This window comes from Carettochelys insculpta, chromosome 29, assembly GCF_033958435.1.
Source record: "Carettochelys insculpta isolate YL-2023 chromosome 29, ASM3395843v1, whole genome shotgun sequence".
Taxonomy (NCBI): domain Eukaryota; kingdom Metazoa; phylum Chordata; order Testudines; family Carettochelyidae; genus Carettochelys; species Carettochelys insculpta.
Window position 1 is genome coordinate 9306073 of NC_134165.1, and position 279205 is coordinate 9585277.

The following is a 279205-nucleotide window of genomic DNA, read 5'->3' on the forward strand; positions in this document are numbered from 1 at the left end:
TGTCTACAGAAGAGCCATGCCTCAAACTTCCAGGCCGTAACTGTCGGGGAAAAGGTTGCATTCTGTCAATGGATTCTAGACAGAACACATTTGAAGTGTGGATGTGTGATGGGGTTCAGGGGTCCCCCTGCACTGCACCCCATCTGCTGGCAGGATTGACTCTCACTCAGCAGGTACAACAGAAGGTTTATTAGGCAACAGATGCCCAGTTTCTCACAGAAGCGACAGCACAGCAGCCAGAGACAGTCCTTCCAACCCGTCCTGGGGAGAAGACCCCGAGGGGTGCCCCTCTGGGGTGTAGCTTTCCCCCTCCTCAGGCTGGCTGCCTTCCAGCTTCTCTTTCCCCAGCTTCCTAACTGCCGCCCCCGATTCAAAACCCAGCTCGGCTCCTCCCTCCTCTTTGTTCAGGGCAGAGGTGTTACCTGCCAGTTGTAGCCCCAGGGTCATCCTTAGCCACTGGGAGATGCTGCTTGCCTCAGACATCCAGCCTGACTCACACATGCACTCCCCCCCACTCCATCACATCTCTTCCCCCTTCCAGACCGAACTGAGTGGGGTCACTTAGCCAGTGACCTGGGGAAGTTCGGGGCCCTCCCTGCATGACAGGGCATCGGCTATGGTGTTGCTGTTCCCCTTCACATGGACCACCTCCATGTCGTAGTCCTGCAGGAGCAGACTCCACCGCAGGAGCTTGGCGTTGGCCCCTTTCATGTGATGCAGCCAGGTCAGGGGTGAGTGATCGGTGTACACAGTGAAACGCCGTCCAAACAGGTACGGCTGCAGCTTCCCCAGCACCCACACCATGGCCAGACATTCCTTCTCTATGGCTGCGGAGTTCTGCTCCCGGGGCAGCAGCTTCTTACTCAGGTACACGATGGGGTGTTTCTCCCCTTGGTCATTCATCTGCATTAGCACCGCCCCCAGCCCCACGTCTGAGGCATCAGTGAACACCAGGAAGGGTTTGTTGAAGTCCGGATTTGCCAGCACTGGGGCCCTGACCAGAGCCTCCTTCAGCGCGCAGAGGGCCTCTTGGCACTGCTCTGTCCAGACATCCTTGTCAGGCTTTCCCTTTTTACATAGCTCCGTGAGGGGGGCTGTGATGGAGCTAAAGTGGGGCACAAACCTCCGGTAGTACCCCGCCATCCCAATGAAGGCCTGGACCTGTTTCTTAGTCTGGGGTGTGGGCCAATCTCTGACAGCCTCCACTTTAGCTGGCTCTGGCTTTAAGCAGCCGCTGCCCACCTTGTGGCCCAGGTAGGTCACCTCAGCCATTCCCACCTTGCACTTCCCTGCCTTGATAGTCAGACCAGCCTTCTGGAGTCAGTCCAGCACCTGCTTGACTTGGGACACATGGTCCTCCCACGTCTGGCTGAAGATGCAAACGTTGTCCATGTACGCCAGGGCAAGGCTCTCCATCCCTTTCAGTAGCTGGTCCACCAGACGCTGGAAGGTAGCAGGTGCCCCCTTGAGGCCAAAGGGCAGGACCAGGAACTCGTAGAGCCCCACAGGGGTGATGAAAGCCGACTTGAGCCGGGCATCTTAGTCTAATGGCACTTGCCAGTACCCCTTGGTGAGGTCTATGGTGGTGAGGTAACGGGCTCCCCCCAGCTTGTCTAAAAGGTCATCAGGCCTGGGCATGGGGTAGGCGTCCGATACAGTGATGGCATTAAGCTTGTGATAGTCCACACAAAACCGAACAGACCCATCTTTTTTAGGGACTAACACCACGGGCGAGGCCCAGGGGCTGGACGAGGGTTGGATCACCCCCAGAGCCAGCATGTCTTCAACCTCCTGCTCTATGTCCTGAGCCGTCTTCCCTGTGACTCTGAATGGCACACACTTGATAGGGGCGTGGGTGCCTGTCTCTATTCGGTGGACAGCCAGGTCAGTGCGTCCAGGTCTGTCAGAGAACAGCTGTTGATGCGAATGCAGCACCTCCTTGATCTCCGTCTGCTGGGCAGGGGTCAGCTGGTCTGAGAGGGGAATAGACTCCAGCAAGGAGCTGGCTCCAGCCCTTGTGAGTAAATCCACCAAGGGATCATCCCCCTGCCCCTCCCAGTGCCTGCACACGGCCAGCACCAAGTTCTCTCTGTCCCAGTAAGGTTTCATCATGTTCACATGATAGACCCGGTGGCTGTGGGCCCGGTTTGACAGTTCCACCACATAATTCACGTCATTTAGCTGTTTGACGACCTTGAAGGGCCCATCCCAGGCCGCTTGCAGCTTGTTCCACCGCACAGGTACAAGGACCATCACTTGGTCCCCGGTGGCATAGGCTCGGGCCCTGGCATTACGGTCATGCCAGACCTTTTGCTTCCTTTGGGCCATGGAGAGGTTCTCCCTGGCCAGGCCCATGAGCTTGGTGAGTTTTTCCCGGAAGGACAGTACATACTGTACCACTGACTCCCCTTCAGGAGAGGCCGTCCCCTCCCACTCTTCTCTGAGCAAGTCCAAGGGTCCCCGTACCCTCCTTCCATACAGCAGCTCAAACGGGGAGAACCCCGTGGATTCCTGGGGCACCTCCCTGTATGCAAACAGCAGGTAGGGTAAGTACTTGTCCCAGTCATGGGGATATTGATTCATGAAGGTTCTCAGCATCTGCTTCAGAGTCCCATTGAACCTCTCCACCAGTCCATTGGTCTGCGGGTGGTAGGCTGTGGCCCAGGTGTGCTGGACCCCACACTTGATCCACAAGCTTTGCAGTAGGGCTGACACGAAGTTGGACCCCTGATCTGTGAGGACCTCTTTGGGGAACCCCACTCTGCTGAAAATGGACAGCAGTGCATCTGCCACGGTGTCAGTGTCGATAGAGGTCAAGGCCACTGCTTCTGGGTATCGCGTGGCAAAATCTACCACTACCAAAATATATTTCTTCCCCGAATGCGTTGTCTTGCTGAAGGGTCCCACTATGTCTATAGCCACTTTCTGGAAAGGCTCCTCTATGATGGGCAGTGGCCTCAGGGGAGCTTTCCCCTTGTCCCGGGTCTTCCCCACCCTCTGGCAGGGATCACAGGACAGGCAATACAGACGGACAGCTGCAAAGATCCCAGGCCAAAAAAAGTTTTGTAACAACCTTCTCCTGGTGCGGTGGATCCCCTGGTGTCCTGCGAGCGGGATATCATGGGCTAGGTACAGCAGCCTGCGCCGGTACTTTTGGGGGACCACCAGTTGCCTCTGGACCTTCCATGGCTCCGCTTTGCGTCTGGGAGCCCATTTCTGGTACAGGAATCCCTTTTCCCACAGGAATCGCTCCCTGCAGCCCTCCCCTAGCTGTGGAGCTGGGCTGAGACTGGCCAGTTCCCTCAGCTTCTGCAAGGAGGGGTCTCTCTGCTGCTGTGCCTGAAATTCTTCAGCTGGGGCAGGGGCGGATGCTACTTCCCCATCCCTGTCTGGCTCCAGCACCCCTGGCCTGTGAGATCTGGGTTTTGGGGGCCCCCTTTCTCTCAGGGTTGGCCCCTGTGTCTCCTGTGACTTTGGCTGGGCTTGTACCCCTGAATCTGGGGAGCGTACCCCTAGTTTTCTTTGGCTACGGGTCAGGACCAGGGCACGAGGGCGTTCACCTTGCCAGTTCTCCAGGTCAGCCCCCATCAGTACATCCGCCGGCAAATGGCTGTGCACGCCCACTTCCTTGGGGCCTTCCTTCTTCCCCCATTTCAGGTGCACCCTCGCCATGGCACCTTGAAAGGGGTCCCATCAATTCCTGTTATCGTCAGGTGGGAATTGGGTATCATGCAGCCTGGTGCCACCACCCCGGGTCGGGCCAGCGTCACATCAGCGCCTGTGTCCCAGAACCCCGTGACCTTTTTCCCGTCTACCTCGAGGTGTTTGAGACGCTTGCTCCACAGAGGCATTGCCGCCCCCACTCTGTAAACTGGCCTCTGAGCATTTGGTCCCCCTGAGGAGCTGGTCTGTGGGGCGGACTCGGCCCAATCCGAGTGCCTATTGTCAGCACCACCCGCCTTGGCCGCCAGCCCCTCTGGCTTCTGGGACTCCACCCAGTTGACTCCATGACCCCCCGGCCTGCTCAACCTGTCTGGGAGCTTGGGGCACTGGGCTGCTCTATGCCCCTTTCGCCCACAGCGATAACAGCCTGAGTCTTGTTGTGTCCCTCAGGCCGGCTGCTCTGCCCAGGCTCTGCTTGGCTCTCTGGGGGGTAGGTGGCTGGCCCCTCTTTCCTGGGCTCGCCCAAGAGGTGGTCGTACAGTCAGGGACCGGTCTCTCTGAGATTCTCAGTCTCTCCGGGACTCCCTCTCTCCCTGGGGCTCACTTTCTTTATGGGGCTCACTTTCAAACCTGGCCCGGCTGTTTGTGAAGTCATCTGCCAGTTTCCCTGCATTGTGTGAATCCCCTGGCCTCCGGTCCACGAGCCACACCCTCAGGTCAGGTGAGCACATCTCGTAGAATCGCTCCACGACCGCCAGCTCGATCAGAGTCCTCTACGGACTGCACTCCCATTCCGAACGCCCACTTCTGGTAGTATTGCTTCAGGCAGGCGGTTGTATCTACATGGGTTTCCTCTGGCCTCTTCTGCGCCTCCTGGAACTTCTTTTTGTACATCTCCGGAGTCAGCCCGAACTTATGCAGCAGGGCCTGTTTGAACCGTTCATAGTCCCCAGGCTGCAGCCCTTCCAGCTGGCTGAGCACCACTGCAGCCTTCTGGCCCAGCAAGGGGGTGAGGTGCCAGAGCCACTCATCTGGGGGAACCTCATGCAACTCACAGGCTCGCTCAAAGGTGGTAAGGAACTCATCCATGTCCCCTGGGTCCTGACACTGGGCCAGCACACGCGTCTCCAAGTGACTGGCCACCCCAAGCCGTCTGGCCCTCTCCCTGCTTACCGCAGCTGGGGCCTCTTGGTGTCTCACCTCTGCCATGGCCCGCTCGTGCTCCCACTCTCGCTCTCTTTCCTCCCACTGTCTCTCTTGTAGCTGGCACTCGTGCTGACGCTCTCTGTCACGTTCCTGGCACTCGTGCTCACGCTCTCTTTCTCGTTCCTGGCGCTCGTGCTCACGCTCTCTTTCCCGTTCCTGGCGCTCACGCTCTCTTTCCCGTTCCTGGTGCTCCAGTTCCTTTAATCTCACCTCGAGTTCCATCCGTCACAGCTCTGCGGCATGGGACTCTGCCCGCGATGGACCACCGCTAGCTGAGCGCGACCTGGCGGGCACCACGTCTGTCTGACGGCATCGAGCCCCTGCTCCTGTCGGAGAATCCGAAACGCTTCCCGAGGCTGACCGGCCACTGTCTACCGGATCAGGCTTTGCCCCCCCGGATCGGTCACTCTCTTCCAGCTGGGCAATCAGCTGGGCCTTGGTCGCCTTCCCCATGGTCAGGCCCCTCTCTCTGCACAGCCCCGCTAGCTCTGCCTTCAGGAGTCAAGTATAATCCATCTCCCCGCTGCCTCCCGGGGTATCCACTCACCAGCAGCAGCTGCAGGAATTGCTCTGCTCCCCCTCTGGCTCTTGTGAGGCTCCTTCTTTCTCTTGTGCTCATACAGCCACTGCTGGGAGCTCATCCGTGGGTGCAGTGCATCCCACTTCTGACACCAGTGTGATGGGGTCCAGGGGTCCCCCTGCACTGCACCCCATCTGCTGGCAGGATTGACTCTCACTCAGCAGGTACAACAGAAGGTTTATTAGGCAACAGATGCCCAGTTTCTCACAGAAGCGACAGCACAGCAGCCAGAGACAGTCCTTCCAACCCGTCCTGGGGAGAAGACCCCGAGCGGTGCCCCTCTGGGGTGTAGCTTTCCCCCTCCTCAGGCTGGCTGCCTTCCAGCTCCTCTTTCCCCAGCTTCCTAACTGCCGCCCCCGATTCAAAACCCAGCTCGGCTCCTCCCTCCTCTTTGTTCAGGGCAGAGGTGTTACCTGCCAGTTGTAGCCCCAGGGTCATCCTTAGCCACTGGGTGCTGCTGCTTGCCTCAGACATCCAGCCTGACTCACACATGCACTCCCCCCACTCCATCACAGGATGTTCCCTAGTTTTGTCCACAGAAGGCCTCTTCTGCCTTCTGCCTTCTCATCCAGGTCATTGATAAATACGTTGAACAGAACAGGAACCAGAACCAAACCTTTGGGCACTCCACTAGAAACCGACTGCCATCCCGACATCGAGCCGTTGATCACTACCCGCTGGGCCCGACCTTCTAGCCAGCTTTCTATCCATCTTACTGTCCATTTATCCAGGCCACATTGCTTTAACTGGCTGACAAGAATATTGACCATACCAAAAGCTTTGCTAAAGTCAAGATAAATCACCTCCATTGATTTTTCCCCTATCCACAGAGCCAGTTATCTCATCGTAGAAACTAATCAGATTAGTCAGGCATGACTTGCCCTTCATGAATCCATGCTGACTATGCCTGATCACGCTCCCCTCCTCCATGTGCCTCAAAATGACTTCCTTGAGGAGCCCCTCCATGACTGTTGGACTTTTATATGTTCACCATTTATTGAAAGTAAACAGAAGAATTTTTTTTTAACTTTGCAGTTATAGTGTTGGGAGCCACAAAGAACTCCTTAAAGAGCAGCAGGTTGCAAACACCTGCCCTAACAGGATGTATCCAAATGTTAAACAATTAATCACACTTGGTGAACTACAAAAAAAGGGATAGAAAGTAATCTAGATTTTTCTGCAATTGTTTTGTTGTTCTGTTTAAGAGCAAGAAATAAACATTAGAATTTTAAACCTAACCAAAGTCTCAAAATGTTGGAACTTGTTAGCGTTAGAGTTAAGTGAGTCTAATTTATTTAATTTTCTTTCTTTATATAGAAAGTAGACAGAATTCTGCTATCAGCAAATTTCTAAGTTATTATCTGCAAAAAAATCCCTAGCGTTTTCAGGTAGCGTCCCCCCTCTGACCAAAATCTCAAATGGTGCCCCTGGCCTGCAGTCCCTTGCCTCTATCCCAGTCTATGGAGCAGTGGGTGAGTACAGGGAGTGGGCCCTGGGAACATGTGATGCCATTTCACTTTACATGAGGTGACTAACAGAAGGAGCTGGTTGGGGTGTCTGTTCATTACTGCCCTCTGCTGGGTAGAAACCAACCTGCTCAACTGTGTGGCAGAGACCTCGTATTGCAGGGATAATGAATTACTTTTTGTCAAGGTCCAAAATTCTTGGTCAAGTTCCCAACGCCAGGGGAACTAATAAAAATAACAACAGCTGTGACAATAATCAGTAATTAAAAAGATGCTGGGGTCTGTTCAAAAACATCTGGTGGTCCAGATGTAGGTTTGTGGTCACTCGATTGGCTATGGCAAGCAGAGATGGAAGAGTCCCCTCTGACAGGCGGAGGGAAGACTCTAGAGTCCTATCCGGTGCCTGCTGCTGTGGCACACAGAGTTGAGGATCAGTGGGTTAAATCGATCTCTAAACAAAGGCCAGGAACTCCCCTCCCAGCTCTGGGAGGCCAGGCAGGGAGCCCTGGGGAAGAATAGTTCTGAGGGGGAGAATAGGACGGGCTGTGATCTGTGCACGTGGGTTGCTATCACCAGCCCCAGCTGGAAAAGAGGAAGCTGCCGACCAGCTGCAACAGGAAGGGAGCAGGCAGCAGCTGTTTGCTTTCAAGATTCCAACAGCTCTGGGCTCTACTAACAGCCTCTTGCCCCACCTGGGTGCTGACCCCAAGGGCACTGTCACATTAGCCAAGCTAACTGCAGCAAACTAGCAACAGCCAGGTCAATTTACACCAGGACTAGAGGGGTGAGCTCCTCCATCCCAACTGCTACTTTAGGATTGCCCAACATTCAACCTCCAACAAAGATCCCCAGGCACTTCAGAAAGCCAGCTCTGTCTCCAACTCCCGATGTCATGGATTGGGAAACTGAGGCACGGGGTGTTGGCGGGGGCAGGTGTCAGCCAGTCAGGGGCACAGTCTGGGAGAGAGCCAGGAGTCCTCTCTGCCACCGCTGCAGTCTGTGCTCACAGCCCCAGCAGCAACATTGGCAGCTAGGACTTTGCTTCCAGCAACAGAGTATCTGACTGGAATACTGCAATCTTGAGGGACCCAAGAGAGAAGAAATGCTGATCTGTGGCCAAGGGCAGGCAGGATGAGGGGCTGGAGCTGCCAGCCCGGAAGGAAAGGGGTCAGGGTACAGGCAGACAGGGTTTTGGTGTGATGCAACTGATTGCCTGTCTGTGCTCTGGGCAGGTCACACATTGAGCTGGGATCCCTGGGACTGGGAGTCCCAGCACCTCCTCCTGCAGCCAGAGGAGCATGTATCCTGGCTGCAAGTGGGTGGGGCTTGCAAGAGATTTGAGGCCAAGGGGTGGGCCCTCCTGGGAACAGCCACTCTCCTTAGATTTCCACCTGCTGGGGCCATAATCAGATGGAGCTGAAACTCAGTGGGTTTGAGCCTGAACCCTCAGCTGGCATTGGCCTTGAATCCACAACCAACCCTTACGCTGGATCCGAGTCCAAACCTGCCTCCCCCAGTGGCAGCTGCCACGAATGAGCTGTCAGAGCCCCATGGGATAGTGAAACAAATCAACTTCCCCTAAGTCCTACAACCAGTCTGTCAGCACCGGGACGCCTGAACAATAGCTCCTCTGATCTTTTCCTTCCATATGCGGGACTTTCTCTTCATTCATGTGCGGGATAAGTTTTGTTAAGGGCACCAAGGCACGTGCACATCAGCACCACAAGTCGAAACAAAAAAAAACCTAGCGGTGGGCACTCTGCTAATCAGCTGGGTGGCGTTTGAATCTTTCCTGAGCAGCCGCACAATCGCGCAGGGAACGCTGCTCCTGACCGCGCTTCCTGCTCTAACCACTAGACCCCGCTGTCCACTGAGGTGTGCTGGCTTCCACATCCCCTGCTAGACCCTACTGTCTTCCCTGGGACAGGAGCCAGGGCACGTTGGCTCCCAGCGGGCTGCTCCCATCACTGACGGACCCTCCTTTCCCACGCGAGCCCCAGGTGGTGCAAATCCTGCCCCCGCCACGCCTCGCAGGCGGGCCACACCCACCTTCTTGATGTTGTACATGCGGATGAGGACGCCCTTCCCCCGCTCGTTGAGGATCGTCAGCTTCTCAGCAAACTTGTGCTGGTAAATGGAGGGTAGCGACATCGCCCCGGGTGCTCACTGGCCCCGCACCACACCCAACGGAGGGAGGAGGCCCGGCCTCACAACCACGACAGCTCGACAGGCTCCAGGCCACCAAAATGGCACGTCTGCTGCGGGGACAGGGCTGCGTTGCTGCTGCTCGGCCAGTTGGTGCTTCCTCTTTGACGGGCGGGGGAGAAACGGCAGCGAGCCCCTCGCTGATTGGCCCCGGCACACGAAGCCACCACAGAGCTTCACTTCCCCCAGGGCCACCAGCAGATTTCCTTTTTGAGCCGTGGCTTCCTGTGCTGGGCTTGGCTTAGGGCGGGTCTCAGTGCGTCGCAGCAACCCCCGTCACAGGGAGCAGCCGCCCGCTCTGCTCTTGCCACACCCCAGCTGTTTGACATCCGTCGGCCCTGTGGGGCGCAGGGCCTGAGCCAGACCGCGAGGTGCAGAGCTCACGGCCCAGCTCCCCCGGCCGTTCCCACCAGTGCAAAGCAAGAGCAAACATCAGCTCCCTGAGCCGGGGCCAACCGGTTCTCCCTAAAAGTAGAGGGGTGTGAGGCCCCTCCTTCTTCCTGGCCCCACATCTGCCCCTCCTCTTCCCCCGAGGTCCTGTCTCCTGGCCAAGCCAGAAGTTGGAGTTGACTCTGCCTGGGTGGGGAGCCCGAGAGCAGCCCTGCCTGGCCAGGGTCCCCACACCTAGGTTCCCTACCCAGGGTAGATGGAAAGCCCAGAGCTCCCCTTCGGGCTTTGAGGGGAGGGGCAGGGGGCCAGGACCCTGGTGAAAAGTGGTTGGGCCAGACCTGCCCGTTTTCAAACCTATTACATTCCAGGTTCCCAGGCCCTGATTTGATCTGGTCAGTAACGACACGCACGCAGCACGAGTCTGGCCCTGGATGATGGCTTGATGTACAAGCCAACTGAGAACCAGAGCCCTGAGATGCTGATACAGGACTGCATTAATAATGAACTAAAGGAGGGTTCTATAATTAATGCAAATCAGCCTGGGTTTGTGGGAAACAGATCCTGTCAAATTATCAGTATCTGTTTTCAATGAGATTACAAGGTGGTGGATTTCAATAACGGTACTAATGTAACAGACTTCGACTCCTGTAGGACAACTGAGTTGATGCCACATGACATTTTGATAAAAAATAGAATAATATAAAAAGCATCCCTGTGATACACATTAAATAATGGTAAGTAAATGACAACAACGGTGAATAACAAAATACAGTAACAAAAGTGTACAAAAAGGCACAAAAAGGGAGCTTACAAAAAGTGGAAATTTGGACAGATGTCTAGGGAGGAATATAAATGTATAGCTCGAGAATGTAGGGCAGTTATCAGGAAGGCGAAAGCGCAACTGGAATTGCGACTCACGAGGAATGTGAAGGATAACAAGAAAAGTTTCTACAGGGATGTTAGCAAGAAGAAGGTGATCAGAGAGGGCTTGGGGCCCCTACTGGATGAGGGAGGTAACCCAGTGACAGATGATGTAGGGAAAACTGAAGTACTTAATGCTTTCTTTGATTCTGTCTTCACGGGCAAGGACAGCTCCCGGACTAATGCGATAAGTGACACATTGTGGAATGGAGGTGGACAGCCTTTGGTGGGGAAAGAACAGGTTAGGAGCTATCTAAAAAGGCTAAATGTACATAAATCTGTGGGCCCAGAGCTAATTCATCCTAGGGTTCTGAGGGAGTTGGCGTATGTTGTTGACAAGCCCTTGGCCATTATCTTTGAAAAGTCGTGGAGATCGGGAGAGATCCCGGATGATTGGAAAAAGGCAAATGTAGTGCCCATCTTTAAAAAAGGGAAGAAGGATGATCCAGGGAACTATAGGCCGGTCAGTCTTACATCAGTACCTGGAAAAATCATGGAGGGTCTCCTCAAGGAAGTCATTTTGAGGCTTTGGAGGAGGGGAGAGTGATCAGGAATAGTCAGCATGGATCCATGAAGGGCAAGTAATGCCTGACCAATCTGATTAGTTTCTACCATGAAATAACTGGCTCTGTGGATAGGGGAAAATCAATGGATGTGATTTATCTTGAGTTTAGCAAACCTTTTGATACGGTCTCCCACAATACTCTTGTCAGTAAGTTAAAGGAATGTGGACTGGATAAATGGACGGTAAGATGGATAGAAAGCTGGCTAGTAGGTCAGGCCCAGTGGGTAGTGATCAACAGCTCGATGTTGGGGTGGCGGTTGGTTTCTAGTGGAGTGTCCCAAGGTTCGGTTCTGGGTCCTATTCTGTTCAACATCTTTATCAATGACCTGGATGAAGGGTTGGATTGCACCCTCAGCAAGTTTGCAGATGACACTAAGCTAGGGGGACAGGTAGATATGCTGGAGGGTAGGGACAGGGTCCAGAGTGACTTAGACAAATTGGAAGACTGGGCTGCAAGAAATCTGATGAGGTTCAATAAGGAAAGTGCAAAGTCCTGCACTTGGGCCGGAAGAATCCCAGGCATTGTTACAGGCTGTGGTCCGACTGGCTCGGTAGTAGTTCTGCAGAAAAGGACCTGGGAGTTGTAGTGGATGAGAAGCTGGACATGAGTCAACAGTGTGCTGTTGTAGCCAAGAAAGCTAATGGCATATTAGGTTGCATGAAGAGGAGTGTTGCCAGCAGATCCAGAGAAGTGATTATTCCTCTTTATTTGGCTTTGGTGGGGCCGCATCTGGAGTACTGTGTCCAGTTCTGGGCCCCCACATACAGGAAGGATGTGCACACACTGGAGACGGTCCAGTGGAGGGAGACCAAAATAATTCGGGGGCTGGAGCACATGACTTGTGAAGAAAGGTTGAGGGAATTGGGACTGTTTAGTCTGCAGAAGAGAAGACTGAGGGGGGACTAGATAACAGCCTTCAACTTACTGAAGGGAGGTTGCGAAGAGGCTGGAGAGAGGCTGTTCACAGTGGTCACGGACGGCAGAACACGGAACAATGGTCTCAAGTTGTGGTTGGGAAGGTCCAGGTTGAACATTAAGAAAAACTTTTTCACTAGGAGGGTGGTGAAGCATTGGAATGCTCTACTCAGAGAAGTAGTGGAGTCTCCATCCCTGGAGGTGTTTAAGTCTCACCTCGACGAGGCCCTGTCTGGACTGATCAAATGGGTTTGGTCCTGCCTAGGGCAGGGGGCTGGACTCAATGGCTTTTTTAGGTCTCTTCCAGATCTATGATTCTATGAAGTGGTGGATGACAAAGAGGACAAGTCACTAATACAGAATGATCTCAATCTTTTAGTGAGTGAAACAAAGCAAGCAGTCCTGTACTACCGTAAAAACTAAGAATATCATTAAATAGATAATGAGCTTTCATGGGAAACATCCACTTCTTCAGATTCTGGAGCAGAACTGAGAGAAAAACTGAGAACTGCGGAATTAAACAATAAGGTGGTGTGAGGGGAGGAAGGAGGGGGAGAGAGAAATCTTTGGGAAGAGTAAATGAAATTAAGTTTTGTTGAGTGGTGCAGGCAAACAGTGTGAGTTTTAGTGTAACTAAATGTAAATGTGTACATCTGGAAACGAAGAATATTGGTCATTCTTATAGGATGGAAGACTCTATCCAGGGATGCAGAGACTCTGGGAAAAAAGGCAAATAACCAAGTGAACATGATTTCCCCATCAAAACAAAGCAGCAGAAATGTAGCACTTTAAAGACTAACAAAATGATTTATTCGGTGGTGAGCTTTCATGGGAGAGACCTACTTCTTCAGATCAATTTCATTTCCAATACAGACCGATATTTATAAGTACAGAGAACCCAAAAAAAATTTTTTAAAAAATTGCAATAAAAACTGACAAATCAAATAGGATTGAAGGAAGTGGGTGAGGGGTGGGGGAACATTAATTGTCCTGTCTGAGGTAATTACGAGCATCAAAGGAAGGGAAGCAGTCCTTGTAATGCGTGATGTCTCTGTTCATACCACATGCTAATGTGTCGAATTTGAATATGTACTCTAACTCACAAATCTCTCACTCTAAACTGTTGTTAAATTCTTTGTGTTCCAGGACACAAATTCTCAGGTCTTTAGCAGAATGGCTCACTTCACTGAAGTGTTCACTGGCCGGCCTATGTGTACTGAGTTTCTTAATGTCTGCTCTGTGTTCATTTATTCTTTGGTGAAGGTTTTGCGCAGCCTGTCCGATGTGCATAGTGTCAGGGCATTGTTGGCACATGATAGCATATATAACGTTGCCAGAAGTGCACGAGAATGTGCCTTTGGTCTTGTAACTAACACGGTTGGGTCCAGTGATGGTATCCCCAGAATAAATATGCAGACAAAGTTGGCCGTGGGGTTTGTTGTGAGGAAAAGTTCCAGGATTCGTATTATTGTGGTGTTGCCTGTGATTGCTGGTGAGAATCTTTCTCAGGTTAGGAGGTTGTCTATAGGAAAGGAGAGGCCTGTCACCTAGAGCTTCTGGGTGTAGCATCCTGATCCAGAATAGGTTGTAGATTTTTAATGATGCATTGCAGGGGTTTGAGTTGTGGGCTATAGGTGATGACAAGTGGTGTTCTGTTGTTGATCTTCTTGGGCCTATCTTGAAATAGCTGGTTCCTGGGTATTCGTCTGGCCCTGTCAATTTGTTTTTTCACTTCTCCCGGTGGGTACTACAATTTTATAAATGCTTGGTAGAGGTCTTGTAGTTTTCGGTCTCTGTCAGTAGGATCAGAGCAGATGCTCGTAATTATCTCAGACAGGACAATTAACATCCCCCCACCTCTCACCCCTTCCTTCAATACTATTTGATTTATCAGTTTTCATTGCAATTTTTTTTATAAAAGTCAGTCTGTATTGGTAATGAAATTTCTCTGAAGAAGTGGGTCTGTCCCACAAAAGCTCATCACCAAATAAATCATTTTGTTAGTCTTTAAAATGTTACATTTCTGCTGCTTTATTTTGTTGGAGTACAGACTAACATTGCTACCTCTCTCTTACTAGTCATGATTTCCGCATGTGATTCACAACCCCCGGTTCTCATGGGAGACTTTAATTATGTGGACATTTGTTGGGAGACCCATACAGCAGTGGACAGACAATCCAGGAAGTTTTGGGGGGATGCTGGGGATAACTTCCTGGAACAAGTGCTGAAGGAACTGACCAGGGGCCATGCGCAGCTTGACTAGCTGCTCAAAAACCAGGAAGAGCTAGTAGGAGAAATAGAAGTGGGTGGCACTTTGGGCTGCAGTAGCCATGAGTTGGTAGATTTCAGGATCCTGACAAAAGAAAGGAAGGTGAGCAGTAAAATACAGACCCTTGATTTCAGAGGAGCAGACTTTGACTCCCTGTGAGAACTGATGGGCAGGATTCCTTGGGAAAAAGATATGAAGGGGAAAAGAGTTCAGGAGAACTGGCACTATTTTAAAAAAGTCTTATTTAAGGCTTAGGAACAAACAAACCTGATGTGCAGTAAGAAAAGCAAACATAGTAGGCAACCAACTTGGCTTAACAGGGAAATCCTTGGTGAGCTCAGCTCAAAAGCATGCATATAAGAATGGAGACTTGGACAGATGACTACAAATATATTGCTGGAGTATAAATATTTTGCTAGAAAATGCCAGGGAGTAATTGGGAAAGTGAAAGCACAATTGGAACTGCAGCTAGCAAGGAATGTGAAGGGTAACAAGAAGGGTTTCTACAGGCATGTTAACAATAGGAAAGTGATCAGAGAGGGTGTGGGGCCATTACTGGATGAGGGAGGTAACCTGATGACAGGTGATGTGGGAAAGACTGAAGTACTCAATGCTTTTTTTGCCTCAGTCTTCAAAGACAAGATCACTTCCCAACCTACAGCACTAGGCAATGCACTATGGGAAGGAGGTGGTCAGTCCGTGGTGGGAAAGAACAGGTTAAGAACTACTTAGAAAAACTAGTGGTACATAAATCCATAGGTCCGGATTTAATGCATCCAAGGGCACTGAGGGAATTGGCACATGTCATTGCAGAGCCTTTGGCCATTATCTTTGAAAACTCGTGGAGATCAGGAGAGATCATGGATGACTGGAAAAAGTCAAATGTAGTGCCCATCTTTAAAAAAGTGTAGTACCCAGAGGCACTGAGACTTTATCTGGGGTGAGTGAAATCTCTGCTCTCCAGCCTTGGCCAAGAGCCAGCTGGCCTTTAGTTCACATGGTAAAGTACAGGGCTTTAGACCCTATGCTTGCAGGGTCTATCCCTAGGGCTAACAACCTGGGTCTGTCAGCATCACAGAAGGAAAGGACAATCCAGGGAACTATGGACAGGTCAGCCTTACCTCAGCTGCTGGAAAAATCATGGAGGGGATACTCAAGAAATCCATTTTGGAGCACTTGGAAGAGGGGAAAGTGATCAAAGGGACAAAATAATTTATTAGGTGATGAGCTTTCGTGGGACAGACCCACTTCTTCAGACCATAGCCATGCCAGAATACACTTTCTCTGTGCCTTAAATATTGAGTCTGTTGTGGTCTGGCTATGGTTTGAAGAAGTGGGTCTGTCCCATGAAAGCTCATCACCTAATAAATTATTTTGTTAGTCTGTAAAGTGCTACTGGGCTGCTTTTTTGTTTTGGTAGTATATAGACTAGCACAGCTTTCTCTCTGTTACTTTTGGAAAAAGGCGCTCTTCCTTATCTGGGAGAGGAAGAGGGCTTCCTGAAGAAGACCCATGTTCTTTGGATTTCAGATTGGAAGAGCGCATTTCATGGGTAGCTGCTCTGTGGGTTTTTTGGAAAAAGGCCCATCTTTTCCAAAAAAATCTTGCTAGTGTAGACACAGCCTATCAGTCCATGCAGTGAACAGCTGCAAAGTCTTTAAATTGAGGGGCTCCTGCTGTGGGGCTTCTTATCTCCAGAGTAACCAGCTCAGGGCACAAGTTAGGCTCTGGCCAGTTTGTTCAGTAAATTCTGCAATCAAAAGAAAAAAATAAAACTCCTGTGTCTTAAAGCAGAGCTGGGAGGAGTTCACACGCTGCCAGCCTTAGCCCTGGGGCTTTTGTTGTCTTTTCAGATTCTCTCTTGATACAGGTCTGGTTCCCACCCGTTCCTCAGGAGCCATCCACACCCCAGACACTTGACCTTTTTGCACACAATGGGCAGCAATGCAAAGTGCAGAGGGAAACCCATTCCACATAATAGGAGGTTCCCACTTTGCCACAGGCCCTAACTGGCCTTGTTTGGCACAGTCAGGAAAAAGGCAAGAATGAGAGAATCATCCACTGTTTGGGGATAAGGATGTGAACAACCCTTGCGCCCTGACTCTCTGGCGCACCCCGCCACCCCTAATACTGTCACACACAGCTGCTCACTGGTCCATTCATCATGGTATACATCACAAGAGCACCTAGGGGCCTCACCGAGCTTCGGGCCCCATCACACCAGGCACTGCACAAAAATGGAGCAAGAGTCAGTCTCTGTCCCAGCAGGTTCATAGTCTGAATGGACAGGACAGACACAGGGTAGGAAGGGAAACTGCCCAACTTACTAAGTCACACAGTCAGCTAGGGAACAGGAGCCAGGACTGAGAATGCCCAGGCCAGTGCTCTCCCCACTGGGCACCACTGCCTGCCTGAGTCACCTGCCAGTCCTAGGCTCCACGCCCATTCCCTGGGCCCAGCCTCTATCGCTATTGCATGTGTCAGGTTCCCAGCATGGCACCCACCAGAATTCTGCAGGGAATTTATCAGCCCCTGAGTCCTCAGTGCATATGTAACTGCCCTCAGACAGCCTCAAACCTGGGACCTCTGCAGAGCGCGACCAACCATCCCATATTGGGTGGGACAGGCCCGTATTTGGGATGCCGAAAAGGCGTGTCCCTGCTTATTTTAGAAAAGGGACAAATTGTCCTGTATTTAGGCCTTTGGGGGCTGGAGGTGGGGGCAGGACCACCTGCTCCTGCAACTTCCCTGGGGCTCTGGGACTAGGAGCTCCTGTGTCTGCTGCTTTCCCAGGGCTCCAGGGCTGGGAGCTGCTGCATCCACCCGTTTCCCAGGGTTCCGGGTAGGAAGCACCCATGGCCACTGTTTTCCCAGGGCTGGGGTGGGGGAATCAGCTCCCTGGGGCTTGGTGCAGCCAGGAGGCACCACACCTCCCCGTCACGTATTTAAGGCAGGGAGACTTGGTCACCCTACCACTGGAGCTTAGTGCAGGCACCTCTACAGCATGAGCGAAAGGCCAGAGGGCTCTCAGCTTAGGCTGTAGAGTACACTTATTCTCTCCCTGTGAAGTGGCGTTAAGTACCATTACAGGGTCCAGTGAACCACACCTAGGTGTGTGGGTTACACACATGCAGGGGTCTCGCATGCAGGACTGCCCAGCACATCTCCCTAACAAATGAGAGGAGCACCCAGACCTGGGCCCAAGCTGGCATTAGACTCCTGTGGGTTGCTCACGTAGGATGATTTCATCCAGCATTCTGAAAGCTCATTGCCCAGGCCCCTAGGGGCACCTGCACCCACTTCCAGAACTTAAACCTTCTAGCTGTGTGGCCCTGAGTCCCTGGGCATGGCAGTGCCCCATCCCTGCACAGGAACCCCCATCTGAACCAGTTAAGGAGCCATATAGGCCAACCAGAGCCACCACTGGAAAGAGCTTCTTTTCCTACTGTACTTGGGAATAGATTGCAGTGAGGATTTTATCTGAGAGTTAAGGTAGGTATTTGTCCTCACCTGTGCTACATAAGTGGCTATAAAAGGGGCTGCCCTGAGCCCCTGGTGTATTGGCTGTAAGGAGGGGAGCAGGGTTCTCTGGCAGGCAGAACAGCTGTTCCAGGGAGGCTGTGAGTACAGAGCAGGCTCTGTGGGGGAGTCAGATCAGGGCTGGGTGCTTAGAATTAGCCTGAGAGATGCTTAAAGAGACTGTCTGGGATTGCTCAGGCTGTGTCTGGGTTCCATCTCCAGACCTGGCCCCTCTTTACTTGGGGGGTGAGGGGAGGGTGCTGTGGAAACTTCCTCTTGAGGAAAATTGGAGGTGGGCCTTTAAAAACTGATGCTATTGAACCCCAATGCTCTGCCCATATAGATAATGGGGGGGGGGGAGTGCAGTATAAAGCAGAGCTCCTAGCAAAACTGTGGGGGGGGGCACTTCTGAGCTGCCTAGCACTGAGGTTTGAGCTGAGCTCCTGGGAAGCAGGTTAAAGATTCAGTGGGAGGCTTTCTTAGCTTGTTGGAGTTGTGATAATAGCAATGCCTAGCAGCTCTGCTGAGCTAAACCCCTCTGTATCTCCATGGGCTTGGCCGAGGATCACTGCACTGCTGTCCCTGCTCTGTGGCTGTGATGCTGCACTGCCTATGCTGGGCTTAGCTTGGTGGGGCGTTGGCTTTCTGCCTCTGGTGCCAGGAAATCTAATACCAGCCCTGCTTGGTGCTGCCTTCCTCCTCCTCCTGCCCCTGCTGGACCTTGAATTGAGAACTGCTGCTGGGCAGTGGGAACTGGCTCTGCCCTGCCTGGCCCCTTGTACCTTGCTGGCAGGTATGGGTGCAAAGTCGGTGTGAAGTGCCACTAGCTAGGCTGGAAATCTGAGCTAGTTTTACACTATGGGACTGATTCAGAGGAGAACTGATGCTAGTTTCCTGGCCATGTCCAGAGGCAAATGACCACTAGAGCCTTGTCTGGGGCAGGAAGTTCCATGCTTCTGTTCCCCCACTGCCCAGTTTTGCTCAGAGCTCTGCTTTACTGCCTCCCCCCATTATCTATATGGGCAGAGCATTGGACTGGGATTCAGCAGACTTGGGCTCCATTCCCAACTCTGCCACTGGCCTGCTGGGTGGCCTTGAGCAACTCACTTGCCTTCCTGTAGGCTGCTGGAGGGCTCTGTGAAAGAGTGGGCATGTAATACAGAGGGTGGGGGAAGAGAAGGGCATTGGCTGGTGTAACTGTGGTGGTACTATATAGCTCTAGCCCTGCCAGGCGGCTTCCTTAAGCAGCCAAGCAACACTGCTGGAATGGAGCAGAACTGTCTCCTGCTGCTTTGGGGCACTAGGGCTGAGCACCACCCTGTGTCCCTGACTAACTCTGGAATCCTGGCCCTGCAGAGAGCAGCACTTAGCACTCTGTAAACAATCCACTTGGAGATGGACTGCTAGCACTTCCACTTCTACCCTCTTTCTATCCGCAGGGTGAATGGTCCCTGGAGGCCAGCCTGCTTCTTGGCCATGCAGCGTCCTAGGCTGTCACTTGTGCTCTCTGCCCAAATCTGACACTGAACACAAATTGCCCTCATTCATCACAAGGTGCTGAGGGCTCCCCTTCATGCTCAGCTGGGTGAGGAAGGGGAGGACTGGCCCTTTGTTATGGGGGTTCTAGCATCTGGGGACATCACCCCCCCCCATCCACGATACCCCAGGCACCTGCTCCTGCCTGGCCTTGCTGATTACATCCTTTGCCTTCTGTTGTGCAGACATGATGGATCCTGAGCGGCTCATGACATGCCCCTATGACAAAAATCACCAGATCCGAGCCTGCCGCTTCCCGTACCACCTGGTCAAATGCAGAGAGGTAAGAGCAAGCTGAGCAGTGGGACAGTGTGAGCTGCCTCCAGAGGAGACGCCACATGTTTGTTCTTCCTCTGCCTCCAATGCAGCCCCCTATGTGAACTCACTGAGAAATCCAGAGCCTAGAGCAGGAGTACTATGGAAAAAGAGCAGGGTTTATAGTGGATCATGGACTAGATAAAAACAAAAAGCAGTCCAGTAGTATAGATGATTGGTGTGGTGTTAGTCTACAGAAACTAAGCCACCCTGCACTGGATAGGGAAAGATGGAAGGAAATAGTGAGAGAGGCATCAAGACACCAATGGGCGCTGAGCCCACGGTTATTGATGATGATGATGAGTCAAGTAGCACTTTAAAGACTAACAAAATAACTTATTAGGTGATGATGAGCTTTCACTGGACAGACCCACTTCTTCAGTCCATAGCCAGACCAGAGCAGACTCAATATTTAAGGCACAGAGAACCAAAAACAGGAATCAAGGTGGACAAATCGGAGAAAAAAATTATCAAGGTGAGCAAATCAGAGTAGAAGGGCAGAAGGAGTTAAGAATTAGATAGATTAAGCCAAGTATGCAAATGAGACTCTATAGTGACCCAGAAAATTCCCATCCTGGTTCAAACCACGTGTTAATATGTACATTTGAATGAGTTCAGCAGCCTCTTTCCAGAGTATTGTGAAAATTCCTCTTCAGTACTAAATGGGATTCAACCAGGGCTGCCCTCAGGCGCACACAGCTGCATAGGGCATCCATACGTTGCTGAAACATGGAGATGTACTGATCTCACAGAGCTGGACAGGACCTCAAGGGGTCGAGTCTAGTCCCTGGCCCTCACAGCAGGGCCTAGCACCATCCCTGACTGACTTGTTTTAAATCCAACCTGCCCCAGAACCTTGAAAGGCCCCTCTAGGGTTGCACTCACAACCCCAGGTTTACAAGGCCAACGTGCTAACCAGTGAGTGACCCCTCCCTTGCGTCATGCCCTATGCTGGGTATGCCCAGTGCCATCTTTGGCCATTGGCAGCACCAGCTCTGGCAGCCCCAATTCCCTCAACCCCTACTCTGGTGCCTGGCCCTTTCAGACCCAAGCTCCTGCTGCTCTCTTTCCCCGCCCCCGCAACCCTTCTACCTCCTAGCCTGCAGCTCTGACTAGACTGCTGGGCCCACAGCTCCAGCTGGCTGTCATTCAGTGCCCCCTCCCCTCAGATTCAACACTAACCACTACTGCCAAAAACCCAGACCTTCCCCTGGGGTGCCCCAGTGGTAGCATTACAACCAGGACCCGAGAATTCCTCTGCTGAACTCCATGCTAAGGAGGCCTGAGCTGGGATATTGCCTCTCACTTGAGACCTCACGCTCCAGGAAAGATAAATAATCATTTCTGGTCTCTGAATTGTCTCCAGTTTAAAGATTTGAAGAAGCATGACCTGAGTGGCTGGATTGGAAATAATGAGGCTTTAGATGGGAAGGGGGCAGGTGGGCAGAGAGGCTGTGAGGTAGGTAAAGGTTGTTACAGAGAGCAGGGTGATGAATTGTCTTGTAGCTACAGGGAGGGAATAACGGTCTTCCATTGCAGGCAGTGGGTTGGGGGTGATCCGGGGAGACTTAACAGGTTAAACCCCTGGAATGGGCTAGATGGCACTTAGCCCTGCTGCAACGCAGAGGACAGGCCAGACTACGAAGCCAGAACTCCCAGGCCTGCACTTCTGTGACCTGGGTGAGGTTCCTCCCAGCTCTGAGATGTAGATCTCCATATGTACATATCTGACAGTGTCTTTGCCCATGGAAGCCTGTGCTCCAAAAAATCTCCATCTATAAGGTGCCGCAGGACTACTCGTTGTTTTTAGGCTTACTATAGTGGGGCTGAGGTAATGCAGATAAATAGCCTTGTAGGTGTTGTAGCTTGGGCAGGTTTGGGTGGGCAAGTGCGAGTCCAAACTAAGTTTGGCATGTGACTCAGTGCCCCAAGTTCAGGTCCCTCCCTCCAGGCTGGAGGTTTGCTCCCAGCTGCAGTGTAGCAGTTCTGAGTCGCATGCTCAGTCGCATGCTCAGACACCTGTGGTAGTGGAAGCCCTGAGCAGAGCCCACGGCAGCACCTTTCTGCTGTCTCTGCACAGGGGCATCTTCTGGCTTCTCTTACAGAACAACAAGAAAATAGCCAAAGAGCTGGCCACGTGCCCCTACAACGCTCGCCACAAGGTGCCAAAGCGCGAGCTCCAGGTCCATTGCTCCACCTGCACAGACAACATAGCACCAGAGCTCTTCAGTGGTAAGCTGGGGGCAGCACCCTGCCTGCATACACCTGTGCCTGCTGCTTCTGCTGACCGACTTCCCACCCCAGCCCAGGGGGACTGCGAGAGTCTCTGCTGGACAGTTTGCTATGGGTACAGGCAATCTGTGGGTTGAGGGGTGAGTGGTGGGTCTGCACACAACTCCTGTAGGTGCATGTGCTCTGGGTGCTGTTACCCAGCACATCCCTGTGCCAGCACTGAGCAACCTCAAATTGTGAGTGTGCTGCTGGAGTGGCCATTCACCTTTGGGGCACAATGGCCCACTGGCATTGCACTGGCAGGTCCCCCATGAGCCTCTTGTGCACCACAACCCTGCACCTAGCTGCTCCCTCCAGTGCTTTTGGAGCACTGCTGATACATGCTCCTCCCGTCCTTGAGCTGCAACAGTCACAGCAGAGTCACAGGCCCCAACTCAGGGAGGAGGAGGAGCAGGTAAGTGGGTGTCAGGGCACAGCTGGGGGGGGGCGTTCTGTGGGCCACAGGTGGAGCCCATGTGGCCCTCGGGCTGCCCCCCCACTGCTCTGTACCATCACGATGGTGGCATCAATAGTAGAAGCTGGCTTAGCTGCACTGGTATAAATTGTGGTCATGCAGAGTTGGCACTGGTGGCTGAAATCCCAGCATGGCGCAGGCTGGGCTTGTGCTGCTCTTCCAGGAGCTGGCTACAAATCCCTTCCCCTCCCTGGTGCACATAGCCGGTTCTGCTCTGACCTGCAGGCTAGAGTAACAGCTTCAGGTGGGGAGGGATAGCTTAGTGGCTTGAGCATTGGCCTGCTAAACCCAAGGTTGTGAGCTCAAGCCTTGAGGGGGCCAAGAAGGCAGGGTACTGGACCCGATGTCCCTCTTGAGGTCCCTTCCAGCTCTGAGATGTTGCTGCGTATTATTATTGCAGCTTGACACAGCAGAGGGGCAGGAAAACCGGCATCAGTGAAGAGTCATGGTCTCTACCTCCACTAGCTGGAGTGGGAGCTACTGACTCCCACATCTCATGGGGTGGGGAGGGGGGCAGGCAGACTGCACACAGAAATATTGTGCTGGTTTCTGAAGTGCCCAGCATCCTGAGTTTGGCCCTGCTGGCTGGCGAGATGCAGAGGACAGCTGGAAGGGAACTTCAGCAAGCAGTACTTTTGCCAAGAAAACCCTGATCTCAATGACCGTGTCTTTGGGTTTTGAGACACCATAACATGGAAAATCTTAGTCCCACTTTCTGACTGTGGAAATAAGGAAATCCAGTATTCTGGTCCAAAATTATAGCTTGAACCACAGTTCAACAAAATAGTCACAGTAAAACTAAACCCCATTTTCTTGACCCAAAGTGTGTGTGTGTGGCAGGGTTGAGGGGGCAGCTGATGAACAATCCACTAAGTTGCAGGGGGATAACCTTCCCTTTGGGACAGGACTCGTGTCCGAAGGCAGGAATTGGCCTTCCTGTCCCAGGTGTGATGAGATCTTGGCCCTGTGGCTGTGGTGAGAATTCTGGGGATCGGCATGTGTACTGATGGGGGGTGGGGGGGGTCCCCTCAGGCCAATGGCATCAGCTCTGCCTCAGCAATGGAACCACACTGGGCCCCATAATGTGTGCTCAGGGGGATTGGAGAGTTCACCATGATCCCAACTTCTCCAACACCAGCTACTTCTCAGCTGTCGGACTGTTTGAATGGCTTCTCCATCCTGCGCATGGCAGGAACCTGTGTCTGGGTAACCAAGGCTGTCTATATGGCTGGAGCAAGCTAGGGCCAGTGCAGGAGAGCAGAGCCTGAAATGTCTTATTCTGACCAAAGCCTGGCTCTGGAGCCTGTTTGGTAAGAATCTTTCCTATTAAGGAGCCTCTCCAGGTACATGTGGCCTCTGAACTGCCTGTAATGTTGAGCCTCTCACAGAACTGAGCCATGATCCCTGTCTGGGACAATACACTCAGATCTTTTCTTCCAAGTCTTGTAACATGTCTCCCCTGCTTGCAGAGACCCAAATGACTTTCACTCCCAAGAAGGACCAGGAAGAGACCCCAAGGTCCTGGCAGTGTCCTCCTTGCCAGGAGGACTGGGAGGCAGGTGAGTCTGAAGAAGTAGTCTTCTGTGGTGGTTCCTTTGCCCAAGGCTATGGGTGAAATGCTACAGTGTAGGTACTTACTGCAACTGTGAAGGGTTTTTTCACTCACTGTACTTAATCCACCCCCTTGATGGCCAGGTAGGGCAGTGGAAGACTTCCATTGACCCAAGGGCATCTATACCAGAACTTAGGCTGGCTTAACTCTCTTGGGAGACGAATTAAAACAAAAAGCAGTTAAGTAGCACTTTAAAGACTAGCAAAATGGTTTATTAGGTGAGCTTTTGTGGGATAGACCCACTTCTTCAGACCATAGCCAGACCAGACCAGACTCAATATTTAAGGCACAGAGAACCAAAAACAGTAAGCAAGGAGGACAAATCAGAAAAAGATAATCAAGGTGAGCAAATCAGAGTGGAAGGGTGGGGGGGAAGGTCAAGAATTAGATTGAGCCAAGTATGCAGACGAGCCCCTATAGTGACTCAAAGTTCCCATCACAATTTAAACCATGTGTTAATGTGCCGAATTTGAATATAAAAGCCAGCTTGGCTGTTTCCCTTTCCAAAACAGTGCAATAATTCCTTTTCAGTAACACACAGAATTGTCATGCTCCCAAATGGCATAGGTAGGTTGACCTAAGTTTTAGGTGCAGACAAAGCCTCAGTGTGGAATGGCACACCATGCTGCCTTTAGCTTTATCAGTCCTTAGTAGACCTCGCCAGTGATGCGGAAGCCTGTCTGGCATAGCTACTGGGGAATAAAACCATTCGGAGAGACTTCCTTAGGTACCTCAGAATAAGTGTCTTCCATTCTAGAATTAGTGTGTGCCATAAGCCAAGTAATCCTGGAATAGCTCCTCCTCCTTTTCTCCTGCCCCAGCCCCTACCATCTGGCAGTACCCCAAAATAGATAACCCAGTCTAGAGGGGTTTTGCTTTAATTGTGACTTAAGTTGGTATCAAAACAAAAAAGCAGTCAAGTAGCACTTTAAAGACTAACAAAATAATTTATTAGGTGATGAGCTTTTGTGGGACAGACCCACTTCTTCAGACCATAGCCGTACAAGAACAGACTCAATATTTAAGGCATAGAGAACAAAAAACAGTAATCAAAGTTGACAAATCAGGAAAAAAAAATTAGCAATGTGAGCAAGTTGGAGCAGAGGGGCAGTGTGGAAAGTCAAGAATTAGATTAAGCCAAGCATGCCAATTCTTGACTTCCCCCATCAGTTCTCTGTGCCTTAAATATCGAGTCTGTTCTGGTATGACTGTGGCCTGAAGAAGTGGGTCTGTCCCACGAAAGCTCATCACCTAATTTTGTTAGTCTTTAAAGTGCTACTTGACTGGTTTTGGTTTTGGTTTTGGTTTGTTTTGATAGTAATAGACTAGCACAGCTCCCTCTGTTACTATTCAACATTAAAAGTTGGTATTTGAGTAAAACACTAGCCCCCACAAGCTACCAGTTTAGCCAGCACATGCCAAAGTACAACTGCTCTAGTGTGACTTGTTCAGTAAAACTAAACCGTACAACAGTATGTCCACCTTTAAATGCTTAGGCAAGGGTGTGAGAGTGTGTGGTTAATTTAATCCTAGTCATCTACAGCTTGCCTTGGTGATAGAAGGCTGTCTCCACCAGGAGAATTTTAGGGCCACTTGTATGTGACACCCCCACACTCTGGGCTACCACAGCTCTAGTATTGTTGGAATTTGACATCCAGCTGCTGTGGTCTCTCCTGTGCCTAGAGTTCTGCAAGCTTATCCAGAGCAGTGGGAATGTCAGCCCTGAGCCCCCTACCATGGCTAACACCAGAAATTCCTGTGAGAGAACCATGGTGCCCAATGGGGCAGCATCGAGCCATCCTGTTGTCTCTTGTCCATCTCAAAAGTTGCAGCAAAACACAAGGTGGAAGGGAGCGGGTTGTTAGCAAAGTAGTTAACATATCTGGAGAGACCATTTGTGAGGCGGGGCCATTTTAACACCTCTTCCCCTCATGGGAGGGCTGGTAGCTGGTGGGGAAGGAGATTAGTGAATTATGGATTTGGTGGGGTTTGCTTCTGTTAAGGATCTCCCGTCCACAATTTTTGGTGTCTAGCAAAGTTGGGAATTTACCCTTTCGCGTGTGGCTTTTGATGGGTGGTGCAGGTTTTCTGCTGATGAGAACTGAGAGGTCGGACATAGTGATCACTTATGGGTGCGGAAGGGGATGCGTGTGGAAGCTTTTTTAATACTTTCCTGTGAGTTCATAAACAGCACTGGGCTTGGCTGACTGTTCACCCTCGTCGTCCTTGGCACTTCTTGCCCTGGATGAGGTACACCCATGTGTTCTGATGGGTGTGGGTGGGACCCCTGCCTCTTGAAAATGGAGCAATGTTGATAGGTTTTGCAACTGCGTGGCAGAGTCAGGAGCGGCATGACCTAGCCTGGGGGGAGCTTGCTTCTGATCTTCAAGTGGCTGAAGGTTAAAGACTGGAAAGGGTGGTTCCAGAAAAATGTCCTTCTGGAGGGGACCCTAGAGATTTGTAGGACTGGGAAGGGAACTTGAGCACAGGGGTTGGGACATGACGACCTCTTGAGGCAGGATTAATTATTTAGACCACCTCTGTCAGGTGTTGGTCTAACCTGCTCTTCAATCATCAATGACTGAGGTTCCACAACCTCCTGGAACAACTTACTACAGTATGTAAGTGCCAGGGCAGGAAGTTTTCCTAATAGCAAACCGAAATATCTCTGCTGCCACTGAAGCCAATTGTATTACTTAACCTCTTAAGCTAGGGCCAGGAGCAACTTTTTTCTCCTTCCTCCTTGTAAAATAACCTTTTCTGTGCTTGAAACCTTATCCTCTCTCCATTCAGTCCTCTCAAAACTAAACCAACTTTCCCTCACACTCGTGTTTCCTAGACCTTTCACTTTTTTTTTGCCTTTTTGCTAAACATTATCCATATCTCCTGCAAGGAGGCCCTGCCAGCTGGACTCAGTACTCCAGCAGAGGCTTAATCAGCACAGGGTGGAGCTGGACTACTTCTGGTGTTACACTGGTCACTCAGACATTCAACCTTTGATCCCCTGTGACCCCAGGCCCCTTTCAGCAGTACTGCTTCCTAGGCAAACCTCTCCCATTTTGTACATGTGCCAGTGGTTGCTTCCTCAAACTGAGTACTCTGCATATTTCCTTATTGAATTTCAGCCTCTTTAGCGCTCACCACCTCTCCAGTTTGTCCAGGTCACTGATTTTTAATCTGATCCTCCAAAGCAATTGCAGTCCCTTCCAGGTTGGCATCCTCTGAAAACTGCTCTGGATGCCAGTCCGGTACCCTATATTAATTAGAGCAAGAGGGGGTGGCCTGTGCAGCAGGAAGCACACTTCTATATTGCAGCAGGTTCTCATGGGGTATGTGGGTGGCACATTCCACTACGCAATCTGCTTCTTTGGAGGGAGCAACGACGAGTGGTTGGTTGTATTCTTAACAGGGGCCTGTGGTGCCTCAGCTCTAGGAATATTCAGCCCCTGGCTCCAGCAGAGTTTGGGGCTAGTGTTTTTCCCCCACTCCCTCCTGGTGCTTCCTCAGGTGACTTAAAACAGAAGTATAGCAGGGCAAGAGCAGCTTCCTGCTCTTGTTCCCTGTAGGACTGCTGGCACCTCTCTGCAGCCCCACAGGGGAGCGGTAACTCCATATACTGCCCCCCCTCCCCCCCCACATGCCCTTTCAGCCAATGGGAGCTCTAACACATGAGGCCCCTCACCTCAGAGCCTGTGCTCCAGGCAAGCACTGCACCCCACCTGCTGCTTGGCACCTGTACCCATCCTCTTCCCTAGCCAAGCAACCAAGCTCCTCCAGAGCCTTACACAGGTGCAGGGGAAGGCTCTGGGAGTCTGGGGCATTGCTACAAACCTGCCAGCCCTGTTGGGAGTGGCCACTCCTGTCCAACTACACAGCCCTCGTTGCCACCTGCTACTTCCACCTGGAACCATAGTTCTCAAAGTTGGGAGCCTGAGGGGCCCATTCCGGTGGGGAATGAAGGGCTGTGCACCTAATTAGTGGAGCCACCCCCATGCAGCTCCACTAATTAGGTGCCTTCTGACCCTGCAGAGAGAAGGTGCCCCAGTAGGGGAGGGGGGGGTATGGGGTGGGGGAGGGTCACATACCCCAGGGTGGGGTAAATGCAACTTGGAGTCACTCTGTCCCAGGCAGCCGCTCCTGAGCTGTGGGTGGGGGCCAGGAGTGATGTGATAAACCCCCTGATAGCTGCAAGATTTAATGTCACTTCTAAAACTTGTCACTGTGGTGAAGGTGACCCTGATCATCTCCTCTGTGCCACTTACAAGTACACACGTTTGGCAGGATTTTACTGCTGCCTTTTTAATGTAAAAACCCCACCTAATGGATCCATTCATCATCAAATGTATTCAGATTCATTTTCATTATTCCACCACCTGGCTTTGGTACACAGGTGACTTGAACAGATACAGGACTTGGGATGCACTTTATGTAGACTGGCTGCTGTGCTTCCAAGGAGGAGAACTATTTGGACAAGTAGCTCTGGCTGCAGAACAGCTGCAATAACTGCAGCTTGTTCACTTTTTTTAAAGCTAAATCCACAAACTCACATTCATTTTGTAATGACAGAAGTGACAATGGGATCTAGGCCGTCTGCACCTGGCCTGCGGGCCCTGGAATAATCCCTTGTCCACGGATGTGTATACAAGCACCCTCCCTTGGCACTCCTGGCTGGGAATTGTGGCCAGTGGGACCATTGTGGGGAGGGGAACCACCTGCAAGTGCAGGAGCAAAGCTAATTGTACTGCTGTCCCCCAACCCCCTCCTGGAGCTGTGCCAGGCAGGCAGCCAGACCCTGCTCATTGCCCCCACAAAATCTATTTGCTTTGACCCCAAAAGAGTTAAGCCAGACTTGGTGATAGGCACTGAGCCTTGGGGTGCACGGCCCCTTTGGGGCTGGAGCATTAGGAAAATCTTTTTACTTGTGTCTGATTTGTGTGTGACTCCCCACCTTTGTCCTACATGCTCAACCACCTTTTACTTCCCCATGTGTTTTCCTGTTGTCTGTGAGCTTGTGGCTTTCTTTGATGTCTGTCTTTATTACTTAGTTTTACTGCTTTGTGTTGAGGGTATTAAGAGCCAACATCCCAAAGAAATTGTATAAGCCTGAGGAATGTCTCCCTGCCCCCTCGCCCCTTTCTTTCTTTCCCCCTCAGTAGCAAATTGATATCCACATTCGCAAGGAGGGCAAACTATTTCAGTTGACTTATAGATTTGCTTAGCATCTTAAATCTGAGCTATGTGTACAGCTAATTTGCCAACAAGAGGTATAGCTTTGTGGACTGCAAAATTCCACAGCATAGTAGTGTTTTTGGCAGATGCTTTATTTTATTTGAGCAGCTTACCCTGAAGACAAAATGGTCTATGGGAGCAGGTTATTAAACTGAGCCTCTGGTGCATATTTTTATGCTTTCACTGTATGGCATGTCTGTTCTATATTGCTTCAGTATACCATGCCTTGGTGTATTTACTAGCCTGAGTTGCTAAAAAGAACAAACACTGTCATGGAAGGGTGATGGAAAATACATGTTTCTATTTGATTTCTTATTAAATGAGCAAGGGCCATTCTTTAAGATGTCGGCCGCTCGTTTTTAATACTTTCCATATATTTTTAAACAGATTAAATCTGTGGGTGTTTGTGGCTGTGAACCCCTAGTATGTTACCTCCACACTGATGCTGCTGCACATAAGGGAACTTCTTCCATGTATGGATGGAAAACATTAGGGGGAACATTGGGTTCCACCCAAACAGCTATGGAATTACCTTCTACATTTAGGAGGCAAAGGAGACCAACCAACCCTGGTACTCTCAAATGAACACAGGAAGAAAAAAATTTAAGACCCATTCTGCAGATGAACAATTTTTAAAATTGTCCTTTGGTATCTGGACATTTTAATGCCCCCTTCAAAGGAAACCTCAACCGCTAGGGGAGCTTCAAGTCCCAACTTTGCTAGATGCTGAAAATAACGAACTGAAGGAATACTGGGTTTACAGCTCCTTTATAACCTACTAAAAATCCATCCACCCAACCCCGGCTACCTCCCCGCTTCCTTCCCCCCTGACTGGAATGGTCCCTTACTAGGGGTCGTTAGCTGCTTATTCTAAACAGCTGGTTCCACCTGGCATCTAGCTGTGGTGGTTTGAGTACTTTTCCCGGCCCTGCAGGGCTCAGAAGTCTGGCTCTTGCCAGCAGATGTTGATCCGATAACGTCTCCCCTTCTCTCTTGTCTTGGGACCAGGTCTGTCCCTGGGGCAGGTGGTTCTTGCACGCTCTGCCCCCTCTTCTCCTGAGGAACACTGGGTGGCAGTACAGGGACAGCAGCTGTGCTGCTCTTGATGTGTGGGGCCATCCTATGGACAGGATGGGTCTGCCTAGGGCTGGTGCTGCTACTCCACCTCCGCAAACCTCTCATGAGCAATACAAATAACAAGCAGTCCTGTAACACCTTAGGGATGAACGAACGTATTAGCTTCTGTGGGGAAGACTCAATTCCTCAGCTGATTGGAACAGACAAATGGAGGTTGTGAGCTGTCAGCCTTGTGGTCAGGAAAAATCTCTTGCAAACAAGTCTAGACCCTGCTCCAGCCTGTTGGGCCAGGCCCCATTCTTAACACTTGTACAGGTATAAAATCTCTCTAGCCTGTTCCTGAGGGCCTGAGCTGGTTGCCATGTGGGGTGTTGGCAATGCTGCAAGAGGAGCCCTAGCAACAGGCCTGAAGCATCCCTGAAGTTAGGAGGATCGGGGCCAGCACAGTGGGGAAAGTGTAAGAGGAGCCACAATGGCTCATGCCCATGGTCCATCTAAACCAATTTCCTGTCTTCTGACAGTGGCCAAGGCTGGGGGCTCTAGAGGGAAGGAATGGAACTGGGACACTTCAGGTGGTCCACTCCCGGCTTCTAGTAGCTAGAGGGCAAGGAACTTAGCACCTTCCTTGTGAAATGAGCTCAGGAGAGCTCTAGAGCAGGGTGTGTTCCAATAAGCAGGCTTGGGCGGGAGAAGGGTGGTGGCCTCCCTCCTGCTCATGTTATCTGCCACTGTAGCCTGGGTATGTTGGACCTGGTGCACTCAACTAAGCTGTTTCCTCCCTAGATGCAGATGAGCTCGCTGCTGCTTCTCCTTTTGTTCTTGGCTCCCAGGCAAACTTCATCTTAAGCCCCAAGCAAAGGTAAGTTCTAACTTTCCTCTTTACAGCCTTTTGGCAAGCGGGCCCCAGGCCGGGCCCCTACCACTGGCACGAATGTCCCAGCTCTACGGAGGTCCAGAGTTATGGCACTGGCAGCACTGCTAAGGGGGTAACTTTCTTGAAAAGATGATCCTTGATGGTTCTTTGTTTTGTACAGCCCCAGCAGCTGGGAAGCTGAGTGATTTAAACCAGGTGCGTCCAGCCCTGCTGGGTGAGAGGAGAGGGTGAAAACTTGGGAGTGCAAAGCTCAGTAATGCACATGCAAAAAAGAATAAATGCTTCGGGTTTTGGGGCCTGATGTGTAGGTTGGTTGGGGCTGGCCATGCTGTCCAGCCAGCAGGGCTATTGCAAGAGCACACAGTGAGGTCAGAGGGGCAGTATTCAACTCCCGGACGCTGCCATTAGAATCCTAAGCCTGGAAGAGACCTGAGGAGGTCATCAAATCCCCCCTGCCCAAAGCTGGACCAAGCCCAACTAAATCATTCCAGCCACGAGTTCATCAAGCTGGGACTTAAAATCTTCTAGGGATGGAGATTCCACCTCCTCTCTCAGTAACACATTCCAGTGCCTCACCACCCTCCTGGGGAAATAGTTTTTTCTAATATCCAACCTACACCTCCCCCACCGTAACTTCAGGCCATTGCTCCTTGCTCTGCCATCTGTCACTACTGAGAACAGCCTCTCTCCATCCACGTTAGAGCCCCGCTTCAGGAAGCTGAAGGCTGCTATCAAATCACCCCTCACTCTTCTCTTCTGCAAACTAAATAAGTCCACATCCCTCAGCCTCTCCTCATAGGTCATGTGCTCCAGGCCCCTAGTGGATTTCTGGTTGCCCTGGTAGAACGGCATTGTGGAGGTGCAGTGGAGGGCAACCAAAATCAACAGAACTTTGCTAGAAACACCCTGCCATGTCCAAGGATTTTGGGGCCTGACCTGTAGGTTGGTTGGGGCTGACCATGCTGTCCAGCCAGCAGGGCTCTTGCAAGAGCACACAGTGTGGTCAGAGGGGTAGTATTCAACTCCTGGATGCTGCCATTAGAATCCTAAGCCTGGAAGAGACCTGAGGATGTCATCAAATCCCCCCTGCCCAAAGCTGGACCAAGCCCAACTAAATCATCCCTGCTTCTATGGGACAGTGATTTACACTAGTTTATGTAAATGTGCTTTCCAAGTAGGGCCCAAGTAATAATTGGGAGCAGGACCCTGCTGTGCTGGGCAAACAGACTGTCTATGCTGTGAGAGCCCATGATCACACGCTAGACAGGTACATGTTCCACAGACCCACCTGGCTAGGAGTAAAATCCATGAAGGTGCCTGAACAGCTGTTGTGCTGGGGGCAACCATCACTGACCTGAGCTGCAGGCCCAAGCTTGCACGTGGGCTGCACTATGAAGGTGCATGGCAGCCACCAACCCAGGCATGGCTGTGCTGCGGGGACAAGACTTGCCTGTTAGCAGGGGTATTTTGGGAACAATCCCCTGCTTGCTGGCATGGAACAGTGTGGAGAGGCTTTGCCAGAACTCCCAAAGGGGGAGCCCTCAAGCACACGCAGGCGGTGAGTGTTATGGAATGCCGGGGGGTCCTGTTTCAAGCTGGCTTTGCAGTGCTGGCTCAGGTGGGCACGTGCAGCTGACTGAAGAGGCTTGTCAGCACGTAGCTGGGGGGCTTTGGTGGCAGGGTCCCATGAGGCAGGCAGGCCACATGCAGAAAGGATGTGTGCAGGGACTGTCTGGCAGCACAGCCCATATCAAGCTAACACCTCAGCCTGGCTTATCTGTACTAACTCCTGTTTCCCTCTCGTTGTCCAGTCTTGGTGAGACAGGCTGGGGTGGAAACCAGCAAATGCAGGACAGGAGCGCCTTGCCAGCAGCCAGGGCTCCGAAGGGTCGCGAGAGGAAAGGTATGAGGTGGGGGCTCCATGGGAGTGGAACTGTTGACTGTCTGGGTAGGAGGTTGGGAAGGGTCGTGACCACCTCCTCAAAGCTCTCATAAGGAGCCTGGCTGTGCTGGGCCTGGCCGCACCCATGTCTCGGGCGACCTCTAGGACAGCTGCTGTTGAAGCTCTGAAGGAAAGAAACTTCCTTATGTCCAGTTTGTGCTCAAGGCCCGCTGCTTGTATAAGCAGAACTTGCCCTGTAGCTTGGGGGCCAACAATCCCATGGAACTAAGATACCAAATGAGGGTGGACTCAGGTACAGCCATTCCCTGACCACCATGAATCTGTTGCTGAACTTGTCGCTACTTGATAACTCAGTGTCCTGTGGGGGGACTTTCAGCCACTGCTAAAAAACAGGCTGATAGTGCTTTTCAGTGGTGAACTGGGGGTGGGGGAGCTATGTATCATGCATGAGAGGTCTCCCTTGTACGCATCTCGGTGATCCTCATACCTTGTCTGTGCACAGATTATAGCCTAGGGAAATTAGTTCAGTGAGGGGGTGACAACTACTGGGTCCCTAGTAACTCTTCTACTACTACATCTTTGTACCAGTAACTGATTCCCCTTCTCCAGGGATAGTTGTCCCAGTACCAGCTGGCCTAGGCTGGTGTAACTGCCCCCAGCCGGGGGTGCATCACTGGATACTGGTAGAGCCACTGGCTCAGCTCTTCTGCCTGATGCCTTGTCTTCTGACTGAAAACATGGCCACTGTCTGTCACTGGGACATAACTTGATTGTGGCATGTGATGTTGGAGCAGGACCTACTGTCTATAAATGTAGAGCCTTTTCCCACCCATGGTCTGATAATTTCTCCCTCCCTTGCTCCAGGTTTTCTGTGAGGCTCTTGCAATGGGAAGGAGCAGCCTGGCAATGAATTGAAGATTTTAAACTTACTCATTTTTAACTTTTTTAGATTTCCACCCCCCTCCATGTGTGTTGTATTGACTTTTTTAAAGTGCCTCGGCTGAGAAATAAACTCTCCCTTTGTAGAAGTGCTGTGGTGTGGTGTTCTCTGCTCCCTGCAGCAGCTCTGGCACTGGCCTACGAGGTGCCTTTTCCATCTACTCCTTCCTAGGAGGAAGCCTGGGTTGAATGAATCCTTCAAGTTGTCTTGACCAATCCTGAGTGGATTCTTCAGCTCAGAAAAGAGGCCAACTAAGAGGGATGGGATAGGAGACGGGTCTATCAAAGCATGACTGCTGGCAAGAAAGTGTTAGCTCTTGTGATACGAGAAGGATTAGCTAAGTAAAATTAGTAGGCAGTTTAAAATGAATGCAAGGAAGTATTTTTTTTACACACCACACAGTCAACCTAATGGCATATTGGGGTGCAGTAGGAGGAGCATTTCTAGCAGACCAAGAGAAGTTGTTGTTCCTCTGTACTTGGCACTGGTGAGGCCATATCTGGAGTGTTGTGTCCACTTCTGGGTCCCCTAGTATTGAAAGGAGGTGGATAAATTGGAGTGGGTCCAGCAGAGGGCAACCAAAATTATTAGAGGGCTGGAGCACATGACCTATGAGGAGAGGTTGCGGGATCTGGGCTTATTTAGTTTGCAAAAGAGAAGAGTGGGGGTGATTTTGATAACTTCCTGAAACGGGTCTCTAAAGAGGATGGAGAGAGGCTGTTCTCAGTGGCGATGGATGGCAGAACAAGGAGCAATGGTCTGAAATTAGAGGGGGAGGTGTAGGTTGGATATTAGGAAAAGCTATTTCCCCAGGAGGGTGGTGAAGCACTGGCATGTGTTGCCTAGAGAGATGGTGGAATCTCCATCCCTAGAGGCTTTTAAGTCCCGGCTTGACAAAGCCCTGGCTGGGATGATTTTGTTGGGTTGATCCTGCTCTGAGAAGGGGGGCTGGACTCGACCTCTTGAGGTCCCTTCCAGCCCCAGGAGTCTAACCTGCAGAACCCTTATTGCCAGGGAATGTTATAAAGACAACTTCCAGCGTTCAAAAAATAAAGTGCTCGAGGATAGGTCCCTCAATGGCTGTTAGCAAGCATTGGCAAGGATACCACCTCTGGACTTGAGTTGCCAGAAGCTGGGAACAAGTGACAGAATGGATCACCTGTTCATTCCCTGGGGGACATATGGTGCTGTTGGAAGACAAGATACAGGGCTAAATTAATCCTTTGTCTGACCCACTATGGGTGCCCTTTATAGCAGCAATGGGCAATGTAGGCTAGTGCGTGGGCTGTGTGAGTGGCCTTCCTCCAGCTCAGTGAGCTGCACGATTGTCATAATCAAGACAGTCTCCCAGGAGTGTGCAGTTTTGCTAACGGTGTTTGTGTACCTTGATTCTGCAGGACGTGCCGATTGAACCATAGCAGTGCTGTGAGTGGGCATAGAGGGAGCACACGGCTCTCACATTTCATGGGCCCCTATTTTTTGTGTGTGTGACGGGGGCCGGGGGGGCAAGGGAAAAAACTTAGGTGGATGGAAACCTTGGGAATCTGACAACCCTGTAAGTGGGCCACATGCAGAATCCGCAGGCTGCATGCAGGTTGCCCTTGCAGTAAACCCGTGATATATGCAGGTTCAAGTTGCACGTAACTCGCTCTAATGAGAGTTAAGCACAATTTGATGCTGCTTTGCAGCCCCTTCTCCCTGCCTTTTCCCAGCCACAGGATGTCAGCCTGACAGCCGCGGGGCAGCCAGGAAACTGACCAGCTCACCAGGTCTGGTCCGTTTCCCGGGTCCACAAGCGGAAGGGAGCTGGGAACCAAGCAGCAGTCTGGTTCCCGTCTTGCCCCTGACTTATGGAAAAATCTGAGTTACAGGGGGGGTTGCAGGAACACAACCCCCACCTAACTCGAGGGTTTGCTGTATAGCCTGACCTGGATTTCACCATTATCTCTGCCCTTCCCATCAAGCCAAGTAATGTGTTTTGACTCATATAGGTAGTCTGTCATGTCCGATGATGATGTCTTGAGCTTGTACAGGCTCATTGGTTGTGGACTTGCATGTGGCTGAGGAGACCAAGCTTTGAACCGCATGGGCGTTCACAGGGGGGGGCAAGGGAATTGTCCTGGCTCTGTTGGTGCAGCTGCTGCTGTTGCCTTCTTCCTCTCACGAGCATCAATGAGGCGTATGCGTTGCTGCTCTTCAAAGTCGCCATACGAGAGCACGCCCGCCTGTTCAGTCTTTTGCATGCTGTTCTAGCTGATCTGGTTTTAAACCAGCATGGGCAATGTTGGCCTTCATGCAGTCTTTATACCTTTTGCAAGGCCTACCTTGACTCATTAAGTATCTTCCAAAAGGCCTTGTGGCTGAATCTGGAGATTCCCCCCAAAAAAGACTCCAGCCCCTTCCAGGGGGGCGCATAGCGTGAGGGTTAATCACGCCGAGAGATATGTGCCTCCCTTCTAGTTGATATGTCGGCTTTCACCTACTTCTTGCTCTGCCTTTTCTCCCCAAGCCTAAAGAGTCCAGTATTTCTCCCAGGGTAGGGGAGGGGTACTCCCGTACCTCAAGTTTTTTGGTAAGCACAACAGCCTGAGCTCCTGGCAGCTCACTGCACACCCTTCCCCAGCCCCTGAGCCGCCGCTCTCATGCTTTCCAGCACACGCCCCCCCTCCCCCCAATGCCCCTGAGTGTTTCCACCACTGTCCCGAATGAATAAAAAGATCAGATGGCAGAACTGGCTGCAGGACTCCCTCCCTGAGACCATTTCAAGGGTAAAAATCACCTCAAGACACCCTGTTTAAACAGCCACAGGTTATATTTGCCCTTCCCACCACGGCATCAAATGGAGCTGGTGAGCTGCTGCTTGTTCTCTGCAGCCTCCTCCAGCAGGGCTGCCCGGGACCTGTTCCCTGTGTGGTAACTATGGCCTGCGCTCCTGATTCTGAAGCCAGGGAGTCTTAGGCTGGGCAGCAGCAAACCCCATTTTATTGGAAGGGCCCCAGCTTAGTCTGGTTTGGGGCTTTTGAGTGTATTGTCCCATACACTCTACCCACGACTCCAGCCCTTGCTCTCTTCCTGATGTGAGTTGTAACTCCTGTGAGGTTCCCATGTGGAGTCAGGGGCTGATCTGTGCTGAGGCCTCTTACAGGCAAAGTATTTCTTGCTCCCCTCCTTCCTGCCCCCCCCATGGTAGTGGATCCATATATGGGGCTGCACGCAGCCTAGTCACAAGGTGTACTGCTCCCCGGGGTGCTGCTCCTTCACAGGAGGGTTACATGCTTTGTTGCTTCTGTAGGCTGTTCATTGTGTGCAGCTTATGTGTTCTCACTTCCTTCACAAGCTCTGTGCCATCTGCTCATCTCCCTGTACTACTGCAACTCCCTCACACATGGCCTGGCTGTTTGTCCCCTGTACTGGTATCCCATTTCCCCTCCGTGTTGGACTCCTTAATTCTGCCCCCATGGCGGGAGCTGTATGCGTGCTCTGCCCTTACCACTTGTTCTTCCCTCCCTACACTGCATTTGGAAGCTGGGCTCTCTCCAGGGAGATGTCTTCTAGTTAAGTTCAGTTGTGTAAGTCCCAGGTGTTAGAGGTGACAGCTCAGCCTGGACCAAGCTCTGGGAAAAGCCTCTCTCCCTGCACCCCACCCCCCATCTTGGTCCTCACAATCTGGGACAAAAGTCATGTTGACTCTTCCATTGCATTAGCTCTAGGTCAAACTCGCTTGGATGCAGAGTCTCTCTAGCAGTGCTCAATAGCTGGGGGATCTCAAACAGGAGAAAAAAAGGCTGTACCATCTGCCCTGGCGAGGCCGTACAGAACAATAAGCGATGGGAGAGTACTGGAGCGTCCTCTGATAAGATTCTTATCCACATTATCGCTACGGCCAGTTACTTACCGTCCCCTGTGTCAGATGCCATGGAGCCATGTGCTGTATCTCAGCACCCCCTCAGTGTGCCAGAGCCCAAAGGGCCCCCACTCCTCTTACAGGTAAGTCCTGTGGCTTCAATGACTCAGACTGAGCCTCTGGGCTCCAGCGCACCTGCTTCATCATGAGTTTTACCCAAGGGGTCCAGGCAAGAGATTCCTGGTCAGACTTTGCACTTGTCAGAGGTGGTTGCACCTCAGGCTGTTTGTAGTGACACCAGGCAGCCTGCTCATGAGAAGTTAGCACTTGTTACTCATCTGGAACCCAGCAGCGGAAGGCTGGCTTTGTGCTAGCACAGAGAAGCAATGGCACAGAGGTCAGAATTTAGAGGGGCTGAGGTTGGGATGGTATCTAACCAAGTAGTCCCTTTGCCAGCCAGTCCCTTGAGACAACCAAGTCTGTCACCAAAGGCCAGTTAACCTGCTGTCAACTCAATCCAGTGTCTTCCTCCTGAAGCCTACACTGGCCTCACTGCTTTTGTCTGTCACAGTCCCCTGTGTTTCCTATTGTCTGTTGGACCTTAACGATCTAGTCATGTCACCCAGGCAGTTATGAATCAAGCACCTCATGTCACCTGCTCTGCTGCAGGAGCATTTTAACCATTTTGCACCTGGTGGCCAGCAACTTGAGCAAAGCGCTGCTCTGCCCTTCACTCTTAACAATAGTACAGAAAATCTCCACAAGGTCACATCCTGCAGCTGTCCTCTCCCACTCAAATTTCTTGGCATTTGCTACATTCAACAGTACAGTAGAGCTCTGAGATGCACGCACTCAAGCTGCACATATCTTGGATTAATACAACTGTGAGTGGTGGGGAAACTTTCCTAGCTCCTGTCAGGGGTGGCAGCCTGACTCCCTCTGCTCCTGTCAGTAGTGACAACTGACAGCTTGACTCTCAGCACTGACAGAAGTGGGGAAACTGACCAGGGCAGCACCCTGGTCACTTTCCTGGTTCCAGCAAGTGGAAGGGACCTGGAAACCAGGCTAATTGGATAATGCTGTATGTGGGCCACACACAGAATCTTCACAGGCTGAACACAAGTGCACAATCCCCGTGTAAGTTGGGGGGAGGCTACTGTATCACAAATGGCTCACACTGTAGGGAGGTGCTGCCAGTAAGGGACGAGACAGCCAAGCCAGGGCCCTTTACACTGTGGGAATTTTTGAAAGCACTTGAACTGATCTGTCTTGTGCTGATGGCTGTATGTTCCAAACACTCCTGCTCACCCTGCCCTGCTGTTCACCTCAGCTCCACTCCACAGCTTCCCCACTTACCCTCCTCTCTTCTGCCATGTCCTTTCCATGGAGCCGCTCTCCTCTTTGGGAATGGCCCCCTCCCAGGAAAAAGTAACACTCACATGCCAGGTGCTCCCTGTGCCTTGTTCCCGCCGTTGGTGTGTTCTACCCCTTCCCCGCTCCTGTGTCTGGCCCGCTTAGTGGGGGGACTCTTCTGTTTATCTACTGCATGTCGGACACTACAGATTGAACCTCTCTCAGCTGCAGTCTCTGGTCTGGCAACAGCCAGAGTCTAGCATGACTTTAGTGAGCTGGATGTCAACTTCTCATGGGTGTGGGCAAGTTTTCCCGGGTCCCATAAAGTTTGTTTACAACCACCAGCCTGGGCTCTCCATGTTCTGTGCTATTTTGCTCTAATTTACCCCTAAAGGCCTTCTAAGAGCCCAACGAGCAGTGGAAGGGTTGGTAATGGTCCTAGATAACACTCACCTCGTGTGGTCCAGCAAATTCCCTCTTTTGCCACAGGTCAGGTAACAAGGGCGCCGGATGAGAGAGGTTCAGCCTGTAGTTCCCTACATGTGCTGGAGTTGCTGACAGCCCAGCTCCCCCCTATGGTGTCACCAAGGCTGGGGGCACGTCTGGGGGCAAGCAGGACTCTCACTGTCTGGGGTATGAGTAGCAGCTGAACTTCCCTCTGGGGGAGGTTAGACTGATGTGCGTCTGACACTGGACCCCAGAACCTGCTCCATTTCCTGATGTCTGATTTATGTCCATTCATTCTTTGGCACAGAGACCGTTCAGTCTGTCCAATATCCATGGCAAAGGGGCATTGCTGGCACATAATGGCATCTGTCACATAAGTGGATATGCAGTTGTATGAGCCATTGATGGTGTGGCTGATGTGGTTAACTTCAGTAATGGTATCTCCAGTATAGCTATGCGGCCGTAGCTGGCAATGGGGTTTGTTGCAGGGACAGGTTCCTGGGTTAGTGTTTCTGTGGTACCATGTGTGGCTGCTAGTGAGTATTTTCTTGAGGCTGACAGGCCTGTGAGGGATCATGTTCCAGTACAGAAATGATGTGCTGGAGGAGTTTAAGCTGAGGGCTATAGGAGATGACAAGTGGTGGTGTGGCCATAAATCTGACATCAAGAACTGGAAAACACACAAACCTATAGGGGAACACTTTAACCGCCCTGGACAGTCAATAAAAGATCTGAAAGTCACCATCTCCTACCAAAGCATTTTACCAAATGATTACAGATGGAGACATCTGTACTGGAATTCATTTGCAAGTCTGACACATTTAACCTGGAGCTGAACAGAGATCTCAATTATCTTATAAATTACAGGAGCAATTTCCCCACCATTGATATTGGTAGGAATGGTGCCCGTCCCACTTAATTTACTTTTTAATGACAGGTGACCTCCTCTCCCCCTTTTTTTATTTTCTCTCCTCCTTCTCCCTTTCCCCGCTCCCTGCTATGTAAATCCTGTGGATTCTAATTTCTGCTCCAAATCTGATGAAATCGGTTTTGGCCACAAAAGCTCATTACCTGATAAAGTGTTAGTCTTTAAGGTGCTACAGAACTGTGAAATACTAGTTTATCCAAAGAGGTGTTCTCTCCTGTTCAACAAAAGATCTACAGCCATCAGACAAGCCACTGTGGAGCAGCAATAGACAAAACGTTGTCGATGGGGAGAGGCACACCCAGCAAGAGGAGACATGTACAAACACCTGTCCCATCAGTCTGAACTCTGGCAGATGGGTATAAAAACACCTGATCTGCTGTTTGAACTTGGAGAGGCAAAGGCTTCAAAGCAGAAGCGAGAGACCCCCAGCTGTTTACCTTGAGTTAGCTTTAAAGCATACACAAAATAGGGTGACTGCACTGCCCTATGGCAAATACAGGACAATGGCCTCTGTGGATGGGGAGCTGCTGTTCCATGCGAGGGCTCCTCAGCGATGGGGACAGATGCCCCACAGAGAGGCACCAGGGATGGGGGCTCTGCAGCCAACTGATGAGGGGGAGTGGAGGATTGGGGCTCCACAACCTCCCAGCAGTAGGGTGCCAGAGAATGAAGAGGCTGCCCCATGGCAAAGCTCACTGGCAGCGGGGGCTGCCTCTGTGGCTTGCCAGGGCCTGGGGCAGCCACCCAGCAGAGGAGCACCCTGGCAGGGAGGGCTTCCGCCTCGAGACACTAGGTGCCAGGGAACAGGAGCCCCACAAAATATGAGACAATTAGCCTGTTTGCTTAAAAATGTCAGGACACCTGTGAGACTGTCCTGGGGAAAACAGGACAGATGGTCACTTCAACACAGAAGCCACTTAACACAGTGGCTATGGTCTGAAGAAGTGGGTTTGTCCCATGAAAGCTCACCTAATAAACTATTTTGCTAGTCTTTATAGTGCTACTTGACTGCTTTTTGTTTTAACACAGAAGCTTCTTGATAAACAAGCTATATTCCCTCTAGATCCTAAGACTCTTTTGTATGTATGTTTACCTACTCAGAGCCTGTAAATAACTTGTTTCTTTTTCTTAACTAATAAATCTTCATGTTTATTATAGCATTGGCTACGAGTATTCTTTGGTGAAGAATAGGAAATGCTGTTGACCTGGGGTGAGTGACTGGTCATGTCTATCACAAAGAAAAGCTTGCCAAGGTGACAAGCAATGCTGCCTCTAATCTTTTCTGGCCCTGGGTGGAATTTTTCCATCCCTGTGCAGAATATTTTTATGTGCACTGAGGTAGCTGTGAACGTCCACTACCAACAGAATCACAAACCTAGCAGTGGGCACTCTGCCAATCAGGGGGCAGCATTTGAATTTTCTCCTGAGCAGCCCATACAAATAGGGAACACTGGTGATAAGGTAGATCCAGGGGACTGTCATGTTAAGGCTCCTGTAGCGACTCTGGAATTCACATGAGATCCCTACAGGGTAAATTTCAGTCTAGCACATACAGCCAGTTTGAAGGTTGTTCCTTTCTTCTCCCTGAGAGTGAAAGAGGGACAAGGGGGGTAGGAGGCATGAGTAATATATTTTATTGGACCAATTTTTCTTGTTAAGAAACAGTTATTGCTTACTGCTAGTGAGTCACCCCAGACAGCTTGACAAATCTAACCAGAGAAATGTAGGGCTCGAATGGACCTCCAGAGGTCATCTAGTCCTCCCCCAGGCAGGATTAAATACATCAAAGACATCCCTGACAGGTGATTGTTTAGCCTGTGCTTTAAACATCACCCCCCTCATGACATTTCCCTAGTTAACCTATTCCAGTACTTAACTAGCCTTCGGGTCAGAGTTTTTCCAGCCTCAGTTTTCCCTATTACAAACTAAGCCCATTTCATCTTGTCTTGCCCTCGATGGACATGGAGACCCATTCAGCTCCACTCCCTTTAACCAGCTTTTATCTATTTGAAGACTTTCCGTGTCCTATCTCAGTGCTCTCTTTGCCTTTGTTTCCTACCTTTCTGCCAAGGATCTCAAAATTCTTCAGACTCCAGTGAACGGTCTACCTCCCTCCCCAAGCAGTACAGGAGCATTAGTGTTCCATTCTAGAGAAGGGCAGACACAGAGGCCAGGTGTGTTTTTAATCCAAGATCTCATGAGATAGTATGTATGCTAAGCTACTTGGCACTGTGCTTTAATTACTGGACAAACACTCCCACCACGTGGCAGAAAGAAATTTGCTGATGAATTGGATTTGAGCAGAATCCTAACTCCATAGCTAAACAACATTCTGCTTGAAAGTCCTTAGCACTTGTTTATCGTTCACATTTTCAAATTACTGGAGGAGCAAATGTCATGGAGTGAGATTGAATACTGTTAAGTCTTGCAATGCAAAAAGGGGTAGATTGCCATGCGCAAAGGGGCAGACGCCCTGTAATTTTATTGTGATACAAAACTGTCAGGTTTCTTTTCTCCAGATTTAGGTTTTATTGAATTGCAATGTGTTTCAGAGTCTAAATCAGAGCAGCAGAGAGAAAATCTCTTTATGTCAAGGCCAGTGCTTTCTCCCTAGCATTTCTTTAACTCTTGAAGCCTTTGGAAGGTCAAATCAAGGTCAGAAACCAACCAGAATAACCAATTTCACTTGTGTTAGGCTGACAACTACAAAACACATCATGATTAGCTGCTTTAAACTAGCAATTTTCTAAAGCTCTCCCAATATTTGTTTCATTGTTTCCTTGTCCTCCCATGTCAGCATCCATCTGCTGTCCTGTCTTGTACTAAGATTGGAAGCTTTTTAGGGCAGGGACCGTCTTTCTCTTCTGGGTTTGTACGCTTAGCACAGCGGAGTCCTGCTTCATGACAAACACTACTAAGCATATTGCAATAGCCCTAAATACTAATGTTGTTTGTACCGCTGTAGTGCCTAGATGCTCTAGTCTTGGACCAGGACCCCATAGTGCGAGACACTGTACAAACACAGAACAAAAAGATGGCCCGTACCTCACAGAGCTTCCAATCTGGCAGTTCAAGGTTCTAACATCTGGGCAGGTGTTAATAGTCACTAGGTGCATTAATTCATTTGGCCACTGTGGACACAAGCCACCTTATGAATAGGGTTCATCTTGCAGCTGTCTAGGATAAGCAAACAAAAGTAGTATGAAGGCTAATTATTTGTACTGTGGTAGCATAGAGGATTCCCAGTCACAGGTTTTAAGCTCTGAGGGACCACTGTGACCATTTGTTCTGACCTCCAGTCACAGGTCCAAGAAAACCTCACCTATCCATTCCTGCATCAAACACATGGCTGCTGGCTGTGCTACAGTGGATCTTTTAGAAAGATTCTTAGGCCTGGTCTACACTAGGGATGAAAGTCAATCCCAGATGTGAAATTCTAGCCATGCCATTAGCACAGGTAGAATCAATGTATCAGGATTGACTTCGTACCCTGGGGTAGATCAGGGCTCTTCCAGCTCATGCCAACGTCCCTTACTCCAAGCAGTAGGATCAGGGTTGACAGTATGAGCCCAGAGAGATCGACACTGCTGCATCTTCAGAGATGCTGCAAAATCAAACTCCAGCGAATCGATTGCGGCGCGTACAAACTGCAATACCCTTTTAGTCTTGATTGAAATGCTTCAGGGAATGAGGACTCCACCATGATCCAAGGTGAGTTGTTCAAGTGGTTAATTATTCTATTACAATGTTGCACCATATTTGTAGTCTGAATTTGTCTAATTTCAGCTTTCAGCTGCTGGCTCTCCTGCCTGGGTCAGCTATATTGAAGAGCATTCATCTCCTCCCCGTGTACGATACCTGAGTTCAAACCACCATACAACCTTCCCTCCAATGGGACCAGTTACCCTGAGCAAGGAACCTAGCATGTGAGGCCAGTGGTTCTCATTCAGAAGTACATGTACCCCAACAGTACAGAGAAGTCTTCCAGGAGGTACATCAACTCATCTCGATATTTGTCTAGTTATACAACAGGCTACATAAAAAACACCAGTCAAATCAGTACAAACTAGTATTTCACACAGACGATTACTTGTTTATATTCCTCTATATGCTGTACACTGAAATGTGAGTGGTTTATCACCTAATTATATTTCAACTGATTTATAAATACACGGTGAAAATGAGAAAGTCAGCAATTAGCCAGTACTGGTGTGCTGTGACACTTGTGTTTTTATGCCTAATTTTATAAGCAAGTCATTTTTCAAGGAGGTGAAACTTGGGATATGCAAGATAAATCAGACTCCTGCAAGGAGTACAGAGGTCTGGAAAGATGATAACCACAGCGCTGGGCAACTCAGTACTCAAGCTGTCTTACATGGAACAATGGATGATGATAGCCTCATCTTATGTGCTGTCCTTATGCACAGAATGTCCTCCCTGCACTCATCCAAAAAGCCCTCTGTATTCCTCCTCCCGCTGCCTCCCCCTCCTCCCCGCAACCTCAACTAGGAGTTAGCACTAGCTGAGTAGGGCCTGAATGGGAAGAGCTGATACATACCTGGCTCTATATTTTATCCCTTTCACTCCACAGCATGGAACTCTTTGAGGTAGTGACCCTCTTCGCTATGCATGCAGGCAGAGCTACATACAGCAAGGGTGCTAACAGAGTACAAATCACATGACATGTAACAACACTGAGTCACACTGTCAGGGGTCTTGGCCTTTGCTGCCAATCCAAGGAGCCACTGTCCATTTCATCTCCAACTTGTTTCATGCTAAGTGGGAACAGCGCCCCAACTGCTTGTGCTACACATGCAGTTTGCCACTCCAAACCCAAAACCCCAGTGGACATGTAAGAAAGGGGGCTGACAACGGCAGAGCCACTAGCTAACCCCCAGAACTGAGATGAATAACTATGGCCAAAGCTTTCAAATGGGGGCATCTAATGTCAGGTAACTAAGGCCACATCTAGGCACCTTAATAAGTAGCTTGATTACTGGGCTCCTACTGATTTCAGCAACTCTGAAAAATTAGTAACAGAGAGGTAGCTGTGTTAGTCTGTACTCAAACAAAACAAAGCAGCAGGAATGTAGCACTTTAAAGAGTAACGGAATGATTTATTCAGTGACGAGCTTTCATGGGACAGACCCACTTCTTCAGATCAGTTTAATTTCCAGTACAGACTGACATATATAAGTACAGAGGACCAAATAGAAAAAAAAATTGAAATTAAAACAGACAAATCAAATGGAGTAGAAGGAACGGGGTGAGAGGTGGTCCTCTGTACTTATATATGTCAGTCTGTATTGGAAATGAGAAGTGGGTCTGTCCCACGAAAGTTCATCACCAAATAAATCATTTTCTTAGTTTGAAAAATCAGGCTGCTTATTTAGGTGCCAGACAGGAATGCGTACGTACTAAATTTCAGTGCACCCAAATAGGAGCAGACTAATCCTATGCCCATCCCTTAGTCAAATTCTAATGATGCGCCAAGAACATTCAAAATGCTGGGCCTTCCTGGCTTCAGCTGGGCCAGATGCAGGTGACAGCAACCCCCTGCTTTGTAATTCGGGTGCTGTGATTAAAACTGTAATGTCCCAAGACATGATGCCAGCTGAGCCAATGCTTCATATGTGCCGGGCCTTGGCTCTTCTTCTCACTAAAGGTACACCAAACTCTTTCATATCCAGCAGCCCCGGGACCAGGAGACTGCTGGATATTCAAATATTCTGGATAACAGAGAGGTATACCTACCAGTGCATAATACTAAAGAAAGCAAGATTAAATATTAAGAAACAAACAAAAATGTATGCAGAGTACTTTATTTACCAACAACAGTAGTACTGTACACAGTAAACTTACACTGTATTTGCTATATTTGTATTTACTTTCAGTATACTGTACTTATGGAAAACATAACTAAAATTTACTTATGGTTAAAATGTCGGTTATTTGAGAATTCTCGACAATAGAATGCTGCATATAAAAGAGTTTACTGTACCTAGAAAATTAAACACTTAGGCAGGGAGCTCAAATGAAAAAGAGATATTGCCTCTAACTTGACAAATTTCTGGGGTGCTAAACTTAATATATGCAAGTACAAGTGTGATCAGAATCACGCCCAATACTTTAACCTCTTCTAAAAGTCAGAGCTAGATCACTCATTTCTGGGCTGTTGAACATTCATTGGGCTTGTTTGCAGAGTGCCCAATGGAGCAGATTTGTCAAGCATTGGCTTTGCTGCTTTGAGACAGCCATTACTGAATGTAATGAAGCCTGACATTGGTGTGTTTGTTCAGGAGGCCCTATATCTCCTTCTATAGAAAATCCAATCTGTTTGGGATCTGAACAAATAACATTTGTGGGTCAGCGAGGATCAGTATGAACAATTTCACTGAGATTATTGCAGCTTACAGACTGAAAATGGAACGGCAGTGTTTAGATGCATCTGAGGCAAACATGGGGAAGATGCTTCAGGCACAGCCGGCAAAGAGAATGGGAAGTAATAAGCCAGCAGAGAGCCGTTCACGAATTTCACATTTTCCATGGCAACTTTACAAAGATAGAGGAGACCCGAGCAGAGCCAGCAGAAAGCAACTAATTTGCATCTTATGGACCATACTGCAGGAGTTGTTGTGCTTTTAAATAGACTGTCTAAATGCCATCAAGGGGGGCCCATGTCCATCATCTCTCTAAGAAACCATAGTAAATGAACTCGTCTTGCATGCAAGCAGACGTTTTCATTTACTCGCCCTGCAAACTAATGCAAGGATGATCAAAAAGTCATGCTGGGTTTCTGTCCTCTTTACCACCCGTAATAACTGTTCTGAGGGTCAATGTACGTAACACATCCCCTTAGCTGGCACAGTAGTAACTGATTAAGATTATGAGCAATCAGAACATAAGAATATACATAGTGGGACAGACCAATGGTCCATCTAGCTCAGTATTCCGTCTTCCGACAGGGGGCAGCACCACATACTTCAAAGGGAATGAATAAAACAGGCGATAATCAAGTGTCACCCCTTCCCAGCTTCTGGCAAACGAAGGTTAGAGACACTTCAGAGGATGGTTTTGCATCCCCACCCATACTGACTAGTAGCCATTGATTAACTTATCTGGTTTTTAAAACCCTGTTAGATTCTCGGCCTTCACAACATCATCTAGTAAAGAATTCCAAAGGCTGTGCTGCATGAAGAAATACTCCCCTTTTTTTGTTTAAAACCTGCTGTCTATTCATTTCTTTCAGTGACCCCTCATTCTTGTGTTATGAGAAGGATTAACGCTTCCATATTTACTTTCTCTACACCAGTTATGGATTTATAGACCTCCATCATATCCCCCAGCCCCTTAGTCATCTCTTTTCCATACTGAAAAGTCTGTCTTACTAATCTCTCCTGATACCTCTAATCATTTTTGTTGCCCTTTTCTGTACCTTTCCCAATTGTATCTCTTGAGATCGAGTGACCACATCTGCAAACAGTATTCACAGTGTAGAAGTACCAAGGATTTATACAAAGGCATTATATTGATTTTGTTAGTGTTGCATTTTTTGTCACTAATCAGACCCTAGCACAACAGATCCTCGTCCATAACTAGGGCTCCTGGGCGCTATGCAAATACAAATAAATAACAGTGAGGAGGCAGAACAGACCCAAGTTCTCCATCTTGTCGCTGGACAGGCTCTACACACCTAAAAGGAACAAAATGCAGGAAATCTTTCCTCTTCTCATTTCTGTCACTACAGTAACAGCTCTGATTCCAACACAGACACCATCAGCTAAGGAACATAACAACAGCCATACTGAGTCAGATCAAAGGCCCATCCAGCCCAGTAGCCTGTCTGATGACAGTGGCCATTGCCAGATGCCCAAGAGGGAGTGTACCAAACAGGTAGTGATCAAGCGATCTCTCTCCTGTCATCTATCTCCAGTTTCTGACCAAGAGGCTAGGGACACCATTCCTTACCCATTGTGGCTAACAGCCATTAATGGACCTAACCTCCATGAATTTATCTAGATCTTTTTTAAACCCTGTTATAGTCCTAGCCTTCATAGCCTCCTCTGGAAAGGAGTTCCATAGGTTGACTGTGTGCTGTGTGAAGAACTTGCTTTTATTTGTTTTAAACCTGCTGCCCATTACTTTTATTTGGTGTCCTCTAGTTCTGACATTATGGGAGCAAGTAAATATTTTTTTCTTGTTCACTTTCTCCACACCACTCATAATTGTATATACCTTTCTCACATCCCTTTAGAAGGTCTCCTCTTTTCTAAACTGAAAAGTCCGAGTCTCTTTAATCTCTCTTCACGTGGGACCTGTTCCAAACCCCTAATCACTTTAGTTGCCCTTTTTTGAACTTTTTCTAAGGACAATTTCTCTCTCTTGAGATGAGGAGATCACATCTGTACGCAGTATTCAAGATGTGGGCATACCATGGTTTTATATCAGGGCAATAGCATATTCTCTGTCTTATTCTCTATCCCTTTTTTAATGATTCCTAACATCCTGTTTGCTTTTTTGACTGCCGATGCACACTGCATGGACTTTTTAAGAGAACTATCAACAATGACTCCAAGATCTCTTTGCTGATTAGCTGTAGCTAAATTAGCACCCATCATATTGTATGTACAGTTCGAGTTATTTTTTCCAACGTGCATTACTTTACATTTATGCACATTAAATTTCCTTTGCCATTTTACTGCCCAATCACTCAGTTTTGTGAGATCTTTTTGAAGATCTTCACAGTCTGCTTTGGTCTTAACTATCTTGAGCAGTATAGCATTGCCTGCAAACTTTGCCACCTCACAGTTTAACTTTTCTCCACATAATTCATGACTAAGTTGAATAGGATTGGTCCTAGGACTGACTCTTGGGGAGCACCACTAGTTACCTCTCTCCATTCTGAAAATTTACCATTTATTCCTACCCTCTCTTTCCTATCTTCCAACCAGCTCTCAATCCATGAAAGGCTCTTCCCTCTTATCCCATGACAACTTAATTTACACAAGAATCTTTGGTGAGAGACTTTGTCAAAGACTTTCTGGAAATCCAAGTACACCCTTTCTATCTACTGGATTCCCCTTTGCCACGTGTTTGTTGACCCTTCAAAGAGCTCTAATAGATTAGCGAGACAATTTCCCTTAACAGAAACCACGTTGACTTTTGAATGACAAATTATGTTCTTCTATGTGCTGACAATTTTATTCTTTACTATGGCTTCAACTAATCTGCCCGGTACTGACTTACTGGTCTGTGGTTGCTGGGATCACCTCTGGAGCCCTTTTTAAATGTTGGTGTTACATTAGCTATCTTCCAGTCATTGGGTACAGCCGCTGATTTAAAGGATAGGTTGCAAACCACAGCTAAGGAGGGGCTACTTTCATCCAGTTGTATTTCAGAGAAAAAGCGAGCACCGGGACTGTCCCAACATACACTGCCCCCCATCTTAGCCATGTTCCCAGCATGCACCATTCTTCCCCTCAACTGCTATCCCAGCATACACTGCTCTTCCCTTAGCCATGTTCCCAGCATGCATCACTCTTCTCCCTCAACCACTCACCCAACCTACACAGGTCTCCCCTTTAGCCATGTTCCCAGCATGCATCACTCTTCTCCCTCAACTCCTATCCCAGCATCCACTGGTCCCGCCTCCCCAGCCATGTGCCCAGTCCAGAGTGTCTTTCGGCTCCAGGCGGCGTTACCTCCCCTCCCCACGGCTTTCCCAGCATCCACCCCGCCTACCGAGAGACGCTCCCACCATGCACCCCGCCCTCCCGACATGCCCTGCGCGCCAGGCCAAACCAGCCCCGGCGGGCGGCGAACTCCAGCGCCAGCACCTCCCTCGCAGCCCCGCCCCTTCAGTGGGGGGGGGGGGGTTGAATTGAGCAGCCTCGTTGTGGTGCCCAATGGAGGCGGGGCGTTGGAGCCTCGTTGTGATCTCACACGGGGGAGGAGAAGCTTCGTCTCCGCAGCTCCGAAGCTCGAGGGCAACAAGGCGCCGCTGTGGCGCCACGCGCTGGAGCGGCGCAAAGTCTGCTGGGTAACGCCGCGCGCTTCAGCCAGGGGCGGGGCGGTTGGGGGTCAGCAGCCCCGCTCGTTGGGACGGGCTGTGAGGGGGCTGCTCCTCCCCTGGGCCAGGACTGCACCCCCGGGGAGCTGTGGCGCAGGGCCCCCTCGCCGAAGAGCCGCCGGCACCTGGGTGCTGCCTTCAGTAAGCGCCAGCTGTGCCCCCTCCCTCCCTCCCTGCGCCCGCAGCCGCCCCTGCCTCCCCAGCTAGAGCCCTCTGCACCCGCGTCTGAGCCCCCTCCTGCATGTCAGTCCTGACCCCCCCCATCCACTCCTGCATTCTGAACCCCCTGGTTCCACCTCACAGCCTGGAGCCCTCAGCTTCCTCCTGTGCCCCAGCCCTGACCCCCACCTGCGCCCCCAATCCCTCCCAGACCCCACCCCTCCCTGTGCTCTGGAGCCCCTGGTTCCACCCCGCAGCCTGGAGCCCTTAGTCTCCTCTTGTCTCTCATCTCTTAGTCCTTATCTGCACCCCGAATCTTTGGTTGCACTCCCAGCCAGGCTCCTAAGCCCGTTTGTACCCCAACTTCCTATTCCAGCCGGAGGGAGGTGGACAGGGGATTCAGTGAGAAGCAGAGGGGTGGGGCAAAGGTGTTTGGTTTTATGTCTTTAGAGAGTTGCCAATCCTAAGGGTATGGACTGTGCCTCCCTTGAGTTTCTCTGATTGTCACGTGCCGTGGGTGGTGGGTAGAAGAGGCAGGGGAAGGCAGTGCCTTTCTAAACTGCCCATTTGACCCTGTCCCCATTCAACATGGCTCCCCCCCCCCCCCCACCCCCCCGAGTCTTCAGGGGCTGCCTGGATTTCAGCCCTGCTGAGACTGGGGCTGTACTACCAGATCTTGCAGGGCTTAGGGGGTTGGGGCCAGGCACCATCTGCACTCTGGGGCAAGGAGCACTTGGGGCAGGGGGGCACTACCCACTGTGTGCCAACTGCCCTCTGGGGTTGGAGGCGCTGGATACCCTTCCCTTGGTCCAGGGAAGGCTGAGTTTGGGTAAGCCACCCATGCTCTCTGGGGGCTGTGGAAGGCTGGGGCTGTGCACCATCCACCCTCTTTCCCTGTGCACTGCCTGCTGGGTGGGGGGCTTTGGATGGGGGTGGCTGGGCCTTGGGCAGAATCAGCAGGCCAGGGGCTTGGCTATCCCAGCCTTAGGTTTGCCCACTGCCCATGCATATACCCCCTTGGTATCCTGTGGTTGGGATATATGGATAAGGATATACTAGTACCTTCTCTGGTGTCCTAGATCACAGCATGCCTGTCTGTCAGAGGCATCTCAGAATTACTGGTGCTGGTCAGATCTGCTGCTGCCACACTAAACCCATGTGTTTCAACTTTATAAAACATATCATTTTAGATTTTTTTTAAAGCAGCAACCATATTTTCTGGTGAGCAACAGAATCTGGGATTTAGGCTGTCTCTAGACAGCGTGCTGTTTTTTAAGATCTGTCTTATTTAGAGATCTTGGGAAGAAAATTCCAAGTGACTTGCATTCAGATTATATGAATTGCAGTGAAGACAGGAGAGAATCTAACTCTAGTCTTTTTTTAAACCAGAGCATCAGGAACAAAGTTCTTCAGAGATCATGAGCCGCAAGGTAGGTGTTAAAGTATTGACCAGGCAGGTGAAGAGGCTCAGGATGGAGCATCAATGTTTGTATAAGAAAAGATATTTGAGCTTCCAAAGTACTTGGATTAATTTTTCTTGAGAACTGGTTCTTTTAATCCTGTTAAATGTATTGGATAAAGAGTATGCACCTGATAAAAATTTGTGGACTTCAATGTCTTGGACAGAACCTTTCTCTGTGAAGCTGAAGAATGTGTGTTCCTGATACACTGCATTATCTATGGGCTGACAAAAATAAGTTTGTTTCCCATGCACACACAGCAGCAATGTCTGTATGTTGCTGTAGTATAGTTGATGCTTGACCCTTAGTAGCTGTGACAGATAAATTAAAATGACTTTCAGGCTGTTACTAATGCCTGGAAGTTGAAGCTAGAAAATGCAGACGGAAAATAAGGCTTATTTTCAACAGTGAGAGTAATTAACCATTGGGAAAATTACCAACTGTTGTGGTAGATTTTCCATCAGATTTTTAAAATGAAGAACGGATTGCTTTCTAAAAGATCTGTTGTACTTCAAATGGGAATTAATTCAGGGCAATCTGGTGGCTTATAGAGAGTCAGCCTAGATGAGTGATTTTCTTTTTGTGGACCCCTAAAAAATTCAAATGGAGGTGTGGAACCCCTTCGGAAATCTTAGACCCTCAGGGGTCCAAGAAATGCAAGTTGAAAACCAGTCCTCGATAGTGTTCCCTGTAAGTTGTGCACTTGTACGGCCACTCAGGTGAAACTGGGAGGCCACTCACATGATCAGGAGAACGCCCAAAGCTAGGTTTGTGTTTCTGTTGGTGGTGCACATAAAAATTATTCTTCACATGGATGGCTAAGATTTGGAGGGAATAATGCTCCTAGATGATGATTATCTCTTCTGGACTTAGAAATCTGTGAGTCTCCCTGGTTTTGGTCCACAGGGTCGATATTTTAAGGAGGAGAGTAATGCTCAGAGACCAGCTCATAGGGTCCTCCAACGAAACTTCAATCAGCATTATTTGTCCACCAGTAAAACAGATTTAGAAGACAACTATGGTAAGTGTTTCTTTATTGGTTTGCAACATTCATGCAGGGGACTGTGTTGTCAAAGTCTCTTCCCGTCCTTCAGTTCTATAATTCTGTTCATGGTTGTTGCAACGATACAGCGTGAGAAAGCTATTACTGAAAGTGTTTGGCTTTGACCATCTTAAACTTTAACAGACTGTGGACTTGGTGGGCTGACATATGTGCTTAGGCAGCGTATCAGGTGGAGACACGCAACAGCATGCCCCAACCTTTGTGAGCCAGAATGGCGTATGGCTGTAACTCAGCTGTGTATGGTTCATTTTACTTACTTAGTGTATGCAATCCAGCCTATCCACAGTGTTCTTATCAGTGATGTTCAAGGTAGAGACCTCCAGGAGTTTGTCATTTTGCAGTCCTTTGTAGGTGTGCATAATGACCTAGTTGTCTGTGTCTCCCAGCTGTAGCTTGTCTGCAGAAATGGATGATCCAACCAGCAGATGGAATTTGCTGTGTGGGTTACAAACAGGTTACAAAACCATAATCATGTCTAGTACAGACAGTGCCTAAATCAGTTTCTTGGGGAATCATCCCAGTAAAGTAGCTTCTCAAGGCCCTGTCCATGCCACAAATCATAATTGACTTTATAACCAGTGTCTGGCTCCAAAATGCATTTGGCTACACGTGCAATGTGGTTAATATCCTGTTAGTGCCAGGAGCAGTATGAAGAAGGCAGCATCCTAAGGGCTGCCCCTGGCATATGGCATTGATTTGATGCATTGGGGATTTTTTTCCTCCATAGTAGTTCATGGGTGCACGGAGTGGATGCTCTAGAACCATTGAATGAAGTTCAGTGCTGTCTACACTTCTGCTTAATTTTATGTAGTTTATGTTGCTTAGAGATATGAAGAAGACACCCTTACGAGCCACACAAGTTATGTCTAGCTAAGCGCTGTGCACACCACCTCTAAGTTGGTGGGGGGAATACTCAAGACATCATAGCTTCTATCTCTCTTACTGTGGTGGAGTAATGATGCTGATTGGAGAGCACCGCATAGTATATTTTCACCAGATACATTAGAGCACTGCAGTAGAGTTCTTTTAGTGTATCTGCCCGAGTGGGTCACTCTCTCACTGAGTCAAGACTCCTGCGCTTTACCTCCTCCTGGGTCTGACCTCAGTGTTCAACATCCCTGTTTCATGCTGTGATTTCTCTGCAATGATTCAATCTGAATAGGAGCACCTCTCAGCCAGCACTGTAAACCAAAAGGATTTATTAGTCCTGTAGAGCATAGCATGGGGCAGATCCTGTTAGGACAGAAAGCAGGAAGTTACAGCAAAATCCATCTTGCAGAAGAGCCCAGGACTCTGGTTAGGCTCAAGTCGCAAACCAGGAGACTGATCAGACTCCAGCAACCCACCCCAGTTCCCATCCAGATGTCCCTCCTTCATCCTCTGTGCTATTGCCCAGGCAAACCTGTCACTTGGCCTCTACCTTTCTTTGTTCTCTAACTCCTCTGATGGGCTTTTGCATAGGATAAGCCATGACCATCGGTTGGCAGGACATGGAATGTCCAACCATTGTCTAGGCCCAGGGAGCTAGCTAGCTCTTGCAGCTGGCTTTTTGGGGTACCTGCAAAGGTCTCACTGGCTTGTGCCACCACCTAGATACTTGTGCAACACATAGGAGAAACTGAAGCATTCACAGTATTCATGCAAGCATTAAGACAATTCTCGCTGTCACAAGTAGACACTTGTCCTAATGATCTATGTCAGTGATTCTCAGTGGCCTGAGATCTGCCTGGCATTGTTTTAGGAAAGCAGCAAGCTGGATCCAGATATCAAAAAAGGTGAAAAACATTTATATAATCAATCTGGCCCATCCAGCTTTCCAGAAAACCTCCCACAATCCACTGTCCTGTGTTGCTTTGTGTTCATGCCCTCTTTACTATGATACAGGCATGGGGTGTAATGAGAGGCAACACATTTGTGGTGACAAGAAAGCTGCTGCATGAACGCATATTGAATTGTGAAAAGGAGTGCGTATGCTTGAAAGCTTCTCTCTCTCTCACCGGGGGAAGTTGATTCTCACCTACCTTTTCTCTTTTGCTGCTTTGTTTTCTCTTCTGTGTGACTAAGTGATTAAGGTGCCCCGTGCCTCTCTCTGAGTTATTTTGTTTCTTTCTGGTCCACATTTTCAAAATGCCTGTGATGTGGACCCTCACTATGTTCAGTGAGTATCGGGCTCCTAAGTACCTGCCAATCTCTGCATTTCACAGGGCCAGGAGTACTGTAGTGCAAATTATACCCATAACTTCAGACATGTTTATTTTAGTTTGATTTTTCTAACTAAAAGATGGCCTTTGAGCATGAAGGTAGATAAACAGTATTTACTTCAGAATGCCATGCTCCTGCTGACCTGTAGTATGTTGCTACAGTACTGTCTGACCTATCTCGCACCTACTTTCCCTACAATATGGCACAGTGGCTGGGGACAATATTGCCTGGAGTAACTTTTAATTTAACTAGCTAATTTGGTAGCTTCTGATGGTTTTTATAGTACTATTTGTTTCCAGCTCACAGTTCTGCATAAGTGCACTCATTAGTATGTACTGGCCACTTGCTGCATTACTGACTACAGTTTTTTCTCATTTTAAATTTAATATTCCACTCACCAAAAATCCAAAGTGAATTTGGATATACTATGAATACAAACTTAGTGATTCTTAATTTTTGTGTTGGCTGTTAGAGGGCATCACCTGTGCCTAGTATGTGTCCAGGCTTGTTAATTGGTGGTGATCTGGTTTTGTAGAATGTTTTCTTTTCTCTTTGTTCCTTCTCTTCCAGTTGATGCTTTGGATCCAGAGAAGCTAATACAATGTCCATATGATAGCTATCATCAAATCAGGGCCTGCCGGTTTCCCTATCATCTTATAAAGTGCAGGAAGGTAGGATGGCATGTTAAGATATCTAAAGCACTTGAAAAGTCATATTTTTGTATATGAATGTGTGAAGAGTACAGCATGGAAGGATGTATGTATTAGGCTGGAAGCAGATATCTTTATTTCATTTTGTACCTGTCATCCATTTAGCACTTAGTAAAAGCATTCAGTTCATATTTGGTACTGCACTTGAGACCAGGCATTTGCCCTGGAGAGGTACAGTGGTGGGATTCTATTTTCTTCCAACAGAGTTCGCTCATGGGAACCAGGGGGTTTACTTTCCCACTTTGGGCTGTGCAACAAATGCAGCCAGCATTACATGGATGCCTTCTGACTGGCCAAAGCAGAAGTGGCCTGGTGTTAAGTCTTTGCTTTGCAAAGCAGATACTAAACCATCTTTCTTATATTGCTAATAACTCTATCCACTGTACATTTGGCTGAAATCTTTTGAGTCTTCTATCCTGGGTTAGAATGCTGTATATTTAACAGGAGAAGCTGCTTCTGTCTTTTGTCCTCTCAATCTACTATCTTATCTTAATCTCTGCACTGCTATTGCCTACTACTTTACTGGTATAAGCAGACTTACATCCCTATCACTGCATCCACATGTTGTACCAATATAACTGTATTGCTTCAGAATCACATGCCATGCAGAGCAAGCCTGAACGGTGCATGTTCTTCCTCTCTGCCTTCTTTATCATTAGGAAAGAGCAAGGGTCTGCATTCTGTGGGGGATAGTAGTAGTCTGCCTGTGTATTGACACAGTGCTCCTATTGTGGCCTCCGCTGGAACACTGAGTAACTTCCCTCCTGTTTGGAAGGGTTAAATTAACTGTGAAGACTAAAGCTGTAGTGCAGGCAGGGACTTACTCTCTGGTCTGTTGCTTGTTTAATTTAAAACTAAAGTGGCTGAAGTATTTAGACTTTCAGAGCACTTACTACCCATGTAGATTTTTAGAGCAGTTTTATCTGTTCATTCAACCATGTCAGTGACACTGCAGCAGTTCCACTGAATTTGTACTGGGGTTGATCTTCAATCAGATAAATTCAGTATGGTATTTACATGTAAAAATGAATATATGCGCTCTTTACAATACAGCCTATGCTTTGCTGTTTCTCCACTACATTTGTGCCCAGGATCTGAGCTAAGTTTTGGCTTTTCTTACTTTATTTGTTTTTTTCCAAAATTGTATTTCAGGATGCAGCTTGCACAAACCTTTCACTAGTAACTCAAAAACAAAACAGCAGAAATGTAGCACTTTAAAGACTAACAAAATGATTTATTTGGTGATGAGCTTTCGTGGGACAGACTGATGAAGTGGGTCTTTCCCACAAAAGCTCATCACCGAATAAATCATTTTGTTAGTCTTTAAAGTGCTACATGTCTGCTGTTTTGTTTTGTTGGAATACAAAGTAACATGGCTACCTGTGTTACTAGCAAATGGGTTGCGGTGAATTCACTGAGCATAGCACTTTTTTTTTTTTTTTTTTGTTCCTCTAGAACCACCCTGAAATTGCAAAGCAGCTAGCCACATGCCCCTTTAATGCCCGCCATCAGGTTCCCAGAGCAGAGATTAGCCATCATATATCAAGCTGTGATGACAAAAGCTGCATTGAGCAAGACATTGGTGAGAGAATATTAGACTCCTTTGACTTCATAAACTCACTTTCGGAACTCTTGGGTTAACAGAGTTCTAACTTAATTTTTGTTGTTAATGTCTAAGATAGCTTAATATGCTCTTATTGCATAAGTATCCATTTACCAGTTGGTGCTGTATGATTCAGAAGCAGCTGGAGCCCTTGGAGAGTTGTCCATGCAAATTGTTCCAAGCATCTGAGAGGCAACTGGCTTGTATTGCATGTGTTATCTGCCAGAGACTTTACCATTAAAATGAGTTTATGGCACAATGTACGTGTGAGGATGTGGGAATCTGACTGGCTTATTAGAGTTAAGATAGTGGCCATGAAAGATTTGGACCTTCAGTATAGGTCTGACCTGGCATATGTGAAATAAATTGATCTGTCCACTTCTTGATTGACAAGTATCTAGATCGTAATAATCCTGGCTTCTGTTACATCCTGTATGACTGTTTTAGCAGAGATGCTATGGCTGGGCCATGGAGGCTGAATAATTTTTCCAAGTGGAGGTGGGTTCATCTATCTCGGGGTATAGCAAGTTGGGGAGTAGATTATGAGGAAGCTTCACCGTTAATGACCATTTTTGTCTGCTCTGTAATAAAGAGTTCAGGGTCACAGTCTGTCACCTGAGCCCCTAAATCACTTGTTTTTTTGGCTTGTGTTCCAATTCATTCCCCCCACTGGTGTCTATGTGGCTATCATGGCACTTGAAAACTTATCAGTTCTCTGGCAAAAGTAGACGTGTGCTGAAACTAGCAATGGTGTGCATGTTAGCATGTACAAGGCTTAGACCATGAGATTACGGAAAAAGCCCTGAGCAGATTTTTGTGATGTGACACTAGGACCGCACCTGAATCCTTTCCTCGTGTGTATGTTGAAGTAGCTGCACCATTGATTGAAAAACGTGCAGAATTGTCCAACTTAAGGATAGTCCTGAAGCAGGTATTGGTAACTGGGGGTTGCATCCGTCCTGCCAGATCAGTTTATTTGACCCGCCAAACGTTCTGTGTTGTAGCTATCGTTTTTGAGTGACACAATATGTAGCCTTTTAGGGTATGGCCTGCTAAAGAGTTCTCATGGATTTTGTGGCTCTTTTCTACCTTCTTATTGCGAATCCATGGGTGGATGAAAGGCGACAATACTCTTTGCTCAAGACTAGAGGAATACCTGATCAGTTTCCTGTGTATGCTGCTCCTGTCCAAGAGTTATTCTACAGTTAGGTGAAAATGTTAAATATTCCTAAACGATTTTGTTTGATTCAGAAATAATTGCTCACTGAAAATCTTCTTTGCTTTAAGTGAGTCAGTCGAATAATTTCCACAGAGAGGAGATGAACGTTGTCAGCATGTGGCAGCCACCCCCATGCGACGAAGACTGGGATAAAGGTGAGGAAGTCGACATGGTGTCTGTCAGCCCCTGCTATATCCTCCTTGCTCCCAAAGAAGTGACATGGTCTAGGGAAGAGAGGTCCCATACATCGTCCTTCATATTTTGGGACACCTAATTTTACTGTGCTTGAATAAATTAAGTTCTCCAGCTATATAGCCTCTTCCATATGCCTGCTGTTCTCTACAAAATGTCTGTTTCTCATGTAATCTGTAGCACCATCTGTGCTTTGATGAAAATTGATATTGATGATAATTATTACACTTCATATTTTTCAATTAAATGCCTGCCTTTGCTCAGTTCTCATTCAGTTTTATAAACCTAGCAGCATCTTTGTCATATTTCTCGTTTTATGTTGCTATGATACTTAACCAGGACTGAGACACAATGATGTCGATTTCCTTTGGCAGATCTACAAGAGCAATCAAATTCTACGTTCATTTGGGGAACATTCAGTAGTGGCACAAACAGGTAGCAGAATTTGTATTTCTTATAACAGTGCTTTCCGTAGATGATGTGCCTTCAAACTATGCTTAACTCTTGTGGTGTTGTACTGATGGACAGAGGCAATTTATTTTATAAATCCTATTTTTGGGGGTTTGGGAGGGAAGTTCCCGCTGGCATTCCTGTGCCCTGGGTCAGTTTCCTGTCTCCTTTTAGTGGTAGATCTATAAAAACATACTATTGTTACCATACAGTGGTTACTCTTCCAGTTCTACTGTTGTACGATTAGTGCTGATAGATCTCAATTCAAACCCCACTGGTGTATATATTTGTTGCAGGTTTGGGGGGGGCGGTATTAAAAACTGAACTGTTATGCTGGGTTTGATAGAAATGCAGACTAGTGCCAGCTCTTAAAGCCTAAATTGCCTAACTTCTGACAACTAATCTAATCTCTCATGACCTGCTGCAAGTAACTTTTAACAACCAGGATATTTTTCAGGCAGTTAGAGTCCTGAATCAGAAATAATCATTTCATTGTTTGTGAAGAGTAGTCACAGCACAGCTTTAAAAAATGAAGCATGTGTCTGGTCATTCTCTCTCTTTTTCATGCCCTGAACAACTGAGTAATATTATTGTGCCTTTTCTATCTAATAAGAGGTCATCAGCATATGACCTTATATAGCCTGTAATGGTGACAAAAAAATCATAGAACCATAGGATTGAAAAGGACTCCGAGAGGTAATTAAGTCCAGTCCCCTGCACTCGTAGCAGGACTCAGTATTATCTAGGCCGTTCCTGACAGGTGTTTGTCTAATCTTCTCTTTAAAAAAATCTCTGCAGTTCCACAGTCTTCCTCGATGTATATTCCAGTGCTTAACTACCCTGCCAGGAAGCTTTTCCTGTTCTTCGTCATCAACAACCATGGGCTCAGCGTCCGTTGGTGTCTGATGCATCTCTCACTATTTCCTTCCATCTCTCCCTGTCCAGTGTGGAGTGGCTTAGTTTGTGTGAACTAGCTCTGCACCAATCTAAGATATCTACACATTCTCTGTGGGGTCTGCCTCTCCTATTTGAACTGACCATTATGCTGAACACCAAGGTCTTAATTTTTCATTTATCGTTCATTCTGCAAATATGCCCGAATAGCTATAACTTGTGTGTATAACCTTTTGCAGTAGGTTCTCTTTCGGCTGTATCTTCCTATATAATTCCTCATGGGTGACCTTCTGCATCCATCCTATTCTCAGGATCTTTCTATAGCAACTCCTCATGAATGCCAATATTCTCTTCAAATCTTTCATTATCACCAGCAGCATGTTGTACGGATGTGAAACATTGAATACATGTTTTCCAAGGTTTGGGAAATGCACCAAATTTTCTAGCAGTTCTCCGTTGATTTCAATAGAAGGTGCATGAGATTGTCCTGTCGGCAAGGGTTGGGGGAGCACCTTGGTCTTTTTGATATTCAGTGTAAGGCGTAGATTCTCATACGCTTTAGTGAAGGCTCTTAAGATGGTCTGAAGGGCTCCAGGAGAAAGAACAGCAACCATGTTGTCATCCGCTTATTGGAGGTCCATGATCGAGGTCATGGAGGTCTTGCTTTTAGCCTTCAGTCTCCTGAGACTGAATGAGAAGCTTTTAATTCTATAGTCAGCCTTCACGCCATCAGGAACTTGCCATCAATGAGCTGAAGGGTCATGGCAGTGAAGATGCAGAACAGTGATTGGGCAGTGATGCAGCCTTGCTTGACTCCCGTGTTGACCTCAAAGGAATTGCTTTGGGGTCCATTGTTGCTCAGTACTGTGGCAATCATATTGTGAAGCAGCCTCAAGATGCTAATGGGTTAAGCTCAGATTGTTGTCTTTGTTGATGAGCCGTTAGCATTGTTTGGCTTCTTCATTGTTACGCCTGAAATGCTGGCTGTGAGTGCCGTCCAGAATAAGGCTGTTTGAATGATAGGTCCCTGGTTAATATTCATAACTTTAGATACAAAAATAATTGCACATGACTTATATGATCCATCTTATACAAAACCATAATTGTGCCATAGCTGTAGTACTGTGATGAATGCATGATGTGGTGTCACACCTCCTCTTTACTTCAGACCATTTCATTTTTCCTAGCCTTCAAGGCACTTGCAGCCCCTCCCAGCTTGGTATCATCTGAAAATTATACATGAGGTCTGTGTGCCATTATCTAAATCTGGCCTGCAGTCTGGATCTGGAACATGATTTGCCCACATCTACTTCTGAGGCTCAGGACACCCCTCCCTAGCATCTAGCACGTTGGGGGTGATCCCTGATCCTTGCACACCAGACTTGAGCAGGCCAGGACTGCAGATGCAGCCCATGGGTTCTGCCTTCCCTGGCTGGTGGAATGGCAGCGCAGCTCTGTCTGGAGAGGCTTCCTCTGCCATTCTGATTGGCCAGAGCTCTGCCCAGTTACAGTGGGGGAAGGGGGGGTGTGCTTTGGAGCAATGGGAGAAAAGCCTTTCCAGGGAGTGCTTGAACGACTGTTCTCCGAGCCAGGGGAGGAGGCGGCAGCAGCAGCAGTGCTTGGAGACAAGCACCAATCCTACCCCGCACACTGCTCCTGCACCCCTTGCTGCCCAGACCCCCACCTCAGCCTGTTCCTGTACCCTTTCGCCCATCCAGATCTTGTACTCTCACATCCAGATTGTACCCCCAGCCCACTCCTTGACCTTCCACCATGCACCTTACCTCTAGAACAGATCCCTCAAGTCCAGCCAACTCCTGCACTCTCCCTCCCACCCAGACCCACCAGCAGCTGCACAGTGTACCCAGAAACCTTCGTTTTTGGTTCCACCTCAGGCCCCCAATAGAATTAATCTGGCCTAAAGAAAGCCCTGAACCTCAGTACCTGCTTCACCACCACCATGCCCGTGGTGCAGGAGCATGAGAGGAAGTGAAGTGTCTCGGTTTTTGTTTTTTGTTTTGCATCTCATTTTAATGAGGGCCCCCAGCTGATTCTTCTGACCAAAAAAGGTTCCCCACCCCTGACCTAAATCATTGGTGAAGATATTGAACAGCACCAGATCCAGAACTTTCTGCAGGTATCCACTCAATATGCCCTTCTAGCTTGACTATAAACCACTGATAACAATTTTTTTGGAACAGAATTTCCAATCAGTTATTCTCCCATGTTACAGTAGCTACATCTCTATTGTATTTCCTTAGGATTTTTTTTTTAAGGAGATCGTGTGAGATGGTATCAAAAGCTTCATTAAACTCAAGGTGCACCATGTCTACCACTTCCCATCCATAAGGTTTGGTACCCTGCCAAACAAAGCTGTTAGGTTCGTTTGACACAATTTGTTCTTGACAAATCCATGCTGTTAGTTACTGCCTTATTTTCTAGGTTTCTGAAAACTGTTTAATTATTTGCTTCATTATCTTTCTGGATTAAGCTAACTGGTGTGTAATTCCCCAGGTTGTCCTTATTCCCTTCTTTATAGGGGGTCACTATATTTGCACCTTTCCCAGTCCTCTGAAATCTCTCCTGTCTTCCATGACTTTTCAAAGATAATCACTTATGGCTCGTATCTCTTCGTTCAGCATCTTCAGTGTTTTAGGATGTATTTCATCTGGCCTGCCAACTTGGAGGCTTCTAAATTGTCTAATTTTTAACACACACCCCCCCCCAAATCTTATTTTAGACTCTGATTCTACTTCATTTTCAATGGCATTCAATGTTAGATGCCTGCATGCATGGTGTACAAGAAGGGCATGTGTTTGGGGATTTTTTTGCCTTTGGCTTCTTTCTTTCTTTTTGGTGTACTGATTAACTGGGGATTTTAGTCAAAAAGTACATGACATCAGCATGTTTGACACCTTTCTCTAACCCTTGAGGGGAGCAGTAACTGTTTTGATTTCTTGAAGCTTTATGTAAATTTATATACTCTTCCGTGTTAGAAAAATACTGGGTATTTATGGTAAAAGGTATTGGCTAAAAGAAGTACACATATTCAGGACAACTCTTATTTGATCTCTCTTCAGCCCTGGGTCCAGCGTAGTAATGGAACAAAAGAGTAACCTAACAGCAGGCATGAGAGCACCCAAGTCCCTGCCGCGTATCCTATCCTGGAAAAGTAGTAAGTACAAAGGCATGTGGCCTCCCCATGCTGTCAGCGGGGACTTGCATGGTAGCTCAGAGTGGAACGGAATAACTTTATTTCTCTGTATTCTTATGCCATGTGTCAGCATTCTTCTACATAAACTGAACTGCTTTTATTACCACCATCAGCAAGTGGAGATGGGGACTGCCATAACACAGTCCTCCCTACAAACAAATGCATTTCTGTGGAAGGTGGTGTGTCTTGTGTGTGGGTTTTATTTCACTATAGGCAGGTAAAATGCACTCTGACAAAGGCTCTCTGGCTCCATGCATTGCCCTAATTTCTGCTGTGCCTAACATCTAAATGTCAGATTATTCACCGCTATTTGTTAAGCAAAAGTGGAGGCTTACAAACAAGTCTGAGTGTGGCACAGTGGAACTCAACACAGTTGTAGCTCTTCAGGCATAGCTGCGACTGGAGTCAGCAGGATTTGTATACATGTGTAGCAGCTGCAGCATTTGGATTTGTTTTGACAAAACCTGATTGAAGTCTCATAAAGCACATCTTTCCAAGGAAGCCTATCAGCATTACTTCCGAGAGAATGTAACCTAAACGCTGGAAAGGCCATGGTTATTTGGAATATATGTTCACTTAGGAGGTCAATCACATAACATACCAGTTGAGTAATGTGTACTCCTGAGGGAATTACGTGCTACAAAAATGAAATGTTCTGCACTCAATATTTTAAAATTGTTGATGTTTCATTTGTCAAAATAACTGAGTATAATCACATCCGTTTCAATTATTTTGGTAATTTTATTTCGAAATACCTGTCAGCAAGTATGTCTGTAACAGTACAAACAACAAAAAAGAGTTCCTCAGGTTTAGAGTCAAAGAACCCTCTGACATCCCTGTTCCTGTTACGGTTTTGTTAGTTACCTTGATGTGGGTGTGTCACACATGCCAGCCAAGAACATACTGAGAGAAATCTCTCCCACTCTAGCGTAAGACATTTGCTCCCCTACCCTCCAGAATCCAAATGCGAGACATCCTGCGGCCCAGACACCAGCATCTACCCCCTCAGAGTCTGAGGATGAGAAGGAGAAATAGCTGATGGTAGCTCCCAGGCTTTTAGCGTGTTTCCTGCATGCTGTGTCTTTTCTGTCATGACATGGTGGGAACAGCACTTGTGTGGAATAATCCCATTCCCACTTCCCCGGCAACGTCATGTATTTGTAAGCTGGAGAAACAGGCTCTGTTAGGATTAGCATCCAATACAGACAGCTGGCAGCTCTGGAGCACCAGTTCAGTGGGAAGAGAGAGGGATATATGAAATTCTGCACATACTCATTGTTGAGTAGTGGCAAAAAAATTCCCCCTGGGGTAAACATTGGTACATTTTCCAAGCCCTGGGTCTGTTGTTAATGGTGTCTTGGCAGAGCCAATTGCCATTGTTGGGGAGTGTAGCCGTGAAGCAGAGCAATCACGGAAGTCCCCTTGGAATTGTTCCCTAGTATGTTGATCATGTCACTGATGTCCATCTTCTTGCTCACTGGTGCTCCCACCTCCCTGTCCTGGTGTGCCACTGTCTCTCCCCCAGACAAGGCACATAATTGGAGTTATTGCCTCCCAGCAGAGTAATACAGATACTGAACCACTTCAGCTGTGGGAGGACTCAGTTCTAGGCTCAGCACCCAGGAAACCAACCTCCACATGGGACTGAAACCCCTAATAAATCCATGTTATGCTGTCTGAAAGTTTTACACAGAAAGCTTGTAGGTTAGCTCTCTTCATCAGTGATTGCTTCCCCCAGGTAACAATTATTTACCCTGGGCCTAATAACAAACAAAAGTTTCTTTTATTAAGTATAAAAAGCAGGATTTGAAGTGGTTGCAGGTGAAAACAGATCAAATCAAAGTAGGCTATTAAATTAAAATGAACTGAAGACACATAGCTAATTCCAATTCATTAAACTTGTTACCAGCACATTCTTACCCAAAACAGCTGCTCTTACCTCAGGTAAAAGCTTCGAATCACAGCTGATCTTTTACTTTTGATTTTGGTCTAAAGCTTCTTCAGAGTTCTTTTGTTTCCTCCCGGAGCCTGCCAGGTAGCTTCAAAGGCCAGCTGAAAGCAAAGGGCTTATAGCATCCCATTGCTTAAATAGACTTTCCCCCACAGTAGGAATCCTTTGTTTTGGCATCTCCCCCACCCATGGAAAAATACCAGCTTCAAAATAGATTCCAGTACCAGGTGGCTTGGTCACATGTCTAGCTGGGACCAGCCATCCATATGGCTCACAGGAAAAACAAGGTCATTCACAGATTGAGTCAATCACTGGGTCATTAAGCTTCTGGGGCACCAGTATTTAATGGTTCTTGTTAGTACATTTAAAACTATAAAATTCACATTTCCTATGTGTAACTTCACATACAAGAATGATACATGCAGAAAAATAGGGTGTGCAGATCCAGCAGACTAACATTAAAATTGGTAAGTTACATGAGGTATTTTGTCTAACGTATCTTCAAGTTATGCATATTGATATTCATATACGCCAATTTTCTTAAGGCATGGTGGGGGGGACCATCACAGTGGGCTCAAGACACAGCACTTTTGTCTGTCATCTGAGTCCATCATGGTGTGATGAAGTGGCTGTTAACCCTTGCAGAATCTGAACCTGGGCTACAGCTTGATCCCTTGCTCTGAATGTCCTATCATAGCAATTTGCTGCATGGCTGTCTTGCTTTCCTGTCAGCTACATGTCGTCATATTAGTGGAGGGAATGGGGATTCCTTAAGCTGATGTTGGGCTGTGAGGACTGGAAAAGTTTCAGTACGGAGAAGATAAGATAATCAAGGGTCTGGAATGTCTTTGATATAAGGAGAGACTATTCAGATGGTTAATGGAGGATATGATAGAAGCCTATAAAATTGTAACTGGTGTAGAAAAAATGACTGTAGAAGCATTATTGACCATTTAACACAATACAAAAACCATGGGGTCATCCGAATATAATTAATAGGCACTAGGTTTAATACACACAAGGGAAATAACAGCTAAATTGTGGAACTCATTGACATGTAATGTTGTGTTGACCAAAAGTGTTAACTAGGTTTAAACAAGAATTGGCTAAGTTCATGGAGATCAGTCAGTAGCTATTTACCAAGATGGTCAGGAATACAACCTCATTCTTTAGGTGACTCTACACATGTGACTGCCAGAAGCTGGGGGTGGACGAGGGGGGTGCATCACTCCATAACTGCTCTGTTCAGTTCACTACACTGAAGCATTATAGGTTAAACCACTCTCCTCCGGCACCCTGGGGACGTAACTGGTGCCAGATGAGAGAATTTGCTGGATCGCGGGAGGTCGATATTGTCCACCACATTACCAATACTTTCACTGCTTGCAGGGCTCTTAGAAGACATTTGGGGTAAATTACAGCTAAACAACACTGGTGGCTGTAAACAAACTGTATGGGGCCACTGGAAACTTGGCCACATTCATGATAAGTGGTCATCCGGCTAACTGAATCATACCAGTTTATGGATGTTGCCAGGTGAGAGTTCCAGATTAGAGAGGTTCAACCTGGAGTAGGGGTTGACGTTGGAGACAGGATACTGGGTAAGATGGAATGTGATCTGACCCATTACAGCAGCTTTTATGAATTCTTGTGTCTCATTCTTCACAAGACCTTTTTTCTTTAAAATACAGTTCAGTTGCCCCTTGTCCGAAGATCCCACTCCTCAAAGTGCTGAGTTCATGGTAATTATAATTAAATATACTGGTGGTGTTCCATGCTAGTCAGGCCTTAGGGAGGGAGATTCATGTACTTACACTATACTTTCTTGACAATCTTTTTTCCCTTATACAACAACAAGCACTAACTGGAAGAAGGTGTGACCCTTTATTCAATTGTCAGACTGTAGGTATGATGGACTGGCCATAAAGCTGTCCTTTTCTGGGGATGCTTGTGACTTGAAAGAAAAGAATATTTTGCAAGAGAATTCCTTTGAAGTAGCCACTAGTTTAAACATTAGGGAGAATTATGGCCGTTTATTTCTGAGTATAAGACAGAGCATCTGTGATCTGGGCAGCTGTTGCCAGCTTGAGCCCCAATAGCTGCAGAAGCAGTCTGCTTGATCTTGACAAGTTATTTAAGCTTCAAGTGCCTCAGTTTCCCTATCTATTGACTGGAGAGGTAATTACCTTGCAGGGTCTCTGAGAAGATAAGCATGTGAGTTATAAAGCATCCTCAGGAAAAAAGGTGATGGAAAAGCACAAAATAGTATTATTAGGATTTACCTTTGAGTAGGCATGTGCCATTTTTAAAAAAGCAGGCCCCCACTTTTGCAGGCAAGTCCCCCTTAAAATACACTTGACACCTACTGTAAATTGCTGAGCAAAAGTGTGAATAAATTTGAGGTAGAGTATCGTGCGCACAGTTAGTTATTTGTAATGCAGAATGCACTCTACCTAAATGGAGAATTAGTGTGAAGCTTATTTATGTAGTTCTCACTTTATTTTTAATCACTGTATTGAGCTAGCTGGTCATGTTTCATGTAACTCTGGATGTCTAACAGCCTGGTTGTAATACCATGATTTAAGAAAAATCTGAACAATTATAATACACTATGCTAATCAACTCCTTTTTCCTAGCAAACAGGATTTTTGTTTTTTGACTTTTTAAAGGCAATTCTGTCAAAAGCAGTCTTATATAAAACATGGGGGAAGGGGGACTAAGGCAAATATTAGATGAATGCTCCTGCCAAGAGGGCAAGGGACTGGACTTGATGACGTCTCAAGGTCCCTTCCAGCTGTATGAGATATGAAGTAATTCCCAAGGAAATGTGTTTTCATCAGCTGTTAGATCTGTAAATTCATGATATTTTTATTGTTACAACCAGGATCTCAGGCTACTAAGGTTTGTACAAACACAGAACAAAAAGATGAAGTTTTTAGAATCCCAGTAAGAATATGAAAGTCAGGCTGGCTTGTGCATTGCCAATAATTGGAGCTTCTGCAGCTTGAACTTTGTTAGACTAATCTGGTGATCTGCAAACCAGCTCTCGCTCTCAGCTGTGTTGGCTCTGCAGGATTAGCAGGAGTAGTTTGGTCAGTAAAGTAAGCAGAAAGATAATCTACAAATGCATGTAAGTAGCAGGTCAGAGTGGAGGAAACTAATGTACTTGCTTTCTAAGCCAGAACTGTACTTAAAAATATCCCATTAAAACTATCTACTTAAAGCAGCAATAAAGTTTTTGTATTTTGCCTTCAAATTCTCCTCTTGTGGTTTCCTTATGAGACTGCAGATGGCCTGGTGCTGTGCGTGAGCATGGAAGAACAGTCCAAGTGTCTCAAAGGTTCAATGCAGTTTTTAATTTTGGAGCTGTGCGGGAGTAGATTGAGTCCAAAGCAGCTTATCTGATTCTTACAATCAGCAGGTGATGTTTAGAGTTGCTATTACTGATATTTTAAGTTTCTTTCTCTTTAATCTAATCACAGGAGCTTACAACTGAAGACAGGGGAAGAGGCTGCCATTGAGCACTCATCAGCTGTTTCCTGTAAAAAATGAGGTGCTGGGTAGAAGACTCAGACTAAATTCCCTGGATTCCCTTGCTCTAAGCATTTGCACCCCAGCCTTCCTCCTGAACTGTCCTTCACCTGCCTTGGCTGTTGTTCTGAAATCATCCAGACCAAGGTATTTAGAGACCGTGCTGTTGACGCCTTGATACCAAACATCAGACTTTAAAAAATGAACTCCATGCATTCTGGTGCCAAGGAGCTAGCAGAGTTCAACCCCTCTGGAACAGCATGCTCTGCAGGTCACCTCCTGTAGGGTGTTTAGTATAAATCACTGCTGGACTCCTGCACATCATGGGGTTAAAATGTGTTGTGGCTGTTAGCACTGCATGTTACTGATAATGTTCCTCTCAGGGATTTCTGTGATAGGTCAGACGATTGGTCCATGTGAGTACCCGCGTGCTGAGGGGTAAACAAGCGAAGTTGTACATCTCTCCCTGATGGGCAGTTTGGCATCTGGATGTTTGCTCCTCCTTAAGTTTTTCTCTAGTGACCTTGAATGTGTCTTCGAGTGTCCCTTGGTCCGATCAACAGGAGCTCGAAGGCCTGCCTGTTATGCCCATCCACCTACATGTGCAAAAGGAGCTGCCACTCATACTGTAGATGGTGTATGGGGACTTCAAAGCAAAAAGCCTTTAAAACAAAGTATTCTTTCTGGTTTGATTAGGTCCAAAAGATCATTTGTAAGGAAGCTAGGATGGGAGATTTTGCTGCAAACTGGCTGCTTTAGCAAAAGGACAACTGTGCTTTTCCCAGATGCCATAGCAGCCCTAATACCACATCTCTGTCGTGTGATGCCCAGTGCATGCAGCTGCTTGAGCATCTCTGGTCTGGTGCTTCTCTCTAGTCTCACTCAGGTTCTTGGGCAACCAGTGTATATGAATTAAAAACAGGTTTCACTTCCCTTGTCCAGCATGGCAGGACCTGACCAGACATGGGCAAGAGAATTAGGTGACCAAAGGAGGGTTCTCTGCCATGTCCCCCAAACTCACACCCCTCACCACTGGGCTGCTCCCCTACCTTCTACCCTGGGGCTGCCAGGAAAAGCTGGCTCAGGCCCACACTGGAGATGCAGCTTCAGCCCTGGGCAGTTGCCCCACGGCCCCGTGGGGAGAGCCAGGAGATGCCAGCCCCAGACCTGCATGCCTGCCTTCCCGTGTGGGTTGCGTTGGGGATGCAGACTCTGCTGCAGCCCTGCCAAGCCCCAGGGCTACCAGAGGACGTAGGCTACACCCTCCTGCCTGGCTTTCTGGCCTAGTGTTGCTGGACTAGAGAGTGCTGGATTCAGACGTTTCAACTTGTATTCTGTCATAGGATATTCAGTGGCATTTCATTCTGAACAGGGGCTTTTGTGGGTTTCCTTGTGCTTCAGACACAGGGAAAATAAGGGAATGCTGGTGCGTGTGAGAGTGGGCCTTACTAAAGCATGGTGCACTTCAGTCATCCTTGGCCCAAAGAGCAGCCCCTGAAAATTGCATATTTCCGGGTAGTCCTTGGGCTGCATTAATGAGACGAGGAGATTAGTTATGTTACCAGCTGGTTCCAGGATCAGCATTTCAGTCAGACATAGGACCTGGGCCGTCACATTCAGTCACATCTGCCTTGTTCTGTTTCCCCTCCACTGCACAAGAGGTTTGATGCTTTGAATACAGAGCAAAGGCCACTCCTTGTTCTTAGACTAGAATCACTGCTTGATCCTGCACTGGAAGAATAATCCTCTGCTTGACATCAGGTTGTCACTATGGAAACCAATATAGGGCTGGCCCTTTGAGGAAGTGAAGTGTTTGTGGTCAGAACAGGGGTGCAGCAAAATCTCCCCTTGCTATTCTGACAAGAAATAAACATGCCCTGATTAGTGAGCTCTTCATGTACCTATTGTTACATCCGTGAGAATCTTTCCGATATGTATTTCAGTGTTACCTGTCTGGCACTGCAGCTTAGGAGGTCCCATTTGCAAACCCTATGAGAGAGATTTCTGAAAACTTGTGAAAATTGCGAAATAACACCTTCCCTATATGAGCATCACCTTTGTTATAAAGCTTTATGGGCAGTTGCAGCTTAAACACAATTTCTCTTGAGGGCAGAATCAGTTTCTCAGAAGCAGAGCAAACAATACATCTTTTCAATTTGGCCATTAAAACCAGTCTGCAGATCCCCAGTGCATGCAGAATAACTCTCCCTGTATGTATTGGCAGCATGTTGTTAACCTCCAAACTCGAATGACACGGTATGTAGTACCCCCTTAGCATGCGTTCTGCAGCCTACTGGTAGGCCAGCATATTTGCATCCGGCGGCCAGGTGGTCATTGAACTTCTTCTGGGCTTGCTCTTGGAGACAGGAAGATTCACGGACCTGAGATGCTGAGGCTGCTGCTGCACTACCATTCTCTGGTCAGAGGTGCCATGGTAATGAGGCAATTTGAAGCAGGTTAATGAGATGCTAATGTGCATATACAGCACCTCATTAGCATAATGGCAGCCATGTAAACAGACTTTGAATTGCAGGTTGGTAGTGAAGGTGGGGGCAGCTTCAAAATAAGTGCCCCACTTCCACATTCCCTTACTTCCACAGAATTAGATCAGCATAAGGGAATGTGGAAGTGGGGCGCTTATTTCAAAGCTGCCCCCATCTTCACTACCAACCTGCAATTCAAAGTCTGTTTACATGGCTCCATTATGCTAACGAGGTGCTGAATATGCACATTAGCACCTCATTAGCCTGCTTCAGATTGCCTCATTACCATGACACCTCCACCAGGAGAATGGTAATGTAGCAGCAGCCTGAGAGTTCCTGTTGGCATCAGGATAGGAACTGAAATAGCATTGGCTGAAACTACTTGTGTGGAATATCCCAAGGGTCTTCCTGTTTGGCTGCCAAGTTTATTCACAGTGGGAAAGTTATTGAAATAGCTGTTCTGGATTATCTCCCTGTGTGGACGTTTACTGCTGAATACAAGTACGCTATTTCTAATTTAGTGTAAAGCTTAATTCAAATCCAAAATGGATTAAGCTGGCTGAGGGAGAGGCACTGTGTTCTAGAACAGAATGTCTGCACAGGACCTTAGACTGCTCTAGCTGTTTGAGTAAACTTCCAAAGGTAGAGACCCTGGCTGCTCCTGTGGCACTAATGGGAGCCTTTGGTTCAGTAGGGGTGCGTCTGCACTTGCATTCCTCTTTTGAAAGAGGTTTGCAAAAATAAGGGAAATCAAAAATGCAAATTATGTTTGCATTTGCATGTTTGGCACCTCATTTGCATATTTCATAAGAGCTTCTTTCGAAAGAAGAAAACCAGTGAAGATGCTCTTTATAAAGTAAACCCCATCTTTGAATGAATCCTTCCCATGAAATCCTTCCCTTTCCTTTATTTAATGGAAAGAAGGATTCTTTCGAAGATGGGGTTTACTTTAGAAAACCAGTGTAGATGCTGCTCTTTCTTCTTTCAAAAGAAGCTCTTTTGAAATAATATACAAATGAGGTGGCAAATATGTACCTCATTTGCATTTTTGATTTCCCTCATTTGCATATATTTTTCAAAAGAGGAATGCAAATGTGGGTGCACCCTGGGGAGTATTAGGCCAAAGCTGCATGTGTCTAAAATCCAACCTTTTTGTATTAAGGCTGAGGAAATTTGGAGTTAGGCCTGCTGTTCTCCCAATATGTGGTCATGAAGATCTCCTGTTATCAGTCAGTGCTCTGTCTTGTCCCAGCCTGTCACCTGCAGCAATCATACTGACAGGCTCTGACCATATCCTGCCTGCCCCACCCTCTGCCCTTTCATCTTAGTAGGGCCTTACCAACATGCACATGTGACCTTACAGCGAATGCTATCAGAACCAGGCTTGGGCTTTGATCTAAAGGATCCCTGCAATAAATAACCCGTGTGTGTACACTCATTTCAAAGCATAGTCAGAAGGGGTCTGGCAGCCTAATGAAATAGGAGCAAGCAACCTTTTATCTAGTGGGCTGTAGATAAGTTACTGCAACTGCAGGGGTGTTTTGTCTTCACCCTCTGAAAAGTAATGCCCCAACTTGAAAGGGGAAATCTTGGAGAAGAGACAACTTACTCTGGTGTCCCCTCTGCTCTTGACTCTTGAGGTTACAAGCTCTGTGCTGCTGTAACACCTGCAGACTTTTTGTGGCAGTTTTTATTTGTGCATTTAGATGGTGAGGAATCAGTCCCGTTCATTCTTTTAAACCCACTCTCATGTTGTCCTTTATTTGTAAGGAGTCAGTTCATTTGATGTCATTCACAAAAAGTGCTACGGAGAGTCATCTTGGCTCAAGCAGAGTTCGCATTTGTGTTGTACGCAGGGCAGTGGTGTATCGCTGAGTTGTACTGAAGCCTGGCCCTGTTCCAGGCTTTGGAGTCGCTTTTAGGAATCAGTAAGGGCCTGTCTGTGCTCTAGAATAAAACCAGGCCGTAACCTTCTCAAGTAGGGCCTCAGATGCCACGGGAGGTCCGCAGCCCCAAAGGTGGATGCAGCTCCCCTGTCACTTTTCAGTCTCATGAGCTCATGGGAAAAATTGTAGCTGCTTTGCTCAGGAAAGTTGTTCTGTTGTGTGTCCTCGGAAGCCCCTAGGCCATTGGCTGAAGTTGTAGACTAATGGCCTCTGAAATCTTCTCACAGCAGAACCGCATCAGGTAGGGTGGGAAAGTATTTGTTGCGCTCAGCCTGGCAGCTGGAAAGGGGTTTGTCTGTGACCTAGGCTAGCGCCACACTGCAGCGGAAGGTTGATCCGCTCAGGGTCGATTTTTCTGGGGTTTCCTTTCATGCGCGCTCCCAGGGGTCAACGTCAACCCCTCTACTCCTTGCAAGAGGTGAGGAATAAGGAAGGTCAAGGGAAGGTTGACCTTCTGCCATGTGGACAGACATGGAAGTCGACTGCAGATAAATCAATTTTAGCTATAGAATTGGCATAGCTAAAATTGCATATCAGTGGTCAACTTTGTCCAGTGCAGACATAGCCCTATTTTCAGTATGGACCAAAATGGTGACGGACTCTTAAGTCCTTGAAGCCAGTGGTTCTTGTTGGCATCCAGCTACAGCCATAACTGGTGATACATGCAAGGACTCTGTATAGTTGGCCAGATCCTCTTTGAGTTAATTGGTTTCAGTGTAGCCGTGCCTGTCTACACCAGTTGAGGATTTGGTCCAGAATATTTAACTCGAAAACACTGTGTCCTTGCTGAAATAGGCATCCCAAAGACATCTGTACCCTGCATTGGAAACCAGTGCTTTGCTGTCAGAGACCACCCGGCACTATCTGCCTTGAGCAGAAATACAGCTTGTTTCCAAAATCAAAGACAGACCTTGTATTTGGAAAGTGACTCCTACAGAGAGCCAAATGGCCCGGTTCCGTGGTGTCTACATTTCTGGCAGCAGGTTTTGGCGGCTTTTCTGGGGTGGGAGTGACTGTCTCAGGGCATAGGATAGTGGTGAGCTGAAGCAGAATCTGTGCGGGATAAATCAGTAGGTGAAGCTATCCTCTAAAGAAGTCCACCAACCACCCTGCTCCTCCAGGGACAAGAACAAGGGGGAGTTTGAGAATCCTGGTGGCAAACATAATTCTCTGGTTTATATAAAGTGCCTTTGATCTAAAGTTTTATTTTCTAAAATGTTTATTTTTGGAAGTTTTAAGGATGGATTAAGATACAGCTTGCTATAGTGGGCCATTAGCAACACTGTATCGAGCTCATAGTTCTTGGATAGCTATTTCAGTCTCACAACTTGTATCAGATTTTAAAGATTGCACAGGAGTTCTTCAGAAATATGGAAGCTACTGGAAAACCTCACCCAAATGCTCACCAACCTGTATGCTGGAGGGAGCTGCTTTGTTTACACTTCAGGCGCATTTGTGTTTGCATCGCACCTTGGTAATGTTACATTGCATAAAACTAAACCAGTGAGTCTAGAGAAATGAGACACTTAAGAGTCTAGTTAGTTTCTCAGAGGTGAAAATAACCTCAGCTTAATGTTTTGTGTTTAGTTTCCCATGGTCTGCAAATACTGTTCTTACAAGCTTTCCATGGCTTTCAATTTGTTTGTATTGAAATAAAACCTGTTTTTGGCGTTTTGCGGTTTCCTTGTTGGCTTACACCATTTTAGCAGGCCATTTATTTCTTTTCCCTTTGTCTTCCAGTACAAAAAAGAAGAGGGGTGGGGGGGGGGAACTTTTATATATCATCTTTCCGTTAATCCTGTAAGCAGTACTGTCTGCGCTCAAGAATTCCATCATCTCAGAATGGTAGATTACATTACCTCCAGCAGTGACTTGTGAATTCTAGATTGTTGTGAGATTGGTGTGACTGAGCCGTGTGTGCCTTTAACGAGGCTGTGCATTGGAGAATAAAATCTGATTTAAGGAGGTAATTGGTCCAATCAAGCAAGAGGAAAATAAGTCCCAGTAGTTGCAACCAGAACAGCACAAATATATTTTGGGCTGCGGGTAACATTTTTAATACTTAAATTATGTAGGAGTCTTTGGCTTTGTGCAGGAAAATAATTTTTGTTTAGTTCTAACTAGAGTTCTAAATTGCAGCCACTCTAGTTTTATGGGTCAAATGCTTGCAGGCACTGAGTCCAGTAACCAAATGGCCTTTGTCAGTTTGGTTTATATCACTTGGGAAAGGTTTTAAGATAACCAACTCCCTCCCCCTCCCCACTGGAATAAGTGTGTCCCTGCAGGCAGGTTACACCACTGGCAGTGCTACTGAGAGAGCATTGACTTTGGTTCCAGTCATGCACATCAATCATTTCTGTGTTTCCAAAGCATACAGTATTAGGAAATGAAGAGGCAAGGTTTAAATGTCAATTGTGTTATCTGGTAAAACAGCAAGATTCCTGTTTTTATACTTTCACAAAACCAAGCCCAGTTTTAGCTTGAATCAAATTACTAATTGTAATGAAACTAATTTTGAGTCTGAAGTACAGTAACTACTGCATGTGTGTCAGTGTCATCTTCAGTGTGTATAACTTAGTAAATTGTAAGATTTACACTGACCTTGCATGTCAACATAATACCAATCACAATGGCTAACCTAGTCTTCTGCCTTGGAAGTCCATGAATCATGGTATCAGTCAGTGTCATGGTGCTCCCTGGACAGCCAAGACTTGAATCCTCCTTTCCAAAATGAAAGAGGTATTATGAGCCTAATCTCTGAGCTGCAATGACAACATCCTCATCATCTGGACCCACGGGAAAGAAGCTCTTAAAGAGTTCCACCACAATTTCAACAGTTTCCACTCCACCATCAACCTCAGCCTGGATCAGTCCACACAAGAGAGCCACTTCGTGGACACTACTGTGCAAATAAGTGATGGTCACGTAAATACCACCCTATACTGAAAACCCATGGACTGCTATGCTTACCTACACGCCTCCCGCTTCCATCCAGGGCGCATGACATGATCCATGATATACAGCAGGGCACTAGGGTACAACTGCATTTGCTCAAATCCCTCAGACAGAGGCAAATATCTACAAGACCTTTACCAAGCTTTCCTGAAACTACAATACCCACCTAAGGAAGTGAAGAAACAGATTGACAGAGCCAGACGTGTACCCAGAAGCCACCTGCTACAAAACAGGCCCAACAAGGAAAACAAGAGAACACCACTGGCTGCCACATACAGCCCCCAGCTAAAGCTTCTCCAGCACATCATCAGTGATCTGCAACTCATCCTGAACAACGATCCTTCATTCTCACACCTTGGAAGGCAGGCCTGTCCTCGCCTACAGACAGCCTGCCAACGTTAAACAAATTCTCACCAGCAACTATAGACCACAACACTAACTCTAAACCTGGAACCAATCCTTGCAACAAAACTTGCTGCCAACTCTGCTCACATCTATGCCAGCAATATCACAGGACCTAACATCAAACACACCACCGGGGGGGTTCTTTCACCTGTACATCTGCTAATGTAATATATGTCATTATGTGCCAGCAATGCCCCACTGCAATTTACAATGGCCAAACTGGACAGTCTCTACATAAAAGAATACGTGGACATAAATCAGCCATCAGGAACAGTAATATACAAAAAACTGTTGGAGAACACTTCAATCTCCCTGGACATTCAGTAACAGATTTAAAAGTAGCTGTCCTACAACAACAAAAATTCAAAAAGAAAATGCGAAGAGAAATTTCAGAGCTGCAATTCATCTGCAAATTTGACTTCATCAACCAAGGACTGAACGAGACTGGGAGTGGTTGGCCCATTGCAAGAGCAGTTTCTCCACTCTAGATGTTCACACCTCCACATTAGCAACTGTTAATGGGCCACATTGCCCCTAACTGAATAGACCTTGTCAGCTCTGGCCTTCCCCTTGACTGAGACCCCCCCCCTTTTTAAATCCTGCTCTGAAACCCCCAACTCATGCATCTGACGAAGCGGGTCTTTGCCCACGAAAGCTTATGCTCCAAAATATCTGTTAGTCTATAAGGTGCCACAGGACTTCTTATGATAAGCACTGTTCCTTGGACACTTGTCTGTAATCTGTCACACTTTTCTTTTGGATGCTATTTCTAAAATCTTTCATGAGTGAAAGAAAAAAAATCCTCATAAATATGAAGCTTGTGACACAGTTTAAAAAAGACCACATCAGGGTTAAAGAAAGAGAGCTAGGTGAATTCATGAAGGACAGGTCCATCCGTGGCTGTTAGCCAGGATGGGCAGAAATGGTATTCCTAGCTTCTCTCTGTTAGAAGCTGGGAGTGGGCAACAAGGTGGATCACTTGATGATTGCCTGGTCTGTTCTGGTCATTCCCTCTGGGCCACCTGGTATTGTTCACTGTCCAGTAAAGCAAATACTGAGCTAGATGGACCTTTGGTCTGACCCAGTATGGCCACTTTTACCAGCTAGGGGAAGCTGTCAGAACTGTACCTGGAAGCCATGGCAATTACACTAGCAGTCAGTTCTGGCCCAGAGCAGAGCTAGCAAAGAAGGTATTTAAATCTGGTTGTGCAAAGGCTTGTGCATGTGCTTTTCTGTAGACACGAGTGGTCCCATTGAGTGGGATTCTGCATGTACAAAGTGTGAAATACAAGTGTGCAGCAAGCAAGCTGAATTCAGCTGGGCGTGGTACAGAGCTTGTCATTCAGGAGCCAGGAACGTTTACGTTGGGATGGCTTATTCTCTTGGTGCTTAGTGCTGTGCTGCTTGAGCTGAAGCAAGAGCTTGCAGTTTGAATGGGCCCTAGGATGGTGGTTTTGGAAGAGCTTTAAAGATGCATAAGTTCCCTAGCGTGGAGTCTCTACCTTCGCTTTGCTTAGCAGTCAGTTTAAAATAGTTTCAAAATTGTATTTTGTGGCCTACAAAGAGAAGGAAATACTTCAAGCACCTGCCAGAATTAATTCAGGTAAAAATGTCTGATCTGCAGGGAGGGAAGAAAATAAACCTTTAAATAACATTTCCTAGAGCCCTGCCTTCCTGGGGTTCTCATAACTCATGTGACACCTTGTATATCTTTGCTGCCTGTGACTAAATTTTTTACAGCACACACGGTTCCAAAGACTGCAGCTGTGCTTGTCAAGTAGGAGTTTGAAAGCCCTTTTATTTATGTGTGAAGCACTTAGAGCATCCAGGAAGCTGAGCATCCTTCCCACCAGGCTGGAGAAGCATCTCAAATGCTGTTGACCCCTTTATGGCATCTTAAGGAGCAGCATACTTCTGTCAATAGCTTCAGTAAATTCTTGTCTCTGTCAGTTTGGCTGTGAAATACGGGTGACTTGATGGAAATCTTATTTCAGAACGTCAATTCTGGGAGCTGTGAAGGGCAGACAGTGTTCCCAGCTCTTGTGTTTGCTCCTCTCACACAGCAGGCACCCTATGGTGCTGAGTTACTTTTCTTTCTTTCCGTGCTTTCCAAGGTGCTTTGTGGCTGGAAGGATGCAATTAAGGCTTTGGCTTTGCAGTCTCCTCCTGGGCTTTGCCTCCTGACTTGTTTAAATTTGTTTTTTTGCAGATGTGCTTTTCTCATCCTCCATGTTTGTATTTCAGCCTGTGAGGATAAAAGCATTTGCCACTACCCACTCGGCTAGTGAGTGACTATAATCCCCACAGCTGCTAGGGCTGCAGGGATAGGGGTAGAGAGTGGCTGGCAGGTACACTTTTTAATTGCAAAAATAAAGTATCAGCCCAACTATTGGCATTTACCCTTAATCAGCATTGGGGCACGCCTGTGCCTGCTGTAAGCTGCTGTAGGCGGCCAGAGGGCAAGCTAGAGCTTTGCTCTGTTACTGCAGCTAGCGGGACTGGGGACGGAATTTTGCCCAGGTGTGGATATCGCCTGCTAGCTGAAGTGGGATCCCAAGGTGAGGTGGCTGTCTAGCATCACCATGCACGGGGGGGATAGGGAGAAGAGGAGTGAGTTTGTTTCTGTGTCTCTGGGGTGACACCCCATAGTTTTGTCTTGTTCTGGAAAAGTGGGTGGAGAGAGGTTGCACTTCTCAAGTTGCTGCCCTATAGCATTGTGGGAGATGGGATTTAACCCCTGGAGCGAAGGTTTGAGCCCTCCCCTTGCTTGTGACCCCTCCCAAGCTGTAGCAGAATACATCCCTGCCCCCTCCCCCAGGGCATGGTGGGGAGCTGGGGTTTGCACCAGGGCCTGGCAGCCTCCCTCAGGCAGACCCCTCCCAGTTCTTGAAAGGGCCTGGCTGCTCAGGCTGTGCCCTATGAGCCCTGCGGCGATGATGTCAGAGTAGGGGGTGGCCAGGTGATGGAGGCGGTGAGAAGAGGAAGATTTCCCTGCCCTTATGCTAAGTTCGTCCTCTTCCATGGAACAGCAGGGGCTCTGCAGGGGCTGCTCATGGCAGCCAGCCTGTCTGCAAATCGAGAGGGTGAAGGTGTATTTTTGTGTAGCAGGTGGTTCAGCCTGTGGGCCCTGAGCACCAGCTGGCAGGCCCTGTGCCTGTAGCTGTAAACCACAGCTAGGGGTGTCCCTCTGCACCTCCCCAGTGGAGATCTCAGGAAAGTGGCCCAGGGGTGTGCTACCTGCCTGGACCTGACACTGAGCTTGTAGCTGAATGTGGGGGTGTGCACCATCCCAGGGCCAGTTCATCGACCAGCTGCTCAAGGGATGCATGCCCCCTCCTCCATCAGCCGAAGCAGCACTTGGCTACTGTAGGACCACGTGGAGAGAATTGTGGGGCAAGGGTCTCTCCCTGCGTAGGCAGAGGGGGGTTGGTTTGCCTTATAGCCCACCCCCAAGCCATGCAGCACCATAGGTAGGTAGGAGAGTCAAGTGGAAAGTACTGACTGGGGCAGCCAAGTCCAGTTCCCAGCAACCCCCCATGCTGCTGCTCTTGTAACTTGCAGGAACTGATGGCTTAGGTCACCACCCTGCTGCCGAGAGGGCCCTGATGTCAGCGGCCTGCAACTGCATTCTTGTAAGATGTTTGGTGCACCCTCTCCAGCCCCCTTGCACAGTGAGTGTCTGGCAGCTAGACACTGGCAGGCAACAGAGGGAAGTAGGTTTGGGATGAGGCTGTAAGGCAGCTGTGGAAGAACCCCAGCTGGGAAAGAGCAGCCCAGCCCAACCCAAGCAGGACATAGCACCTGTCTCATCTCACTGTAAAAGACAAGGTGCGGGAAGGGAAAGACCAGCCTGTTGGCAGCTGTGCTGGATGCAGTGTGCAGGTAGCTCCCCAAGGCCAGAGGTGCCTGTTGTAATCGTGTCTCAGTCCGTGTCACACAGGCCAGAGCCCTGTCCCCAAATGGATTGTCTGCTGTTCCCTGCCCAAGCTGAAGGGGACTCTGGGAAATCTGGCCATTGCATTTGAGTGCCACAGCAGGAGCTGGGATCCTAGTGTCTGGCTTCAGGTTCTTTCCCGTCCCTGGCTGTTATGCCCATGAATTTCAGTGCAGCCCCTGCCTTGCTGCTGTGAGGGTTGGGGAGGTGTCCTGCTCCAGAGCGAGCTCAGCATGGCAACAGACCACAAGGGAGGAGCAAGGCAAGCCCGATGCCAATGCACGTAGCCGGGCTTCCTGTACAGCCATTTCCGGCCTCTGGTCGTGTTGAACTCCTTGGCCTCAGCTCTGATTCCCTGCGCAGAGGCCAGACAGGTGAGTCGCTGGGCTCTGCCTAGCCACATCACCCACTCCTGGGACACAGTTTCCTTCTGAGGCCAATGATCCCAACAGCCTGTCATGTCCCTTTGTGCTGGGAGCCGGCAGTGGGAGCAGTGAAGGAAGGGGCTCTCAGAATGGCTGGGATTGGCTGCTTTGCTCCAGCCAGGGGTTGTACCCAAGGCGTACTGAGCTCCTTACCCTTCCCATAGTGCTCAGGAGCAAGGGATGTGGCTGGCCCGGAGAGGAATTTTCAAGGCCCTGTCCTGCCTCCGAGGGCTACTCCTTCCCGGTGCAAGCAAAGCACAGCTTGCTGATGCAACCCAAGGACTGTGCTGAGGTCAGACTTAGTAAACCACCTATGAGGCCAGCAAGTAATGGGCTAGAATTGATGGGCCGGTATTAGGCCTAACTGGCGAACAGAATACTGAGCAGAGAAACTGGTGCCTACCTTGACCCTTGTTGGGTTCTTAAAAAGAGCCTACATAAAAAGCTTAAGTGCAGCTTAGCTCAGCCTGGCCCAGCCCTCCTCTCACCTGGACCCATCCCAGTGTCCCAGCTTTTCCTGTCCAGCCTGTGTCATCTCCTCTTGCCTTTCCCTGAGGCAGAGGGAGCTGACCAGACCAGAGGATTTGCCACCCATCAGGAAGGCCCATGGGCCTTGTTCTTGTTCAGGGAACTTTGTTTTTTCATTTGAGTTCTGATGATTCTCATGGCATAGGCCCCTAATCCCGAGCCCATTGCTGGGGTCAGCCAAGGGGCAGTGCTGTAGGGCATGTGTGTCACCTTCTCTTTGTGTTACTCTCTGTCCCACTCTTTCCTTCCTCCAGTCCTCTCTCTTGCTCCTTCAGCTGCACTGTGCATGTAACTACAGTGAGACAAGACTGTCCAGTCCTGTGTGAGAATACCCAGCCAGGCAGCATCCCTGGCCAGGATGTGAGCCTGAGTCCTGCTGTTATGGCTGATCTACTCTCCGCTGGCCCAAGCCAACAAGAAATGCTGTATTTCCCCCACCCTTCTGTCCTGTCTTTCCCCAGCTGTGCAGCTGTGGGGCTTCAAATCAGGAGCAGTGAATAACCAGCACACAGAAGGGTTACAGGTGAAATTTCCCCTTTCCTGACACTCGAGCATTTTGCCTCTGAAGAAGGCTGCCATTTGTTTTAATTCACTTTGTTTTGCAGCATCCCTCTGCTTGGGCATGAACACGAGTTTGGATTTTGTTCCTTTCGGTGTTTCATCAAAAAATGTTCAATTTGAGAACAAATGCTTCACCCAGGGCCAGGCCTCTCTCAAACAAAACTAGCCCGTTGGGGCAGCAGATGGTGCTGGAGAGCTGGTAAAGAGGATCCCTTTGCAAAGCTTGGCCTAAGCTGGGCTGAGCTAGAGGCTGATCTAGTGGAGGGATTTCAAACTTCATTGCATCTTGACTGCTTGGGCCAGGAGCCTCTGACGCTGCCGGCAGGAGACGGTGCCCACGCTGGCTGGAAAAAGTGGATGAGTCTCCTGCTTTGTTCTGCACTCCCAGCTAACCCTGAGCAGAGCAGTGCAGGGGATGGGCTGGTAGTATGGGAGTGGCAGTGGGGAGGAGACAGCAGTAGCAGCATGGGGGGTGGGCTGGCAGTGCCAGGGGGCAGCAATGGGTGGGGGGCAGCACAGCAGCAGTGATTCTGCTCTGTGCATGGGCTGCAGTGACTCTGGAACCAGCTCATGTATTGGGCTGGCTCCTGATGGGAGGTGGTTTGCAGAGTTCTGTCCGGGCTGCAGGTCACGGGGCTGGCATCCTGCTGGGAAGGGAGAGGGGGTGTTCCCTTGGCAGGAGTGCAGGGCAGTGGTGGGGGGGTGGGCCAGTCACATGGACCCACCCCACTGACCCACGCCTCAGCCCCCCAACCCACTGACCCACACGCCTCTGTCCCCCACACCCCCCTGACCAACAGGCCTTTGCCCATGGACACCCACCCCACTGATCCATTACACTGACCCACATACCACTGCCCCCACAGCTGATGAACGCATCGCCTCCACCTTAACCCCACCCACTGACCCACATGCCTCCCCACCCCCTCATTGTGCCCCAAAATAAACTCAGCCCACAGGCAAAGGGAGAGGCCTCTGCTCACAGGGAACGTTTCTGCTAATTAAAGCTCAGTCACCACTTCCCTTTAATGTGATTTATCATCATATTCTGCCCCTCACCCTTGATTCCCCACCCACTTCTCAACCACAGCCCCTCCCGCTCCTCACCCCACATTCCCCCCAACCACAGCCCCTCCACCTTCTCACTCCACATTCACCCCACCCCCCAATCACAGCCCCTCCCTCTCCTCACCCCTCATTGCCCCACCTGACCTCCAACCATAGCCACTCCCCTTTTCCACCCCCCTGTTCCCCACTAACATAGACCCTCCCCCATCTCCTCATTCCTCTACTCCCTGGCCACCCCCCCAGCCACAGCCCGTGGCCCTCTTCACTCCTTATTCTGCACCCCACCACAGCCCCTCCTCCTCTCCCCTCATTTTCCCCAGCCATAGTCCCTCCTCCACACTTCCTCCCCTCACCCCCAGACAAAAGCCCTTCCCCACACCACGCCCCTGCTCCCCCTCCCCACCCTGCACCTTCTCCCAGCTCTGCCAGGCAGGCTAGAATGAAAAGCTGCAGGCACGGTCATGTGTGACTCTCTAGATTGGGGGCGGGGGTCAGGCCTGGGGAGTGATGGTGGGGGTGAGGGGTGATGCCAGGATGCAGGGGAGACGGAGAAGACAAACAGGGGGACTCCCTGCTGAGCTGTTTCCAGGAGCCTCTGGGGTCCCACCCCCCCCGGCTGGGCACTCCAGGAGAGGGCTGATAGCAAGTTGAGGCTACTGAAAGGAGCTGGGGTCGCAGCCCTGCTCTTACTAGGGGCTGCAGGGATCCTCCCATACCTCTCCCCTTTGCCAGCCTGCCCAGCATGTCCCAAGTGGGTGGGTGTTTGGCTACTCTAAGCGTAGGCCTATGTGCAAGGAGTACCAAACGCCAGTTCAATCAGCCAGCCCCTTACCTGCTCTGTGCCTCAGTTTCCCCCTCCATGATGTGGGGTGATGACACCCACCACATGGGGGAGCCCAGTGCCTAGTGTCATGTGGGTGGCTCTGCTAGAGTGACTTTGTGGGCCGAAGTCAGGACATCTGCGGTTCCATGCCCAGCCCTGACCCTGGGCAGTCACTTCCCTGCCCGGTGCCTGGCCCCCTCCTCACAGAATCTTAGGCCTGGAAGGGACCTCAGGAGGTTGTTGAGTCCAGACCGCTGCCCAAAGCAGGATCAACCCCAACTAAATCATCCCAGCCAGGGCTTTGTCAAACCAGGAATTAAAAACATCTAGGGATGGAGATTCCACCACCTCTCTAGGTAACACATTCCAGTGCTTCACCACCCTTCTGGTGACATAGTTTTTCCTAATATCCAACTACACCTCCCCCTCTGTAACTTCAGAAAATTGCTCCTTGTTCTGCCACCCGTCCCTAATGAGAACAGTTTCTCTCCATCCTCTTTACAGCCCCACTTCAGGAAGTTGAAGGCTGCTATCAAATCCCCCCTCACTCTTCTGCAAACTAAATAAGCCCAAATCTCCCAGCCTCAACTCATGGGTCATGTGCTTCAGCCTCCCTAATCATTTTGGTTGCCTTCTCTCCAATGCATCCACATCCTTTCTATGCTGGGGGGCTCAGAACTGGTCACACTACTCCAGATGAGGCCTCACCAGTGCCAGATAGAGGGGAATAATAACTTCTCAAGATCTGCTGGAAACAGTCCTAATACACCCCAATATGCCATTAGCCCTCTTGGCTACAAGAGCACATTGTTGATTCATATCCAGCTGCTCATCCAGTATAATACCTGTGATGGGGTTCAGGGGTCCCCCTGCACTGCACCCCGTCCGCTGGCAGGAGTGACTTTCACTCAGCAGGTACAACAGAAGGTTTATTAGGCAACAGATGCCCAGTTTCTCACGGAAGCGTCAGTACAGCAGTCAGATACAGTCCTTCCAACCCATCCTGGGGAGAAGACCCCGAGGGGTGCCCTTCTGGGGTGTAGCTTTCCCCCTCCTCAGGCTGGCTGCCTTCCAGCTCTCTCTTCCCCTAGCCTCTAACTCCGTCCCCCGATTCAAAAACCCCCGCTCGGCTCCTCCCTCCTCTTTGTTCAGGGCAGAGGTGTTACCTGCCAGTTGTAGCCCCAGGGTCATCCTTAGCCACTGGGAGCTATTCTGCTTGTTTCTCACATCTAGCCTGAGTCTTGCATTTGCACTGCCCCCCACTCCATCACAATACCCAGGTCCTTTTCTGCTGCACAGCTACTTAGCCAGTCAGTCCCCAGCCTGTAACAGTGCTTGGGATTCTTCCATCCCCTTTTGCCTTCTCTGTCTCCCCGGAATCCTGGCATTACCACCTGCCCCCCGCCCCCTGCCATTGCTCTGCACTTCTTGTTGAACTTCATCAAATTTCTTTTGGACCAATCCTCCAATTTGTCTAGGTCATCTGAACCCTATACCTGCCCTCCAACATATCTACCTCTCCCTCTAGCTTAGTGTCATCTGCAAATTTGCTGAGGGCACAATCCATCCCCTTATCCAGGTCATTAATAAAGATGTTGAACAATACTGGCCCTAGATCCTTGGGGCATTCCACTTGAAACCGACTGCCAGCCAGACATTGAGCCATTGATTACTGCCCATTGGGCCTGACCAGCTAGCCAGCTTTCTATCCACCTTACTCTCCACGTATCCAATCCATACTGCCTTAACTTGTGGGCAGGAATTTTGTGGGAGACAATATCAAAAGGTTTGCTAAAGTCAGGTGTATATCACATCCATTGATTTCCCCATGTCCACAGAGCCAGTTACCTCATCACAGAAGCTAATCAGATTGGTCACAACTTGTCCTTGGTGAATCCATTGTAATGCTGGCAGACCTGGGTTGCCAGCCCCAGGGCTAGAATCTGTGGGTAGAGGGTCCAGAGCCCTTCACTCTACCACGTGAGCTAAAGGCCAGCAGAGACTTCACTCCTCCCAGATGAGGTCTCAGTGCCTCTGGGTACCACACCACGCTGACGACTCTTCATCACTTTCCCCTCTTCCAAGTGCTCCAAACTGGAATCCTTGTGGATCCCCTCCATGATTTTTCCAGGGGCTGAGGTAAGGCTGACGGGTCTGTAGCTCCCTGCATTGTCCTTCTTTCCATTTGCCAGTTCCCTCAGCACCCTTGGATGCATTAAATCTGGACCCACAGATTTGTGTATGTCTAGCGCTGTGGTGTCCGTTTGCTGCGGGTGGTGAACGGGACAGTGCGTATGGTGAAGCGGCTTGTTAGAGCCACACACTTGGGGTGCCCTCGGTCCCGCTGCATGTGTGCCCCACCATTTGGTGGGACAAGTGTCAAGGCAGCGACGGAGGCGGCTTCTCTGGTGGCTTGCTGGGGCCGTGAGACAGCTAGTGCGGGCGGGGCAGCTGGGGGCTTGGGCAGCTCACGTGGTGTGGCTCGGGGCTGGGCGGCTTGGGTCTGGGGCAGGGGATGAGGCATGTGGCAACCCAGTCAATTGCTTTTGGACACCACCGGTCTAGCTTGTCTAAGCAGCACTTAACCTGTTCTTTCCCCACCAAGGGCTGCCCACCTCCTTCCAATAGTGCATCGCCTAGTGCTGTCGTCTGGGAGCTGACCTTGTCCGTGAAGACTAAGGCAAAAAAGGCATTGAGTACTTCAGCCTTTCCCACATCATCTGTCACTCGATTACCTCCCTCATCCAGTAGTGGCCCCACACCCTCCTTGATAACCTTACTGGTAACTTGCCTGTAGAAACCCTTCTTGTTGCCCTTCACATTCCTTGCCAGCTGCAGTTCCAGTTGTGTTTTCACCTTCCTGATTACTCCCCCGCATTCTCCAGCCATATATTTATACTCTTTAGTCATCTGTCCAAGTTTCCACCTCTTGTACACATACATCCTTTTTGAGTTTAAACTCACCAAGGACTTCCCTCGTAAGCCAAGCTGGCTGCCTACCATATTTGCTTTTCTTACTGCACATCAGGGTGGTTTGTTCCTGTGCTTTCAATAAGACCTCTTTAAAATACTGCCAGTTCTCCTGAACTCCTTTCCCTTCATATTATCTTCCCACGGGATCCTGTCCATCAGTTCTCTCAGGGAGTCGAAGTCTGCTCTTCTGAAACCAAGGGTCTGTATTTGACTGTTCACCTTCCTTCCTTTTGTCAAGATCCTGAAATCTACCATCTCATGATCGCTGCATCCCAGGTTGCCACCCACTTCTATTTCTCCTACTAGTTCTTCCCGGTTTGTGAGCAGCAGGTCAAGCTGTGCATTGTCCCTGGTTGGTTCCTTCAGCACTTGTGCCAGGAAGTTGTCCCCAGGATTCTCCAAAAACTTCCTGGATTGTCTGTGCATTGTATTGGTCCCTCAAGAAATGTCTGAGTGATTAAAGTCTCCCATGAAAGCCAGGGCCTGTGATCTGGAAGCTTCTCTTAGTTGTCGGAAGAATTCCTCATCTACTTCATCTACCTGGTCTGGCGGTGTATTGCAGATACCAACTACATCTACTCTGTTGCTTCCACCTCTAAGCTTAACCCAAAGACTCACAACTGGCTTTTCTCTCTCCACATACTGGAGCTCTGAGCAGTCATAATGCTCTATTACACACAGTGCAACTTCTCCTTTTCTCCTCTGCCTGTCCTTCCTGAATGATTTATACCCTCCCATGACCGTGCTCCAGTTATGCGAGTCATCCCACCAAGTCTCCATTATTCCAATTACCTCATACTTCTTTGACTGTTCCAGGGCCTCTAATTCTTCCTCTTTGTTTCCCAGGCTTTTTGCATTGGAGTACAAACACCTTAGATAGCTAGTTGATTGGCCTACATTCTCCTTTTGAATCAGCTCTCCATTCTCCTTGCCCCCTTATCAGGGCTTGTGTCACCACCCTCCTACAAACCTACTTTAAAACCCTCCCCACTAGGTTTGCAACCCCTGCCTACAAAGATGCTCTTTCCTTCTCTTCCTTCCCATCACTTCCTACCAATCCATGTTCCCAAAACACAAACCCATGATCAAAGAAACCAATTCCCTCTCTCCAACACCCAGGTGCAACTACACATTTATTTCCACGAGTCAATGATCTCTGCCTGGACCCTTTCACTCAACAGGGAGAATGTACGAGCACCCCACTTGCGTGCCATATTTCTTGATCTTCCTTCCCAGAGATACATAATCCACAGTGATCTGCTCCAGGTCATTCTTTACTGTGTCATTAGTTCCTATGTGGAGAAGTAAGAAGTGGTAATAATCGCAGGTTTGATGATTTTTGGAAGACTGCCACACCCTTGATTCTAGCTCCTGGTAAGCAGCGAACTTCCTAGGATTCCAGTTCTGGATGGCAGACTGGGAGCTCCTTGGCTGGGAGCTTGTCAGGGCAGCGCTCTCTCTCCTGTGTCTGTGCAGCACCACCCAAAGGAGCAGGATGATGGTAGCACTGGCTGAGAACCATCCAGCTCATGGCACCTATCAGCCAGTGCACCATTGCTGAGCAGTCCTAGCCAGGGCTGGTTTTCATGCAGCAGCCTGAGGAGGGTGCCCAGTCCTAGGTGGCCAGGACTCTTGTCCTCCTTGCCCAGACAGTCCCACTGGGTTCCCCGGACTATGTCCAGGTCTAATTTCTGGATGCGGTGGCTGCAGCCCCACGGCCTTCGTGCAGCAGGGTGGCGAGAGGAGCTCCCACTGGGGGCACAGCCAGCCTGTGGGCAGGTGTCAGTCTGACCCCAGGGTGGAGAAGGGAGAAGGAATCCTTGGAAAAAGCAGCAGCAAGCAGTTTGCTGGGTAGATGGGACTGAACTGGCAGCTCCAGGCGCGGTCCCATGTATATGGTGAGGGAATTCAGGGCTGCCTGGCCTGGGCCTGCTCTCCCCTCCAAGCCAGGCTCAGGGCAAAGACCTGGCGTGGGTGTGATGATCCCAACCCTCGCTGCCGGCACCAGGGGACTGGATGGCCCGGGGAAGAACATGAAGGTGTTTCCTTTGAGTCAGCTCCAGCCCGGCCGGGCTCCAAGCTTGGTGCTCCCCTGTCAGCCTTGAGCAGGTTCCTGGAGGGAGCCAGGGCACAGGGCAGGGAAGGAAACCTGAACCCTGTGGTGGGGCTGACTCTGCAGCCGAGGGATGGAGGAACACGGTGGTGGCTGGGGTGGGGCGGGCGGATGGACGGACGACATGCTCACACGAGGACACTGCTGCTCCCTAGGACATGGAATGCTGTACCCGCTCGGGGGTGCCCACGTTTAGCCCTGCAGCAGACACAAGCCTTAACACCACTGCAACTAGTGAGAAGCTGGTGGGCTCCAGCCCCAGCTGTGCCCTGTGGCTGCCTGGCTACGCACCTCAGTTCCCCCCTCTTGGAAACAGAAGGGCAACAAAGCCAACCCTCCTGCTGAGCAGCACTCCCTGTAAGCTGAGCACACGCGCAGCCGCCCAGAAGAGAGTCGGGTGCCGCTCAGCTGATAAGCAGAGAGCCCACAGCCGGCAGCGTATGGATCTATTGGCAGTGCACAGCCCCACATGCTGCAGTGCATATAACAGCATTTATTCCGCCCCGGATGGAAGAAGTCCGAGTTCTGGAGGACTAGCCTCACATGGTGAGGGCAGGCTGGAATCCAGCTGCCTGTGTTTGTAAAGGCCTCCTATTGCCCTCCCTGCCGACTCCTTTCCCCACACTCTGGTACTGATTACAGGGAACCCGGCACCGTTTTGACTGGGAATACTTCCCAGCCTCCGCTCCAGGCCCAGGACATGGCGCATTCGCTTTAAAACCTCACACAACATCTGTTAGCTTTTTACAAGCCAGGACGAGAGCTGGGGCCGCAGCCAGGGCTGGATCCCTGGTCCGTTCCTTTCCCAGCATGCAAACCAGATGGCGAGCTGGCAGGGCCCTGCACCACACCACGGCCAGCACGTTCCTTTCCCTTAACCCTCTTTGGAAATGCTTCCTGCTGCTGCTTGCCAGGCGTGCCAGCGGAGGGTTAGATCCTCATCCTGGGCTTTGACTGACAAGGGAGGGGAGCCGCCAGGCCTGCTGGGGTGGCTGGGTGGACATCAAGAGGAGATTGTACTGATGTGTCACCCTTGTGAGCCCCCAGTCACCCTCGCAGACCCTGCAGCAGCTTCCAGGGCACCCGGCACATCGCTGAGCTCAGCTGGAGCAGTTTGTGCCAGCCCCTGTCACTTACATAAGCTGTGGCTGTGCCCCACTGACTTCAGTGCCGCTGCAGGAGCTCAGCGATGCAGGAGCCAAGGCCATCAGTAAACAGCAGCTGAAGCTGCAGAACTGGGATGAGAACCCTGGACCCCACAATAGCCCTCAATGTCTTCCCCAAGCACAGTGCAGAGGAGAGCTCCTGCCCTGGCTCCCAGCAATGGGGGTTTAAGCCACTCATTGGGCGGGTGCATGCTGGGAACAGGCTGGTTCCTCCCAGGCGGAGTCTTGGCGGAGAGCTTGAAATCACACACCCGCCCCCAAGTAGTCAGTCGGTCTCAGGGAGTGGCTCTGCTTTTACTTTGCCCCTTGGCTCCATCTGATGTTCTTTGGGGCCTGAAGTTAAGCAGCCTGGCTGGGTCCCCTGCCAGCACCCTTTGCAGCTCCAAGGCCCAGGGTTAAACAGGGCTTCCCCAAACCTCCCAGCTCCCTGCACAAGCCTGAGCGCCACAAACAGGCCCCCTAGTGCTGCCAGGACTCCAGGATTGGCTCAGAGGCTCCAGGAATTACAGATTAATCTTTAATTAAAGATTACATCATGCAAAGAAACCTCCAGGAATCCAGCCGGCCAAAACTGGCAACCCCCACGCTGGGGAGGGCAGGCAGAGATCACCACAGCAGGAGGTGTTGACAATGGGGGGGTGACCCAGATAGGGGCTGGGCCTCCTAAATGCTTTCTGCGGTGCTGGGCAGGAGGAGAGATGGAGTCTCTGTAGCTGGAAGGCTTTGGGTTTACACCTTGAGTCTATCACTCCGCCAGAGGCCGGGAGTCTGTTCCGGGAGGGTGGGGACCTTGGGAAGCCGACACTGTGCAGATCAGACTGGACTGATGACATTAATGTTTATAGGCCTCTGAGGCAGCACCGTGGGCAGGTAGGAGCTGAGCAGGGGTCACAGAGTGGACAGGTGGAGGGAGAGCAAAAAAGATGGGGGGCGAGTCCCAAAGCAGGAGAGTTGGGGACAGTGGTTGTGTGTGGGGAGCAGGCAGGTTGGAAGTGCCCCCTCCCATGGAGCTCTGCAAAGCCCCATGAGGAAAGCCAGCCCCCGGGCTGCCCCTTTGCCTCCTGGATATGATTCCTGACTGAGCTGCTGGGCTCAGACCCACCACCCCCTCCTACCAAAGTCTGAGCCCCTCAGCCAGTGCAACCCACAGCCCTCTGCTACCCCAGCCTGGGGCTCCCCGCCAGGCCCATCTCTGCTGACTCTGATCCATTGCCCTGGCCTGCATCTCTGCCCAGCAGCACCTGGGCAGGGTGGGCTGGGCCGGATCACGAGGCGATTCTGTGCTGAGGGTTCTGAGAGTCAGGCTGCTATTGCATCTTTACTCCCCTCGCCCCGCTAACCTGGGGACCCTTTCCACAGCTTTGCTGTTGTTGGCGCTGCTCCTGGACAGCTCACCACCAGGCTGCAGCATGTAAGTCTTTCCCAGCGACACCTGTCTGCATTTCAGCCTGCCAGTCTCACACAGACTTTTACTACCTGAACTGCACGGCAGGGTGGCCCCCACACACTCCCAGCCTCAGGTCCTCCCCCACCCCCCACCCCCAGAAATGGGCATCTTGTGCAGCCCGGTCTCTCAGGGACAGCACAAGCTCATATAAAGGCCGTCATTTTATTAATAGTAAATGAGACACCCTAATTCTGCTCTCCCAAACCAGGCTGCTGATGATGGGGGAAAGGGACAATTCCCCTGGGGCTGGCAAGTCCAAGGGGCCTAGGGTTCCTCAGCCGCCATCACTGCTACATCCAGGCCCTTTAAACCACTGCTGGAGTACTGAACAGCATGCTCAGCACAGCTCCGAGAACTGGTGGGGTCGGGGGGATGCACTGCATTCTGGGCTGTGTGGAGGTAGCCTATCTGGTTAGCTTCACTGAGGTCACTGGCTCTGTGGAAATGGGGAAGTCAGTGGGTGTGATATGCCTTGTCTTTAGCAAAGCTTTTGATACAGTAATCCCACAAGTTAACACCATGCGGAGCGGATGAATGGATTGTAAAGTGGATAGAAAGCTGGCTACATGGCTGTGCCCAATCAGTAGCAATCAATGGCTTGATATCTGGTTGGTGGTCAGTTTCAAGTGGAGGGCCCCAAGGATCAGTTCTATGGCCGGTATTGTTCAACATCTTTATTAATGACCAGGATGGATTGCACCCTCGGCAAATTTGCAGATGACACTAAGCTACTGGGAGAAGTAGACACATTGGAGGGTAGGGGTAGGGTCCAGAGTGACCTGGACAAATTGGAGGATTTGAGCCAAAAGAGATCTGATGAGGTTCAACAGGGACAAGTGCAAAGTCCTGCACATGGGACAGAACAATCCCAAGCATTGTTACAGGTTGGGGACCAACTGGCTAAGTAGCAGTGCAGCAGAAAAGGACCTGGGGATTACAGTGGATGAGAGGCTGGATACGAGTCAACAGAGTGTCCTTGTAGCCAAGAAGGTTAATGTCATTTTGGGGTGTATTAGAGGAGCATTTCCAGCAGATCTAGAGAAGTTATTATTGCCCTTTCTCCCACACTGGTGAGGCCACGTCTGGAGGATTGCGTCCAGGTCTGGCCACGCCCCCAGTATAGAAAGGATGTGGATGCACTGGAAAGGGTCCAGCAGAAGGCAACCAAAATGATGATGGGCTGGATAGGGTGACCATCTATGTCATTTTGACTGGGACAGCCCCATATCTAAGGCAACTGTCCCAACTTTTTTTTCTTTTAGGCACCATGAGCCAACCTCTGCCCCCACACAGCCCCTAGTTACCCCCCTGCCCCATGAGCCACCCCCTGCCCCCACACAGCCCCGAGTTATCCCTCCCTGCACCATGAGCCACCCCCTGTCCCCACACAGCCTCTAGTTACCCCCCTGCACCATGACCCACCCCCTGCCCCCCACACAGCCCCTAGTTACCCCCCCACACCATGAGCCACCCTCTGCCCCCACACAGCCCCTAGTTACCCCCTCCCTGCACCATGACTGCATATAGCCCCAAGCTACCCTCTGTCTGTCCCCTGAGCTATCTCCTGCCCATCCCCTAAGCTACCCCTGCCTGCACCCTGGACTAGTGGCCTATACACCCACAGCCCCTAGCTAGCCTCCCCTGGACCGCACATATCCCCTAGCTAGCTCCTGCCCACTCGCAGCCCATGGCCCCTCCTCTTTCCACACCTCCCTGCACCGTGAGCTGTTTTCAAACTTCATGAGCTGAGCCAAGCCTCCGCCCATCCACCCACCCCCACACCACAGACAGGCTTGGTGCCCTGCTGGCATGAGTAGGGTGGAGGTGGCACTGCCTCCATGGTCCTGCCATATGGAAGTGGCTTGAGCCTGCTGGGCCTAAAACCAGAAGTCTGACTACATATATGTCTGTGCCCCTGCCTCATCCCAGACCCTCATGGCCTCCTTCCCTGATGGGCTCTGGTGCTTTTAAAGCATGTTGGGAGCAGGGTCTCTCGCAGGTCCAGAGGGCCCTGGGCCACCCCCAGCTTTTGAGGGCCTTCATCAGAATACACATTTAAAAAAAAAGATGAGACATGAAAACAAAATAAGACTCCAAAAAAAAGAGGGAGACAGATGTGGAACACTCTGTTGTTGTTTAATAAATGCCTTTCTACCTTATCAAAGGCCAAGCAGTTAACAAGTGCCTAAATCAGAGACCCCCTTTGAGCCTGAGATCAAGGTCAAATGGTGCTTCATGCCCCTCCCCCCCCCAACCCACTTCTGATTGGCTCTGGTTGAGGGAGGGTACCACACAGTTCTGATTGGTAGCCATTAAACTCACTTGAATTTGAGTAATTTTGCCAGGTGTCCCATGTTCATCACCAGAGGGCTGGAGCACATGACCTATGAGGAAAGGCTGAGGGATTTGGTCTTACTTAGTTTGCAGAAGAGTGAGAACTGATTTGATAGTAGCCTTCAACTTACCTATACCTACCTATCTCAGAGAACTGGAAGGGACCTTGAGAGGTCATCGAATCCAGTCCCCTGCCATCATGGAAAGACCAAAGAAGATGGAGAGAGGCTGTTCTCAGTGGTGACAGATGGCAGAACAAGGAACAATGGTCTCAAGTTACAAAGGGGGAGGTCTAGGTTGGATATCAGGAAAAATTATTTCCCCAGGAGGGTGGTGAAGCACTGGAATGTGTTGCCTAGAGAGGTGGTGGAATTTCCATCCCTAGAGGTTTTTAAGTCCAGGCTTGACAAGGTCCTGGCTGGGATGATTTAGTTGGGCTTCATCCTGCTTTGGGCAGGGGCTTGACTAGATGACCTCCTGAGGTCCCTTCCAGCCCTAGGGTTCTATGATTCTGTGATAATGTGATCATTGGAATTGGTTAAAGGAATTCAATATCTACAACATTTCCAAGGTTCTTGGTTCAGGCTTGAAGCAGTGATGAAGTAAACTACTAGCTTAAGTCAAGTCTCTGGCTACTTCCAAATCATTAGAAGGACTTCAGTCTCTTTGTTAGAATGCTCCCAGGGTAAAAGTCCGTAGTCCAGAGGTAAGATGGAGATGTTCCCAGGGCCTTTTATACCTTCTGACATGACATTGTTCTTACTGTGTAAAAGTACAATAACAAGATGGAGTTGGAGTCACACGGGCAAGACACAAGCCCATGCAGAGTTTTGCCTAGTCACAGCTGAAACCGTTACCCATGTTGTATTTAAAGGTTCACAGAAAAGTTCATTTCAGTGCAGATGGGTGTCCCCCGTGAACCATTCTCACTTGAGTGTTTCTTGATGAGCCATTCATCTTGAATAGTCCTTTCCCTCATATGCTATCAGACTGCTTCATTGATGCTACTCAAAATCAAACACATTGGAGTACAACACCTTGAAATAGAAACACAAAGCCAAAGTTCATAACTTCAAATACAAAAATGATATATCCGTATGTAGTACTCAGAGGCACTGAGATCTCATCTGGGGTGAGTGAAGTCTCTACTCTACAGCATGAGCTGAGCAGCCTCTGGCCCTTAGCTTGTGTGGTAGGGTGCAGGCGTTTAGACCCTCTACTCACAGGTTCTCTCCCTGGTGTTGGGTAACCCAGGTCTGTCAGCACTACAGCTCATGCATTGGCTGGGAAGAGCTGCTGGAAGGTCTCAGAAGCTCAGGATGTGCTTCCTCAGTGCAGGGAAGTATGTAACATCCTGAGACCTCATCTGGGGTGAGTGAAGTCTCTGTTCTACAGCCTTGGCTAAGAGCTAGCTGGCCTGTAGCTCATGTGGTAAAATGCAGGGCTTTAGACCCTATGGTTGCAAGTTCTATCTCCAGGGCCTGCAACCCAGGTCTGTCAGCATCACACATATAAACAGCAAATCATAACCTTCCCCATAACACCTCATGTGGATGCAATTTGTTGAAAATATATAACAACAGTTGCAACAATGAGCTACATGGCAATATTATGATCAGGCATCACTCTCTGTGCTACCTTTTCTCTCCAGCCTGGGCTGCGCCTCACAATATTTTGCCAGGGACAAGCAGCAAACCCCTCCGGGTGCTATTATAAGTCAGCACAACAGCATGTGGCACTTCACTCCCTGCTAGACTGCATGAATGCTCCCAAAGGTACTCATAAATCACACAAAGAGGGGCACCAGGCACTTTCGCCCACATCCACAGCTTTGTACCTTAGAGCTGTACCCATCTTGCCCTAGTCAGTAGCCTATCTAGTGTAAAGTGGGTTGTCTGGTCCATGCCGTGCTTAATGTGGAGAGGACTTCACAATCCAAGCTAAGGTTTCTAAAGCAAAGCGTGCTGTTTTAGGTAAAGTATTAAGAAGTGTTATTGACTACAGAAGGACAGCATCTGAATGATTATAAGTGGTAGGCATAAAAGGTCAGAGATAATTACCAGAGAAAATAAAAGATAACTGCACAATCTACATCTTAAACCTCACTATACTAGGCAGTATTTAGACCTAGCAATTTTCTCACCCCAGTGGATGTTACACAGGTTCCCCTCTTAACCTGGGCCAGCCACCAGATGAAGCCTTCATCTTCTCAGTGTTCTTTCTGCTTCCAGCATAGATGAAGGTGGAGAAAAGCCAAGGAATGCTGCCACTGTTCCCTCTTTTATACTCTTAGTCCGTGTTCCTGGAAGCTACTCCTGGAGGATTCCTTGGCGTTTTGGGGATAGCTGGGAGATGTAATTGCTCCGGCATGCCTGGTCAACTTTAGGGCCTCCACCCAGTGAGCCATGCCTGGTATAGTTCCAATCAAAGCCACCCACAGGGCATCCTAATCAGATGCCCAAACCTCAGATAGCTCCTCTCAATCAGGAGAAGTGGCTGTATTCCCAGGACCAAGAAGCTGAACTCAGCCTGTCTTGGGCAGTAAGCCCAGCTACCCTGCAGAGAAACCTCCTTTTCATAGCTTGCACCTGCAGTTTAGTCCTTTGGGGCATTACCCAAAGTTCATGACCATAGGGGAGGATAGGGACGTAACCTGTGAGCTGTGAACTGAGAGCTTTGTCTGAATTCCCATGGATCGATACAGGGCCTACATCACCAATGCTGTTCCACCAACCCACCGCTTGATTTCACACTCCCACGTGCTGTCACTCATGAACAAGACTCCAAAGATACCTGAACTTGTCCACTAAGGGCTCGTCCGCTCGCCTGGAGAGAGCAGCCCTCCATTTTCCGGGAGAGGACCACGACTTCTGACGTGGAGCTGCTGAGTCTCATCCCAGCCATGTCACATTCAGAAGCAAGAGGTTTGAATACGTGTTGTAGATCACAGCCTGAAGAAGCACAAAAGACATCATCTGTCAACAGCCGAGATGCCACAGCAGAGTTCCCACACCAGACACACCCCACAGCCCAGCTGCACCTTGACATTCTGTCCATGAAAATCACAACCAGAATGGGGACAAGACGCACCCTTGCCGGAGTGCAATACCCACAGAGAACAAACACAACTTCATGGCAAGAACTGAGCCACCGGCTAGCATGCCAAACTGACACCAGCACCTCTTACGCCCACAAGACAGCTCAGGGAATGTGATCTAATGGCTTTTCCAGACCCTTGTTCCTTTTTGTTAATTACCTTACTGTAATCGGTCTGTTTTCAATTGCAGTCACATCAGTCCCACTTTTTATACTTTTAAAGAAACACTTTCTTTTATTATCAAGTCCAAACGTAAAGAACCAGATCCAAAATGAGTTCCAGCACCAGGGAGCCTGGTCGCATGCCTCGGCTGGGCCAACCACAACCCAGGTTTACAGAAAACACAAAATTATTCCCAGGTCATTGTTCTGAATGTTGAGCCATTATGTTTCTGAAATATCAATAATGGCCCACAGTAGCCCCTCTACATTAGGGGTGAGCAGGCCCATTGGGAGAGGGGCGTGAAATTTCATAAGGACACACAGCACAATCAGCTGCTGGGTCTCAGGCTCATCCATCTCATTAAAAACGATGAATCTGTTTACGTTTTCATGTCTGCGTGTTCACATTTATACACCAATAAATCAAGTTTTCTACAGATTTATTTTCTTACTGGGCCAAAAGGGTTTTTCTTCATATAAACCTGACAGAAATTCCTGTTGAGTTGGGTGACATGAGACAGGTTGGGGTGGCCCTGCTAATTGCAGGTACGAAATCGAGTGTACGCATTCAGCAGATCGCAACTTTAAAAATGATATGTTCCATGATGCTTTTTGCCTAAAATGGATTTGAGATTGCATATTTAATGAAATTTAATGTGGGTAAGTGTAAGGTAATGCACATTGGAAAAAATAACCCAAATTACACGTACAACATGATGGGGTCAAATTTAGCTACGACAGATCAGGAAAGGGATCTTGGAGTTATAGTGGATAGTTCTCTGAAGACATCCACGCAGTGTGCAGCGGCAGTTAGTAAAGCAAATAGGATGTTAGGAATTACTAAAAAAGGGATCGATAATAAGACAAAAGATATCATACTTCCCCTATATAAAACTATGGTACGCCCACATCTTGAGTACTGCGTGCAGATGTGGTCTCCTCACCTCAAAAAAGATATATTGGCATTAGAAAAGGTTCAGAAAAGGGTGACTAAGATGATTAGGGGTTTGGAACGGGTCCCATATGGGGAGAGGCTAGAGAGACTGGGCCTTTTCAGTCTGGAAAAGAGGCGATTGAGGGGCGATATGATGGAGGTATATAAAATCATGAATGGTGTGGAGAAAGTGAATATAGAAAAATTATTTACCTTTTCCCATAATACAAGAACTAGGGGACACCAAATGAAATTGATGGGTAGTAGGTTCAAAACTAATAAAAGGAAATTTTTCTTCACACAGCGCACAGTCAACCTGTGGAACTCCTTGCCGGAGGAGGCTATGAAGGCCGGGACTCTATTAGGGTTTGAAAAAGAGCTCGATAAATTTTTGCAGGTTTGGTCCATAAATGGCTATTAGCCAGGGGTAAAGTATGGTGCCCTAGCCTTCAGTACAAGGGCAGGAGATGGATGGCAGGAGATAAATCACTTGATCATTGTCTTCTGTTCTCCTTCTCTGGGGCACCTGGCATTGGCCACTGTCGGCAGACAGGATACTGGGCTGGATGGACCTTTGGTCTGACCCAGTATGGCCGTTCTTATGTTCTTATATTCATAAGTCAATTTCCCTAATGCTTGTGGGAAGCCTGACCCGGGGCATTTCCCAAACTGACAGCATATTTAAGTGACAGCCCTACAACACATTCTCAAAACTTCATCTGCATTAAGGAGGGATGTATATAGCTAGAACGGTGACCTCCAGCAGTTCATAACCCTTTCTCTGATACCGCACACAGCCTGCTTTCTATGCAGTGTCACTGTTATATGTAAATGAGGAATATGCTTAGGGTTACAGGTGGGTCCCCCAAAGCCTGGAGTGTCACGACATCACAACAGTGATCTTTTGCCCGGCCAAACAACAAGTTTTCAGATGCTCCTTCTCCAGGCACACTGGGGAAAAGCTCATTACAACAGCGCACAGGGGGTGATTACAAAGGGAGAATCCTCTGCAGCGGCTTTTGTGCCCAGAGAAAGCGACTGACAAGGGAGGTGCTTTGATCTAGAAGCCTCCTCTAGGCTGCAGTAAAAGCCCCTCATTTCCCGAGCAGCGAAGGTTGAAATGGCAGCAAACAGACGGCCACTGCCCTGGTAACAGCTGGGCCTCAGAAAACAGTCATTGTCTGAGGGCTGCCTTCCTGTTCTGGGAGAGCAACAGGAAACCACACAATGAATAGAGTTGGAGCAGGTGAGAGCAGAGCCTTTTACGGTGCTGCAGAACCCAGCTCTCCCCGGCCCCCGGGCCTGCGCCTGAGCACCCGTCCCTTCCCCACAGCCTAACCTTCAGTGCCTGTCCCTTCCCCACAGCCTGAGTGTCCGTCCCTTCACCATGGCCCATCCCTCAGCACCTGTCTCCCCCCCACCCCCGCCAGGCCTGCACCTGAGCACCCCCCCCAACAGCCTAACCTTCAGTGCCTGTCCCTTCCCCACAGCCTGAGTGCCCCCCACCTTTCCCACAGCCTAACCCTCAGTGCCTGTCCCTTCCCCACAGCCCGCACCTGAGCGCTCATCCCTTCCCCATGGCCCACCCCTCAGTGCTCGTCCTGTAACAGTATAACCATTATGATCAAAACAAAAGAGCAGTCCAGGAGCACTTTAAAGACGAACAAAATAATTTATTAGGTGATGAGCTCTGAGGGGACAGACCCACTTCTTCAGATCATAGGGTCTGTCCCACGAAAGCTCATCACCTAATAAATTCTTTTGTTAGTCTTCAAAGTGCTCCTGGACTGATCTTTTGTTTGGATAGTCTATAGACTAGCACGGCTCCCTCTCTGGTACTATAACCAATATGGTTTTTCTGTAGCCATACTGAGATGCCTAGAGCTCTTCTGCTGCCAGAATAAAGAGCAGCAGCTGGTAACTGTGAAGCTACAGGTCACACACTCACATCCCAGCTACATTTCAGTGCGCTAGTGTCACACCAGGTTGTTAAGAAGCAGACCACATCCTCCTGCCACTCACTGTTGTCAGATAAAGCCACAGATCTCAAGATGAACGGTAGCAGAGAGGTCGCCCTGTTAGTCTGTGTTCTGACAAAACAAACGGCAGCCGTGTAGCACTTTAAAGACTAACAAAGTGATTTATTAGGTGATGAGCTCTGGTGGGACAGACCCACTTCCTAGACCTGACTACCTGACTGCTGCTTTGTTTTGTTAGATCTCAAGGTGAGTAAAGAAAACTTAGTTAACGGCATTTCCCCTGGCAAGTAATGACTTAGCAGTAGCTGTGGCAGTGGAATCCCCATTCGATGAGGAACCTCCATTCTTTTGTACTGTTTCCTGTATAATCTCTGTCTGGTTTGTAGCTGCTCCCATCTGCGATATACTGAATTTTGCTAGGTGTAAGTCAGTTCAGGTGGTGGGATTTGATTGGGGAGGTAATTCAGAATACTGCCCCTTCCTCCTTCTGCATGTGGGAACTAATGATATGGCCAAGAATGACCTTGAGCGGATTATGTGGCTCTGAGAAGAAGGGTCAAAGAATTCGGAGTGCAGGTGGTGTTCTCGTCCATCCTTCCTGTCGAAGGGAAAGGGCTAGGTAGGGACTGTGGAAGTGAGGAAGTCAATGCATGGTTACGCAGGTGGTGTCGGAGAGAGGGCTTTGGATTCTTTGATCATGGGATGCTGTTCCGGGCACAAGGATTACTGGGAAGAGATGGGGTCCACCTAACCAAGAGAGGAAGGAGCATTTTCACAAGTAGGCTTGCTAACTTCATGAGGAGAGCTTTAAACTAGGTTCGCTGGGGGATGGTGACCAAAACGCTGAGGGGAGAAAGGAACTTGGAGGCTGGGAAGAAATGCAAAGAGGAATGTACAAAAGTGGACCCCTTGGTTCGAGCAGAGAGGGCAGGGAGATCAACTGGTTATCTAAAGTGTTTGTACACCAATGCCTGAAGCCCGGGTAACAAGCAGGAGGAATTAGAAGCCCTGGCCCAGTCCAAGAACTATGACTTGATTGGGATAACAGAGACTTGGTGGGATGACTCACATGACTGCAGGGCTGTCGTGAAAGGGTATAAACCATGGCTGTCCAACCTTTTGGCTTGCCTGGGCCACACTGAGTGAAGAGGAATTGTCTTGGGCCGCATATAAAATATATAATATAGTTAATGTATATAAATCACATAATAAAGTTAAAAGTTTACTATCTTGTGGGGCCGCATTACTAGCCGTCCAGGGCTGCATGCGGCCCGCGGGTTGCAGGTTGGACACGCCTGGTATAAACTGTTCAGGAAGAACAGGCAAGGGAGAAAAGAAGGAGGAGTTGCACTGTATGTAAGAGAGCACTTTGATTGCTTGGAACTCCAGCACATAGAGGGATAAAAGCCTGTTGAGAATCTATGGGTCAAGCTTAGTGTGTAGGCAGCACTGGAGATGTGGTGGTTGGTGTCTGCTACAGGCCGCCAAATCAGGATGATGAGGTAGATGAGGCTTTTTTTGGACAACTGAGAGAAGTTTCCAGATCTCAGGCTCTCATTATCATGGGGGACTTTAATTACCCCGACATCTGTTGGGAGACCAATACGGCAGTACACAAGCAGTCCAGGAAGTTTCTGGAGAATGTTGGGGATCACTTCTTGGTGCAAGTGCTGAAGGACTCAACCAGAGGTCATGCTCAGCTCAACCAGCTGCTTACAAACAGGGAGGAACTAATAGGGAAGGTAGAGGTGAGTGACAACCTGGGAAGCAGTGATCATGAGATGGTAGACTTCAGGATCCTGACCAAAGCAAGAAAAGAGAGCAATAAATTACACACCTTGGACTTCAGAAAAGCAGACTTTGACTCCTTCAGGAACCTGATGGGCAGAATCCCCTGGGATGCTACCATGAAGGGAAAAGGAGTCCAGGAAAACTGGCAGTATTTTAAGGAAGCCCTATTGAAGGTACAGAAAGAAACCATCCTGATGTGCAGCAAGAGAAGTAAATGTGGTAGCAGACCAAACTGGCTTACTGGGGAAATCCTTGGAAAACTTAGGCACAAAAAGGGAGCTCACAAAAAATGGAAACTTGGACAGATGTCTGGGGAGGGATATAAATGTATAGCTCGGGAATGTAGGGCAGTTATCAGGAAGGCGAAAGCGCAACTGGAATTGCGACTCACGAGGAATGTGAAGGATAACAAGAAAAGTTTCTACAGGGATGTTAGCAAGAAGAAGGTGATCAGCGAGGCTGTGGGACCCCTGCTGGATGAGGGAGGTAACCCAGTGACAGACGATGTAGGGAAAGCTGAAGTACTTAATGCTTTCTTTGCCTCTGGCTTCATGGACAAGGACAGCTCCCGGACTAATGAGACAACTGATGCACTGTGGGATGAAGGTGGACGGCCTTTGGTGGGGAAAGAACAAGTTAGGAGCGATCTAAAAAAGCTAAACGTACACAAATCCATGGGCCCGGACTTAATTCATCCGAGGGTTCTAAGGGACTTGGCGTATGTCATTGACAAGCCCTGGGCCGTTACCTTTGAAAAGTCGTGGAGATCAGGAGAGATCCCAGATGACTGGAAAAAGGAAAATGTAGTGCCCATCTTTAAAAAAGGGAAGAAGGATGATCCAGGGACCTATAGGCTGGTCAGTCTTACATCAGTCCCTGGAAAAATCATGGAGGGGATCCTCAAGGAAGTCATTATGAGGCACTTGGAGGAGGGGAAAGTGATCAGGAATAGTCAGCATGGATTCATGAAGGGCAGGTAATGCCTGACCAATCTGATTAGTTTCTATGAAGAGATAACAGGCTCTGTGGACAGGGGAAAATCAATGGATGTGATTTATCTTGACTTTAGCAAAGCTTTTGATAAGGTCTCCCACAATATTCTTGTCAGTAAGTTAAAGGAATGTAAATTGGATAAATGGATGGTAAGGTGGATAGAAAGCTGGCTAGAAGGTCGGGCCCAGTGGGTAGTGATCAACGGCTCAATGTCGGGATGGCGGTCGGTTTCTCGTGAAGTGCCCCAAGGTTCGGTTCTGGGTCCTGTTCTGTTCAACATATTTATCAATGACCTGGGTGAGGGGTTGGATTGCACACTCAGCAAGTTTGCTAAGCTAGGGGGAGAGGTAGATACGCTGGAGGGTAGCGACAGGGTCCAGAGTGACTTAGACAAATTGGAAGACTGGGCGGCAAGAAATCTGATGAGGTTCAATAAGGACAAGTGCAGAGTCCTGCACTTGGGCTGGAAGAATCCCAAGCATTGTTACAGGATGGGGTCCGACTGACTTAGTAGTAGTTCTGCAGAAAAGGACCTGGGAGTTGTAGTGGACGAGAAGCTGGACATGAGTCAACAGTGTGCCTTTGTAGCCAGGAAGGCTAATGGCATATTAGGTTGCATCAAGAGGAGCGTTGCCAGTAGATCCACAGAAGTGATTATGCCTCTTTATTCGGCTTTGGTGAGGCCACATCTGGAGTACTGTGTCCAGTTCTGGGACCCCAATTATAGGGAGGATGAGGACACACTGGAGATGGTCCAACGGAGGGCAACCAAAATAATTAAGGGGCTGGAGCATATGACCTATGAAGAAAAGTTGAGGGAATTGGGACTGTTTAGTCTGCAGAAGAGAAGACTGAGGGGGGGATTTGATAACAGCCTTCAACTTACTGAAGGGAGGTTGTTCACAGTGGTCACCGGTGGCAGAACATGGAACAATGGTCTTAAGCTGCGGTTCGGAAGGTCCAGGTTAAATATTAGGAAAAACTTTTTCCCTAGGAGGGTGGTGAAGCATTGGAATGGTATCCCCAGGGAAGCAGTGGAGTCTCCACCCCTGGCGGTGTTTAAGTCTCACCTTGACAAAGCCCTGGCTCGGCTGATCTGATGGGTTTAGTCCTGCCTAGAGCAGGGGGCTGGACTTGATGGCTTTTTTAGGTCTCTTCCAGCTCTATTGTTCTGTGATTCTAAGATTCTGTTACAGTAGGTTATGATTGGTTAGTCAAATTGTACTAAAATAATTGGTCAAGGTCTAGCTAAGCAGGACTCAAGTTTCACCACTTAAACTGGGGTCCAAGAAGGAAAAAGAAGGAAAGAGGGAGAGCGGGAAAGGAAGGCAGGAAGGGAAGGATGGAAGAAGGAACACCTGAAGGAAAAAACCTGGGAGGACTCACCCCCCGCAAGCCCAGCACTGCCAGACCCTGAGCTGCAGCAGCCAGCCTCCAGAGAGTGACTGTGTCTGTCCCAACAGAGGAAGTGGGCGGCCGTACCCGGATTGGTGGGCATGACACAGTGCTTTGCCTGGATTCTGCTTGCTGGGGAATTGTCAGTAAATAAACAATAAGAATATCACTGCATCAGGCTTTTTCAGTGGCACAGATCCTGCAGACCTGCAGGGAATTACACCCTGAGCCCTAGGAACAGCGTAAAGTGGGAGTTTAAATTAACAGGGCCACACCTTGAGCTCTATGGGTTGGGGAAAGGTGTGTGTGTCCCTGAAGTGTGGAAGGGCTAAAGCAATTTGTGCGGGTAACCGTCTGTTCCCTGCAGCCTGCACCTGAGTGCCTGTCTCTTCCCAGGGTGGATGAGGTCTCTGGTATGAGGACAAGCTGAGAGTGGACATGGTGCTCAGGGTGCAAGAGTGGGCAGGTCCCTGGTGCAAGGCAGGGGAGGGATGGGTGCATGGACAGTGAGTGAAGCTTCCTTTAGGGAAGCTGGGCCCCTGCCACACTCCTCCTGCTGGTCCCTCACCCCTACTCCTTGCTCTTAGGCCCCTGCTGGCCCCAGCAGCTCCCGTCAGGGTGTAGGTGGGTGCTGAGAACTCAGCCCCAGCCGGAACCATGATGGAGCCTCTGCCCTGTTTAAATCCCACCATTTGCAGCCTCACTTATGACCCTAGCCTATTCCTGCCTTTCCCCTGCCCTGCCCCCATTCTGCCCCCCTCACATCTTTCCCCAAGGCCCTGCCCCCAAACTCCTTTCTCCTCCCTGCATACACCCATCTCCATTACGGCCCCGTGACTGGAAAAGCTCTGTGGGGTCCCTGGGCATGAGCCCTGTGGTCCTATGCGGTAATCCCATAATCTCCCCTGCTTCCCCCACTGGCAGAGCAACATCTGGGGAGGCTTGGGGTTCCTGGGGTGGGGGGAGCCCAGCAGCCAGAGCCCTGCAAGCCTAAATCAGCTGAGCTGGGGTCTGAGGCTCAGCCCTCCAGGTTTTTAATGCAGTGTAGACAGACCCTAGGAAACACCACATGACCACACCAGGGCACGTGTGTTGCAGTAGGGGCTCTATTCCAGTCTCTCTCTGACCTCCAACTGGGTGTGACATGACAGGGTACAATCCAGGCTAATGAGAAGCTGTGCCCGGCCTGCCCTCTTACCTGGGGAGGCTTTTACTCTGCGTCACCACTGTAGCCTCCAGCCTGGACTGCCCTCTCAGCTCTGTGTAGGCTGCACGCAGCCATGTACACCTGGGCTCTCACCTGCCTGCATTAAAGTGCAGTGACCCCAACAAGCCCCCAGTCCCAGATTTCCCCCAGAAATGTACGTCCCATCCCACCCAGTCGTCTCCTGGACAACACGTGCACATAAAGGCCAATATTTCTTTAATAGAAACAATATGCACATAACATCCCATCCCAAATGCAGTTTTCTAAACACGCCAGCTTAAGCCCACTGGCTTAGATAAAACAGTAAAACAGGTTTATTAACTATAAAGAAAGGTTTTCAAGTGGGTACAAATAATGAGGCATGAAAGCCAGAAGCGGTTACAAGAATCGAGATAAAACTCAACTGGTGCCTAACTTAAACTACGTTAAGCTCAAAACAGAGTTTTCTCACCATGTGGCTAAAAGCACTTACACTGATCAAACTTCATAGGGTCAGCCCTTTTCTCCCTGAAGCTAGCAAATGGTTTGTTTGCAGTTGTGTCTGTTTGGGTGTTTTTCTTGTTTGTGAAAGGTACGTAAATGAAGGAAACTAAGAATACAGGTCTTGCACATTTGGCTGCTTATTTCAAAATGGATCCTTTCAAGAGAAGAAAACCACTGTAGATAGTGTCCTTTAGAAAATACCCCCCATCTTCAAAAGGATTCTTTTTCCTTTTCATTATGGGAAGAAGAATTTTTTTGAAGTTGGAGGGTTTACTTTCAAGACAGCAGCGTCTACAAGGGTTTTCTTCTTTTGAAATAAGAATATGCAAATGAGGTGCCAAATATGCAAATCTACACCATATTTACATTTTCAGCTTCCCTCGTTTGCATACCTCTTTCAAAAGAAGAATGCAAGTGTAGACACAGCCTGGTTGTTTCAGGTGCTGTGAATGGGATGGGCAGGGAGAGAGACGTGGTGTCTTACACTGGTTGTCCCCTTTTGCTATTCCCCTCTTGAGAAACATTTCCAGGGGAGATTTAGGAGACAGGGCATCTAGGTGGAAGGATGCGTCCTGCTGCTTTTCCTCACCACTTTGAGTGCCCCTTCAGCTTGAGGGCAACAAAAGTGATTCAGGGGCTGGAGCACATGACCTATGAGGAGAGGCTGAGGGATTTGGGCTTGTTTAGTTTACAGAAGAGAAGACTTAGGGGTGATTTAATAGCAGCCTTCAACTTACTGAAGGGAAACTCGAAAGAGGAGGGTGAGAAACTGTCCTCAGTGGTGTCAGATGGCAGAACAAGGAGCAATGGTCTGAAGGTGAAGAGGGAGAGGCGTAGGTTAGATATTAGGAAAAGCTGCTTCACCAGGAGGGAGGTGAAGCACTGGAATGCGTTGCCTAGAGAGGCGGTGGATTCTCCATCCCTTGAGGTTTTTAAGTCCCAGCTTGACAAGGTCCTGGCTGGGATGACTTAGTTGAGGTTGATCCTGCTTGAAGCAGGGGGCTGAACTAGCTGACCTCTTGAGGTCCCTTCCAGCCCTAGGATTCGAGGATTCTATGAGGACTCTGTTGAGCACTTAAATGTAAAATCAAACAGAACACGTCTTCCTTTGTTCAGTACAGACGTGTTTGCCACCTCAGGCTGCATTAATAATGCCAGACAGAGGAATTTATAACTTCCTTTTACCAGGCCTACGTTGAGCAGCAAGTTATGAGCTTTCGGAGGGTACCTCATGAGACGTACTTTGTACACAGATTATTACAACAGCATAGCAGGTATGGCAACAGAGCTACATCTATCACGCTGGGTCCCTGCTTCTGCCCTGCAACGCTCCATCGTGATATCATTCAGTCCACTGAGCAGCTGTGAAGGGGCCAAATTCAAAGTATCCCCTGGCAGAGGGGCTCCCCACATGGGTGGAGCCAGCCAGGCCAATGCCTATGCCTGTCACACCCTGTACAGTGCAGGGGGGGAGGATACTGGGGACGAGGTTCCCCCCAGCGCCAGGGCCAGGAGGTGCAGAGTCAGGCTGGGAAGCCCTTGCAAAACCCCAGTCTTTGTGTCCGGGCGTGGCATTGGGGCAGATGGGATTTTCTCTGGTGCTGCCTGAAATGTGGAGACTCTTGTGCTGCCCAATAGCCATCAGGGAAAGGAGGAGGAGCCGGATCCCCATGGAACCCCCAAATACGCCCCCCCATCTCCCGAGGGATTAACAGGCACAGGCTGAGCTTCAGCTCCTGACCATATAAAGCAGCCCCCACCCCAGCCAAGCTGGGAACGCTGGCCCAATGCCCAGCAGCCGGCTGAATCTTGTCACCTTCTGTGGGTGTTCTTTCCAGGCTGGGCTGGGAGAGGGGACTTCTTGGCAGATCTTACCAGGGCCTGGGTCCAAGGTGGGGAGGGGGAAGAGCAGGCAAGCCTACGGGATCCCAGATTCGGTTCCTGCCGGTCTCGGTTTGAACTGGAGGCCCAGACACCAGCTGAGCCCCAGATACTGGGGGTCTGTGGGAACATTTCCCATGGAGGTCCCCACCCTGGCCGGGCCACCCTTCACTTGCATGTATGGGGTGGCCTTTCTCGGCCTGTCTTGCCTAGGACTGTGATACTGGATGACCTGGGGCTTTGCATGGCCCTGGTGTCCCAGCCGAGCTGAGCAGTCCTGGGGGTCAGGACATCCCACACAACTGAGTGGAAGGTTGCCCTGGTGCTCAGCCCGCTGACTGCTTGGGGGCAAGCCGTAACTCCTCATTAACTTTCCCCTGCAGCGGTTAAATGGGGTACCTCTGTCTCTTTCGCCTCCCAGCACTCGTGGAGGGCACCGACCCCAGGTCCTTTGCAGTCCTGCCCAGCAGCCGGGCTGTCTTCATCTTCCCTTCCCTCTTTGTCAGCTCTGCATCAGGCAGAAGCTGGTAGCATGAGACCAGGAGGCTCCCTCATTCATATGGCCCAGCTTGCCCAATGGAACCCCAGCACGCTCTCACCAACCCGGTTTTGGTTTCATGGCCCCAGCCCAAGGTGCAGAGGGAAGTGTCCAGGGAAGAGTGTGCAGCTCTCTCAGCTCCGCACGCTGAGGAATTTCACCCTGAACCCAGCAGGAGCTGCTAGTACCACCAGCCTGGGCAGTGATTGCTCCTGACTGGCAGAGATCCCACCGCACACACCAAGATGGATCTCCCTGTTCCCAGGTGCCCCATCCCAATTTGTCAGGCCTCTTAATTTCCAGACATCTTGGTGCATGGTGCGCGACTGTCAGGTATTCAGGCACCGAACGAGGCAGATGGGCATCGGGGGCGGTGGGTGGGGGGCGTTCAAAAGCACGCATTTTCTGCCCGAAAGGATGTGGCCATGCAACCAGGGGCTGGGGAGGTGGCTCAGTAGTGAAGGTGGGCAGGTGCTGAGGGCAGGGGCCGCTGTTGTGCATCAGCTGCCTGAACCACCTCTGAAGTGGTTTGCTAAGAGGCGTGCTCCTGAATGAGCAGAGAATCAGAGCCTGACACCTGCACCAACCACTAGGCCTGCTGTCACCCTTCCCCTCTCCTCGTGCAGTGTTCCGCTGGACCTCATTGCGGCATCTGGTCCCCAGCGTGTGCAGGGACAGGCCAAAGAGGAAGTGCAGTTTCTCTATGCTGCTGTCTCTGAGCCCAGCCAGCTGGAGCTTTCCCAAGGGATTTCCTCCCAGGTTTGGTTTCATGGCCCCAGCCCAAGGTGCAGATGTGCACGTGGTAGCGTCCAAGGAGGAGCACACGGTTCCTGCTGCTCTGCACGCTGGCTGCACTCACGAATTTTGCCCTGAGCTGTTTGGCGCCCTGCCTCCTGTCCCGTGACTCTCAGCATGCTGCCGCTCCACAGCACGCACTCCCAGCCGGGCACTCGGGCCAGCCCGCAGCCTCGGCCTGCTGCGGAGTCCCTCTCCCAGAAGGGCTGCAGAGCTCCAGGAGTGCCGGCTCCCAGCTGGGCTCCAGGGGGGGCTCCCCCAGTTTTGTGTCCTTAGAGGGATGCAATCAATTAAGACTCACTCCCTCTTTTTAAAGCCCGGTTCCTGTTGGTGAAAGGTGCAGCTCCATGGAGCATCGGTAGTATCTGGGCCTTCCCCAGCCCCTTCCCTGCACTTACAGCACAGCTGAACCTGCAGGCCCTGAGGCAGGTCATGGCCCCCTTGTTCTGGGTGCTGCAGACACAGAGCGAGTGATGGGCCCTGCCTCAGAGTGCACCAGCCTCCTCAGCCATGCGGAATAGCCCTTTACAGAGGTGGAGCTGAAGCACCTAATGCCTTTGCCAGGTGCTGAGCCCAAAGTTACTGCCTAAGCCCTTACCTGGCCTCCCTCTCTCATGCCTCTGACATGCCCAGGGCTTTGCTTTCAGGCACCCCGGCCCTTAGCCCTGGAATAACACATGCCGCTTAGGGGATCCCCTTAGGAAGCCGATGTGGTGAGGAACACAACATGTCATTTGCTTTGGCCAGATAACCTCCAGCCAACGCACAGACACTTGTGCCCAGTTCGTCTTTGCAGCCTCTGTTTTCAGAGACTAAACTCCCCTTCCCAGGTCCCTTGTCCGCCTGCGGCTTCCTGCTCAGTGGAGCTATGCTGGCTTACGGCCCCTGTGACTGTGGCCCTTCCAGGGCATGCATTGCTTCTCAGGAAAGAAAACAGGAAATGTCTCAACAAAACACTCCGTTAATGGTGAGTGGCGATGGTGACAGCAAATAATTGACCCGTCACTCTCAAAGAATGTCAGGAACCATTCAATGTTACGAAGCAGCTCACTAGCCGGCACTCAAGGTCATCTCTAGAAATACCCTATTGCCTGAAAAGCACCAACCCACCATGAGAACACAGCCAATCTCTCGTCATGCGTTTGCAGAGCAGCCTGCCCCAGGCCAGCCACAGTTCCTGCACCCACAGCACTAACTGCATCCTCCTGACAGATGTTTGTGCGACCTGCCGCCCTTTGCCCTCGCTTTGAGTGAGACGCAGGCAGACGCTCGCTCTGCCGGAGATCTCCACGAGAAAACCCTGCAGGGAGGATTGTTCGGCTCCTAAGCCAGCGCAGAAGGAGCTGCGGATGCATCTGAGGCTCTGACTCGGCCTGTGCTCCCTGCTCTGAGAGTGCTTGTCCCTGCTCCCCTGAAGCCAAGCCCTGCAGGCTGTCGCAGGTGCATCTGTACCACCCACTAGGCCAGTTCCCGGCGTCTGCAGAACTTTGAGCTTCCCGACTTGTGCCAGATGCAGTTGGACAGCTCCGTGCTGTGAATGTTAGATTTCAGCAGCCTCCCCCCCGACTCCTCTCCCTGCACTTTTCTCCCCTTCCCAGGCCACACCTGGCCTGAAACAAACAAAACCAGGTCTTTAGGCAATTCTCCATGGAATGGAGCTTTGCTGCCTCCCCAGGCTAGGGGGTGTCTGTTTAGGCTGCCTCTCTGCTGCTGGGGGTAGGGGGAGGGTGTCGGCATATTTGTGAACACCTCTGGTTGTGTGTGTTTTGTCTACAGGGGTGTCAGGGGTCGGCGAGCACCCAGCTGCCCCTTTGCATGTGCATGTCTGTACATCTTGTCCTATGGGCACCTGTGCCTAGCCCTCTGCATGTGTGGTCGTGACATCTCCCCTGGTGTCTGTGCTCAGTTACTGCTCCGCTCTCTGTTCCCTGTTGGCCCTGTGTTAAAGGGCAAAGGCAGGTTGCAGAGGGGAGTGCCCAGAGTCCAGCTGGGCAGACTTGCTCAACAACAGAGTGAGGCCAAACACAACCCTGCTGTCTGCAGCTTCTCCAGACATGGAGCGGAAGCAGGATGCGATTTCTGCCTGGGTTCAAATGGAGGCATTTCGATATGAGCCTGGAAAGTGTTTCAGGCGAGGCAGGGGGGAACAGGGAACAGGGACTATACTCACTGGGGGGTGAGGAGTCCAAGGTTGCTCCAGAGGAAGGGTGCAGGGTACAGGGCCCAGGAGTAGTGGCAGGCTATCCTCACTTGGGAGTCAGGTCAGTGGCTGTGGTTTGCCGCACTTGGGAGAGATGTAAAACTCCAGTTCTGGCAACTTGCAGCCCTGAACAATGTCGTGGCACTGTTCCCAGAAGCCAGGGTGTTAACGCAGAGCGCTGGCCCGATGCCCACCCAGCTTGTCATGTTCCACTGCCTTCACATTCCTCCTGCAGTGCCAGCTGGATACAGGATTCTTTTTGCCTCTGCGTCCAGCCCTGCTGTGCTGCTCCCTGTCTGTGGCTGCATTTCAGCCATGGGGGGCGGGCGGGGGGGGGGTGTGTGTGTGTGTGTGTGTGTGTGTGTGTGTGTGTGTGTGTGTGTGTGTGTGCACGCGCACACGCATTATACACAGTGCTCTGAAAAACAGGGAAGAGCGGATGCATTTGTTCATTTGTGAGCCCAAACCTGGGAGATGCTGGCTTTGAGGTCCTGTGTTAGTGCCCCACAGGCCCTGTCATGGGCCAGGCCCCTGTTGTGCTGGGTGCTGTACATTATGAGTGTGCTGGGTTCCCTGGGGTGTGAGATGGAAGTGGGGTGCTGCAGCGCCTCCTTAACTCTCCAGCCTGGGCTGTCTCTCACGATGCCTTGCTAGCAAAAACAGCAACCCCCTCCGGGCACTCAGCTCAGCACATCTGCATGGGGAGGCGCACACCCAGCCAGGGGTGAAGACTTGGGTGAAAGGGGTGCGGCTGGGGACTAGCCCCTCCCAGCTCACCATTCAGCACTGACCAGCCAACGCTGCCCATGGTGTCAGTGGTGATGTAAAGGGCCTGGGCCTCCAGCGGCTCCCACTCCCAGGGTAACTGCCCCCATTTGTCTCTCCCTGTCCAGAGCCACTGATGACAAACCCAGAGAAAGACGCTAGCAAATCTCCTAACCCTGAAATATATTGTCTTACCCGGCCAGCAGCCTGACCAGTGAAAGTTTATCTCCCAATCTACCCCTCTCCCGGTGTGCAGAAGACACAAATTAATCTTTCACAGGCATGTCAAGGCAAGGTTTTAGGTAAGATTTAAAAGAGATTTGTTAACTACAGAAAGGTGGATTATAAATGATTATAAAGTAAACTCTTTCATACCTGGCATTATAACTCTCAAACAACCGGCATTTTAACCATACGTAAATTTTCGTTATGTTTTCCATAAGTACAGTATAGTGCAAGCATATACAAATAAATACAGCAAATACAGTATAAGTTTACCATGTACACAACTATTGTCATTGGTAAATAAAGTCCTCTGCATCCATTTTTGTTTGTTTCTTAATATCTAATCTTGCTTTTCTTTAGTGTTGGGCATTGCTAGGTATCCCTCTCTGTTATTCACAATATTCTAATATCCAGCAACCTCCTGGTCCCGGGGCTGCCGGATATGGAAGAGTTTACTGTAAATTGTAGGCACAAACAGTCAGAGATAATTAGCAAAGAAAATCAAAGGTAAGCACAGGGTGAGCAACTCCCATCACAGGTACCAAGAGTGGCACACGAGGTGATTTTCATCGGCCTGTGAGGCAGGAGCTCAGCCCCCGCTGCTCCTTCCCTTTGCAGCAGGGAGCTTGCTCCAAGCTGGGACACTTGTGAATTAACCAAAGACCAGCTAATGCTGCCAAGCACCACCTACGTGGTAAAGCTCTGTGTCTGAACTGATTTAGTAATGAAGCCGTTGGAAGTAGGACTATAAGTGACTGTGAAAAGTGTCACTGGCTCTCAGACCGTCGAGAAAGGTCAAAAGGTCACTTTTCAGCTCTTCACCACTGGAGGGTGTCTGACCCCTGGCCTAAATCTCAAACCTTATTACACTGGGTAGCAGCCAGTTGTGTTCACCCCACGGGATGTCGCAGGCAGGTGACAGTTCTGAACACACAGACTTCCCCTTTAAGCCTGGGACCGGTCTCCTCACTTCCCAGCCATCTTATTGCTTCCAGCCGAGGTGTGGGAGGAGAAAGGTAAAAACATGCTGCCCCCTCCCCTATTTTACACCCTCAGCCCACGTGCCTGGCAGACATTAGCCCAGACTGTGCTGGTCTTGCTGAGTCACACAGCTGGGCAATTCCCCTTGTGTGGTGCCGTTCGGACAATTCCCCTCATGCTCATCTAAACGCCCTTGGGGGAGGCTCATCGCCTTTGTTGTCAATGGAGAACTAGCAGTGGATTCTTCCAAACACATTTCAATAACAGCCCTGTGGCAGAATCTCCTAATGCCTCACACGCCAGTGCCAGATACGCTGTGACAGAACATGGAGTTTCAGCAGATTGTGATCTTTCATGTGATATCTTACATGGCCTGCTTCGTATCATGTATCGCAGAGTCATATGACAGGAGTGGATGAGGGCGTTCCAGGGTGCTGCTTGGAGGGACAGTGTCGCATAGTGAGGTATATTATGATTCGTTTTTAGGCCACTATCCACAATGACCCCAAGATCTCGTACTTAAATAGTGGCAGCAAAGTTACATTCTCCAATGTGCATTAATTTGCATTTACCAGCTCTGCATGTCACCGGCTGTTTTGTTGCTCAGTTTGTGGAACTGTTTCCCACACAAATTTCTTTAGCACTTCCACACTTCAGGGACACACACTCCTTTCCCCAGTTCCTGGGGCTGAAGGTGTGGCCCTGTTAACTTAAACTCCCACCTTACCCAGTTTCTAGGGCTCAGGGCGTAATTCCCTGCTGGTCTGCAGGATCTGTGCCACTGAAAAAGCCCAACACAGTAATATTCTTATTCTCTATTTATAGACAATTCCCAAGCAAGCAGGATCCAGGCAAAGCACTGTGTCATGCTCACCAATCCAGATAAAGGCCAGCAGACTTCCCCGGTCGGCCCGACAAAGTCAGTCTGTCTGGATGGTGGTTGCTGCACCAGCGGCTATGTCTACGCAGCAGCCTTATTTTGAAGTAAGCTATTCCAGAAGAGGTTATTTCGAACTAGGGCCGCTATACACCAAGGCTGTGTCTACACAAGCAAGTTCTTTCGAAAGATTTTTGTCTTGTTGTCCGTCTGTTTCAATTGGCACTTACTGATGTATGACGGTGCTGCCCTGGAGCCCCAGTCCTGTGCTCGGACCCCTTCGTGTAGATGTGGTGCATTTGTAAGAAGGGCTGCAGCTCCAGCAATGGCCCAGGCGCTGCACAAACACAGGGTCTGACAATCTCCTGGCATTCACAGGTCACCCAGCACCCTCTGGCTATCCACCCTGCATGACAGATCGCTCCCGGCTAACAGGACGACCAGCCGCAGAGGAATTAAACTCGGATCCATCTCAGCAGGAGCATGCAGCTGCTCGCTGAGCTTCGTTGAGCTCACCGCGCTCCGGCCAGCACCCATCTCACAGAGCTCTGGTGGCCATGTCAGCCTTGTCCCTGCTGGGGCTGCAGCTGTTTGACACTGTTTGGCGGACACTTTCTGAGGCACAGACGCCAAGGCAGTCTCACGCTCAGTTGCTTGAGTGAAAGAAAAAAGCAGTCAAGTAGCACTTTAAAGACTAACAAAATAATTTATGAGGTGAGCTTCCGTGGGACAGACCCACTTCAAAGTGACCCACTGACGCTCACCTCATAAATTATTTTGTTAGTCTTTAAAGTGCTACTTGACTGCTTTTTTCTGTTACTACTGATTAAAAGGGTGGGAACTGTCAGTCTATTATTCAGGGGCACGGGGGCTGGGGCAGGCCCAGGGCGTCCCAGGCTACACTGCAAACCACAAGTGGTGCAGTTAGACCAACCTGACCCTGGAACCAACAGCCCTGTGCCAACAGGGGCTTCTTCCCCTGACAGAGCTAAGCTCTCCGGGCAGGGGGTTCATGACACCAGCAGGGGGCGCCCTTGTGTCAGCCTGGGCCACATCCTCCCTGACTGAACCGACCTTGTCAACTCTGGCCCTCTGCTCGACTGGGACTCACCCCTTTTCACGAGCCTATAAATTTAGACCTTCCTCTGGAACCCCCACTCATGCGTCCGAGGAAGCGGGTCTTTGCCCACGAAAGCTCCTGCTCCGACGTATCTGTTCGTCTACCAGGTGCCACAGGACTTCTCCTTGTTTGTGCAGGTACAGACCAGCTCGGCGCCCCTCTGATAATAGCCTCACTGCAGGCTTGTCTACACCTGGGGGTCTGAAAGAACACCTCGTCCACACCCCCCGCGTCGCACGTTACAGGGCTGCAGCGTCAGCGTAGTCCGGCTCCCAGGACTGGGTGCTGCGCCCCTCGGGGAGGCGCTTGCCGGGAGCGCTCGCTGGTGGAGCTCTCACCTGGCGCTGGCGCCCTGCGCTTACTGCTGCCGCTGCGCTTTAAACTTAGATACACAGACAAAGCTGCAGTGCCAAGTGTGACAGCTGCACGACGGCCAAGCTGTGAGTGTCCCCGAGCCTGAACTTCATGGGAGTGAGGGGAAGAAGGGCAATGTCTCCTTACCAGAATAGACACAGAGACACAGCCCAGACCTTTCTCTCTCACACACACACACACACACAGAAGCAGGACACTCACGGTATAGACAACTTTTGCTTACGCTGGGGGGAGTCACCCTAAATCCAGCACCCTGGAGCATGAGCAGGGTGTGGGTGTGTCTCCTGCGTAAGAGTGTGTCTGTGTGTTCAGTAACACGCTGTCTCACCATGCGTGTGTGTGCAGGATGCACCTGCCGCCTCTGGAGCATGGCATCAGCGTGGCTTCACCAAAGGGCAGCGCGCATGGAACCCATGTTCCCAGCAGTTGCCTGGCATCAGACACGCTAATTACACCCAAGTGGACAGGCGGGGAGGGTGGCCTAGTGGGCAGCGCATTGGCATGGGACTCCAGGGAGCTGTGTTTAGCTTAACTCTGCCACAAACTTCCTGTAAGGCCTTTGGTGAGACCCCTCATCCACGTGGGTCTTCTGCAGCTGGGGAAGTGCTCCCCTTTCCCTCCCTCCCTCCCTCGTGGTGCCCATGGGGGGGTGATAAAAACAATAACTGTCATTGCCCCTTTCCTGACCATTCACTACTCAATCGGGCCCTCTGACGAACCAGGGTCTGGGCTGACAGAGAAAACAGCTGGCAGCTATTTCCAAAGAGCCCTGGCCCTGGAAGCCATCTCCTTCCTGCAGATGTTTTCTAATGTGATCGCTCTTCCTTCTCGCCTTGATTCCAGCAGCCCACACGGGCCGGAGCCCACGGTGGGAAGAGAAGATTCCTGATTTTCTCCAGGCTGGGGGTGAGTCACAGCTGCAGTCTGTGACTGGGAACAGTCCCCTGAGCTGGGCGAGAACCCAGGAGGACACAGGGAGGGGGAGGGGAAGCCCCCTGTTTTCCCACCCGCAGCCCTGAGCAGGGCAGTCCTTGGGATCTGTGGGGCCCTAGATAAGCTGGTGCCCTGGGCCTGATGGCAGCTGGGGTCGGGGGGAGGGGATGATTTTTAGAGATGTGATTTTAGTATTTTCAGAAACACAACAATGGAATATTTTAAAAGCAAATTTTAAACTCAGCTCCTGTCGATTAACGTGGTAAATTCACCCCCGGACAGGCTACACCTGGGGCTGGCAAATCCCTATGAAACGGCTTCGTCGCCGCTCTCGCTGTGGTTCTGTGTTCTGCCAACAGGGCTGGCGGTTTTTGCCCTGTTAACTAGCTCCTCTCTGGAGGACGGAGCACCACAGAGCAGGGAGAGGAAGAGGTGGGTGGGTGGACGTTAAGCCCCACATTTTCAGGTGCCCTGCACAGCTGCGTGTTCTGCCTCTGGGTCGGGGCGGCCCTGGGCGCCTTTGCCAATGGAAAAAAGGAGACCATTTGCACTTTCCCAAGGCAATTGCGGCCTCGCCTGGGATTGGGAGTGGGGGAGGCTACATGGAAGGGGGGCGGGTACCTCTCCAGGGGGCTCTGCAGCCAGTGGGGACCCTCTGCAGCCTTCCTGCCTTGGTTCCTGTCCCTCCACAGTCACAGCTGCTGCTGTTGCCAGTGTTGGCCTCCCCCACCCCCAAATCCACAGGCAGGTCAGCAGGGCTGTCCCTGGAAACCCAGCTGCGCTACCCAGCCCTCTACAGAGGGGTGGGGGGGCCCCGGCTGGCCCCTGCACGGGGGTGGGCTGTGCTTAGGGCCCAAGTGGCAGGAGCTGTGGGGGGTGGCAGCAGGGGTCAGGCCTGCCTCTGCACTCAGAGGTGGCAGCAGTGAACGGCGAAGCCACCCACCCTCAGCTCCCAGATGTGTCGCTCAGGGGAAGCGGGTGGTGGGAAGTGGAGGGTTGTGGCTGGGAGCTGGGGGCGTGGAGTGGGCTGGGGCTGGGTCCTGCCACTTCCCACAGGTGGTGAGTTCAGGGGGACCCAATCCCTCTGGCTGGCACCAGGCACCCTGCTAGTCCCCGGGCCGTGTTGCTTGGGGGAAGGGCTGGGAGCACAGCAGGGGTGGGCAGAGGGGATGGGGCGGAACAGGGGGGTTCCCACGCACTGCACCCCACAGAGCAGATGGGCCTAACCACTGGGGCTGCAGCCGCCCCATTTGCAGCATGCAGCTGCCCAGGTATGGAGGTGCCCTATGCGGCCGCATGCTGTGCCCATTGGGAGGGGTGGGCCTGCAGGTCAGCCCAGCCATGGGTCAGGTGGGCCTGAGGACCTGGCCTGTGCCGCGGCACCCACCAAGCGCAGGAGGCAGGGCCCAAGCAGCCCTGGGAGTGTTTTCAAACTCTCCAACCAGAATCCACGTCACTAAGGCCAATGCTTTGATGGCGCAAACCTGAACATTCCCCCACTGCCCCAAGTCGCCCTCCCACAGCCATGCCCACGCTGCCTCCCTCCCTCCCTCTCTCTCCCGCACCCTCACACAGTGTCATTGGGCCAGTGCAGAGGGTGGGTGCAGGAAAGGGTGAGTACGTTGTCTGGAAATGCAGGCTCCACAGTGGGACCAGAGATCGGGGGGGCGGGGGCAGAGGATTAGTGTGCAGGAGACAGCTCTTGGCTGGGGTGTGGGGGGAGGAGGGGGTTGGGCCAGGATTTGGGGTGACATGGGGAGGGTGTGTGGGGGCAGGGATTTGGGGTCACATGGGGAGGGTGTGTGGGGGTGACACAGGGACGGCTTGGGGGAGGCGCAGAGGAGAAAGTTGAGAATGACAGGTGGGAGGGGTGGAGCAGAGGGCGAGGAGGGGTTCGGGCTGACACCTGATCAGGGCTTTGGAGGGTTAGGGGAGTGAGTGGTGGGTTTGGGGGTCCCTGTGTGTGGGAGTATTTGGGGGACCATGGGGTGTGTTGAGGAGTCTCGGATGAGCACAGGCTGGAGCAGTGCAAGGGAAGGGGTTTCCAACACAAGTAGGGAGAGGTTTGGAAGGAAGGGGGGCATCTGTGCTTGGGGAGGGTTTGGGGGTGAGCATGGGGGAGAGGTTGGGGGCACAGGGAAGCCATAGTGGCTCTGTGTTGGGGGGGCAGGGGAAGGCTTGGGAGCCCCATGTTGTTATTACTGCTATTAACCTTTGTACTCCATGTGGAGCACAGGTCATCTACACATCTCCTCCACTTCACTCTGTCTTGGGACAAAACTTCTAGCTGGCTCCAGGAGAGCCCAGTTGTTTCCTTCAACCTCAGTAGACCTCCTCCACGTTGTCCGGGGTCTTCCTTTTTTGCATTTTCCTTGCGGACTCCAAGGGAAAGCTTGACGGACTCTGCTGGATGCCCTTTGTCTGAGAGTGTGGCCCAGCCATCCCCACTGTCTTCTCTTGATTTCAATGTCAGTTGGTTCTTGTCCTGCTCTGTACCAAAGCTCTGCATTGGTGATGAAGTCTGGCCATTTGATGCACAGGATGTACCTCAGGTATCTGTTTATGAACGTCTGTAGCCTGTAATTTGAAGACCTTTTAGTACACCAGGTTCCCGCGTGCGTACACGAGCGCACTCCTCACCTTTGTGTTGAAGATCCACAGCTTCATCTTCACAGATACCATTTGTGAACTCCACATGGGACGGAGAGTCTTGAATGCAGCTGTTGATTTCCCTCTCCAGGCATGTTGCTACCCACATGTAATTCTCTGTTACTCCCATACTTTAGAGACACACACACCAGTATCCAGTTCCTAGGGCTGAGGGCAAAACTTCTTGCCGGTTTGAAGGACCATTTACCAGTGGAAAAAGCTGCTCACAGTAATGTCCTTATCCTCTAGTTATTGACAATTACCAAGCAAGCAGAATACACATGCTAAGTACACAGTGCCAGGCTCCAATCCCCCTCAAGGCAGGAAAACTTCCCCTCTTGGCCAGGCCAGGTCAGTCTTGTCTAGATTCTGGTTACAAGTCACACAGAGGATCCTTGGCAGCTGTGGTCTTAGGCTGTGTTTTGAAGGTGAGTTCTTCTACCATGTCTTTTCCTGCCTTTTCCCACTGCTGTGTCCTGCTTGGAATCCAGTTTCTGTAGTGAAACTTGAGTCCTGCTTAGCTAGCCCGTAACCAATTATTTTGCTAACATTTTACTAACCAATCCTAACTGACTGTAACAAAATGACCTACCCTGTCCTACTGCACCACCTTCATTGATTTACATTGAGCAAAATTCATTATACGGCAGACAGAAACGATTAAAAAGCAGACAACGCTCACACAAACAAACAATAGGAACATGAGGACAATCACAGAATGAAGATTCCACAACCTCAGCCATGGGAGTGGAGTTTCTTGCCAAACGAAATGCTGTTCAAGTAAGTTTTTTGCAACCTTCTTGAGATTCATTTCTGCAGCTGACTATCGGAGGGGGAGCCGTGTTAGTCTGTATCTGCAAAAACAAGAAATCCTGTGGCACCTTATAGACTAACAGATATTTTGGAGCATAAGCTTTTGTGGTGCATCTGATGAAGCGGCTCTTTGCCCACAAAAGCTTATGCTCCAAAATATCTGTTAGTCTATAGGGTGCCACAGGACTTCTTGTCGGTTCTGTAGCTGGTGATGGTGGAGGCTCTGTAGACAAGGTCTCCTTCTCAACACACTGGTATTGCATTATTCTAATCCCAGTTAGGTGAAGAGTCACAAAGAAGTAGCCATGTTGGTCTGTGCCCTAACAAAACAAACCAGCAGTCCTGTAGCGTTCGAAGACTAACACAATAATTTAGAAGGTGGTGAGCTTTGATGGGGCAGACCCATTTCCTCAGCTTTCTCCAGACCTGAAGAAATGGGTCTGCCCCACAAAAGCTCATCAGCCAATCAATTATTTTGTTAAAACAAAAAGCAGTCAAGTAGCACTTTAAAGACTAGCAAAATAGTTTATTAGGTGAGCTTTCGTGGGACAGACCTACTTCTTCAGACCATAGGCAGACCAGAACAGACTCAATATTTAAGACACAGAGAACCACAAACAGTAAGCAAGGAGGACAAATCAGAAAAAGATAATCAAGGTGAGCAAATCAGAGAGTGGAGGGGTTGGGGGGGAAGATCAAGAATTAGATTGAGTCAAGTATGCAGACGAGCCCCTATAGTGACTCAGAAAGTTCCCATCATGATTTAAACCATGTGTTAATGTTCCGAATTTGAATATAAATGTCAGTTCGTCCATTTATTAAATACCTGCAACCTATTCTTAATCAGGATGCTACACTCCAGAAGGCCCCGGGTGACATGCCTGTTCTCTCCTACAGACAACCTCCCATCCTTATGAGGATCCTTACTAACAGCCACAGTCTATACCCCAGGAACACCAGTCCTGGAACCTTTCCCTGCAACAAAGCCCGCTGCCAGCTTTGTCCACATATCTTCTCTGGAAATACCATCACTGGACCTAACCAGGTTACTCACAGAATCACGGGCACTTTCTCATGCTCCTCTACTAACATCATATATGCCATCATGTGCCAACAATGCCCAGGTGCTTTGTATATTGGACAGACTTCTAACTCCCTTAGACAAAGGGTCAACGGGCACAAAACAGACGTCAAAAACACTCCAGATCCACAAACCAGTTAGTCAACATTTTAATGGAATGGGGCATTCTGCCAATGACCTAAAGGTATGTGTGTTACAGAAAAGGAATTATCGTACCGTTTTAGAAAGAGCGGTGGACGAGCTGACTTTTATATTCAAATTTGGAAAATTAACACATGGTTTAAATCGTGATGGGAACTTTCTGAGTCACTATAGGGGCTCATCTGCATACTTGAATCAATCTAATTCTTGATCTTCCCCCCCACCCTTCCACTCTCTGATTTGCTCACCTTGATTATCTTTTTCTGATTTGTCCTCCTTGCTTACTGTTGTTGGTTCTCTGTGTCTTAAATATTGAGTCTGGTCTGGTCTGGCTATGGTCTGAAGAAGTGGGTCTGTCCCACGAAAGCTCACCCAATAAACTGTTTTGCTAGTCTTTAAAGTGCTACTTGACTGCTTTTTGTTTTGATAGTGTATAAACTAGCACGGCTTCCTCTCTGTAATTATTTTGTTAGTTTTTAAAGTGCTCCAGGGCTGCCATTGAGGGGGCATGTGAAGCTGTGACTCCAGCTTTACAGCTAATACCTGTTGCTCTTCCAGTCTTCGTCTGCCTTAGGCCTTCCCATAAGGCTACAGAAGGAAAGGCCAGATCCTTACAGTGTGGGAGGAGTTGTGGGGGGAGCAGGGAGGGCATCCACGCGCTGTGTGGGAGGGGTTGGGGAGCAGGGAGGGCAGAGCCAGGGTTGAGGTCTGATGGATGCACTAGGCAGGAGCCCATGTGCCTTGTCGAAATCAGTTGTCAGACATTTTTATCATGGTGGGGCCAGGCCCTGCTCTGCCCATTCCATGGAGGGTCAGCTCCACTCCTGCCCTGCGGCTCTACCCTGAGGCAGATTTCTCGCTACAGCCCCGTCCCAAACGCAGTGCGTGCAGGTGTATGTACCGGGGCAGAGATCACTCTGCATCGGCTCCACTCCTCTGCCTTTCTGACTCGCCTGCAAAGACCCATCTTGCTAGGCCCTAGTCCAGTCTGGTGCTCAGTGTCAGACTGCATGAGAAAGGCCGTAGAGCCTGAGCTGACTCCTCTCTGGGACCCATAGCTTCCCTCTGTGCAGCCTTGGCCATCTTATGGCACCTCTCTGCCTCAGTTTCCCCCTCACTAGAAAGGGGCCATCAGTCTAGCCTGGGGCCAAGCTAGCTATGAAATCTCTGCTGTCATCTCCCAGAGGCAGATGCAGCTCCATGGCATGGGGGCATCTGCCCCAAACCACAGAGGGCCTGCTTTGGGCTACTGGGCATGCGCAGCTGTGCGGAAAACTGGGCTGGCTAATGGAAGGTGGCGGGAGCTGTGGTGCTCGGGGACAGGCTGGTTCCTAAGCTGCATTGCGCAAGAGCCCAGTCCTGGGTCACTCCAGCATCCCCAGGGGGCAGAGCCTTTGCTCCCTTCCGCCGTCCCGGCTGCAGCACCAACCCGGCCCATGCCAAGGCCCAGGGCTGTGAATGCAAAGCACAAGCCATTAAATGTGCTTCACTCCTTAACTAGCCCAGTGGGAGCGCAGATTAATTGGGTGATGGATGTTAGCAGATGGAGCCCAGACCACAAACCTCCAGCCTGTCTCTAGCACTGTGTGAGTTAGCAGCTGGCCAGAGCGAGCAAAAATCCAGCCACTCGCCGGGAGTCTGCCCAGCGGGGCGGAGGTCTGTGGGTGCTCAGCAGGCGTGTGGCTTGGGAGCCACATTCACAATGCGCTCGGCCAGACGGGGAGTTGCTTGCTCAGGCCCAGCAGGTCTGGGTGTGGCTGGGAGCATGGTTGGTCCGTGTGATGGCGCAGGACTGCTCTCAGCAGACCTAGTGCGTAGCCCGGTCCCAGCTGCAACCAGAACCATCAGCTCCAGCCAACATTCCCAGCAAACGGCACTGCCCTCTGCAGGCAGGAGAGGGACTCAGTGTGTGTGTGTGTGTGGGTGTGTGTGTGGGTGCACGCACTGCCACCTACAGGTGAGGGAGGGACTCTGTGTGTGTGTGTGTGTGTGTGTGTGTGCATGTATGAATGTGTGCACTGCCCCCTACAGGCGAGGGAGGGACTCAGTGTGTGTGTGTGTGTGTGTGCGCGTGCGCACATGCACTACCCCCTACAGGCGAGGGAGGGACTCTGTGTGTGTGTGTGTGTGTGCGCGCACGCGCACTGCCCCCCTACAGGCGAGGGAGGGACTCAGTGTGTGTGTGTGTGTGTGTGTGTGTGTGCGCGCGTGCGCACTGCCCCCTGCAGCTGACAGTCAGACCATGGTGTGCGCAGGGTGTGGCAGGACAGGGACCACCCGTGAGGGTTTGTGTGTCAGGTCTGGGTGGGCTGATTATGAACCTGGCCATGTGTTTCCCCTCCCAAGGGGAACATCCCGGTGTTGGGGCTGACGGGGTGGGTCAGACATGGGCCTCCCTTCCCTGGAAGTGGCTCTGGGCCAGGGCTCGGGTGTCCCTGCCCCCAGCGTTCCTGAGCGTCTGGCTCGGCCATTTCAGCCCCTGACCATTTTAGCATCAGGCGGGAGCTGCGGAGCCTTTTTGTCAGAGCAGCTGCTGGGGCCAACTCACCACCCCCCACCCCCGGCTGAACGGGCCACTGGGGAGCTCGGTGGGGAGGGAGTGTGGGGTGTGGCTGGCAGCCCGGCCGGTCCATGTGATGGTGCAGGCGCACTCTCAGCAGACCTAGCGTGTAGCCTGGTCCCAGTCGCGCCGAGCTCTCTCTGCCCCACCCCAGTCGAGCTGCCTCTTGCCATCTCCTGGGCCGCCCGGCAGCAAATAATGAAGTGTCAGGGGCCCTTCGGCCTCTACAAACTCTGATTTCCCTCCTGTCGCTGCACCCCACCTAGTGCGACATCAGCTGCCCGCAAGCCACGCTGGTGCCACCGCCCTTGCCGCAGGCCGCTGGCGTCGGCTGATGAGGTGCAGGGATTCGTGCCCCATTTCCCAATAGCTGTGTTGGGTCCAGCTCACTCCAGCAAGGGCGGGGGTCACAGCCCCTCTTCCCCAGCTGCAGGCGGCCGGGGGCAGCAGCTGCTCCTGCTGCTCTCACTTCAGCACGAGGACATGAGAGGCCGTTCCAGCGTGTGCGCGTCTGTCTGTCTACCCAGGGAGTGTCACCCTCCAGTGGCCAGGCTCGCAGGGCTTCAAACAGGCCGTTACCATCCCCGGCGCTGTGGCTGCGCTGCCCAGCCCCCAGAGAGCCCTGCCTTCCCTTTTTGGGCTGCGAGGTGCTGGCCATTGTGCTGCAGGCGAGGGGCCAGCTCTCTCCAGCATCTCCAGGTCCTTTTTGGGAAACGGTGCTCCCTGTTCTCTGGAAGACAAGAGCCAGGCGCCCAGCCAGCACAACGCGGGGAGCACGCAGCCCGGGTGTGCCAAGCAGGCCGCTCAGGCGAGAATCCCTGGCATCCGGGTCAGCTGTGTGCTCCAGTGTGTTTCCCCAGGCAGTGCTCAGACCCTGGTGTGAATCGCACAGAGAACCCAGAGCACCTTTCCCTGGGGGAAACCGAGGCAAGGCCACGCGGGGGTCAGGAGATCCTGGCCTGTCTGCGCTCATACTACACCATCTGACACTGTCCCAAAATCCACTGCAGGGGGTCTTGGTGAGGTGAGTTTGGGGGACTGAGGGGACGGTGTCTTGTCCCAACCACTGGGCTGTTGGATGGAGCAGGGCCCCCCAGGTCTCACACTGAGCTGTGGGGCCCAGAGCAGCACAGCCAAGGACTGGAGGCCCCCCCCGCCCAAGTGCCATGGGGGCTGGAGGGACATAGGGCTTCCTTGGGCTGCTCCGCTTCCGGCTACCTGGGACCCTCAGTATAAACAGGATCCTTCCAGCTGCAGGGGGCAGGGATGTCCCCAGCCCTGACAAGCGGCTGCTGGGTGCTAGAAAACAAGCCACTCTGCCCCCCACAACCCCTTAACTGGGGCTCTGCCACAGAGCTGCCAGCAGTGTCTCCACCAGCGCTGGGACCAGCGCTGAACCCAGCGCCGATCACAGGCTGGCACCAGCTCTGTGATGCCTGGGTCATTAACGGCCCATGGTGGCTGGGTTCCTGGGGGCAGCTCTGCCCAGACATTGCCCTGCAGGGGGTGGGGGCAGGCAGAGGCCACAGAGTGCATTGCTCCAGCCCAGTGCCAGGCATGCTGGGTGATGCTGCAGGTCTGAGCTGCCACCTGCGGTCCTGCTCATGGCTTCGTTCAAATACTCTGGGGGTTTTGGCCAGAACATTGATTGTTAGCACCAAGAGCTTGACTTCAGTTCGGCTTGAGATACCCTGGTCCACCTCCAGCTCTCCCCTTGGATACAGAGGCCCTTCACTTCTTGCCCTAAACTGTGTGATGTTGCTGTGTGCTGTCAAACCACTGCAGTGCCCCAATCCAGAGGTAGCAGCATTTCATTGAGGGGTGGAAGGAGGTAGGAGATTTCTCTGTAAACACAGCCTGGCTGGTTTTTTAAGAGCATTGGGGTGCAAAGGGCTGAGGAAAACAGAGAGTGGATTCTGGAGCATTTTCTGAGTAGGACAGCAGCAGGGAAATGGTCTGAGCACACAAGGGGAAGTTAGGCTGATCTCAGCTACGCCGATGGGTTTCAAGGCATGGCCCTGCTCATGGCCTCAGTTTCCCCATCTGTAAAATGGGTGTAATGATCACACTCAATTCTCCAGAGATTGTGAGGCAGCGTCAGTTTGTCCCCATACACACCCAGCACCTCTCTATCCCCATAGAACCCATCCTCTAGCAATCTCGTTACCATCCTGTGTCTCTCACCCTAGTGTCTGGCACCATGCTCTCCGTGCTGGGTTGGAAGCTGTGACATCCTGCCCAGCATTGCCACATCAGCAGTGCTGTGGTGTGTCCCTTTGGGCTCCTTACAGGGGAGTGGGTGCCGGGGGAAGGGAAATGCCAGTGAGTGAGATAAATCTTGCCTCCCACGGTGCTGAGTAACACACTCGCAGCTTGGAGCCGGCCGGGCGGCCCTGCTCTCGGGATATTCCACTCGCTAAGGAGGGGAAGGAAATCACACATTCCTGGACTTGTATGGTAAAGGCAGTGGGTGCTCCATGCACACGGGCGCAGGCAGCGCTGCTGGGGGAGGGGGCTGTATGGAGGGATCTGAATTCTGGGGACTCTGAGCAACAGCCACGCCAAGTGCCCGGCAGAGACCCTGGCCCAGCTCCCAACACCGGGGGTCTGGTACTTCTGGGGCAGCAGGTCTGCCATGTGTGTTTGTGCCAGGGGATTCTGCTCTGAGCCCTCTCCCCAGGGTCGCAGATACCAAGCAGGCAGGCCCAGCAGGAGGGTATGGGCCAGCTGGGCCTTAGATTGAGCCCCTAATTCCTGCCACCAGATGGGAACAACTTTCAGTCACTCCCAGCTTGTGCTGTGTCTGAACCAGTGCCCAAGGGGAAGATGTGTGTCCCATTCACCACCCCTTAGGCCAACCAGTCTGGCCCCCCAGTGTTCCAGTTCCCATCCTCCTCACCCAGCCAGTCTCCCCCACCTTGGGAGTGGAGCTAAGCAGGAACCTACAAAGGGAATGGCCCCAGGTTCCGTATCCCAAACATGTGCACCAGCCAGTCCCCCACACTAAGGCTGGATTGGAGCCAGCACCTGAGAGGGAAAGGGGCCCTGGGCCTGTCCTAGTTCTTGTGCCCCAGAGCCAGCCAGCACTGTATCTTCCCCTTAGAAGATCTCTGCTGAGCTGTGTCTAATGCAGTGGGGGGCACAGTGACCCCTGGACGTAGTGCAGCCTGTCTGCCCATGGAGATGATGGGCCGTGTGTGTCTAGCATCTGAGGTGGGATCGGTGCAAACATCCAGCCAAAGACTGACGGCCCAGAGGCTGTGTGCCCTGTCACCCCCATGTGCACCTGGGAGGGGAATTCACAACTAAGGACAAATGCAAAGTGCTCCACTTAGGAAGGATCAATCAGTTTCACACTTGCAGGATGGGAAGTGACCGTCTAGGACAGAGTGTTGCAGAAGGGAATCTAGGGGTCAGAGCGGATCACGAGCTAAATATGAGTCAACAGTGTGATGCTGTTACAAAAAAGGCAAACATGATTCTGGGATGTATCAACGGAAGTGCAGTCAGCAAGACAGGAGACATCATTCTTCCGCTGATCAGGCCTCAGCTGGAGTGTTGTGTCCAGTTCTGGGCACCGCGTTTCAAGAGAGATCTGGAGAAGGTCCAGAGAAGAACAACGAGGATGATGAAAGGTCTAGAGCACTGGAGCGATGAGGGACGACTGAAAGAACTGGGCTTGTTTAGTTTAGAAAAGATAAGGCTTAGAGGGGACGTGATAGCGGTTTTCAAGTACTCAAAAGAGAGTTGCAAGGAGGAGGGAGAAAACTTGCCCAAGGAGCAACGGGCTTAAACTGCAGCAAGGGAGGTTTAGGTTGGACATTAGGGAAAACTTCCTAACTGTCAGGTGGGTCAAACACTGGAATAAATGTCCCAGGGAGGTTCTGGAATATCCATCACTGGAAATATTTAAGAGCTGGTCAGAAAGGTGCCTACCAGGGATGGTCCCGAGACTCTAGACCAGGGGTCTGTGACCAAAATAGCAAGAAGAGCCATTTTTTTCAAATTTGATTGCAAAACCCTTATTTTGAGAGCCACAACGCACGTCAGCACGAGACCTTAATAACTCACAGCGCACCACACGCGCTGCCACCCCGCTCCGAAGAACAGCCACACGCTGATCTGGAGCAGCTCAAAAGTTCAAGTCTCTTCCACCCCTGGGTTGGAGAGTAAATGAGGACAAGGAAATCGCTGCGCCTGGGGACAGGCTCTTGGCCAGGAAGGAGCAACGTTTGCATCATCCCTTCACACCAGCGTTTCTCAACCTATTTGTCCACAAAGTACCCCCTCCCCTCCTCCAGAGCCAGGCCCCCCAGCCCCCCTTAACCCAATCCCCCCTCCCCTCCTCCAGAGCCAGGCCCCCCAGCCCCCCTTAACCCAATCCCCCCTCCCCTCCTCCAGAGCCAGGCACCCCCAGCCCCCCTTAACCCAATCCCCCCTCCCCTCCTCCAGAGCCAGGCACCCCAGCCCCCCTTAACCCAATCCCCCCTCCCCTCCTCCAGAGCCAGGCCCCCCAGCCCCCCTTAACCCAATCCCCCCTCCCCTCCTCCAGAGCCAGGCACCCCCAGCCCCCCTTAACCCAATCCCCCCTCCCCTCCTCCAGAGCCAGGCCCCCCAGCCCCCCTTAACCCAATCCCCCCTCCCCTCCTCCAGAGCCAGGCACCCCCAGCCCCCCTTAACCCAATCCCCCCTCCCCTCCTCCAGAGCCAGGCACCCCCAGCCCCCCTTAACCCAATCCCCCTCCCCTCCTCCAGAGCCAGGCCCCCCCAGCCCCCCTTAACCCAATCCCCCCTCCCCTCCTCCAGAGCCAGGCACCCCCAGCCCCCCTTAACCCAATCCCCCTCCCCTCCTCCAGAGCCAGGCACCCCCAGCCCCCCTTAACCCAATCCCCCTCCCCTCCTCCAGAGCCAGGCACCCCCAGCCCCCCTTAACCCAATCCCCCCTCCCCTCCTCCAGAGCCAGGCCCCCCAGCCCCCCTTAACCCAATCCCCCCTCCCCTCCTCCAGCACCAGGCCCCCCAGCCCCCCCTTAACCCAATCCCCCTCCCCTCCTCCAGAGCCAGGCCCACCCAGCCCCCCCTTAGCCCAATCCCCCTTCCCTCCTCCAGAGCCAGGCCCGCCCAGCCCCCCCTTAACCCAATCCCCCTCCCCTCCTCCAGAGCCAGGCCCCCCCAGCCCCCCTTAACCCAATCCCCCTCCCCTCCTCCAGAGCCAGGCACCCCCAGCCCCCCTTAACCCAATCCCCCCTCCCCTCCTCCAGAGCCAGGCCCCCCAGCCCCCCTTAACCCAATCCCCCCTCCCCTCCTCCAGAGCCAGGCACCCCCAGCCCCCCTTAACCCAGTCCCCCTCCCCTCCTCCAGAGCCAGGCACCCCCAGCCCCCCTTAACCCAATCCCCCTCCCCTCCTCCAGAGCCAGGCACCCCCAGCCCCCCTTAACCCAGTCCCCCTCCCCTCCTCCAGAGCCAGGCCCCCCAGCCCCCCTTAACCCAGTCCCCCTCCCCTCCTCCAGAGCCAGGCACCCCCAGCCCCCCTTAACCCAATCCCCCTCCCCTCCTCCAGAGCCAGGCACCCCCAGCCCCCCTTAACCCAATCCCCCCTCCCCTCCTCCACAGCCAGGCACCCCCAGCCCCCCTTAACCCAGTCCCCCTCCCCTCCTCCAGCGCCAGGCCCCCCAGCCCCCCCTTAACCCAATCCCCCCTCCCCTCCTCCAGAGCCAGGCCCCCCAGCCCCCCCTTACCCAATCCCCCCTCCCCTCCTCCAGCACCAGGCCCCCCAGCCCCCCCTTAACCCAATCCCCCTCCCCTCCTCCAGAGCCAGGCCCACCCAGCCCCCCCTTAGCCCAATCCCCCTTCCCTCCTCCAGAGCCAGGCCCGCCCAGCCCCCCCTTAACCCAATCCCCCTCCCCTCCTCCAGAGCCAGGCACCCCCAGCCCCCCTTACCCAATCCCCCCTCCCCTCCTCCAGCGCCAGGCCCCCCAGCCCCCCCTTAACCCAATCCCCCTCCCCTCCTCCAGAGCCAGGCCCCCCAGCCCCGCCTTAGCCCAATCCCCCTCCCCTCCTCCACAGCCAGGCCCCCCAGCCCCCCCTTAACCCAATCCCCCTCTCCTCCTTCAGAGCCAGGCACCCCCAGCCCCCCCTTTAACCCCATCCCCTCTCCCCTCCTCCAGAGCCAGGCCCCCCCAACCCCGCTTTAACTCAATCCCCCCTTCCCTCCTCCAGAGCCAAGCACCCCCAGCCCCGCCTTATTCCAATCCCCCTCCCCTCCTCCAGAGCCAGGCCCCCCCAGCCCCCCCTTAACCCAATCCCCCTTCCCTCCTCCAGAGCCAGGCACCCCCAGCCCCCCCCAACCCAATTCCCTCCCTCCTCCAGAGTCAGGCACCCCCAACCCCCCCTTACCCAATCCCCCCTCCCCTCCTCCAGAGCCAGGCCCCCTCCCCGCCACTGCTATCCCACGCCGGCTACTCATTGGAGCCAGCCTCACCGCTGCCATGCGCTTCTCCCTGGCAGTGCTGGGGCGGGACGTGCGCACAGAGAGGTGCACAGCGCTCCCGGGGCTCCGAGCCTTTCATTGCTCAACCAGCCGTGTGCAGCTTGGGTGCTCATAGCCCCGGACTTCGCTCACCGCCTGGGCCAGCAATGGGGACCCTGCCGGAGGCCAGCTCTGTGGTCAGGCCTTGCCCAGGGGGCTCTTGTTGGGGGGCTCATAGAGGGCTGCAGAGGGGTCAGCGGTGGCAGCATCCAGAGCCGCAAATGACTCCTTAAGGAGCTGCATGTGGCTCCGGAGCTGCAGGCTGGAGACCCCTGACCTAGATGGTGCTTGGTACTGCCATGGGGGCAGGAGACCAGGCTCAACGGCCTCTCGATGTCCCTTCCAGTTCTACGATTCTATGACTCCAGGGCCTGGGGAGCAGCTGGAGACAGGGTCTGCGTGAAGCTCTGGCAGGCCAGAAGGCCCTTGATAGATTTTACCTTCTTGCACGCCTAGCCCCATGACAGAGCATCCCAGGTCCAGCCCTGGCCCCCCAGAAGCAGAGCCGCAAGCTCCAGGGACCTGAAACCCTGCCCCAGGCTTGGGCTGCCCCAAACAAACCACCCAGACAGGCTGTGTCTGGATCCAGGGCCTGTAAGGGAGATGCCACCCCCTCTCCCCAGACTCCCCCAGGCCCAGGCATCTTCCTTCCCACATAGCTCCCTGTTAAGCCCAGAGCCAGCCCAGGGGGCATGAGAGCAGGAAGTTGGACACCTGCAGCCACCAAGCACCTTTCCGGGAGAGCGGCAAAGCAGTGACCATTACAGAGATGCTAGCGACCGAGCGGGCTCCCAGCCTTGAGCTCTGTCTCCAGACCTGGACTTTTCCCTATGTCCCAGGTCCTGGTGCCTGGGCAGGGACTTGCTCAGACCAGCATCCCCCTGGGATGATGGTGTCTCCCAGAGTGGCAGGGAGATTGGAAAAGCCTGGCCAGAACAGCAAACTTGGCATTGCCCCACCATCAGCAAGGCCTGGCCAGTGGCCGCCCTCTGGGCTGGTGCCGCCACGCCTGTCATGGCTGAGCCCACCTTTCCGGGAGCCTCAACACCTGGGTTCTAATCCCATTCCTGCCACCAATGCCCAGGGGGGACTCCTTTCACCTCCCAGCCCCCTGCACACAATGGGGCTGGAGATGAGACCTGCCTCAGGAGGGACAGGGGTCCTTTCCGCAGGCAGCTCCCTGGGGTGGGCCCACGCACTCACACCTGTCATCCCGCAGACCAAAGCGTTGCGAGCCCCTGGCCGGGGCTCTGCAGCGGGTGGGGCAGTGGGCAGGGCCCCCCAGAACCGATGGATCCCTGCAATGGTGCAGCCTCGCTGCCCCTGCCCTGGCGCACAGCAGAAGGACAGCCTGCGGTCTGGCAGGCGCGTGGCTGCAGGAAGGCAGACGCCTCCAGTCATGGCTGCTGGCGACACAGGGCCCTTATCTGGGGGCCGCACTGCCCCCCACCAGCTTCCTGCCAAGGTTGCATAGGGCCCGTGCCGGGAGCGGTGAGTCACCGCGGTGATTGGCAAGGCCGGGGCCCAGACCCTGCCAGCACACTCTGCTCCGCGCAGGAGGCAGCGGCAGCAACTCAAAGGAAATGCTGTAAACACAGGCCAGGGCTATGGCCATAATTAGCTGGGCCTGCGGGAGATCTGGGGAGGGGGGGGTGCTGGGGGGGAATCTCCTATGCTTGTTTCCTTTAGCTGTAACAGCCCCCCCCCCAGCCCACGCGGTGCTGAGCAGCTGGACCAGAGCAGCTCCAAGGGCTCCCATGAGGAGCTGTTGAGCTGATCAGAGCCACAGCCACTGTCCCCCTGTGCACCCCATTACCCACAGCCACCTCGTCCAGCTGCCCTCCCCCCCCACAGCACCCTGGCACATGGCCTGCAGCCCACCTCCTTCCCTGGTGCTCTGTGACCTGGGGCTTTGGGGCCACCCCCTGCGCTGAGCCCTGCACTGATTCTGCCTGTCCTAAAGGGCATGACAGGCTGGGGGGCACCGAGAGCAGGGCAGGGAGCTCATTGCAGCAGGCCTGGCTCAGCCAGAGGCCACCCGGCCCCCAGCCCCAGCCATCACGGGGCACAAGTGCAGGTGGATGGGCCCTAGCGAGCTCCGAGCTCCCTGCACAGCCCACTGGGCAGCAGGACCTGCTCCAGCCACCCCACACAGCGGGGCCACTCTGAGGACAGTGCGATGTTCCCAGCTCTGAGCACCCTGTGTCCTCACACGGCCTCACCCAACCCCCTGCCCCCCAGCGCCTTCTCCCAGCCCCCTGTGCACCCCACTGCCGCAGCCACCTCCTCCAACCCCCCTGCCCCCCAGCGCCTTCTCCCAGCCCCCCGTGCACCCCATTGCCGCAGCCACCTCCTCCAACCCCCCTGCCCCCCAGCGCCTTCTCCCAGCCCCCCGTGCACCCCATTGCCACAGCCACCTCGTCCAACCCCCCTGCTCCTTCTCCCAGCCCCCCGTGCACCCCACTGCCGCAGCCACCTCCTCCAACCCTCCTGCCCCCAGCGCCTTCTCCCAACCCCGCTGTACCCACTGTCTCCCTGGGCCCCTCATCCAACTCGCCTACATCCCATGGTCCCAGCAACATCATCCAACTGCCCAGCCCCACAGTCCCCCACTGGCAACCTCATCCAACCCCCCTGCACTCCACAGTCCCTGGCACCACCCGTCATCCAACCTCCCTTGCACCTCCTGGCCCCCTCGTCCAACCTCCCTGCACCCTGTAGCCCCCTGACCTGGCACCTCCATGTTCTCCTCCCCTAGCACCTCCATTTGATCCCAGGTCCAGGGACTCCCTAGTGCAGTCAAGCATCAGGTCACACCTGTTCCTTCAGGGCTCGGGAGGGTTGATAAGGTGGGGCTGGGGAAGAGGAGCCCTGGGGCTGGGGAGGGACTGCTTCCTGCTGTTTGTATTGTGGATCAAACAATGGTTAAGAAGCCTCTGGCTGGTGCCCTCCCTCCACCTCCCTCCCCCCCAGAGGGCTGGGCCCCATGGGTGGCTTCCTTGACAGCGGCTGTGAAATGCTCCTGCCCCAGGGAACCCAGCCTGCCCAGAGCCGCTGCCCTGCGTGTGCAGACATGACACACCTGCCATTGTGTCTCCCACGCCTTCCCTTTGCTCCTCAGACAGGGCGGCCCTGGGCTGGACGTGGGTCACCCTTCCAGGCAGACGGACCAGCTGCTCTGCAGAGTCCCGAGCAGTTTCCTGGCTCCTCACGCAGCACCAGTGACTTTCACCTGAGTCTCTCAAAGTCCTTTGGCAGCACCTGTCCCCCATTTACTGGAAGGGAAACTGAGTCACACAGCTGCCCCCCCACCCCCCGCTCACTTTGCAGGAGGGCAGCAGAGCTGGGGCGGGAACCCAGCAGCCAGGCCTCAGAGTCTCAGGGAAACAGATATTCTAGGACGGGCTGCATGTGACAGGCTGGGGTGTGTGTGTGTGTGTGTGTGGCTTGACATTGACTCCATTATACAGCATTTACAGTTTGGCTCAATAGCTCTCGCCCCCCGTCACCCCACTGTGCAAATTGTTCCAGCCCATCTGCTGTGGGGCCCTGTGAGACACACACACACACAGCCCTGGCACGCCTAGGTACACAACCCAACACACACATATACACACACAGAGTCCTGGCACATCTGGGGGCACAACCCAACACACACACACACACACACACAGAGTGCCCTGATATGTCGGGGGGCACAACCCAACACACACACACACACACACACAGAGCCCTGACACATTTTGGGGCACAGCCCAACTGGGCAACCTGGTCACAACATGACCAGACTCTAGAAGAGCCGTCCTGAGCCACAGCACTGCCCTGCCAGGGGAGCTGCCCACCTGTGGTCCCCTGGCCTTCCCTGCAGCATGTTAACAGCCAGGAAGCGCCTGCAGTACGAGCTTTGTTCCCAGCCACCCCCAGCCCTTCCCTTGCCAGGCCCGGCAGGAAACACTCCCATTGTCTGCTGGGCAGGGGGAAGCCACTTGCTGGAGCCCTGGCTAACCCAGCTCGGAGCCATCTGACCCCGGGCCAGGCCAGGGCCCAAGTCTACCCAGCTGAGGAGGGAGGGGGCAACCACCTGTGGCGTTGGCACAGAGAAGGCAGCCCTTGGGAATGCCCCCCTCCACCTGGCAGTGCTGGGCAGTGTAGGGGGACCGAGCCAGTGCCAACCTGTCTGTTTGCAGAGGGGCTGCAGGTCCCAGAGCCACCCAGCCACATAAACAAAACCCTTCGAAAGCAAAGCAGCCCTGCGTCCCGCGGTCCCTGGTCCCCTAGGGTGCGGGGTGGCACAGAGTGCTTTGTTTTGGTAGGGTTTTGTTTGCGTGGCTGGGCTGCTCTAGATTCCTGCAGTCCCTCCGCAAACAAACACCGCACCACACGCCAGGGCCATGGTCTGTGGCAGCAGGTCCAGCAACCCCATTTCTAGCCCCACCGCGTCCCAGGGAAAGCTGAACTCAGGGGCGCCTCCGCAGCCGAGGGAAGGAACATTTCCAAGCCCAGTTACTTCAGCCAGCAGCTGGCTCAGAAGGGGTGTAGCTCAGAGGGCAGGGCACAGGGAAGTGGGCAGTGAGGCCTCATAAACACAGCTCCCCCCACAGCTCATCAGGGAGCCCCCCGAACTCGCACAGTGGGGGGAACGTCACCGCCTTAGCCACGTGCGGCTCTACGTGTGAGGCTGCCACACACAGGCCTTGTGGGAAACTTGGCGCAAGGATCTAGAGCCAAGGAGGAAAATCTGACACCCTTAGTGTTGCACTGGGGTCAGCAGTGACAGTGACGGGAGAGCCCCCTGCTGAGCTCCCACCCAGCCCCCTGCAGCACAGCGCCCCCTGCTGAGCCCGTCCTGCCCCCACACAGCACAGCGCCCCCTGCTGAGTGCCCCCCTTCCCCCTGCAGCACAGCGCCCCCTGCTGAGCCCGTCCTGCCCCCGCAGCACAGCGCCCCCTGCTGAGTGCCCCCCTTCCCCCTGCAGCACAGCGCCCCCTGCTGAGCCCGTCCTGCCCCCACACAGCACAGCGCCCCCTGCTGAGGCCCCCCGCCCCTGCAGCACAGCACCATCTAGGCCAGCACTGGGCAGCACACGGGCCAACCCCCGAAGAGCTCACTCAGGGGATGCTGCATGGCAGCAGCCCCTGGGTGTGAACAGCCCAGCCCCGGAGCGGAGGAAGGGCCCTTGGCGTCAGGGCGAGAAGCGACGCAGCGCGCTGGGAGTTGGGCCCGCTCTGCGCCGAGGGGAGGGCTGAACTCAGATGCACCCATTCCGCAGCCGGAGTCGGGGTACCTGAAGTCGAGCTCCCGTCGATGGCCCTTGCTCCTTGGGAGGGGCAGGAGTGCGGCGCCGACGGGGCGCCCTGGGCATTCGACGCCGCACGGCCCCACCACACGGCTAAATCGACCTTGGGAACATCGACCGCGGCAGCCTTGATCTTCTCCGCCGTGACCACGTGCCCAGGGAGCCAGGGGAGGGGGGACCAGTCCTGCCCACCTCTCAGGGCTCCCCGGCCTCCCCCCACCAGGTGCCCCCCACCCTGCCTCTTGCTGCCCTCCCTCTCCTCTCGCCTCTGTCCACCCCGCCCATCCCCCAACTCTCCCGTCCTCCCTCCCCTTCCTCCCTCCTCCCCCAGCCCCCGCGGGCCCCCCCTTGACTCCCCTCGCCCTTCCTCCATCACACCCTCCCATTACCTCACACTCCAGCCATGCGTCTCCTGCTGTCCAGATTCTTTCCAACCACAAGGCTCATTAGGAGCCCCCCAGAGGCACTGGCCTGGCTCAGGCTGGATTCGCCCTCATCCCAGGTGCTCGGGGTGGTTGGACCTGGCCCAGCAGGCAGCCTCCTGGGCAGCCCTGGGGAAATTCAGTCACTGAGGTTGGGGGGAGCCCAGAGCCAGGCTAGTGGCACTGGGGCAGCGGCTGCAGGTGACTACGGGCTGCATGGAGCCCTTCGTGACAGAGGGGTCACTTCTTTTTACCACTGCCTCATTGCTGGGGGGCTGGGGGTCAGGACTGAGGGATACCAGCAGAGCTGGGGGATGTGAGAGGAGCCCAGGGCTGGGGCTGTGGGTGGGCACTGACTGTCCCTGGGGGAGCATCCAGGCTCTGCCCTAGGTCTCCTACAGCAACAGAGGCACATGGCTGCCCCCGCCCCACTCTCCGCCCCAGGCACTTGGAGCGGGTTGGGCTGCACAGGAACCGGCAGCCAGCGGGGCTGGCACCTGGGGTTAGCTGGGTACTGGGGGATGTTCCGCCTGCCAGGCAGGAGCTGAGTCCAGGCAGAAGTGTTTCTCAGACCTGGCTGCTGGTGTCTCCGCACCTGGGCTGAGCAAATCCCTGACCCTGTCCCAGCCACCAGGCACCTCCGCTGCTTCGGGAGGGTGCTGCCGACCCATGCGCCAAGTGCTTGCAAGTCACCCTGACAATTTCAGGGGGATCAAGTCTCCATAAGGACTTGCCAAGCAGACCCCAGTCTGTGACCCAGCTTCCCAGGTCAGGTGTGTGCAACACACACACACACACACACACACCCTAGCTAAGTGTGTCATGTCCCCCTCTGGGTCACACAGAGCAGAGGGGAGCAAACTTTCTACGTCGGGCCCCACTTTTCCTCACTACAATTAGCGCCCCCCAACCCCAACTTGTCTGATGCCATCCAAACCAATGGCAACTCCTGTTATGTTCATATGAAACAAAACCCGTCTGGCCTGCGTAAGAAAATAAGTCTGTAGAATGTAAAAACGCTGTTCATCACTCTGCCAATGTGAATGCACCGACATAAAAACAGGAACGGATTCCAACAGGAGAGGATTTCACCCCTCCCCCACACATGGGGCCCACCCCCCCCATTTTACATACCCTTGACATAGAGGATAACAGCCTTCTACTGCTGCCCAACAATGGAGTCACTCCCTCAGCTAAGCGCTAGAGGTCCTCACACATGTATCTTCCTGGAGGAGGGGAGAAGAAATCTTTGAGAAACCTGGCCCCACCTGTCCCGCCCAGTCATAGAATCATAGAATCCTAGGGCTGGAGGAGACCCCAGGAATCACTGAGTCCAGCCCCACAGCCAGGCCCTGGTCGCCTGACCCCCAGCCCCCACAACTGAAACAGATGAGCATCTGTACATAGTCCCCTCAGAATCCTCTCACCTTCCACCTCTCCTACCTCCACCTGATAACGACCCATTTCCCATACCTCCTCCTCCCCACCGCCTACACCTCCTGCATCTTCCCTATCCCTGCATCTCTCCCACATCTCTGACCCACCCTCCTACCCCTGCACCTCCCCAAGCCCTGCCCCAGACCCCATTTCCTGCACACCCCACCTCCTATATCTCCCCTACCCCATCTCCTACACCCCCCATCTCCATCCCCACCCACGGCTTCCCTACCCAGCCCCAATACCCCCACAACTGCCACAACCCCACACATCCCACATCTCCTACCACTCTGCCCGGCCCCCTCGCTGTCTCCTACACGCCCCACCCCCTACATTTTTCCCACACCCCCCACCCCATGTTGCACTCGCTCCCCAACATGATTTGATCAAGTTTTTCTCCCTTATCCCCCAGATCTGACCCCACCCGCCACTGACACTGCTCCAGGGCACAGAGCTGCAGAAACATCTGCAAGTTGGCCAGCCCTTTGAGCTCTCCCTTCAGCCCAGAGGTGTGGGCCAAAGCCCTCCCCTCCCCCACTGGCTGGGGGCAGGGAGCAGGGAGCTTGTTCTGTTCACAGTCAGCTTTTCCTGTCTGGGAAGCGCTGAGAGCACTGCCGGCAGAGCGTAGCCCCTCCCTGCGCTGCAGCCGCAGCCGATGAGTTGCAGGAGAATCTCCACTGGTGTTGGCAGTACAAGGGCTAGGGCACATGGTGTGGGCAGCACGTTGACAAGCACAGCACCTCCCACCTGGCTGCAGGAGGAATAAGAGAGAGCAGAGGGTGGGAAGCAGTCACTGGCTTCTGACTCTAGTGAGGCTGGGCTCAGACCCATGCCTGGGGGAGCCGGCAGGCAGAGCAGAGGGCTGATAGCCCCTCCCTGCAGCCACACAGTGTGCAGAGAGAAGGGATCACAGGCTGCTCAGCCTGTGTGGCACCAGGAGTCTGTGGACCCTGCCTCAGCTGGGAAACACAGAGTCCCCCTGACCTGCAGCCCCCTTCTAGCCCAGCCCTGGGCTGCTCAGGGGCGGGGACTTGGGGTACAGTGCAGGGACAGCAGCCTGGCTGCAGGTCAGGACTGAGGGGCTCAGGAGTGGGGTGGTTGCTGACCACAGCTGGGCCCCTAGCAGAAAGCTGCGGGGGGAGTGGAGGGGAACCCTGCTCTGGGGATGGCTCAGAGTCCTGGGTTCTGTGTATGGTGCCAGACTGGGGGCACTGTGCTGTGAATGGTGAGAGGAGACGCAGAGACCAGGGGCCAACAGGAGACCCACAGCTTCTCCAGAGCCCAGTGAGGGTCCGAGCAGGAGGGCAGGGCAGGGTGGGAGCCCTGGGGTGGGGGCTGGAGGCAGTGTGAGAAGCCCTGGGCTGGAGGGCTAGGGGCAGAGGGGGGGCAAGGCCCTGGGCTGGGAGGCTGGGGACAGTGTGGGGCTGGGCCCTGGGCTGGGGGGCTAGGAGAAGTGGGGGGCAGGGCCCTGTGTTGAGAGGGTGGGGCACTGGAGGACAGGGCCCTGCGGTGGGGGCCTGGGGGCAATGTGGGGCCCACACCCTCGCTCTGTTCCAGATGAACCCGAGGGCTGAGCTCCGGGCCAGGCTGTGGGAAAAGCCTTTGAACTCAGCAGGCGCCTGTTGATAAGAGACACTCACAGACCCTTGCGAGTTGTGAAATCCGGCCAGCCCCTGTGGGAATGGACTCGTGTGTGGGGGGGGGGGGGGGGGGGGGGAGACAGAGATGGGGGTTTGGGGCAGGGAGAAGCATTTGAGGGTAGGGGTTGCCAGAGTAATTTATGCTCAAAATAACCCTGCCAGCCCAGCCTGGGGCTCCCCGCACCCCAAAATACTGCCAGCACCCCTCAGTCCTGACCTGCAGCCCCCTGCTAGCCCAGCCCTGGGCTCCTCGGGGTGGGGCACTGGCTGGGGCACAGTGCAGGGACAAAGCAGGGCTGCAGATCAGGACTGAGGGGCACTTGCAGATTGCGGATGGGGGAATCCCCAGTGTTGTGTCCAAGCAGGGCTTCTAGAGTGAGCCAGGGCAGTAAATCAAGGTCCATGTGATGCCCCTGGTTCCCGCTGCCCAAGGAGGCCCCGGCCCTGGGACCAGGAAGGAAGAGCCACAGCCCCTTGCTAATGATTAAGTCCAAAGAATGCATCCCTCCCCCACAGCCCTCCTGTCCTGGCACAGAGCGGCAGGGCCCCCCTCAAAGCCTCCTCCAGCTTCCCACCTCTGAGCTCACCGCCCTGCAGCATTGTCCTGCATTGCCACCCCTCCACCCCACCCCGAGCTGGCACGATGCTCCAGACTTCAACATGGTGAAGTGCCAGGTGCCCAGCCTCTTCTGATCTCCCCTCCTGGCCCCCTGAGCCATGTGGCTGTGGGAGGCCAAGCCGGCTCCTTGCTCCCTCAATGGGGCTTTGTTGAGGCCACCCCACCACCCTGAGCACAGAGCGGTATTGATTGACCTGGGCTTCCTCAACCTTGCTCCCCTGCCACTGCTGGGCACCACACCCTCTGCTCAGGCTGCCAGGCTCCTTCAGCACAGCCCTGCGGAGCAAGGCCCCGTCCGGTGCCCTGGACACAGTGAAGCCCCAACACGCTTCCCACCTCCAATTCCTGCAGCACAGCACCCCAGTGAGCTGCCCCCAGTCCCTGCAGCCCAGCACCCCCTGCTGAGCCCCCATCCACTCCCAGTCCCTGCAGCACAGTGCCAGCGCCCCCGAAGAGCTGACCCCTAGTCCTTGCAGTATGGAGCCCCCTACTCAGCCCTCCTCCCCCCAGCACGGTGCCCACCGCTGAGCCCCCTCCCTCCAGCACAGCGCCCCCCGCTGAGCCCTCCTTCCCTCCAGCACAGCGCCCCCCGCTGAGCCCCCTCCCCCCAGCACAGTGCCCCCCACTGAGCCCTCCTTCCCTCCAGCACAGCGCCCCCCGCTGAGCCCCCTCCCCCCAGCACAGCGCCCCCCGCTGAGCCCCCTCCCTCCAGCACAGCGCCCCCTGCTGAGCCCCCTCCCCCAGCACAGCGCCCCCCACTGAGCCCCCTCCCTCCAGCACAGCGCCCCCCGCTGAGCCCCCTCCCCCAGCACAGCGCCCCCCGCTGAGCCCCCTCCCCCAGCACAGCGCCCCCCACTGAGCCCCCTCCCCCAGCACAGTGCCCCCCGCTGAGCCCCCTCCCCCCAGCACAGTGCCCCCCGCTGAGCCCCCTCCCCCCAGCACAGCGCCCCCCGCTGAGCCCTCCTTCCCTCCAGCACAGCGCCCCCTGCTGAGCCCCCTCCCCCCAGCACAGCGCCCCCCACTGAGCCCCCTCCCCCAGCACAGCGCCCCCTGCTGAGCTGACCCCTCGTCCCTCCAGCACAGCGCCCCCCGCTGAGCCCCCTCCCCCCAGCACAGCGCCCCCCGCTGAGCCCCCTCCCTCCAGCACAGCGCCCCCTGCTGAGCCCCCTCCCCCCAGCACAGCGCCCCCCACTGAGCCCCCTCCCCCAGCACAGCGCCCCCCACTGAGCCCCCTCCCCCAGCACAGCGCCCCCTGCTGAGCTGACCCCTCGTCCCTCCAGCACAGCGCCCCCTGGTACCACGCGAGGCTGCTCCAACGTGCAGCCCCGGCAGAGCAGCGTGAGGTTCACCTGAGCTATTTTGGTTTTATGAAGTCATGGAGCGGCGCGGCCGCGGCTGCTCTCTGGCACGGAGCGTTCCCTGCTCTGCAGCCCCAGCTCCCCTGTCCCGCCCCCAGATGTGCGCACAGAGCCCATTGCATCAGTGTCCCAGGCATGCAGCCAGCGTGAGTAATCCCCCCAGTGCCCCTCGCCCTTCAGCTGGGTCAGAACCCCGAGGACACTGGCCCAGACATCCTCCCGCAGCCAGGCCCTGGGGAGAGAGGTGCCGGGGGGCGCTCCCGTGCAGGGGAGCAGGAGGGGGCAGGGATGGGGGGCAGGGACGGGGGCTGACTATGTGCTGCCCCTTTCACCCCACCGTTTCCACAGGAAGAACAACCGAGTGAGTTGCCCTGGCTGGGCCGTCCGGGACAGGACAGTGGCAGCCTTATTTACAGTAGGGTCTTTACCCCTTGCCCTCTAGGGAGCTGAGCCCCACCCACTTTTGGGCTTTGAGTGGGTGGGTGTAGCCATAGCAAACCAGTCACACCCCTACACCCTGGAGACAAGGCCATGGACCCCTCTCCACCCATTTAACCTCTTGTGCACCAGCCCCACAGCTTGCTTGGACACCATTGCTCTGCATGCCAGATGCCCTGGGGTGCAGGCAAAGCTGGGGGGGCCCCCTGAGGTGTGGCAGCCTGAGCCACTTCCAGCTGTGAAGTAGTGACACCACCAACACACAGACACACACCCACAGAGGCTGCCCCCAACACGCACTTTCACATCCTCTTGCCCACAGTTGCTGGCTGCTGAGGGTTACATGTGCAAACAGAGGCTTTCCCTGCCGTGGCATTGCCCTGCCCCTCCCACAGGTGCCACAGGCCACCTGCCTCCCACGGGCACCCGCTGATTTGGTGGCCAGTTGAAATAGGCTGCAGGAAGGCAAAGCAGATAAAGAAGAATCAGCGACTTCTTCACCCAACAGAGAAACAGAGAAGGGCTGTGGGCGGGGGGGGGTCTGTGCCTCCTGACTTGCACCCTGGCGTAGCCATTTCTCCCTGAGCCGGTGCTCGCTCTGCAGGTGGCACTGCTACCCAGCCAGCTCCATGATGCCCTGATGCAGGTTCTCATTAGCAGACGCAGGCTGGGGAACCCCCAGCACAGCATAGCCCCTCCAGAGGATTCTCAGCTCCAGCACCCGCTGGGCTAGGTACCCCCTGGGGCCAGGCCCTGCCGAGACAGACAGACGGATCTTCATCTGTCATGGCACAGGGCAATGCCGTGCGACTCCCCAGGTGGGGGGCGGGGGAGACCAGCCCTGGTTGTTCTGCAGGGGAGGGGAAGGCAGGGTGGGTGGGCTGCAGATGTGATGGACCAATGCCCTGGGGCAGTGAGGGGCAGCTGGCAGTGAGGGGAAAGCAGCAGCAGAGGGGTGAAGGGGAGCCCTGGGGCAGGGCCAGGGCCAGAGCCTTTTTGAGGTGATTTTGCCCCCAACTCTGTGAGACCTTGTTCCTTCCCAACCCACCCATGGGGCAGCTGCTGCCTGGGGCCAGTGGGGCAGGGGTACAGCCCCCCACAACTGACTTGTTTTGTTGGTTCAATCTCCCTGGCGCACAACTGGAGCAATCCACGTGAGGGAAGATGCAGCAGGGATGGCCTGCCATGGAACTGAGCGCCCCTCCCCCTCCTGAGACCCCCCCCGCCCCTCCCCCACCAGAAAGCCCACTGCCACCCCTCCCCCTTCCTGCTATGCCCCTGCTCTGCTGAATTCCTGTCACTGCCCTCTGCTGGCCCACCCCTCGCTGTTTGCCCCACGGTCTGTGCTCCAGCTGGAAGTGCCCTGTCAAGGGGCCAGTTCTGCTCCCAGGGAGTTCAGAACCTTGTCGGGTGTCCCCTGGGTGTGGCAAGGGCCCAAGAGCCTGCAGGGATCCCTGCCCCAGGCTCAGGTGGGCCCCCAAACACATCCCCCACATAGGTGCCTGAAGTGAGTGGGGTGTGGGGGAGTTGAGGTGGTTTCCATCGTATGCAGGGTTTGCAGTTCGGTTCAGTGGCTCTCAGCTCCCCTCAGCCACAGATTGTTCCAGCCTCCTGTCCCCACAGCCTCACCTCTGTGCCATGCATGGAGCCATTCAAGCCTGGAGGCTGTTCTGGGGGAACCTGGGGGATCTCCCCACTGCTGGAAGTCAGGGACATTGTCTCTAACACAGGATTTACCGCACGTCCTGTTTCCGAGGGGCCGGGAGTTCTGGGCTGCTCCCCTGTGGCCAGGGCTGAGCCCTGCTGCCTCTGGCCCCATGGCTGGGTGGGATTTTGGGGAGAGCCTAAGAGACCAGGGAGGCTGCTCTGGGATCTGGTCCAGGTCAGGGCATCTTCCAATAGTTGGGCCCATTGTTCTCTCAGCCAGCTCCGTCCATCCCTCCCACCCTCAAGCCTCCCCCCCCCAGCCCCCCGGGCAGGCAGAAAGCCCCTGTTGAACCCCAAATGATGCGCCTGTCCCAGGACAGAATGGGGCCTGTTCTGAGCAAGGCTGCCCCTGATGGTGAACTGTGGAACAGTGTGTGTTAGGGAGCTGGTGCTGGTGGGGCATGGGGAGAGTGGTGTAGCGTGTGGGGGTGGGGACCGGGGCTGGAAGGTGGGAATTTCAGAAAATGGGGCCTTGCAGGGCAATGGAGGGAGGAAGGATGAAGAAACAGGAAACAAAGAAAAAAATAGACAAAGGGACTTCCTGTGCAAAGTAGAATCTAAAGATGTTGGTAGATGCCTGTGTGTATACATGTGCTGATGTGTTTGCATGGCTTTGTGGGTATGTGTGTGTGTGCATGGTCGTGTGTATACATGTGCTCACATGTGCATGGCTGCATGTGTGCATGTGTGTGTGTGTGTGTGTGTGTGTGTGCATGACCATGTGCATACATGTGTGCTCATGTGTGCATGGCTGTTTGTGTGCATGTGTACATGTGTTTGTGTGTGTGCATGGCCATGTGTGTACATGTGTGCTTATGTGTGTGTGGCCATGTGTGTATGTGTACATGTGTTTGTGTGTGCTTGGCTGTGTGTATGTGTGTGCTTGTGGGTGTGCATGGCTGTGGGTGTGTGCATGGCCATGTGCGTACACATGTGCTCATGTGTGCATGGCTGTTTGTGTGCATGTGTACATGTGTTTGTGTGTGTGCATGGCCGTTTGTGTACATGGGTGCTTATGTGTGCATGGCCATATGTGTGCATGTGTACATGTGTTTGTGTGTGCATGGCTGTGTGTATGTGTGTGCGTGTGAGTGTGCATGGCTGTGCGTGTGTGTACACATGTGCTTGTGAGTGTACATGGCTGGGTGTGCATGTGTGCACAGGTAAGTCTCTTTGAGGAGCCCTGCCCCATTAATTTATCACTGCACTACATGTCCCACCACAGATCTGCCCTTCAATTCCTTGGGTCCCCTTTGCATCATAGCCATCAGGACAGCTGAGGTCACCCTTAGCCAAGGTCCTTTCCTGTTACACTCTCTGGGCTGGGCTGCTCTGCACCGCCACCCTTAGCCCCCGGGAAAGGATTTCCCCACCCATCAGTCCCAGGAGAGCTCTCCAGGGTTCCTTATTAATGGGAACCTTAAGCCAAGGCCAGGACAGGCTGAAGCTCTTGAAGTCATCTGGACTGAGCTGGCATGAGCAACCCTACGAACCAGGCCAGTGTGTGTACACACGACCCTGCAGTACCACACTCATCTGGACACAAACAAGCCTGTGGTAACACACCTGGGCCTGCACAAGCTGCCCAACAATAACCCAGCAGGGACTGACTCAGGTTCTCCTCCCAGTCGGGGGAGAGGGATGGGGTCCTGCAGTTAGAGCGGGGAGGGCAGAACACCAGGACTCCTGGGTTCTGTTCCCCGCTGTATGTGTTGTGAGACTTCAAGCAGTGGCTGACAGTAAACTTGTGCATGTCTCCTCCTTTGTTCTCATCCCTGTTTCACACCCTCCCTCTCTCCCTGGCTGTGAGGGCTCACGGCTGTTTGTGCCAGCCGCAGAACCTCAGGGGGACAGGGCTGAAGGGCTGGGCTCCCTGCCCCACACTGACTCAGGCTCGCTGGAGTGGAAAGCCAGTGGGTGGTGGAGGCCTGGCAGCTGCTGGCCTCAGGGCGTTTCTCACCCTGGCCTCCTGGGTTGGGATATTGTGTGAGATTTCCAAGGCTTTTGCCTAAGCAAATGTTTTGCACATTGCAGGGTCACCTCTTTCCATGAGCTCAGCCAGGCAGGAGGGCTGGGACCTGCCTCCAGTGGCCGTTCCAGGGGGTTGGCAAGGGGCAAGGCCAGTGGGCTGGAAGCCAAAAGACCTGGCCCCTACCCTGATAGCAGCTCTCTGTGTTTATGAGCCCTGCCCCAAACCCAGCTGGGGTGACCCTTAGCCCATGGCTCCAGCTGGGGGAACTGAGGCCCCGTAACATGGCATCGCCAACCAAGAGCACACAAGACACTGGGGCCGGCAGTGGTTTTTTTGTTTTGTTTTTAAGGTTCGGATGCGGAGCGCTTATTAACTCCCTTTGTCGGACAGCAACATGCACACGGACCAGCCACAGACGTTTGCTTCTCGGTTTCCTACCTGGAGAGGGTCTTGATGATGTGTTACTTCCTTCTGGGCTTGCAGACGTTCTTCATGGCGTTTGTGGGCTTCCTGGGTGCTGGACCTGGCGAGCTTCAGCCTGGTCAGTCAGCAGCTTCTCGCCAGCCCTGTCTGCCTGGAGTGTGTGAATGTGCTTCATCAGAATCCGCTTGTTTTTGAACACTCACCCTTGACCTTCAGATACAGACCCTGATACCTCAGGCCCTGGATCTTCTTGTTGCTGCAGCCCAGGAGAGGGAAGAGACAGGGCAGTGGGGGTGGCGATAGCTTCTCTTGGACTCACTTCTGCTGGGGACAGCAGTACCCAGAGCTCTTCTTCACCCCCAGTTGCACTGTGGCAGAGCCGAGAGTTGAGCCCAGCGCTCTCGAGCCCCAGCCCACTCGGTGCCTCAGTTTCCCCATCAAGGGGTAATGACCCATGGCCGGCAGGGACAGACTCAAAGCGCTCGTCCTTCTCTGTGCCTCCTGCAGCCGGCCTGCGCAGCGCTGCCCCTCGGCTGCTCCCCTGGCAGGAGGGGCTCAGGGTCTTTCCCACGTGGGGGGGGGGGCGCTGCTGCTCCCCCCCCCAGTGCGAACTGCCCCTTGGCACGTGCACGGAGGCCCCCTATGGCTGCACCCGGGACCTGTGGGATCCCCTTCCCGGCCCCCCGCTGGGTCCCGCCCCCGGCCCCGGCTCGGGCTCCCCCAAACCGGCCCACAGCCGCTGCGCCCGGCGAGCCCCGGCCCGCAGGCGGGGGGGTGGGCGCAGCCGCGGCGGTGACTCCTCCCTTCGGGGGTGGGCGGCGGGTGTGGGCACACCCCGCGGGCGCTTCCAGGAGGGCGCTCGGAGCAGGGCTCCCGCAAGGTCCCGCCTGCGCGTCAGGAGCGGGCAGCCAGCGCCGGCTCCGCCATGCCGCCCCCCGGGACCCTGCCGCCGCCGCCGCCGCTGCTGCTGCTGCTGCTGCTGCCGCTCGCCCGCGCCTTCAACCTGGACGTGGCCGAGCCGGCGCTGCTCCGCGGGGCCCCGGGCAGCCTCTTCGGCTTCGCGCTGGACTTCTACCTCCCGGAGCCGCGGAGGTGAGCGCGGCGGGCGGCTCGCGGGAGCGGGGCGCGGGGGGGGGGGGTCACGGCTCCCCGTTAGCGCGGGGGCGGGGGGGGGTCCGGTCGGCGAGGCGGCGGGAGGGGGGATGGGCCCTGGTTGCTCCGGGGGAGGGGGCGGGGGGCGCCTGCTTCACCCCCCCCTCACTTTCCAGGCTCTGCTCCCAGCCCCGCCCGGGGGGGCTCCACCCTCCCCGCCCGCTCCGGGCAGTTGGCTCCGGCGCTGCCTGCCCCGTTACCCGCCGCGCCCCCCGCGGTCCGGGCCCGGCCCGGCCCCGGCGCTGGTTGTGCCCCGGCCCCGGGGTAGGGCGCGCGTGGGACCCGAGCGGCGCGGCGCGGCGCGGCGGGATCCCCCGGCCCCGCACACGGCGGGCTGGGAACGGAGCGTTTCCTGTAATCGGAGCTGGGATCGGCTCGTAACGCGGAGCGAGCGGGATTCCAGCGCTGGCGGCGGGGGTCGGGGGGCTCCCCGGGAGGGGGCGGCTGGCGAGAGCGCTGCGGGCTGGGGCGCCCCTTCCTGCCCCCTCCCGGGGCAGCCCTTGGAGGGGCGGGAGGGCTGGGAACTGGGGGGGGGGGGCGGACTCTCCGGTGAGCTGCTCGCGCCGAGCGAAGGGGGCTGGCCCAGAGCTGAGCCCCCCCCCATTTCCCCTTCCTGAGCTGGCCCCCGGCCCACGCCCGCGGGGGGTGGATCTGCCTCCCCCGAGCTCCTGCTGGGTGGGGTGCGGAGGAAGCCAGCAACAGCTGCACGTGCCAGGAATCGGGGCCCTGGTGCCAGTGAACGTGGCACGGTGGAGGGCAGGACCCCTCCAGGGCTCACCAGGCTGCGGTTCGCGGTGCTGTGTCGCCCGGGGCCCTTGGGCAGGGGGAGTGGCTGACACCGGGCCCCTGGGGTGAGCCACAACCGGACCAGTGTTCCCAGCTTAAGGGTGTAGGTGGGTTCCCCCAACTCCAGTCAGAACCCAGGAGTCCTGGCTCCCTGCCCCACCCCTCAAACCTCTGGACCCGTCCTCCTCCGGAGACAGGAAGACAGGGCAGGAGTCCTGCCTCTTTGCTGCTCTAACCCTTACAGCACACTCCCCTCCCAGACCAGAGCCCTGGGGTCCTGGCTGTGAACCCCACTGGGGTCCCTCAGGGACACAGACTCCCAGATATCCCCACTTACCACCCCCCCCGCCCATTCCCGGCCTTGGCAGTGCTGAAGGGGCGCGGGGCTGGTGACTGCTCCAGTGGGGAAGGTGGAGTCGGGGAGAGCTCTGTCCCGTGGCCCTGGCAGGAGGCCAGCCCATGAGCTGTCCCGTGGAGATGCCCCTCATGAGTGTGCTTGTTCCATTCATGGTCCTGCTTGCTCTGAGACCAGCAGCTCCCAGGGCTGGAGCCCTGAGTCAGGCAGAGCCTCTTAAAGCCCCAGCATCAGTGAGCGAAGGGGCAGCTGGGCCAGTCCTCACCCCCCACCCCCTGGCTTGGAAGAAGCAGCTGTTGCCATTTGATCCTAAAGCCCCCCACCCCCCAGTCCCATCTATGGGACAGGAAAGTGCCTCTAGGCCCTGGCATCTCTGGGCTGATTGGCCTGAGGCTCTGCCATGTCCAGCCCTGCCCTGGGGTGTGAGAGCCATTTCCCCTCTGATGGGGTATTAACCCTTTAAGCTGCTCTACAAACAGCTTACAGCTCCCAGTGTGATTACGGGGACTTGGCAAGTTGTGACCTCAGACACAGCCCCATGCCACTGCTAGTGCAAGTAGCAGTCTAGCCCCAATAGTCTTCAGCTGACATCCTTGTTGCTTGGCTGGCAGGGGTGCTGGCTGCTATGCTGCACCCCAGAAGTAGCTGCATTAGAATGGTGCTGGGTGAGTCCCTTTGGGGGTGGGATGAGGGGAGACATTTATAGATGTTCTGGGCCATACCCCAGTACTCTTGTGATGGGAGAGAAACCTCCAGTGTGACCTCAGTTTGTGGATTGCTGCCCAGCTAAGCCTTCGTCTGCTCTTGGGGTCCTAGGAGGGCCTGGTGTGACACCCCAATACAGGGAGCTGGGATGTGCTAAAATCACACTGTCTCTCATCATAGCTGTGTGTGTGCTTGGCTCCCTAGGAGCACATGTCTGGTAGTGGCTAAAAGCTCAGGGGACTGTAGGTCAGGGCTTCCCAGTTTGTTTTGGGTATGGGGGGAAGGGGTCTAGCAGGTAGGTTAGAGCAGGGGGCCAGGGGCTGGTGTCTAGAGGCTGAGAGCAGATGGGCTCAGGAGGCTAGGGGTCTGTTTTTGACTCTGGCAAGGGAGGTAGGGGAAGGTGGGCTGGGGGGGTCAGGATGCCTGGGTCCTTTTCTGGAAGAGTGGGACCTAGTGGTTAGCGAGGGGGCTGGGCACCTGGAGGCCAGTGTTCTGACCCCAACCCAGCTCAGCTCCTCATTCACTGTGTAAACCGCTCTCCTGGGTGCCTGGTTTCCCCCTCCGTGCAGTGGGGCTCTTGTTACTGACTAAATCAGAGGGAGGGGGGTCAGCTCCCCCTCTGGTCTGATGCGCTTTGGGTGGCGGGTGTGTGCACGCTGCCATCCCGAGCTCTGGTTTGTGGATTCCTCAGCTCTGTGATTTCTGGGGCGGGTCCCTTGTCCAATGCCGCCCATTCTCCACCCCTGTCGCCTGCGGTGCCACTGGTTTCCCAACCTCCTTGTGGCCAAATTGGTGCATCCTGTAATGAAACCTCACGCATGTCCCGGATTTGCTTTCTCTTCCTCAGTGCATCTCTCGCCTGCCCTGGCTGCTCAGACAGCGCTGGCCTGGGCACTGCCTGACATGGGGAGGCAAAACTTTCTCTTTGCCCTGATTCTCTTTCCAAGGGCTGGCAGAGGCCACCCGTATGGCTGGCTCTGCAGGAGGGCATGGGACAGGAAGCAGCTGGTAATCTGGATGCTGTGTCTGGAGCACTGGTTTGCAGAGATGTCTCTGGTAGTTTCTGCTTCATGGTCCTGAGTAATTAATGCACTTTAGAGAAGAGGAAACTGAGTTACAGTATCAGAAAGTGACTCACTCAAAGTTAGGTAGCAAGATAGTGGCAGAACCAGGAACAGAACCCAAGAGCCTGACTCCCCACCTCCCAGCCTTTGTCATCTGTAGAGCTCACTACAGAAAGTAGTAGCTCAGTCTGGGGCCCAGCAGCTCTGCTGGGGGAGGGTCTTTGCAGGAGGAGCCCAGGAAGAAGCCTTGTTGGGCTTGGCTCTTGAGAGCCTAGGTGACTGTTCATCAGGTTGGTCTGGTGGATTGGGTGTAGAGCTGGGAGTTAAGAGGCTGGGGTTCTCTCCAGGGCTCTGTTGGTAACCTCCTGTGTGATGCCCTGTGCCTCAGTTTCCCCATCTAGTTCATGGTACTGTACCCCTTCCATTTTGTAAAGAACTTCTGAATGTAAACCACTGGCTGAGCTCCAGCCCAGTTGTGACATTGTGGCCTCCTGGCCTTTCTTTGTTCCCCAGCATGGCAGCAAGCCAAGTACCCTGCTCCCTAGGAACCTGGCTCATCAGCTGGCTGTGCCCTGGAGCCAGCCCACAGCTCCCTGCAAAAGTGGGGAGCACCAAAAGGTTAAGTACATAATGGGAGCCATTAGCTGATTACCCAAGAGCTCTGCCTGGCCAAGGGCCAGTGTGTGCCAATTATATTTCATAATGCACAAATTCCAAGGCAGAAGGGCAGGAGTGCTCATCCAGCCTGAGTGGCAAAGCCCAGGTCTTAGGGCTAGCTTCTGCCGGAGGTAAGCCACGGGTAACCACTGCCAGGCGGCCTTGAATTTGGGACCCCTGGAGCTTAGTGCGGGCACTTCTACAGTTGGAGCTAAAAGCGAGGTGCTTCTCAGCCCAAAGCAGTAGAAAAGACTCATTCATTTGCTGGATCAGTGGTCTGGGTGCCACCACATGGGAGAGTGACCCACCCTCAGGAGATGCATGGGTTACACAAGTGCCTGAAAATTGCCAGGGATGGAGAATCTGCTACAAGCCCCACCCTGTTGCCCCTTCCCCTCCCTGCCGGGCTGAGCTAGTCAGGCTCCAGCTGCCAGCTTGGGTGGGGGTGAGGCTTTTCTCCGCTGGCCTGAGGAGCCCATTCTCGTAGGTGTGTGTAGAGACTGGGTCCGTCAGCCCTAAGGCTTCTGTTTGCTAAACTCAGACTGAGCTCCCAGAGGCACACCAGGAAGGGGCCTTGTCCGAGCTCCCCAGGAGGGAGGTACAAGGGCTGGGAAGCCCCCGCAGGCAAGGCTGGTGCAGGGTTCAGCTGCAGGCAGGGTTCTCTCCCTGATCTTCCAGCCCAGAGTTCAGATGATCTCTGCTCTGGTGTCCGCACCCTCTCCTGCAAGGGCAGGGTTGCGGGAGGGCTCCCTGAGTGAACCTAGCGCCTCACAGAGCCAGCCCACCAAACCTATTAACTCATCCACAGCCAGGCCCAGCCCCTGCCCCAGCAGCAGGGGAGTGAGGGGATGGGGGAGGATATCTACACAGAACTGGCAGAAAGGAGTCAGCGAACGCTTCACAGGTTGGCAACCCTGGAGAAGTCCCCGAGGGCAGATGAGCAGCCGAGCCCTGGGCAGAGGGACCGGATCCCATGTGGGGCAACTCAGGGCAGCTGGGCAGTGAGGACTTACCCAGCACTCACCAGGGAGCCAGTGCCCATCCTGACTCCGGAGCAGACCCTCGACACAGGCCTGTCCCCTGAAATAGGGAGGAGTGAGACCCCCAAGAGCTCCTAAGCTGTAACCCCCTGAGCATTTGCTGCCCCCAGCTCCGGCCTTCCAGGGACAGAAGCAGCATCGGGAGGTGCTGTCGGCTCACTTGGCCTCTGGGCTGCGTCTGCCAGGCCCTGTCCCCTCCCCGCTTGCCTCTTCAATGCTAGTGGGGCAGTTTCCTGAGCCACAGGTCGCTGAGCTGGGCTGTGTAGAGTTGGGCCTGCAGAGTCCCATGGTGAGTGGCCTGGGGTCTAGCAAGGGCTGACCAGGATGCAGCCAAGAGGGCCTTGCCTGGGCTTGGGAAAAGTCTGGCTTGTAGTGCTCTGGTGTGCCCATGTGTGCCACTGCCCCCTCTCCCCCAGCCTGGCACAGCACCACTGCCCCCTGGCCTGGCACAGCAGTCCTGCCCCTCGGGTGTTATTCTCCCTTAGTCCAGCTCTTGGGAGTGGTGCTTTTGGAGCAAGGGGATCCTGACTCTCTCCCTGCGCCCCCCGGGGCCAGGAAGCTTGTGCTGCCCACGGCACAGCTCCCCAGTGCAATGCTTTTCCTGTCTGTCTCTCCCTTTTCCCGTCGGCGCGCTCTGGCTGGCAGCAGGAGCCGCGCAGTGAGTCAGGCTTTTCCCGTAGCCCTGGCTCCCGGCCGGCCCAAACCACGGAGCTGCTTTCCCAGGAGAATCCCAGCCTGGCTTCCGCGCAGCCTCTGCCCTGAATCAGCTGAGCCAGCCCCCAGCCAAGATGTGGGTGAGCAGCTGCGTGTAGCCCCGCTCCTTTCAGATGGCTGGCAGGCCGACCTGCTCTCTCTGTCTCCAGGGGCCAGCAGGTAAACCTGCTCTGGCCAGAGGCACCCTGTGCTGGGGAGGAGCAGCCTGGCCAGGGGCAGCGAAGCATCCTAGGAATGATGCCAGAATAGAAGCCACGTGATTGCAGAGGCAGGCGGGGCGGGGGGGGGGGGGGTTGTTTCTGTGGTCTATGGCGAGAGCTGGGGCCTTGTGGGGCTGTCCAGCTAGACGTAGTCTAGCAAGGAGGGGAAGCTGGGGCAATAGCCCCTTCCCCGCATGGTGTCTGATGTGTCTTGTGTTCACCATCATCTTCCAGCTCTCATGGGTCCCCCTTCCATCAGGGAGCGGGTTATCAGCCCTACCTCAGAGGAGACACCGAGGCAGAGAATGGTGAGGACATGCCCATGGTGTGAGTGATTCACCGTCAACAGTCAGGAGCAGAACCCTGGCGTCCCAACACCCTCCCTTGGCATCCTGTACAAACCAACAGACCTCACTTCCTTTCTCCTCCACAGCAGTGGTTTTCAAGCAGGGCTTCAAGTACCCCGGGGGGGGTGACGGGACGCAGAGCTCTTCCAGAGGGCCCATTAACTCAGTGTTTCTCAACCTTTTTTTATGAATAAAAAAATTGGACAATCATAAGCACGATGACAAGTTTATTTCCTATAGGTCATTTCTCCCAACCAGCTTATTACAATTAAATTGTTTAAACAAATGCCTTGCAAAGGCAGGAAAAAAGTGTGTCTGAAACTTGTAGGTAGTGGGGCGCGCTTACAATTTTTTTAATGGGGTACTTTATAAAAAAGGTTGAGAAACACTGCTCTACACACACATGGCTGGGGACCTAACGAATCCACAGGTATGCAAAAGGCATCATGGAGAGGGTGACCATCTGTCCTGTATTGGGCAGGATGGTCCCGTATTGGGCGGGATGATCCTGTATTTGGGATGCCAAAAAGGCGTCCCAACTTATTTTTTAAAAGGGACTCATTGTCCCATGTTTGGGCCGTCTCTGCCACTGACCTTTTCCACTGGCAGCTGCTGGCGGGAGTCACTTCCTTGAGCCTCAGGGAAGCAGAGGGAGCGTGGGCAGCTGCTTCTTCCCCAGGACTCGGAGGGCACTGGGGGCTGCTGGTTCCCCAGGGCTGCAGGGGAGCGCCAGGGGATGCACTTCCCCAGGCCTCCGGGGTAGGGCCGGCAGCTGCCACCTCATTCTTGGCTCTCCCAGGGATTGGAGGAGCTGGGAGGAGCCACCGTTCCCCTTCATATCTCCTTGTCCTGTATTTGGGACAAGGAGATATGGTCGCCCTAGTCACAGATCATGAAATGTGGTGTCCTGTGAAATTGCGCGCTAGTGGTTCTCAGACTGGGGGTCCTGACCCAAAGGGAGTTTGGGTCACAGGATTTAAAAAATGGCAAATTTCATGGTTTCAGATGTTGTACCTGTAGGGCCCTGACCCAAAAAGGAGCTGTGGGGAATCACAAGGCTATTTTATGGGGGTCACGGTAATGCCACCTTTCCTTCTACGCTGCCTGCAGAGCAGGGCAGCTGGGGAGGTATTTGTCACGCTGGCCAGGGGCCCAGCTCTGACGGTAGCAGCAGCAGTGGAGAAGACAGGGTGACACCACCGTACCCAGATTGCCCTTAGTGCTGCACTGCTGCTTTCAGAGCTGGGTGGCCAGAGAGTGATGGCTGCTGACCGAGGGCCACGCTCTGCAGGTGGCAGTGCAGGGGGAAGGGTGGCAACACCATTTCAGGCCATTTCTTGCTTCGCTGCTGCTGGCGCTAGCTCTGCCTTCAGAGCTGGGTTCCCAGCCAACAGCCACCGCTCTCCAGCTGCTCAGCTCTGCAGGCAATGCTGCTGCCAGCAGCTTCACAGTAGGGGAGCAGTACTGCAACCCCCCTACAATAACCTTGTGACACCTCCCGCCCCCACAACTCCTTTTTGGGCCAGGACTCTACAGGTACAACACCTGAAATTGTGAAATTTGCCATTTTTTAAATCCTGTGACTGTGAAATTGACCAAAATGGCCTGTGGGGCTCTACAAATGCAAGACTCAAACCAGACCCAGAGTTCTGGATCTGAATCACCTTCAAGTTGGGGTCTCAGCCTCCATGGTGGGTTCAACCAAACTCCCAGGGTGCTGGGGCTGGTTGGGCTGAGGAGCCGCATGTGCAGGGTGGGCAGAGCTGGGTCCTGCTTGGTCCCATTCTTGGCAGCTGAAGCCTGGATGGTGGGCTTTGGTCTGGGTGCGGGGCAGCACTGGGCTCCTATGGAGCAGCCTGGCAAGAAGCGTGAGCTGGCGGCAGAGAGGGGGCGGGGCTGGGTATGAGTCCAGGAGGGAGGTGTATAACATGCCAACCCCCTGCTGCCCACGGGCTTCCTCGGCTAGGCCAGCTCTGGGGGTCCAGGCCCTGGAACTCTGCTCCCCAAGCCTAAATGTGCTGCTCAGCCTGGGCCTGAGGCTTCAATCCCCCATCTGTGGGTGCTGGGGGACAGCATGGTCTCTTGCCCCCATGGCATCCGCAGTCCAGGGATCCTGTCTCTCACCCTTTCCCACAGCCCCAGTCTCTTGTGTTACCTGCACAAATTTCTTTAGCCCCTCCACAGTTCAGGGACACACACACTTTCCCCCAACCCACAGGGCTCAAGGTGTGGCCCTGTTAGTTTAAACTCCCACCTTACCCAGTTCCTAGGGCTCAGGGCGTAATTCCCTGCAGGTCTGCAGGATCTGTGCCACTAAAAAAGCCTGATGCAGTGATATTCTTATTGTTTATTTACTGACAATTCCCCAGCAAGCAGAATCCAGGCAAAGCATTGTGTCATGCCCACCAATCCGGGTACGGCCGCAGCCTTCCCCTGCTGGGACAGACACAGTCACTCTCTGGAGGTTGGTTGCTGTAGCTCAGAGTCTGGCAGTGCTGGGCTTGGGGGTGAGTCCTCCCAGGTTTTTTCCTTAAGGTGTTTCTTCTTCCATCCTTCTTCCCCCTCCTCCTTCCTTCTTCCTTTCCTTCTTTTTCCTTCTTGGACCTCAGTTTAAGTGGTGAAACTTGAGTCCTGCTTAGCTAGACCTTGACCAATTATTTTAGTACAGTTTTACTAACCAATCATAACCTACTGTAACAGAATTACCTACCCAATCAAATCCCACCACCTGAACTGATTTACACCTAGCAAAATTCATTATACTGCAGATGGGAGCAACTACAAACCAGACAGAGATTACACAGGAAACAGTAGAAAAGTAACGGGAAGTCCTGTAGCACCTTATAGACTAACAGGTATTTCGGAGCATAGGCTTTCCTGACAAAGACCCGCTTCATCAGATGTATGAGTGGGGGGTTCCAGAGGAGGGTTTAAATACAGGCTTAAGAAAATGAGGGAGTCTTAGTAGAAAAGTGAAGCAGCAGAAATGTAGCACTTTAAAGACTTACAAAGTGATATATTTCGTGATGAGTTTTCATGGGACAGACCCACTTCATCAGATCAGTTTCATTTCCAATATTGATCTGAAGAAGTGGGTCTGTCTCGTAAAAGCTCATCACTGAATAAATCATCTTGTTAGTCTTTAAAGTGCTACATGTCTGCTGCTTTGTTTTGTTGGAGTTACAGATGAACACGGCTCCCTCTCTGTTCCTAGAAAAGTGAAGACGATCATTGTCAAAGGAACAAGTCCTGCGGCACCTTATAGAACAACAGAAATTTTGGAGCATAAGCAAAGCCCACAAAAGCTTGTGCTCCAAAATGTGTTTGTTTATAAGGTGCCGCAGGACTTCTTGTTGTTTTTGAAGATACAGACTAACACAGGCGAGCCCTCTGATACGCATCAGCGAACGGGGATTCCACAACCTCAGCTATTGCTAAGTATCTGAGAGGTGGCTGTGTTAGTCTGTAGCTTGGAGAACAACAAGGAGTCTTGTGGCACCTTATAGCCTAACAGATATGTTGGAGCATAAGCTTTCATGGGCAAAGACCCGCCCGCGGGTCTTTGCCCATGAAAGCTTATGCTCCAACATATCTGTTAGGCTATAAGGTGCCACAAGACTTCTTGTTGTTCTATAAGCTATTGCTAAGTCATGGCTTGCCAAGGGAAAGGCTGTTGACTGAGTTTTCTTTACCCGTCTTAGAGCTGAAGAAGTGGGTCTGTCCCATAACAGCTCATCACCTAATTAATTGTGTGGCTAGTCTTTACCATGCTCCAGGACTGCTGGTTTGGTTTTTCCCCCATCCTGAGATCTGTTTCTTTATCTGGAGACAGCGGGCGGTGCTAGGATTTGGTCCTCGTCTTCACAGCTTTGTGCGACACTGTTGTGCTGCAAGGGAGATAGGGTGTGAGTACGTGACCTGCCGCTTCAGTTACTGGCTGCTGCTCTTTATTCTGGCTGCAGAAGGAGGCCTTTCAGTATGGCTGTGGAGAAGCCATATTGGTTATACTCTTACACGTGGGGCAGATTCCCACCACCCTGCTTGGCCTGCCGCGCCTCCACCAGTCTCCCCGCCAGCTGAAGGGGGGCAGGGGTGGCAGGAGCTTGGTCGCCTTTGTTCTGCAGGCTGGCGTGGGGGAGGGGCTCCTGGGAAAGACACAACAGGTGTCCCCTCCCTCTTCAGAGATGTGCCCTGAGGGCTCAGCCGCTCTGCTGGAGCCTTTGATGGCCCAGAGCTCCCCCCCTCAACCTCCCCCGCTGTGCCCCGTCTCTGCTCTGCTGGAGTTCCTGCCTTGCCCTCCCTCCCCAGGCAGGCAGGCTGCTGGGGCGGGATGGAGGGGAGATGGGGCAGAAGGGGGCTCCCTGACTGCCCGCCTATCACAGCCCTGGTTCCACAGCCAGTGCACTGCCTTCACCCACCCTGGGACAGCTGGGCCCAGCACCCCCTGATTGCTGGGCCCGAGAGGCTGCACCCCTGGGGCATCCCCCACTTCTGCAAAGGTTCCAGCCAGCTTGGGTTGTCCTCTGTAACCTCCCCGTGGTCACTGCTGGGGGCAGTGGGGGCGTGGAGGCTGTTGGGGGTTTTGCTGTGAGGTTGGCAGGTCTCCGTCCAAGTCCGATTCCCTGCCTTTCCCGGACCTGCATTGCTGGGTGGGACGGGTACCAGCCTGGATGGGCTCAGCCAAGCTTTGCCATTACCCGCCGTGCCCTTCCCTGTCTCACCCTGCCCCCTCTGTGGCATTGCAGACCTGTGGCAGGGACTGTCCGTGCGGCCCCTGGCACACAGGGCCTGGGCGCCAAAGCCCCAGCAATGCCAGGCAGCAGGCGCACAGATTGGTGCATCCTTTTACCTCCTTGGGTTGGGGACAACCTCACTACATCCTTATCTCACATCACCACCTGCTGCTTCCTCACCCTTCCTGGCCTGCGGGAGGGCCCAAGGGCCTTGGCAGGGCTGTGTGCTGCCAGCAGTGAGGTGCATGTCGCTTATTTTTGCTTCTCAGTTGGAGGACTTTAGGGTTTGGGTTTTTTTAGCTTCTCACTGGCATGTGACCCCCAAATGCTTTTTCTGTAGGTCAGTGGCCCCCACCCCACTCTGCCCTACAGCCCATTGCCACAGGGTGTGGTCTTATCCACCCCCCAAGCCTGTGCCAGGTCTTTCCCAGAAATCCTGCCGCTGGCACCTTTCTCTGGGCTTTCAGGCCAGGCCCAGGTTTTCTGCTCAGGTTGAGTAGAATAGAGGTTTAACCGTAGTGCCAAACAGACTTGAGTCAACACCGGACCACAGCTGGATGTTTACAAGTCTTTTTGTCATACCCTGGCTCTGTTTAGACTGGCCGGAGTGTTGATACCCATTGTGTTTCTCGGCTCCTTCCTGGACCTTAGCATGTGTCAGTTCCTGGGGTTTTCTTTCCCTGCTGGGTTCTGGTCACTCCCGGTTTGAGCTCAGGGGATTTGGGAGTGCAGGCTGTGGTGAGAGGAGATGTAAGGGCCTTCGTGGGTCCTCTGTGAAATGTTCTCCCACCTCCAAGATTTTACATATACAAAAAAATTCATTTTTCCTCTGAGGCGTTCCCTGTGTTCCCTCCTGCCAGCGCTGGGCCCTTCCCTGCCCCTTTTGCGAGGGCCGAGATCTGTGCTTTCTGGGTTAAGAAATGCACCTTCTCCCAGCAGCTCTTCCTCAGTTGCTTTTGGTGTCCTACCTGCCCGGTGGAAACCCCTGTGCCAGCTGAGCTCTTCCTGTGCTCATACACAACCGCTGCGTGGAAGCTTTCCAGACTCTTGGCTGTCGTCGGCATGGAAGCTGCATCTTAACATACAGAGACACGTTACTTAACAGAAGCACTTCAGAACCTGTGTCCTGGAAGACGGGGGCCCTCTGCCCCACTAGAGAAGTTAGCTGGGTGTCAGGTCAGCAGCACATTTCCCTCTCTGAGTTCCAGGCTGTGTGTCTGGGCACACAAATGCTGAATCTGCTGCTCTGTTCTGGGCATCCTCTCCACAGTGACCAGTGAGGAGACATTCATGTGCTACCACTAGTCGTTCTCCATTTCCCTTTTCCGGGCCCCCCTCTAGGGCACAGCTCTATGTCCTCTACAGCAGGATCTGTCCCTTGTTCCTCTGCAGGAGGCTTTCCATGGTGGTGCTGCCTTCAGCTCTGGTATGGGGGACTTGAACTCCCCCACCCCTGGCCTGCACTTACAAGCATGTGGCTTCCCTCTGAGACTTTCTCCTTTTCTCCAGCGAGTCCAGGGACTTTGCCCTTTCCCTCTGGGCTCCCGATGTGATCCAAATCACTCCAACAGCCTGAGCGACGTGGGAAAAGTCATTCCCACGAGCGTCTCAGTTCTCACCTTGAATTCAAACCAAGGGTGGGCCCCTCTTTTCATCCCTGCAATCAGCACCCCCGCCCCAACCTGCCTAATGTAATCCAAGGCAACGGACCTTTCAGCACATGTAGGACCATAAGTACGTAGAATGCAAAAACTTCCTTAATCGGTGTGTGAACGGGAACACGCACAGGGAAAAACAGTGACACAGTTCAACAAAGTTTTCAGTGTTGATCAGGCCTCAGCTGGAGTGTTGTGTCCCAGTCTGAGCACCACATTTCAAGAAGGATGTGGAGAAACTGGAGAAGGGCCAGAGAAGATGTTGAAAGGTCTAGAGAACATGAGCTCTGAGGGACGACTGAAAGAACTGGGCTTGTTTAGTTTAGAAAAGAGAAGACTTAGAGGGAACATGATGGTGGGTTTAAAGAACGTAAAAGAGGGTTACAAGGAGGAGGGAGAAAAATTGTTCTCCTTGGCCTCTGAGGATAGAACACGGAGCAATGGGTTAAACTGCAGCAAGGGAGGTTTAGGTTGGACACTCTAACTGTCAGGGGTTAAACACTGGGATAAATTGTCTGGGGAGGTTGTGGAATCTCCATCACTGGAGATATTTAAGAGCCGGTAAGAGAGGCATCTATCGGGGATGGTCTAGACAGTGCTTGGTCCTGCTGTGAGGGCAGGGGACTGGGCTTGATGACCTCTTGAGGTCCCTTGCCGTTCCAGGGATTCTGTGATTCTGATGAGATGGGTGAGCCTCAGACCCAGCAGCTGATGGTGCTGTCCCCTCTTATGGTCACCTCCCCGCTCCAGTTTGCACACCCCTGTTCTCACTCATCCATTTCTATGTGTATTTTGGCCAAAGGCACAAGGATGCTGACCCTTCCTGCTAATCAGAGCTCTGCCTTTTGTTCCGGCGATGTGTCACTTGCCTGAATTACATTCGTTTGACCAGGGAAATCCTTGCACCAGCATCTTCCCATCCTAGGTATTCCCTGCCATTAGCCCTCACAACTCTCCTGTGCTCTGTGTCTGGTTCTGCAGAGTCCAGTCCCACAACACCAATACAAGAAGTGTCAGGATCCTGGAGGGTTCTGTGCTGAGGGCAGCTCCTTCTCAGCACAGGCATTTCTTCCTCAGGGGCTCCGTGGTGGTACAGTGGATCTTTTGGATTTTTCTGCTTTTCTGGGAGGTTTGGGGATGGGATCAGAGGAATGGGTTTGGGGAGGCAAGTGCCCAGCCTCCACCGAGGTAGGAGAGGAACCCACCAAGTTTAAACGTCTCTTTCTGCGGTTTGGTGTGGTTAGGTGCCTGGGCGTGCTCAGGGGCGTTAGCTAGCCATGTTGTCATCCCAGGGGTTGCTTTTCTGTTGCTGTTTCATGTCGTCTCCACAGATGCTTATGAGATGCTCCCGAACAACAGAGTAATGTGCTTGTTCCACACTTGCAACACCCTCATTTCCCCACCAGCCCCTTCATCATGTTCACAGACAGATTTCCCTGGTCCTCAGAGCAGCCCCCTCTGGAGAGTTCCGCATTTCACTCTGCTTTGGGGAGATCAGAAATTATTTCAAAGCGATCCGTTTGCCTGGAGCGTACTTGAAAGCATCCTGCGTCGGCAGCTCATTGCATATAGGCAGAGCTTTGCCAGATCACTTTGCGACCCAGCTGGAGACTCACTTGAAGCTCATGGTGCACCCAGCCCCACAAAAGCAGTACAATATTCTGAGACATTGTCTGTTGCTTTGTATGCAGGACACAGCTGGCCCCAGATATGACTGTTGGAAAGATCAGAATAGTTGAACTTGGGGGTTTCTGGTTCTCTGTAGAATCACAAAATCCTAGGGCTTGAAGGGGCCTCAGGAGGTCACCGAGCCCAGCCCCCTGCCCAAAGCAAGATCAACCCCAACCTAGGCTAGATCTACACTGGCTGCAGAAGATGGAACGCGTAGGGGTCAATGTTGACCCCAGAATTCCTTGTGAGCCCCGAGGACTAAGGAATGCCGATGGAGGAGCGCTCCCAGCAACATTCTGAAGTGACCACAGGGACAATGTCAGAGTTGCGAAATCAATTTTAGGTGCGCAATTGGCCTACCTCAAATTGCGTAGCCACTGTCAACATTCCCGGTAAGTGTAGACGTAGCCTAGGTAACGCATTCCAGTGCTTCATTACTCTGCTGGTGAAATAGTTTTTCCTGATATCTAACCTCCCCCTCCCCCTCTGTAACTTCAGACCATTGCTCCTTGTTCTGTCATCCCTCACCACTGAGAACAGCCTCTCTCCATCCTCTTTAGAATCCCGCTTCAGGAAGGTGAAGGCTGCTATCCAATCACCTCTCACTCTTCTCGTCTGCAAACTAAATAACCCCAAATCCCCCAGCCTCTCCTTATGGGGCATGTGCTCCAGCCCCCAATCATTTACGTTGCCCTCCACTGGACCCTCACCAATTCATCAACATCCTTTCTATACTGGGGGGCCCAGAACAGGATGCAGTACTCTGGACATGGCCTCCCCAGTGTCAAGTAGAGCGGACCAGTAGCTTCTCTAGATCTTCTGGAAGTGCTCCTCTAATACACCCTAATAGGACATTAATCTTCTTGGCTACAAGGACACACTGTTGACTCATATCCAGCCTCTCATCCACCGTCATCCCCAGGTCCTTTTCTGCTGCACTGCTACTTAGCCAGTTGGTCCCCAACCTGTAACAATGCTTGGGATTGTTCTGTCCCAAGTGCAGGACTCTGCACTTGTCCCTGTTGAACCTCATCAGATCTCTTTTGGCCCAATCCTCCAATTTATCTAGGTCACTCTGGACCCTACCCCTACCTTCCAACGTATCTACCTCTCCCACTCGCTTAGCGTCATCCACAGATCTGCTGAGGGTGCAATCCCTCCCCTCGTCCAGGTCATTAATAAAGATGTTGAACAATACCAGTCCTACAACCAATCCTTGGGGCCCTCCACTTGAAACTGTCCACCAACCAGACACCGAGCCATTGATCGCAACCATCTAGCCAGCTTGTCTGGCAAGTCCGGCTTTCCCTTTCTCTCTCTTTGCTCCACTAAGATCCCTCTAAGTGTCCACATAGCTGCCTAACAAGCCCCATGCAGGGGGCTCAGGGCTGCCATATCCTCCTGCTGGCCTAGCACAGGGCTGTGGGGCTGTCTGGGAAGGGCATCTCTCCCCTGGCCATGGGAGCTCCATGCTGTCACTGGTGGGGAGAGGTGTCTTTCTCTCAGCTGCGGCAGCTCCACATAGGGCATGGGGGAGCCTCCCATCTCCCATACCTGTCCACAACAGCTCAGTGCTGGGCAGAGAAGTGTGCCTCTACCCTGGCCATGGTGCCCTACCCAGAGATGCCCCAGAGCTGCTGCTGCCAGGGGATAGATGCCTCTTCCCTGGCCCCCATGCAGCATAAGGTAGACCTGTTCCATTGGGGGACAGGTGCCCCACCCCGGCTGTGCCCACTGGAGCTGCTGGCAGCCACGGAGAGGTGCCTCTCACCTGGCCCCAAGCTGCTGTGGCAAGACAGGGCTGAGGGCAGTCGTCTCTCCCTGGGGTAGCCCGCACTCTGAACCGCTCATCCCCAGAGCCTGCACCTCCAGCCAGAGCCTTCTACCCATACCCCAGCCCTGTGCCCAGCCCTGAGCCCCACCCGTGCCCTAACCCCAGAGCGCCTCCCCCCACTGTCCACGTGCTCAGTGACTTTTGTTATGTGATAGGACACCTCCCTGTTGGTGCACGTGACAAAAGTCGTTCCACACATGGAGCACGGCCTCACCTCCGGCGCTTTCTCTCCAGGGCAGAGCTTCCCAAACTTTTCGGCATCACGCCCTCCTTCTGATGTTTGAGAAATCCTCAACCCCCTGACCTCTTCTTTACCATCATCCATCTGACTTCTAACAAAAAATTCAATGTGTAGTTTAAAATAAACACAAAAAATGATAAAAATGTTATTTAAAAATAAAAATAAGCACAAATAAAAAACAAAAAGCTGTCAAGTAGCACTTTAAAGACTAGCAAAATATCTGGCTATGGGCTGAAGAAGTGGGTCTGTCCCACGAAAGCTCACCTAATAAACTATTTTGTTAGGTTTTAAAGTGCTACTTGACTGCTTTTTGTTTTGATAGTGTATAGATTAGCACGGCTTCCTCTCTGTTACTATAAGCACAAATAGTGTTATTTCGCCCAAAAATTTCATAAAAATGAAACAATTTAGATGATGAGCCCTGGCCAGCCCCCTGAGCCACAGGACCACCGGCCCGTGCCCCACTGGCCCAAGCCCTGAGCCCTGTGGGCCAGGTTCCCAAGCCCTGCCAGCTGTGGGCCCAAGCCACCGGAGCCCCCCGAGCCGCAGGCCTGAGCTGCCAGAGCCCTGGCCAGCTGCCCTAGCCATAGGCCCACCACTGGAGTCCCCACCAGCCACCTGAGGCACAGGCCCAATGCCCAACCACCAGAGGTGGGCCCCCTGCCCCAGCACTGCCGGCCATGGGCCCCCCACCCAAACCCACCTGAACCACAGGCCCCCCCGCCCGAGCCACAGGCCTGCTGCCGACCCCCGCCTGGGCCGTGAACCCACTGCTCAAGCCCCATGAGCCTCTGGCCCGAGCCCCATGAGCCACAAACCAGCCTCCTGACCTGCAGGCCAGCCACCTGCCCAAGCCACGGGCCACCACTGCCAGGGCCAGCTGCCACCAGTCAGCCTGATCCAGGCGCAGCTGCCAGAGCTCCTGCCCGCCCCTCTCCACAAGCCAGGGAGAAGGAATCCATTGGTAGTTAACCAGTGAGTCTGTGGTTGAGAGCGGGCTCTTTCTTGGGGGGGGGGGGCGTGAGGGGGAGGCTGAGATGCCTCCCGCCCCCCTTAGAATTTCTTCATGCCCCCAGTTTGGGAAGCCATGCTCCAGGGCCCGCTGATGGGCTTAGCCCTCAGCTGGCTTCTAGGCTGCAGTTTCCTGTTCTTTTCTTCTTAACCGATGCTCAGCTGTGCATCTGTGCAGCTCCAGCTCTGCAAACTGCACCACTGGCGCTCGTCTTTCTGCTCTCTCAGTCCCCACTTCCCTTCCTGAAACCAGCAAAGGGAAAACAGCAAACTCATAACCCTGCCCGTGGCCGTCCCCAGGCACCACACCAAGAATCTTTACGCCGGTGCAGGGAGTGCAAATCTGGGACAATAGCACCCTGCTCGCTGCATCCCAGTGACAAGATCCCTAGAGTACAGCCTGTGCCCTCTTAACTCTCCCGCCTGAGCTGTCTCTTCCAAAGCTGTGCCAGTGACAAGCAGCAAACCCCTGTGATCACTCAGCCACCGGCTTGTGGAGCCCACACCCAGTGAGATTTCAGGAATGCTTCGAGAGCCACTCATGAGTCCTACAGAGAGTGGCTGGCCGTTCCCCAAGCCTGGCGCCCCGGAACGATGGCATCTCACACTGCCCAAGACACCACTGGACGGTACAAACTCATCAATTCGCATGTCTCTTTGACACAGGGCAGTGGATAAGCAACAGCCCTTGTTGGCCTGGGCTGAGATTTGCCCAGCGCTTCACCCAGAACTGCACTCTTGTTGGTAAGGGATGACCCAGGTTTATTAATGGCAGAAATGCCGATTTTCATGGATTTTAAGTAGCAGAGAGATCGACGCTGGGTACCTAAGAAGTAGAACTTGAAACACCAGTTGAAATTCTGACTAGTAGACGAAGCCGGGTTTGAATCGGTCTCTCGCACGTTCCAGCCACTCGCCGTTTGCAGTGCTAAAGCCGGATTCTCTGCCCAGCCTGGGACCCGTCGCCCCAGATCGAAGGCTTTGTCGTCCAGAGCCGCCTCCGGGTGTTGGGCTGAGGGAGCAGAGGCCAAGCGGTGATGCCGCTGTCCCTCGCTTGTGCTTACCCCCAGCTGCTGGGGAGATCCCAGCTGTGGGTTGGGGGCCAGGTGTCCTCGCTACGCCTGTGCCTCGGGGAGGGGTCTGGGCTGGCCACTGCAGAGTGGATTCCCCCAGTCGGGCCATGGGTGCGTGTCGGGCTGGGGCTGCTGTACCTCCGTCTCACCGGGTGCCCTTGGCTGCCACTGGCTGTGGCACTGCTGCTGCTGGCTGTGGGTGTTCCCAACCACGCCACATAGTGCAGCGACACAGGAAATGTTTGTAACTCCTTGGCCAGCGCTCGCACACACCGTCCTCCGGGCTGCTCGTGTTGAAGGGATCAAGGCTTTGTCAGCGACCCCTCCATGGGCAGACCTCGTACCAGGCTCCCCATGGGGCATAGGGGGACCGGGTGCTCCTCCGAGGGGCTGTGTGTCACAGAGTCTCTGCTCTGCGTGGGGCTATGGGGGTAACTTGGGGGGATGCCGGCTCCCCAGCCCCCTCGGGTCAGAACACAGCCCTTACAGAACACAGGGCTCCTGCCGTGTGGAATGGGCTCAGCCTGTGCCCTGAGACACTTGGAGCACTTGGCCCAGAGCGTGCTTCGCGGGGGAGCTGAGTGCACGGCGCTGGAGCTAAGACCCAACCCCCAAGCTGCTGGTGCTGGGCTCAGCCGGGGGAGGGAGGTGCGAAAGGCCGGCCAGGCCCAGCAACCGCCCTGGGAGCTGAGGGTCTCCTGCTGAATGGAGGAGCCTCGGGCCGGTCATCCAGCGAACCTGGCTGCTGGGGGAGTGCAGCGCCTGGGTCCCAGCCTCAGCCCAGGACTGAGTGGTGGGGACCGGGAGCCAGGCGCACTCCAAACAGTTCTGGCTCAGCCGGGGCTAGTGGTGGCTCCTGTCCCTCAGAGAGGCCTGTGGGCCGGGCGGGGGGGGTGGGGGCCCAGCTTTTCCCAGACCTGACTGAGCGTGGGTGGGTGATCGCTGCCACGCAGCCGCTCTGCACACCTGGCTGCCCACAACAAGGGCCCCTTGTCCCAGGCGCCGGGGAGGGTGGGTTACAGGCCATGCACTGAGCCCAGGGACCCCTGTGGGGAGGGGCTGCCAGAGGGGAGTAGAACTCGGGGTGGGGGGGCGTGAGGAGGGGTTGAGACCTCGCTGTAGCACGAGGTGGGGCTGCGCAGCAGAGAGCAGCCGGGGCGCTCAGGAGGGGCCGGCCCCAGGCAGTGGCTGGGAGGGGCCGTGCGGCAGATCTGCCCCCATTTAAGGAGGGGTCAAGCATGGGAAATTCCTCTCTCCTCGCAAGAGCCCCTCCCCCCTCTCCAGCCCTGGTGGAGTCCAGGCCTCTCTCTCTGCGCCGTCCCCGCGTGGGTGCCTAGGGTGCTCCACACCCCTGGGCGTGCCGGTGCTGGTCTGTGTCCCAGGGGTTCCTCCAAGGAGGTTCCTCTGAGGTTCGGGGAGCAAAGCGCAGGTCTGTCTGCAACAGCAGCCGCAGGCCGGCCCCTGCCGCACCCTGAGCCCACCGAGAGCCAGGACCACCATGCAGGGAGGTGGGAGCCCAGAGCACCGAGCACTGCAGGGCCCGATCCTCAAGTCACAACACAAACTGCCTGGCTGGGGAGGGAGGAGATGGGCTGGGGCGGGGGCTGGGGAGTCTCCTATGGCAGCTGCCGACCCCAGGGGAGTGCAGGGCCACCTCGTGCAGGGGTTGGAAGGGTGCAGACCCCGGAGGGGTGGGCACTCCTCAGGCATGCAGACTGGGAGCTGCTCTCTACCCAGTGCTCAGCAGATGGCTCCTGCAGTTCCTGGCTTCAGCTGTGCCCCCGGAGCGTGCGGGGGGACATGGGGGGCACTGGAGCAGCGGCTGGCTCATGGGCTGTCTGCCTGGGAGCTGGGAAGGGACCCTGGGGAGGCCGGGGAGAGGGGCTGTCTTCTGCTCACTGCCCTTTCGTCCCTCTCTCCCAGCAGAATCAGCATCCTGGTCGGCGCTCCCAAGGCCAACACGAGCCAGCCCAACGTCACGCAGGGCGGGGCCGTCTACTACTGCCCCTGGCACCGGGGCAACACCAGCTGCACCCCCATTGAATTTGACCAGACAGGTAAAGGGAGGGGGGAAGGGCCGGTGGGTTCAAGCCAGAAGTGCTGGGAGAGGAGTTACCCGTCCTGGCTCCCGACCCCGCTCCCGGTGCAGTTTGCTGTAAAACAGGATGGGCGGGTGTATACGTCTCACCCAGCGGGACTGGACGCAAGAGCTCATAAGCTGCGTCTACATGTGCACGCTACTTCGAAGTAGCGGCAGTAACTTCGAAATAGCGCCCGTCGCGGCTACACGTGTTGGGCGCTATTTCGAAGTTGAAATCGACGTTAGGCGGCGAGACGTCGAAGTCGCTAACCCCATGAGGGGATGGGAATAGCGCCCTACTTCGACATTCAACATCGAAGTAGGGACGTGTAGACGATCCGCGTCCCGCAACATCGAAATAGCGGGGTCCTCCATGGCGGCCATCAGCTGGGGGGTTGAGAGATACTCTCTCTCCAGCCCTTGCGGGGCTCTGTGGTCACCGTGTGCAGCAGCCCTTAGCCCAGGGCTTCTGGCTGCTGCTGCTGCAGCTGGGGGTCCGTGCTGCATATACAGGGTCTGCAACTAGTTGTTGGCTCTGTGTATCTTGCACTGTTTAATGAAAGTGTGTCTGGGAGGGGCCCTTTAAGGGAGCGACTTGCTGTTGAGTCCGCCCCGTGACCCTGTCTGCAGCTGTGCCTGGCTCCCTTATTTCGATGTGTGCTACTTTGGCGTGTAGACGTTCCCTCGCAGCGCCTATTTCGATGTTGGGCTGAGCAACGTCAAAGTTGAACATCGACGTTGCCGGCCCTGGAGGAAGTGTAGACGTTATTCATCGAAATAGGCTATTTCGATGTCGCTACTTCGAAATTAGCTATTTCGATGTAGCGTGCACGTGTAGACGTAGCCATAGAGTCCAGTCCCGGCCCTCGCGGCAGGAGCACGCACCGGGCCTGGCAGATCTTTTTAAATCTATTTGCTCCAGACCATTAAAACGGCCCCCTCAAGGGCTGAGCTCACAACCCTGGGCTTACCAGGCCGGAGCTGGGAGTGGGAAAGCCCAGGGCTGGGCTAGCAGGGCTGGGGGTCAGGAGAGGGTCACTGGCAGGGCTGGGGAAACGGGGCTGGGCTAGCAGGGCTGGGGGTCGGGAGGGGGCACTGGCAGGGCTGGGGCCAGGGCTGGGCTATCAGGGCTGGGGGTTGGGAGGGGGCACTGGCAGGACTGGGCGACAGGGGTGGGCTAGCAGGGCTGGGGGTCGGGAGGGGGCACTGGCAGGGCTGGGGGACAGGGCTGGGCTAGCAGGGCTGGAGGTTGAGAGAGGGCCACTGGCAGGGCTGGGGGACGGGGCTGCGCTATCAGGGCTGGGGGTCGGGAGGGGGCACTGGCAGGGCTGGGGAACGGGGCTGCGCTATCAGGGCTGGGGGTCGGGAGGGGGCACTGGCAGGGCTGGGGGACAGGGCTGGGGTAGCAGGGCTGGGGGTCGGGAGAGGGGCACTGGCAGGGCTGGGGAGGGGCAGAGCCGGGGGTGGGGAATCAGGGCCTATGGGCTCAGGACTGAGATTCTCTCTTGGCCACGAGAGGAGCTGTAAGGGGAAGGTTCTCTGAGGCCCCAGGGGGATCCCGTGGGGCCGGAGCTGGAGGATCCCGTCCCTCGCCCTGGGATCTGCACCCTTCCGAACCCTGCACGAGGTGGCCCTGCACTTCTCTGGGGTCGGCAGCTGCCACAGGAGACTCCCCAGCCCCCGCCCCAGCCCCAGCCAGGCAGTTTGTGTTGTGACTTGAGGATCGGGCCCTACAGTGCTCAGTGCTCTGGGCTCTGACCTCCCTGCAGGGTGGTCCTTGCTCTCGGTGGGCTCCGGGCGCGGCAGGGGCCGGCCTGCGGCTGTCGTTGCAGACAGGCCTGACCCTTTGCTCCCCGAACCTCAGAGGTTGTGCCTTGGAGGAACCTGAGCTGGGGGGACCTGCAACCATCACCCGCTCGCTCAGCTGGCTGGGCCCAGGGACCCGGCAGCACAGCCGCACCGTGGGGCCATGGCTCCCAACCCCTGTCCCAGCACCAGCTCTCCTGTGCCCCAGCCAGCCCCACAGCACCCCCTGCTGCAGGGCCGCAGCGGGATTAGCGGGGCGCTCCCCCACAGCGCCCCCTGCTGGCTCCCCACACCCTGCAGTGCCCACCCCACTAGGGGGATTTTTCTGCCCTGTAGCTATTGCGCTCTGGGGTCTCTTGCTCCCAGAATGCCCTGTGCCTCCCCCCACCCACACGCCCTTCCCCCAGGGGAGGGAACCACCCTGCTCCCATGGGGCCTTGCCCAGGGCTCCCCTCCCTGTCCTTGATGGACTGTTGCCCTCCTGGCCAAGCTCCCAGCTCCTCCTGAGCGCCCGTGTGGAGCTGTGGGGGTCAGGTGGGGGAGGGCATCAGGCCCAGGCTCACCCTGGCCAGGGAGGCTGGGTGGCCTGTTGGTCAGTGCTTCCAGTGCGTCAGAGCCAATTTCACTGTAATCCCAGCCACTGGGGGGGGAAGGCCTACAGCCAGCCCAGCCCCCCCACCCCCAGCAGGAATTCTCTGCCCAGGGCTGTACTGGGGGTGGTTCTAGCCCCTCCCAACTCGGAGGGTTCCTGTGCCCCCCCCTTCCCCCAGTTCATGTTTCCTTGTCACTCCCAAAGGACCCTCTGCTGTCACTGTTACACATCCAGAGCGCCCCACTCCAGAGGTGGCTGCATTTCCATGGGAGCTAGCCTAGTCCCAGCCTCCCCATGGCCTCCCAGCTCGGGCCCTGGCATGGCTTTGAGTGGGGACAGGCAGGGTGCAGAGTCCGGGTGTTGTAGTAGTGATGGGTTCCTCCATCCCGCTCTCACTCCCCAGGGTGACACGTTGGGTCCCAGTGCAGTGCCAGGACTGCCCCCTGGGCTGGGGGTCAGTAGAGGAGCTCCTTGCCTAGTCAGGGACATCCCAGGGGGCCAGGGGTGGCGGGGGCAGTGACTCCACTCCCACCCATGTGGGCAGGGCTCCGGCACCAGCTCCAGCTGCCTCTCCCCTCCCAGGACAAATATTTACCCAGCTTTGCAAAGGGAAGCGAGGGCTTTGTGCCTGGACTGCAGAGCTGGCGCCTGCCTGGGCTGACCTGCAGCAGGGTTTCCCTGGCTGCGGGGATGCCTGTGCCCTGGAGGGACTGGCTTGGATGTGCCCCGGCTGGCTTGCAGCCGGAGGATTTTCCTTGGCTCGCTGGCTGTGCCGATCGGATGACAGCCGAAGAGCAGGACTCGGCCTAATGGGCGGGAGCCGTGGTCCCCTGGGCCTGAGGCTGGCTCCCGGCCCTGCTGGCGGATCCCTCTCCGGAGATCTGGCTCCGCTCCCCTGGGCAGCTGGAGCCACTTGGCCTCCTGCTCTGGGGCTGCTGATCCCTCCCCTGAGATAAGTGGTTAATGATGAGCTACAGGTGGCTCTGGGCTCCTCCACCCCCACAGCCGGGGTGGGCAAACGGAACTGATTGGAGGGCTGGATGGGGGAATACTGCGCCCCCCAGCCAGGCATGGTGTGGCACCTGTCCCATATCCAACCCCCACCCCTGTCCAGGTGCTGGGGGAGCTGGAGCTGTGGGAAGTGGGGGCCAGAAGGGGTGGGGCTGGGTGTTGGGCTGGCTCCTCCATGGGCCCCCCTCTGCCCTAGAGCTGAGATGGGAAGAGGTAGGGACCATGAGAAAGAAGGGAATGTGGGAGGCTTGTGGGGGGTTGAGTAGGGCAGGGAGGGGCACTGTGGAAGATGAAGGTGGATGGGTGGTGTGGACTAGGGGAGAGGGTTCAGGGCAGATTGGGGGAGGGGGTGCTGGCAGTGTGGGGCTGAGGCAGCAGTAGGTTGCAGTACAGGATGGGTGCTGAGAGGGAGATTGCTGTTGTAGTGTGGGCTGTGGAGAGGGATAGAGGTTGTAGCTTGGCTACAGGGTGGCAGGGATGTAGGGGTGTGGTGGGTCAGGGATGCAGTACGTGGCAGGGTGGTCTCAATGGGGGCTGGGGTGCAGTGCAGGACAGCATGGTTGGAGTGGGAGCTGGGGTGCAGTGCAGGTCAGGGTGGCTGCAGTGGGGGCTGGGATGCAGTGCATGATGGGGTGGTTGCAGCGGGGGCTGGGGTGCAGTGCATGATGGGGTGGTTGCAGCAGGAGCTGGGGTGCAGTGCATGATGGGGTGCTTGCAGCAGGAGCTGGGGTGCAGTGCATGGTGGCGTGCTTGCAGCAGGAGCTGGGGTGCAGTGCATGGCGGGATGGTTGCAGTGGGGGCTGGGGTGCAGTGCATGATGGGGTGGTTGCAGCAGGAGCTGGGGTGCAGTGCATGGTGGCGTGCTTGCAGCAGGAGCTGGGGTGCAGTGCATGGCAGGGTGGTTGCAGTGGGGGCTGGGGTGCAGTGCATGGTGGGGTGGTTGCAGCAGGAGCTGGGGTGCAGTGCATGGTGGCGTACTTGCAGTAGGAGCTGGGGTACAGTGCATGGTGGGGTGGTTGCAGCGGGGGCTGGGGAGCAGTGCATGGCAGGGTGGTTGCAGTAGGAGCTGGGGTGCAGTGCATGGCAGGGTGGTTGCAGCGGGGGCTGGGGAGCAGTGCATGGCAGGGTGGTTGCAGTAGGAGCTGGGGTGCAGTGCATGGCAGGGTGGTTGCAGGGGGGGCTGGGGTGCAGTGCATGGTGGCGTGCTTGCAGTGGGGGCTGGGGTGCAGTGCATGGCAGGGTGGTTGCAGCGGGGGCTGGGGTGCAGTGCATGGTGGCGTGCTTGCAGCGGGGGCTGGGGTGCAGTGCATGGCAGGGTGGTTGCAGCGGGGGCTGGGGTGCAGGGCATGGTGGGGTGGTTGCAGCGGGGGCTGGGGTGCAGTGCATGGCGGGGTGATTGCAGCGGGAGCTGGGGTGCAGTGCATGGTGGGGTGGTTGCAGCGGGAGCTGGGGTGCAGTACATGGCGGGGTGGCTGCAGTGGGGGCTGGGGTGCAGTGCATGGTGGGGTGGTTGCAGTGGGGGCTGGGGTGCAGTGCTGTACAGGATTCTTGCTCTTCCGAGAATTTCATCTGCATTTGAGCTTTCTGTGAAGCAGAGCTGAGTGAAGCCCCCGGCATGGGGGACACACCCAGAGGCAGGAGGGGACAGCAGGCTGCAGGCACGAGCCCCGGCTGGTGACAAGGGCTGCAGGGAGGTGTGACTCCCTTCTGCTGTGGGCTGCCCTGTGCCTGGACCTCGGGGCTGTGCCGTCACACACGGCATCTGCTCCGTGAGCTGGCCGGTCAGTGCTGCTCTCTGGGGCCCGGCGGTGACCCTGCTTCTTCCCACAGGCTCCCGCCAGCACGACTTCGGCGGGAATGGCACGGACGGGCTGATTCCAGTGGAGTTCAAATCCCTGCAGTGGTTTGGCGCAACGGTGCGGTCCCACGGCAGCTCCATCCTGGTGAGAGAGGCACGGGGCAGGGCCGCCGGCTGGTGGGGTGGGCTGGGGCTGGACTCTCAGCCTGACTATGGGGAAGCAAGTGGGCATGTGAACGCCGTCCACTACCGGGGCCTCCTCGGCCTCGGTTGCTTGGTCTCCCCTGTCCTCAGCCGCTACTGACCCAGCTGCTCTGTCCCCGCCCCAGGCCTGCGCCCCCCTGTACAGCTGGCGCACCACCAAGGAGGAGCCCAGCCGAGACCCCGTGGGCACCTGCTACCTGTCTGTCAGCAACTTCACCAAGTTCGTGGAGTATTCGCCCTGCCGCTCAGGTATCGGTGCGGGGCCGGGGGGCCTCTTCCTCGGGCAGGGCAGGGCAGGGCAGCCAGTGCTGCCTTGAGGCGTCATCAGCAAATCTTCCCCTCCGGCTCTGCAGGCCCCAGGCCTCTCACGCAGCCTCAGCGCTGGCTGGGCAGGTGTTCCCCGGGGACGGGGACAGCGCTATCCTGGAAGGTGGGGAGAGGAGCCTCGTGGTTGGAGCAGGGGGCTGGGAGCCCACAGCCCGAATGTCCCCACACCCCAAGGTGCTGGTGCCCCATCTCACGCTCTCCTCTCACTGGTGTGTCTCTCTGCAGACTTGAACTCGGCGGCAGGGCAGGGCTACTGCCAGGGCGGTTTCAGCGCCGAGTTCACCAAGGTGAGAGGCCCTGGTGCCCCTGGGCCCCCAACCGGCTGCTCCCCAGGTGTCTTGGGGGGAGATGCAGCTTCCTCCAGGGCACCTCATGGTCAGACCCCCTGGAGCAGGGCTGTGGGGTTGGGTCCTGGGCTGCAGGATCTGGTGCCCCCACCACAGAGCTGTACATGGAGTGCAGCCCCATCCAGACACGGCCAAAGTGGGCAGCAGTGGCAGGTCCCTGGCCCTCTCCCCGGACCATCCTCCAGCCCCACCAGCAGGAGTCTGTACTGATGGGCCAGCCCCAGGATGTGGGGAGCCCCCAACACCTCAGGCCCATCCTGGTCATATGCCTGGTGCCCACCTGCCCTCTGCATCCCATGCCCCACCCCCCGGGGCCCCAACCCCTCCAGGGGACAGCACAGGGCCCTTGCCTGTCATGGCTGGGACCAGCCTGACCCCTTTCTGCTACCCCCTGGGGGGTGTCCCTCCCCAGCCCGGGGGTGGGGGGCACTGACCCCTCAGCCCAGCTGCCTCCCTTGTGATGGGGTGGGGGATGGACCATTGGAGGTGGTGGGGGAGGGGTGAACCCCAAGTGTCCTCCCCCCAGCCCTGCAGGGGGCAGGATCTAGTCTTGCGGCTCTGACCAGGCTCTTTGCTCAGCAGACGGGGCGAGTGCTGCTGGGGGGCCCAGGGAGCTTCTTCTGGCAAGGTGAGTGTCGTCCCCCCGGCTACTGCCCTCCCCCCACCCCCTGATTGCCCCCCAGTGTCTGTCTCTCCTCCCACCCACTGCGACTCCTCCCCAACCCCACACTTCTCCCTGTTCTACTGCTCCCTGTGGACTAGCCCTGCCCTGCCTTGTCCCTGGGGAGTCACGCCTTCCCCCACCCCTTCTGAGCTGCCCGCCCTGTCTCCCCCCAGGCCAGGTGATCTCAGCCACACAGGAGCAAATCAAGGAGGCTTATTACCCCGAGTATTTCATCCTGGGCACCAAGGGCCAGCTGCAGACACGGCAGGCTGCCCCCTCCTATGACGACAGCTATCTGGGTGAGTGCCCAGCTGGTGGGGGGAGAGGCTGGCTGAATGCAGAGGGCCCCCAGTGCTTGGCTGGTACCTGGTGCCCCTTTGGGGCACTTGTGGGAAACGAGCCAGGCTCCTGACCCAGCTCCTGCAGACAGAAGCGCCTCGCTGCAGGCTCATGCGTGGTCTCGGCCGGGGAAGGCAGTGGGGAGTGGGCCTTGCCCAGGGTGGTTCCTGCTCCCCAGGCCTGGGCCTAGGGGTGCCCTGGCCAGCCTGCCAGCTTCAGGGGCTGAGGCTCCCCTGCTGACCCCAGTGCCAAATGTCCTGCTCGCCAAGGGCCGGCACACCGGGGGGCCGGAGTGTTCCCCAGGGGGCTGGAGCTGTGCTGGTTATTGCTGGGGGAGTGGAGGCCATATGAATCCCAAGGGCATTCCATGAAGTCTGGAGCAGAGCCCAGGAGGGGTGCCTCCCGGCACCTCCCTCAGCTCCAGCCACTAGATCCTACTCCCTGACCAGAACTGGCAAGTCAGCCCAGGAGTCTGGAGTCCCTTCCCTGCCCTGGGCCAGCTACGGGACACTGCCTCTTTCCCAGAGCTGAGGGTAGAACCCGGGAGTCCAACGTCCTCCCAGCCCCATACTGGTTTAACCACGAGGTGCTGCTCCCCCCTCCCCAGAACAGGCAATCAAACCCAGGCACCCTGTCCCCTCCCAGTCCCCCCCGACTCCAGCTCCTCGACTCCAGTCTCTGCCTCCCAGCCCCCGCACTCCAGCCACAGACACTGCTACTCCCTGCTCCTTACAGGCAGCTGCCTCTGGGGGTCTCTGGTGCAGACCCAGCCTGTGCCTGGAGGAGGTGGGGCAGCACAGCAGGGAGAAAGACGGGGCTCACCGAGGTCATGGATTGCCCAACCCCTCCCCTATCGCCCCTTCCCAGCAACCAGGGTTTCCTGTAACTTTCTCCATCCATGGGCAGAATAATTTTATGCGCACTGAGGCGTGTGGGGATGTGCACCACCCATAGAAGCACACACTGCCGGCTGTGGGCTGGCCGAGAACTAACTTTCTCCCCTCTGGGGCAGAACAAACCCGTGGAGGAGAGGGTCTGTCTCAGCTGCCCAGTGTTCATGTAGGTCCTAACCAAAACAAAGGGGATGGAAAGGCCAGGTGCTGTGCAGTGGCAGGGCCTAACCCCACTGCTATTCTCCTCACAGGGTATTCTGTGGCCGTCGGCGAGTTCAGCAGGGATTCCACTGAAGGTATCAGCTGTGCTGGGCTCTGGGGACAGGGCCGGGGTGGGAGGGTAAATGCTGACAGTCCTCCCAGTTCTGGCCCTGTTCTGACACCCTGTAGAGGTGCAGGGTCATTCGCAGGATGGTGCAAGCCCTCACCAGAGCCCAGGCACTTTGCCGTTCTCCTGGGTCTGGCCAACTGGGCTAGGAAGCTGCAGAGGGCTGGCTGGCTCCCACTGTGGGCCTGGCTGGGCCCTGCGGCAGCAAGAGAAATGAGCCAGGTATGCAGCCAGCACTGGCAGAGAGCCGGAAGCTGCTACTGGGGGGCTGTAGCATCCTCACCCCTCTTAAGTGAGACTAGCTGGGAGCTGAGTCTGGGGGTCCATGTTGCCACCCAGATTTGAGGGACTGTCTTGGAGGCTGTGGTTTGATCTGTCTGTCCTGCAGCCAGCTGGCTGGCGAGCTGTCATGGCCTGTGGGGCCTGTGGGTGCGGGTTGGTGGGTAGGTGGGTGGACTCTGTGCACATTCATACCCTGCTGGGCTCAGCTGCAGCCCCCTGGAGTTCGGTCTCTTGGGGATGCCCCCCCCCACATCCCTCCTTTACCCCGGGGTGCAGGGTTGGACAGCCCAGCCTGGGCTCCAGCCTGGCTGTGTCTGCGCTGCCCATCCTACCCCTGAGCCCCCAGGGACCTGCCTGGAGCTAACCCACCCATATTTCTTTGCTCCTTTGCAGACTTTGTGGCTGGCGTTCCCAAGGGCAACTTGACCTACGGCTATGTAAGCTCTGGAGCCAGGGCAGTGGGACAGGGTCCTGCCTGGGGGCCAAGGGGCCTCTCTCGCCCTCCGCCAGGCTGAACCCAAATGCTCCTGTCTCTCCTTTTCCAGCTACTGTGCTGCTAGACTCCGCAGAGCCTGTGGGCCCGGGGCCTTGGGCTGTGCTATCAGCAGAGAGCAGCCTGTGCAGTGGCCCCTCCAGAAGCACATGGTTTGCCCTCTCCCCCGCCACCTCCGGCTGCGCTTTGGCCCTGAATTGGGCTCTCGTGCTCCAGAGCGTGGGGATGGTGGGGGGGCACAGCGCTCATGTCATCGGCCCTGCTGGCAGGATGGCTGTGTGGGGACCCACAGTACGGGCTCCCCAGGCCTTGCTAGGCCCCTCATCCTGCTGGTTCGCGCACCTCCCTGGGCTGGGCCGAGGCGATTCAGTTCCCGCAGCAGGGTTCACGTGGAGCCCTCCTGCCACACAGCTGTTACTGGGCCCCCAGACTGAGCCCCACAGGTGCACTGCCAAAGCCCCAGGGACAGAGTGAAGCCTGAGGTGAGGCCAGGGCGGGTGGCACAGCACAGAGGAAGGAAGGAAGGAGCAGCCAGGCTTTTTGCGGTCACCCCTGTGCATGTCACCACCCTGTCAACATCCCCAGGACCTGCCCACAACTTCTGCTGTGCCAGAGCTGCTGCCAGAGTCCTGCTGGGGCCCTTCCCTACACTCCCTTGCCTTAATTGCAGACTTAGCACCCTGGGCTCTGCTCTCTGCTCCGGGGAATTTGGAGTCACTGGTTAGAGCAGGAGGGAGGGACCAGGACTCGGGTTCTGCCTCTGCTCTGGGGGCCTGGAGTCTAGTGGTTAGAGCTGGGATGCAGCTTAGGACTCAGGACCCCTCTGCAGCGTGGGGAGAGGGCCCAGCTCCTGTGGGTGTCACTGTGAAGCCCCTCAGAGGGGAGGCACCAGAGAAGTGGATTTTCTACCTGACAGTCAGGTGCGCTGCTGGCTGGCTGGCTGCTCAGCAGAGCAGGGACCGCCTGGGTCAGAGCCATTCTGCACTGCAAGCTGGGGCTGGGGCCGTGGCGACTGAGCTGTGATCTGGGTCTCCTTCTGCAGGTGACCGTGCTGAATGGAACCAACATGCTGTCACTGTATAACTTCTCCGGAGAGCAGGTGAGCAGGACGTGCTGGCCAGGCCCTCGTGCCCGGCAGGGGCTTTTCCATCGCCAGAGCCAGGCTTTGGAACGACACTGCCCCCAGGGATGGAGCAGGCTGGCCCTGTGCGGGTGGGAGGGGCTGGCTTTTCCCAGGGGGAGGGGCATGGCCCCCACTAAGGCCCTGCATGGTGCTGACCCTGGGTTGCACAGGGCTGGAAGTGCTGCCTTTGGAAAGAGGGAGGGGTGTATGAATAATCTCCTCCAGCGTAGGGCAGAGCTCCCCCTTGTGCCAGGGGCTCAGAAACAGCAGATGTGCCCCCGCAGCCAGTAGGCGAGGGGTGGCTGCTGGCCTGGCACAGGGGGAGCCTGGCACCTGGAGGCCGTCTTGTGAGTGCTCTTCCCATGCCGGCGGGATGGTCTCATGGTCCCAGCAGCAGCTGCTTGCCTCCCTGGGGCCCAGCCATGCTGGGCGGGAGAGGGGCAGGTACTCAGGCACCAGTCCTGTCTATGGCAGCAGCGCCCTGGCCTATTCCCTGGTGCTTAGATCACACACACACCCCCTAGAGCCGGAAGGGACCTCAGGAGGTCATCTAGTCCAGTCCCCTGCCCCCTTGGCAGGACCAAGCACCGTCCCTGACATCTGTTTGCCCCAGTCCTTAAATGGTCCCCTCAAGGACTGAGCTCACAACCCTGGGTTTAGCAGGCCAGTGCTCAAACCACAGAGCTACCCCTCCCCTTAGCAGCGGAGGGTGAGGTGGGGTGCTGGCCCTCAGGCTCGGGGGTATGTGACAGCACAGGTGGGGCTTAGTCCCTTGAGGGGGCCGGGGGTCTCAAATGGGGAGCTTTGAAAATCCTTTTGTCATCACGGCAGCATCTGCATCTCAGGCCAAGGACCCAGCAGGATGCTCCAGCCCCCTGCCTCACCCCCCAGGTCCTGCCTCACCCCCCCAGCCCCCTGCCTCACCCTACTTGCTGCAGGGCTGGGACCCGACCCCCAGCCTCTGGCCTGGGAGGGTTCCCCCACATGTGGTGGGAGGCAGACGCCATTGGCCTGACCCCACTGGCCCTTTTCTTCTCCCTGCAGATGGCAGCCTACTTTGGCTATGCCGTGGCAGCCATCGATGTGAACAGCGACGGGTAAGCACAGCACCGTTGCAGGGGCTCGATGGGTTATGGGGGGGTGGCTGGGTCAAGCAGGAAAGGGCTGAGCTGTGTTGTGGGGCGAAGGGGTCAGCCTCAGAGGCCAAGTAGCCAAGGGGAGGCAAATGGGAGGACCTCTGTAGGGGGACAGGGCTCTGCACATGCTGTCCCCCGCCCTCCAGCATGTGCCGTACCCCCCACAGCTCCCTGCATAGAGTACATGTGGGAAAAGTCTCCTGCCCCAAGGGGGTGGTAAGTGGAGGTGCTGCTCAGAGCCCCTGCAGCCCATGGGGATGGGAAAGCAGCACCCCAGCCCCAGCCCCCCACTCGCCCTGAGTTCTGGGTCACACACTGGGACAGCCCTGCCCACCCCACACCCTTTCGCCCGCCCAGCTGAGAAACGCCCCCCCACCCCAGCCACGCAGGCGCTGCCTTGGCTCAGCAGGCTAGCCGGGCCCAGGGGGCTGGGTGGGAGCGGGGCCTGTGTCCAGGTCTTGGCAGCTCGTCCTCTGACACAGCCCTCGGCTCCTTCCGTGTCCCCCCCGCGGGCCCCGATTTGGAAAGGGCTGTGAGTCGAACGCCCCCAGCACGTGCACGGCTCCTCCCCCTGCACACGCGCACACACAGCTCACACCTGGGCACACGCGGGCTACATGCACAAGGCTGTGGGAGCAGCTCCACAGGACCCTGGCTCTGGCTAGACGGAGGGGATGGAGCCGGGTGGGACGCTGGAGCTCACGGGGTCGGCTTCTCTGGGCCCAGTGGGGAGAGGCAACTCAGCCAGGCCCAGGCCAGGGGGGTGGGGATGCAGCTGGCTCCCTGCTCAGCTACACCCTTGATTCGCCCTGGGCCCCCCTGGCAATGAAGGCCGGTCGGTCTGGGCGTGTGTGCGCTGCAATGACACCCTGCGGTGTCACACTGGAGCTCTGGGACCCTCCCACCTCCCAGGGCCCAAAAGCCCAGGTTCTGGCCTGAGCCCCGTTGCCTAACCCGCAATGAAACAGCCAGCACAGACCAGCTGGGGGTGTTACACTGCCATGTAGACAGACCTTGTGCCCCAGCTCCATAAAGGTGCTGGGTTGCCAAGGCTGGAGGTGTTTGTCGGCCCTGAATCATGCGGCCCTGCTCCAGCTGCCTCCTCACGGCTCAGGCAGAGCGAGCCCATTGTCTGAGCTCACGTGACAGCACAGCTCAGAGCAGACATGGCAGCTGGAAACGCACCTGCGCTGCTGCCCCCTCTGTCCCCTCCTGTGGGTGTTAAGTGGCTGGGGACGAGCTTTAAAAACTCACCTTCGCTGGCTCTCAGTAGGTTTCAGAGTCAACGCAGCAGGGGGCGGGGGGTGGGAGGTTAATCACTTGCTTTGCAGCTGGCCAGGGGAGCAGCTTGATTGCAAGTGGCTGTCTGGCTTTGCAGCATGTGGATGGCAAGCCCCAGGGAAAGGGACACCCGGGGGGCACTAGGAAATCAGGGTTCTGGTCCCTGCTCTGGGGGGAGTGCGGAACAGTGGTTGGAGCTGGACTTTTGTGAAGCCTGAGGGCTTCTGGTTCTATCCAGGGCCCCGTTGCTTACCACAGTTGCTCCTGACCCACAGGGGGTTGGGGCAGGGGGCAGTTCTAGGCAGCTCATGGGCCGAGTGTGGAGGAGAGATGCGGGCAGGGGCTGTTGGCCAGGGAGTGCACCCCACAGTGCTGCCTCTCGCCTAAGGGGCTGGGCCCAGCTCCCTGCTCCAGCTCACGAGGTTGCAGCATCACGTGGGTCTGGCCTGGATGTCCCTCCAGCAGGCTGTGGGGTGACTATAGGGCAGGCTCACTCTCCGAACCCCCACCCACCTGTGAATGTCACCCCTGCTGGGCATGAGTTACCCCCCACTCTGGAGGCCTCAGTGCCCCCATGGGCCTGTCACCTGCTCTGGCATAAGCCCAGGCTCTGAGCCCCTCTCCTCCGCCCACAGCCTGGATGACTTGCTGGTGGGCGCTCCGCTGTTCATGGAGAAGACAGAGGACGGCCGGGTGCAGGAGGTGGGCAGAGTCTACTTCTACCTGCAGCAGCCCCACGGCATGGAGCCCAATGCCTCCATGGTGCTGACCGGGCCCCAGGAGTTCGGCCGCTTTGGGAGCAGCATCGCCCCGCTGGGGGACCTGGACCAGGATGGCTATAATGGTGAGTGGGCACCTGTGTGTGTGGCTATCCCGCCCGCCCGCTGGCTGCAGGATGCAAGCGAGGCGTGTGCCCTGGTTTGGTTGGAGCGCTCCCTGCCACGTGTGCTGGAGCCAGATGTACAAGGTCTGGGACCTGGGGTGCTGTGCCCCAGGCACGTACCTTCCGCCCCAGCGGGAGCCACCAGAGGCCAAACTAGCCCTGGGAAAAGCGCAGACTTGGGGGCTGGCTGCAGCCAGAATGCCGACAGCCTTGGGGCCTGGTCTTGCCCACCTCCTGTTGCTTCACAGGGCCTGGCTGGTGCTGGGGCAGGTTAGGCCATGAAAGGGCTGCTTGCCCCAGGGGAGGGAGGGGAGACGAGGGAGGGGGAGGGAGGTCCTGCTGGGCCACGAATGCGCAAGAATGGATGCCGCTGCCTGGTACAGAGACGCGGTTGGCCAGGCTGGGCGTGGCAGAGGCAGGCCCCAGGTGCTGTTCTGAATACTGGGGCTTCCTGGGCTGCTTTGGGGCTGGGCCAGTCCTGCCAGGAGTGCTGGGGACTGGACCAGGCCACTAGGGAGGTCCCTCCCAGCCCTGCACTCTTGGAGGCCAGGTGCTGAAAAGCTGCTTATCACACACTGTCCCTGCCAGTCTCCAGAGCCAGCCACCCCTGGGGCCAGGCTGGGGTTGGGGCTGGTCTATGGAGGCCAGAAGTCCCTCCCCAGCCAGCTGCTCAGGGTCCCCAGGCAAAAAGAGCTTTGTGGATCTCAGCCTTGTGCCAGTCCGCGGAGACCCAGCTGCCCTCACCCCACATGGGTTGGCCCTGCCAGGCCTGCCCTGCCACAGGCTGGGGGCTCTGAAGCTGCTGCCCACCAGGGCCTTGTGCCCACCAGACCTGCTGCCCCTGCCCCCACCAGCGAGTGAGAAGGAGCCTGGAGAAGGAGCAGTTCCAATGGCCCAGGCTGCCCAGCGTTGTCTCCATGGCCCAGCCAGGCTCGCTGTGCCTGGCTGCCTTTCCCAGCCATGACCCTTGGACCATTTCCCTGCTGCCTGTGCTGGGGGTGACACTGGGGAGCCGGGTACCACTCGTGCCCTCTCTTGACCCCACACTTGTCTCCCCCCAGATGTTGGCATCGGGGCGCCGTTCGGCGGGGGTGCCCAGCAGGGCGTGGTGTACGTGTACAACGGGCAGGCCGGCGGGGTGAACGTCCAGCCCTCCCAGGTCTTGCAGGGGCACTGGCCCCCTGGCCGCTCACCCGACTTCTTTGGGTTTGCCCTCCGCGGAGCCCAGGACCTGGACGGCAATGGCTACCCAGGTAAGGGTGGAGACGTGGTGCTGCTCCTTGTGCCTGCCTGGCCCTCGAGGTCCCCTTGGGGTGAGGGTCAGTGAAGGGCCGAGGATGGCATGGTGCCTCTCAGCTGGTGCCTGCGCTGGCTGCTCTGCTCTCGGCCTCCAGGAGGAGGCGCTGTTCCTTGGCTGCCTCAGGAGTCCCACTTCCAGCGTCCCAGCCCTCCCCTGCCCAGTGCTGGCACCGAGGGCACCCGGTACGAGGGCCGTTTCTAGCTCCTCCCGTCTGGCTCTCCCCAGTCCCGGGAGAGAATCCGGCCGACATCCAGCTGGGGTAGCCCAGCCGCGGCAGGTTGCTGGGCCAGGCTGAGGCGCTGCACAGTAGCTTCGTGCCAGCTGGAATGGTGCTGAGTGCCAGGCGATAACCGGCCCCTTGCATTCCCCCTCCTCGTGGCAGCGAGCTCCCTGCTAGCGTCCTGGTGCACCCAGTGCTGGTGGACCACCGCCCGGGAGCTGCCTCCCCTTGTGCAGGCTCTGGCTCCTCGGGATGTTTGTCCTGCTGTGGGCTGGACCGGTGCTGACTCTGCGTTTGCCCTGCAGACCTGATTGTGGGAGCCTTCGGCGTGGACACGGCTGTGGTGTACCGGTAGGCGCTGTTCCTGTGTGGGCCCTTTCCCGGGAGTTGGGGGGCTGGTTCCAGGAGCCATTCGCCTGGGTCAGTGCTGCCACGCCTGCCCCCTACAGGCTGGGGGGATGTAATGGCACTGCTGCCCCAACCCCCCAGGGGTTTCTGCACCCCAAGACCCTGTTCCCACCCCACATGGTGGCTGCCCCCCGGCTAGAGGTACCCAAGGAGCTCTCCTCTCAGCTGGCTTGGTGCTCATTCCCTGGAGTGTCAGCATAGGAGCCAGCCTGAGCCATGGGCATCCCCACTCCTGGATGGATCGCGCTGCGCCTGGTTAGGGGGAGGTGGCTGCTGTGGGGGATTCCTGCAGCAATCTGGAGCCAGACCCTCTGGTGTGAATGGCCCAGCCCCAGGGACACCCGGGGCCGACTGGCAACGAGGAGCTGCCGGAGCTCTCGGGCCCCATTTCGTGCCACCCCTTCAGGGTCAGCCTGGCCCCGACCTGGCCTGGCCCCTCCAGGAGGTGGATGTAGCGGGTGACCTTCTTCCCTGACCTTCTCGGCTCCTGCTGCCCCACACAGAGGCCGGCCCATCGTCTCAGCCAGCGCCTCCCTCAGCATCTTCCCCGCCATGTTCAACCCTGAGGAGCGGTCCTGCACGCTGGAGGGCACAGACACGCATGTAGCCTGGTAGGTGACGGCTCCCATCAAGAGCTGCTTCTCGGGGCTCTGGGTGGGACTCTGGGCTCCCCTGTGGGCTCCTGCTTCCCTAGAGCCCACCTGATGCTGGTTGCCTGGCTGGTGGGTTCGTCCTCTCTGCTCATCCTGCCCCGCCCCACGTGCGGGCAAACAGCTGCTGTGTCCCAGCCCTGGGGTGCACAAGGGTCTGGAGAGGGAGCCAGCCCCAGCAGCCGGCACTGGGCAAACTGCGTCCGCTTTGGGCATTTGCTACGAGCGCCTGTGCTGGGGCTGGACTGCCTGAAATGGTGCCAGGGAACTCGGCTCTGGGGGACCCCCCGCCCCGTCCCGGGTGTAACCCTGCCAGCATGCGTGACTTGCCCCCAGCGGCTGGCTGGTCTTACTCCGGGCAGGGGGAGGGGTTGGGGGGTGTTAATGTCCTGCTGGGGTTTGTTTGGAGCGTGCTATTTACCCGTTGCTCAGCAACGGGGCTGCTGGCCGCCCGCCCGCCCTCACTGCTCATGAATGAGCGATTGTGAGACGCTCCCAGCTGGTTGGAGAGAGCCCTGCCGCTGGCTGCAGCAGCCTGGAACTGGGGCTCCGGGCACGGGGGTGGGAGTGGAGAGGCGGGGAGGGGAGGGGAGGGGTGTCACTAGTAGGGGTGGGAGGCCGGGGGAATCGGCACAAGCAGAGGAGGGGGTGAGCACGGAGGGGGCTGGGCAGCAGGGTTGGAGACTGGGGGGTGCCCCAGCTGACAGCGCATCTTCCTCCCGGTGGTGCACAGCCGCACGTGGATGGAGAACATTAGAGGAGCCTGGTTCATGGGGCAGTCAGGTGCTGCAGCCCCTCACCGCTCACCCCGGGAGGGATCTGACCTGAAGAATCCCTGGGCTCTGATTAGGATCTTGCACCCATCTCCTGCTAACTCACCCTCGGTTGCCAAGCAACCTGTCAGGACCAGGGCTCTGCTGCATGCCTCAGTTTCCCATTGCATTGTGAGTAGGGCCTCTCTCCCGCCCCCCAGCCTCCCAGAGGGCAGAGTGTGGGTCCTGCCCCTGCCACTCACCTGCACTGGCAGTGGATTGCCAGGTCCGTGCAGGGCTCCTGAGCTGTTGCCCTCCTGGTGGGTTAGTTCTGCCCCTGGGCTGGGGCTGGTAAGGCTCTGGCGAGCTCCACCTGGGCTTGGTTCTTGGCTCACTACATCTCTCTCTCTCTCGGCAGCATAAACCTGAGCTTCTGCCTCAATGCCTCGGGGAAGCACATGCCCGACCTCATTGGTGAGTAGGGAGCTCGGGGCGCTGTCTGGAGCAGGCAGGAGCCTGGTGCTGCTCCGGATAGTCCCAGAACCCCTGAGTCTGGGGAGTTTCACTGTCCCATGGCACTTGGACCCAGGCAGCCCGGGGCCTGTTTCCCTTCTGCTGTGGGGCAGGCGAGCACAGCCAGGCCTGGCTAGGTCAGGACGTGGGTGGGAACCCAGAGGGCAGCACCAGCTGCTGTTGGGCAGTCAGTTGGGGGCGCTTGTTCCCCCCGAGGAAAGGTGGCTTCATGGCTGAGGTGCTGATCTGAGAGCCAGGACTCCTGGGTCTGATACCGTGCTGCTGCCTCTGTCCTCTTTCCCTGGGAGAGCTCACTTGGTCGCCCTTTGTGACCTGCTGTGAGACTCAGGTGCAGGGTAGCTCACGGCCAGGTCTTTCTTATCTGATGGACTTCTGAAAATGCATCTCAGCATGGCGAGGGGCGCTGTGCTGTGGGGGGCGGGGCGGGGACTCAGCAGGGGGCGCTGTGCTGTGGGGGGTAGGGCAGGGGCTCAGCGGGGGTGCTGTGCTGTGGGGGGCTGGGCAGGGGGCGCTGTGCTGTGGGGGGCAGGACAGGAGCTCAACAGGGGGCGCTGTGCTGCGGGGGTAGGGTGGGACTCAGCGGGGGCGCTGTGCTGTGGGGGTAGGGCAGGGGACTCAGCGGGGGTGCTGTGCTGTGGGGGTAGGGCAGGAGCTCAGCGGGGGCGCTGTGCTGTGGGGGCAGGGCAGGGGCTCAACAGGGGGCGCTGTGCTGCGGGGGTAGGGTGGGACTCAGCGGGGGCGCTGTGCTGTGGGGGCAGGGCAGGGGCTCAACAGGGGGCGCTGTGCTGCGGGGGTAGGGTGGGACTCAGCGGGGGCGCTGTGCTGTGGGGGCAGGGTGGGACTCAGCGGGGGTGCTGTGCTGTGGGGGGTAGGACAGGAGCTCAACAGGGGGCGCTGTGCTGCGGGGGTAGGGTGGGACTCAGCGGGGGCGCTGTGCTGTGGGGGCAGGGTGGGACTCAGCGGGGGTGCTGTGCTGTGGGGGGCAGGACAGGAGCTCAACAGGGGGCGCTGTGCTGTGGGGGATAGGGCAGGAGCTCAGCGGGGGCGCTGTGCTGCGGGGGTAGGGTGGGACTCAGCAGGGGGCGCTGTGCTGTGGGGGTAGGGCAGGAGCTCAACAGGGGGCGCTGTGCTGTGGGGGCAGGGTGGGACTCAGCGGGGGCGCTGTGCTGTGGGGGCAGGGTGGGACTCAGCGGGGGTGCTGTGCTGTGGGGGTAGGGTGGGACTCAGCGGGGGTGCTGTGCTGTGGGGGATAGGGCAGGGGACTCAGCAGGGGGCGCTGTGCTGTGGGGGCAGGGTGGGACTCAGCGGGGGTGCTGTGCTGTGGGGGATAGGGCAGGGGACTCAGCAGGGGGCGCTGTGCTGTGGGGGCAGGGTGGGACTCAGCGGGGGTGCTGTGCTGTGGGGGATAGGGCAGGGGACTCAGCGGGGGCGCTGTGCTGTGGGGGTAGGGCAGGGGACTCAGCGGGGGCGCTGTGCTGTGGGGGTAGGGCAGGGGACTCAGCGGGGGTGCTGTGCTGTGGGGGTAGGGCAGGGGCTCAGCGGGGGTGCTGTGCTGTGGGGGCAGGGTGGGACTCAGCGGGGGCGCTGTGCTGCGGGGGCAGGGTGGGACTCAGCGGGGGCGCTGTGCTGTGGGGGGTAGGGCAGGGGACTCAGCGGGGGCGCTGTGCTGCGGGGGCAGGGTGGGACCCAGCAGGATCGCCTTTACTTCTTCCCCTGCTCTGTGAGGTTGCTGTGCCCCGTTATACACAGCTGAGCCCCTCCCCAGAGCAGCAGCACAGCAGTGCTGGAGGAAGGGTTTCCTTTCCAGCCGCCAGCCAGCACTGTGCTACTGCAGCTGTGCAAAGAGCGGAGAGTTCATGGGGTGCTGCCAAGGCCTGGAGCTGCAACTGCAGCGCTGCCCCAGACCTCCACTCAGCCCAGCCTCTCCCCCCTGCCAGTGTTCACCGTGGAGCTGCACCTGGACCACCTGAAGCAGAAGGGGGCCGTCAAGCGGGCGCTGTTCCTGCACTCCCGCCAGCCCCACCTGGTGCAGACCATCCAGGTGCACAACGGCACCCTGGACGAGTGCAGGGAGATGAAAATCTACCTCCGGGTAAGCAGGGCCAGCCCAGCCGGGAGCCACAGCCTTGCATGGAGCAGAGCCAGCCCCCGCCGGTGGGGAGGGCCCACAGGGCTTGCTTATTTGGCCAGAGGCAGCCGTGGCCCCGCAGCCCCTGAACGCTCGCCTCTCCCCCCAGAACGAGTCGGAGTTCCGCGACAAGCTGTCCCCCATCCACGTGGCGCTGAGCTTCGGCCTCGACCCGCTGGCCCCGGCGGACGAGCACGGGCTGCAGCCCATCCTCAACTACCTCACCAGGAACTACATGGAGCAGAAGGTGAAGGAAGGGGCTGGCTGGGACCGGCTGGCACCACACTGCCTGGCTCCCACTGTGCCCGGAGGGGAGGGAGGCTGGCAGGGTGGCAGGGCCTGGCCAGGGGCAGGGGAGCCCCAGCTGGGATCTCAGACTGGGAGGTGTGCTGGGAGGGGAGGGGAGGGGGTGTTGCCAGCCCCTGGGAGGGACCAAATCAGGGTTCCCAGGGCCTTTGCAGTGCCCTGTGAGGTCCCCTGGAGCCAGTGGCCTCTCTCCAGCCGGCAGGCTCAGTGGAGCCCACAAAGCAGCATGGAGCTGCTGCCTGTTCTGTCCTGGCCCTGGCCCTGGCCCTGGGTGTGGGGCAGGCAGGAAGGGACCCATCGTGCCCCAGGGCTGAGGGGCAGAGCGTTGGAGTAGCCTGGTGTGTGCCAGGCTGGGATTCACCCTGTGCTCCTTGGGGAGGCCGGTCCTGGGGCCGGGAGGTGGCTGGAGCTGTGGAGGCAGTGGGGCAGGGAGCCCCATGACAAAGGGATGGACGCAGGTGGGAGGTGGCTCACACTGAACCCCCACTTTGACCCCCAGGCCCAGATCCAGCTGGATTGTGGGGAGGACAATATTTGTGTCCCGGACCTGCAGCTCGAGGTCTTTCGGTAAGGCTGGCCGGGGCCGGGGCTGGGCCAGAGAGCACTCAGGGGAGGGGGGCAGGGTAGAGAGTGGGGCAGATAGCAATGGGAGGGGGGGAGGGGTGGATAGCACCCTGGAGCCGGGGGGTGGGGAGGGGGGTAGATAGTACTGTGGAGCCGGCTGCCCCAGCAGGGGGCAAAGGGAGCAGTTACCCCAAGCCCTTTAAATTGCTGCTGGAGCGCCACACCCTGCCTTTGGGGCGTCTCTCAGAGCTGGCTCGCGGGGTGGCAGGGCCAGTGCAGCGCGGTGGGCGCTGGGCGGTGCTGAGGGCTGGGTGCGGGGGAGGGGCAGCGCGGTGGGCGCTGGGCGGTGCTGAGGGCTGGGTGCGGGGGAGGGGCAGCGCGGTGGGCGCTGGGCGGTGCTGAGGGCTGGGTGCTGGGGGGGCAGCGCGGTGGGCTCTGGGCGGTGCTGAGGGGAGGGGGAGGGGCAGCGCGGTGGGCTCTGGGCAGTGCTGAGGGCTGGGTGGGGGGGAGGGGCAGCGCGGTGGGCTCTGGGCGGTGCTGAGGGCTGGGTGCTGGGGGGGGCAGCGCGGTGGGCTCTGGGCGGTGCTGAGGGCTGGGTGCGGGGGAGGGGCAGCGCGGTGGGCGCTGGGCGGTGCTGAGGGCTGGGTGCTGGGGGGGGCAGCGCGGTGGGCTCTGGGCGGTGCTGAGGGCTGGGTGCTGGGGGGGGCAGCGCGGTGGGCTCTGGGCGGTGCTGAGGGCTGGATGCGGGGGAGGGGCAGCGCGGTGGGCTCTGGGCGGTGCTGAGGGCTGGGTGGGGGGGAGGGGCAGCGCGGTGGGCTCTGGGCGGTGCTGAGGGCTGGGGGAGGGGGAGGGGGAGGGGCAGCGCGGTGGGCTCTGGGCGGTGCTGAGGGCTGGGTGCGGGGGAGGGGCAGCGCGGTGGGCTCTGGGCGGTGCTGAGGGCTGGGTGCGGGGGAGGGGCAGTGCGGTGGGCTCTGGGCGGTGCTGAGGGCTGGGTGCGGGGGAGGGGCAGCGCGGTGCCCAAGATGCCCAGCGACAGTGGGGCCTGTCTGGCTCGTGGGGAGCCGGTGGAGAGCTGCCCCTGCAGGTGGGGCTTCCAGGTCCCCAGACCGCCGTCCCGGGGCGTGGGGTGGGGATTGCTCTGTTTGGTCCAGGACACGGCTCAGTGTCTCCCTCTGCTGTGGGCCTGGTCCGGTTTCTCCCGGCCCCGTGGGCCTGAGGCAGCTGGCTCTGGTGTGGTGCTCTCCGTCCATTGGGCAAGGGCCACGTGTGTGCCTGCAGGGCAGAGCAGCTGCCAGCCCCTCCCCCGTAGAGCTCGGAGCCCGGCCCAGAGGGTGCCCCTCTGCGTGGGCGACGTGATTCCCCCTCCCCTGGCCTAACACAAAGCAGCTGTGCCTGCATCTGGAAGCCCTTAGCCTGGTGCTGAGTGTAAGCGGTGCTGGGCGGAGTCCCGCAGCTGGGGCGGGTGAGCAGCCACAGGGCCAGCCCTGGCTGCAGCTGCTGAATGGGGGCTCTGGCGGGCAGTTTTCAGTGCCCCCAGAAATAACCCTCCTGCAGGGCAGATCTGCAGTGCTGTGGCTGGGGGTCTGTGGGGGCAGATCTGCAGTGCTGTGGCTGGGGTCTTGCCTGGGGGAGGGCGAGTTGGTGGGGTTTTGTGTGGGGCACCGGGGTGCAGGCAGGGAGGTGCTGTGCAGGCTGTGGGCAGCGCCAAGGCCAGGCACACCCGCTGGCTCTCACACACGTGTGTCCTGCAGGGAGCACAGCGTGGTATATCTGGGGGACAAGAACGCCCTGAACCTGACCTTCAACGCCCGCAACCGTGGGGAGGGCGGTGCCTATGAAGCTGAGTTGTACGTCATCCTGCCCACGGAGGCTGACTACTCTGGGGTGATCCGCAACCACGGGGTAGGTGGCCAAGGGACCTGGGTTCAGGGGAGCCCATGGCACCCGGCTGGGCAAGGCCCTCTGTGGTCGGCATGACACAGGCCACTGGGACATCACTCCCGGCTGCTCCCTCATGGTGCTCTGGGGCCAGTGGGGCTCTGGCTCCTTGGCCTGGGCTCCCCAGTGCCAGGCAGAGCCCCCAGACCGGGATACAGGCAGCTAGGCCTGGGTGTGTGGTGCCTGCTGGATGGGGATCCCTGGGAGACCCCGCCCCACATAGCAAGGTGGGTCCTTCAGGCTTGAGTGCACATTGCACAGGGGTGGAGGGGTGGCAATCAGCCCCTGTCCTGTGCAGAGCCCCTTCCCTCGCAGCCCTGCCAGAGTGGGGGCGCCTGTCTGATCCCAGCTCCCACCCTCCCTGCAGAATTTCACCAACCTGAGCTGCGCCTACGAGTCGGTGAACCGGACCCGCATGGTGATCTGCGATCTTGGCAACCCCATGAAGTCAGGCACCAGCGTGAGTAGCTGCTCATGTCTGCAGCACCCTGGGGAGCCAGCTCTGGCAGCCCACACAGAGCAGTGCCCTCTGCCTCGCAGGAGTGGCTGCCTAACCAGCACCAGCTCTGCTGAGAGGCCAGGCAGGACTTCGGGGTGTCGTGGCACTGGGCCGCCTGGCCTGTATCCCCACTGGGCATCGGGCGGGCATTGAGGTGCCAGACCTGGAGAGGCCCCTGGATGTGAGGATGGTTGAATGCTAGGGCCGGGGGCCAATGGAGCACTGGGGTGGCTGGGTGCTAGAGTATGTGGGGTACTGGGGAGCAGGTTGGGGTGCTGGCAGGCTGGGCAGTAACTGCTGCTGGGTCAGTGTAGGTGGGGACCCAGTGGGCGACACAGCCCAGGCCGGCAGGGTGTCGTTTCTCTGGGTTTGGTGATACAGGCTGAACCTCTCCAGTCCGGCATGCTCTGGTCCGGAAGGGTCTGAGCTGGCCACACTCATGATAAGTGGACATCCAGTTAAGTTTTGCAGTCCCATAAAATTTGTTTCCAGCCCCCACAGAATTCTCCAGTCCTGACTCTCCGGGGTTTTAGCTGTGGTTTACCCCTAAATGTCTCCAAGAGCCCGGCAGGCAGTGGGAGTGTTGGTGATGTGCTAGACAATACAGGCAAATGGCAGCAGTCAGGTCCCGAGGGCGCTGGACGAGAGAGGTTCAGCCTGCAGTTCCCTGCGTGCTGGAGCTGCTGACAGCCCAGCTCCCCTGCACGATGTGCTCAGGGCTGGGGGCACATCTGGGGGCAAGCAGGACTCTCAGTGGCTGGGGCATAGGTAGCAAGTGAACCCCCTTCTCGGGGAGGTTAGGCTGATGTTCCCCACCCCCCACTGGATCCCGGAGCCCCTTCCGTGGCTGGAGCTGGAGACTCACACCATGGCTGCAGAAGTCCTGGCTCAGACACCCTAAGCCCCTGGCCTCAAGGGAAAGGGGGAGCGAGGCCATTGCCCTTAGGCAGAGCGTGGGTGGGGCTTGTCTGGGTCAGGGGAGACATGGTCCCCTCTGGCCTGCGCTGTGCGCCACCGAGGCTTGCCAGGTGTCCAGTTTTTGACAGGCTGCTCCAGTTGAAAAGGGACCCTAGCAGCTCTGCGGGTGGCCAGCTGGTGGCCCGGTGTGGCTGGCAGTCTCTGCAGGGCTCTTGGGAAGCAGTCAGTGTGTCCAGATGGGGGTGGAGGGGTGGCCCGGGAGGGTCCGTGTGCTGTCCTGCCCCAAGTGCCAGCTCCACAGCTCGCACTGGCTGACAACCATGGCTGATGGAAGTTGCAGTGGCTGTGCCTCCGGACAGGGAGGAGCCCGAGGAAAATGTTGCCGCTCCTGGGAGCTGCCTCAGATGACAAGAGCCTGGAGTCTGAACCCCATATCCCTTCCTGTGCCCCAATTCCCTGCCCCAAGCCCCCTCCTGCAGTTTACACCCCTTCCTACACTGGACCCCCCTGCCTCAGCCCGGAGCCCCAGCCTGCATCCTGATCCCCACATTTCTGGCTGCAACCCAGGGCTCGCACCCCTCCCCCCTCCCCCACACCCCAGTCCCCCCAGCCTAGCGGGAATGAGCGAGCAAGTGAGTAGGGGGAGGGGCTGGGCATCTGGGCCTGATTTCTGCAGTTAGAAAGTTGGCAACCTGATGCCCCCGTGGGCTGGGCTTGCATCAGAGGTGCTGGGAATCGGGGGGCCTGTCATGGGGGGGGGCAACTGGGCTGTCGTAGACCGGGGCCTGTAGGGCAGGCAGGGAGCTGGGCCGTCATGGGTACGGGGGCACGTCAGGGCAGACGGGGCATTACGTCGCTCCAGGGAGCTGGGCAAGCTATTAACCCCACTCTGTCCCCCAGCTCTGGGGGGGCCTGCGCTTCACTGTCCCCCATCTTCGTGACAACAAGAAGACCATCCAGTTTGAGTTCCAGATCTGGAGGTAATGCCTGGGGCTCCCCCACAGCATCCCCTTCCAACCAGCCCTCCCCATGGCCTGGGCCCCACTCCCACGTGGGGAGCAGGGAGCTGTGCAGGGCCTGGGCTATGCAGAGGATCAGGGGGAAGTGGGGAGCCGTGGGGGGGAGCGGGGAGCCCTGCAGGGCCTGGGCTGTGCTGGGAAGTGGGGAGCCGTGGGGGGGAGCAGGGAGCCCTGGAGGGCCTGGGCTGTGCAGGGGAGTGGGGAGCCGTGGAGGGGAGCGGGGAGCCCTGCAGGGCCTGGGCTGTGCTGGGAAGTGGGGTGCCATGTTGGGGAGCAGGGAGCCCTGCAGGACCTGGGCTGTGCAGGGAAGTGGGGAGCCGTGGAGGGGAGCAGGGAGCCCTGCAGGGCCTGGGCTGTGCAGGGGAGTGGGGAGCCGTGGGGGGGAGCGGGGAGCCCTGCAGGGCCTGGGCTGTGCAGGGAAGTGGGGTGCCATGTTGGGGAGCAGGGAGCCCTGCAGGGCATGGGCTGTGCAGGGAAGTGGGGAGCCGTGGGGGGGAGCGGGGAGCCCTGCAGGGCATGGGCCGCCCCCTGATGCACTCTGCTCTCTCCACAGCAAGAACCAGAACAACTCCCGCAGTGAGGTGGTGGCCGTCCCACTGCGCGTCGAGGCCTCTGCCAGGGTCTCATCCCACGGGTGAGTGTGCCCAGCCTCCCTGTCGGGAGTACGAGCAGCCCCCTTCCCCAGTCACCAATTTGCACCCCGCCCTGGCGGGCAGGGAAGCCATGGCCCAGCTGTGGCTCTTGCGTGACACAAGTTTGCAGCTCTCCACACAGATCCCCAGTGGCCTTGCTGCAGAGGCTGGCTGGGCTTTGGCAGCTGAGCCCCAGGGCCAGCAGCTGGTGACGTCTAGGGCTGCCCCACAGGGTCTCCAAGCCGGAGTCTGTGTCCTTCCCCGTCTCGGGCTGGAAGCCTGGCAGGAAGCCAGCGAAGGAGCAGGATGTGGGCCCCGAGGTGCAGCATGTCTACGAGGTGGGTGTCGCACTGTTCCCCTGGGCATCCGGCTAGCCAGTGTTGGGGCAGGGGCAGCCCCACCCCCACTGCAGGCAGTGGCTGGGGGACGTCAGGGGGCCCTCTGTGGGGCTAGCGTGTGGGGCTGGTCCGACCAGCCAGCCCTGAAGGGGCTGTTTGGGGTGTGGACACTGCTCCAGGCACTCCCGCTGGAGCACAGGGTTGGAAGGGACCTGCCCTGCTGGTTCCTCTCCTCTCCCCGGGGGGTCACGGGCGCCAGACGTGGCGCTGGCCAGCCTGCCAGGAGGCCACGTCACAGCCAGATGGGCTGCCCCCTTCCCAACGAGCCAGGGCCCGGCAGGCTGCCACACACCCTCCTTCTCTCTTCTTGCAGCTGGTGAATGAGGGTCCCAGCACCATCAGCCATGGGGTCCTGGACCTGAGCTGCCCCATGAGCTTCCAGGGGAAGCCAGTGATGTATGTGACCCGCTACTCGGTACCGGCCAATTGCTCCTCTAGCCAGCCTGTCAACCCGCTTAAGCTGCAGGTGAGTGGGAGGGACTCGGGGCGAGCCTCTGTGTGCTGGGGCTGGGGCTCTCTGCTCCGGGGCAGTCCCTTAGCCACGCTGGCTGCATGGGGTCCCAGGGCTGCGTTTGCAGGGGTCAGCCTGGGCCAGCCACATGCTGAACAGGTCTGCCGGGGATGGCAGGTGGGGGTGGGAGTTTGGTTTAGGAATCACGAGGGAGGCGGCACAGAGGGGGTGGGTGCTTCTGGGAAACCTGCTAGTGCTCAGTCCTGATCCAGGGGGCCTGCTGCGCTATCCCTGCCCCTACAGCTCTCTGCCACCCACGGCCCCCACACTGGCAGTGACCAATGGAGCTGACCTGGGGAGGGCGGGTCGGTGTGTGGCATGCAGCAACCAGGCCCCTCCCTTGCACTGTTGTTGGTGTTGCCGTGCCTGGGCTGTGAGTGCTGCTCTCAGGGCAGGCTGTCAGAACGCTGGAGGGATGCGCTGTAATTCCTTTGCACCAATGGTGAGCTCCGGGATCACCAGACCCGTCTAGCGTGGGGCCACATCCCCTCCCCTGAGCCTCTCCAGCCAGTCTTGCTGCCCAGGCAAACTGGACCTGGTGATAGTCATACTCCAAAAATCTCACCGCGTTCAGTTCGCTTCCAGGCCCAAGAGACCCACAAGGCCTGTCACTCGCCCCAGATCAAGTGGTGCCCTAGAGCCCACACCAGAGACAACAGCTGGAGCCAGGCTTGTACTAAACTATCTCCCGGCCTAGGGAATGCGAGTGTTATTGGCTGGTTGAAGCGAGCAAACGCCCGTGTGCCAGGAGCTGCCAGTGTAGGCTGAAGAGTGTCGCAGTCTGTCCATTCAAAGTGGCTTTGAACCCCTGGGGATTTCTGGCCTCAGTTAGAGTCTCTGAGCCGTCAGCGTTCAAGCTGCCAAAGGAAGGAAGCCGTGTCGTCTTGTCGGGGCTTTTTATTGCTTCCCCGGAGTTCAAGATGACGGGAGGTGTCCACGTGCCCGTCTCCTCTTCCAGGTGGAGGGCAGCAAGCAGTGGTATTTTGATGGTCCCAGTGGTTTGCTTGACATCCATAGGCCCTCTCCAAGCAAACCCTTTTATGTTACAGACCCTGAGATCTTTCCCTGCCACAGGACACAGACACTACAAGGAGGTGAATGCATCACTCCAGGGGCAATCATTAAAAAATTAGCAGTGCTGTGCACGGTACTCTCAAATGCTGCGAGTGTTTGTCAGACTGACAGCGTCACCCTGCCAGTTTCCGCTGGTGTGGTGATTTGTTCCCAATACCCATCAGCAATTAAGTCTGTGACAATCCAGACCATGGGAAACCTTTCCGGAATGCTTTATGAGAAACATACTTGGCGAGAACGCCGAATGATAATTCCTCCACGGGCTGATACGGCTGTGCCCACTCCTGCCCTCCGGGAGCAGGGCGCTGGGGGTGGGGACCGGCACGCTGGGAGCGGAGGGAGGGGGAAGCCGTCGCCGGGAAGGAACTGGGTGTGCTGAATGTGGGTGGGAGAAATACAAAATGGGCTTTTTTGTGGGAGGGGCGGTGGATCATCGGGGATCCTTCCCCATGCAGACACTGACTGAGCCCCCCCACATCCCCAGGCCCCGTACGTCCCTGCTCCCACACTCAGCCACCTCCACTCCCATTCAGCCCCCACCCGTCCAGACTCGGCCTTCTGACCCCCAGCTGTGAGCTCCACCCTGTGACACACCCCGTCCATTCCCTCCCACACCCCGGGCCAGGCCACCCTGAGGAATGCAGCCTCTTCTCTTCCCTAGCTGCAGCTGCTCTGTATTTTCTGTTGTGAGAAGTCTGCCCAGCTGGTGGATTCTGCGCCTGGGCGCCCGATGCCCCCACAGTAACTGTGCAGCAGCAGACAAGCAGAGTATGTTCTCACCAGGCTAACACCAGGCGGCTGGGTCTGCTGTCCAGCTGCGAGGCGGTCAGCCCATAGCTAGTGCCCACAGCCTGGGCAAGAGCCTAGTGTCCAGTCCAGCAGGGTCACAGCTGGGTGCAAGTCAGGAGTTAGCGGGCAGTTCAGAGGTGCTTGCCTGTGTCACTGGGGGGTGGCATCTAGCTAGCCCCCTTCGCCTCCACCCTTGCACAGAGCATCGTGGGGGCAGGCAAAGGTAACACTCTCTCCTGGGAATGTGTTTGCAGCTGGAGCAAAGTCCCTCGGCCTCACCCGGCCCAGAGCAGCATTATCTGCAGAGACGGGACACGGCGCGGAGCAGCAGGGCCTCTGGGAGCCCCCACACCCTGGTCAGTGCTTCTATGAACCTCTACACCCCGGCCAGGGGTTCCTGATCACAGCCTGCAGCTGTGCCAAGGGTGCTCGGGGGCTGCTGAGGGCACAAGAGTCAGCCTCTGCCCTGGCCCTGGGCAGCGACAACCACTCCCCAGGGCCTGGCACACACAGTCAGTTACCTGCGTACTGGAGTGTTTGGTGCACCCCGCCCCCCCCGCCTCTGCACCCCGGTTCAACTCATCCTTCCCACTCCCACCACTATGCGCCACCGTGTCCTGCACCAGAGGTGGCTGCATTCGAGTTCCATCAGCCAGGGAGCCACTGCCACGAGCCTCCTTTTCCATGCAAAGCCCCGTGCCAGCAAGGGTCACAGCATCCAAGACTGCCCAGGCTAATCCGGCATCGGGCTCTCGATCCCCCGTTCCTGGGGCTGCCAGTGGCCGCGGCAGGTCCAGGTCTGACGCTGGAAATGGGCCCTTCTGTCGCACCCTGCTGGGCCCAGGCCTGGCTGCATCACTGACCTGCTGTCCGACGGCCTCTCCCTGCAGAAGTGCCCGGAGGCTGAGTGCTTCCAGCTGAGCTGCCGTGTGGGGACACTGCAGAGACAGCAGCGGGTCAGCCTGAGGCTCTACTTCCGCATGTGGGCCAAGACCTTCCAGCAGGTGAGCGGTGCTCTGCCCCCTGCAGTCCCCAGCCCATGGGGGGAGCCCATCCACACTGGCCCTGGGAGAGGGGCCTGTCCATGCTGCCCCCGCTGGGGGGCCTGGACAGGGGCCTCAGCTTCTCCGTCTGTCCCCTAGCCAGCCCTTCACCAGCATGTCAGCCCCGGCCTGGAGCATTTGAGGCTCACAGTGCCTGGGCAGCATCCCCACATCACAGCCCCCTCCAGTCCCACAGGGAAGACTGGCCTAGATGAACTCCCCGAGTCTGCTCTTCCCTCCCTACCAGACTTTTACTCAGATCCATCTTCACTGGGCCGAGCAAACAGTGTCTCGTCCACTCTGTTCCACCAGGCCGGCTCACCAGGGCCCCCCAGGCAGCAGCAGCTGCTTCCAAGGACGGCAGCAACTTGAGGGTGGCACCCACTTCCTGCCTGGCCCCCAGCAATGCACCCACCTGCCTGGCCCCGCTGGTCCTCCAGCAATACACCCACCTGTCCCCTGGCAAGGCACCCACCTGCCCAGCTCCCAACTAGCTCCCAGCAAAGCACCCTCCTGCCCGGGCCTCTGTCCCCAGCACCCCAGTAATGTACCCACCTGCCCGTCTCTCTCTCCCCACCCCCCTGCAGCAATGCACCCGCCCGCCCAGCTCCCAGCAAGAGCAGGCTGGGCTCCTTTCTGCTGGCCTGTCTGGATGTGAGGGGATCTCGCCCCCTGGCGGCCATCCCAGCCCCTGCAAGCTCCACCGCCTGCTGCCAGCACAAATTCCCATGTTTGCCCAACGTTCCCTGGCTGCAGTCTGCTTGGCTTCGCCCTCTGCTAACCAGAGCCAGGCTCCAGTCCTGTCACAGCTCCTGCCGCGGCAGCCCCAGCTCTGCCGTCCCAGCAGGCCGCTGTGCTTCCAGCTAAATGCAGGTTTATTCTTCAAGTGCCTGCCCAGGTCTGTTCCAGTTAGGTGGGTGCACGACTGTCGCAAAGTTTTACCCTGGCTGCTCCCTGGAGCCCCACATATGACCTTGCCGACCCGCGTGCCCCTAGTTCCTTCTCACCCCTTGTGCGGGCTGTTGGGACCGGGGTGGACTCCTTGTCTCCCCAGCTCTTCTGGTGTCAATAACTACGTGGTTCGTTAGCACAGCCGTTGTTTTCAGGGCAGTTAGTAGTCGGAGCGGGACAGGTTCCCTCTTCCCAGGTCCCCTCCGGGGGCTGGGGACAAAGAAGTCCCAGTGCAGCTTCTGTTTGAAGCCCCCGCAGAAGAGCGAGCCCCACTCCTGCCTTGGTTGTTTTGGGGGAGCTCATCAGGCTGAGCAGTGCCGGGTCTGCCGGGGTTTCCGGCCTCAGACTCGTAAGGACTTTCGGCTCCATCTGTTCCTCATGGAATCGGCGGCAGGTTCAGCACCCGGCTCGTCAGTGCGCAGCGCCACCTTCCACCATGGGCCCGGCACCATAAAAGGACTCATCCTGGCGCTGGTGTTCCCCGACGCCTGTGGCACGGCACCGCTCCCACTCCACACACGGCTGCTCCCGTGCGAGGGCCTGTGGTGGGCGGCTCCGATTATGGCTCTTGGACACACCTCACCCACAGCGGCGATGCTCAGCACCATCGCTCAGGGTCTTCAGGGTCTCGACGCCGGTCCTGTTTGGGCTCTGCCACCTGTCGTCCGGGCTCGGGGTGCAATGGCTCAGCCCCATCCAGTGACAGGCACTGATCCTGCTCTGTGAGCTGGTCCCGCTCTCCACGGGGCACGCCAGTCTCCACACAGATCCAGCTCTCGGTGCCCATCTTCTGGGGCGTCATCTCCACGTTGATCACACTCAAGGCGTCAGACCCATCCTTGGCACCGGTCCTCGTCTCAGCTCTCAGCACCAGTCTCGCTCTCCTCTCTGGGCTCGCTCGCCTCGGAGATCCTGTCGGCTTTCTCGGTCTCGGCTCGACGCTGACCGCTCTCCACCAATGTCTGTGGCTGGGTCAGCCCCACCATGGCCCTCCCGCCTGGCCTCGCCTGTCTCCCTTCAAGGGCCCTCAGTCCTATCCGACCACTGCTTGCCTGTGGACCCCACCTGCCTAGGGACATGGGCGCTCCACAGCGGCTTCCATCCACAGTGGCCTCCATCCCAGGGCACTTCTGGACTCCATGGGTGTACCATCAAGAGCAGGGCACCAGGCTGCTGCCTCTGCCTCTGGCTCGTGAGGATACAATTACCTGTCCTCCTCCGGAGCCTCATCCTTCTACTCCTCCAGAGGGCTCTTCAGATCCTGCTGACCGGCCACCCAGGGTTTTAGCCCAGGCAGCACTGCTGATGGCCTCCAGTGTCTCTTTGGACAAGACACTGGTGGGTGCCTCCGTTTCAGGTCCTCTGCCCATGGGCGACCAAGCGCTCTAGGACCTCCATCAGGCAGCTACCAGCCTCAGCCTTTCCATGGAGGACGTCATGGCATTGGATGACCTCACGTATGACATCCTCCCCGCAGAGGATCCTTTGGGTGGGGCCCTTCTGTTTAGCAAGACTTGTCCTCCAATACCACCATTTGGCAAACTCCAGCCTCCATTCCTCCCATCGCTCGGGGGTGGAGCACCGATGCTTTGTGCCGGTTAAGGGTTAGAGTACTTATAGACCCATCCCCACCTGCTTCTCCGTGGCGGATGCAGTTAATAAAGATGAACATCAGGGTCAGCAAGCTCCAGCCCTGAAGTCCAAGCACCTCTTTGGGAGAAAGGTGTACTCCACTGGGGCCTCTTGCTCAGGGTGGTTAACCAGCTGGTTCTGAGTCATTACAAGGATGAGTCTTGGGCCTCCCTCCTTACATGTAAGGACCCGCTGCCCGAGGACTTGTGGGAGTTGTTCTGTGCCATGCTGCAAGAGGGCAGTACTGTGTTTCATACCTGCCTTCAGGCTTCCTTGGACTTGGGGGACGCAGTAGTCTGAGCTATTGCTTCAGGCATTGCCATGCATTGGTGTGGAGGGGTCCAGGGGTTCCCAAGCATTGCACCCCATCTGCATCCAGAAGGGACTAAGCAGGTAGAACAGGAAGTTTATTAGTCGACAGAGACGTGACAGTGCAGAGGTGTCAGGCAGCTGGCAGAGACAGTTGTTCCAATCGCCTTGGGGGGAGGAGGCCTGAGGGGTGCCCCCATCTAGGGTCTGTCTGCCTTCCAACTCTCCCCTCACCTTCCAGGCACCAGCCTCTACTTCAAACCCAACGGAGCAGGGCTGTTTTTGGAGCAGACCAACACCTCCTGCGTAGCCTCATGGTCTCCAGCACTACCATGAAGCCCTTGGGTGGGCACATACTGGCTACGCAGCAGAAGCTGTTTAAAACATAGCCCCAACTGAGGCTTGTGGGTGATGAGACTTATGCTGCCACAAGCCCCACTACTGCTGCCCTAAGTCCTCCTGTCTGCAGTCTGGGACCTACGAGAGCTAGTCCAAGCCCCACTCCGGACTAAGCGCTCATTTTGATGGTGCTCTTGAAATCAGAATCCTAGAATCCTAGGGCTGGAAGGGACCTCAGGTGGCCATCAAGTCCAGCCCCCTGCCCAAAGCAGGATCAACCCCATTGGAGTATGAGTGCTGCCTGATCCTTCCTTCCTGTTCCTCAGCGGGATCTGCCCATTCCTCCTGGCCTGGTTGGCCATTACGTCGGACTGATGTTTCCTCAGGATGGACGCATTGGGCTACACCATCTCTTTCCATTCTTTTGTGTCTTCCTGCCTGTCCCTCTTCGGGGAACTCTCACGAGCAGCTCCTTCTTCAGGAGGTACAATGGCTCCTGGCCCTGGGGATGGTGTAAGAGGTTCATCTTTGGTACAGAGGCTGAGGTTTCTACTCCCGTTACTTCCCAAAAGCAAAGGGGGACCCTGGACCTCAGGGAACTCAACAAGTTTTCAACTTAAAAGACGCACGTTTCCCTATCGTGATCCAGCCTTCCTATCAGTGCTGCATTCACTATACTGTGGGCCACCTGCACTTTCTGTTCATGGCCCTGCCCTTTGGGCTCTCCATGGCCCCCAGAGGCTATGTCTACACGGTGATTGTACAGATGTATCCCAAAATAGCAACGCTGCACCTTTTCCCCATGCTCAAAGTAGTGCTGCCGTTTCAAGCATGGTATTCCGGTTCCGGGAGCCTTCGTCATACGAGGGGTACAAGAACTTCTGGTATTATTCCAGACTCCAGTGCGGTTTGGACGGCACCAAGTTCAGAATAAGGAACTTTGAAATAATTTGTGCAATTTGCAAAGCTCAAATTGCATAAATTATTTCAAAAACAACTCGCCTTGCAGAGTGCTCATCAGACACGTGGCAGTGGTGGCAGCCGTCCTCCACCACAATGGCGCTCAGGTCTACCTGGACAACTGGTTTTTGTGGGGTCTTTGTTCTGCCAGGTGGAGGCCGAAGCAGCTTTCACCAGAGAAACTCTGAACAGCCTGGGTCTCTTGCTCAATCTGGCAGAGTCCTTGTTGATCCCAACTCCGTGCACAGAATTCATTGGGGCAGTTCTCCACGCCACTGAGGCGAGGGCATTTCTTCCTGACCATCGTTTCCAGGCCCTCGCCCAGCTTCCATGTTCCCTGTCCGAGTTTCTGGTCACCATGGTGAGGGCGTGCCTCTTCCTATTGGGCCACCGGGCGGCATGCATATACATGGTCCTGTTTACCAGGCGTGGTTGACGTTGTTGTATTGTCCTGGCTGGGATGGCATAAGAACATAAGAACGGCCATACTGGGTCAGACCAAAGGTCCGTCCAGCCCAGTATCCTGTCTGCCGACAGTGGCCAGTGCCAGGTGCCCCAGACACGTCTGCCATGCTGTCATGACATGTCTCTGATGCCTTCCATTGATGCCTAAATCCCCAAAATGAGCCAGTCAGTGTTCCCTTTCACTCCCCCGCAAGCTAGCATGTCTCTCGGCTCTCAGGGGATGTGGTCAGCAGAGGACTTAGCTCTCCACATCATCATGCATGAGCTTCAGGCCATTTGCCTCACTTGTCTAGCCTTCGTGCCCCATCTCCGCAGCTGCTGTGCAGTGGTCCTGACACAACACGATGGCCATGTACTGCATTGCCAGGGGTGTACACTCCTCCATGCTCTTGTTCAGAGGCTCTACATCTGTAGGACCTTTGCATGGCCCACTGGAGCCGTCTTATCTCCCAGGGGTTTAGAACCAGCTGGCAGACAACCAGTCACCAGTTACTCGCTCACCAGCAGTCGATCTGCGTGGACGTCCTCCACTCTGTCTTCCAGCCGTGTCTTCCCCGGCTGGACCTCTTCGCATCCTAGGGCAAATGCAAGGCTCCTCAGTTCTGCTCCTTCCAGAGCCTGAGCCCCGGCTCCTTTGCAGAACTGTTTGTGCTACCATGGAACTCTGCACCTTCCCCTATTCCCTGTCCTGCACAAGGTGCCCTCAAGGCTTGCAGGGACCAGGCAGACGTTAGCCTGGGCCCATCAGCACTGGCGCCCCATGCTGATGGAGCTCTCAGTGCCCATTCAGCTTCCCCCTCATCACGCAGAACCACAGCTGCCTCCACTACCCAGACCTTCGCTTCCTACGCAGTGTGACAGGTTTGTGGTTGAGCAGGCTGGGAGCCACTGCAGCAGGTCCTCTTCAGCAGCCACAAGACGTATGTGCGGCACTCGGACTTGGCCAAGTGGACGTTTTTGCTGCTGGTGTCATGAGCACAACCTGATACCTGTGTCTACCTGTGTCCCAGAGGTGCTGGACTACCTCGTTCCTCTGAAGCAGCAGGTCCCTCTTCTCTCAAGGTCCACCTGGTGGCCATCTTGGCTTTCCACATGGGGGAGGAGGGACACGCTGTTTTCCCACACCCCATGGGGGAGGGTGGGGCACTTCAAGGTTATGGATCACCTCCCCCTGCCACTTCTGGCCTGGGACCTTAACTTGGTGCTTATGGGCCCTCCCTCCGCCCCAGCCTTTGGCCACATGCTCCCTTCTTTACCTCTCCTGGAAAGTGGCCTTCCTGGTAGCCCTCACCTCTGCCAGAAGGATGTCCGAGCTGCGGGCCCTGGATGGTGTCCAACTCCGCCTCGCCCGGCGTTCCTTCCAAAGTGGTCAGAGCTTGCGTGGGAGCAGCGGGACCAAGCCCGTCCGCGAGACCGCACAGCTCTTTGTGAAGGGGCTTCTGGTTTTGTTGCAGCGCATCTCTTCCTGGATCATAGACCTGCTACGACCTCACCCAGGTCACCCCGCCACGCACACTCAGGCCCCCTCAACAGCCCGCCTGGCCCACGTGCCTCTCCAGGACGTCTGTCGAGCTGCAGCGTGGTCCTGTGCACACTTTCTCGTCTCACTGCGCTATGGTACAGCGGCCCCTCGGGGCTGATCTCCAGGCCCTCACTCTACCCCTCTTCTGGGCTGGGCCTGTAATTGACCTGACTCAAATAGATAGGAGCAAACTCAATGAAATAAAACGGTTACGTGCTGTTGTAACCGTGGTTCTCTGAGCTGTGTCGCTCAGACCTATTTAATACCCAGCCTCCTGCCCCACAGTCGGCATAACCGGTGAGAAGGAACCGAGGGGCAGTCGGGCAGTGGGGTCGTGTTGAGGGCTCCACACCAAGGCCACTCCAGGGGGCTGCACATCCGGCCCAACAGGGCGCAGCCGGGGTAAAAGGTTGAGTGAGTCCTGCCCCGAGTGTGTGCACCTACCTCGAACGCAACTGGAAACCAGCAGTTACAAGGCGAGGAACCATTTCATCTTCTCCCAACCGTGCCCCAGGGGCTGGTCCTCCCTGCCACTCCCCCTCCGGGATAGCTGCAGCCCCCAAACCCCTCCAGGGCTCTCAGCTGGCCTGTGTTACTGGCTCGCACTGCTGCCTGAGGCCAGCAGACACCAGCTGCCCCAACGGCTGGGCCAGGTGGGAGCATCATTCCCCACGGCCCTCACCCAGCGCTGCCAGGGCGCCCGCCCTCTGCCCACGGCCCTCGCCCAGCCCTGCCAGGGCGCCCGCCCTCTGCCCACGGCCCTCGCCCAGCCCTGCCAGGGCGCCCGCCCTCTCCCCACGGCCCTCGCCCAGCGCTGCCAGGGCGCCCGCCCTCTGCCCACGGCCCTCGCCCAGCCCTGCCAGGGCGCCCGCCCTCTCCCCACGGCCCTCGCCCAGCCCTGCCAGGGCGCCCGCCCTCTCCCCACGGCCCTCGCCCAGCCCTGCCAGGGCACACACCACCCCTCCAGATCCTCTCACTGCACACTGCTGACTTGTGCTGCTGGGTTTCCCTGCAGAAGGAGAACCAGCCCCAGGCCCTACAGTGTGAGGCCGTGTACCAGGTGCACAGTATGCCCTACAAGATCCAGCCCCAGGAGTACCCCAGTGAGGTCCTGAAGGTCAGTGGCTGCCTTGGGGCCATGTGTAGGGTGGGGGGTGGGCACATTGGGGGTGGCTGGGACAGAATCAGAGCCCAGCCTGTGGCAAACCCAGCCCCGGGCTAGCTCCTTCCCCTGCCCTGCACAGCCCTGCTCTGGCCGCTCTGCACTGGGAGCCAGGGCCTGGCAACAGGGGGCCGTTCCCCACGAGTCGGGGGAGCCCATGGTGCCGGGGGGTGCCAGGCTGCAGGGGGCAGGGAAGTGTCAGGGCTCTGCGTAGCAGGGAGCGGGGTGCTGTGTGGGGCGCTGCAGGGAGAGGAAGTGGGGTTTGTGCTGCACCACCAGAGACTAGAGCATCGAGCTGTCAACTTGGTCGTTAAACTGCCTGGCAGGTCGGCGTCGGTGGGGCCCAGTCCCGGCGCTGGCAGCTGCTGCCGGCCGCCTGACCTCCCCGCACGTTGCTCTGGGTCAGGTCTCTGCAGAGGCTGAGTGTCCTGTGGGGGGAGCTGTGCTCCAGTCCTCTGGAGGCAACCCTGGCCCAGCCCCCTCCGGCAGTGCTGCAGGCAGGGACCCGGGGGTGGGAGATACCCAGCCCCTGCCTGACCCCTCCCATCGGCAGGTGTCCACGGCGATTCAGTGGGCCAAGCCTGAAAGCAGCCAGGGGGTGCCACTGTGGATCATCATCCTGGCCATCCTGCTCGGGCTGCTGCTCCTGTTGCTGCTCATCTACGTCCTGTACAAGGTGAGTGGCTGGCAGGGCTGGCCCCTGCCGACAGGTTGCGTGGGGCCAGCAGGCCTCCCTGAGCTCAGCCCGGCTCGCTGCCACGTCAAGCGACAGAGGTGCCAGCTTCCCCGGGTAAGCAGCTTCACTGCCCGTGGGCATCTGCTGCTCCCCAGGCACCGTGCCATGCAGGCCCTGAGCCAGCGGGGTGGGGTCGCAACACTCGAGCAGCCCCCCGCTCTGGTGAGGTTCTCCAGCGCAAGGAGGGAGCTCTCCACGGGGTGGTGCCCACATGGCAAGCCCTTACAGCTCTGTAACTTGGGGGTCAGTGGGGACTGGGAGCCAGGACTCCTGGGTTCTGTGCCCAGCTCTGGGAGGGGTGGAAGGTGGGGCAGGCACGCTCAGCGCTGTTGGGACCTGGGGCTTGCGAGCTCACTGCCTTGCCTCTTCCTCTTGTCTCTGCAGCTGGGATTCTTCAAACGCTCCCTGCCCTACGGCACAGCCATGGAGAAGGCTCAGCTCAAACCACAGGCTGCCTCAGAGGCATAGCGGGGCCAGGGTCGCCCAGCTGCTCTGGGCATCTGGGCTCTGTCTGTCTGTCTGTCTAGTTTGCTTTGGCTGGTGTGGCTGCCTCAAAGTGGCATCGGGGAGGGGCACTGCAGCCTGGCACAGCAAGGACTGGCTGCATCCAGCAAGCCTGCCAGTGGGGCAGACACAGACCTGAGGAGGCCCCACCATGCGGGGGCCATAAGCTGAGCCCACAGGACTGCAGCAGCAGCTGGAGAATCCCCTGCCTGATCTGTGCCTGTGGGGGTGGAATCTCTGCCTCTCCTCAGTGCCAGACCCTGGCAGCTGCCCACTGCCCTCTCTGGGCACCCCACCCTGCAGGCTGTGCTCTCCAGCCATGGCAATACTTGAAGGCTGCTGGGAGGCCCTGCTGGGCTCTGTGGAGTTGTAGGCTCCTCCCATGGCACAGCATGAAACGCTGTCCCTCCGTCCGGCCAGCATTGGCACAGGGTCATGGCGTCTGAACTGGACAGTTTACAAGCTGCCCGTCCACTCGGACACGTCGGAGCATTGCCGGACAAGCACAATTGCTCCATCCAGCCACTGCCACGGAGCTGGGTGGGACTTCCTGCCTTCCCCAGTCTGCTTCCTGTTGGGGAGAGCTCCCCCAAGGACATGACGGGCATTTTCCAGCCAAGGGTCCTCAGGGCCACACTCAGCGATGCCAAAGATAGCAGTGTAGGAAGCCGAAGCCACGGCCCGCCAGCTGCGCCCACACCAGCACCAAGCTGGCAGCCCGCCAGTGGCGCGGTGGGGCAGCCCAGGCCTGGGGCCAGGCTTCTGGGCAATAATTTAAAATCTCTCCAAGTGCAATAAACCCGTCCACGTCAGTATTAATCTGATTAATTCTTATCAGGAATTTTCTTGTGTGGTTGGAGGTCTGGCCCAGGTGCTCCCCGCTTTGCACTGACCCCAGCCGCAGGGCCAGCCGCCTCCCTGCCCCAGCCCCACCTGCAGCATTCTAAGTTATTGTGTTGTGTCTCCTGTCTGAAATCCCGGCATGGCCCTGCGCTGCCCTCGACACAGGCCCTCAGGGATGGCTGGGCTGCCTCAGGAGCAGCTTGGCAGAATGCCCATGAAGAGCCCTGGGTTTGCCCTGGCACTCCTGTGTGGCCACCTGCAGACTCCACCATGGAGAGGGCAGGGCCAGAGCAGCCTCTTCCAGGGGCTCTGCCTATTGCCCTGGGCCAACTGTCCTAACACCAGTGCCTCCCCTGCAGGCGTCCCTCCCAGCCCAGTACCTGCTCTCACCCCCAGACCACACCTGCTCGGGGTGGACACTGCGTGGAATAGCCCAACGCCAGCACTGCCTGGGGTGTGAGCTACTGTGCAGTCAGACCCTAGCTCAGACCCCGTCACTGAAAGCCCGGCCGGCACACCCTTCTCAGGGCTGGGAGCCCCTCCCTCTGCCAGGCTAAGCCAGAGCCCTGGGCCCAGCTCCGGGTGGGCTCAGCTGAGCCTGATGCTTGAGCTGTAACAGGCGCTCCCATGGCTGTTCCGGCTCCAGATGTGGCCACTGCTGCCTGAGACCTGGCCAGTAGCCTTCCTTCCTCTCCCCCCAGCCACGGGGCAGGGGATGGAGGATGGGTGCTGGGGTGGGGCTTTGGCAGCTCCTGGAGTCTCTCTCACAGGAGCTTGGCCCGTTGGGAAGGGGCTCAGCTGAATCCCCAGGGCGAGGGCAGCCAAGTCGGAATTGCACTACAGCCAGCCTCCCTGCTGGGGTGGGGGGCCTCCTGGCATTTACCCTTCCACTTTGTATGGGCTGTTCCAGCCAGCCCCCTCCCCTCCTGCACCCGCCGGGTGAAGGACAGCAGGTGTCCAGGGGGCAGACCCCAGCGGAGGTGCCCCTGGTGCTGTGCGTTGGGAACCGTCCTTGGGTCTGAGGCCCTGGGCGGATGCTCCCCCGCCCCCGTGTCCTGGGCTGATTTGCTGGTGCTTTGAGCAAAGGGGGGGGAAGGTGGAAATTATAAGGAGAGGTTGTGTCCCCCCGAGGATAAGTGACGGGGGGGCTGTTGTCACTCATGGGGGGGGGGGCTGCTTCCTGCCTCAGGGAGGCGCTCACTCTGTTGTTATTTTATTATTAAATGTGGTTCAAAGACACCTGCTGCTCTGGTCCTTGACAGCTGCGCCCGGGTCACCCTCAGTGGTGATTAATGCATGCGAGAGGCACAGCCTGCGCCGTGGGACCGGGCGGTGTGTGCGTGTGGCCTGTGTCACTGCCCCCTGCTGGGCAAGATGAGACTGCGTGTGCCTGTGCGTGTGTTACTGCCTCCTGCTGGGCAGGATGAGACTGCATGTGTGCTACTGCCCCCTGCTGGGCAGGATGAGACTGCGTGTGCCTGTGCGTGTGTGCTACTGCCCCCTGCTGGGCAGGATGAGACTCTGTGTGCCTGTGCGTGTGTGCTACTGCCCCCTGCTGGGCAGGATGAGACTGCGTGTGCCTGTGCCTGTGTGCTACTGCCTCCTGCTGCTTGGGGGGGCTCTGCACCTAGCGGTGTGTGCCCGCTGCTGCCCCCTGCTGGGTGGGAGAGGGGGGCTCTGTGCACCTAGGGGTGTGTGCCCGCTGCTGCCCCCTGCTGGGTGGGAGAGGGGGGCTCTGTGCACCTAGGGGTGTGTGCCCGCTGCGTCCCCCTGCTGGGTGTGTGTGGGGGAACCTATGTGTGTCCCCAGAGCCTGGATGCGCATGTACCCCTGCCCTTGGGACCTGTTTGTGCTATTGTGTTTGCTATGGGCGTGAGCATAGGACCTGCGACCCTCCGCCGCATCCCCCCAGCCTGCGTGGGTCCCGGCTCTCTGCGCAATGCAGGGGGAGGGTGGGACTGCAGACACGCTCCCCAAGTGTCAGGCAGCTAAGCTAGGCAACAGCCGAGACCACGAAGGGCAGGGGGTGCCCAGCTCCAGGCTCCCACCTGCCGTCCAGCCCCCAGCTGGGTCCTGCGCAAGCAGAAGCAGCTCCTTGCCCTCAGCCACAGGGCTCTGCACATTCACCCAGCGGGGGGTGACCCGGCTTCGATTGCCCATGTGACAGAGACCCCATCTCGCAGGGTCCAGCCCCAGCTGGGGGGCCCAGGGTGTTCTGTCTGCTCTCTAGCGCCGTTAGTTGGGGCACTCACCTGGCCAGTGGGGGGACCCCTAGACCAGCGGTGTCCACTGAGTTCACATTGCCACACCTGGGGTTGTCGTCTTCCCATATTCGCCACGTTATGTTGTACAAAAATTTATGGAGCCCCTTCCTGCCCCCCCTCTAAATCAATGTCCTCCCCTCCCCCAGAGCCAGCCCCTCCCCCCCCCCTCTAATCAATGTCATAGAATCATAGAACACTAGGACTGGACGGGACCTTGAGAGGTCATCGAGTCCAGCCCCCTGCCCCAATCGCAGGACCAAGTACTATCTAAACCATCCCTGACAGACATCTATCTACCCTGTTCTTAAATATCTCCAGCGATGGAGATTCCACAACCTCCCTTGGCAATTTATTCCACTGTTTGACCACCCTGACAGTTAGGAACTTTTTCCTAATGTCCAACCTAAACCTCCCTTGCTGCAGTTTAAGCCCGTTGCCTCTTGTTCTATCCTCAGAGGCCAAGAAGAACAAGTTTTCTCCTTCCTCCTTATGACTCCCTTTTAGATACCTGAAAACTGCTATCATGTCTCCCCTCAATCTTCTCTTTTCCAAACTAAACAAGCCCAGTTCTTTCAACCTTTTTTCATCGGTCACATTCTCTAGACCTTTAATCATTCTTGTCGCTCTTTTCTGGACCCTCTCTAGTTTCTCCACATCTTTTTTGAACTGCAATGCCCAGAACTGGACACAATACTCCAGCTGAGGCCTAACCAGTGCAGAGTAGAGCGGAAGAATGACTTCCCGTGTCTTGTTCACAACACACCTGTTAATGCATCCCAGAATCGTGTTTGCTTTTTTTGCAACAGCATCACACTGTTGACTTATATTTAGCTTGTGGTCCACTATAATCCCTAGCTCCCTTTCTGCTAGAGTCATTCCTAGACAGTGTCTCCCCATTCTGTATGTGTGAAATTGATTGTTCCTTCCTAAGTGGAGCACTTTGCATTTGTCCTTATTAAACTTCATCCTGTTTACTGCAGACCATTTCTCCAATTTATCCAGATCATTTTGAATTATGACCCTATCCTCCAAAGCAGTTGCAACCCCTCCCAACTTGGTATCATCTGCAAACTTAATAATTGTACTTTCTATGCCAATATCTAAATCATTGATGAAGACCTTGAACAGAACTGGTCCTAACACAGACCCTGCAGAACCCCACTTGTTACACTTTTCCAGCAGGATTGAGAACCATTAAGAACTACTCTCTGGGTACGGTTATCCAGCCAGTTATGCACCCACCTTATAGTAGCCTCATCTAAATTGTATTTGCTTAGTTTTTTGATAAGACTATCGTGAGAGACCGTATCAAATGCTTTACTAAAGTCTAGGTAGACCACATCTACCGCTTCCACAAGGCTCGTTATCCTATCAAATAAAGCTATCAGATTAGTTTGACAAGATTTATTCTTTACAAACCCATGCTGGCTGTTTCCTATTACCTTACCACCTTCCAAGTGCTTGCAGATGATTTTTTTAATTACCTGCTCCATTATCTTTCCTGGCACTGAAGTTAAGCTGACTGGCCTGTAGTTTCCTGGGTTATTCTTATTCCCCTTTTTATAGATGGGCACTATCTTCTTCTGGAATCTCTCCTGTCTCCCATGATTTTCCAAAGATGATAGATAAAGGCTCACCTACCTCCTCTATCAGCTCCTTGAGTATTCTAGGATGCATTTCATCAGGCCCTGGTGACTTGCAGACATCTAATTTTCCTAAGTGATTTTTAACTTGTTCTTTTTTATTTCAACTTCTAACCCTACCCCTTTCCCACTAGCATTCACGATGTTGGGCCTTTGTTCAGACTTCTCACTGAAGACCGAAACAAAGAAGTCATTAAGCATCTCTGCCATTGCCAAGGTCCCTGTTACTGTTTCTCCCTCCTCACTGAGCAATGGCTTTACCCTGTCCCTGGTCTTCCTCTTGTTTCTAATATATTTATAAAAAGTCTCCCTTTATGCCTGTAGCTAGTTTGAGCTCATTTTGTGCCTTAGCCTTTCTAATCTTTCTCCTGCATTCTTGTGGTGTTTGCCTATATTCATCCTCTGTAATTTTTCCTTGTTTCCATTTTTTAAACAATTCCTTTTTTATTTTGAGATCATGCAAGATCTCCTGGTTAAGCCAAGGTGGTCTTTTTCCATATTTTCTATCTTTCCTACGCAGCGGGATAGCTTGCTTTTGGGCCCTTAATAATGTCCCTTTGAAAAGCTGCCAACTCTCCTCAGCTGTTTTTCCCCACAGTTTTGCTTCCCATGTCCTCCCCTCCCCCAGAGCCAGACCCTCCCCACCCCCCTAAATCAATGTCCTCCCCTCCCCCAGTGCGCCTGCTTTTCCCACTCCTGCCCACCCCCAGAGGCCGCTGTGGTGCCAGACCTGCCTGCAGCATGAACACAGCCGACCACTCAGGTAAAACAACTGCCATCCTGCAGCACTTCCTGGGCTCACAACGTAATTTATTAGGCTATGAGCTTTCGCGGGACAGACCATTCGAACTGCAGCCCCTCTGAAGCAGAAATGTATTTTTGCAGGGATGGGGGGGTGGCTGTTTGGTGCTTGCCCCTATTGGCATTTAAACAGGTTAGAATCAAACTAGAAGGGACCTCCTGAGGTCTCATCCCGTCCCTGGCACTCACAGCAGGGCCCAGCCCCACTGCATCCCCCCAGAGGTTTTTAGCTAACCTGCCCCTACATACTTGAGAGCAGTTATACATTCACCACCCCAGCAAGGATCAAACTCGTAACCCCAGGGCTCTAAGCACCGCACTCCAGAGGAACAAAGCAGGGCACACACACACTCCTGCTGCTCGAACCCAGGTGGCCACCCCCCTGCCTCTCACGTGCTAAGCAAGGGCTCTGCCCTGCGTGCTGGCGCCCAGGCCTGCGTTACTCATGTGCGATCTGTACTAATCGTAAGGACACTGTGGCTGCGTCCGCACTTGCATTCCTCTTTCGAAAGAGGCATGCAAATGAGGGGAATCGAAAATGCAAATGAGGTGCAGGTTTACATATCTGGCACCTGATTTGCATATCCTTTGGAAAGCGGTCCTTGCAAAAGAAGAAAAGCAGGGTAGACGCTGCGCCTTCGAAAGTAAGACCCATCTTCGAAAGAACCCTGCCCTCTTTTATGGGAAGAAGGATTCTTTCGAAGATGGGGTTTACTTTCGAAAGAGCCGTGTCTACACTGCTTCTCCTCTTTCGGAAGAAGCTCTTTTGAGAGAAGAATATGCAAATGAGGTGCCAGATATGTAAATCTGCACCTCGTTTGCATTTTCGATTTCCCTCATTTGTATGCCTCTTTAGAAAGAGGAATGCAAGTGTAGCTGCAGCCTGTTTGTCCAGAAATTCCCAGCATCACCTTGAAGGCTCTATTGTTACAGCCATAATTGCAGACTGATATTTTGAAGTAAATTGAACCTGGCCTGGTTGTTGTGCTCGTTTGACATGGCCACACTGCCCCCTGCTGGGCCTGACTGGGCTACAACCCCTGCTGGCAGGGTAAGACCAAGTCCAGTCGGGGGGGCCCAGAATCACACACTGACCCCTTGGGTGGAGGTTCCTGACTAGCTGCTCCCTCACCCTGGGAGGTGGAGGGTCTATGACCTATCACAGCTGCCCAGGCAGCTCTTACCGGGGTCCAGCTGTGGCTCTGAGACCCCCTCAGCCCCTGCCAGCCAGAGCAAACGACACAGGCAGCTGGGGTGAGCCAGCACAGAGATGCCGCCCTCGTGCCTCCGCCTGCCCTGCCCCACTCAGGAATGTGCTCTGGGGGCTGCACTGCAGCTGAGAAGATTGTTCAGCTCCCACACCTGCCCAGGCTCCCCAGCCAAGAGCCTTGGGAAAAGAGCCAGGCCATGGCCCCCCAGCTCCAGCACCCCACCCCAGAGACCCTCCCAATCTGACTGCGAATGCACCACAGCCACCTGCCTCTCACGGGCCCATGCAGCTCCCAACCTGACCCATGGTACCCGCAGCCAAGGGCCAGCAGCAACAGGCCAGCCCTTACCAGGGGACCCCATTTATTCCTATGGCAGGATGTAACCCCGGGGCGAACCAAACCTGGGCCCCTGGTGCACAGTGTGTGAGCCCCTTCCACATGAGCTAACAGCTGGGCTGAGGCTCTAGGAGCGACTCTGTCTGTTCCCCTGTGAGTGTCTTTCTCCCACTACATGGGACAGTGACCGTCACCCAGTAGCTGTGCGGGTTACACTGACCTGCACACTGCCCAGCTGACGGGACCCTCGTAGGCTGGAGTCCTTCCAGCCTGCTGCACGGGCTGGGCCTGGCCAGGCTGAACCAGCCTTGGTACAGCAACAACCTTCTGTCAACTGGTCACCCAAGTGCCCATCTGAACCCGGCCTCCCCGGGGCAGAACCTCTGTGGTGGGGCTCGCACCCCAGGCGAGTCACCTTTCTCCCAGCCCCCTGCCCCCTGCCCCACACACACTCAGGGTTTGGCTCCTGGCAGAGGTCTCTTCCCCAGACCCCAATCACAACCGTCCTTGGCCACTACCCCAGCCCCAAAGCGCCTGCCAGCCTGTGTAAGGTCTGTGCTGCCCACCCTGGAGCCAGGCCAGCAGAGCCACTGCCTGAGTCTGTGTCGGGGTGAAAAGCCAGGCGCAACCCTGGCTCGTGCCTGCACAGGGCGGGTGCCACCTTCACTGGCTGCGGTGGATGGAGCAGAGCAGCTACGGATGTGCCTGCTGGCTCAGGCGCATGCTGGCTGGGGCTGGGCAGCCAGACTCCTTAAGGCAGGGGCAAGGTAGGGCCCAGAACCGGGAGCCTTGTGGTGTAACTGGTGCTCCCAGGGCCTTCTGGGCACAAACTGACACAGTGAGCCAGGGGCCATGGCCAAGGGCACCCCTGGAGGCTGGCCTGTATGCCAGGCCAGTGCCCTGGTCCCAGGGCCTTGGCACGCAGACCTGCCCCATGTGCAGCGCTGCCCCCTGCTGGGCCTGAGTGGAGCACCAGCCCCTGTTGGCGGGTAAGACCAAGTCCAGTCCATGGGCTGGGGGGGGCGGGGGGGGGCAGAATCACACACGGACCCCATGGGCCCTTTGCCATTCACTCCTGCCCCACCAGCAGGGGCACAAATGGGCAGCTGGCTGGGTTGGGCATCGGTGTCACCTCATCACACTTCCCTGAGAGGCCAAGTGTGTGTGTTCCCCCCACCCACCAGGTGCCCTGGGAAGGAGAGTGTGGTGTGTCTGTTTGTGTGTGTAGTCCCAGCTGGGTGGCCTGAGGGGGAGCGTGTGTGTGTGTGTGTGTGTGTGTGTGTGTGTGTTGCCCTCCAGCTGCTGCAGGACCTGTGTGCAGTCCCAGCTGGGTGGCCCGAGGAGGAGCATGGGGGTGTGTGTGTGTGTTGCCCTCCAGCTGCTGCAGGACCCGCTCTGTGAACTAAACCCTCCTTGTGCCTATGACCTGCCCCATACTCACACACCTGCCCAGCTGCCTGTTGCTGCGTGGACTGGACGGCGGAAGCCTGTGCCCTCTGCCAGATGCCATCAGTCCTGGCTGGTGCCGTCACTCACTGGACGCTGCAAATTCAGCCCAGATGCCACGATGGGCTCACCGGTGCTGGGCTGGTTCCCTGGGGCCGAGCTGCAGCGAGTGGCCAGGGGAGGCCGGGCAGAGCCCTGCCATGCCGCAACTCCCTCTGGTGCCAAGGGCCGAGTCACCAACCACCACGGCACTGGTACGGCCGCGGCGGGCGTCCGCCCGAGTCCGGCAGGGGCTTGTGCTGTCCTTCACTGCCCCAGGGGGGTGTCACATCCCAGCGATTCTTGTGGCAGCAGCATCACACTCGGGATCATCACCTCGGCCCCAGTGCCTGTTGCAGCCCAGCACCTCCCAGAGCCACCCAAGCTCACCCAGCAACATGGGGGAACCAAGGTCACTAGAGGGTGGGGGCAAGGACGGGATGCAGCCTGGATCGCCCACTGTGTGCAGGGTAGGGGTGAGATTGGGCTGTGCCCCACGTGCTGCGGCCTGGAGAGCGCTGCCCCCACCCCAGCAGGAGCCAGAGGGCTCCCTTGGGAGGCAGGGCACGAGGCACACACAGTCCCACCCTATGGGCCTTGCTGTCACAGAGCTTGGGAGACAGGCTCACAGACACCACCCCCCAACCACCACCAGCTACTGACGTGTGACTTGGGATTCTTAAGTAAAAAAGTCCTCCCCGTGCCCTCCCCGTTGGGGTGAGTCGCATGCCCCAGTGTCAGCAGCGCTGGTGTGACCCGCCCGTCTCCGTCCGCAGCAGAGGAAGTGCGTGGGGCTCATCAGAGCAGCTGCCCCAGCAGGAGTGTGAGTCTGGAAGGAGCCACTGGACTCTGGTTTCTGCTGAGCAGACCCCAGGCCCCCGTCCCACGCCTGCCTGCCAGCAAAGACTGGGTGGCCATAGCAGAATGTGGCCACCAGAGGGCGCCAGGTCCTTACAAATACACCGCCAATGCCAGAGCCCCGCCCCCAGGGAGGGGGTGTGCTGGCCCTGCCCTGTCCCCCAGCTCTGCTGGTGCCCTCGCTCCTGCTCCTCTATCCCAGCCCTGCACCTGCAGGAACTGGCCCCTGCCTCAGCACACCACAGTTGCCCACCCTAGCTGGGGCAGTGATGCCCCCACAGCCGGCCTCCTCCCGGCACGGGCCAGGTTCCTGCCCCCCCGGGCCAGGGCAGCAGCTGCGAGGCGGCTCCTGGCCCAGCTGGTGAAAGCTAACACCGCCAGCCGCCGAGGCCCCCAGCGGCACAGGACGTGCTGGCTCAGCAGGGAGAGGGATTCCCCAAATAGCAACACCCCACACCACCAGGGGCCAGAGCTGCTGCAAAGCGCCCTATGGGGCAGGGGTGAGGCTGGTGCCCCCTCCCCTCAGTGCTCGCTAGGCCCCACTGACTGCACTCACCAGTCACCCCCCATATCTCAGCCTGTGCCCTCTGTCACTCTGGCATGGCTGCAGCACCGCATGACTGCTGACCTCTGTGTTGCAACAGCTCCATGTGTCCTCAGCCCCCCCCGCCCCCCCGTCCCACGTGGCTGAATCCCCATGTGCCTCTGAGCCTGCCCCCTGCAAGCCCAGCCAGAGACTGGGATTTAACTCCACTTCCGCTCCTGAATGTTTGTGCCCTGCTGCTGTGCATCTGGTAAACAGCTACCCGGCCCTGGAGGTGACTGCATCAGTGCTGGGTGACTGCTCCCTGCATAGGGTGGCTTGCTGGGTGTTACACACCACTGGGCCCTGCCCCAGAGGTGGCTGCATCACAGTGGTCAATGGTAGCAGTGGGAGCCTTCTTGGGTGGGTGCTGTTCAGGTGCAGGGGAGGCTCCTGTGTCTCAGCTGGCACGTGAGTGTTTGCAAACAGCCCCGACTTGCGGTGGGTTCCCAACGCTGACCACTGCTATTCCATCTCCCCCCCTCGAGGTAAAGCCGTTTTCTTAGCGCAGCCGGTTCCAATCCCTCAGGTTGCTGCTCATAGACCTTGGGAGATCAGTGCCAGTTCACGCAGACTCCAGGCCAGACCTGAAGAGGTGGCAACCTCACCGTGCCTTCAGGGTGAGCTGGCACCAGTGGACATGTGCTCATATTCCTGCACTCTGGTTCTGGCCCCAAACCCAGCCTCCTCCAGCCTGACCTGCAGCCCTGGCCTGGACATGGGGGTGGGGGCAGCCTCGTCTGGGGGGTGCTGGCCTGGCGCTCTGGAGACCTGGAGGTGATTGCTGGCTTGGTGCCTCTTCCCACCCCATGGGAGTCCTTGAGCAAGTTTTCAGCATCTTCAGGCCTCAGTCCCCCTCTGCCCAATGCCGATGACATCACGGCCCTGATGTTCAGAGGGGTAGGGTAACCCGGCTACTGGGGTGGGGGGGGGCACCAGCTGTGAGCACGCTCCTGGGCTCCAGGCCATGGCTGGGTTTGGCTCATGAGCCCCCATGAGCAGTACGGGGTGGGGTGGGGAGCAGTGGGGGGAGTAGGAAGGTGGCTGGTGCCATAGGGTAATTGTGGGAATTCCCTGACCCCCCTGCCCTGGGCTGGAGGAGCTCTGGGGGAGGGGTGCTTGGGGGGAAGCCCTGGCTGAGGTCTCAGGGGAGGGGTGTGGAGGGGAAGCAACTAACCCCCAGTGCTGAGGCCAGGTGAGCCTCATAGGGGAGCTGGGGGGCGTCTCACGGCCTGGAGCTGCTGCCTCGGGCTGCCCCAGCTCCTGCTTCAGCAAACTTTGCCTCTGTGGAAAGCACCAGCTCACAAACTGGGGGGCAGCCAGCTCTGCATGGCAGCACTGCTGCTCTGCAACTGGGCTTTGGCTTTGCTTCTGGGCACTGGTTGGAGGGATGTGACATTTCTGGTCCAGGTTCTGGTACTGAATGGTCAGAAGAGGTAAATTTCCAATCTGATCTCCTCAAGCAACCAGGTGTGAGAGCTCAGAACTCGTGTTTCACCGGCATCGGGGTGTGAGAGCTCAGAACTCGTGTTTCACTGGGATCAGGGTGTGAGAGCTCAGAACTCGTGTTTCACTGGGATCGGGGTGTGAGAGCTCAGAACTCGTGTTCCACCGGCATCGGGGTGTGAGAACTCAGAACTCGTGTTTCACCGGGATCGGGGTGTGAGAGCTCAGAACTTGTGGTCCACAAGGATTGGGAAACTCAGTAGTACAATTCTTCCCAGGAAGTGGGACAAGGGGAACACAATCGTGGCTGTGGCTGTGGCTGTGGCTGTGGCTGTGGCTGTGTCGAAACACTTATTTCTCCCTCTGGGATGGTCTCGGCAAGGTTCTGTGTGGCCATTGCACCCCCAGCTCCGTCCATCAAACACGGGCCATCAGCCAGGTGAGCAGAAGCGCCTCGTTCAGCCTGCAGGCCCCTCCTAGGGCGGTGCAGATACCGGCAGCCAGGGGAGCCAGCGCTGACTTCCCGACATGCTTCCTGCAAGCAGAGGCTGCGCCTGGCCTCACACTTTGATCTGCTTCTTGCCGCTGGTGAATGAGGGGAGTGAAACCTGCGCCAGCACCTGACATCTGGGACACCTCAGCGACACAGGAGATGCCCGGGGGGCGCTGACGGGAGGTGGCCGGGCAGGGTGAGCTGGGGCAGGGCAGATGGCCGAGCAGGGGTCCCTGGGGCAGGGTGGGGGCTGAGCAGGAAGCACTGACCCCTGGATGGGGTGGACACCCCCTCAGCTGGAGTCTTGGCAAAGCCTTTCCTGAGAGGAGGGGCCTGCCCGGTGAGCGGGTGAATCCCAAGGGAGGGAATCCATCTCTGCCCCCACCTGCCCCCTTCCTGCTGCCCCAGGGGCACCGGGTGCTGCAGCTGCCACCCCCAGAGCATTTCCTGCACTGCGCTGAGATAACTGACGTCTTCCACATGGGGCACCCTGCCCCCCACGACCAGTGCCCCTCCCCCACAGGTACCAATGAGCAAGTTCATTACCAGTTCCCCTGATCAGTGCCCCTCCCCCCATGTACAGACCAATGCACCAGATTCCAGTGCCCCTCCCCCATATGCACTGACCAACCCCTCCCCCCAAGTGACCGGTCCCCTTCCCAGCAGCCCCCAGGCAGTGGCGTCTCCCCTTCCTGCAGCAGGCCCCAGCCAGTGAGTCCATCCAAGCAGCACCTCCGTGCCCCCTTCGCCTGCCCAAAGCCCTGACACAGCCCCGTGGCAGCCCAGTGGGATGTGCCGCAGAGGGGTTCAGGGTGCTGGCTGCAGGCGGCTCCCCCTTCCCACTCCCCATCCTCACTCTGGTGGCAGATTCCTGCCAGGAGCCCTTGGCACCATCCTGCAAGTGAGGGAGGGGCAGTGGGGGAGGGGCAGACGGCTACTGTCACTTTCTGCATACAAACCCTCGGTGCTGACAGGCTGCAGAAAACTCGAGGACTTGCCCAACACAACCCCACAGAGCCACACTGCCCCAGGACAGAGCCCCCAGCTTCCGTCCCAACCCAGAGTTACAGTGAATCCCCAAGCTACTTGCAGTGTGGAGGCTTTGACACACAGCTGAGCATGCCTGAGTGTGCACTTGGTCAGTGCGCTAGCTCGTGGGTTCCCACACTGCCTTGCCTCAGCTGGTGTCATGTGAACACCCAGAGCCTGGGCTTGGGCTCAGGTCAAACCATTCGCTCGCTGCACAAGAGAGGAGTCCAGGGGCCTGAGCTGTGGGGTGTGGTTGCTTGGGTAACACATACACAAAGACTCACCACTCCCACACGTGCGCCAACCCAACTCGCACACACAAACATAAACACGCGTGCAAATACACGTGCACACAAACGTGCCTGTGCACAAACACGCGTCGCACACAGATGCACAACTGTTCATATACTAAACAGGGTCCTTCCAGCAGGGCGGCTTTTTACACAGTTAGCCTGGAGCTGGACCCCACCCAGGCCCTCGGGCATTGAGGGATCTTCCCATCTCCGGAGATCCCTGCTGCCCTTGTGCAGTGCTGCCCAGGGCGGAGGGCATGAGGTGCTGGCACCTACCTCTTCTGCCCACAGCACACTCCCAGCTTCGATGGGGAAACCCCACAACCCTGGGGCCGAGCCCCCATCGCTGCTGGCAAGCTGCAAGGGGGAGGGCTCCTGGGGAGGCCTGGAGCTTTCTGCCCTTGTCAAGGGCTGACGGGCAGAGACCCCAGGGACAGTCCCAGGTCTCGGGCCCTTGCTGTGTATGTGCCATGTGTGTGTCGCTCCAGGTGCTGGTTTCTCCCTCCAACTGGGTGTGCAAAGCTGGGAGGTGCAGGCTGCAGGCAGGCCCCAACAAGGCACTCAGGGTGCTCCCAGGCCACAGCTCCCAGGGCCCCCTCTGGCCTCCAGTTAATATGGGTGATGGGTAGGGAAGATACCTCCAGGCAAGGCTCTAACCCCACCTGTTGAGGATAAGGGGGATCCTTAGCAAGACCTCCCCACAAATATCCCTGCCCCAGCACCTGCCCCCAATCACCTTACATCCCCTGCCCACCTTGTGCCCTTCCCCGGTATCACCCCGCCCCACTATACCCATATCACCTGCTCCCCCCCCCACATCCCCCCGTCTCCCCGTTGTCCATATCTCCTCCCTGCCTCTTCCCTGCCCTCCATTCCCCTCCCTACTCCCCCACCTCTGCGGCCTTGGTAGACAAGGTGCGTTAACCCTTCTTGTGCTGCTGCACGTGGCGGGGGGATGGGGTTTGAGGGAGGGGAATCAGGACTGAACAAAGACCAGCCAGAAACTTCACCTGCTGGTGCCAGGGGGTTCAGCCAGGGACATCCCCACCAAGGTTCCTCCTAATTCCAAGAGGGGATGTTTTCCATCCATGTGCGGAATAAACTTCATGTGCCCCGAGGCACGCGCATGTGCACCCCCAGGAGAAACACAGACCTAGCTGGCGGCGCTCTGCGAGTCAGCTGGGCAGCGCTGGCATCTCTCCCGAGCGGCCGCAGAAGCGCCCAGGGAACACAGCCCCCAGTCGCTGTCACTCCTGGCACCGGCAGCGTCTGGAGGCAGAAGGCCGGGCAGCGCAGCAGGCTTGGCCTGGGTGGGGCTGACTGTGTCGCGAGTGGGCAGGGACTGAACGGATTCATAACCCAATGGGAAGCTCAGCTCACACAGCGAGTGCCCCCACTGAGCTCCCCCACAGCAGCACCTGTGGTACAGCCCCCCACCCCAGCTGAGCACTCCCCCCCACACACATCGCCTGTGGTACAGTCCCCCCCCCACTGAGCCCACCTCACTGCCTATGGTACAGAACCCCCACTGAGCTCCCCCCACGTCACCTGTGGTACAGCCCCTGTGCATGGTGCTGGGGCCAGGGGGTGAGCACTGGCTGAGTGGGGCGAGTGCCCCCAGTACCCCACACACTTGAGCACACTGATGAGATCAGACTGCCCAACAGCAGAGTCTGTGTCACACTGGGGGGGGGGTCGTCCACGGGGGGCATGCATATTTTGGGGAGCTCACCTGCTTCCCAGGTGCAGCGACCAGGCGCCAGGGCTCCCAGCCAGCCCCTCCCCTGCGCGCGCGCACACACACACACACACACACCTGGCTCTGGAGAGGAGATATACACACACACACACACACACACACACACACACACACCTGGCTCTGGAGAGGAGATGCTGGTAGCCGAACCGGTGCTACCTGGGACTGCTAGGCCCACAGGCTGGCAGCGTGCAGAGACACGGGACTGACACGGCACTGGGCCGCCTTAGCCTCTGCTGAGCAGCCAGGCAAAGCAAGCTGCCCTCCCTGCCGCTGCACACCCCAGTCCAGCCTGCTCCCAGGCCAGGTGGGTGCTCTCCAGCATCCAGAGGGGCAGCCTTGGAAGTGGGCGGGAAAGCGGGTGCTCCCTGCAGTCAAGGACCAGGGCTGGAAGCCAGGGCGGCCGGGTGCTCTCTGCAGCCCTGGGGTGAAAGTTGCCACATATTCATGGCACTGGGGAGCTGGTATCTGGACTCCTGGTTCTGTCCCCAGCTCCGGAGGGGAGTGGGGGGGAGGGGTTAGTGTGGGGGGAGGGGCTGGGAGCCCTGCCTCCAGGAGCAGGTGAGAGCAGAGCAAGGGGCTCGCAGTTAGGACCCCTCGGTTCTGTTCCCAGCCTGGGGTGAGGGCCAGGGGGACTTGGCAGCATACTCAGCCTTCCCTGGTTTCCCATTGCCTCTGCCCAGCCCAGCTCAGCCCACCACACCCTTTGCACAGGGCAGCTTGCCAATTCCCCATGGGGCCTGGCGGAGCAGGAGCCGGCAAGTTCCCCAAAGAGGGAGCCAGCGCCGCCCCACTGGGCTAGGCGGTTTCCATGGGGACATCCCCCCAGGGGCTTGGGGAGTGGGTGGGGGCAGCGAGTGCATGTCTTGAACTGGGGCTGTGGAGAGAGGGGCAAAACCACACTGCCTGCAGCTCAGCACAGCACCCCCCTGCCCCCTGCAGCACAGCACCCGAGGCCCCCAGCTGAGCCCCCCCATGCTGGCTCTGGTCAGGGCTGCCCCATTTTTGTCTCCTCCCACCTTGATGCTTCTGATCTGATGAGAATACTTCCCACCGCCCCGTGCAGAGCACAGAATGCGGAGGTTTCGGGGGCGTAGGGAGCCTAAGGCAAGGAGACGGCTGGCTGGGGAAAGCTCCGTGGCACTTTGCAGAGGAGCGTGTGGGGAAGGGCAGGCCCATGGTGGGTCCTCTTTGTCTGTCTGGCCACAGAGCTCACCTAACCTGCAGCACCACAGACCTGCCACAATTTCAGCAAGGCCTGAAGGGGAGGTGGATATGCCAGGCACGGGGTGATTTTAGGGGACAACTATTCCTGTATGATAGGCCATGTGTGCCAGGCCACACTTTCTCATCTACAGCCCTTCTATGAGCCCAAGCTCCTTTGGTGTGGGTGCTATTAAAGCAGCTTCTCCAGGTGGCACTGTGACGTGGCCTTTTCTTAAGTGTGCAAGCAAGTTTTCAGTCCTTGGAGAAATGCTGCATTGCGTGTCCTGGGCTGAGGTTTCTCAGGGAGCTCACAGTCTTAATCTAGACTCCATTCTGGTTCTGTAGCTCAATGGTCAAGAGCTCAGCAGCGCCATTCAAAGGTTCAAGATGCAGTCACAGCAGGCGACTCGGGCTGCGCTCTCTGGACCCAGCATGCTTTGCTCTGAGGGTAGCTGCTTCAGGGGCTAGGTGCGGCTGACCGAGAGCATTTTTGGAGCATGATGGCAGCATGTGGGAGCTGATGCCAGGCTGAGCTGAGCAGGGAGGCCGGGCCAACGTCTGTGCCGTGATTTCGTAAACACCTTTCCTGAAACCAGTTCTGTGGGATGAAATGTCAGCGCTGCTTTGTTGTTTCGCTAACGAGCCTCTGGCCCGTGCGGCACAGACTCAGCCCAGCGCAGCAGGGATTATAAACCATTCCCGTCAAGAGGTGTTTGGCGGTTTCACATTGAGCTGAGTTGCGTGGTCTCAGCTCCAGATCCCCATAATCAAACTCGACGCGCTGTGCCCTGACGACGCACTCTGAGGCCAGGCCTGTCTCACCTTGTGTCTGTGCAGTACTGAGCACCACAAGCTCACACAGGGCTCTTCGCAAGAGCCGGAAAATACAGTGAAATCATTTTTGATTTTTTAAAATCTCATAGTTTTGTGGGGCGGATTTGTGACTTTTGCGTTTTCCCTTCAGCGGAGAGGCTGCGATCACCACCTGGCATCTCCCAGGAGCGTAACAAACAGGAATAGCAGCTATCGGTACTGGTCCTCCCTGCCTTCCCAGCCCCTGCAAGGGTGTGCAGCTTAATTTGTAGTTGCTGGTTTGATGGTGTGTGTGGCTGTGTGGGATGGGTCCTGTGGTGCTTTGTGGGCTGGGCTGGGTGAGTAGATGGATGATGTGATTGTTGTTGTGTTGGCGGCGTGTGTGGTTACACAGATGGCTGCGGGGGTCTCTGCAGTGGGGGGTGGTGTTTCGGTGTATGTGGCTGTGTTGTGGGCAGTGTGAGCTGAGCATTTGGACAACTTCCCAAGCTAGAGTTGGGTGACGCCCAGCTGCTTAGCAGAGCTCCCCCAGCTGCACCCACGCTCCGAAGGTATGCCTGGGAGTGCACAGGCCGTGGTGCACAGAACAATATTTATTCTGCCCATGGATGGAAAAAGTTAGCGGGACCCCGGGCTGGGTGTGTCGTGTGCGTGGGGCCTGTGACGAATTCATGACACACACCACACTGAGGGTTGTGGTTTGCCCGGCACAACGACACGGCCTGCTCTGCAGAGGCTGGAAGTTGCACAGTCCAGACCCAGCTCCCAGGACAATTCAGTCCCCTGCATTCTCTACCGTCCTCTGGGGTTGGACAAGCTCCTGTGCTCCAGGGGAGCGCTGGCTGCAGCAGAGAGAGACCCTGTGGAGAGAGGCCCGGGCGCTGTACGGACGGGTGGAGTTGGGGAGTGGATGGGCAGGGATCAAGCTGGGAACTCCACGGCCAGCTCCAGGCCCGATGTCCCTAGCGATCTGCAGGCCAGCCCAGTGCTCCTGGCTGCAGTGGAGAGGGCCGGGCCACAGTAGCTCCTCAGCCAGGAGACAGGCCAGAGCCAGGTACGTGCTCTCCTCCCTCTGCCCACTCCTGCCTCCCTGAGCTCCACCAGCCTGGGGGACACGTCCCAGGGACGCCTTTGCAGCATCCTCACCTAAAAGCCGCTGCTGTGTCTAGTGAAGCTTCCTATATTTAGCTGCCATCTGCATCCCCGTCCTTTCTGCCCCGACTCATGACTCTGCAGGGCTGGAGCCTGCAGCTTGGTGGGCTCCTGGTGTTTCCTTCCCTAGTGGAGGTGCTGGGCCCAGGCTTGTGATGTCCACGGCAATGCCATGGCAGCCAAGTGTGATGTCACAGACACCGGTCTCAGACCCGTCTCGGGAATACTAATGGGGAGGGCAGGAGGACCAGGCACCAGGACTCCCGCCATGTGCTTTTGGGAGCTAGTCAGAATCAGAAACTCCTAAACCAACCTCCTCTCTCCCAGCTGGAGCAGCTCGGAGAGGTGGGCAGCTGACAACCCAGCGGGCTGTCAGTCCCACACCTGACTTAGGGAGAATCTCAGGATGGTGGCCAGGCGGGGCCAAGCCCCAGGCAGCCCTGGGGTGGGAGAAACAGGCAGGAAATGAAAAGCCCAGCAAGGGATGGAATTGACAGAGACCAGCCACAGGTGCCGAAGGCGTCACAGGGCCAAGGGAGGACACCATCTCCCGAGGTAAATCACTGGCTCCCCTGCTGGGAGTGGTGGGCTCAGGCCCTGGCAGATCAATCGCCCCATGGACAGCGTGCAATGCTCTCAGGATATACGAGCTCTGAGGGGAGCACCGGCATCGCCCGGGTTCAGCCCACAGCCTCAGCAGGCGCCAGGAGAATAAACTGGGGGAGCAGCTCTGTCTGGTTTTTCTTTTGTTTTTCGATGGGGCAGCCTCTCAGTGCCCAGAGACGGGGAGAAGAAACCCCTCCCCGCATGCGCTGCCCCTTGGCACCAGGAACCTGCCCACCAGCCACATCTGGCCCAGGGCTGAACCCCAAAGCTGGTGCCAACTTCTCTGCTGCTGGGGATCCGGCAGCCAAACAACCTCCCGGCCCAGCTGATGAGACGGAGGTTGGCCAACGACACACTGACCGAGGGGCTGGTACCAGCTGGGGCAGGTCTGGATGAATCTGGCAGTGCCCCCAGCTGTCTCAGCCCCTTTTCGTGCCATTTTTCTTGGAAAACGGCAATGATTTTCCATAGAGAACCCAGGGCAGGAAAACTAGGGGAGGACCCTTGACATAGCCTGATAGCCCCACCTCTTAGGGACAGGGTCTGAAGACCCCCCCCCACATTCTGGACTGAGTCTGTAGGACTTTGTAACGCCCCCCCTGCACTGGTGGTGTCTGAATGTAAAACTCACTGGCTGTGTCACCTTTCTATGGAACACTCCCAGGCATTATTTCACCTTATTTACTGTAGGCCCTACAGTATTATTCCTGGAGCTGAGCTTGGCTGTGGGATGGGAAGTTTGTGCCTGTCTGGCTGCAGGCTTCCAGCTCAGATTCAAGGCCCATGGCTATTGGAGATCTAAGAGGGACTGGCCAGCTGCCACCCCTTCTCAGGCTGGGATCTTCTTCGCCATGCAGAGGCCCTTAGATGTTTTCACAAGCCTGGAGCTCTGGACTGCGAGGGGACTACCAGCAATGGGGCGGCTGCCCTGGGCTCAGCCCCATGATCCTCAGCAGCAGGCAGAGGAACCAGGAATCAGGCAGGGCACACTGACCCCAGGCCTCGGAGCTCATCCGCCTCAGCCTTCTCTGACTCTCTCTGGTTCTGGCACCCAGGGAAGGGGGCCGGTCCCCCAGGCAGCCTTGGGATGGGAGAAACAGGCAGGAAATGGGAACTCCTGCAAGGGATGGAATTGAGGAAGAACAATCACCAATGCGGGAGGGGCTGGGGCCACACACACACACACAAACACACAGCTGCACACACAGAGCAGCCTGTGTACACAGAGAAAGTCAAAGCCTCGGCTTCTGCGAGCCAGGCTCTCTGCTCCGCCAGCACAGCACTGTCCTCAGGGCAGCAGGAAGAGAGCTGGGCAGGTGTGAGGAGAGAGCAGGGTGGATGGTGTCCTCAAATTTCCCTGATCCTGTGGAAACCCAAGGCAGCCCTGATGGCAGGTTTGATAGGCCTGCTGGCGGGTGGGAGGCTGAGCCAGGCAGCTGGCTCTCAGGTTTCCCCCTCTCATCCTTACATCCATTAAAGTCCTGTTCTCCCAACGCACAAAGGGTGAGAACAGCAAATTAGCAGAAAGCCACAGAGAGCAACACAGCCCAGCCTGCATTATTAATACCTGCTGGCTAATGAGTAAAACGAGCCTGCTCCGGCTGTGGATCACATCATCCTCCAAGGGCAGAAGCCAGCGCCCAGCCCCAGGGCCATGCCAGCCCCAAAACCTTCATGTGTGTCCCCAGATCGGCTTGGAAACTGCGGGGAGGTGGTCTGCAGGGAGTGGCTGGACCTGGCCCTTAAAGTCAGACACTGCAGTGCCTGCCATCTCAGAGCACCTGGGTCTGCCCTGTGGCCTGGGGTAGCAGCCACTGCAGCATCCCATGTGAGTGACAGTGCAACCCACACACATCGGTGATGTAGTGGCACCGAGATCACTTATGGAGAGGAATAATGAGTGTCCTTGGCAGCCTGAGCTGCCAGCCAGCTGCCTTCCAGCTTACAGAGTAGCTCCTGCCCTGTGCTGCAGAGGTCCCAGGTTTGAGCCTGCCTAGGCTGAATCTTAGATTCATCTGGGATTTCAACTAGGTCTCTGAAGCTTTGGATCTGCTACCTCAGCTAGGGGGACTGTGCAACCCCATACTGAGGGAGGTGGGTCACTGTCCCATGTGGTGGGACCTAGACCACTCACATAGAGAAAGTCTGAGTCTCCCTGAGCTGCTCATCAACTGGCTTTTAGCTCAGACTGTAGAGGCTCCTGCCCTAAGCTCCAGAGCTCCCTGGATGGAGCCCACCTGTGCGCCATTAAGCAGAACTAGGCCTGAGCCAGGCAGGGACTTGGGTTTGAGCCCGGGCTGTGTCCCTGGAGGCCTCCCACATGTCGGGTGCATGTTCTACCCTCAGGGTCTCAGAGGAAGGGGGCACCTCTGAGCAGGAGACTGGCAGAATGCCTAGAGGGACCTCTTAGGAGTGGGATCAGTACTGAGCTATTCTGTGCCCATGTACGCAGAGGGGTGGATGCCCAAGGGACGCTCCTGGTGGTAATCAGGGAGCTCTGCACCTCCAGTGTACGGTGCCGGCTGAGGGGCGCTTTGGAGGACCCTTGTTTTGGAGCTACTCTTCTGAAGTGGCAGTGGGCCCTGAATGCCCTCACAGACCCCCAGGGACCAGCACAGCCCAAGCAGAGCAGCTGAGAGGAAGACGCAGTGAGTCGCAGGTGTGAGGCTGCCGTGGCCAGTTTCCAAGGCCAGCTCAGCCCCGCCATTCACTCCAGCCTGTTGGCAGGGACAGCTTTGAGCAGTCGCTGCTCCCCTGTGACTGGGCCGGGCCAGGGCCGGCAGTGGTGGGCTATAGTCAGGCATTTGTAAAGGGACGGCTTTATGTTGTCTGTCTCAGCTGCAGGCCCGGCTGGCACCTCCCTTGTTCCCATGCCAGAAGCAAATGGCTCTGACTTGAAACAACACACACCTGACACCCCTCCCAGGTGAGCCTGCCAGAGCCCCGACCTCAGGACAGCACCACAGCCCACCCCTGCAGCAGCCACGTACCAGAAGCAGCACAGGTGAGTTTGATAATCTCATTCTCTTACCCTGCCCTGGTTCCCAAGTGGCGGCGTCTGTCTGCCTCCCTGGACGCTTCTTCCCATGCCATGCTGGCTTGAGAGCCTCACCAGGGAAGGTCGTACACGAGAAAAGTCCATCGAGTCTCTTCCTTGATGCTGTCTTTGCTGCTGGATTTTGCCCTTTCCAGCTCTTTGTTATGTTGGACCCTGGGCAGGGTGTGAGGAGGTTTGGCTCTGTGCCCCGGATGGGGCAGAGTCTTGGGCACAAGGGCTGAACCTGGGGAGCTAGTCCCCCGCCCCCAACCCTCTCTGCTGCCTGGATTGCGCCAAAGGGGGCTCCGTTAAAGCTTTCAAATCACCAAGCCCGGGGGCAGCTGTCCTGTCAGCGGCCCTGTGTTATGGCAGCATTGTAGAATCCCAGAGAGGAGTAGCCAAGGTGCTGGCCTGAGCTCAGGGGCTGCACTCAATGACCTCCTGAGGTCTCTTCCAGCCCTAGGATTCTGTGGGGTGGCGGCTCAGTGTTGAGCACCTCAGGGCATAGGCACCTCCCCTCACCAGCCCCGGTTCGGGGGCAAGCAGATGACAGGCTTGATCTGTTGTTGCTCAGACTGAGGCAGGAACTCCGCCGCATCTGTGCTGGACATGGACACTTTTCCCACTAGCCCAGGATACGAAGAGAAAAATGCGACTCTTTAGACCCATGTGAAATAAAGCTGGCCAGTCAAATACCATCTGGGGGTAACTGGTAGCCCTGGCTGGAGGCGCTTCAGAAAGACGGGGGAACTGAGGCAAGCGCAGCAGGGCTGCTGTTTCCAAGGCTAAACAGCTCCTGGGCACCGTGGTGGGTGGATTTCTGAGGAAGAGACAAACAGGTGACTGTTGAGTGGAAAGAGGGGGGCACCCAGGTGCCATGTTGGGTGGAAGTTGGGGGGCACCCAGGCACCAGGATGGAGTCACCCAGTGTCCCAGCCTAGTGCGTATGCCTGTGGCACACCCCTCCCGGCCAGCCCCAAGTGAGAAGCAGCGTCAGGTGCCCAGGTTGTGCAGTGTGTGTTGTGTTTGCTCTCAGCAGCCCGTGGTGCCAGCTGGAAATCGCCTTCTCTTTTCGTGAGTCAATAGGGAGAAGGGCTGGACTCGCGGCCCCCCCACCAGCTGGGTGGTGTGTGCTCTGGGGGTGCGGACACTGTGGCCTCTAGTGTTCCACAGGCCAAGTAGGGGACATCCTCTCCTGCACTCGGGGAGTGTCCAGGGAGACCCCAGCTGGTGCAAGCTTGGAGGGGTCCCTGCTGCATACCCCCGACCAGCTCCCACTGGTGTGGCTCAGCAGAGAGGCGAAAACATGAGTGGAACAGAGAGCATCTCTCACTGTCCCAGCACAACACTGCCCCCAGGGACAGGACCGGCTCAGACGCCTGAAAGTGGCAGAGGAGGACGGCCACTCTGTGCTTCAGGGCCCCCAGAGCAAGCTGGGGCCAGTGAGCATTAGCCCTCCGCAGGCAGCTGGGCACCCGCAGCTGTTCTCCTGTCCCATGGGCCCCCCATCCTCTGCCCACAGCTGATGCCTGACTGGGCTTTGTGCCAGTCCCGGCAGTCAGCCCAGAGAATATGCTGATGTCTGTCCCAGGAGGCCCATCATGTCCCACAATGCTCTGGGGCAGGGGTCTGGGCAGTTCCCCCACAATGCCCTGGGGCGTCCCTGGCTGGCACGGAAGCTGGGCTTGGAAGGGGCATTGCTGGGCGTGGGGGTGTGGCAGGCAACTTCGGTGGGAGGTTTCATCACATGACACAATCATCAATGTCAACCTTTCATTCCTGGAGACTCCAGGACAATCCTGGGGGGCTGGCAACCCTATGTGGGGCCCTGGGCGCAGTGGAGCAGTGCAGGGGGGACTTGCCTGCTGCTGTGAACTGCTGCTCCTGAGTCCAGGGCTCAGCAAGGGCCTCAGGGGCACCAGCCTGGCCAATGAGGAAGCAGCTGCTCAGCCCTGCTCCGGGGGTGGTGGGGAGTCCCCAGCAGTGTCTCCTCGGAGCCTCCCCCCTGTGATGCTGGTGGGGCACAAATGGCTCCAGCCCTTGGCTGTTCCGGGCACTGTGCTGGGGGAGGAGAATCGGTGCATTTCTTGGAGCTCCAACTGACAAAGTCGGGGGGCAGAGCTAAGGCAGCCCCCGGCCCCCTTCTCAGCCCTGTCCAGAAACTGCCCCAGGAGTCCCCACATGGCTCCGGCTGCTGCCAGGACCACTGCCCTCTGGCCAGGCTCCAGCTTGGTTCTGTTCAGCTCCAGGTCTGATTCTTCTGGCCCAGTGGACCACATTTGCCATTGGGCTGGAGGGTTAATGCTACTTGCCCAGCCCTCTGTTTGCAGGCTGCATGCTGCCCTAGTGGGGATGGGCCCAGGTACCCTGCTTGGAGGTCTGGAGCCCCCTGCAGGATGCCCACCACTCCTCTGCTTCCTCTGCCCAGAGCTCGCCTCGTGCCTGAGCCCAAGGGCAGCTTAAGATCAGGTGGGGCCCTGGGACAACACGGTCACTGGCCCCACCCCCATATATTAAACTATTGATGTAATGGCATTACTTGAGCTTTAAAAATCTGTTCATGCTTGTGTTATTACCCAAGGCGTGTAATCCACTACGCTTAGTTTTCTAATCAGAATGACCTGTCACGTTTCTTTTGCTCCCATGGAGTGAATTGTTTAAACAAGATGGAATTGTGGAGCCTTGGGGCCCCTGACGCCTGGGAGCCCTGGGGCAACTGCCCCTTTTGCCTTATTTTAGCCAGCCGTTGCCGGAGGCTCCCCCGCCCCGCACTCCCACACGGAGCAGTCCTGTGCAGAGGGTGAGGTGAGGACTGTAGACACTTGCTCTGGTACCCCAGAGGCTGAATGCTGCAGGGATCTGAGTCGGGGCTGGACACGGAAGCACAGAGCAACGCATGCAGCCCTGGTGGGACTCACAGCACACCAGAATTGGAAGGGACCTCAAGTGGTCATCAGGTCCAGGCCCTGGCCTTCTGCAGGACCAAGCACCTATATCATCCCTGTTAGACGTTCATCCAACCTGCTCTTAAGCATGTCCAGGATGGAGATCTCACAACCTTCCCAGGCAGTTTAACCACCCTGAGAGCCCGGAAATTCTTCCTAATGTCCAACCTCAACCTCCCTTGCTGCAGTTTAAGCCCATTGCTTCTTGTCCTGTCACCAGAGGCCAAGGAGAGTAATTCTTCTCTCTCCTCCATGTACCACTCTTGCGATCACTTGAAAGCTGTTATCACGTCTCCTCTCGGCCTTCTCTTTTCCAAACTACACAAACCCAATTCCTTTAATCTTCTCCCACAGGGCATATTTTCCAGAGTTTTAATCATTTTAGTTGCTCTTCTCTGGACCCTCTCCGATTTCTCCACCTCTTTCCAAAAATGTGGTGCCCACAACTGGACACAGAGCGCCAACTGAGGCCGAGTCAGTGCAGAGTAGAGCGGAAGAATTACTTCTTGTGTCTTGCTCACAGCACTCCGGTTAATGCATCCCAGAGCCGTGTTTGGTTTTTTTTTGGTCCAGTGTCTCTCTGGTGACTCACGCTCAGTCTGTGGTCCACTGCGATACCTCCATCCCTTTCTGCAGTGCTCTGTCCTGGGGGTCACTGCCCCCTTGTGTGTGTGTGAAACGGATTCTTCCTCCCTAGGTGGGGGACTTTGCACTTGTCCCTATTGAACGTCATCCTCTTTGCCCCAGGCTGTTTCTCCAGCCCGTCCAGATCATTTTGAATTCTGACCCTCTCCTCCGAAGCACTTGCCACCCCTCTGTGTCATCTGCAGACTTGAGGAGCGTCCTCTCTGTGCCAGTATCTAAATCAGTGATGAAGCTATGGCAGAGAACCAGCCCGTGGAACCCCCTCGTTCTTCCCTTCTGCTGAAACGGCGGCTTCCCACTCTCCACGCCGGCGCTTGGGGCAGAGAATCAGCCGATGCAGCCGCTTCCCTGTGGGAATCTGTAACCAAATCCACAGCTGTAACCGAACCTCCTGCTGCTGTGGGAGGAAGGTGCCTCAAAGTCACAGGGCTTTCTGGGGACCTCCCAGGAGAATAAACCAGTGAAGAGCCAGGCCTGAAGCCCCTGAGCCAGGCCCCTGTGCACTCCCCTGGGGTAACACCCATTGATGGCAGGGAGTGAGCCAGGCAAGGGCAGCGCAGGGCCTGGCATATGCTGCTGCCCCCCAGCAGTGTTTGTGTCAGGGAGCAGGGAGGGTAGGTCAGCTGGCCCAGGGCTCTTTGCTTGGGTCTCAGCCAAACCCTCTGGTTCCCCTTCAGCCCCATGTGCCTTGTGCTTGAGCCTCACACACCCTTAAGGTGTTCACCAGGGGAGGGGCATGGGGCAGACAATAGCATGGGGCAGACAATAGCAGCCCCTGCTCCCACTCCCTCCCCGCCGCCTGCCAGGGTCACCTTGGGAGCACAACAGCAAAACTCCAGGCCAGCCCCCTGCCTGCTGCACCTGCTCTGCCCCACATGCCCTGGAAGGGCAGCTGGCTGCATGCTACCACCATGTTCCCAGGACGCAGCTCAGGCCCAGCTGCCCTGTAGCTTAGAGGACCGGGTGGTACCTCAGCTGCTGGCTGGATCCCAGCCAATGTCACTGACAGGAGCCTGTCCCACACCAGGGTCCATCAGCGCTGCCCGGAATCGCAGGCCCGGAAGCTTTGCACCCACTTTGTCAGCGTAACTGAGCAACACACGGTGCAGAGGCTGGGGGATGCCATGTCCTGCCCCACCAGAGGAAGCTGCTCTGTGGGCTACTCCCAGGCCCAACACCAGGGCTACTGGGCTCTGGTCCTGACACAAACTCACCCTCTGCCCTTGTGGGAGGTCATTCTCCACGGGTGCCCCCCATTGCCATAGGGTGGGACCCCAACCTCCGGGTGGGGGGTACCGGCCACAGGCACTTCCCTCGGACCCTCACATACCAGGCTCCCGGGCCTGGGGGCGTGACTCAGCTTCCCTCAAACAAGGCTGAGAGAAGAGCCTTGTCTTGCCTTCCCCTGGCTCCCGGCCTGTCCCTGGCTGCGCAGGTCGGGGCCTGTGTGGGGCGGGAAGGTGCTCAGGCCAGGAGACTGTCTGGCACCTGATGCTTTATGAATCGTTCATCTGCTCCCACGCGGGGCTTCAGCAGTAACACCCAGCCTCTGCTGCGGCCCCCGCGCCCCACCCTCACTGGGTGCCAGATCCAGGCCTGGCATGGGGAGCAGCCCCCAGTGCTGAGGAGAAGGGGACAGAGGACAAGGTGCCTGCCAATGTCCAACCTGCCCCCCGGGCTGCCCTGTCAGTCCCAGCCCCCAGCCAGCAGGCCGGGAGGGATCCCTGCGGTGCGGTAGCCCAGGACTGGTACCCACTGAAGCCAGGGGAAGCCGTAGGAAGAATCAGAGCAGCTGTCAGCAGAGCAGTGACACCCACGGCACATGTCTGGCCTGTGCGCTGGTGAGGGCGGCGAGGCAGGACTCCTGGGTTCGCCTGTCTCTGGGAGGGGCAGGGAATCGGTTGGGCTGGGTGAACTGTTGGGGTTCCTGGCTCTGGGAGTGGATGGTTGGTCATGATTAGACCAGGGAAGGGGCGACAGGACTCCTGGGTTCTATTCCTCGCGCCCTCGCAGAGTGGCTGTGTGACCTGGAGTGAGCCTGTATTCCTCAGTTTGCCCCCTCCCTTCCCCGCCCACTAGGCATCCAGACAAGCCCGACCCAGAAATATCTTGTGCCGAACGGCCGCAGGGACCCACCGCCCCCTGCAAGCGCTGCTCTCTGGCAGAGGGGCAGCTCACAGCTGCGCTGACTCACTCCTTCCGGGGGATGCCAACAGGTCCTGCATGCAAAGCGCCCAGCTACTCAGCAGCAGAGAGCTGCTAGGGATGCCCCGACCAGGGCGAACAAGGATGCAGCTCAGCTGGCTCCTGCCCCGCCAGTTCCACCTGCCGGGCAGTGTTCAGTGGGGTGAGACGACCATGGCGAGGTCTGACCCAGGTGTGTGGGAGGGAGATGGATCCTACCCTGGCTGGCCTGCAGCACCCAGAGCCATCCAAGGCAGGGTTATGAGTGTGGTAATACCCCACGACCTGCCCTGCCTTGGCCTGGCCATGGGCGTTACTGTACACTGGCGAGGGCTAGGACTCTCCGGTGCTTTTGGTACAGCAGAACTGAAGCAGATGGGCTCAGCCAGGGAAAGCCGCAGGGCCAGGATTAGCGTTGAAGTGTCAGGCCTGGCCCCGACCTACACCCGCTACACCCCCCCCTCCTCCCCAGTCACCCTCTGACTGCAGACAGTGCTCTGATGTGCTCGGGTGAACCTGACAGCACCTGGGTACAGCCGCGCCTCCCCTCGCCCTCCTGCATGGGGCCGTGGATGGGCCAGGGCCTGGTCCTGTATCTCCAGGGGTCTCCTCACTGTCTGCTCACCAGCTTCTGTGGGGTAGTGAACCCAGCGAGTGGCTCCCCCTGCACCCGCCGAGTGGTTGCAGGTGAGCTCCATTGGACCTGGCACTGCAGCCTGGCTGGAGGCTGGCCTAGCTCCTGAGCCAGCTGTCTCGCCCGCCCACCTGACCCTAAGCACACATCCCTCCCGCCTGCCTTTGCTGTGACACGGAGCAGGTGCCTCAGTCTTTGTGGGATGCAGCCGTAGGTGACCTGAATATGTCAGTGCATTTTCCCTCTTCCCCAGTGATGTCGCACGTGGCAGACGGAGCCACCACCGCCAGTGTGAACGACTGGTGCTGCTTGCGGCACTGCGCACCCAGCTCCAGCCGGGCCCACCAGACAGCAGCTGAAGTGAGATGAGTTTGCTAGGTCTCGTGGCCCCATCGGCGTGAGGACAAGCCCTGCTGCTAGGGCTCTGAGATGGGTGAGAGGCCTGGAAAAGCTCCCGGGGGGCGTGGGGGGAGAGAGACAAAGCTGGGCTTCTCCCCAAGCCCAAGAGGAAAGAAGGAAGAAGGGCTGCACAGCAGACAGCAATGCCAAGCCAAGGCAGGCTCCGGCCTGGCTCCCAGTGGAGAAGGAGCTCATGCACCATGGAACACAAAGAACGGATCCAGGGAACCCTTTCCTCCTCAGATGAGGTTACTCTGCGGAACTCACTGCCACAGGGAGAAGCAGAGGTCAAGAACTGAGCAAGACTCTAGCGGGGACTGGCCTTTCTGGGGCTAGGCCTGCGCAGTTGGAAGGCAAGCCCCACTTAGCTGGGAAGCTGGTCTCTCGCCCTAACAGGAGCTGCTCTGGGCGGGAGGGGAATTACTTCCCCCACCTTGCCTCAGTCAGGACAGCTGATCCTAGCAGAAAAGTGGGAAGACCTGCAAAAGCTCACGCTGGGCTCTGGGTGCTCTGGGGTGGGGGAAGGTTCTCCCAGCATCTCTCTCTCTGGAGCCACATTTCATTCTACTTACTCCTTAGCGCTAAAAGATGGGGGAGGGGTGAGCACAGATGTCCCCCCCCCTCAAATCTGCAGGGGCCCAGAGATAGCAGGAAGGCTCAGTAAGCACTGGGTAAATGTGGTTATGTGGGTGCGGAACTGAGTCTTGGGCAGATGCAGGGGAGGGAGGGGCTGAGTCCCCAGGGTCTGGGCTGGCGTGGAGGAGCTGAGAGTCTGGGAGGGGGGATCCACAGCGCTAGTCTTAAAACACCAACCAAAGAAACCTGAGTTAAATCTGGCCTAAAAGTGCAAAAGGGGTGGAACCAATGGGCAGGTGAGGCTGTTGGGGGGGGGATGTATCTGGGCTTAGGAGGTGGGGTAGGAGATAAACTGACACACACACACACACACACAGAGGCAAGCAGGTGTATGTGCACACACTGGCAGTTACACATGCATAGCCATTTGCAACACCTGACTCTGCATGTGCGCGCGCGCGCATACACACACACACCCTTAAACAGGGGCAGAAGGAATCCCAGCCAGTCAGACGTGTGCATACAGGGCACGTACACACCTGACCGAATGCCTCCTGCTCTTGGAGACCTGCTGAGACCCAGCTGAGTGTGTGAGCACCGGCCCTCATGTGTCCTTTAACACCGTTACACTCATGAGCATGAACACGCAAATGCGCACGCACACAGCCAGCCGTACCGACCGGACACAAAGCGGGGGGGGGAGGGGGGGGTGCATCCAGGTGTCTGCAGCCACTGCTCTGACACACACACAGCAGTGTCCTTCCTACGCACAGGCCAGCGGGGGTGCCTGCATGTGTATGGAGGCAGTTACACTATTGTGCACCAGCGCCAGCCGATCCGTGGCACACACACTTGCACACACACACACCCTGCGCTCACCCCCTCCTCTGCTTACCTCTGCCTGACCCCCGTGCACCCCCAGCCCAGCCTGGCCCTACCAGTGGCTGCGCCTCCCAGAGGCCCGGTCCCTGGCCTCTCTCAGGCTCGTAATTGATTTCCTGGGACAGCTGCTGCATGAAGCTTGCTGTGCTCCAACGTGCTGAGACAGATCAGAGCTGGCGGCTGCTCGCTTAGTATTCGAGGCACTCCCAGCTGGGTCAGGTCTGGAGGGAAGGCCGGGTTGCAGGGGAGGGGCAGCCTGGGACACCCTTGCTCTGCATACCCCAACCCTAAACGCATGCACACCCCACTCCTTGTACCACCCGCCTCTGCCCCTCGTACCCACCTGCCCCCACCCCCGCCCCCATATCCCTCCCCCTCAGCCAGCGTTCCCTGTAAGTGAGCAGGTGGCAGCACCCAGGAGAGATTCAGGTGCTGCCCAGCTGATTAGCTGAGCACCCACAGCTGGCAGAGAGTGTGTGTGGTGCACCTTTGCATGCCCTGGTGCACACAGCAAAATTTATTCCACTCATGAAGGAAAATATTAGAGAGAACCCTGCTGGCAGCCTCCAATCCCTGCCCTTCCCCACCTCCGACCCCAACCCCTACCCTCCCCCGCTCCTCATATTCTGACCCTAACCCACCAACCCCCCCAGGCCCCTGCTCCTCATCCTCCGACACACCCACCCCCCACTCCACCCGCACATGCCCCAAAACACTCACCCCACTTGCTAGTCATACCCCAGCCAAATGCACTCACCCCAACATGCCAACCCCCTAATATGCCCCCCACCAATCCGCACCCCTCTTTTCCTTCACCACTCCCCAGCCTGCTCCTCATCCTCCACCCAACACAGCAACATCCCCCTAGGCCACCCCGTTGCATGCTCCAGACCCGGGCTGTCCCACACACTAGCCGCTAGCGCCCATTGGGTGTGGCTAGTTGGCTGAACAATAAATTTCTTTTCAGAATATTGGAGCTAGTTTGCTTCAGAAGTGGTTGGACTCCAGGGTGCCAGATACTTTACCCCAGGGACTGGAAACTGCTCCGTGTAGCCTGGCTCTTTGGGGCTTTCAGCCTGGTGTGGGATGGGCCAGGTGGGACCAAAAGCAGCAGGAAGCTTTTGAGGTGTGAAAGAGAGGGTGCAAACCAGGGAGCCTGACAGATAGTCTGTGTATCTGTCCATGTCCCAGTCTGGCTGCCTCTCCATAGCTGCGTCTACACGTGCACGCTACTTCGAAGTAGCGGCACCAACTTCGAAATAGCGCCCGTCGCGTCTACACGTGTCGGGCGCTATTTCGAAGTTAACTTCGACGTTAGGCGGCGAGACGTCGAAGTCGCTAACCTCATGAGGAGATAGGAATAGCGCCCTACTTCGACGTTCAACGTCGAAGTAGGGACCATGTAGACGATCCGCGTCCCGCAACGTCGAAATTGCTGGGTCCTCCATGGCGGCCATCAGCTGGGGGGTTGAGAGATGCTCTCTCTCCAGCCCCTGCGGGGCTCTATAGTCACCGTGGGCAGCAGCCCTTAGCCCAGGGCTTCTGGCTGCTTCTGCGGCAGCTGGGGATCTATGCTGCAGGCACAGGGTCTGCAACCAGTTGTCGGCTCTGTGTATCTTGTGTTGTTTAGTGCAAGTGTGTCTGGGAGGGGCCCTTTAAGGGAGCGGCTTGCTGTTGAGCCCGCCCTGTGACCCTGTCTGCAGCTGTGCCTGGCATCCCTATTTCGATGTGTGCTACTTTGACGTGTAGACGTTCCCTCGCTGCGCCTATTTCGATGTTGGGCTGAGCAACGTCGAAGTTGAACATCGACGTTGCTGGCCCTGGAGGACGTGTAGACGTTATTCTTCGAAATAGACTATTTCGATGTCGCAACCTATTTCGATGTTGGCTGCACGTGTAGACGTAGCCCATGTGTCTCAGTGAGTTGGGCTGTCCCTCAGTGTCTGTCTGTCTTTCAGTATGTCTGCGTGTGACTGTCTCTCCATGTGTGTGTGTAGCTGGATATCCTGCAGTGTGTGTCTGTCCCATGTCTGTCTTTCTATTCCACAGCATGTGGGCATCTGCCCGCCTGTCTGCTGCTCTGCGCGCATGTGTGTGTGACTGGGGCTGTCACTCAAGGTATGTGTGTGTGACTGGATGCCCCAGCCTGGTGTGTGTGTCTGCCCAGCACTCTGTGTGTGTGGGAGAGAAAGAGAGACCCCAGGTGTCTGTCCTGTAGTGTGTTTGTGTGTCAGCCTGTCTGCAGATGCCTGTCTTGCAGTGTGGGTGTGTGTCCATGAGTCCTTCAGCCTGTGCGATCCCATCTGTCTCCAGGTGTCTGTCTGTCCCAAAGTGTGTGTGTGCGTTGGCCTGTCCCCAGGTGTCTGTCTGTCCCACAGTGTGTGTGTGTGGGCCTGTCCCCAGGTGTCTGTCTGTCCCACAGTGTGTATGATCCCATCTGTCCCCAGGTGTCTGTCCCACTGTGTGTGTGTGGGCCTGTCCCCAGGTGTCTGTCTGTCCTGCAGTGTGTGTGTGTGTTCGCCTGTCCCCAGGTGTGTCTGTCCTGCAGTGCATGTGTGTCAGCCTGTCCCCAGGTGTCCGTCTGTCCTGCAGTGCATGTGTGTCAGCCTGTCCCCAGGTGTCTGTCTGTCCCACAGCACGTATGATCCCGTATGCCCCAAGTGTCTGTCCCACAGTGTGTCTGTGGGCCTGTCCCAGGTGTCTGTCTGTCCTGCAGTGTGTGTGCGCACATTGGCCTGTCTCCAGGTGTCTGTCTGTCCCGCAGCGTGTGTGTGATCCTATCTGTCCCCGGGGTCTGTCTGTCCCACAGGGGGTGTGTGTGTGTCAGCCTGTCCCCGGGGGTCTGTCTGTCTGTCCTGCAGGGTGTGTGCGTGCGTGTGTGTGTGTGCGTGTGTATTTTGGTCTGTCTGCAGGTGTCTGTCTGTCTGTCCCACGGGGCGTGTGTGTGTGTCGGCCTGTCCCCAGGTGTCTGTCTGTCTGTCCTGCAGAGGGTGTGTGCGTTGGCCTGTCCCCGGGTGTCTGTCTGTCTGTCCCACAGTGTGTTTGTGATCCCATCTGTCCCCGAGTGTCTGTTGCGCAGTGTGTGTGTGTGTGTGTGTGTCAGCCTGTCCCCGGGGTCCGTCTGTCCCGCAGTGCGTGTGCGTGTGCGTGTGCGTGTGCGCGTCCCGCTCCCCGCGGCAGGGCGCTCGGCAGGCGGCCAGGGGCACGTTGTCTCCGCCCGGCGCGGCGCGGGGCTCTCGCTCACCTGGGTCCTGCCGGGTAACCCGGCCCCCGCCGCTCGGGCCGCTGCCATTGGGCCGGGAGTTGGCGGCGCAGCCAATCGCGGCCGGGCAGGCGAGGCGCCCCGGGGGTCCCTGCCCAGGAGCCGCGCGCTGCCCCCGCTCGCCGCTCACAGCGCGGATGCTGCGGCTTCGGCTTCGCTGGGCACGGACCCTGCAGCGCCCCCCGCCAGCGCCTCGGCCCCCCCTTCGCTGGGGCTGCCTGACCCCCCCCGGATCGCTGGGGCTGCCTGACCCCCCCCGGATCTCTGGGGCTGCCTGACCCCCCCCCGGATCGCTGGGGCTGCCTGACCCCCCCCCCCCCCCCCGGATCGCTGGGGCTGCCTGACCCCCCCCCCCCCGGATCGCTGGGGCTGCCTGACCTCCCCGGATCGCTGGGGCTGCCTGACCACTCTCGGATCGCTGGGGCCGCGCCCGGAGCCCGCGGGATGATTCTGGGTGAGTGGATGCTCTGACCGTCCGGCGACCCCCCCGCCCTGTGCCCATGCGGCCCGATCCGGGACTGCCTAGCTCGGGGAGCGGACGCGCTGCGCCTCTCTGACCCTGTGTGCTTGGGGCGGGGCAGGGGGATCGGCCCCGGGCTGATCCGAACTTCCCGGGCTGCAGGTGGGGGGGGGGGGCAGGTGTGCGCATTTCCCCCGGACCCCACTCCCTGCCCCCGCCCCACACTCTGCCGCTTACCCCATCTCCCCGCCCCCGCCAGCCCCGGCCCTGCCCCCCAGGGCACAGTATGGAACTTTTTGTTATTTCAGACCAGTTCCGCTGCCAGGAGCGGGGGGGTATGGGTGGGGGAGGGGGGCACAAGCGGGTTGAGGGGGGCACAGAGCGATCCGATCTCCGGGGCTGTTACTCAACAGAGTCCGACCTGTGCTGACCCTGGCAGCTTGGCAGGGCGAGGGAGGAGGGGGTGCCAAGGGGGGGCCGCTGGTTCTGTGGGGGAGGGGTGGTGGGCAGGGTGTTCCTCCTATGGCTGAAGCTGGGAGCATCATCTCTGACCGAGCTCCTGGGCCACCCACCCTGCCCTGCACAACCCCCATCGCCCCAGGATTTGGGCCCCCAGGGCTGTCTCCCCCAGCCATGGTGTCACCCCCGGAGGGAGGTAGAGGTGGGGGAGGGGTGGGAGAGGCTCTGCCCTAGGCTTGTGGGCTGTGGTCTCCATGGCTTCCTACTCCAGGTGGGGTGGGAGGAGGGGGCATGGAGCTTGGTGGGGGGGCAATGCAGATGCACCCCCGTCCCATCCCTCTGCTCCTGTCCTGTCCCTCTGCCCCTGGTCCTGTTCCATCCTGTCCCTCCGAGCCCGGGGGCCCACTGTCCCCTCTCTTTGCCCCCGGCACATCCTCTCTCATCCCTCTGCCTCCCACCTGCAGCCCTGCCATGTCCCTGTGCCTCCCAGCATGTCCCATCCCATCCCCGTGCCCCTTCTGCCCTTCCTGGCCATCCCTGTCCTCTCCCTCTGTGCCCCATCCTGTCCCATCCCACCCTCCTGCTGCCAACAAGCTCAGTCAGAGCCAGGGGTGCAGCAGGAAGGTGATAAACCAGCATCACCATCACGCACAGCTCTGCCGCTGCCCCTCACTCACTCCCATCCACCCACAGCCCCTGCTAGCCAGCCCCCGGGCGTACACTGAGGTGCCCCTCACGGCTGCCTGCAGCCCAGCTCTGCTCACCCCTTGACGCCCCTCAGTCCCACTGTATCGCACAGCGGTTGTGGGGAGACGTGGAGGGGGTGGAATTGGCCCTTGTGGGTGAAGAAGGCCCCGCAGTTTGCCCACCCTGTTTCATCAATGGTCCGTGTAGGTCACGGGAGGCCCCGGAAGTGGGGCCTTCAGGGAGTCTGTAACTTGGGCCTCTCGGTTGTGGGTGTTGCATCACGGCTAGGGCTGGGGGCTCTCCTGCCCTGGTTGTGTCACAAGCTGCCAATCACAAGGAGCTGGGGGGAAGCTGGGCTTCTGGCTCCCTCAGCTTCTGGGGCTCCTTCGCTCAGCCCCCGACCTGCGGCTGCGCTGGGTCCCAGCCTCCCCCATCCTGCCCTTGGCTCTAATGTTGGTGGTGGGGTTCCCTCCTCGGGGTGGCCATGCTGGGGGACAGGCCCTGTGCTGGGCCGTGTTGGGGGGCTGGTCATGACTGGAACCAGCCTGGAAAGAATATGGGGCGAGGGGACCAGGGCCCACAGCATGGGGGTGGGGGAGGGCCCAAACATCTGGCCCAGCTCCCTCAGACAGCCCTGTGGTGGCTTTGAGCCTGGGGCCACCCGTGGGCCTGGTGTTGTCCGTAGGCCTGGAGCTGCCTGTGGGTCTGGTGCGGTTTCTGGGCCTGGGGCTGCCTGTGGGCCTGGCGTGGTCTGTGGGCCGGGGGCTGCCCGTGGGTCTGGTGCTGCCTGTGGGCCTGGCGTGGTCTGTGGGCCTGGGGCTGCCCGTGGGTCTGGGGCTGTCTCTCCTCCTGGGGCTGTCTGTCTGCACTCACCTTGCACGCGCTCTCTGCCCCTTCTCCCTGCCCGCTGTCCCTATGCTTGATCTCATACCTCCAACTCCCTTGTGTGTGTGACATGGAGCCAGGCCAGAGCCCCTGTTACTTCCCAGGTGGGAGCCAGAGACACTCCCAGGACCTTGCTCAGCGGCAGGGCCGGGACCCTGTTGCAGTTGTGCTGGGGGCTCCTCTCTGTTGGGAGGAGGACAGGTGTGGAGAGGGAGTTGGGCGTGGTGGGGGCTGGTGCTGCAGGGGCTGGGCCAGGCCGGGCCGGGCACAGCAGGGGCCTGGCGACTGTACCAGCTTTCTGATGAGACGTGAAACTTGGGCATCTGTGGCCTGTGCAGCTCTTGCAGCACCTGCCAACCGCGGGCGTTCCCGGCACGCCCCGGCCTGTCCCAGCGCCATCCAGCCCCTGCCGTGTCAGCGGATCTGCCGTTGGCCATGGGGGTCTCCTTCACTCACTGCTGCGTCGTGCCTACTGTGCCACCTTGGCGCCAAGCCCTGGTGTGTGTGGGGGCGTCTGCAGGGACCCAGCAGTGCCCCACAGGGTGGGTGCTGACCATGGTGGTTCCAGCCTCCAGCCCCTTGGCAGAGGGTCCCAGGGCAGCCCAGAGAAGGCTCCTTCAGCTGGCTTTGGGGGTGTGTCTGTCCAGGGCTGAGTGAGGTTATGGAGCTGGGCTGGTGGATGAGGTACCCGGGAGAGCTGGGGGAAGAGCCACAGACTTGCACACAGCCACGGCCCAGCTGCCTGGCACCAGCACGGGAACCACCCCCCCCCGGCACATGGCAAGGCCCCACGCACAACTGGTGGGGCAATGGCACGTTTTGGAGTGACACCCCCAATCCTGGCTCCCACTGCCCCTGCTCGCCCCAGGGATCCCGGCCTGACACGCAGGCTGCTCTGCCCTGGCTGCAGCATGACACCTTCCCTCCACTCCACAGGGGCCCACAATGGGGGGCAGGCTGAGGCTGGCAGGGCCTGTTCCCCTCATCAGCATGGGGGATGGAGTGGGGATGTGGGTGGGGATTCCCCATGCAGATCCCCAGCCCAGCAGGCAGCAGCGGCTGGGCCCGGCAGGAGGGGCGTGGGCAGACTAGGGACTAGCAGGGACTGAGGGTCACAAGTGAGGGGCTGAGCTGTGTCCAGCGCAGGGTCCATACACCAGCTGGGTGGAAAAACTCTGGGAATTAGCTCCTCCCCCATGGAAGGCGAGCGTGTCAGTGCGTCAGCATGTCTGTCTGTCTGTCCGGCTGGGTGCGAGTGTATGAGTATGTGCGTGTCTCAGCAGGGCCGCGTCTGTGTGCATGTCTGTACGCGCGTGCGTGTGTGTGCGCGCGTGAGCACCGCCATGTCTCTGTGTGTTTCTAGACAGTCTAGACGTGGGGGGTCACCGCCAGGGAGTGCCGTCCCACACCCAGCGCTGCTCGGTCCCTGGGCATGTGTCCCCTGGCCACCAGCCGGTGCCTGTGGTGGTGTCGGCTGGGCAGGAACTGCGACCCCCTTGCCCAGCAGGCGTTGTGGTCACTTGGGTGCTGAGTGGCAGAGCAGCGTGGGGAGGCCAGGGTCCCCTCCCGGGCTGGGTCTGGGACTAAGGACTTTGCACCGAGACCATCCGCTGTTGGGTTCGGTATCCCTGGGCCACGTCTCTGCTTTGAGAGTCCAGCAGGGGGCACTGCAGGGCAGGGCCAACAACCTGGGAGGGGGCACGCGTGAGTTAGTGGGGGAGCTTGGCCCTGCCTCTTTGGGGAGCTGCAGAACGGGCCCATTAGTGGCTGCGGTTTTGGACTGAGGGGCACCAGCAGAACTGGGAGAGATGTGCCTGGTCACCTCACCTCTGCCCACTTTCCCATCTCTGCAGGTCCCTGCTGGGTGACTGGGGCGTTCCAGGGGCACTTGAGGGTTGCAGTCACCCGAAAAACTCATCTCATCCCCATGGGCACCACAAAATCTCCCTGCCAGGCAGCGCTGTCCTCCCTGTATTGAGCCCAGCCCTCACCAGCCTTTGCACAGCAGCAAGCCTGACCCTGGCTGCACTCCCTGGGCACGTGGGAGGGCACAGCCCTGTGCAGGGCTGGGTAAAGGAGTGTGGAGGGGCACCTGGATTGCTGTGGTAGGGTGCTCAGTGGGTGTCTCACCCTGCAGTGTTATTGTAGGGTGCTCAGTGGGTGTCATTATGTTCAGTGTTATTGTAGGGTGCTCACTGGGTGCTCATTTCGCTCAGCATTATCATAGGGTGCTCAGTGGGAGTCTCACCCTGCAGTGTGTTGGCAGGGTGCCCAATAGGCTGTGTACACTGCAATGTTATTGTAGGGTTGCTGAATTTTGGGCGTAGCCACAGACACCAGGAGCCAAGGGGCGGGCAGCTCCGTTGGTGTCCCCTCCCCCTTCCTCCCACCCCCAGCTGGAGGCCGGTGGCTCTTGGCTGGATGTCGGCAGCAGACGGCCTTTACATAAGCAGGTTGCTGCGGCTTAGCGGGTTATTTTTATCCCGGAGCAGAGCCCACTGGTGGGTTCCCTTTTCAGTGAGTGCCTCGGCTGGGAGCAGCCAGGAGCCCAGCCCAGTCCAGGGACCCCAGCCCTGGGGTGCTGGGCACACCCTGCTCCTTGAGGAGAGCTGGATTCCCACCGGCTGGCTGCAGTGCCCACTCAAACCAAATCAGCCGGCCCGTGCCAGGGCTGCGACCTTGAGCCTGACAGTTTGCTCTGCAGCACGACTGCCCCTTTGCCATGATGGCCCTGACTCCCGGGCTGGGCCAGCCACTTCCAGTAGGGTTGCACTGAGTCCTGGATCCCCCCTCCCCACCTGGCAGGCCCTGGGGAGGAGGCAGGCAGACCCCTGTGGTGTGGCAGGAGCCATGGCCAGCATGAAGGCTCCTTTCCTGGGTTGCCGCCACACCACAGCCATCCCAGGTGCCAGCCCCCCAAGCTCAGGACCTGCCCTCTACTGCAGGCTGCTGTTAGTGGCCCCCATGGCTCACTGCCCCATGACCATCACCACTGGGGTGACCCAGCCTCTCTCCTGGGGGTGCCCCCGTCTCGCCCCAGGCAGTGTCCATGAAGGCACCAGCAGGGAGGAGCTGACAGGGTGTAAGGAGCATCACTCCCTGCAGCTCAGAGCCTCCCTGAGGGCTGTACCGCCGGCTCTCGGGGGACTGGTGGCTCTGCCCTCGCTGCCCCTGGAGGGGTGAATGTTAACGAATGGCCCCTGCTGGTGTCCTGGGGACCACCTGCTGCCTCCTGCCATAGCCACTCGCTGGGGCCAGCAGCCCTGCCCCGGCTTTGTGAGGGAGTGGGCGTCAGCTCAGCAGTGGGCACTGCACTCCGTAGCCAGCTCTGTGGGAAGCGCGGGACTTCGTCTCTGGAGCAGGGGCCCTGGCACGTGCTGGGTCAGGAGCCGTCCCTCAAGGTCCCAGGCTCAGCGCCAGGCTCCCGCCACCTGGGTGGGCTGTTAGTGGTCTGGCCAGGAGCGCCCCCTGCAGGAGATACCTGGGGCTGCGTGTCAGCATCACTAACCCCCATGGCACAAAGGGAGAAACTGAGTCACAGGGGGTGGCAGGAGGGTCACAGCAGGCAACGTGAGCTGGGCTGGGCTAGGACACCAGCGCCCAACCCCAGGTGCTGCTGCTGCTCCCCCACCTTCTGGGCATGGTGCTGGCATGGTGTGGGTGCATGCTCCAGAGCGAGGCCTTTGGGGCAAGGGGCTGGTTTGGGTGGCAGGTGGAGCAGGGCCCTACCTGGGCCACGTGGGGGGACAGGGCCGGAGGGCAGCAGAAGGGGCTGATCTGGGGGGTCAGGCCTGTAAGGCTGTGCAGTGCCTGGCCGGGGGAGGGAGGTGCTGAGACCTGCTGGGGGCTGGAAGGGCCTGGAGGGAGGGGCATGGGGGGTTTCTGGGGGGCTGGTTAAGCCTGGCTGTGGGCAGGAAAGTGACACCAGGGCACTGGGCCCAGCTCTGGGCAGCTCTGCCTGACGGGGCCGGGCTGTTGGCACCATCTCGGGGATCCTGGCTGGGTGGAGGCTGAACTCTGGGCTTGGGAGGCTGGGACAAGGGCGGAGGGGCCTGGCTGGAGGGGGAAGGTGGGTGTCGGGGGAGGAGATCCCCATTCCAGCTCCTATCACCCCCGGCTGGCGCTGTGAGGCGGTGCCAGGCAGTATCGGTGCCAGCCGGGGGGGGTTGTGCTGAGCTGCCCCAACCAGGTGAGGGGCACCTTCCCCCCAGGCACTCGGTGTCCTCTGCTGCCTTGGCCGCCCATTGGATTAGCACCCGGCCCCGCCGGCTCTGGGCCTTGGCCTCGCAGGGCAGAGGGTCTGGGGGCCCTGGGGGCTTGGTGGGCAGGTTGCCGGCCAAACGCCTGCCCTGAGCAAATCAGATCACTCCCTCCACCCCCTGGTGTCTCACTGGGCCCTGGGCTCCAGCCCTGGCCAGGCAGGGGCTGACTGGGAGGTGGCCCTGGCGCTGGTGGCTGTGCTTGACTGGTGGGAGAGACCTGTGGCTCAGGCTTGCCAGGGCAGGGTGCTCGGCCCTAGGGCTCACCCCACTGGGGACAGGGAGGCCCTAGCTGCTGCCCTCAGGCCCCCAGCAGCAACTGCTCCAAGCTCATTGCTCATGGGTCAGAGGCCTTCCTGCCAGGGCTGTGTTGTCCTGGGCATTGACCAGGGGCAATTCAAAACTTGGGGGTTCCCCAAGGAGCACCCATCTCTTCCCAGGCAGGGTAATCAGCAACCCCAAGGGGCACCCTGCAGTCAGGAGGAGAAACTGAGGCCTGGAACAGGGAGGATTGCACCCAAGTTCACAGAGGCGTGACTAGAATCCAGAATCCTGATACCCCAGCCACCCGCTCTAACCACTGACTCCCACTGCCCTCACGGATGCGACGTGGAAATTCCCCAAGGGGGGACAGGTGGCAGACTCCAGCAGGAGACTGTGAGATGAGTTTGCTGGAGGACCGAGAGCCCCAGGGTGGACAGTGGAGGCCTGATCTGCCACAGCCCTCGTCCTGGTGACTGGGCAGCAAGCAGAACCCGGGTGGGGGCATTCTGCCTCAGGCCCCACAGCAGAACAGAGCTGGGTGGGGTTTGCAGGACGCTGGGTCCCTGCCTGGCTCAGGGGGAGGAGCAGCAGCTCCCTGGGCTACCCGGTCCCCGGTAGGCTGCAGGGCTCCGGCTGCGTGGCGCTGGCAGGGCGAGCCAGTAAGGAGGCCTTGCCATGCCTTGGGCAGAGCCGGCCAGGGAGGGGGAGAGCACAGACCCCAGGGAATAACCAGGGTCGGTCTGGGGAGGCGTCTGCTTTGGGCCCAGCACTGGCTTGGAGCTCCACTGACCCCACAGCCTCTGACCCCACCCAGCCACACCCTGTCACTCAGTGCCTGCCTGGGGGCTGCCCCATACTGACAGACAGACAGACAGAGAGATGGGGTGGGGCAGAGCTAAGGGAAGGCTTGTCTGGGGGAGTATGGGAACTTACCTGGGGCCAGGGCAGCTTGTCTGGGGTGTCTCCATGGCTAGCAGCTGCCTCAGCCCACCCCCCTTCCCGCCGGGTGCCTGCTTGGCCCCCAGGTGACGGAGCTGCTCTCACCATGCGCCCAGCCCCCGCCGGCTGCTGCACTGGCAGCCGAGAAATGGGGCCACTTTGTCAGGAACAATCAGAGTCTTTTCCGCCCGGCTGCTCCCCGACTGCGCAGAGCCGGGCAGCTGGGATAGTCGCACGGACGCCCACCCTGCTGCATGGACGGGCCGGGGCCATGGAGCCAGCACCAGACCTTCTGGGAGGCGTGGGGGTGAGCCAGGCTGGCTTCTGGGCAGGACCCCCAAGGGGCTCTGTACCCCGCACCCTGTGGGTGCTATGCCCAGCCCAGCCCGGCAGCCCTGAGCCCTGGACCCGGCTCCACGTCTCTCAGGCAGCCCCAGCCTGCAGGGACACAACCCTGTGCATGTGGGGAGGGGGCATCGCGTGCGGGCAGCCGATGGGCGTGAATCCAGGCCGGGCTGGGCCCACTCGGGCTGTTCCCTTGACTAAAAATAGCCGTGGTGCAGCCAATCGGCCGCTGGGCCACAGCTCCTGTGTCCTTCAGTGCCCCCTGCCACCCCTGGGCAGCCAGCAGGGCAGGTGAGGGGCAGCAGAGGTGGGCCAATCCTTGGTCTGCCCGACCACACCGCACCAGGCTCCAGTTCCCTCTGCGCCCACAGAGCCTGGGCTGGCTGCATGGTGCCCCCAGACGCCCTGTTCACCCAGCCTTCCAGGCAGCACCGCACCCATGGCAGGGCTGGGGCCCTCCCCGCCCCCGGCTCGCAGGGTTGCAGTGGGTCAGGCCCTGAGATGGGATCAGAACAAAGGGGGGTGGGTGGACCTGGGATTTGTTCTGGGCCTGTTCAGTGAGTCTGCACCCGTCTTCCACCGTCTCTCACTCTTAATTTGCATAGTGCCCCATTGCATCCTGGGACTTTTGTTCCTGATGGTCACTGGGGCTCTGACAACCCTTCTGCTCGCCACAGGGATGCAGCTGGGGAGCTGGGGGGAACCAGGCCCTGGCCCGTCACTCAGCGCCAGGCAGGGGGTGCTGGGAGGCGCTGCCAGCCTAGCGTGTGGCATGGGGGAATGTGGGGTTCCCAGCTCAGAGCAGGGCTGGGAGCCAGGCCAAAGCCTGGAAAAAAGCAAAGTGAGAGGGGACGTGGTAACTCCATCCGGTGTCTGCCAGGCTGCTCCAGGCGGGAGGGAGAAAACCGGGTTTCCCCAGCCTGAGAACAGCCAGGGCAGTTCCAGTCGGCCGTTAGGAAAATCACTGGACTAAATGGCTGAGGGAGCCCCTGGAGTGTCCGTCACTGGAGGCTTTTCAGAACTGCTCAGACGAATGCCCGTCAGGTCCTGCCATGAGCGCCGGGGGCTGGACTCGACCCTGCACAGTTCCTGCCCGTTCTGTGACTCTTTGACCCCTGGCTTCTGACCCAGGGGTGGGGGGGAGGGGAGTGGGGGGTCTAGGGGTTAGAGCGGGGGCTGGGCACCTGGACTCCTGGGTGATTTCCAAGCTCGGGTGGCTGGAAGGTGATCAGGCAGGCAGTGAGGGGCGCGCTGCCCCCGGGAAGGCGGTGGAGGAGCCCTGGTGCAGGCAGTGCTGCCATGCAGTTGGGGTGGTTTGCCCCGTGCCCGTCTAGGTGGCTTTGCACCAGGTGGGTCCCAGCTCTTGCCCTGGGTGGGAGGCTCCTCCCTGGCAGACCCGTATCTGGGCTGACCCCTCCTCGCTCGGCGCAGCCTCTGGCAGAGCTGTGCACACCCCGGCCCTCGCCCTGTGCTGGGTCGTGGAGCTTCAGGGAGCCAAGAGGTGCTGGGCCCAGGCTGGTGCTGGCCTGGTTGGTAGGTGGCGCCTGGCATGGGCAGGACAGGCCAATCTCCCTTAGTCTGGCAGCACCACATGGGCTGGCGGGTCCTGCCTGCGCCAAAGCGGGGGTGGGGGGAGCAGAGACTTGGGAGGGGCACAGAGGGGTTGTTTCCGCCCCCCCCGCGCCCCAGAGACCAGGACTGGCTGAGCGCAGGACCCCAGCTCTGGGTGGGGGTGCTGCCCATCCCCCTGCCTCTCATCTGTGCCTCACTGCCCCATAGCAGGGCCTGCAGTGCCCCCTCCAGGCTGCCCAGAATGCACAGAGGGTGAGGGTCAAACGCAGGAGCCTGGTACCGCAGCTGCCTGCGGGGTGCGGGGCGATCACCAGGGAGCAGGTCAGGGATCCCACCACCAAAGGTAGGCTGGGAGGTGGGTTTCAAGCACCCCTGGATTTGGAGAAGGAGACCTGGGGGCTTGGTCATGCCCCTTGGAGCCATAGGAATGGGGCCTTTAAGTCCCATGGGGTCAGGGACTGGGGCATGACCCTGCTGGCAAGTGCCCCAGAGGCAGAGGGCTGCAATTGCTGGGCTGGGGGCCAGGACTCCTGGGTTCCATGCCCAGCTTGTGGGGGGGGCGAGAGGAATTAGAACGGGGGGAGCTGGGAGTCAGGGCCCCGGCTCCTGTTCCTGACTTGCTGTTATCATGGGTCACCTCCCTCACCTCCATGCCTCAGTCTCCCCAGCCACGGGCGGGAGTGAGGGGCACCAGCAGAGGTGTGTGGGAGCACTGGAGGCTGCGGGTCAGGGCTGAGGGGCACCAGCAGAAGGGCATTAGCAAAACAGTCATCCCTGGTCCCAGGGGGCTGGACTGGCTTCTGGGCTTTCTTTCAGTTGCACTCAGCTTGTGTGGGAGCCTCAGGCAAAACCTCCCAGCTCCCCCCGTGCAGTTCAGGAGCTGTTTGCTGCCCCAGTTCCTTGTCCGTCCTGCCCCCCAGCAGCCATCACACCCAGGAGCCTGGCCTGGTGCCCGCGTTGTCTCGATCCCACCCTAGGTGAACCAGGCGTTCCCTCACCAGCTGCCCCGTCCGGAGACAGGCAGCCCCTGGGTGAGCTTGGCGCAGGTTCTGGGGGGACAGGGCTGCAGGTGAGCTGAGGGGCGGGGCAGGGGTGGGCTGTGGGGCAGTTTTATAGGCTCCTCTTGGCAGGCCTGTGCAGGTTGCCATGGTAACGCTTCCCCGGGATGTCCCCTGCCCTTGGAAGTAAATCTGTAACCCAGGTGCCTCTGAGAGCTCGGCTGCCCCCTGCTGGTGGGTTTGACACCTGCCATGTGTCATGGGCCCTGTATGCCCGGGAGTAATGGGGATTCCTCAGTCGCCTGGTTCATTCACGGGAGCAGGAGGATCCCAGCTCCATCCAGCCTGTTGCTGGGCAGTGCTGAGGTGCTGTGGGGGGGCCCACGTCACCCTACATGTGTTACAGTCTCATTCCCTTGCTCTTGGAGAGTCCCAAAGCACTTCCTGGCAAAAAGAGACTGGGAAACTGCAGCTGTCTCTGGGGCGACGCGGGGCCATCTCTGAACAGCTGTTTAGGATGGGACCGGACAGAGCCCTTCACCTCAGGGGAGCATAAAGTGAACTAAGGGGGCTGCAGCGGAGACTGAAGAGCACCAGCTGAGCTGGGGGAGCTCAGGGCTGGGCTAAGGGGAGCTGCAGGTGGGGACCGAGGAGCACTGACTGGGATGGGGAAGCTGGGTTAATGGGGGGCTGTGGGTTGGGACTGAGAAGCCCACTGGCTGAGCTTTTTGCTGCATCCAGGAACTGGAATATAATGTGTGGCCACAGAATGCGGCTGAGGAATAGAGCGGGTGCCCAGCCCTGCAGAGGGTGTTTGCGGGGGACAGCTCTCTGGGTTCATCTCTGTCTTGTGTCCCAGGGTGCATGGAGCCTGGAGGGGCAAGGACCCTGCGCCAGCCAGGCAGAAATTCAGAGGTGCTGGGATCTCCCTGAAGCAGCACCTCTCCAGCTGCGGCCTCTGTGGAGCTGGGCAGGGCGCAGTGCCCACGTGTGGCTGGATTCCCAGGAACCGGGTAATAGAGATGCCCAAGCACCTGGAGACCCTCAGAGCCGAATCTGCAGGAGCCCCCGTGGAGCTGGGGGGCAGGAGCGGGGTGTGCAGCAGGAGCCCTTCATTCATCCAGCCACGACAGGCTGCGGAGACTTCCAGGGCCAAGCTGGGCACTGCTACCGGGTGGGGGCTCAGCAGGGAGCTGGGGGCAGGTTCAGCTGGGGCTCTCCCCTGCAGTCAGTGGGGCACTGGGGCACTGCACGGAAGGGACCTGGGAGACGGCGGGCAGGGGAGGGAGGTGCTAGCAGGTGGCTGGATGGGGCTCGCTGCCGTCCCCTGGCCCCCATAAGCTCTGTCTGACCCAGCAGGCAGAAGGCCGTGGGGTGAGGCAGACAGCGAGGCCCCTGGAGTGGGGGTGGGCCAGGCTCTGCCAAAGGCTGTGAACTGAACCTGTGCCCGCCAGGGGCTGTGGAGAGAGCCCAGCAGTTCTGGCTCCCAGCCCCCTGCTCTAACCACTAAACATCGCTCCCCTCAGAGTCAGGGGGAGAACCCGGGAGTCCTGACTCCCAGCGTCCCACCCCCGCTGCCCCCAGCTCTGCAGTTGACCCACCAGGATACGTCCTGTGCAGAGCCCGGGCAGCAATGGGACGGTGCCCCACGCCGGCGTGCCCCTGCCAGGCTGGGCCGTGGGAGCTGTGGGGTGAGGGAGGAGAGCTGTCATCTCCTATCACGCCTCCCCTAAGCCGGGCTCCCCCCCCCGCCACGCGCCTGCCCCACTTTCGAGTGCCTGTAATTGGCTGCTGCTCCTGGAGCCTGGCGTGCTGGGTGGGAGGGGCGGCTCGGGGCGCTGGGGGCACCGGGACGCTGGGTCCTGTTCCCAGCCCAGCCCTGGCCAGGAGCAGCGTGGGGGCAGCCCCAGGTAAGCGCTGGGCGCCCGGCCGGCAGCGGGCGGATTAGCTGGACAAAGGGCGTCTGTCAGGCCTGTCAGGGTCACTCAGCTCAGCACCAGTCAGGCTCGGGCCCCCCGCGCCCCTTTGCTCTGAGCCGCTGGGCACTGACTGGGGGAAGGGCTGGGGCAGAGGTCATCCCAGGGGGCTCTCGTCTAGGGAGAGGGCTGGGGGAGGGGGTAGCCCCCCTGGCTGCAGCCTGACCCCCTCCCTCGAGCCTGCGGCTGTTTACTGTCTGGGCTGGGGGGAGCCCAGTCTGCACGGTGCCCCCTGGGGTAACAGGCTGGCACTGAGCGTGTGAGCAGGGGGTTCTGTCACCCCCTCGTGGCAGGGGGGTGTAACCCAGCTGGGGGGGCTGGTCCCAGGGTCTCCCTCAGCTGTGGGGTGGTGACAGGTTACAGGGCATTGGGGCGTAGACCTGCCTCAGTGACAGCTCCCTGGTGACCAGGGACCCCGGCGTCCGAGGAGAACAGAGCCTGGGAAAACTGGTGAATGGCTCCTCCGTACCCAGGGCAGGGGCAGCACCAGCGCCAGCCTGGAGCCTTGTCACTCATCCAAGGGGAGTGACCCGGGGGGGGGACAGCTCAGCTGAGACACTCGACTTACGGCTCAACTCCCGGGCACTGGGGCAGGGCTGGGCTGGCAGGGGCTGCAGGGCGGGAGTGAGGGGCACCGGCAGAGCTGGGGGCAGGGCTGGGCTGGCAGGGGCTGCAGGGCGGGAGTGAGGGGCACCGGCAGAGCTGGGGGCAGGGCTGGGCTGGCAGGGGCTGCAGGGCGGGAGTGAGGGGCACCGGCAGAGCTGGGGGCAGGGCTGGGCTGGCAGGGGCTGGCAGGGGCTGCAGGGCGGGAGTGAGGGGCACCGGCAGAGCTGGGGGCAGGGCTGGGCTGGCAGGGGCTGCAGGGCGGGAGTGAGGGGCACCGGCAGAGCTGGGGGCAGGGCTGGGCTGGCAGGGGCTGGCAGGGGCTGCAGGGCGGGAGTGAGGGGCACCGGCAGAGCTGGGGGCAGGGCTGGGCTGGCAGGGGCTGCAGGGCGGGAGTGAGGGGCACCGGCAGAGCTGGGGGCAGGGCTGGGCTGGCAGGGGCTGGCAGGGGCTGCAGGGCGGGAGTGAGGGGCACCAGCAGAGCTGGGGGCAGGGCTGGGCTGGCAGGGGCTGCAGGGCGGGAGTGAGGGGCACCAGCAGTGCTTGGGGCAGGGCTGGGCTGGCAGGGGGCTGTGGGCCGGTTTCTGCAGATTCGTCTCCAATGCGGGGGGGGCACAGATTGGCCCCCCTGTGCTCACGTGCTGTCAGGTTCGGAGGCGGGGCTGGTGCCAGCGCAGGCTGTGCTGGGTCCGGGGAGGAGCTGTTGGCACAGGGGGTGCATGCGTCAGCATGGCAGGGTCTGTGCAGGGGGCAGATGGTGCCCGTGGTGGGAGAACGAGTGAGGAGGAACGGTGATCCGGCCCTGCCAGCATCTTCCAGCTCAGCCATCGTCACAGCAGGGAAAACGAGGCACAGCCACGGCAGGGCACATTGTGCAGCTGGAGACAGAACCCAGACAGAGTCCTGCCTGTGTTCTAACCACTAGACCCCACTCCCCCCCGAGAGCCGAGGAGAGAACCCAGGATTCCCACCCACCACTTCACTCTGCCAGTCCTTGGAACGAGGGGGCAGCCCTGCCCCATCCCTCCCCCGAGCTAACAGCGTCCAGCCAACAGTCTTGCTCCTCACCCCTGAGACCCTGGTGGAGCTGCCACCCGGTGGGAATTTTGTTGTCATTTTTTAGTAATGCGTTGAGCAGCCTCATTAGAGGAGCCCTTGGTGAGGGGACTTTGCCTGTGGACCCTGACTACGCCAGCCCCCCGGCTGGTCCCATGGGGCAGAGCCACAGCTGCCCAGGGCCCAGCCCTGCTGCAGGGCTCCGAGCCCTGTGTGTCTCAGAGGGGCCTATGGAGTGGTACCTGCTGCACTCCCCGACTGTGTCGCAGGCCCTGATCTCCCAGCATCACCCCCCAGACAGATCCCCAGGCTCCCACCCAGGCATCTCACCACCACCCTGCCCAACCCAACCTAACTGCTCCCCTCGCCAGAGCCCAGCACACACAGCTGACCCAGCAGACAGTAAGCGGCCCAGGCAATGTCGGGCTAAGTAGCAAGTGCTGTCCTGCCAGGAGCAGGATTGGGGCTCAGTGGGGTGCTGTGCTGCAGGGAGGGAGGCTGGGATGACCAGGGGCCCAGCAGGGGATGCTGTGCTGTAGGGGGGGCAGGACAGGGGCTCAGCAGGGGGCGTTGCGCTGTGGGGGGCCAGCAGGGGGCACTGTGTTGTGGGGGGGCCCAGCAGGGGGTGCTGTGCTGTAGGGGGGCAGGGCAGGGGCTCAGCAGGGGGCACTGTGCTGCGGGGGGGGCCCAGCGGGGGGGGTTGCGCTGTGGGGACAGGCCAGCAGGGGGCGCTGTGTTGTGGGGGGGCAGGGCAGGGGCCCAGCAGGGGGCGCTGCGCTGCGGGGGGGGCGGGGGGGGCCCAGCAGGGGGCGCTGTGTTGTGGGGGGGCAGGGCAGGGGCCCAGCAGGGGGTGCTGCGCTGCGGGGGGGGCGGGGGGGGCCCAGCAGGGGGTGCTGTGCTGCAGAGGGGTGGGGGGCGGCCCAGCAGGGGGCGCTGTGCTGTAGGGGGGGCAGGGCAGGGGCCCAGCAGGGGGCGCTGCGCTGCGGGGGGGGCGGGGGGGGCCCAGCAGGGGGCGCTGTGCTGTAGGGGGGCAGGGCAGGGGCCCAGCAGGGGGCACTGTGGTGTAGGGGGGGCGGGGGGCCCAGTAGGGGGCGCTGCGCTGCGGGGAGGGGCGGGGGGGGCCCAGCAGGGGGTGCTGTGCTGCAGAGGGGTGGGGGGCGGCCCAGCAGGGGGCGCTGTGCTGTAGGGAGGGGCAGGGGGGCCCAGTAGGGCACGCTGTGCTGCAGAGGGGTGGGGTGGGGCCCAGCAGGGGGCGCTGTGCTGTAGGGAGGGGCAGGGGGGCCCAGCAGGGGGTGCTGCGCTGCGGGGAGGGGCGGGGGGCGGCCCAGCAGGGGGCGCTGTGCTGTAGGGAGGGGCAGGGGGGCCCAGTAGGGCACGCTGTGCTGCAGAGGGGTGGGGTGGGGCCCAGCAGGGGGCGCTGTGCTGTAGGGGGCGCTGCGCTGCCGGGCGGGAGGCCAGGATGACCAGGGTCAGGCACTGTGCTGCACAGAATGGGGCAGAGGTCAGCAGGGTCCTGAGAGCTGCCCAAGGGCCGCGTCCCCACTGTGGTGGTGACACAGGGCTGGGCTCCCTCGGGGAGCAGCAGTTCCCCGGGTGCCCAGCTGGGTGCCCCGCTGGGAGGGCCCCACACCAGGGCAGAGGGGGCAGCACAGCCCCACGTCGCTGCTTCCTGTGCTCACCCACTGCGGCCGGGACTGGCCTGCAGTGCCCGTGGAGAAGGGCCCCGCTGCGCCCCACAGCTCTGCCCCGTGACTGACACTCCCAGCGCCACCCGGGCCCCTTTCCAGTCCCCTCTGCCCCGGGCACCAAGGAACTCCCTGCGCCCCCACCCGACTGCTGCTGCCTGAGCCCCGGGGCGCCCGGCTGGCTGCCTCGTGGCCCTGACGCTTGCACAGGCTGCTGCGGAGAGGGTGCTGCCGTGCAGCCTGACACCGTTGCTCTGTGGCCGGGGGAGGGGGCAGGCTATGCCAGGCCAGGCGTGGGGGAAGCAGGCTGGTGCTGGGGCCTGGGGGGTTGGGGAACAGCCTCAGGCAGGGGCCTCAGAGTCCCAGGCCTCCACCTCCCTGGAGGTGCCTTCGAGGGGAAGCCGCTGGTGCAGCCTCCATCTCTGGCCGTGTCCCGCCGGCTGGGCTCCCTTGCCACGGTGGAGCACTGGCTGCTGTGTTCCACCCCAGAGGGGGCTGCAGGGCACTGGAGATCCCTGCCTGCAACATGCTCTGGGATGGGCACCGCTCATTATCTTATGGCCAGGCACTAATTATTGCCTGTGGCTGAGGGAGGGACCTGCACTGAGCGGCCCTGTCTGTACGTGCACACAGCTCAGCCCCCCGGCTGCTCCCTGCCTGTCCTGTGCCGCTGCCTGGGAACTGCCGTGCAGATGTGGAGGGGGTTCAGTTCCCCTTTCTGGGCAGCAGGAGCTGAGCTGTGAGCAGGAGCTGGAAGGAAGCAGCACCTCCCTGGCCTGCAAAAGCGGATCCAGCCCTGCTGTGCTGGGTGCAGTAGCTGGGAGGTGACACTCAGGCTCTGGTGTTTGCTATCGGGGCTGTGCAGCGAGCACAGGGGGAGGTGTCAGCTGGCCGGCCGGCAGCAGGGCCGTGGTGACCAGGGTGAGTGTAACAAGCTCTTACCAAATCGGCGTGAAGGAGGGGCGCTGGGCTAGAAGCAAGGGCTCTGGGGCAGGAGCTGCAGCAGGAGTAGTAGGTTGTTATCTTCGCTTGGCCCAGCCGTTGGAGGAGGAGATTTCACGAGGCTGAGAATTGTAGGGTGAAGGGGGGGGTGCTTGTGCCGGGGCCTGGGAAGCCAGCGGACCCCTCTGTGCTGACAGGCTCCCAGTGAAGTCCCACCCCAGCCCTCGCACTGGAGATGCAGCCGAGGAGCTGCGTGGGGAGGGGAGGCCAGGCTCCCCATCCTGGCTATGTAGCCGCTGAGCTGGGAGGGGCAGGATGGGCGGGCGGGGTGGGATGCTGCAGCCGGGTGCTAATAAGAGCAGCAGCCCCCTCCCCCTACCCCCATGAGGTTAACAGCCCCTGGCCAGGTTCAGCTCTGCTCGAGGCCCAGGCACCTGCCTGGAGCTCTGGCAGCATCCCAGCCATCTGCCAGCCCAGCCCAGCCACAACGGCGTTGCCACCAGTGCCATCACCCACCTCCGCCACTGTCCCGCCCCCTCTGGCACTGCCACCACAGACTGGGGACTGGGGCCCGTTTTGGGGCTGCTGCAGGGTGCCCCCCCCCGGGGGGCTGGGGCCACCCCGCCTCGATCCAGCACTTGGCCTCCCCGGCTGGGCAACCGCTTCCCTTTAGGGTAACCTGGGGGGCATTCCTGGCCGCCTGCCCCAGCACAAGGAGCCGCTTGGCTGCGCATCTCCAGCCGCGCCCTGCACCCTCGTGTAGGGAGCAACTCGCCCCCCCCCCCCCCCCCCGTTTCCCCAGAGGGAACTCGGGAGCCGCGCAGGCCGGCTGGCTGGGCAGCAGGTGGGTGCACGCGGCCCCCACTTTGCTCCCTGCCCTGCAGGCTGTGGGGGGCCTGGCCAGGCCCTGCTGCCCCAGGACCTCTGCTGGCACCAGGGATTTCCCGTCTGCTCTGCAGAGCCTGGTGCTCGCATGGTTACGATGCCACGGGGGGAGCAGGACTCCTGGGTTCTCTGCAGTGTGAGCTGCTGCCCACGCCTGCCTTCAGTAGGGGGCACTAAGGCACCTGCCCCCAACTCTTTGCAGGGAGCCCTGGGAGCTGGGCTGTGGGGCAGGGCCCAGCAACAGGCGAGGCTGGGGCCTTGGTGGGGAGGGGCTGACCCTCCTGCAGGAGGCCTGGGAGCTCCCCTAGGAGTGCCAGTCTGGTCCTGCAGCTGGGGTCCATCCCTCCAGCCCAAGCATAGGGCAGCTGGGCCCTGCCCCCACTCAGTCTAGTGCTGCTCAGGGTGTGTGATGCTTGGGGCTGCAGGGGGTTGTGCCCAGGCTGAGCCTGGCCTGGGCGGTCCTGGCCTGAGTGATGCAGCCGCCCCGGCCTGGGAATTCCAGCATGGCCAGGCCCAGGGTCCCTCTTGCTGCTGGGCCCAGCTGCCACTGAGCTGCCCAGCAGCAAGGCCCAGAGCTGGGCAGTAGGCTCTCCAGCATTGCAGTGCTCAGCGGGGAGCCCTTCCCACCGTCCAGGCCCCTCTATCCCTGGTGGCGAAACCAGCAACTGGCCCCCCAGAGAGCTCGAGGGAGGGCAACCTGGCCCCCCTGGGGCTGGGCTGTCGCTGGCAGCACCTAGCTGGAGAGTGGTCCTGGGGTGACCCTGGCTGCCCCCCACGGGGCTGGGAGCTCAGCGTCAGCTGGAAGTGTGGAGGAAGGGAAGGCAAACTGGCTGGGATGACTCTGGCGGGGGCTGGGGCCTCTTGGTGATGCTGGGGTATGGGAGGGGGAGGAGGGGAGGTCTCCTAAACAGACTCCCCCTTAGCCCAGGACTCCAGGGCTGCAGAGTTGCCAGGACAACGTACAGTGGGAGAGCTCAGAGCCATTGAGCCGGATGGAAACCATGAGTCTGCAGTGCACCCCCCAACCCAGCACCTGGTTCTGGCACGGGGTGCAGTGCCCCAGTCTGGCGCAGTGTGGGGCCTGCCGCCCCCTGGCCTTGGGCAGCTGAATGTCGCCCGTTCGATCCCGGTAGGGGGTGGGAATCCCCCCTCGTGGCCATGGCCCTGCCGGGCGCCCCTAACGCTCTTCTTGTCTCTCGTCTAGGGAGCCTAAGCCGGGTGGCCCCGCTCCCTGCCATGCTGCGCGTGCCCCCTGCCATGATCCAGACACCGCTGGACCTCAAGCACCTCCTGCCCCTCCCCCTGGAGGCGCAGCCGGCCGTGGGCCTCTTCCCCGGATTCAGCACGGTAAGGCCCTGGCTGCTGCCCTGCAGGTTCGGGTAGCACTTCCCCCTCGGGCTGGGGAGGGGCAGGGAGCCCCACTGAGAGCCTGGCCCGTAGTGGGGCAGGGGGCCCGAGCGAGCCAGGGACAGAGTTACCAGAGCGTTAGTGCCTGTGCATCCCCCTGCCCCAGGGGTATCTGTCTCCACCCTCCCCAAGGTCCCGGTGGTCCCTGGGCTGCTCTGCCCTGCACCAGGGCCCTGCCCCTGGCCCCCAGGGGGTGCTGTTGTATTAGCGTAACGGGACTGGGGACGCCGGCGAGTCCCTGCCCAGCATTGGACACGGTTCAGGGTTCGGCTCAGGGCAGGGCAGTGCCATGGGGAGGCAGAGCCAGGATTGGTGTTAACGGCTTGTCTCAGCCCAGCCAGGCGGGCGACAAGCAAAGCCCAGTCTGCAGCTCCTGGAGGGGCCAGGCGTGGCGAGGACGAGCGGCTGGGTGGGGCGGGAGCCATGGCTGCTGTTTTCAAGTCCCATCCCGTTTCCCTGCAGACAAAACAAAACAAACGCCCACGGAGGGGAAGGAGCAGAGCGGCAGCGTCTGCCTCTCCCTCGCAGCCTGGGGCTGACTAGCCGTGCTGAGACCTGGCAAACTCGGGGCATTGCTCTGAGCCGCTGCCTGGCCACAGCTTGCAGCTGTGTTGCAAAAGACACGCTCTTGGCAGCCAGGCCACACGCTGGGCAGCCAGACCGTAAACGGAGGCGCGGGATGAGGTGAAGTCAGATGGGGAAGGAAGAGAACTTGCGGGGAGGGCGGGGGGGGGCACAAAGGCTCTTGTCCTGTGCGGGGGTTGGGATTTGGCTGCAGCTGCAGGAGGTGGTGTGGGTGAAAGGTCCCTCTCTGGGCGTTTCCACAGCGCAGCCAGGCATGAGCCCCTGCCAGGGGATGGCAGCAGGTCCCTTGCTGGGCAGGTCTGTGAGCCCCCAGCCGGGCAAGGCAGCGGGTCCCTCACTGGGCAGGTCCGCGAGCCCCTGGCCGGGCAGACCCACTTAGGCTGCACTAACAGGACCAGTGCAGGCAGAGGCTGACGCAGGCCTTGAGGTCAGACCCCTCAGTGTAGCCCTGGCCTGTCTCGCCCCAGCTGGCCGGGGCATCTGTCCAGGACGGCAGGGTGCTGCTGGGTCCCAGGCAAGAGGGTTGGCAGCCAGATGGCACCACCCATCCCATCCCCACTCAGTGCTGTGCTCCTATCTGTTTGCTCCCCCCATGTCTAGGGGCAGCAGGGAGAGGCCCCCATCCTGGGATATGGCTGAACCAGAGCCTGAGGGGCCAGGGAAGCCATGGCCAGGGCCCACTAGCAACCTGGGCATTTTATAGGCACTGCAGGCAGCTAGTGTCTGTCTGTCCAGCTGGGCCTGTGCTGGGGCACTGAGTGCCCATCAGTGCAGTGGGGCTGGGGCTTGGTGCCCCTAGCTGGCCTGGCCCAACAGTCCTAGAGTAGCTTGGGGACCCCACTGCTTTTGCTCTGCCAGCCCTCGGGTGCTCTTGCCTGGCCCAGCCTGTGGGCACTGGAAGGAGATTAGCTCTTTTGAGGTGCGAGGGCCCAGTGGCTGTGCTGCTGGGCACCGGGAGGGAAGAGATTTGGGCAGTCTGGGTTCCACTTCAGACACCCTGTCTGGAGATGGGCAGAAACCCGAATGCTCGTTCATCAGCTACGGAAAACTGGCAAACAGGCTCCCCGGGTTCCATCCCTGCACTGGGCCAGGGCGCAGCGTTCCTGGCGAGCCGAGTGCTTGGCGACTGCCCAGGAGGGGTTCAGGTGCTGCCCAGCTGATTGGCAGAGTGCCCTCGGCTGGCCATGTGTGTCTGTGGGTGCTGCACAGTTGCACGTGCCTTGGTGCACATAAGAAAATTTATTCTACTCAGGATGATAAAAATAGAGGGAACCAGGTGGGGGCTAGTGGGTAGGTCAGGGATCAGCAACCCCAGCCCAGGTGCCAAGAGCGGCACGTGAGCTGATTTTCAAGGGTTCGCCAGGCAGGAGCTTGGTCCCGTCCCTCCTCCCCCACGCAGCTGGGAGCTTGCTCAAAGCCATCCCGCCTCTGGGTTAACCAAAGACCGGCTAATGCCGCCAACCCCCAGCTACACGGCTAAGCTCTGCGTCTGAATTGATTGAGTAACGCAGCTGTGGTAAGTAGGACTGTTAGCGCCTGTAAAAGTACCACCCGCTCTCGGGCCCTATGTGGAGGTCAGATTTCAGCTCTGCACCTGGGAAAGGTCGCTGACCCCTGGTTAGAACAGTGGGAGCTGGGAGCCAGGACTCCTGGGTTGTGTCCCATGCTCTGGGCAGGGAGAGGGCTTTACTGCTTAGAAGAGGATACGCGTTTGGCACATGTAACCTGAAGGGTGATGCGGCTGAGCAGGTCAGACTCATGTAGCAGACTCATACTCTGTTGCCAGCTGGCTGAACCCCCCTTGTGTCACTTGCTCTTAGCTCCTCTGTCGGGGCAGGGTCTGACACACGGGTGAATCTGAGAGCCATTGAGTGGGCTGAAGGATCCCAAGGTGGGACCAGAACTCAGGCCACCTGCTTCCCAGCTCAGGGTGCCTGTGGCCGTGCCTCATTGCGTTCAGGGCTCTGGGGCAGAGCAGCTGCTGTTTAGGGCTCCAGCCAGGACAGGTATAGCAGAGGCAGGGGCAGCGGGTCAGGAGTGAGGGGCACCAGCAGGGCTGTGGCAGGGCAGGGCTGGCGCATTGTGCTGTATCCTTTCCTAGGGTCCCCACGACCAGCTGCAGAACTGTCTCAGATGGAGAGTTGGGGAGAGATGGGAGAATTTACCCATCACCCTAGTCTCTGGGGCCCTTCCTTCTGTGCCATACAGCTCAGGAGCAGCCAGGGGACCTTACTGGGTCTGTCTCTCCTTTCTGGGGGGCTGCTTGGGGTGGGCCTTGGAGAGCTTGTCTGCGCTTGGGGGTCATTTGGTTGGGGTTGGTTTGAAAAGTTTTGAAGACTGTTCCCAAAGCCCCCGGTTCAGGTGTGGTCTTCCCCGTTGGACTCCGCTGGCTTTTCTGTTGTGTACATCCAGGCCCCAGAGAAATGCAGCCACCTCTGGGGCGAGTGTGGCACAGGCAGTGCTCAACAGACGCGAGGAGGCTCTGGCGTCCACGTGGGACCCAGCTAAGGGGAGCCCAGGGCCCCCAGTGAACAATAAGCTGGGGGTCTCATGGCCCAGCTGTGCAGGGCAACTGAGGCCCAGTGATTGGAGGCTGCTGCACGTCTGGCCTGGGGACTCCTGACCCCACTGCTGAGAACATGGCCATGCCGGGCACAGGAGCCCTGCCACGGGGCTGCACGCTGGGGCCTGCTGCTGGGGACGGGGGCCACATTTCAGATACGGAACCCGTCTGGCTGTTGGCTCCTGATTTGCACACGGCTGTAATTGGGGGATGACCCTTGCGGGGTGCTGGGGCAGCTCCCGGCCAGGTTGGCCCATTAAGGCAAAGAACGGGGGTGGGGGGAGAGTTTGTGACAAAGGAGCTCGCAATGGGGCCCTCCCCTGCCCTGCTGCACTGGCTGGGTCAGGCGATTGGCCCATGGGCCAGGGGCTCTTGCTCACTAGGGAAGCCCCAAGGCAGCCGCTCCCCAGGGGCGCTGACTCCTTCGTGCAGAGCTGGCTCTGCAGAAAGACCCGTTCATTCACTACGCCCGTTCTGCCCTTTGGAGAGCTGGCCCAGGCTGGGCTGCTGCTCTCTGAGCCGTCTCCTCCCAGCACCCCCTCCCCCTGGGCACGGCCCTCCCTGTCTTTAACCAGCTGGCGCCCGTTAACCAAAACACTCAGAGCACAGCACTCAGAGTGATCTCACCTCTGCACACAACCCTCCCCGAGGCCCGGCCACTCCTCAGGCACCATTGCTCCGTCTGTCCCGACTGGGCACCTGGCACGACCCTGCGGGCTGCTGCCTAGACGAGGGTCAGATGCAGACCCCTGGCTGCTGGCATCACAGTGCAGGATCATCCTGGGGCTGGCATCAAACCGCAGGTATTTGTGACTGGGCTGGGGCCCAGCCTGCCTGGCTCTGGCAGCTGCAGCCGCGGGTTCAAGGCCAAGCTGGGACCTGGTCCTCTGCAGGGCACAAAGACGGCTCGCTGGTGCCATCCCTTGCTGGAGCTAGGACAGGAAAACTAGGTGGGTGGACAATGAGGGAGAGGCACTGGGGCCAGGAGGAATGGGGGGTATCCCCCCACCCTAGCCAGCCCCTATTGCTTAGCAGGCAACAGCGGATGAAGCTGCCCGGTGCAGGGTGTACTGTGGGGCAGAGCACAGCCCCATCACGGTACAGGCTCCCCCCAGCCAGCCAGGTCCCTCTTCTGCCAGCGCCACATACCCCAGCCCCAGTCAGACCTGCTGCCACCAGGCCAGGCCTGGGACAGCTCACCCCCGTGCAGTCCGGAGGTTCTGCCCTGGCGCTAAGGGAGTGTCTGTGGCCACGCACGCTGGGGAGAAGGACCCTCCTTCTCCAGGCATTTCCCTGGGCCTGCATGATAGCCCCTGGCCGATACCCCAGCGCTGTCTGACCAGCAGAAGCCCAGCCTGGACCCCAGCACTGCACTGAATGAGCCTCTTCTAAAACCAGCTGAGCCCTGGGCTTGCCACTGGTGTTAGAAAGCTCCCTGCATGGACTGAGCTGGGGCTGGCAGCCCACCCCAGGCAAGAGCCCCAGCCGTGGGATTCGGACCATCAGCCCCAGGCAGGTTCAGGCCGTGGGTCCTGTGTGGGAGGGCTCCAGCTGTCAGGGGCAGGCTGGGCCCTGTTCATGAGGCTGCCAGCAGGAGCCCCGGGCTGGATCCCCCCCGATCAGCCAGACAAGCAGCTGAGCATGTTGGCAAAACGCGCTCCCACCGGTCCCTCTCCTGCACTGCGACAGGGAAGCAAAGTTCAGCCTTTCGTATCAATTGCAGGCAAAGGCAGAGCTGGTGCCGGCTTTTTGTTTAATCTGAGAATTGCGAACTCCATGGGGGAACACTGGGCTCCCCACTGGGCAGCATGGACGTGCGTGTGCGTTGGGGAGACACTCCCAGGCCTTTGGGATGGCTGCGCTCTGGGACCTGGCTGCTAAGGAACTCCCCTATCCCCGCAGCCCGCCAAGGGGCAGGGTGCTGTGAGAGCCTGGGGTGCGAGAGGGGGTGGCTGAGCCCCTTGCAGGGGTGCTGCGGCCTAGGAGGCCAGGCTGGTGCGGGGAGCATGGGGAGGGGTGCGCCTGTCAGGCCTCAGCGGGCAGGAGCGGCACCATTGCTGCAGCTCAGGGGCCGATCCCCTTAGCGGTTACATTGGGTGAAGGGATGGGCTGTTGGCGGAGCAGCAGCCTGGCTTCCAGGAGGGCCCAGCTGCCAGCCTGCCGCTCCCCACCCAGCCCTGCTGGTTACACCTGAGCGCCCCATCTCCAGGAGCCCACAGCGCGGGGAGACCCAGCCCCTGGTGCCTGTGCCTTGGGGGGTGTTGGGCCAGCCGGGTCAGGCTGCCCATAGCTGGGGTACCGGTGTGGGCAGCAGTGGGGGGCTGGGGCAGGACGTTCGGAGCCCCCCGCCTGACCCTGGCCAAGCTGCGGGTGACTGGCTGGAACTGGCGCTGCGCACAGCCCGGGGGAGCTGTTGGGGTGACCGGGAAAGGCGGCAGGGCCCCAGCGTGGCGCTCCTCGGCCCGGCCGGGCAGCTGGGATCCGGCGGGGTCGTCGGATTAAAGCTCCCGGGCTCCGGCCAGCCCCGGGGGGCGCGTGTCCCTGGGCCGGGCCCTCACCCACCTGCGGCCCCGCGGGGCTGCGCGCCCTACCCGGCCCGGCCCGGCCCGGCCGGTGGCTCCTGCCCGGACGCGGCGCGGCGCGGCGCCATGCAGCTTGGCCGCACGCCGGCCGGGGTGGGCGCCGCTCGCTCGCTCCGCCCCGGGCCCGGGACTCCGCCCGCCGCCGGGCTGCGCCGGGGACTCGGCCGGGATCCGCGCCGCGGCCGGGCGCTGGGGAGTAGCCCCCGCGGGCGGGGTAAGAGGCGCGGCGCGGCGCGGGACCGGCCTGCCCGAGGCTGCCCCGGGGGGCGCGGCTGCGGGGGGGCGGGGGCAGCAGGTGTCCCGGGGGGTTGGTCCGTTCAGCCCCGGATCCTCCCCGGCGCGTTTATCCGCCGCGGCCCCTACCCAGCCCCGCAGGACCCCCCCCCCGCGCCCTTCTTCAGCCCCCGCTCTGCCTCCCCCCCGCACCCCTTTGGCCCCCCGCCCATCATCCACCTCCCCGAGACACTGCACCCCTCTCCGGCTCCCCCTTCCTGGGCCCCTGCAGCCCCCGCTCCCCTTGGACCCCCCAGGTCCTCACAGCCCCCCTCACTCACCTGTGTCCCCACAGCTCCCACCCTGCCCTGTCCTCCCTCCACCAGCTCCCCCCGGCCATTCCTTCCCTGCCAGTGGTTTGGCTCATTTGTTTTTGCGAAGCCGAGCGCCTTTCCGGCCCCCTCCGAGCTGGGGTCCCCCAGGCATCACCCCCATGTCTTTCTCTGGCTCTGTCTGTCTGGGCACCCCGCTGGCTGGACCCCAGCCTGTACCCGTGAGGTGCCCAGCGCTTTGGGGGTCTGCTGAGCCCCAGGCGGGTGAAGTGGGTGGTGCCAGGTGCCTTTTGCTCCCAGGAAATCTCGGGGGGATGCTCTGCTGCTCTGCTTCCCTCACAGCCCCTCCCGCCGGCCAGGGGTTGCACAAGCTGGGCGACATTTGTAAACGTGGAAAAGTACTGTGCTTCACAGCCACCTTAGCTGGGGAAACTGAGGCACGGGGCTGGACTTGCTCAAGGTCACTCGGCTGAGACTGGCCTGTCAGGGTGCTGAGTGCACCCTGTCCGAGCTGCAAGAGGGCTTGGCCCCTTTGGGGAGCCTCCCGAGGGCACTGCCCTAGCCACTGGACCCCACTCCCCTCCCAGGGCTGGGAACAGAGCCCAGGAGTCCTGACTCCCCGGTCCTTCCCTGGAAACATAGATCCTGTCCCCTTGCCTTAGGTGAGACTAGGACCCAGGGCCCTTGGTGCCTGCTGTCTGCCTTTGCAGCAAGGGGGTGGGGAGCTGTGTGGAAGCAGGACTGTGGAGGGCTCAGTGGGGCACTTGCTTGGAGGGGACCTGCTGAGACTACCTGCCATCCCTGCTAGCTGAGCCTCCCCCCACCCCTGGAGGGGCCAGCTGCTGCCTGTCTGCTGGGGCTGCACAGGGCTTGCAGCAGAGCCCCCCCCCCCCGTGGCTGCAGGAGAAGGCTGGACAAGCAGCCCCATTATTAAGCATTTGGGACGGGCCTGCCTCTCCCTGCTCTCCCACCCGCCTCTCTTGGCCTGTCTGGCTAGTGCCCTGTCCCTGCCCGTGGAGAGCAGTTCCCGTCTCTGGCTCCTGGGAGCCCAGACGCTGCACAGCCGTTAATTGAGGCGCTAATGCTCTGGCCTGCTGGCTCTGCGCTGCTGCGCCAGCTTTTAGAGGTGGAATGGACTGAAGCAGAGAAGAGGAGGGATTGGCCAGGGAGAGAGCCCAGGTGTCTGGGCTGCCAGCTCCTCCTTTCACTGCCCCTGCGCCTTGGCTTTGCGTGGCCCGTTAGCCAGGCTCCCGTCCCGGAGCCCTGCACAGACAGAGCTGTTAGGAGATGCCTGGGCAGATGGCCGAAGGGGTGAGCGATGCAGAGGCGGCTCTGGAGCTGCGGTGGAGGATGCTCTTGCGCTGAGAGGGGCTGGAGACAGGAATAGACAGAGAGGGCAGAGTGCTACAGGGCCGAGTCCCAGGGCTGGTTTAGAAGCAAGCTGGTTGGTTTGGAACGGGGGCTTGGTGGGGACGGGTCGAGCAGGGCTGTTAGCGCGTCTAATCCTGGCCAGAAATGTGGAAGGAGCTGCCCCGCTCTGGCCTGGAGTCAGGTCAGGTCCCTGGGGGAGCTATTCCTGGCTCATCTTCTAGCCCATTATTTGCTAGCCCCGGCGGGGGTTTGCTTGTTGGCTGTCGGTGACAAGATGTAGCCACTTCCCGTCCCTTCTCCGGCAGGCCAGCACTGCTCTGCACTGGCTGTGTGCTGCTGCAGCCCAGCGCAGAGCCAGCCTGAATACCCCTGCCCCTGTGCCCAGGCTGGGGTTCTGCTGGGCCAATGTGTGGGGGGAGGTGCAGAATCGTCACGTGGGTCCAGGAGCCCGTGAAACTTGCTGAGCTGTGGAAGAGTGACATGGGCTGTTTCCATGTGCCTGTGAATCTCCCCAGAGCCCCAGCGTCTCTGCCCCTGTGAAATGCAGCCACCTCTGGGCTGGAGCACTGCACACAGCCCCACGGAGGAGAGCGGGAAGCGGTAGGAGAACAGGCCGGGGCAGGATTCAAAGGAGGCCCCCAGGCATGCCAAGACTCCAGCAGTCTGTAGAACTGAGGTCTGCCACTCAGGTCTGCCCACATCAGCTACAGCTATGCAACAGAGTTATTTCAAAATAAGGTATTTCGAAACAGCTCTTTTGAAATATCCTATTTCGAAATAACACAGCTGCATATAACCTGCATTTCGAAAGAGCATTTGGGGGCACAGTGCTATTCGGAAATGTGCCATGGGTGCCATTGTGGCTTATTGCGAAATGCAGGTTGAACCTCTCTAATCCGGCAAACTCCGTAATCCGGCATGGTTTTAGTTAGCTGGACGCTCACTTATCATGGCTGTGGCCAAGTTGCCTGTGGCCCCATAAAGTTTGTTTCCAGCCACCAGTCCTGGCTTTCAGTGTTCTGTGCTGTTGTTTAGCTCCAGTTTACCCCCAATGTCTTCTGAGAGCCCGGTAAGCTATGGAAGTCTTGGTAATGTGTTAGACAATAGTGACCTTCCGCGGTCCAGCAAATTCTCTCATCCAGCACCGGTCAGGTCCCAAGGGTGCCGGACGAGAGCAGTTAAACCTGTAGCGCTGTTCCATGTCTTACCGGCACCTTTTTGAAAATATCTGTTTCACACTGGGCGTTCGTGCGGGAGGAATGAGGGTTTGCGATTTCGAAATAACGCGCCCGCTGTTTGGAATTGATTTCAAGAAGCGCATATGCGACGTAGGGGCTCCCCCAGTTATGTCCAAGCGACTGTGTAGTGTAGACATAGCTCTCAGGTGCTGTGGAGAGAGACAGGCCCAGATGTGCTGGGGAATCAGGCAGTAATAACCCATTCAGATGTTACCCCACTCAGCCACCCTCCCTCAGAGCGAGTGCAACCGGCCTCCCCTTCCATTCCAGCCTGTCTTCTGCTGCCCAGGAAGCCTTGTCTGGTGGCCAGAACATGGGGCTGGGAGTCAAGACTCCTGACTTCTATTACCAGCTCTGGGACAGGGTGGTGTCTAGTGGTTAGAGCAGAGGTCTGGGAGTCAGGACTCTGCGGGTCTGTCCCTGGCTTCTGCTGGGCTCGTTCCCGCTGTGTGCCTCAGTTTCCCCATCTGTCTCAAAAGGGTAAAGGCACCTCCTGACGTCAGAGTTTGGGGCTCTGCCTCCCCTTTTGCAAAGGGCTGTGAGGGCCAGACCCCAGGATCAGTGCCATTTCTCAGCTTCGGGGCAGGCCCTTGGAGGGACCCCTTTGAGGTGCTGGATGCCCAAGTGGTCTCGCCCCTCCTGGGCAGCCACACGGCCTCCTGGGACTGACCCTGGGGGTCCCACCCCAGAGCTCTGCTCAGTGACCCCCGAGTCAGGCTCCTGGTGCAGCTGGGTCCCGTCCTCGGGGCCAGCCCTCCCCTGCCTTGCCAAGCCCAGCCAGGTCCCCTGCAGCCCAGCACTGGAGTCCTGCACTCACCAGAGTGACCCATGGGGAAAGCACAACCCAGCCTGGCCCTGTCTGTCCGTCTGCCCTGTTTGGTGAGAGCCCAGCTCCTTCCAGCAGCCAGGTCCTATCCACACACCTTCCTTGGGCAGAGACCCAGCAGAGACCAGCGTCCCAGGTGGTTTGGTGTCCATGGTCTGTCGATGGCTTTGCCATGGCCTCCGTCAGTCAGTCCTTTTTAATGACCCATCCCAGCTCAATGTGTCTGCCCGGAGCACACGGTCCCTTCCCTCCCTGGGCAGCCATGCAAACCACAGGGGAAACTGAGGCACAAATTGTAGCAAAAAATCCCAGCCTGCCATGCACGGAAGACTCTGGCCCAGGCAGGGAGGGAGGTTGCGCCCAGGCCAAGGATTTGTGCGGGACTTGGGCCATGCTGCTGGGCTAGACGGGGTGACGGCACAGCCAGCCTGGCAGCGCAGGTGCCAGCTCTGTGCCCACCCAGCGAGGTCTGAAAGCACGTGGCTGTCAGGAGAGACATAACAGGAGGCTCTCTGAAGGGAGCGAGTCCCAGGCTGGGTCCCCTGGAGGGTCCCCCGAGCCCTAGGCTGGATTTCACCGGCATGGCAGGAGCTGGGTCCTTCCTCAGGACAGGTGGGAAGATGGTCAGGACTGTGGGACCTGGCTGCCCTTGTGACTGCAGCATCCAGGGCTGCTCCTGTGGCACGTCCTGTCAGTGATGGGAATGGCCCAGCCCTGGCTGGTCCATGCAGGGAGGACAGTCGCTTGCAAGAGCCCAGCTGGTGTCTGGAGGAGACCTGCTGCCCCCTAGAGGCTGGGCCTGCTGCTGCCGCTGTGTTTGTGGAGCTGGAGGGCCTGAGTTCTAATCCCAGCGCAGGGCTGGGGCCTGCGTGCTGGTTACAAGTCTGGGTAAGACCCTGGCCTGCCCCGCAGACAGGGCAATGACCCAGCGGCTTGGGACAGAGCTGAGTTGGGGGGGTCGTTTGCTGCGGGGCTGGGACAGGCAGAGCTGCTGCGGCCTTCCCAGGGTGGGTGACAGTTGGATGCCCCTGGCCAGCCGTGGCCCTGGAAAGTGGAACAATATGTCCCAGCGAGGCACCTGGGCTTGGCTCTGCTCTGGCGTGGGCTGGCGGTTAGGGCAGGGGCACGTCAGGACTCCTGGGTTCCCTGCCTGTCTCTGCCACTGGCTTTGTGTGACCTTGGTGTGCGCCTGCCGGCGGCTTGGCATGTCCCTGGGACTGCGTGTGGAGGCTGGGGCTGCTCCCCCTTGTGCCAGATGCAGGGGCTTCGGTCTGGGAGTGGAGGGGAGCTGGTGCTGAGCCTGGTGCAGCTGAGGGGCTGGGAGCTCACCCTTCGGGGGCAGGCTAGCCAGGATCTCCTCCCAGGGGCTGCAGGCGGAGGGGAAGGGCCCTGGCAGCCCCAGAGCTGTCTCCCCTCCCTGCACTGCAGGCCTGGGGGGCCCAGGCTTTGCTGCCACACGTGCATCCCGCTTCCTCGGGGCAATCCCTGCACCTCCAGCAGCCCCACTGCAGGGCTGGATCTGCAGGCTCCCAAAGTCACCTTTCCAGGTTGCACCGTGCTGCAGCACTCTGCCGCCTTCGGCAGGTGACTGGCACAGGCCGGGGGCTCCGGGGAGAGGCCGCAGAGCCGGAGCTCCACAGATCTGGGGCCTGGTGTGGGCGGCGCGGGGCCCAGGTCAGCCGGGCAGGAGCAGAGGCCGGGTGGAGGTGGGGATGGGATGGGATGCGGGGAGCTGAGCTGGGGCTCAGGAGGACAGGAGAGGAGGCTGAGAGGGGGTGAGGGAGAGGAGAGAGGATGAGGGGGTCAGCTGTGGGGTGGGAAGGGGAGATGGTGCCGAGGTGCAGGAAGGTGGATGGGGGTGCGGAGCTGGGCTTGGCAGGTGGGGGCAAAGTGGGAGAGGTGGAATGGGGGCTCAGCAAGGCAGGGGGAGCAGAGTGGGGTTTGGGGGTGCAGGTGATACAGAGATCAGAGCGGGATTTGGTGGGGGTTGAGGTTTGGGGGTGTGGGGGAGGTGCAGAGCAGAGTGGGGCTGGGGGTTTGGGGGAGCAGGTGAGGCGGGGGAGCAGAGCAGGGGATTTGGTGGTGTGGATGAGGTGGGGAGCAGTGCAGAGGGTTTGGGGTGTGGGGAGGTGTGGAGCAGAGCGGGTTTGGGGGTGCAGGTGAGGCAGAGGAGCAGTGCAGAGGGTTTGGGGGTGTGGGGGAGGTGCGGAGCAGGACGGGGTTTGAGGGTGCAGGTGATACAGGGAGCAGAATGGTGTTTGGTGGTGCGGGTGAGGCGGGGAGCAGAGCAGGGGGTGTGGGGGAGGCGCAGAGCAGAGCGGGGTTGGGGGTTTGGGTGTGCAGGTGAGGCAGAAGCAGAGCAGGGTTAGGGGGTGCAGGTGAGATGGGGGAGCAGAGCAGGGGGTTTGGGGATGCGGGTGAGGCAGGGAGCAGAGCAGGGGGTTTGAGGGTGTGGGTGAGGCGGGGAGCAGAGTGAGGTTTGGGGGGGTGTGGGTGATGCAGGGAGCAGAGCAGGGCGTTTGGGGGTGCAGGTGAGGAGGGGGAGCAGAGTAGGGGGTTTGGGGGTGCGAGTGAGGCAGGGAGAAGAGCAGGGGGGTTGGGGGTGCAGGTGAGGTAGGGAGCAGAGTGGGGTTGGGGGTGCAGGTGAGGAGGGGGAGCAGAGCAGGGTTTGGGGGTGTGGGGAGGCATGGAGCAGAGTGGGGTTGGGGGTTTGGGGGTGCAGGTGAGGCAGGGAGCAGAGCGGGGTTGGGGGTGCAGATGAGGAGGGGGAGCAGAGCAGGGTGTGGGGGTGCGGGTGACTTGGGTCCATGGCAGGGCACTTTCAGGGTGTGTTCCTGTGTCTGTGGCTGTTCCCCTCCCCCTCCCCATGGCTCTCTGTCTCCAGGCAGCGCTGTGGCCGTGGGGGGCGGGGAGAGGGGGTGTTGGGTCAGGGTGACCCACAGGATCCATGGGCTGGAGGCAGAGAGCTCTGTTCCCTGCCCCCCCCCAACACCCTGAGGTGGGGCTGCCGGCCAGGAGGGGCTGTGCTCAGGGAACTGACTCTGCTGGCCAGGTAGGGGCTGGCCTGGCCGGGGAGGATGAGCCGGGTGGGGCTTGGGACCAGATAACCGCTAATCCCCACGGTGGGACCGCGCAGATGTTGCGTGGCCGCTGGCTCATCGCCCTCTGATCTGGGCTGAAATCTGCCCGCTGGGGTTAACCCTCAGCGCTCCTGGCGCTGCCTGACAGCAGAACCGCGAGGGCTGGAGGGGAGCCGGGCCCACGGCAGCACCCTGGGGGCTGAGCAGCAGCAGCAGGCAGTGAGGTGGTCCTGGCCCAGGGAGCGCCAGGCCAGGGCCCTGCTGGGGGCCCTGTGGGGCTCCCTGCAGCTCGCGCTGCAGAGCAAGGGGGTCTGGTGCCTTGCACGCTCCCCGTCCCTTGAGGAGACTGCCATCGTTCCCTGGTTTGCCAGAGACGTTCTGTCCGGGCCTGGCCGAATCCGACCCCTTGCTCCTCTCCAGAGTCAGGCGCAGGCAGGGCCCCGGCCGCACCGTCCTGCTCCGGGCAGTGACAGGAAGGGAGCTCGGCAGTCCTGCCCCCAGCTCTGCTGCAGCAGCACAGCCGCCCTCCCGCCCCTGCTGGGCTCGGGAATGAACCCGGGGCCCTGGCTCCTCGCCGGCCTCCCTGCCCTAGTTACTCGGTCCCAGCCACTCATCTGGTTACGAGGAGCATCTCTTCCGTGGGAGAGAGGGAGGCAGGCGTGGGGGTGGGTCAGCGGTCCCAGCCGGGTGTGGGGGTGGGCACTGTCCTCCCTACCCTACAGAAGGGAGCTCTGGGTGGTTTTGTCTGTTTTAGGGCCCCATCACCGTGGCCTCTGGGTGCCTCAGTCTTCACCCCAAACACTCCTGAGAGGCTGGGCTGAGCTGGGCAGGGCAGGGCAGGATAGGATAAGTGGTGCTGGGCAGACAGGATGGAGTGATACTGGGCAGACAGGATAGGTGGCGCTGGGCAGAGCTGGGCAGACAGGATAGGTGCGCTGGGCAGAGCTGGGCAGACAGGATAAGTGGCGCTGGGCGGGGTTAGGTTGGGCAGGATAAGGTGGCACTGCCCCCCCCCGCCTTTCATGGCCAGATCCAGAGGCAGAGCAGGCGCTGCGTGGAGGTGCTGGTGACCCAGCTAGGTGATCCCCCCACAGCCTGGCCAGTCCCAGCCCCTGGCCCAGCACTCAGGGCTGCAGGGGAGGTTTAAATCCCCGGCTCTGGTCGCTCAGCGCGGGGGTGCGAACCCCAGGCTCAGGCTGGACTCCAGCCCCAAGAGCTGCTCCCTGCCCCCCTCCCCCTTGTTGCTGGCTCCAGGGCCACTTCACTTCCTGTCCTAAGCGCTGCTGGGAGGAGCTTGGATGGCAGCCCTGGGAAGGGAATCCAGGGGGACTTGGGGGGAGGGGGGCACTAGGCTGTCTGCAGCTCGGCCCTGAAAGCAGGAGCTGGCCTTGAGCTCCAGAGCCTTCCCCGCTCCTCCCGGGCGGCTGGGAAGGGCAGGACAGGGCCAGGAAGGGAAATTCCACTCGCGCTAGCGAATGCTGGAACAGCTGCTGGGCTTGGCTGGGAGCGCGGTGGCTCAGCTCCCCTGGCGACCCTCCAGCGCTTTGCACCGGGGAGATCGCAACTGCAGGAGCCGGATCCATCACCTGCCCCAGCCCCTCCACCTCCTGGTGCCTCTCAGCCTCCGCCGGCAGCTCGGGAGCGAAACCGGCACACCTGCTGGGTGCCTGCCTGGGAGACCTCCCTGCTTTGGGGGGGGTGTCTCAAGGGGGCGCTCTGCCCTCACTCAGTGCTCAACCTTGCCTAGCTCAAGGGGGCGCTGTGCTGCAAAGGGTGGGGGCCCAGCAAGGGGCACTGTGCTACAGGGGGTGCTGTGCTGCAAGGGTGGGATGGGGGCCCAGCAGGGGGCGCTATGCTGCAGGGGGTGGGCAGGGGGCCCAGCAGGGGGCAATGTGCTGCAGGGGTTGGGCTGGTGGCCCAGCAGGGGGCGCTGTGCTTCAGGGGTGGGATGGGGGTCCAGCAGGGGGTGCTATGCTGCAGGGGGTGGGCAGGGGGTCCAGCAGGGGGCACTGTGCTGCAGGGGTGGGATGGGGGTCCAGCAGGGGGTGCTATGCAGCAGGGGGTGGGAGGGGGGCCCAGCAGGGGCCCTCTCCCCTCACAGTGTGGGCTGAACCCACTGCCCCAGTATGGTGCTCACAGCTGCTGCTTGTTAACTGAGCTGTCAAAGTGCAGCACCAACTGCCTCTCCTCACTGCAGATCCCCAAGGGGCTGGGCCAGACCATCCCACCTCCCCCCATGGTTTCAGTTGGGTTTGTGATCATCTTTCATGTCCTGCAATGCTGTGAGCTGTTCACACTGGCTTCTCCCCACCCCAGAGTCAGACGCATTTCAGCATGGGGTTAAGGCTGTTGACTCAGGTGGTGCTGTGGAAGACCATTAAAATCAACAGAGTGGGGGCGGGTAAGCAGGCGGTTAAGAAGATGGGGCAGAGGTGCAGCTGGGAGTAGGTTGGGGAGTTAAGACGTCTGAGGGGGTGGCCTGTGTGCAGGTGGAAGGAGGAGGCCAGGGCTGTTTTTGTAAGGAAAAGGGGCGGGTCATGCCCAGGAGGGGGGTGACCTCTGGCCCTTTGGGACAGACTCTAGTGTGGGCTGGGGGGGTCCCTAGCACAGAATGGGGAGGTGACTTGAGATGCAGCACAAGCTGCCCCCTGCCCCCCCTCCACTCCCTGTGCTCTGTGGCCTTGGTGCCGTCCCACTTTCCAGGATGTTGACAGTTGTCACTAAAATTGTGGTTGGAAGCTCCACCTGTGTCCTGGGGCTCATCCTGTCCAGTGCCCCCCAGCCCATGAGGCAAAAACTCTGTGCTGGCCAATGAGCCGGATGGGGCTGCGCAGCCTTGTCACCAGCCAATCGGAGTGCTGCGTTCACTGGCATACACAACACCTCAGCCAATGGGAAAGCAGCGTGTGCGGAGCACAGAGCTGTGTGGGGCTGGAACAAGGGCACTGTTCTGAGGGGGTGTGCCTGCCTAGTGGTCAGAGCAGGGGGAGTAGGAGTCAGGGTTGCTGGGATCTATGTCAGCTCTGGGTGGGGCATGGGGCCTAGTGGTCACAGCAGAACACGATGGGGTCAGGACGCCTGGGTTCTATTCCTGGCTGAACCTGTAACCAACTGCACAGCCTGTCTCCAAAGTGGGGCAGCCGGTGTTGGGGCACCCAACAGCATATGGTGGCAGGAGTGTGTCCTGCAAGAAGGGGCCAGACCCACTGGCAGCAGCACATCCTGGGGCCTGGTGACGGGGGCCAAGAGCAGGTGAGGGAACCTGGAGGCGGGTGAGGGGGAGCTAGGCTGGGTGAGGGGACCTGGGGGCCAGTGATGGGGGACTAGGGCAAGTGAGGGGACCCAGGGGCTGGTGAGGAGGGACTAAGTCAGCGATGGGCCCGAGGGCAGGCAGGGAGCCTTGGGGGAGGGGTGTGGTCCTGAGGGGAGGGTACCACAAATGGTGCCAATCTGGCACGCCGGCAGCAAGGGAAGTGGCACAGCAGGAGCTGTGGGGACACCCTGCAAGTCTGGCCTCACATCAGAGGCAGCCTGGAGCTGGTTCCAGCCCCTGCAGCTCTTCCAGGCCCAGGGCTGCTGCATGTTCCCTGCCCTGGGATCCTGCTTCCCAGAGAGGGTGAGCAGCTGGGGAGGCCTCTCCTGGGCTCCAGCACAGAGAGCTGCTAGCTGCCTGCGGGGCAGGGGCGGGCGGGCAGAGGAGAGCAGGGATGAAATGGCAGCGTCCCTGTGGCCGCTTGGCTCTCAGCAGTCGGCCCCGGGTTTCAGCACAGCCTAGTGCCCGTGGCTGGCGCCCGCCCCCACTCCCTGCAAGCTGAGATGTGTTTGCAGCTGGAATTCTAATCCGAGCCAAGTACTGCAGCAAATGGAAGGTGCTGGGGCTGGGCAATGAGCAGGTGGCTGGACTGATGGCACCAGGGACCAGCAGGGGCAGAGCTGGGGTCCTGGGAAGGGTGTGGGTCCAGGGCATACACCTGGGGCCAGGGGGACCTGCCAGTGTGTCTCTGGGGGGTGGGGGCTGTGCCTGGGGGGAGCTGCCAGTGTGTCGATGGGGGGTGGGGACTGTGCCTGGGGGGAGCTGCCAGTGTGTATATGGGGGTGAGAGCTGTGCATGGGGGGAGCTGCCAGTGTGTCTATGGGGGGTGGGGGCTGTGCCTGGGGGGAGCTGCCAGTGTGTCTCTGGGGGCTGGGGGTTGTGCATGGGGGGAGCTGCCAGTGTGTCTCTGGGGGGTGGGGGCTGTGCCTGGGGGGAGCTGCCAGTGTGTATATGGGGGTGGGCGGCTGTGCTGGGGGGGAGCTGCCAGTGTGTCGATGGGGGGTGGGGGCTGTGCCTGGGGGGAGCTGCCAGTGTGTCTATGGGGGTGGGGGGCTGTGCTGGGGGGGAGCTGCCAGTGTGTCTATGGGGGGTGGGGGGCTGTGCCTGGGGGTAGCTGCCAGTGTGTCGATGGGGGGTGGGGGGCTGTGCTGGGGGGAGCTGCCAGTGTGTCTATGGGGGTGGGGGGCTGTGCTGGGCGGGAGCTGCCAGTGTGTCTATGGGGGGTGGGGGCTGTGCCTGGGGGGAGCTGGCAGTGTGTCTATGGGGGTGGGGGGCTGTGCTGGGTGGGAGCTGCCAGTGTGTCTATGGGGGTGGGGGGCTGTGCTGGGCGGGAGCTGCCAGTGTGTCTATGGGGGGTGGGGGCTGTGCCTGGGGGGAGCTGGCAGTGTGTCTATGGGGGTGGGGGGCTGTGCTGGGTGGGAGCTGCCAGTGTGTCTATGGGGGTGGGGGGCTGTGCTGGGCGGGAGCTGCCAGTGTGTCTATGGGGGGTGGGGGCTGTGCCTGGGGGGAGCTGCCAGTGTGTCTATAGGGGGTGGGGGGCTGTGTGCACAGAACAACATTTATTCTGCATGTGGCCAGGAGGAGTTAGTGGGAACCGTGGCCACTGTGGCCGCGCTGGGACAGAGCCTTCCCCGCCCCTGCCCACCCCTCCCACGTGGAGCAATCACAGAATCACAGGGCTGGAAGGGACCTCAGGAGGTCAATCTAGTCCAGCCCCCTGCTTCAAGCAGGATCACCCCCAACTAAGTCATCCCAGCCAGGACCTTGTCCAGCCAGGACTTGAAAACCTCAAGGGATGGAGAATCCACCACCTCTCTAGGCAACACATTCCAGTGCTTCACCAACCGCCTGGTGAAGTAGTTTTTCCTAATATCTAACCTACACCTCTCCCTCTTCAACTTCTGACCATTCCTCCTTGTTCTGCCATCTGACACCGAGAACAGTTTCTCACCCTCCTTTTTAGAGCTCCCCTTCAGGAAGTTGAAGGCTGCTATTAAATCACCTCTAAGTCTTCTCTTCTGTAAACTAAACAAGCCCAATTCCCTCAGCCTCTCCTCATAGGTCTTGTGCTCCAGCCCCTTAATCATTTTTGTTGCCCTTCACTGAACCTGCTCTAGCAAATCCACATCCTTTTTATACCGGGGGGCCCAAAACTAGACGCAATATTCCAGATGTGGCCTCGCCAGTGCCGAATAAAGAGGAATAACTGCTTCTCTAGCTCACGGCCTGGCTCTGCCCGCAGATGGACCCAGTGCAGAAGGCGGTGATTAACCACACCTTCGGGGCACCCCTCAGCAAGACCCGGCGCCCTGTCATCTCCTGCAACGTCTGCCAGATCCGCTTCAACTCTGAGGTGAGTCACCCGCTGAAACTGCCCTGGGAGCAGTGGAGCGCCAGGCAGGAGGACCCTGCACCTGGGTGCAGACCCCCTGCAGCGACCCCTAGGGTGGTTCCTGACCCCCGGGGAGAGCCATGTGGCTTCCCTGTTCCCACCTGCCAGCCTTGGTGCCTTCACAGGGACTCGGAGCTGGTGCAGCTCTACAGGCAGGTCCGTGTCCCACTGGAGCAGGGTCCTTGCCTAGCACAGAGTCTGTCTGGAGCCCCTGCTCCTCCAGCAGCCAGTGCGTAGCCCCGGCCTGGGCTCCTGGCTCAGCACAGTTGGAGGGTCCGCAGCTCTCTGGGGCCTGGGTTGCCAGGTGGCCATGTCCTGGCGGTTGGGTTTGCCCTGAGGTTGGGTTTAAGGCCCAGACAGTTGGCAGCACCCACTTGCATCTTGGCCTGCCCCAAGAGCAGACAGGCCCCCCACCCCCCGAAGGGAACAGTGCTGCACACAGGGGAAACTGAGGCACGGCTCAGCTGCTTAGAAATATCGCCCAAAATTCCCCCTTGGTTATGGGGCCAGTGGGGCTGTGCTCTGCAGTCATGAGCCTGAGGGGCGGATGGCAAAGCTGGTCTGGGCCCCACAGGAGAGGCGGGCCGGGCCAGACCAAGCCAGGGCAGGGAGGGGTCGGCTGCCCACACAGTGCCGGCTCTTCAGGCACCTGTCCTGTGTGTTCCCTGGCAGGCGGGCGCAGGGGGTCCCCCATTCGCTCCCCCACCAGCCTGGCCCACATCTGACGCTGACCCACCCATGGAGCTCCTGCTAGATCATAGAATCATTGAATCATAGAAGAGTAGGACTGGAAGGGACCTCGAGAGGCCATCGAGTTCAGCCCCCTGCCCTCGTGGCAGGACCAAGCACTTTCTAGACCATCCCTGAAAGGCATCTTGTTCCATCTAAATCCTTGTTCCTTTGTCTCTGTGGATCCCCCCCATCCTTCCAGGGGGTAAACTCAGTCACAAAGCAACACGACTGCTGTGCAAGCACACAGGAATTCAGTGGTGGAGCAGGGATAGGACCAGGAGTCAGGGGCCCCACACTCCCCGGTCAGAGTTTCCAGCAGGCCAGAGGGAAGCTCCGGCTGGTGGCTACAGGGCAAGCGCTCGGGACAGGACAGCGGGGTCTCTTCCCTTGCCCTGCGCTGGCTCCCTGCCTGGCCTGCGCATCGCGGGAGGGGCGGAAAAGGCCAGCAATCGCTGGGGGCGTCTCCAGGGGTGCTGGGGGCTCCTGCCAGAATGTGGTTTGGCACCAGGGCCCGGCTCTCCGGCAGGCGGTGGGACGTGCACAGGGAGATGCAGGGAGCTGTCAGCGTTGGGGAGCAGCAGGGACAGGGAGGGGAGAGGCTGCAGCTGAGCCTCCCTGCCCCACTTCCAGCCCAGCACCTCCTAGCCCACAGTCAGCACCAGTGGGGAGCGGGGGGGTGAACTTTTCCTGAGGCTCTTCTGCAGCCCAGCCCTGGCTCCGCTCCCTGCCGTGTCAGGGGGCTCTTCCCGGCTCTCTGCTGCTAGCTGGGCTGCAATGAGCTGACAGGGCCCAGCTGGGGTGAGACCCATCCTTGGACTTTGTGTTCTGCTGCGGCTGGGCCGCAGGGCAGAGCTCTGGGAGCTGGACACTGCTCACCCGGACCAAAGGGTCCCCCTCCCTGTCTCACGGTGCTGCCCTGCCCCACAGCAGCTGGGGGTTATACCTGCTGCTGCAGCTGGGCCAGGATCCACTCCCAGCTAGCTGCCCCCAGGGGAGGGGGTATCCCCTCCTCTCCCCCCCAGGCTGCACATCAGGGAGCCCTCTCCCGGTGTGGGCACAGAGCAAGGGATGCTCAGCTGCCCATTGGCACAGGGCACTGGATGTGTAAGGGCCCACACCCAGCCCCAGCGCAGGATTGCGTCTCCCCACAGCCTGCCAGCAGCCGGGCCCCGGCGGGCTGGGGGGAGCCCGGGGGATGTGCAGGGGGCTGTAGGATGGGAGTCAGCAGCAGAGGCGGGAGGGACCTGAGGCTGTGGAGCTGCCCCATGGCCAGCCCTGGCGGGGGCGGGGGCAAAGGCAGGTGTGGCTGTTGGCTCGGCTGCTCCCTCCCTGGTCGTCTCCCTGTTGTGGCTGCAGCCATGTCCCAGGATGTCCCAGCAGGAGCGAGGCACCCCTGAGCGCAGCCAGGAGCGGGCTCGCCCTCGGGGTGGTGTATAGCCCAGTGCCCCCCAGCACCCTCAGGGCAACGGCAGCCCAGCACGTTCCCCTGCAGCCCCCTCTAAGCAGCGTGCAATCCGGTGCCCCCCAGGGCTCTGTCTAGCCTGGCACGTTCCCCCCCAGGTATTGTCCAGCCCCATTCCTACACCCCACTCCTCTCCTAGAGCAGGGCGTGGAACCCAGGAGTCCTGGCTCCCAGCCCGCTGCTCTAACCACTAGAGCCCACTGCTCTCCCCTCAGGCTGCAGTGGGCTGGCCGCTCACCCACCCCTGTCTGTCCGGGCTCCCAGCTGGGACCCTTCATGGCAGGAGCTCGCTGGCACATCCTGGGAGATGGAATTTGTGTCCCCTCCCCTCAGCAGCAGTTCCTGGCGAGGGCCCCTGAGCTGGGGCCATGGGTCAGGACTGCAGGCGCTGTACAGCCGGCCAGAGCCCTGGCTGCAGGGGCTGCTCTT

The 279205-nt window shown here is 56.9% G+C and overlaps 4 protein-coding genes and 1 long non-coding RNA gene across 9 annotated transcripts in view; 4 read left to right on the forward strand and 1 right to left on the reverse strand.

Moving 5' to 3' along the window:
* The first annotated feature begins 19423 nt into the window (after positions 1 to 19423).
* On the forward strand, positions 19424 to 33867 carry LOC142003445 (gametocyte-specific factor 1-like). The gene is made up of 6 exons (XM_074980403.1): positions 19424 to 19519; positions 21657 to 21783; positions 23767 to 23856; positions 30999 to 31074; positions 32901 to 32992; positions 33857 to 33867. The coding sequence occupies exons 1-6, from the start codon at positions 19424 to 19426 to the stop codon at positions 33865 to 33867; spliced, it is 492 nt and encodes a 163-aa protein (XP_074836504.1).
* A 16415-nt stretch (positions 33868 to 50282) lies between these two features.
* Positions 50283 to 69671, forward strand: LOC142003446 (gametocyte-specific factor 1-like). Its single transcript, XM_074980404.1, has 8 exons — positions 50283 to 50543; positions 53099 to 53213; positions 56028 to 56128; positions 57623 to 57749; positions 59058 to 59144; positions 59556 to 59616; positions 63606 to 63700; positions 69173 to 69671. The coding sequence occupies exons 1-8, from the start codon at positions 50283 to 50285 to the stop codon at positions 69184 to 69186; spliced, it is 861 nt and encodes a 286-aa protein (XP_074836505.1). The 3' UTR covers positions 69187 to 69671.
* Positions 69672 to 94180: 24509 nt separating this feature from the next.
* LOC142003393 (uncharacterized) lies at positions 94181 to 146906 on the reverse strand. 2 transcript variants are annotated; one of them, XR_012642823.1, is made up of 4 exons: positions 146211 to 146906; positions 137736 to 137827; positions 97176 to 97333; positions 94181 to 95419 (listed from the first exon to the last, which is right to left on the reverse strand). It is a non-coding gene; the product is annotated as an uncharacterized LOC142003393 (long non-coding RNA). The 2 variants fall into 2 exon arrangements; XR_012642822.1 differs by lacking the exon at positions 137736 to 137827.
* Positions 146907 to 147020: 114 nt separating this feature from the next.
* ITGA5 (integrin subunit alpha 5) lies at positions 147021 to 207349 on the forward strand. 3 transcript variants are annotated; one of them, XM_074980303.1, is made up of 30 exons: positions 147024 to 147287; positions 167357 to 167490; positions 172753 to 172865; positions 173050 to 173173; positions 173477 to 173538; positions 174181 to 174226; positions 174436 to 174561; positions 175746 to 175790; positions 176498 to 176541; positions 177640 to 177696; positions 178765 to 178817; positions 180773 to 180981; positions 182082 to 182273; positions 182846 to 182891; positions 183452 to 183559; positions 184769 to 184824; positions 186822 to 186976; positions 187122 to 187259; positions 187818 to 187885; positions 189634 to 189784; positions 190188 to 190280; positions 192138 to 192217; positions 192810 to 192890; positions 193121 to 193226; positions 193600 to 193752; positions 195915 to 196016; positions 196551 to 196664; positions 203897 to 203998; positions 204597 to 204719; positions 205164 to 207349. In XM_074980303.1, exons 1-30 carry the CDS (start codon positions 147121 to 147123, stop codon positions 205245 to 205247), a joined length of 3132 nt encoding a protein of 1043 aa, XP_074836404.1. In that variant the 5' UTR covers positions 147024 to 147120; the 3' UTR covers positions 205248 to 207349. The 3 variants fall into 3 exon arrangements, with proteins under 3 accessions (XP_074836406.1, XP_074836404.1, XP_074836405.1); XM_074980304.1 differs by having other exon boundaries at positions 147025 to 147287; positions 167360 to 167490; XM_074980305.1 differs by lacking the exons at positions 195915 to 196016; positions 196551 to 196664; positions 203897 to 203998; positions 204597 to 204719; positions 205164 to 207349 and adding an exon at positions 194847 to 194945 and having other exon boundaries at positions 147021 to 147287.
* Positions 207350 to 239017: 31668 nt separating this feature from the next.
* The window catches only part of ZNF385A (zinc finger protein 385A), a 47195-nt gene continuing 7007 nt past the window's right edge, over positions 239018 to 279205 (forward strand). Inside the window, exons 1-3 of one of the 2 annotated variants that reach the window (XM_074979778.1) lie at positions 239018 to 239119; positions 257885 to 258027; positions 276409 to 276543. In XM_074979778.1, the coding sequence (XP_074835879.1) occupies positions 239110 to 239119; positions 257885 to 258027; positions 276409 to 276543 (288 nt within the window). In that variant the 5' untranslated portion in view covers positions 239018 to 239109. The remainder of the gene's footprint in view (positions 239120 to 257884; positions 258028 to 276408; positions 276544 to 279205) is intronic. The other variant, XM_074979779.1, reaches the window with a different exon arrangement.

Bases quoted from the DNA above. Each gene is read 5' to 3' on its own strand.
- ITGA5 (XM_074980303.1), top strand. From the start codon at position 147,121: ATGCCGCCCCCCGGGACCCTGCCGCCGCCGCCGCCGCTGCTGCTGCTG. The intron at 167,491-172,752 runs GTAAAGGGAGGG...TTCTTCCCACAG, and splicing joins CATTGAATTTGACCAGACAG to GCTCCCGCCAGCACGACTTC. The intron at 175,791-176,497 runs GTATCAGCTGTG...GCTCCTTTGCAG, and splicing joins CAGCAGGGATTCCACTGAAG to ACTTTGTGGCTGGCGTTCCC.
- LOC142003445 (XM_074980403.1), top strand. From the start codon at position 19,424: ATGATGGATCCTGAGCGGCTCATGACATGCCCCTATGACAAAAATCAC. The intron at 21,784-23,766 runs GTAAGCTGGGGG...CCCTGCTTGCAG, and splicing joins AGCACCAGAGCTCTTCAGTG to AGACCCAAATGACTTTCACT. The intron at 23,857-30,998 runs GTGAGTCTGAAG...TTTCCTCCCTAG, and splicing joins CCAGGAGGACTGGGAGGCAG to ATGCAGATGAGCTCGCTGCT.
- LOC142003446 (XM_074980404.1), top strand. From the start codon at position 50,283: ATGCCCTGCGCGCCAGGCCAAACCAGCCCCGGCGGGCGGCGAACTCCA. The intron at 53,214-56,027 runs GTAAGTGTTTCT...CTTCTCTTCCAG, and splicing joins AGATTTAGAAGACAACTATG to TTGATGCTTTGGATCCAGAG. The intron at 59,145-59,555 runs GTGAGGAAGTCG...TTCCTTTGGCAG, and splicing joins CGACGAAGACTGGGATAAAG to ATCTACAAGAGCAATCAAAT.